This window comes from Vidua chalybeata, chromosome 1 (genome assembly GCF_026979565.1).
Source record: "Vidua chalybeata isolate OUT-0048 chromosome 1, bVidCha1 merged haplotype, whole genome shotgun sequence".
In the NCBI taxonomy this organism is placed as follows: domain Eukaryota; kingdom Metazoa; phylum Chordata; class Aves; order Passeriformes; family Viduidae; genus Vidua; species Vidua chalybeata.
In genome coordinates, this window is record NC_071530.1 from 27,223,898 (window position 1) to 27,512,255 (window position 288,358).

The 288,358-nt window shown below is 36.0% G+C and overlaps 1 protein-coding gene across 1 annotated transcript; it reads right to left on the reverse strand.

Annotated features, from left to right (window-relative positions):
• Positions 1–288: 288 nt before the first annotated feature.
• THSD7A (thrombospondin type 1 domain containing 7A) lies at positions 289–146,013 on the reverse strand. Its single transcript, XM_053932746.1, has 29 exons — positions 145,764–146,013; positions 120,479–120,643; positions 119,084–119,915; positions 103,317–103,565; positions 101,596–101,777; positions 95,823–95,978; positions 93,265–93,468; positions 71,900–72,091; positions 62,623–62,857; positions 59,504–59,619; positions 57,189–57,321; positions 55,167–55,270; positions 44,583–44,777; positions 41,902–42,165; positions 30,577–30,755; positions 26,712–26,717; positions 25,876–26,009; positions 25,114–25,267; positions 24,184–24,325; positions 23,594–23,709; positions 18,192–18,309; positions 17,318–17,463; positions 16,593–16,767; positions 14,327–14,500; positions 13,261–13,356; positions 10,084–10,166; positions 9,550–9,760; positions 6,054–6,141; positions 289–4,389 (listed from the first exon to the last, which is right to left on the reverse strand). The coding sequence occupies exons 1-29, from the start codon at positions 146,011–146,013 to the stop codon at positions 4,305–4,307; spliced, it is 5,184 nt and encodes a 1,727-aa protein (XP_053788721.1). The 3' UTR covers positions 289–4,304.
• Between the last annotated feature and the right edge of the window lie 142,345 nt (positions 146,014–288,358).

The following is a 288,358-nucleotide window of genomic DNA, read 5'->3' on the forward strand; positions in this document are numbered from 1 at the left end:
TTAGGGGTTAGCTTGGAAAGGTTACTGGGGAGGTAATAACTACTGAAACAGGATAAACCCCTCATGATACAGTGTGTAAATTACACAGCAGAACTGGACAGGAAAAGAATTGAGTTTTGGAGAGCACAGAGATTGAATATGAGCAATTATGAAAAAATGCAAAGTGACTTCTTTTTATTCAAGATTTAGCTTGACTTGAAGTGAATACATGTCTTTTAGTGAGATCTTGTTGACCCCTTATTCTCTACAGAAGGATTGTTTGATATAAAAGTGGCAAGGAAGAAAATGTTATTTTTTAAATTTCATTTATTGGATATTTATCAATCAACAAAATATGTTTTGTAAATTTCCAGGTCAATTAGGACAGTAGCAACAGACTTGATTGTTACCATAGTATCAGAAAGTATTTTTCTTTTTAAATAGAAAGACTAATTTTTAACAAGAATATGTTTGCTAATGCCTTTCAGAAAAAAGAAGAGACTATTTAAAAGATGGTCATATTTTAAGGATCTGGCTTTTATTGTTACTCTATCCCAGCATAGAATACTACATTTATTAAAAAAAGACATTAAATGATTTTGTGTCTATATTTATTGTCAGCAATACATCAGTTATGTAAAAATAACCCAGATGAAAATGTAAGACTTGTTACATTTTCACATCATCTCTATTAACTGAATAATGCTTAGTGACAATATACACAAATTTGCAGTAGTAGTTGTACATAAACATTTTGTGCATTAAAAAACAAATTTACATAATTTAAAAAATAAAAATGCATTACACAATTTACAAATTAACATTAACAAAAAAAAAAGGTAAACATTCCTCAGACAGCTGCCTCCTCGTTCTACAAAATAAATATTCAAGTAAATTAAGTTAGGCAAAATAAACTCTTAATTCTTAACGATTTACATAAAGGTAAAAAGACAGATTTCCATTTAATTCAAGGTATATTTTACAGTGATTTACACATAGAGTTTTTAAATTGCTCTCTTCAAATTGTAAGATTGGAAAAAAACTTTATTACATTTTGGCAGGAGGAAGGGGCGTTCAAAATTGATGCTTTATGCCAAATATAAACAGGCTTGTGCAGTTGCATCAAAGCTTCAAAAAGGAACTGCTCCAGGACTCAAAGCAGACACAGTAAGCTAGAAACTACAGTTTTAAAAAGGAAAATATAAACCACCACATCAACAGGAAAATATCTACTTTGCTATTTTCTGAATGGTTTATTTGATCACTGGAAACATTACTTTCACAAACTAATAATCTACAGTAGTGGCTGCTTTAGGCACTGGATTTGTAGAAGCACTCTGATTTTTAAGCAAATTGCTTTTCATTCTATATTAATAATTCACATATTATTTATTTCTGCTTCAATGCTAGAGGACTTAACCACCTTTGCAACATTTAGATTTACATAAAATTTCAACCTTCTTTACAGCCTAGTATTTTTTTCTTGATAATGAGGGAAGCCGCTCTGGCTTCAAATTTCCATGCATTTTGTTCATAGAAAAAATAATAATAAAAACACACTCTAGATTTTAAATGCAGCACTAGTATGATGCGGAAGTGCACCAGATATTCACTGATCAGATATAAAATGTAACACATACTAAAATACTTGCATGGATTGCAAAGGCCAAACATACTTTAAAAACCCTCCTATCTCTTTGTTTATCCATTTAATGTGTAAGGAAAAGGAGATGTCATACCTTTAACTTCAAGTTATTAAATGCTTAGATTTAGGACATAAAATTCTTCAAGGCAAGAACAAGGCAAAAGCTCCTGCTAAGACCAGCTATGTCATAAATAAAGATGACTCATTGCCAATGAAAGAAACCCTGTTCCCTCAATGCCTTCTTGGTCCAAAACTATTTGACAACACAGAATCAGACTTTTTAAAAAAACAGAAATCATTGTTAAAATCTGTCTCCACGTGTAGTTATTGTTCTTTAATACTTTGTAATTTTTCCATGGGTTTTTTTTTGTGTCTGACAAAAGAGGAACCAACCAGGTTTTTCTTGTTTTCTACTCAAGAATGCTAAAAATCAAAATTATCAAGATTTGTATTTTTGCAATGGATCTTTACAAAGTGATATAAGACCGAATGCTCCACTCCTGAAACACATATATGAATGAACCACTGCTGCTGCAGGGGCCATGAAACTTCATCAGCTGCAGCCGGATCAAGGTATAAAATGAGAAATTAAACCTGCACCAAAGACTGTTACCATTGTTCCTCTGGTCATTATTCCCATTTGGGGAATACCTACACAGTGGGATGAAGGTAATTTTCTAGATGCAGTAACACCACACTGGTAATATGGCAGCTAAGTTAAAGAAGGACCATAATCTCTCTTGAATATCCACAAAATGCTCATTGGTTTCAAGAATTATTCTACATAGAACAAAAATGTGTATTTTTAAGAACTGGTATTACCCATTGATGTCCATGAGAGTCTTGTCATTGATTTCAGTGGATCTGGATCAAAGTTTGCAAAGCTAGTTTCATTCAGTGTGCAAAAACTGGTGCTTCTTGAGTAAATAGAGTGATGAGTAGGCAGAAGTGGTTTAGGTTATAAAAAAGACCTGAGAACCTAATATTGAACTTTATGTAACAATTATTTTTGAGAGGTTGCCTGAAAAAGTTTTGTATTGCTTAGTAGTGGCACAGTCACTTGTACGTTCCGGCTGCACGCAGAAGCCATTTGAGGAGAATAACCCTTCTCAGGACATGGATCACATCCATAACAGCCATGTCACATGAGTGGCAAGTCAATGAGCTTCATATTGGAAGCTTAACACTGAAAAGCCATAAGCATGTAAGAGGTTAACAGTGAGTTTTCATACTGCCAGAGTTTTTTGAAAAGTCATGAATATTAAAATGGCAGAACTATTGATCTTATTGTTTACTTGCCAGTACTCTCAGGAGTTTAACTGAATAATTAAAAGAGTCTATTGAATTATCCTAATTAGAAAAGACAAAACGTCTCTGAGTATTGCACTGCCAGTAACAGTGAAAGAGCTCTCATTAACAGAAGGAAAGAAAAGTAAAACCATTTTATTTCAGTTGATCAGAACACCTTTTTAGACAAGAAGTATGTCACTCAGGATTACAGGGCAACCACTTTTCTTTTTCTTTTATCTTTTTTCTAACAAAGTTAACAAATATAAAAAATCTAGTCATAAACAGCCTTCAAAGTATAATTAGAAACCAGCAGGACAATCTATACCAGTATAGGTAGATGGGGCAAGAAACTAGACACTTGTATTACTGCCACGGTGTAGAGTACAAATGGCTGCTGTGATGAGGAACGGTGTGTGTACAGCAAACGTTGTAGCTGATTCCATCCCGTCGCAGTCCAAACTGAACACTACTCTCTTCAGGATTCAAGACCTGTCTACTTGACACTCCTTGCACAAGATACATCATTATCCTTTCTGAAAAGAGGCAGTTTCTATGGCAATACTAGTTAAGTGCATATCATGCTGCACTAATATAGTGCAAAAATTTGCCTTACATGTAGCAAAAAAGATGCAGGCAAGTTTGAGTTAGAGAAAGTAGAAACGTATTGTAACATTTACAGCAGGTATTTTTTTCCAGACATCAACCGCTAGAAAATAGTGAATCTGAGAATGCCTCCTTTCTGGATGTACACATGAGGCCTTTATAATTTGGAGTGGTAACAGGACAGAATTTTGCAAGTGAGTCATTGCCCTCTGAAACGCAGGTTAGCACAAGTTATCATCAACTGGCAAACTGTTGAACTTGCTCAGTGGGTTAATCCCATTTAAAAGTTAATATTGTACTAAGCACTAAAATGCCCTTCATCACGTATATAATCTGATAGAATAATACATATGGTTCAATCAAGAATATATGTTATGTTTGAATATAAAGAGTCATAGACAGCTTGGTACAAACTCCTCATGCGTACTGATTATACTTGGTTAATGATGCAGGGGCTTCCAAGTGTTAATACTCTGTCACATACAGTATTCTGGAGGCAGAAGGGGTGGTCAGTTCTAAGACTGAGGAAACACCACAGATCTCCAACTTCAGTGTCTGTTAATGTGATTCTGCCTGATTTCTCAGTGCTGATGGTCTAAAGTAAAGCAGTAATACCTTGAATTTTGTTAGGCATTATGAAATCCATCCTTCTTTATCTATGGTGCAGTTACAAAAAGAAAAATCCAAAACACTTAATCCACTCCATAGAAAATCCCTGTGGCTTTGGACACCTTCTGATTTCATTCCTATAGTTTAGACTCCATTTGTCACCATGAGAAGTCGTAGTTTACATGTCTGCATCTCCATCATAAGCCAAGGTTAAAGGTTTCAATCGGTTGTTCTGCCTTCTCTGGGGCTTCTTTGGCTTTTTGCTGAAACAATAAGATAATTTATAAATAGAACAAACAACTAATAACATACAAAAACATATTTCAGTCTTACATGTCTGATAATGCATTCAGTTGCTTGCTTATAAAAGCTATAAACCTAAAACCTTAACTGGGATCACTAATTATCCCTTTATCAACCCAAAGCAATATCTAAGTCAAAGCTCAGTTGTTCAGAAACAAACTGTTATGATGCTGATGTGACTTGAGGAAATCCTTGGCAGGTACTCTTGCAACATCACTCAGTTTTCAGAAGAATTCAGAGCCTGCCATGCAATATTTGGTCATGTATCAAAGCTGCAATCAGGTTCTTTTAAATTACGTGACTCAAATATTAAATCACTCTTGACACATCAAGGGTTTCTGCAGGAAAGAGCCATCTTTTGATTGGTTTTATCTCATTATACTTGCTGGAATGCCTACAATTAATTCTAGATGTTATAATCAAACCAGTCATTAATAGCAGAGGTATGGTTGTTTGCCATAACATTCCTTGTCTAGCCTTGAATTAGATTTTTATCCAGCAGTATTTCCCATCCATTTGATATCGTTTTAAAAAATTACCAGGCCAAAGAAAAATGAATGTTTATCCATGCTTTAATACTAGTCTTCTTTTAGAGTGTAATGTAAAGCATTTCTTTAAATCAGGCCTGTGCATCTTCAGTCTTGTCCAAAATCTTATTTCAGCTGTGTCACTTAGGCTGCTCAAATCTGAATATTTTATACAAAACCTTCTGTTACAATGACTTGCCACAGGGCCACAGGTTCTGGTCCAAATAATCTGCAGTGTTTTTGGATGATAATGGATTTCCTTTTGCTCAGGCCCCAACCCCCAAAAAACCAACCAACCAACCAAAATAAAAAGACCACAAAAACCCCAAACAAACAAACAGAATCCCCAAAAACAACAAAACCCCCCAAACAAACAAACAAAACCAAACAAAACCCTCCACAAAAACAAACAAACAACAACAAAAACCTGTACAAATTTTTATATTACCTAGATAGAAGTGAGGTTTTGGGCAAAGTTTACTGAATGACAAACATACCCAGAAGCCCCCAAATGCCTACTAATGCAGTACAGCCAAGAGCCTGATGTATAGGACCACACTTCCCTCACCTTTCACCTGTACTGTCATCTGGATTAGAAATTCCAAACAGGACCTAGAAAACTTCAAGGAGCACATTCTCAAAGGTGACTTGTTCAAAAAATAATTATTTCATGTATTAAAAGGATGAGAAAGTTTTCAGATTTTTTCTGGTTCGGTATCTCTATATCTTGTCAAATATAAGATATGATTTGCCTGGTTTCTCAATTTCGCTGTTGCTATTTCTCTCAACATTTTTTCATACAGACACAATAAAATTATTCTGGACATCGTATATTACAACCAAGATACTCTGAGCAAAAACAAACTGTACACTAAGCTACCCCATATTTGTAAGTTCTTATACCCTCAGAAGAGCATGTGGTGATCCATCATCTAGAGTACAACCAGAATCTGCTAACCTGAGTCTGGACAAAAGGACACAGCAAATTAAACACTGCAGTTCACAGAAGTGCTTGCAATTTCTACAGCAGTGGATGCAAACATTTTCATTACAGTCTGTGAGGGGGCTGTTTTCTTATAAATAATTAAAGAACTCACCAGGCTAGATAGATCATAGAAACAATAAAGATGAGTAAAACAAATGCACCAGCAGCTACACCATAAACCCAGGTCTTCAGCCTCCCATCTAAAAGGAATGAATGTTAGTCAGTAGTGTTTGAGTTAGTCTAGTTGAATTATTAGTTCTGCTATAGCATAGAAATACTTTAATAATCCAAAATAAATGTCTTCACTAGCACATACAGTTTAATCAGGTAAATATTGTTAAATAACTGAGAAATTACTTTGTGCTCTGCTTTTCAGTTGAAGTCAGGATAATTCAAATGGAGCTGAGATCTGGGGCAGAGGCAGCAGGTGAGAGACCCAGAAACTCAATTTGGGGGCTGTCTGGTAGCGAGCAATCACTCAGTATGATCACAAGGCAGTGCATCAGCCTGGGACTCATTTAGCATCACTTTCTATTCTAGCTCTGGTAAAGCAATCTGACTGTCATTTTTATTCTCGTTCCTATTTACTTGTATGTTTTTAAATGTCCTTAGCATGCTGTATGTCATCCATCCCTTAGCTGCACACACACAACTTTTACTACTGCATAAAGTAGCAAAATTATAAAATTTCTTTCCTTACTAAGTGCAAGTTTTGTTGTTATAAGTAACTTCTCCTCACAGAATAAAAATACACAAAAAAAGACAACACATGCTCATAAATAGAACAACTGTCTCTTGATAAGGACTGCATTTATGTGCAGCCTGTGCAGTTTGTATTTTGGACATGATGTTCCTCGAGGTTTAGGCATACATACCACTCTCCTTCTTGCCTCAGATGCACCCATGTCTATGAGGAAAATTATGTGACTTTGTCTGTGGGGTTTTGCTCTGCCCCCAAATGATAGATCACAACTAAAAGTGAGTGCATGCTTTTTGACTCACTACTTTTATCCAACTCGTTTTTCAAATTTCTAAATGGCTTTTTGCAAACATTGTTTTCCATAGGGTTAGCTAGCCCTGTTGCATTTCCTGGACATTAAAAAAAAATCATCATAATAAAACTGAATTATTTCATTTTCAAGTGGTATAAGTTTTTTTTTCATGAAGTTGTGTGTTTTTTCAATGTAAGCAAATACAGCCAAATTTTTTCTGACCAAACACTTAGTGCTTCTCATTAGCTCTGCAGAACCAAAAGACACCGTCAATGCAGTTTGTATTTCCACAATAATATTAACAGAAGTTAGTTAAGATTGCTTGGTTACATAGTAGTGCTCTCCATTGCTATGCAGTTAAGCTCAGGCCTTCCGGTCTGCAACAATGCAGTCTTGCTGTCATGTGGACAAGTTGTTCAAGACTAATCAATATCAGAACAATTTACCTTCATTACCTTAATCAACCTAATGAAACATTATAACTGATAATAACTGACATAACTGAAATAACTGATCCATTAAAGATTAATGGAACAGTAGATTTGACTTGACATATCCTATGATAGGATAATATCAATGAGAAGAATTCAGACTTTAGTACTGCTAAATAGGTTAGTTTCCTCTCTCCTTGGTTTATTTCTATTGGCAAATGTAAGAGGCTTAGGTTTTTTTCAGGTTGGTTTCTTTTAAAATAGTAACATCTCCTTGAAAAAAGGCTGGCAATGTCTTGTATACAGATTTATTTGTTTTTGTCAAAGCAAGGAACTCCGTTAATGAGGTCGTTCCTATTATGCAACTACTGACCTCTGACTCAGGCTTTCTAAATTGTGTCTGGACAGATTATTTCTAAGTATGCAAGGGAATTGGCATCTCAGATTCATCTTTTTGTGGTAATACCTCAGCCTAGACAACTGAAGAGGGCAGTTTTAATATCTTCCTTTCTGGAACTGCAATGTAATTTGTGGAAGAAAATGAAAGACCTATTTTAGATCTAGACTTAGAAACTGTGAGGAAAAAAATAATCATGTCAGAGTAAACCCAAACCTTTCCAACAGATACCAAATCCTGAAATAAAATAATCAAGCCTAAACCTCATCAGAATAGGAAAATGTTCACTTTCTCTCACATTTGCTCATAACTTCACTGCATAAAGTATTAGTTCTATTGAGTATGTTTGAGATTAACTGAACTGAGCTATGTCTCCTTCCCAACTTGAATCACATAAAATGGGTGAGTTTTCATTAAGTTTTCCAAATGTACCTTGCTCCAAAACCCTCCCTGAGCTCACATGAGTGTCCATGTTCCTAAACTGTTGAAGGGGACCGTCTGATATTTGCTTATTGTTATCACTCTGTGTGCTGCAACACACCCTCTGGCATTTTCAGGAGGGGTTAGCTAAAATGAGTAAATAATAACATATTTGGTAAGATGCTGTTTTTTAAAAGAGGACCAGAAAAGCTTGATTTTCTATTTTTTATTTTTGAATAAAGTACTTGGAGTAAAGACCATTTTATAGCAGGTATCAAATATAATATCAAAGTACAAATAATTGTAAATACTAGTAGGACTAAAGCAATCTAATGTAAGTATTTCTAATTTCTAACCCAAACATTATTTAATCTGTATTAGATTAAATATGAAATATTTAGAAATATTTTTATAAATCTCAAATTGAAATATCTTTATATCTTTATTATGCATGTAAAGATAGTACTTTCAATTCTGCAATTAAAAACATCAAAAAAACCTTTAGAAATAAATGACCACACTAATACACAAAGGTATTAGTATATTTAGCCCTATGTGACTTAAGAGGCACTTAAGATGATAATCACTTGCTCTCTTCCATATTAATAATGTTTTGGACAACATATCTCTTCAAGTGAAAGTATTTTGTTAATTAAAGGGTTTTTTAATCCAAATATTTAGTAGCTCTAGAAAATGTTTACTGACATCTGATTACATGACGGACTTTATGAAGTATTTTTATGAAATAACTCCTATATTTTAGATCACTCTTGCATATGTCTTTGCTCAGCTCTAAAGAACATGGTCCATCATAAAAGTAAATATTGCTCGTAGAGACTTAGAGCAGGCCTATGCTAAATATCAATAATATGGTTAGCATTTGACTAACATTAATTAGCATAAATATGGATATGTCAGAAAAGCATTAGCATACCTATACCAATTATTTTCCTACAAGTTTTGCTAATGCTGCAAATTTTAAGAAGCCTTTATTCTTTCCAGTCTTCAGTGCTATCTTTTCACTCCTCTGTCAACAGAATTATTGGTTAAGACACCAGTTTAATATACTGGCTTGCAGCTTTGCAGCAAACTCCCTTCCACAGTCACATTTCAAATAGCTTCTGTGAATTTTAACAGGTAGAATGGCTAAAAGGAAAACTGCAATATAAGATTTCACTAAATATATTGATGGAGTCGTGAGGGGGCTAGATGTTTACTTATTTCTTTTCCTTTGTTTTCAGTGAGTACATGCCTGCCTTCTTAAATGAACAGTCAAGGGTTTTTCTGATCTTCCTAGGTATACAAAATTATAAATGCCAGACCCTGCAGCAGTATTTAGCACTAAGACTGCTCATTGCATGACTTCACCTGGCCCAAAAGGCTGCAGAAACCAAGTCCTTCCTCGTCCTGTCTGGTTACTGGAAGGCTGGGTAGGGTTCACAGCTCGACTGGTTTTCACATCCCCCTTTTTGTCCTCCATGGTGGGGATCACCACCACTGGGATGAGAGTGCACTGCTCGAGTGTGCCATCGGAGGACATAACTTCAGTGTATCCGTCTTCACAACTGCATGTCCTAGTCTGTAGGGAACAAGTGTTTTACAATGTGTAGCAGAAAAACAAGGTTTTCTGTGAGCTATAAGGCATAACAACATGGATGACTGGAAGAGAAGACTGTTTTGATGAGTGCTAGCCTGGAGGGTACCTCTTCACATATTTTTATGCAAGTTCATACCATATTTAACATTTAACTGAAAGTCAGAAAATTGTGCAAGGTGGATTTTAACAAATTTGTGACTAGTAAAATCTCTGAAAATACTTTTTGTTGACATAATCTTTGTAATCAAGAGATGTGTGGGAAGGCCTCGTGGGGGTGTTCTATGCTCCAATGCAGTAGCACATACCTCACTGCAGTAAGCGTGGGGTTGGCTGCACGGTGGGTTACATGACCTGTCAGCATCTGGTTGGCGCATCACTAAACAGCCCCCTGTAGGACAGAAAATCATATTTTCACATGGTAATACCTCACCACTGATGAAATTACTTGCTGCACTGTATCATGGATGACAATCTTGTTGCTAATTTGAATGTAAGAGTCCTTTTATTCCAAGGTGAAGGATAATTGGAATCAAGCGTTTTCTTATATGTAGAGTAAGGATACAGCAAATGTATTTAATTTCATGTGCATTTTAGAGAACTAATATTTGGCAATGGAATCTTTTGTTTCCCTCTTTTTTTCCATTGGTGAATTGCCAAAAAAACTAATTTAAATGCTTTGTTGTACTCAAGGGAACAAATTTGGTTCTCTAGGGCCCTCCTTATGACTTACATATTGAAACTGTGTCAACAATAGAAATAAAACCATATTTTTTTTTTTTATATCTTTTCCTGTTGAACTGAAAGCAAGCTACTCATCCTGTTTATGGAAGGATACCTGTCTTCTGCTGCTACTGGGTCACTTTTACACATGCCTTTATGAATCAAGGCTTCATGTTAGTCTGAGATTTTACAAAGGAAAGCAGATTTATCAGTAAAGCATGTACTGAATGTTACAATATTGATGATATTGTGAGTTTCATTCTTTTCCCTTTTTATACAGACCTAGTTTTCATTTCTACAGCTTTATATATAGTGCAGTTATTGTTATGGACCAGTACACACAGTCAGGATTTCACTATCATTTCAGCCAGAATTACTTTAAAATACATTTAGAATCAGTTTGAATTTACCTGTGTTTCCTTTTAGCTTATAGAAGAGGGATATGAATCACATTGTTTAAAATTCATACTGCTACAGGAAAATTTATCATGCATCTCCCAAATTAATTCCATTTTTATACTGGTGTGATATGATGATAAAATCCTGATAGCTGAGGTTGGTCACAGCCATAGCAGATGCAGTTAGTTGTGGTTATGTAGATCCAAGTGTTAACAGGATGGCTAGTGAAGAACAAAGAAAACCCTGCTGGTTGCCTTAAGTTTTCCCCACCCTCAGAAAAGAAAATCATACATCCTAGCATACAGATCACATGCCTGTGGGAATCTATGTAATAAAATATCAGTCATCCAAGGAAGCAGAAGGAAAGAGTTGCCTCATCGCCCATGGGAAGAAACACCTTTGAGTAAAAAAGAATTATTCAGCACAATGATATTATGCAAGTAAGTAAATAGAAAAAGACCTTAAAATACCAACAGAATTCACAATACTTATTTAATAATGTCTGGATTAAAATACACTATGTTGAATCCAAATGTGCAGGAACAAGGCTGACAAGACACAGTAATCAGAGATATGGGTTGCTTGTGAATCAAAATAAGTGATCTCAATTTAAATCAATCATGCATGTGCATCTATCACCTCAATGAGCTCATAAATACTGTAAGTATTCATGAGCCCAATATACTGTAAGTATATATATATGTATATATTATACAAAACACTTTCAGAAAATGTACAAATTAAAATTAAAATCTGGTTCACTACTGTATATTTAATGTAGAGAAGTTCCCTCTACATTATATTTTAGTACAGTAGAATATTACATTTAAGTACTGTGCTTGTAAACTATCATAAAATCCATGAAAACTATAGTTTTGCATTTAAGAGAAATATATGAAAAATATAGTTTTGCGTTGCACAGAGACCAGTGATTTCATGTGCTGGAATATGCCATTAATCTTCCTTTCAAATCAGAAAGTTATCACAGCTTAAAGCCACATACAAACAAACTTTGAAAAAAAAGTGATGCAATTTAGGTCTGAGATTTGTCTGCCTTGGAGGTCCTATTATGAAAAATCTGCCAATAATATACAGTCATACATTCATCTTTCCTAGAATTTATCACAACGCTGTATTCAGTCACATCAGAATAAATTATTATTTTCATGTGACTGACTGTGATTTATGAATATATTCTGATTTTAACATCTCAGAGCCACAATCTCCAAGATGCTATTTACTTCAAATCCTATAGGACCTTTCATAGACAATATCCTATATTAATCTCAATAAGAATTCTCTCTTAGAGCTTTACTTACCATAGAAACATCTTAGCTAAGCAGGAAGCAGTCAAGGTTCATGAATAATGCCCTGCTGCAATTCTTGTGAACAAGACGTGTTTTAATAGTCCTACACCACAAGGTAAGATTTGCAAGAGACTTTGAGCTATTATTTCAACACCTTGTAAAAATAATACAAATAGTTTATTTCTACTGTTACAACAGACAGTAGTGGTGGACTCCACCATGAATAAGTATTGTGGTGGCAATAAATAACAGCCCCTCTGCAGTGACTGACCTGACAGCAGATGGCATTGAGGATATGTTTACAGTCTCTGTGATTCTTTTACTATCACTTGGTCTGACACAAAAATTATTTAAATAAATGCATAACTCTTAGCTTAAATGAATCCCTATTGCCAATATATAAATCAATATAAATAGATTCATATGAAGGTTTTCTTCTGAGATCTCCGCTGTTCCTAATTTTTTTTTTTTTTTTTTTTTTTTTTTTTTTTTTTTTTTTGCTTTGGCTTGCACAAAAAGTCACAACATCCCATAGCAGTCCACTGTGTATCTTGATACAGATTTATAGCATTGAAGTAAAGAAATAAACTCACATTAGCACATTTATTAAAATTTTATATTTTGTAACTTTAAGGAGATATAGCATATATGGATGATATTATCAAGCTGTGCAACTTTCTTTGCCTTTGTATAGGCACTGAAATGACCTGTAATACACAAAAATTGTATTTGTTGTAAGGCCTGAAATTTGAAACTGTACATTTAGAAGTGTAAAGATGCCTATGGTAAAAAAAACCCCAAACATATACACTGTAAAACATTTCAGATCCACTACAGAAGATAACACTTATATTTACTTTAAACATTACATGCTGCATGATTCTAGAAAAGAAACAGCATTTTTAATATGCAAAAAGATGATGATTTTGATTCATACCCCAGGAAGTGTTTTTAGCAGATCCTTTTAAATTTTTTTTTCAGTTTGTTAGGAAAACACATTATCAACTTGTTTTCCAGGATTTTTTTTTTTTTTGTGTATATAAAAAGAGTAGTTACCTGTGACGTTTAAACCATCTGACCTTTGGCACCACACGGTCCGAGAAGATCCCTTCCATGGGCTAGCCATCCACTTGTACTCATAGCACTGCCCATCTGCACAGAGAACATTGGCATTTCAAGAGCTTCGATGACGAGGTTTTAGACTACCAGGGGCAGCAGCCACACTCATCAGCTGACCATACTCATTTTGTGGCCACACCCATTAAGATTAATGGCTTGTACAGTTGTTAATTAAGACCCTTTCTCCTTCATCCAGAACTGCACCACACACGTGGAGCTCCCAGGGTCTCCTGCACTTACTGGACATGCAGAAAATAGACCAGATGTGTCCGAGACACTAACTAGGTTTATGAGCAATGCAGTAAACGGGTACAAGAAATGTTTCCAATAAGCTCATAATGGTTGTGGCCCATCTGTTGTGCAAACCTCATTTAGGGGTCAGGTTCCTTTTCTGGTAATACTAAGCTTCAGTCAGTGCTCGGCAAAGTGGCCAGGCCTGCATCTGGCTTCGTGTCTCGTCTCTTCTGTGCACACCTCATATGGTCTGGCATGAATCATGGAGTCCTTCTGCACCTTAGCTCTCTATTATAAATATAAAATTCTTTTTTGTCTGATCTGGCCTCTGAATGGGCAGGCGATACAGGAAACTACTTTTTTGAAACAATTTGCCTACTAGCAGTGGTAAGCATGGCTGAGATATTTTAATGACATTGTCATGCAATTAACAATTCAAAGGGTAGAGAGAAATCTAAATCTTGTTATGAATCAAAAATCAGAGATTTCTTTTTGTTAATGTTACTTAGTGTATTTTCCCATATAAAAAGAAATGTCATTATTTAAAAAAAATAATTCTAGAGGGTTAACATACGATAGTTACCACTTGAAAGTTTTTCTCTTTACAGTTGATATATGTAAAACAACAATTTAAGTGCATCTGTGTTTATCAAATCTGCATTTGCTTAAAATTGATAACATGAACAGAAAGAAAACAAAATTATGGTTGTTTTTTTGGTTGTTATTTTTTTCTTACAGGAACCAGCCTGACATATATTTTGGTGCTTACCATTGCATGGTCTTGTTTCCAAAGCCTGTTCTGGACAGAGATGTTGATTCTCTAAGTCCTGAATGATCACTGCTCTAGATCGGACTTGTATTCCTCCAAAACCAAGATCTTCACCATTAAAACATGTTAGCTGGCAAAGGCTCCATTCTGACCACTCTCTCAAGTAACAGTCCCCTGTCAAAGAGCAGTTTTATAAGATGAATGATCATTGTATGTAAAGAGTTTTTTACACTGAATATGTCTTAAAAAAAAAAGGCCCAAGTACAGTTTCTTAATTTTCCTTCTTTTTAGTTCCTTTCTTTTCTCTTTTTAAACTTGACTCATAGTGTAGAAATCATACATTTTGATCTTATCTGCATGTCTATGTCATAGAAAATATTATAAAGGTTATACAAGGGCCCATTTGTTCTACAGCAGTTTTAGTTTCTTGTAGCATTCCCATGAGATCACCCTCATTATAAATCTCTTTGCAATGCTCTACCAATGTCTAGATTTTTGTACATTTTAAGATATTTTGCATTGTATGTCTTATGCTAAATTTACTTTTTCTTTTCAATTAATCTTTGATCTTAGAAAACATTCTCTAGTATTAAGAAGATTAATTATTGCTTATCTTTCTCTAAATAGACGTAGAAGCAACTGATGGAAAATCCTTTGCAATAAAGGGAAATGGAAGCATGATTAAAATGTCTGTTCTTGCTATTTCATGTTAGGATAATAGACCTGTAGAATTCTATAGTGTAAAACTGAAAAATAAAATTATACTAATGACACTAATTAGCACAATCAGCTACATTTAATATTTAAGGAAGATCCGAGGCACAACACAAAGAAACAATTTTGTTAAAACTGCAGTTGAAAATAGGACTAGACTGTGCACAAACTCATAAATAAACCTCTTAGTTCTCATTATTTCAGTGAGAAAGTCATTAAAAATTCATGCTACCTTGCATTATACTGATGACAGATATAATCAGTACTGTGTTGACCGGATGCCTGATTAATGAAGGAATTTTATTTGCCAACCTTAGGAAAGCATGCAAAGAAATGAATAATTGACGAATGATGTATACATAATAGGAAAACAAGTAGTGATTTTTGGAAACATTAGCTGGAGCATATCATTAGCACATCCCCACAGGGCAGTTATTCTTGCTGGCTAAATATGAAATTGTTGAAGAACAGGTCCCTGCTCTGCCAAATTTTTAAAGCAATCAGTAAGCAGCTATATTTTTTTATAAAATTCACTAATATGAAAACATAACTACAATCTTTGTATTCTTCCAGTTTCCATCTAAGAAGCAAAAATACATGAAAATTATGCAATTGGAATGCTATGTACAAAGCAGTGATGGAAATATCTCCATTTTTTATTAATTTCTATTTATTGAGATAACTTTACCTTCAGTCCAATCTGATATGAACTGGGAAAAAAACTCTGGGAAAGAGGAGAGTTTCAAGAGAATGAAAATAGAGTATTGGTATGAAATTATAGCTACATTAGAACTGAAGGAGTTTATCAACCTCTTCTGAAGATTCATCATTAATAGCTACTAAAAAACAGCAATATACTTCAAATTCTACAAGTAAGTGTTTGGAATGAACTGGAGGGGTTTTACTGGAAATTAAACAGATCTTATATGCTCTTAATCCTTCTCAGTATGAACATCATGGACCTGATCATTCATAAGAGCTCCTTTAGATTCAGTTCATAAAGGCAGTTGTAGTGCATGGCACATCCCTAAAGCTAAACAACTACAGGCACTCATGTTTTCTCAGAGATCAAAACTTTAGTTTCATTTGGAATAGAACCTCTAAAGAAAAAAAATAAGATGCCTTAGCTTATCTTCCTTAGACACCTATAAAAGGCATCAAGTTTTTAGCCACTGTTAAAAGTATTAATAAAGCTGTTAGACAGTCTACACACTTAACACTAATATTTAGCTGTAAACCAACATCCTTTCTTATAGAGTTAAATACAGGTTTTATTTCAATGGATTTTGTGAAAAAATATATACATCTTAGATATAATCTGTGACTGATAGATCATGCCTTTTATAAATTTAAAATCTAGTATTTTTTCTAATTGATTGATTATCATGAAGCCATTCCTAAAAAGTAACTCTGTTGGTCATTTGATAGAATAATCCAATCAGTAAAGCAGATGAAAAAGATTTAATTGCCTGTGGCTAATGCTAGGCCCTAATAGCTAAAATGACACCAAAGCAATCTTGAAACGCAACATTTATTTGAAGAGCTTTGTTACCTGGACAAGGGAAAGTGCAGGTTTCCTCAAGTATTATCTTCTTATCACCATCTATAATAGGCTCTATTTCTCCACAGAATTCCTCATCTACTACTTTGCCAATATCTTCAATGGATCCGTCATAAACCACACAGGAGATGTTCCTCACACGCGTTCCCTCTCCACATTGAGCATCCTACAGAAGGAGAACATATATTGATTGATACTGAACAGAAGAAAGTACCAAAAGACTAGATCTGAGTTACATGTCACTCTATCTCCTATTATTTTTGCTTAACTATTTATTCATTCCAAAAAGGAGAAAAAGAAGACAAAAAAAAGAAGACATGGTTCATTACATCTGAAACGAAAAAAAACCCCAACCCCAAATTTCTGATTACTGTTACTTGTTCCCTAAATTACAGAGCTAATTATGCTTTTGAATTGCAACCAGAGCAGTATGTCAAGTGAAGATATCTTATAATATGTGAAGATATTTCTGCTGATATTCTTTTACAACAGAAGTATTTAAATTATTAGCAAAGATGCTGCTCAGGTACCAAAGATTACATTTATACTCTGAATAACTCTAGGACACTGTTGCATCCATTGATAAATATGAAATCTAAGGAAAAAAAACCAAACTCTAGTTTTTGGATAAGAGAGATAGAAGCAAGTTGTTTACAGAGTTGTGATATGCCTGGATCCACACGTTCCATAACTTCTAAGTCCCATATGGCTTTTACCTCTACTTTGCATGTAGACCATTGACCATATTGCCATCGATAGCAAGGTTTTACTGGACAGGGTTTGAATTGCTCCATCTGAGAAGGACAAGGTCTCCCATCACCCTGAAATGGCTGATTTATGGTCCTTCTTCTGATCATTTTTCCTGTAACAAAAACAGCAATATAACTAAAAACAAAGCAGTTAGACAGATTAATTCCTCAAGATGTTCTATTTTGCTGAAAAGCATTGTGTTTGAATAAAGCATTTTTTTCCAGATTTGACAAATTTAATTATAAAGCTGATCTGTTGGCTCTTGTCTGTTACATGGATTCATATGTTCTAAGTCAGATATTTTATAGTCTGTCATTTGTTTGTAGTGTTAGAAGTGCAGGAGGATGTTTGATTAGGATTGCTCCTGTAAAAGCAAACAAAAGCAGTAATTTCCTAGTTCAGAAGCCTGAAGAAAAGTATTCTTTATGAATGTGATGAGATGTTTGTCCATTTAAGTGGAGACTCCTGCTCTTCATCTGCAGCTTGCTGCTAGAAGAGGCCAGCATGCTGTGTTCCTCCCTCAGTTAACCCAGAAACACGTGTCCCATAATTGTCTGATTCCAGCAAACAAGAGCTTGCAACTGTCTGTCACTATCTGTGTGGGAAACATTACATGCAGATTTTGCAGAAGATGGAGGATTCTTCACTCAGGCCTAAAGAAAATTAAAATACAATAGGCTTATGCAACAATTATATCCTCTTCAATTGTGAGTGATATGCTACCCAGCTTCACTGAAATATAGGTTCTACTTCAAATACTTATTTATATAAGGAAAGAGGAATTCTCAGTCTGAAAGAGGAATTCTCACTCTTTAAAATATGCTAAAGGTATGTACTGACCTGTAAGGCCACATGTTTGAGAGCACTCAGACCAAGTAGACCAGTCAGAGAGCTGACAGTTCACAGGACATTCTACCATGCAGGACATATTCATTTGCCATGTCTTTTCCAAACCAAGCTGAAAGAAAATGTCAAATGGTTAGCATAAAACTCCAGGTCTGTATCAGTGCATCAGTGCAAGGAAAAAAGTGACGAGGACATTTAAAATTCTCACTTCAAGACAGTCCTAAAGCATATACTGATCTTTATATACATGCATAAATCCCATTTTCATCAATCATTTTCTAAACTAGAACCTATAAATGGAGCGCTTAGTCTCTACACTATTACTTTTTACAACAGGTGAAGGCCAAAACGATTTATGAAGTATTTTGAAAGAGGAATGCAAAAATACTGAACAGCTATTAATAAGGGAATTGAAGTGATACTAGAAGCCAAGTTTAAAACTAGCAAAAGGAGGAGGATGAACATGCACTAGATATTCAAAAGATGTTGCAGATGCTGAAAGTTTACAGGAGCTCAAGAGAGACTGAACAAGTTAATGGAAGATAAATCTGAAGGTTTAAGCACACAGAAAACCCATCAGGCAAATGCAGTTCAAGAGCTGAAAACAGGCGGAAGCTGTGAAAGGAGTAAGGGGAAACTCTTGTATGTCTGTGCTTCTTACTCTTCCTAGGGCATCTGCTTATGCCTCTCTTGTTTTCTTCCTAATGTGCTGTATAAGTGCATGATTGTTCTGTTCTATTCTATTCTATTCTATTCTATTCTAATCTAATCTAATCATGCTATCCATACAAAGATATTGACATAACACTGACAAAAAAAAAAAAATCCAAAAAAAAAATTGCATTTTTCTCTGAAAAACTTTGTAAAAAACCAGAATCCTCTAGCATCCATAATGTAAAAGCTTCAGCTGCTGGAGGAGTCTGAGAGAACGGGACAGAGAAATTAATCTCAAGACTCAAGTTTTCCTAAAAATATATTCTATTCTCAGTTTTTCCCCAGGTATGATTCAACATAACACCCCACGCTGGGGAATAAAGAGTTTTATAATTATGTTCAGGACATGGCACAACAACTACATGGTCCTTTGGTCTGATCCTGGACAGCCATTTCTATGTTCTTATAAACTCACACACTCCATATTTTCCCCATCCATGCAAAGAAAGAGATATTCTCACTACCACACATGAGAATATATCATGCAAGATGAAATGTGACTGATGGCAAAAATATTAGCATAATAATGCCTGCATCCTGCACAGATGAGTTAAAAGGGTAGGTCAGCAATAGGGTGTATGATCTAAAGTGTGAAAGAAAATCAGTCCTGCCAACATGAACAGATCTACAGCTTTCCAGCACAAAGGACTGTTCTTTTCACTGGACCTCACCAGCAGACCTTGAGCATCATTGAGACATTTCAGAATCCTAGGCAATTGTGAATATCTTTAACAAGAAAAAATCCCCACCTAGTTAGAAAAAAAAAAAAAAGTGCAAACTAGACATTTCAAAACCTATTAATTTTAATGACTGGAAAAGAAAAGTTAATTATATAAAACCAGCATTTAAGACTTTAAAAAGGAGATAAAGCCACTATTTCCTACTAAAAACAAGCATAGAACAATAATTAGGCACAACATTAACATGTCCTCCATAAATAAACTACCACAAGTAGTGAAAATATCTCCTCCTGATAGACTCACCAAGTTTTAAATTTGCGTTTGCATTTATTGACACAAATGAGGGTTTAGATGTCTGTTTGCTTTTATACATCAAAAAATAAGTTCTTGGCTTTTCTTGGTGGTTTGGTATAGCCTTGATTAGGCAGCTATCACACACAGACAACACCTGAAACCTTTGGATAATCTGGAATTTGGATGATTAGGAAGCTAGAGAACCCTCTTTGAAGTCCATATTTGTGTTAAACCTTCTGAGCAAAGGCTTTACAGCTTGCTGAATTGATTCCTGCCAATTATAGAAACATGACTGCTCTCTTTCAATTCTGGTCTTCTCAGCTGGACTTTAGCAGCTCAAGAGGGAAAAACCCAAGAAAGATATTAACAGTGAAGAGGAGAAAGCTGAAGGCCAGATTACCCACAGTGACCTCCTATTTGCATGTCTTAGATACTGAAGTGCTGCTTAAATAGATCTGGGGAACAACTGACAGGTTGCAATTCAATAGTATTCACATATTCCATTCTCATCCCTCTCCTTCCTTGAACTGATGAACCACAATTCAACTTCAAAAGCTTAGAAAATATTTTAAGAAGTGTTCAGTAGCTTCCTGACCCTAAAGCTTTTGTTCTGGATGAAGCTGTGGTTTCTGACTCAACAACCTCAAGTAATGAAAGCTACCCCTGTGCACTCCATGCTTCTGGTCACACATGCCAGGGACAGCAGGTGGCACACCAGCATGCTCCTTAAATCCTGTGATCCACAAGTACTTGTATTAGTTTATAGGAATGTTTGGCACTAAAGATTAAACGCTGCTGCTGGAGGTTAATTATGTAATCTGACAAGCAGACTATTCACCAATAAACCAGAAAAGTCTGCTTTTTAATGCAGACACAACTGCTGGTTTCTAGGCTTTTATCATCTTTAATTAATGGTAAATGAATGAAAATAAGTCTATAAAAAGGAATATGAACAGGATTGGCTTGCTTTAGGTGATTTGATTTTTAAATAGTCAAAGAAAGAGAAGTCAAGTTCTTGTGATAAGTAGAAACCAAGCAATCCAGTATTACTACACTTTCAGAGTTTGAAGAGAACTACATTAACATAACTAGGACTTGGAAATAAGCTCTGGAAATTGTTTTATCTTGGCAGTAATCAGGATGACTGGTTACTTCTTTAGCTGATCAACTCAAACACAAGATCATATGGACACAAAAGGAAACCACAGCACAGGGGCTCAGATGGAATGTTAGTATTTAACTCTGCTGATTCTCATACCTGGAGATGGTTATAGACAAAATTCAGCATGAAGGGTTTTTTTTATATATGGCTTTGTTACTTTCTTGAACTATATATTATATAGAAACTTACTGCAATAATGAGTCCTAATTTCTTAGGGATCAGTGTAGGTTTATCTATTATGAGCTCTCTTCTTTGCATATAATAATAAGAAACATAATTCAATAAATGTACCTACACATAAATTAGCAAATCTTTACTTATACATCTGGTATAAAGCTTTATAGAGAGTTCAGAGAAAATTCATTAGCTAGGTCATTACAAAATTACTTCATATTTTTCCTATTCATCAACTTTTCCAAGCACATGCACCTTATTTTGAACTTCACTTAATATTTCTGCACTGCACTGCATTTATAATGCAAAAACACAGTGGAACCCCCCACCCAGAAGGATCATTAGAAAGAAGTGTATAGTATGTATTCACGTTTTGATAATTTCTTGAATACTCTCCTCTCATGACCTGCAAGGTCACAGAGCTGGATTTCAGATCTCTAGAGTGAAGAGTCTGCTAAGATCTGAACAGCTTGGCTTTCCTGTTAATCAGGTTAACAGGTTTTACTTCTCAGTTATTGGATCAGCCTTTGACCTTGTTGGACCACTGCTTACACATCCATAATTCAACAAATAGTCTTAACTGTGTGACTAGGGAGTGGATCAGAGCTTTCTACAAGATGTATCTCTATATGATCTGTTGATAAATCCAGGACATCACTGCAGTGGTGTCTGTTGACTGGTCATTTACAGCAAGTAGCTCTTGAGATATTATATTATTTCCCTCATTATTCCTCAGAAAAATAAACTTTCAGTTCTTAAATGCAGGAAAACTCGAGAGGTTTTCTGAAATGAGATTTTAGTGTAAAATGTAATCACTTCAAAATGTTGTTTTAAATCTTTGCTTAACAGGAATAATTTCTTGGTTTTATAGTAGAAGAAATATAATTTCCCATAAAATCAAATAAGTAATACTTTTTTCTGTTTAAATATTTATTTGGATGGATATTTTACATCATGTCTTGCTATTAATTAATCAATATTGCAACCTCTTAGAAATAACAGACATTTCTTTCTCTTTTCTAACACATTAAAACATTATAAAAAACATTAATGCATTGCCTTTTTAACTTCACAGCAACTTCCTGGTAGGCAGTCATACCCCGAGTAAAAACTTGAGACATAATTTTTGCGGCTGTCCCATTCCTGGAAGTGTTCACAAGGCCAGGTTGGAGGAGGTTTTCAGCAGCCTGCTAAAGGTGACCCTGCCCACAGAAGGGGCTTTGATCTTTAAGGTGATGATCTTTAAGAACCCTTCCAACCCTAACCATTTTATGATTCTGTAAAACTATTAGATTTTATTAAAAACAAAGAACTACAAGGGAAGGAGGAACATGGGACAGAAGTAAGTGTCGGCTGAAACTCTCTGCTTTTGATAAGAACTTATTGATTCATGAATCCAGAATATCAGAGGAGATTGGAGAAGTTTAAGTAGGTCAGATACACCATTACAAAATTATAGTCCAAAGTAAATGATGACTTTCCTGACTCCCTCCACTTCTGATGAGACTTTCCTATGGACACATCCTGAGAGTAGCTAGTAGCCAGAAGAGTGCCACAGAAAAGCTGTTGGTGCCAAAACTGTTATGGGGGCCTTTCCCCCTTTGTCACTAATTTTATTTCCGATGTCATGGTGGTGGGGGAATGGCAGCTGAAACAAGTGCTGTTACTTTCCATCAGAAATGCATGTAGAATTGCCCTTAAAGTAGTTGGTGTTGTTGTCACATTTTTTTTCATACTACAGATTCCATGCAATTGAAAGCTTAGGATTGACCCACAAAATGTCAGGAAACCAGTGCTGTCAAACTGTAGGTTAGTTTGTACATTTGCAAAATGGCTCTTTCAAAACTTAAGGGCTCCTGTCTGCTATCTTGTGATCCATATACGCTCCTGCTTAATATTATATTCATGCTGCACATTTTTTCACACTAGCTTGGGTATTTTTTGCAACACACAGCTGGATACAAGAAGTTAGAATTCAGCCCAGCTGCAAAATGACACGTGAAGAATATTTTCCAGCACACTGAGTAAATGATTGATACTGGCAGGTGTCCAAGACTCCATGCAGAAGTTGTATCAAATTAGAATTATGATTAGTATTCTGATTGAGATTTATTACCTTTATTCTACTTTATTAATTATTGTTTCTAAGTAATTTCCTTCAGGACATAATAATTAGCATATGTTCACAGAGGCACTTAAAAGTAACCAAAGAAAATAGTATAAAAATCAGTTGATGGCTCGGTTCATTTCAGAGGTACTTAAGAATCCATGAATAGTGTTGCAAAACATCTGGTGAAGATGCCATACAGCTAAGTTGGCTCAGTATTAATTAGCACCATTAGAAGGGAGCTTTCTCACAGGTACCCACTCACCTCTTCACAGTATTTCAGGTCAACCGATTTGCCATCACTGCGAACGCAATCGAGCATCCGCGTTTTGATACCACTGCCACAGACAGCCTTCTCGCTGAGCTGACACGTGCTCCAGTCTGCAATGGAGGAATTCATTAGCATTGCAGACTTTCAGATAGAATTCATAATGATCCAGTCTCCCACCTAATTCTGATGGCCTAAAATAACTCCCACAAGCAACTTTTAGACATGCAAAGGCTCACAGACCCCAGCTGCTACACATTTTTGGAAACATTGACCTTTACTGCAAATAGTCAGTGTCACGGAACCTTCCTGAGAAGTCCATATTTGGTTTTGTCTGTATGGATTTTTAGTAAATCACAAAATTATATGAGTAATACTTTTTCTGGAGTTACAGCATGTACATTTTACACACAAAATCTCAATATAATATTTTATCTGAATCAAACAGCCTGAATAAGCTTTCAGCACAAGTTCCGCAGCTGCGTCTAGGTAAGAATGGAAAGCAGAAAATCCATCCTGTAAGGTGAATGGAAATGAGATGTAAGATGTGGTCCTAGGCTGTCACTAGAGCATAATAACACAAATACCTGTCACATTGTAGTCATAATGGTAGCAGTTCTTGTTCAAAGTGCAGGCTTCTGCCTCGGTGGCAGCAGGACAAGGCTTTCCATCATCTGGTTGTCTTAGGCATTCAGCTGATCTTTCACGGACACTACTTCCATTGCATGGCTTGAAAGTAAGATTGGAAACAGTTTAAATATTTTGGCACCCTGATACCACTTTATGCAGCAATACAACAACCTTTTAAATAATCCCGTCACAAAACACAAGTGTAAAATAACGGGTTCCTGCTAAGAGAAACCCTTCTCTTTAACCTAACTTGGTAACACCATTCTATTTTCCTAACCAGTGTGTATTTCAGTATTAGTACTTTGGAACTATTTCACTCAGAAACAGGATATTGAGATGCCCACTTTCCAAATGTTATAATCTAGTGCACCAAAGCCTCTCAGAGGTCCTGAAACACTTTTTGGTGTTTTTTTTTTTTTTTGGGGGGGGGGGGTTGACATTTCTTTTTGAAACTCCTGTCAGGAAGGAAGGGGAGAGGAGACCCAAAATTACTTTTCTATACTCAGTCTTGATCTGCCGCCTTCATTACTCGTACCAGGATAGTGACATTTTTAGTTCAGTAACTGTGCTGCTATGCAGAGGCTCAGAGCTAGGCTCAAAGACAAGCTCACAAGCCACTGCCAAAGCTATTCCACCACAGAGAAGGCACCCCACACTGGGAAGAGAGACCACTGGGCACATTTTATTTTGTGTTCTGGAAGAATTTAGCTTAATGGAAATTACTGTCACACTTCATTTGCAGCCAACACAAAACAACCCTAAAGATGACACTATATATAGATATTTAAAGGTGTAATCAGTTCAGCATCTTTGCAAAACACATCATACATACACTTTTAAAGTATCCTCCCAAAACTATAATTGTGGCACTTCAGTATACTTCTTACCAAAGAACACTGAGACCACGATCCCCATTCAGACATAACACAGTCCTCAGGACATGGCAATATGCATTTTCTAGCACCAAGTGGCATATCTTCAGGATCACACAGATAGTCTTCTACTGTGTCAGAAGGCCCATCCACAGTGTTTAGCATGCATCTGGAGAAAAGAACTGCACATAAACTTCATTTTCCATGGATTTTGTACGTTATGTCTTCTACAGTATTCTGAGGCATTTTAACATTTTGTCAGCACATAAATAAGTATTGATCTATGAATACCCAAGAAAAGCTGAAGAGTCAAAAACAATCCTTGTTTTCACAGATGACAGCAACATAAAGGCATGCACATAATTTAGATAATCCCTATCAGTGATTCCCCTGGGCAGGTGATTTGCTTGACATTAGCTTACCTCTAAACCAGAATAATGCAAATCATCTATGGTTTAGACATATTTTGTGCATACTTCAGCTGATAACTTTAAATCCAGAACTATTAAAACTTCAAAATTTTTATATTCTTAGTATTAATCCTTAATATACACAGATGCCTTTTAATTACCAATAGATTAAATTAGGAATCAAGGTCTATATCCATAACAAGTACACAGAGTCATATTGCCCTCCCTGAATCTATTCTGATTTAAATCAGCCAGGCTCCAGGTCTGGACTCAACACTAGGCATTACATAGAATTACATCAAATTAAATACAGCCAATACTGAAGGTGAAGATTCTTTAAAGTGAAGGAGGAACAATACTGTTTTACCTGACTTTCCTTGTTTGAACACCTTCTCCACAATTCTCTTTTAAGTCCACATTGGTCACCTTGCAGACACTCCAGGGCTCAGTAACCCATATGTACTGGCTGCAGTCACTGTGGCAGGGGACTACCTCATACACCTGGAATCCACATTCAGTGTCAGTTTTGGTGCACACAAGTAAGATAAACGTGCAAAGTGATCATACAGAAAAAAGAATTAATGCTCTTGGGAAGAATAAAAAATATGAACTCGATGATTTAGAAACTGTAGTAATAATACAGATTAAATACTTGCTAGAAAACTACTGAAATAACAAAAAGACAGAAGCTATTGAATGCTGGATTCTCTGGTTTTCTCTGTCACTAAGCCCATGCTGTGCCATTTCCACCAAAAACATCAACAGAACTAGCATAAAGTCTGTAACTAGGCTAGCTCATGAGTACAACTTTTTAAAAAATGCTGTTAAAACTCTGCTAGCACTTTAGCTCTGTCCTTCACATCTCTTCTCTACAATTCCACCCCACTATTATATTATTATCCCAATTATTAGTTGTGGGGTTGTATTGCTAAGGAGAGGTGACCTCAAGAGAAATTATACCAATATATATTGATTCACTTTATTTATTCATTGTGTACGCTTAAAATCACTCTAATGTATTTGTGTACCAGAATTAGTATTAAGTTTAGATTTGAATACAAATTTTTAAATGGCATCTCATATATAGTAATTTCTAGTGTTCCATGTACTGACTCAAACATACATTACAAAAAATAGGACAGACAACACATGTTGAGCAAGAAGCATATGTTGAGCTTAAATCTCTATTTCATAAACACTTACCTGTGCCTGAAGAAAGTATTTTCATGAACCGAAAAGAAAGAAAAAAAGCAAATAGAAAAAGTTAGAATTGTTAAAGTGAAGCAAAGATATTTTAATGGAATCAATTTAGACACAATTTCATTATAGACAAGATACAATTTTATTATAGACAATATTGTGTTACTTCTGCAAAGAAAAAGGCATTATTTTTTTCTCTTTGATGTCCTTTGCTGTCATAAGGTAATTTGCAAGAAGTTTGCCCTTGGAAGAAAATAAATTTTATAAATCACAACTGGTGGGAAGAAACTGTATATTACCTAGTCTCTTGGTTAGATAGTTGAACAGTTCTCCCTTTTTGCCTATAATGAGCATCAAACTTTTACACAGTAAGGAATCCAGTCTCTCTTAGATAAGAGAAAATCCTCAGTGTTTTTGGAGGGCACTGGACTTCTCTATCAATTGAAATTCTTCTGACAGCATTAAATGCAATAGATTCAAAGAAATAAATGAAACTGTCAATTCTCATCCTTCCAAAGTTCCTAAGTCCTTCATGGAACATCTTAATTATGCATAAATTACTTAAAGCCCATTGCCTTGAAATTATACCAGCTAATTTGACATATTATTCTAGGTATCAAGTCAGCACAACTAAAACTGCTGGACAATCTAAGACTTGTCTTAAACAAGTCTTGATTTCTTTTCAGCAACCCTTCTTGTGTAGAAAAAGATTACTGATGGTTTGATGGTTAACCCGCAACAAAATACCACAGGAAATAAAACACCTTGAACACTAAATGTGTACTCTGATATCATATCACTATGCAGCTGATCAGCCCATGCACAAGACCACCAGCATAGTCAGCATACTTGGACCTTCTCTGAACTACATTAACAAAAAAAGGCATAAAAATGTGTGGCGAAAATGCATGTTAAGGAAGGTACTGGAGTCTGCTGAAAATTTCTTATTTAGAATTCTCCAGAATTTCCAAAATGAGAATAGGAAAGCTTTAATTCAGAGAAATGTCTACATATCTGACTCTGGTTATCATAAGAAGAAGTACATAAACCCACACACTCAACAGCTTTTGCAGTAACATTAAATTTGGATATCTTGACAGAAAGCTAAAGGAGGATTTTATATTGCGTTGAACATGTGAGTAGTGTTCTCCTGACCTTACTGGCATTTTTGTAGCTATGACTGCAGGCCACAGCAGTTGGGTGGTATAAGAATTGCATGCTCATCCTACTCCTGATAAGGGGGGAAATAATGCTTGTAATCAATGAAAAGATGGATGTCCTTAATTTCTCTAACAGTCTCAGATTAGTCCCTTAATTTGAAACCATCTTATGGCCATTGACATGATTTTATACCACACCTGACTCTATTATTACTGTAATTATGATGTCTTTTAGCCTATTGAAGTGAGTACTGAGCAAGCTTTATTCAGCTGGAGTGTGGTTTGGGAGCCACCCTGGCATCCACAGCCCAGGACGAAAGACACTGAGTGACACATTCAGCTTTCACTGTGCTCAGTCCTTCCTCAAATCACAGGCACAGGTGTCAGCCCTGAGAGACACTGAAAGACTTCTTAACAAGGTCTTAAGCATTTTATTTCAGTGTTTCCCTAGCCTTACTAGAAAGTTTTCCCAAGGCTTAACCCAAATCTGCTTGCAGCAGTGTAAGCCCACTGCTTTTTATCCTATCCATGATGGCCATGGAAAATGGATTATTTCCTCCTTCTTTGCAACAGCCCTTTATGTATGTACTACAGACTGCCAGCATTCTCCCTCCCATCTCCTGTTCCCTGGGCTAGACAACATGTTGTAGTCTTTCCCCAGGTTCATAATTCCTAGATGGCATCTTACAGCATAGTTCTTCTGTAAATCATAGTACACATACTTGTGGGCACCAAAGATCCAATCTTACCACTATGGGTCATATGTATGCAAATAAGAATGTTACATATATAAGTAATAAATATGTAACTTCAACACATTATATTGAATTATTATTGAATGATGACTCTGAAAAGTCAGTTCTTTTCCAACTGAATGGTGGATAAAATTTAGTTTAAATAACTAATTCAAAATTGGAATATCTGTGTATTTCTCTGCATGTTTCTGAATTGAAAGGGAATGTATTTGAAAATGAAAAATATAGGATCTATATTTTTTCAACATCCCTGTATTATCTGTGGAACGTCCTTCTCATGAAAGTACTATATTTCAATTTTATTTTTACAATAATTATACTTTGAATCAACTATATTATTTGGCAAATACCATGTAACCACAAATCAAATGAGTCAGAGTACCGGCAGAGGGCAATAGTGTTGCACAGAAGTGGCGAACAGCCCTTCAGCAAAATCACCTTTGATGCAGAAAAATACAAGCCTATTATGTACTACATGAATATTAAAGGAGGAAAAAAACTTTTGTATAGACTATAATTTGCTCCTATTGAAATATGTTCCTCCTAATTTAAAGCATATTTACATGCTGACCCAAATCCAGCAACCCTCATTCTAGTACGTATTTTGTTAAAGCAGATCACAAACTTGGTTTATTAGCTGCGGTTAAACACTTATGATTTTCTAAATTAGAACTAATTACATCCCCTAAAGTAGAAAATTAGATCAACAAGCTATTTCATTTTGTTCTAGCAAAATGTCAATAGGATAATATTAAGTACATGCATTTTTATTCAAATGTAAATTGAGAGCACATTTTTTAAAAATCTTTTAATATTTACAGAAAAGACCATGTGGTTGTTTAATATGCCTCTGCAGACTAAATTAAATTCAACAGTAATATGAATATAAATCAACTTTGAATAGCATAAGTTAATTGACAAGAAATGCTTTTCCTTTCTAAACTCTCCAAGGAAAGAAACTTCAGGGTTTAACTTGGGCCAGTGCTAAACTTGGTCCCAAAGACTAAATGCTTGTTAGCAGTCCAAACATTCCAGCTCTCCCAGGGTGCTCTTGGCTCACAATTTATGGTTTAGTTTCACTTGAAGAGGATCCAGACTATATGGTCAGACTGCTCCATACTGCAATATCAAGTGCAGTTTGTGGGACAACTGGGAAACTGACTTCAGAATTGTATTTGTGACTGGAACTGCACTATCAGGGCAAGCATACCCAAGAAGGTCAAGCTCCAGCTTGAGGAGAATCCACTAAGGGACACTGGGATGACTGAGAGTTTTGTTTTCTGATCTAAGATGGTCAGGGAGTGACACTAAAAATCTTGCCAGTTTGAGCAACTGTAATGAGACATTTTATCCCCTGTCATATATTAGAAGATTAGAAGATTAGAAGGGACATTAAAGATCATCTAGTTCCAAGCCCCCTGCTATGAGCAGGGACCTTCCACTGAACCAGCTTGCTTAGAGTCCCATCTAACCAGACCTGGAACATTTCCAGGGATGAGGCATTCACAACTTCTCTGTATAACCCATTCCAGTGCCTCACCACCCTCTGAGTGAAGAATTTCTTGCTAATATATAATATAAATCTACTCTCAGTTTGAAGCCATTCCTCCTTGTCCTGCCACTACATGGCTCTGTACAAAGTTCCTCTCCATCTTTCTTGGAGAATCCCTTCAGGTAAGAGATCTTTGGAAACACAGTCTTCAAAATCTGCATGTAAGCATGTTTTATTGTCTGCAATCTGCAGTTCAAGAAATATTCAAAATTCTTGCAGATGAGGAAGAAACTAACAGAGATCCTTTACTGCCTGAGGAATTCTAAACCAACACATACTCCTTCTACCTCCATCTGCTCCTTATATTTTACTGTTTTTCTACAGCAAAAAAATACAGATAAAAAAAGTTATTTGAAGTTTGGAAAAAGCTATATCAATAATGTAAAAATAAATCAAATTACCTGATTGACGTGATCTAGCTTTGGACAGGGTCTTCCACCATTGTAGGGTTTTTCACGAAGCCATTTAGACCGAACCTTTACCCCACTCCCACAGGATTTACTACAGCGAGACCAGTTGGACCACTCACTGAGCTTGCAGTCTGAGGGACATGGAATAATACAGGCTTCCTCAATATACCCTGTATGAATGGAAGAGAAAGTGAAATCTCTTCAGCATGTCAGTTTGCGACTTCTCCCTGAAGCCCTCGTCTGCTTCATTTAGATTCTCCAAAGTTTGACTTGACAGGACTGTGTGAATAAAGAGATTTCTTTATCATTAGGGATAAATTAAATTCTGCAGAAAATTGACACATATAGCTGGAGACTGTCAGAGTAGCAGCTGAGCATCCTCACTGCTTATCATCCCATCTGATTAGGATTCACACTCTCTAGATTTCAGCATTCGAACTTTCTGACAGCTACAGTGTAATTGACACTAACCATCTCTTGGCGGCATCATTCTTACTCTGCGAAATCATATGTGTAATTTTTTTAAGGAAAAAAGGTTTAATTAAAGGATACTCCACAACTGTATCAAGTAATTCAATTGCAGTTATGCATCAAAAATCCAACTGAGAAGAAATGCATCTCGCCAGCCTGGAGCAGGGGAACTTAACACCTTGTGACCTTTCTAAGGCTAGAAAGAGAGAGTAGCCTGCGACATTAATGATCTGCCGATTAACAACCATCTGCCTCCAGTAGCACACTGAATAATTGCACTGAATGGAAAAGCAGATGTTTGTTTTGGTTAAGTCATTGGTCCAGAGAGGTTGGAAGGGGGTATGACATGGTCTGCAGGGAGTAACATGAGGCCTCAATTCACTGAATAAGTGAAAATGGCTTTCTTTCAAAAGCAACATATGCCATAGCTCTACAATATGTGTAATTTATTCCAATATTTAAGGGAGAAGCTATAATACATCAAATAAAAAGTTGGCCTTAACTGCATGTTTACTAAAACTATATCCTGAACTCTCTTCTTCTCTTTCCTGTGTCAGATCTGCAAAGTATTGACCATTAGCAAATGTTCACTTTATAGATTAAAAACCTGGGTGAATTTAAACTTGTATTAAAATATTTCATTAAAATATTTAATGAAAACAGTTGCAAAATTGGCACATACTTGGCTAAGATCATTCGCAAAAGATTGTCATAGTTTGCTAGACTTCGAATGTTTCAATTGTTTGTCAGATATAGAGAATTTTTTAAATTCAAAAGGGATCAGTCTTTTCATCAGAGCTGAATTGTTTTTGACCTATGCTTCTAAGTAAAGTTGTTCTGTCTCTTCTAAAAACAACCAGTAACAACAAATCTTAAGGTTTGTAAAGAATCAAAACACATTTCAATTCTATATATCTATTTCTAGTCAATTTGTTGTTTTAGATATAGTTATTTTGTTTTAGATATAAAGAAAATAAGTTTAAAAAAACCCCATACAGTAGCATTTATAGTATTTTATGGTCAAATTCAGATGATGGTTTTATTCTGTATGGTTTTACATTATTTAGAAGTGTTAAATATTTAAATAAATATACAGAGCACATCCTGGACTTGAGCACTGTGAAATTACTGCTCACCAAACATATCTTCCTTAAAATGAGTATTAATAATAATATTCCAATTATTACCTTGAATATCAAGCATACTTATTAAATATATGCTGCCATGTGAGCAACCAGTTCAGTGAAAATATATGAAGGGGACACTCTGTTAGACAAAAAAAAAATTTTGAGGATCACATCCCTGCATATCAGAGATGCTGACATAGATTGCCCTGCAGTAGTAGATGCAAAATTAATTACGTTTCACCTTACCTGACATCTCTGAGTCCTAGAAATCTGATGCATCCTATCTCAGAGCTCCAGCCTGCACTGAAGTTTGATTGCATAAATATCAAAGTCTCTACCTTCACCAGAAATGTGTTTTCAACAAGTCCTATACAAAATCATGTACTCACACAATCAGGAAGCTACCCCATGAAAATGGAAAAACCCAAAGCAAGTTAAACAAAACAATTCCCTCCAAACAATAAATGTTTAGTGATACTTACTGTCTGATAGAACTAAGTGAAGATTTCATTGCTCTATGAAATTTCTTGTGATTCTGAAATGCTGCTTTTACTTTCAACATAACTTCTAAATAGTGCTTTTTTTCTGGAGAAACCTTTCTACTATAACACAGTTATGCCATTTACCATGTGTTAGAGTTTCTAACTCTGGTAATTAAAGTCTGAAAAACCCAAATTCAAGTTGCTTTAAATATATTGTACATCCTTAAGGAGGTAGCCTGAATTAGTACAGACTGCTTCAGTAAGACTTTATTTTAATGTCCATAGACCTCTGAGATTGTCTTAGTAACTCTGAAAGAGATCTTCTCTGTTATCAAAATGCCAAAATACCACGGTATTTTGGCATTTTGATAACACTTCATAGCCTACCAAAAGAAGCCTGTGTGGAACATACTAAACTAAAATGATTGACAAATTAGAAATTATTTTGTTTAATTTCCCTTCAATTCATCCAAACAAGGGCAACAAGTTTAACAACATATTTAGAAATTTGCAGACAGAAGTTTTATCAAATACAGAATACTATATGCAATTGCCAGGTAACATTTTAATTACCCTGAGCTATATTTCAAGTGATTCCATAAACTATCAAATGAAACCATATCACTAGAGCAACCTTTATACTATCCATGAAATATCAACATTGAAGTCAGCCACTAGAACTGCCTTACCATAGAATACAAAAAAGGCAAAACAGCATCCTACTACAGATATAGAGTCTTATAAAGAGTTATAGCATGGAAAACTGCAACCTGCTGATATGTTAATGCATTTTGTAGAGGATGCAGTGGTCCAGATGACACTACCCACATACTCTATAATGAAAAAATACTGAACTGCAATCTTATACTGGGTCCTTAATCCTGGAAGCTTCATGGAATGGCTTCTGTTCACCATACAGCTCTTTCCTGTGTCATCTCCATGATATCTGGCCTATGATGCTCTCCTCTCCCTCTTTCCTATTTTCTCAGAAAAGTGTCAAGACCCAGACTCCACATACGAAAGTTAAACAGCTGAACAAGAAGAATGAAAAAGACATGTTGAGAAGAGAACAAGAATGGAGTCAATCAATGAAAGCACCAAAAAGGAGCTCTAACAAGGTAGGATCACTTGGAGATTCTGGAAGTGTAGAGCATTTTTGGAGAGTGGAGAGAAAAATACTTATTCTTTTGTAAGATGCAAGACAAGCATTAAAAAACTCCAAACCACTGGTATACTAACACTGTTAAGGAAGTCCACAAAGGAATTTCACGGCTTCTCCAAACAGAGAGAAAAGACAATAAATAAGTGAAGAACACAAAGATTAGATTATATATTAGAAAAATGTTCTTCACCCTGAGGGTGGTTGGGCACTGGAACAGGCTCCCTGGGGAAGTGGTCACAGCACCAAGCCTGGCAGAGTTCAAATATTTGGACAATGCTCTCAGGTTCATGGTGTGACTCGGGGTGTCCTCTGCAGGACCAGGACTTGGACTCCATGATCCTTGTGGATCCCTGCCAAGTCAGGATACAATTCTATGAAGTTACTTTTAATGTCAAAGAGTCAGAATTCAAAACAACAGAGAAAATGAAAAACAAAAGAGAGACTAAGCAGGAATAGAGGAAAGGGTAAGAAGACAGTGAGAGGGAAGAGGAAATAAATGGCTCAGAACATAAAGTCAAGAGAATTTTAAGGAGACACTACATGGAAACAAAGAAAGACAAGAAAAGAAATAAACATCCTGCCAAAAGTAATATCTTGGTGAAGCACAAACAGAACAAAATGCTCTCAAGAGCTTACGCTGGCATTCTCTGGCCAGAGAGTGAAATGTAACAAAGAATGTTCTCACAAATCAAAATAGAGGACAAAGGAAAGCAATACAAACACTGTGCTCTCTGATTTCCATTCCATGTGTAATTAGTATGCAGAATGAAAATGACCTTGTTATATATGACATCAAAAAGTTTTTGGCATATTCATCCCTTGGCATATATTTCCTCTCAAGGGCCTCAGTATTTTGCTCAACAGACTATTTAACATTTAGCTATTCTACTGGACTCCCTTAGAACTGAGGAAGAAGCACACTTCAAATTGCTTACAGATAGCACTTTAGTCAAGAAAGAAGAGTGAATTAAAAAAAAAAAAATTACTTGCTGAAAATTACTTGTTCCACTCCACTTACTACCTATCAAATGGTACTTTTCAGGAAAAGATTCTCTGGACTTGTCATTGTCTCAGATGCCTGTCTTTGTGTATGAAGTCAGCATATCTTTTAGAGTGATTAAGGATGATCTCCATAAGTTCATAGCAGTCTTCCCTCAAATCCAAGAAAGCAGATGTTCAAGAACTTTGAAAAGCTTACACTTGGTGGTTGTTGTTGTTTTTGTTAAATTTCAGATGGTTTTACTTATAAACTGTTCACACTGCAAAAATTTTTGCAGGGGAGAAGACAGAATGTTGTGATATAGAGAAATATTGAAATGCAGAAACCAGAAATACTACATGCAAATGAGACTAGTGATGAGCAGATAGATGAGCAGATAGATAGTTTCTGACATGAAAAGGATGTGAAGGAGTAATTTTTAAACTTTCAGTGCTTTTTTCAGTTTGATCACCTTGAAAAGGTGCTGCTTGTGTTAGACCAACCTTGTGTATGTGTTAGTATAGAACCTTATTACAGAAATAAGCCTCTAGTGTGTGGGTAAGCATCTCTATGGTGGAATGTCACCCAATTATATCACACAGACTGGTTGGTTAATATAATTGCACCAAAAGTCATAACAGAATTTTGAGGTTAAAAGAGCAAGCAAGAAATACAATAGATGCAAGAAGAAAAGAATGAGAGCAGTGAAATGTCTATGAAGAAGAGATGAGATGGTGAAGGAGGGACAGTGAAATAGAAACCCAATAATTTAAGGGCTGAAGATATATTCTCTGGACATCAGCAGTTCACTTTTTGCCTGCTGTTTCTCATCCTGACTGAAGTGTCTCACTGCATGCTTCCTGCATGCTTCCTTCTCCTCATGTCATCCGAGGGATGTTGGAGAGATGGGACCATGGTGGCACAGGCTACAGGCCCTGCATGGTCCAGAGAGGTGTTGGAAAGAGTTGCCTATATCTAAGGGTCTATGTCAGTTCCCAGGGCAGTAGTTTCTCAATTATTTCAGCTCCTATAAGGCTGTGAAATGGGCAGTTGTCTGTTATGAGTGAGAACATGGCTATTCTGTCATTAAAGATTACTGAACCACAATTTAACAAATGGCTTTGAACCACTAGGAGTATGAACTGAACTCATTAGTAAAAGGGAAAAGTTTACTGTCCCATTGCTAATTGGCTATAAAATCTGGACTCCTAGAGCAAAATAATTAACAGATGTGATGGAGAATTTATAAGGGAGGACCTTAATGGACTTCATGCTTTCTCTAATGACAAAGCAGGATAAGTAGGTGGATATAAGACTTTTCCCCACAAACTGCATGTGCAGTGTGTAGGAACAGACTGACTACTCTTGTTGAAGGGTGCAAACATGAATATCTCACAAAATGTTTACATGAACTCTTTTGTCCCTAGGACTGACAGAATTATGCTCCTACTTGCATGACTAAATGTCATGCTATGTTTCAAAGAAAAAAAACCTACAATGTCAAAATGGTTTATGTTGTTCTCATAGATTTCTTTTTTTTTTCAGGAAATACAAATTTCATGGATCTCATCTTCCAGGACAAAGAAATATACAAGTATTTGCATTTCATTTTTATCAGAAGATATGTGTTTCTAGAGACTATTCATATTTATGTTTGATCCATGGAAAGATAGATTGAACACCATAAGATTTTTTTTCTTTCTTTTTTTCAGGATTACCCTTCAAAGGCTCAAAATCTGAGAGCAATTGTTCATGCTTAACTATCTACTGCATCAGTAATTCTTCCTCTGGTGAACTAACTACAGCTCTTTGGATTGATGGATGACTGCTTTAAGACTGATGTCCTGTTAACAAGGCAGATGTGAAGGCACCAGAATTCAGAGGCCTAAGGTAGGACATCTGGTGCAGGGCAATAGGTAACTTATTGCTAGAGAACACATGACATAAATATATATAGATTTTAAAAAATATGAGAAAATATATAGAATATGAAACAGTAAAGTCTTTTAATAATAATTTGAGAACCTAGGCTTATTACCATACTAGATTAGAATTTCCTAGGGGAAATATATTTACTTTTGAATAAACATTAAACAGAAAGTCTCAATTAAATTTTAACACCTTTTTTTTTTTTCTGTATAAATTTGCATTGCTTCAGGTTAGACTATTGAGAGTGAAAAAAATACGTCTAAAAATCCTAATAGAAGTGGATAAAGCAAGTTGTGACAAACACCTTAGACTATATGGACTTTGTTATACCACACAAGATTTTATTTTATTGCATATATAAGCAATTAAATACAAAATTCCTCCATTCACATTGATACTCCTAGCAGCTGTTGCAAAAGTATTCACTGATATGCAGATATTCCTCTCTAATCCTCCACATAAGCCTTGTAGCCACAGAGGGCTTTGTAGAGTCAGCACAAATCAATGCATCTCATTTAATTAATGCTGAAGGGGGAAATAATCTCACACTAATAAGGCAGCAGACAAACTATCCTGACTGCTTGACTGTGCCTAAGGTCTTAACAGTAAACGGACATGAATTAAGAAGAGTAATACGACCTATATAAAAATGCTGCATCTGTCTGCCATGCCACTCTGTTTGCCTTCAGTAGGCACACACAAACACAAGCACCACTCAGCTTATGTGGGTCATGATTCATAATTTATATATGGTGGAGAAGAACTAAATACTGAAGAGCAAATAGTTTAATTCATAATCATGGCAGTGGCTTGGTTTTGATTTTTTGTCATGAAAATTCCAAGGTACAATTTAAAGGAACAATGAAGAGAATCTCTCTCAATTTTTTCACAAATACATGGAAATAGATTGTTGGCAGACACATGTCATTATCCACAGAGCTCCAGTACACTACTCATGGCAGGGATAAAGCTACGAAAACCAACTGTGGCTTTTCTAATGGAGAAAAAAACCCTCTCACACTTGTCTAACAAAATAAGTTTTTATATTTCTCCAATAAAATTATCTATGTAGTATCGAAAAGCAGGAAGCAGAGAAAGGGCAATTTATGTGTCTTCCGCTAAGGGAAACAGATAAAGAGCAGCTCAGTTACCCCTTTTAGCTGATGTTCCCACACCTGCTGACACCTGGAAGCTCTTAGCTCTTGCCCACACTCTGCAGAACTGGAATGGATGAAAAATACCAGTGGCAGAATATTTCAAATGGCCGCTGAATAGTATAAACTTTCTTACTAATAAATTTAACTCAAATGAGAAACAAAATATTTTGAAAAGGAAAGTCAAAATGTTTGGCATTTTTTAACACAGATAAAAAAGAAAGTAAGGAAAAAACAAACCACCTTGTCTCTCTGCACCTAAAACTTAGGCTGACTTTCAACTGTTTATTTGAGATTTTTTTTAAGCACCTGTTAAGCTACAGAAAGCTAAGGACCCTCTGCAGAAGGACTTCTGTCCTCTTCTCCCCACAGTTCTAACCTAGCAGTACCAATAGAATTATTTAACTATATCTTGCCTTTCCTTTTCTCACTCCTGTCTTCTTGAGAAACTAGTATGCACTTGGGACTTTATAACTGCACCCAAATTTCAAAAATTATCACAAGAATCCTCAGATGGGTATACTAATTTAGGGTGGTCCTTGTGTCACCTCTGTCCTTTGGGTCCTTGGTGTCTGTGAAACAGTCTGTTAGTTAACTCTTCTTAAATCTTTTGAACATGAGATGTGCCAGGCAGGAAAGAGAGCCCTGAAGTATTTATTCTTCTGGTTCTGTTTACCTTTTCTTTTCTGAATAAATCAACCAAATTGTGATGATAAGCAAGCAACATTTTGCAAAACAAGCAGCTTATGAATTTTTTGGCACAGCAGAGCAGGTCTGTCTTCTCATTTCTTCCACTCAAAACAACATGGCTTGCAACACCGACCTGTTCATGGCTTTGTAAATTTACATGGTAGTATTTACATAAAACTTTTGAAAGTCTCACAATTTGAGTTTCTTGTGTCATTTGAATATATCAAAAAACATATCTCATGATACATTAATAACATCAGTGTGGGTGCAGTTTGTCTCTCTTGTCAGATTTAGAGGTTGTTGTCACAGCTGAAGAGGTTCAATTATCTCCATTTCCCATTTCAGGATTTCACAGTGAGAGAAGACAACAAAAGCTCAAGTTGGATACCAGACAGGAAATATCTTCCCTTAAATGTTGGTCTTATTTTCCCTCCTAGTACAAGCTAATTTGCCAAATCATATCCTATAAAAACTGCAATTAAATAATATATTACTTGGAAAAGAAATAAGAGACCCACAGGAACTAAAACAGGTAACATAGAAGAAAAACCTGATGACACTTTAAATCACTTAAAAAAATTAGAGAAAAATCCAGTGAAAAAATCAGTTAGAAAATTAGTGAAAAATCATTGCTGTAGGGAAATAAGCACCTCTGTTAAAATTTATAAAAATAACCCAAGCAGGCTTGAATTATGTGTCCTGTCAAGTTCTGCTTAAAAAGTCAAATGTAGATTGATGGGAAACTACAAGGCACTTTTATTTTCTAGCAGGTGGGGTACTATTGTGATACTACAGAAGTCCCTTGTTGATTTGGCATCATATAGCTTTTATGCTTGTTCTTAAAGAAAACAAAACAAAACAAAAAACTCCAAACAACAACAATAAAAAAAAACCCAACCAAAACCAAACAAAATAAAGAGCACACTGAAACCTAGAGAAGATGCCAAACTGAAGAACTGCCATACAACAAGGGCATGAGAATAACAAGAAAAGCATTGTAAATAAATACTGGGAAAATATAAAATAAGATTTAACTGGCAAAGCAGCAGTTTGTACAGTTGAGAAAAATAAAATAAACCATCAGAATGTAATCTATGAATGCAAAGTAGTTATTCAGAAAAGGCAGTAAACATATACCAAAATGAGACTGAAAAAGCTATATAATTTGCTCTAGCTCCCCTGTATTTGCAAAAGTATGCTAAACCTGGAAAACTGCTGAAGGCAGATAATAAATTAGGTAAGCTTTATGTAAGCCTATACTATATGTATGTACAATACCTGTCAATAACACAGGATCTACTGGAAAGGAAACCATAAATTTAATGATGTATTCATCAGCATCAGTTTAAACATTTATCAAAATCATGTTAGATACTTCATTCCCTGTATACATGAAATTCCTGTCAAACAATTTTGGGAAAGTAGAAGGAATACAGGATTAGTTCAATATGAATTCCAAGCTTCATCTGCTCACACATTACACCATGGACCAAGTTAATGTGTGCTGTGCTCTCCCTCTCAGATGGAACTGATGAGAAAACACAGACAGGAGGGGTGTGAGGTGGGGGGTGGTGTAGTGGAATATCAAGGAACCAGACACCTCAGTGAGCTGATCTAGAAAGAAAGAATTCAAAAGAAAACAACACCTAAAAACAAAGTGTTCGGCTTCCCAACCTACAATAAATACAGTAATGACAAGAAAACACTTCAATTTTACAGTTAAAAGAGACTTCAAGTTTCCCATGACAAATAAAGGATGGAACTTGAAAAAGAAAGAGCACAACAAAGCAATGCTATATTATGTTTTTGGAACGATGCCTGTGAGTGCTAATAGCATATAAACAATAGCCCTGGCTATAGCAGGAATAACAGTAAGACATTGTTAGCAGCTTTTCCACTGGATTATTATTCATTGTGGTCACTGTGAATGTAGGCCACATTCGCTGATAAAATCTATTGGATCAGAAATTACTGCCATGGAGAGAGAGCTATGTCAGGTTAAACAATGATGGTTTAGAATATACTTTTTTAATACTTTTTTACTCCTCTTCTATTTCTTTGATTCTTGTAATGGAATTGCACCTCAAAATGCACTGCTAGGGCCTGAAAGCAGCTACATCCATCCTTGTTCTACACAAAAAGTTGTTCCTAGCAGCAGCATGTTGCTTACCACATACAACACCAACAACATGCTCTTGGGACAAATATTTCTTCCCTTATTTTTTTTGACACAAAAGCTGGCAGTGCCCCATTCTTCAAGTCATTGAAAACTGATTGGCAGTGGGCCATCACTTCCCCTAGTTTCCTACATACTTAAGTGCTTTTACAATTTTTCCACTTTTCAAAGGTCACTCTGATCTTAATGCTGAAAAGTGATGTAGTCCTAATTTAGTATATGCTAACACCTTGACTTGATATATTGAATTTCTAGTTTATCATATCTCTAAACTGGAATTAATAGTGCAAATTAAAATTGCCTTATTTAATTCAATCTCTTTGATTAGCTATTTTAAATATATCTAAGTAAATAAATGAAATTTCTGTTATCTTAATTTAACATTAAAGGGTAGAATGCATATGTGAATTAAACTTAGATTGACCTTTTAACATTACTAACATCCAGCTTTTCATACCAATTTCTCCGATACAAGTTTTCACCACAAACAGGAAAAAAATGAACACAAAAACTCCACTGATGTCAATTAGCACATTTCTGGCTCACTGAAAACCAGAAACTTCCAGTTTTGATCCTAATGCTACAGATGCATTCCCTTTAGGAAAGAATACTGTTCCTTCCTGGAGCAATGTAAATACAAAGAATATAAAGTCTTTAACCATCCTAGTTTTGCACATGACAGATTTACAAAGAGAAAACATGCTGTATGCTGTTGAACTTAGGTCAATGCATGCCTGTTAGTTAAGGTGCTGAAGAACAAATGGTAGAGATAAGGCTATTTAAGGGTTTAAAGCTATATAAAAAAATCTGTGGAAATAATTTCAGCCTTTCCAAAATAGTCCTGTGTTTGTTTATTTTTTGTGATTTTGCTCGTTCTAAACGGCTTTATTCTCAAATTTCTAGCTGCAGTTATCAGGAAAAATAAGATTTTTTTTCAATTAAAATACTTACTTAGTAGTTTACCCTGATTTTACTTAATTTTACTATTTTAAAAGTCAGCAAAAATGTGCTGGGTTTGAAGGTAACGGGATAAAAGGCAGCCTAACCAATAAATACTAATCTGCTAATTCTAGTTGTGCATATATTATGTTAAATGTAAATAAAGCACATAAGCAAACAGATGAAAGAAAATGGGTTTGTAAATACCATGACTGTTGCATCGTGATGTTTCCACAAGTCGATTGTTTTGGTCATAGCATGCCATGGCCTGGTAACGATAGCCTTGTCCACATTCCTTAATGTCTCCTTGTACTTTCATTCCCAGCAGTACTTCCATCTTACCCTCTGGCAAAATACAGTCTGACCAATTTCCCACAGGCTGAGCACTGTACTTGTCACATGGGCAAAACTGATTCTCAATCAGAGGATACAACTGAGAATTTCTACATTTGTCCTTTTTCTTACTTTTTCCTAGAAAGAAGAAATAGTTATTAGCAAGTTTGTATCAGTTTACAGCTTATCTCCCAAAAATTTCATTTAGAGTTCTGTAACAAGTGCTTGCAACTACATACATACATACTCTTAATACCTGTTATATTAATCTTTATTAAATTAGATTATTGACTTGAATTTCTAAAGTAGTGGATACTACAATTTGCACAAAGGCAATTTCTTTTTAAAAAAGAAGATGTAATTTATATTTAATTTGGATAAAAATATTTCAGGAGTAAAGTTTGAAAAAAGATAGCAATTAAAAAATACACTCCTTTCCTCCTATTTCATCAGCAGTGTGCAGTTCAATAATAAGATTTCTATCTGGATCAAGCTTTCTCAAGTTGAAAGAAGAAGTCAAGAAGGAAGAACATGCATCTTTGCTACACTAGTACCTTCTTTCAAAATGTCAAATTTCTTTAATCACCTCTTATCATGCATTTGTTCATAATTACCATTCTTCCCCTCTAATAGAATAAGCTCCTTCCCTGAATTTTTTTCCATTCAGTACTTGCTTTCTTTCCTGAACTGGACATAGTCATCCACTCAATTTCCCCTTTCCATTAAATACATTTAAACCTTCTCTTTGGTAAAGTTTGCTTAGTTTTCCTTTCCATACCAGTTTATATAAATTAATGTAGTAGTCTTTGCAAAAGTAGTGGTTGTTACTAAGTAGCAACTAAGTAGCTGTTACTTAGATATTACTGTAAATGTAATATTCTGTAGCATTTTCCTCACTATTCAAAACAAGGCATTGGACGCTGCAGTAGCCTTAGTTCTTGTATTTGCTACTGTCTTCATTTAGAATAGAAGAGAAAATGGGTACCTGGAGAAAAGTTTCTCATTCTTTTGACAACACAATTTCTTACTGAATGTATGCTTCTCCTCTGGAAGTATTTACCAGGAATAATTATGAATTTATTCCAAGTCAAGCATTACAAATTACTCTGGGTAACACATTGCCATAGAGAATACACCATAGCACATATCACAGAGTTGGCAAGTTTGAAGGGGTAACTCAAATGGGGACAGAAAGTACCACAAAGTGTTAATATTGTGGTAGGAAGAATATGTACTTTCTTTTCTGCTTTTAAAATAAGGAAAAATACTGTTAGTCAGTTTTGTTCATTTTTTTCCCTTTTGGAAGCAAACCTGACACAAAGATTACCGGAATTATTAGACAGTCACAGTGAGGCTTCTTGAAGATCATGAATTATTCATTTTCCACTGGTCTTCTGATTTACAGGGGGATGGAGATGGGGACAGGGTTTGGATCCTATCACATTCTTTCTGAGCCTGCTAATGGGCACCCCCCTTAGCTAGCTTTCCTGTACCACAGACAATACAGACTAATTGGCAAACAGTGCTGTGACACAGGCCAAGCCTCACTCTTGAGGTTTCAAATATAATTTAGAAGCAGGGCATGGGTTTTTTTTTTTTCACTTTATGCAGAAGAAAAAATAATTAAAAAAAACCCAAAATGAACAAACAACAGATTAAAAAGAAGTTGAAGAAAAAAATGTTTCAAAGTGGAACAGTGTCCATTATGTACAACTAGGACAAGTCTGTGGCAAGGGCATCACTGATAAATCTCTTTATTCTGCAAAGTAAAACTTAAAGATGCTTCTTGGGACACAAAATAAGAGCATTATTACTTGTCTCAAGAAATAAGGAAAAAAATTAGGCAGTGTTTTGCCTCATGTGGTCTGTGATGCTGGATGTAAACAATGAAGAATGGCGAAAGAAAGAACTGGGAGAGCAAACATTCAGCCAGAGAAAGGACTGGCTTAATCATAAATCCGACATTCAAGACTGCAGCCAAGTTCAAAAAAGGCAAGCCAAAGCTTCAGGCTGAAAATGGTGATCTGTAGCAAAATGATGTAAAACACTCAGCTGCCATAGTAATTCTAAATGCACCAAAGAACACCAGGAAAGAAGGATGTCTGCTTTAGCTGAGAGCAAGTGTGGGAAGAGGAAGGCAAGTGGATTAACATCTGATCCTGTTAAGGTGAGATGATCACTGACTTGTCTGTCAAAAAAAAAAAAATCAAACCCACAAAGAAAACAAACAAGCAAACAAACAAACAAACCAAAAAACCCCAACAGAACAACAACAACAAAAAAACTACTATGTGCACTATATTTAGGAAAAAAAAGTATTCTTCTATGTTCTCCCATCTTCTCTCTAGCTACTTACCCATACCAAAAGTCTCTGATATATGGCACGAGTTTCTACTCCTGGGTATTGTTCCACCAGCAGTATACAGAGCATGACACTGGATCTGCTTTCTGGCACTATAACACTTGTCATAAGGGAACCTCTGAAGTTCTCAGGTTTTAAACAAAACATTATCAATAATAAATAAAAGAAACATTATTTTGCTTGATACTCTTACCAACAAGAGTGCGTTTTCTTGTCCTGACTCCTCCACAATCCCCATTACAGGGAGAAAATTTTGACCAGTTCGTAAACTGACAGTCATCTTGGCAGGGAATCTGGCACATCTGTGTTAAGGGTGGTAATGGGCCAGAGTATTTAAGGCACTCACTGATGTCAGCTTGTCCTCCATCTTGTCTGCGACAAGTAATTGCTAGAAGCAAAAAGAGATGAGTCTAATTCACCTTTTTTTTTTTTTTTTTTAGGAATGTCTCTATTCAGTTAAGTAAAGACTAAAACATTCTATCAGAAAATCACACTGAAAGCCCAGAGTACCTATACAACAACTTAATATTTCCCACCAGTTTTACTTGAATGAATACATTTGACATTTCTCACTTAAGATTTTGTTTTAAATAATTTATCAGGACTTACCAGGAAAAAAAAAAATTACAGACAACTGTAAATATTATAAAGGTTGCACCATGTTATCCACACCTGTTACACCACTTTACATATTTCTCCTGATATCACTGACACAATCTACATCTCAGACAGACATTAAAAAACTTGCAATATCATCTTAAGTAACTTAATTGTATAAGTTGTAAAATTTTATCATCAGATTGAATTTTAGAAAGATGGCTATTTGATGGATATTTGAGTTCTGTACACCACTTAACCCTTTACAACAGTATTGCTGCCTGATGTTCTTCAGCAATTTTTGGTCTTGAAAAAGATTTGAAGAATACAGCATGTTTCCTAGGGAAAGATCATCAGCCAATAGGGGTGCAACTTTATAGAACAGGATAGCCATGTCCTGAATAAAAGCTTCTTACTTAAGAAGAAAAACAAGTTCTTTAAGGAAACATCAGGTCACACAAAAGTAAGGAGCTGGAACATAAGGATTTACAAAGAATAGGGAGGGAAGTTTCATTAATATAGTCTTTAACAATCATAGAATGGTTAATGTTAAAGGACCACTGGAGGTCTGTGCTCAAGCAGGGTCCTCTAGTGCACATGGCACAGAATTGTGCCCAGAAGGCTCTTGAATACCTCCAGGGAAGGAGGCTCCACAACTTCTCTGGGCAATCTCTTCCAGTGCTCAGTCATTCTCACAGTAGAAAAGCTCTTCCTCATGTTCAGGTGGAACTTTCTGTGCTTCAGTTTCTGCCTGTTGCCTCTTGTCCCAAAACCTGGCACCACCAAGAAGAGCCTGGCTTCATCATCTTGACATCCTCCCTTCAAATGTCTCTATTCACTTACAGGCATTGATATGATCCCCTCTCAGTCTTCTCAAGGATGAACAGGCCTCAGCCTTTCCTAATAAGAGAGATGCTCCAGTCCCTTAATCATCATTGTCACCCTCAGCTGGATCTACTCCAGGAGCTCCATATCTCTCTTGTACTGAGAAGCCCAGACTTGGATGCCAGGTGCAGCCTCGCCAGGACTGAGTAGAGAGACAGGATCATCTCCCTCAACCTCCCAGCAATGCTCTTACTAATGCACCCCAGGGCACCATTGGCATTTTTGGCCACAAAGGGCATTACTGGCTCATGGAAAACTCATTGTCCACTAGGACCTGCAGGCCCCTTTCCATAGAGCTGCTCTCCAGGAGGTTAGTCCTGGTGCATGGGGTTATTCCTCCCCAAAAGCCAGACCCTGCACTTGCCCTTGTTGCATATCAGATGGTTCTTCTCTGCCCATCTCTCCCAAATGTCCAGATCCTTCCCTTCTGAAGGGCTACACAGCCCTCTGGGATATCACTCATCCCAGTTTTGTATCACCAGCAAACTTCCTGAGGAGGCACTCTACCCCTTCATGAAAGTCAACAATGCTCTTTAATTGTTTCTCAAGTATCTTTTTTTAAGCACTGTTGCTTGTATATTCTAAGCTCAATAAACCTAACTTTAGTTCCTTCCCCAAAACATCCAAAGACTTATTATACAGTAACAAGATAGGAAACTTCTAGTTATTTGTTCACACAATACAATTATATTTATGCTTCTTGGCATCTGACAGCACACAGTAGATGCGGTAGCTCGACTGTAAAATAATTTGGGTCACCTATTGTTGGAGTAGAAGCACTGTGTCCAAGTATTCATATGAAGGAATATAGCTTTTTATCTTACACTCCATAGTTTAAACACAGCTCTTCAATTGTGCTGACAATAATTGCTTTATTAGCACAAATTGAAAAAAAAATCAAGTTCAACTGTTGGAGAAATGGAGAGTATGAATGCAACACTTCAAAATAAAAGAGAAAACTGACTAAAAGTGGGCAAGCAGAAGAGCAGGTGCCCATCTCTTCTCTCTGGTGACCACAGAAAGGATGTGAGGGAATGGCCTGAGACTGTGTCAGGGTGCAATTTAGACATTAGGAAAGGGTTCTTCACCCAGTTGGGAACTGAAACAGACTTCCCAGGGAAGTGGTCACAAGCCTGACAGAGTTAAAAAAGCATTGGGACAACACTCTCAGGCATATGGTGTTACTCTTGGGGTTGTCCTGAGCAGGGCCAGGTGTTGGACTTCAATGATCCTTGCAGGTCCCTTCAACTCAGGATATTCTATGATTCTATAACTATTCCTGGAGGAAAACAGTAAGTATAGTTAAGAGAACTTTCTTATTAGATTGCTTTAAGGTAGTTGTGGTCTAGTGATCTATGATTTCTTAAAAAAGCTTTTTAGTCTGACGATTCTAAACTAAATTTCTGCCTCATGATGACTTAGGAATCTGAACTTGATAACCCATGTGCTCCATTTCAAGTCCATGTGCCTACTAGAACATACCCAAAGGTCCCAAGGGAAGTGTTTTTTGCCACACGTCTTCTGTGAAACACTGAAAGGGAGGGGGAGATGTTTTTCCTGAGATACTGAGCAAACAACTTCCCTGATCCTTGACTGCCCTTTGGAGCAGGGCTGCCAGCACTGTTTGTAATAGGCTCAGTACTGCATTAAGTTGTGCTTATTGGGTGACTGGCCAGCTGCACACTGTTTAATACAATTATTCTGCCAAATCCTATTACTATTAGTATAGTTTACATGAGGAAATATTTTTTTCAGATATAATTACAGTGATTCAGTGAGAAAAATCAAATATCTAAAATTTGAAAATCTATAGTATCAGATTTCTAAGACTACACAAACATTTTAGAAAAACACAAGTCAAACTGCTATCTTCCAATAGAAGCCTAGGCCGTAGCTTTGGATTCTTGTGAGAGGCTCTTCTCTGCTAATAGCATACATCAATATCCCTAAGGTAAAAGCATAGTTCAGACTAGTTTTACCATGTGGAAATTCACAGAGGTCAAACCTAAATCCTCTGTCTTGAGTTTGGCCTTGCTATATGCACACATCAGCAAAACTACATGCATTATCTTCACTGCATTCTCATGGAGACAAAGGCCACCATTTTTAGCAGTGAAAACTATACCTAACCAAGGACTAAAAGACAGTCAACTAATTAGCCAATATCCTTTAATAACTTTTTTCAAAAGTTTAATACTCATTTTGCATACTGCCTCTCCATCTAGCCCTTGGATAGGATAATAAACATTGTCCACCAAAGAATATTCTTTCTTTCGAGCTAAATTGACTTTTTCTAAAACCACTATTCATTCCTTCGTCTTTCCTAGATATAAAACATTACTCCATGAGCAGACACCCATTATGTCATAAATTTTTTCAAACTTATATTAATGCATGTAATTTGCATCCAGTAGACTCAGGTGAAAAGCTCCCCTGAGGATTAACACTTTGGTTTTTTTCCAGATTAACTGTCAGTTGTACCAAAGCAATCAAAGAAGGAAAACTTCATTCTCAAGACCTAAATATTTCACCTTAATAACAACACAAATTAGAGGACAGCGTGGCATACTAAATCAATTCCCAAATCTTAATTTTCAGTGCCTGTCCATAACTATTCATGCTACTTCTAGTTGACAAGCCTGGGATGATTTGCTCTATATTCCATTTTCCTATTGTTATTTTCCAGATTCAGGTTTCAGTGTGAAAGGTTTATACTCCTTATGACTGCTGAAAAGTGGGTATTTTTCCATTATTAGAAGCAGGGATTTTTGACAACTGTATACATTCCATTATTTTGGCCAGCTAACAGTCTTGACATCTGAAATGCTCTCACTGTTAGAGGAGCTGCTTTTTCCACTCACAAGCTAATCTGGGCAAGTTCATCCCCTGCCTCTTTGATCAAACCTATGGGTGTTTAAGTAGAGGTTGCTGAGATCGATTATTTAGTCACTATACAGAGAAGTGTATTCAACCACTATAAAGATATACCATACCAGGCTAATTATTTTGCTTATATAACCACATTATATTTATTACAGACATTAACAGTAAGTGGAAAGATCATGGTTCCTCCATTACTGAATTAGAACACAGTAATTATTAAGTGGAAACATAAAACAAGAGTACAGCTAAAAGAAAAATCAAATTTAACATAGAAACCATTCACTTATAAAAGTATTCTGGTATTTAACAACTACTAGCTCCCAGAAGAAAGATGTTAAATAAATAGCAGTCTAAATTTTATAGACAAGGGACTTTGATGTAATTAAAACTTTGTCAGATAGCATTGTTTCCACCAAGTCCCCACAGGAGACTACAGGCTAATATTTTTCTTGTTGGCATAATGGAATACTGAGACTATATGTTAGCAAGTCATGTCATGCGTGAGTTCATATAAAAACCTTTCCAGTGCTGGCATCATTAGCATACTTCACTGACATTTCACTGAGCTGTGAGATTCAGTGCCTCCTATACATAAAAATTTATTTTTAAATGAAGGTTCTCTATTGTCCTTTCTTTTACAATACACTTGTGATATTATTTTTTTCAATTGCTAAGTATTTTTAACAATAAAAATATTCTTTTTCAAGTCTAGAAAACAATAATTATTTCAGCACGCTAAGTTTTCTTATGCCTTCTCTCCATGTTGTCTAAGCTGTGATTTCATCTATGTTTATTTATTTCTTTGTGGGACACAGGGGACTAGACACAGTGTGACAAAATATTTCTACCACAAAGTATCTTAAGAAGGAGCATATGCCTATAATATTGTGAAAATACAAGACTGAGTGCTCTTTATGTTCCAGAGACAATAACAATATGTTTCTGCCAAACAAAGTTGTATGGAGATTGTGGCTCTTTTTTGCAAATAAAAAATTAGGTACTCATGTAAACACTGCTTTTGACCAGTTGTTCAAATTCTTATTTATGACTCCTGAAGTTGATCACTGTACTTTGCAGTGACTAAAACACAAATCAGGCAATAGAGCACTCTCATCTGTTAAGGCTCAATGACATTAAAGTAGTAATTTATAGCTCCATGAAGAGCAGCACTCCATGATTTTGACTTCTTTCCTGTGCTTTCAAAAAGGGTATGTAACACCCACACATCAAACTCCCCTGCCTCCAAAAGCAATGCCTGCAGACGGAGGCTGTTGTCTCTGTTTAACTATGGAGTGAGAAAAGAGATTTTTACCGCTGGTTCTGCCTTTGAGCCTCCCCATGGCTCTAACAAGCCTGCAGGGCCTCTCTGTGTGCCCGTGGCCATCCTGGGATGTTTCCTCCCATTTCTCTGTCTTTCAAATAACTACAAACACCCTGTGAATGAAGAATAGTGAGAGCTCAAGACCAGATCTTTAATAAAGGCCAATTCCCAGTGACATAAAGCACAGCTATTCAGGCATTTTCTCTGACAGCCAGATTACTTTAACTTCTGTTTAAATTTACAAATAACCTTCCTCTTGCTATTACAGAATATGCTGACATATTTCACAGTTTTCATCCCGTTCCTCCCACAAAACTCTGAGGAAGATTCATGGTGGCAAGGACTGCAGGCTGTGCATCCTTCTGCAAATCTCTTTTCGGTCACTGGGATGGCTCTTACCATGTGCATCCATCCATACACATCACGATGTGATTCAGTTATTGCAGTTTGGGCACTCAAGCTTCTCATCTGCTACATGTCCTCTTCATTACCACTGGGATGCAGCCCAACAAGCCCTACTTAGATTTGCAGGAGCTACTGGCAAAATAAGTTTTATTAACTTCCTTAGGTTTTCCTATACAATTCAAAAGGGTTTTGAGCTGCATTTCTAGGTTCCTTCACAAGTCACTGAAGTTGAGATTTACTAACACAGACTTAAGATATGAGCATAACATAATGCATACCTGCCTAAGTTGTTCACAATTTCAAACTTAGTAGCTTGGGTTTACTAAGAATTTATTCTCTTGTCTAGTTTTTGGCTGGTGGTTGTTGTCTTATTTTTATTTTCTTGTGGGGGGAGGGTCTATTTTGTATTTGCCACCACTGTGCCTCTCTCTCCTGGACTTCAGGTGACACATCAATACATCTGATCAAATAATATTGTTAGTTGAGAAACAGCTTATGAAAATAAACATAAATTTTGTTGCAGTCAAATATGGCTTTTCTCTGTATTTCCTTTTCTTGTTGGGTAGGGTCAAAAGGAAGTTTCAAACTTCTTGCTGATGCTCACATATCATCTCCTCTTGAGAGTTTTGAACAAAAGACAGAAGTCTTAAGTGGCTTCAGTTCTATAATACATTCCTGATCTGTTTACCCACTGTTAAAAGACATTTTATTAGTGGCTCAAATTCAGATTTTCATTCATCATAGGAATTCAATACAATTGTCATGACCACCAACCTTCTTCAAATAAAGTTCATGATTATAGCAACGAATTTGCTGCTCAGTATTAAATGCTGTTTTACTGTGCTTAGGATTAGATATAAATACTTGCCCATTACTTGTATGAATAGCTAACAAACACTTTTTAAAAAAATACTTCTAGAGAAAATCTTTTTTTAAAACAAAACCCAGAAACCACCAAGCTCTTTTATTCTCTTTCCTCTGCATTGACCCAAGTTACAGTTTTACAACATTCATTTAACTTGACATGATTTGTAACAAAACCTTCATTATACAAGACAGACAGAAACAAAGCTTTAACAATGAATCACAATTCTAAACTTTATGATTCACCCAAGTATCTCTTTGGTCAAGAAGGATGAAATGTGATAAAAAAAGCTAAAGAATGGAAGTGTAAATAGTAAAGCTATGATATAAAGCAAGGCATACATATGTTCTAGTTACTTGCAGACTCTGTAAATCAGACACCTAACCAGTAATTTTTAATGATTTCTAACTTCTAGTTTTTCCTTCAAATTTAATCATCTTTCTAACTAAAACATTAATAGTAGGAGACTATTTTGTTCAAAATAAACTGCTAATGAATGCATGGCCAGATGTGACTTTTCCCTGGTGTACGTTCCTATACTTTCTCATTTACCACATTTGCTGATAATCTATATGTTACAGTGTTTGTGTGTGGGCAGTCAGATCAGAAATAGGACAAGCTGATAGCAATGGCAACATCCCCTTGCACTGAAAAAGAGGAACTCAGAACTCTTTCCAAAAAGAAGAACAGAATTACTTGCTCTACTGAGTATCAACACAAAACAAAAGGAAACCAAATGGCAGAGATTACTTCTAAAAGATTATTGTTTCACTTTGTCATCAAAAGCAAATTGGCACAAACAGATGGATCAATGTGTGATTTCTGCATGCATGAGCACCAGAAACTTGAAAGAGAACTCTTTCTCAACTGGAAAAGAAATGCTGGTATGTCAACAATTTTCACAGATGGTCAATATTTGTACAGAATTCACCAACAAACAGTTAAATGTACTGATCAAAATATCTGTATTACAGTAGCAATCATAAATGCAGCACCAGAATGTTATACCAAATTGATTTAATATTTCAGTGTTTAGCATTTTGTGATGTTGGGGTGATTAAAAGGAGTTGCACAGTAGTAGCTCAATCATTTCTGTATCACAAAATAGCCCTTAGAGAAATTATTTATAGTACAGAATTTTTTAGTGACATATTATTATGTAAAGTTTTCCACAGCCTGTAGAAATTTTATTTAGGAGTAGCCAAATGTGCAGATGGGAACCAAGAATTAACAGGGAGAAGAGATAAAACCTCTTCTGGAGTCTTCCTTCAGGAACTGGTGAATTCTCTCTAATACTGTCCAGTGCACAGCTCAGTCAGGGAGATGTTTGCTTTCAGGTCAGCCTCCCTTCAGTGAGCACCTCGCATGAAATCAACTCTTGTGCAGGGGGCCAAACAAAATAATGTGTATCACTTAAAATTCACACATGGCTATTTTGATGGCAGAAATTGAAAGGTAAGAGGGAATAAGGAATTGATGCCCTGTGTAGGACATACATTATATTATCAAATAAAGCACACTATTCATGTTCAAAATGCATTTTCTGAAGTGCAAGGTCAAAAAAAACTTTAGCTGATAATCTCTAAAATTAGAGAAGTATGTTTTCCAAAGAGAAATTTACTTTTGTGCAAAAATTCAATTTGTACTTCTAAGTCATATTCATTGTAAAGGGAAAATATTTTACTTCTGTCAATCCAAGAAAAAACTGTACTACTGTGTTTAGCTCCCACAGATTATCAGTTTACATTACTGATTATAAAAGATATGGTCAACACATTGTGAGTTATTACAACACTGAGACATGATACATAATAAACTTGAGTTGGAAACTTACATTATATGTTAATTTACATCACTTATATAAATGGGAAAAAATATTGGCCAAAACCCCCTCTGTCTTTAATGCCTATAACTTTCACCACTGCAGCAGACTAAACAACATTTAGATTCATATTTTGATATCTGGACTGAGGTACAAATAAACTTCCATTTTCCAACTTGAATAATTTGCTCTCTGAATTCTACAATGGAATTTAAACATGGGAGAGACCTGACAAAAAGCAGCAGTAAACAAAAATCTTCCTTTCTAACAATCAATCTCAGAAACATTCACAGATTTCTATCAAAACCACCAGCTTTCTTCAGGCTTAGCTGCTCCAGGGGATCCTAATTAAGGAATACTCATCCTACCACTTGACCATATTACACTGGAGAGCTACTTACATTTTATCTGCTTGTGGGAACAAGATTACTGCTTGAATACATCATCTTTCACAAGATCGAACTCTGTAGTACCAAAGGGAAATTCTGCCAGTCTGTTTTAAGATTTGAAAACTACACGGCCATTAATTTCAAAATCATGTATTATTCTATATATGTGTGCCCTGTACATGATTGGAATTACATTTAAGAAAATATAAAGAAACTCTCATGACACAAAACAATAATAAAATCCAATCTGCATGCACTATTATTAACTATCTTTCTTTTAACTGACTTTGAGACAAAGTCAAGGGATTTAGGTACTACCACACAAGCACAGAAGACAACACTTTTTACTATTTGAATTCCTACCACCAAAGACAGAAATCTTATTTTCTCAGTGTGTAATCTGAATGTATCCTCCAGAGCTGCTAGAAATAGATTCCATTGTGATAGACCTTTGAAATAATTACCACAGCCAGAAGTCTTTTGTATTAGCAGGCAATGCCTTAAGGTTTCATTTTGTGGTAAGCTCTAAATTGATCTCCTGTGACACTTTCTGAGTAAGTGGTAGGAGCTACAAGCTTAAGATTTACTCCATAACTTTTTAAGTACACCACGACCTCCTTTAATACTGCAAGGAAGTTAATGACCTGAACATTTCACTTCTGTAGTTAGCAATGTCCTTCCTCAGCAATGGCACAATCTGCTGAGCCAATAGTGCTTTAACAAATAGAAGTTTGCACTCAGAAACAACAAAGGAGAAAAGCCTTCCTAGAATTCAAGGTTGACCAGCAGTTCAAAGCAATTCAATTACTATAAGACAGTAAATAGAAACTGCATTTATTTTCCTATTGAATGTATTTAATGCACCTAAAAAAGCCCTTATCTTGGCTTTATTTAGCAGAGTCACAAATACACAATTCTGTTAAAGCCACAGAATTCTCTATGAAGACAGGTGACAGTAAAGCTGGATTTGGATGTAAAAATTATTTGCTATATAATGGAAACGGTGCAAAAATATCTGGATCATTGGGCTTAAAAGGTCAGTGGCTAACCAGCAGCTGGTTAAGATTGTTTCACCTCAGTGGTTAATTCCAGGCATAGTTCTGTTTAGTCTCTTTAAAAACCTGTACAGAAAGCATGCTCAGCAAGTTTGAGGACAATGACAGTTTTAGCAGTCAGTACCTACCTGGAAGGACTGCCATTCAAAGGACCTTGACAACCTGGAGAAATAGGCTGGCACTGAACTTTAAAGTGTAAATCTAAAGTCTTGAATCTCTCATGCTCCCATTGCTCTCTGTAACTACCTTAATTTGAGTGTCTAGAGAAGAAATTGCCAAAATTATTTCGGAGATATGCAGTGAAAGGATAAGGTATCATACACACAAATTGCATCAGGGAACAAGTGCCAGAAGAGTCTGTAAGATCTCCATGCTGCCAGAGACTCCAAACATACTGAGACATGGCCCTGAGCGCTTTCAGTATTTTCCTTTGCTGATGCACATAAAGATAGATTAAATTAATGTTAGGTTACAAGGTCTAAAATCTAAGGCATTTCCCACACCAGTGCATCTATAGATTTCTGAGGAATAAATGACAGAAACAAAGGGTCTAACCTCTTGCTTGTAGCCCAGGTCCACAAGTCTCCTGTGCTCCTGGACTGTCTTGGCGTACGTACCATGGTACCAGCTGGCACCTGCGCCATTTGTGTGTCTTCCACCTGAAATGAAAGAGGAACCAATCCATCTAAACCTTGTAGGTATCAAACCTCAGGCAGCACAAGTGATAGATAGTGTTATAAACCACCATAAGCTGTTGCTTATTTTTACTAAATGGTCACAGGCAATTCACAAAAGACCCAGTAACAGTACTATAAATTTATCCCTATTCTGTTAACTTTTTTTTCGTCTTTTAGGATGAGACCACTAAGAACACATAGAAGAAAGGAAGAAGCAAAGGTGGAAAGAAAAAAGGAGAAATAAGAAACAGAAAGGAAAGGTAGCTGCAGGAAAGTATTGGGACAGTGGGCTTGAGTGGGCAAGGGTGCCTCAGGAAATTCCTGGGATCTTGGGTTGCTGAGTGACAGCACCTTACAAATGTGGAGCCAGCTAAGAAAACCAACACAATGGGTCCACCATATCAAAAATAAAATACAAACAAAAAGAACTTGCAAAAAACTGTCAATAACAAATGCAATATTGCACTGCTTAAATTATTCTATTATTAATATAAACTGTTGTGAAACTTTTATAAGGTTCCCTACTAGTGCTGCAAAATACCCCAGCCCTTAAATATAAAAAATTCAGGCAAGTCTGTTTGTTGTCACAACTCTAAAATAATCCACAGCTCCAGCCATCAGCAGTTTGCATGTTTTAAACTATCTCAATGGTTTTGCACCTCGAGTTTCATTGCAACCTGCTCTATAGGATAGCAACCAACTAAGGCATGAGCCAGCTGAGTGTGTGAGTCCATCTGTCACAGCATGTGTGCAGGTCAGAAAGATGCTAAAGGAAATACATGGAACATGTGTTTGGTATTAGTTCATGTCATGAAATATCAATGACCTCCTCTACCACTCTCTAGCAACTCTTCTTTCTTATGCTCTGCACATTATCATCTAGCTCAGATATTGAAGATACTAAATAGATGAGGAACAGCCAGCATTTTAAAAGATAAAACTCAGACTCTCATTTTGACTATAAAAAGTTCTTGAACTCTGTTTCTCTGGTGTTTAGAGTACTGATTTTAATAGCTTGCCAGTGGTCTTTTCAATCTTTTAATATCTTGTAATTGCATAGAGTGCAATCTCCTAATGAATTTGCAATGATAATTCTTATGAGATGATGAAAGCAATACATTTCTTTAATCTCAATTTCTTTTCATTACACTAAGCTTAAATTCTATTTGTACCTCTGCAACAGATAGTAGTTTCATGGGAGTTATTATTCATTAAAAAACCCTTTTTTATTATTTTGTCAAGTGAATCTAACTAACAGCATCAGAATATTCTAAACTTTCTCTCCATCAACAATCAGATCTTGTTGTACATCTAGACCTTCCCACACACTCAGATAGATATTACAGAACTACCCAAATATTTTCTTAAGCAAAAATTGTTCCACCTTCTGGAATAGTCCTCAACATTCTGTGGTGAAGATCAGGGCAATGCAGAGGACACAGGGCATATAGGGGATATCTTCAGCTCTGGACTGTCTCAGGGCTTACAGGGATAGAAAAAAGAAAGCTATGGTAGGTTGAACAGTATGGTACCAGAAATCAGCTCTCCTATTCTAAATATAGAAGCTTGAAGTTCAGCATTTTGGATATTTTAGAAAGATTTCTTTTACATGTTTAGAATGTCAAAACGGTTTTTAGGAAAAATTTATTCTGGAAAGTAATTCTTAGTTCTTGCAATGTTCTTTCAAAGGAGCTGGAACAAAATGAACCAGTCATTCCCTATGGCTAAACTGAGTCTACATATCTGATGTGAAACCTTGATTCAGATGTGAATCCTATTTTTCTAAATAGTGCATGTCAGAAAAAAAACTACTGCTAAGCAATGGAATTCAGCAAGCTCTAGAGGTAGTACAAGTTTAAAAATCATGTCTGAGCTGTTCCTGGTTGATTGTCTCACATACCTGTAGCTATGACAGACAGGAGAAGCTTCACATTCCCTTTCCTCAAACAAAGAGTCTGGGCACTCCCGACCACCATTGGCAGGGAGCTGGATGATGACTCGGTGACGGGACTGCTTCCTGACTGTGACACCCCCTGCAAAGAGTAGAATAGCTGGTTTCTGCTGCTGCTACTTAGAGTTGAAACTAATTAGGGTGAAAACAAGGTTTTTGAACCAAATGACATAATATTGACATGCTATTTTGCCCATAAGCAGAAAAATTAGGCCTAATAGAAAAAACACTTCAATTTCATCTCAAGGCCAAAAAGCACAACCAAACAGAAAGCAATACCAGCAACAATGAACAAATGAACAGACAGCTGAAATGAATAAACAGTTCAAGAGAACAAAAATTAAACCAGCTCATTTTGCTGTTACACTTTACAATTTGAAGGTGTAAGCTTGCCCTAAACATTTGCATGTAAAACTAGAAACAGAAATTCCACTCTAGAATTCCTTTACAGTTTGTAGTTTTTAATTATTATGGTCATCCATTATTAATGATAAACAGCAAATAGTTCCTGTAGGAATTTTTATTTCAGTCATCTTCAGGTATCAGTTCTTCAGGCAGAAAATTAAGAGAAAAGCTACAGATCTGTATTAGTTCCACAGCAATGCCTATGTTAGGTAAAAATCTTGGAGGGCTTTTATTTTTTTCACAGAGAGCAGTAGAGCAGACATTTGGCTGACTGGGCTGATATCAGCTTTGGGTGGGTTATTACAGCAGCTGCAGCTTGTCTGATCACAGAAGCATGCTGGAGCATGGCCAAACAATTGTAATTAGGAGAGAGCAGTAGGAGAATCCCGGCGGTGGCTCTCCACCACCTGGCCACTCTTCAGCACAGAGGAAACCCTTCACTCCTGAGTCAAACAGCTCCAGGAGATGCCAGGAGCTGGCACAAGGGGCAAGACAGACGTACAGCCCAGTAAAGCTACTGACCTGCTTGCTGGCACAAATGGTTAAACCCCATGAAATAAAAATTGTTTTTGTAGTATAAAGAGAGTTTGACTCACTGAATAGACAAAACACCTGTAGTTCACAAATACACTGTTTTATAGCAGACTATACAATAGTTTGTGGTGAATGTTCAGGAAGATATGCTCATTGCATCAAGAACTTTCTTAAAACCCACAGAAATGGGAACAGAAAACTATGGCATTCTTGCCTGGCATGATCTCCAACAAAAATATTTCAGAAAGAACAATTAATACTGCTGTAAAATAACACATATATAATAACTAATATCTATTTCATAGATTCAATTCCCTGCTCTTTTTCAAAGGTTATTAGTTTAGCCTTCCTAACCATTTTTTTCATTTGTTAACACTAATAGGTATTACTGCAAAAATGCCTTTATGCTTGTGTCCTTTACCAAGCGTAAAGAATTGGTTGTGACAGCCCAAGTCTGTATGTTTGATGTAACTATATCTTTTACATTCTGAGAGTAGCTGTGAGTAATCACCATGTCCCACACAGGGATTAGCACCCTGTGGAAGAGGGAGTATTACAGAGTCTGTCTGTAATAGTACATATTAGAAAAACGCCTCATGTTAAGCTTAAGATGAGAAAAAAACCATAAAATGTTGCTAATATTAAGCCTGTCATCACGCTAACTTCATGTGTGATTTCATTGTAATAAAAATTCAGGGCAGACCTGCACTGCTTTAAAAAGCTTTGCCTAGTGTATTAAAATGGTGTTGGATTTTATGTTTAAATCAGACTGTTCACATCAATGTAAAGTCTGTTGATTTTTATTAACTCTCCTTCAATACTCCTTGGAGTAGAAGCAGCCAGACAAAATTATGTACAACTGCATCTCTACTTATCTCCTTGGATATAAAGACCCATGTTTTTCTGATGAGCAAACAGCTTAGACTTAGGTATTTCCAAACACAAAATCTGTCCATTTCATAATCTGACAATTAAAATGCTAACACTGTGTAAGTATTGATGTTAAGATGATAGGCTGATGATAAGAACTATGTGTCTACCCCATAACTAGTTATCTCTTTATCAGTGTAAGATGCAAATGGGAGTTTGTAACATTAGGCAAAATGTGGGAAAAAAATCCAAACAGATGCATATAGAAAATGGATAGAAATAACTGCTCTTTTCAGCAAAAACTCTATGTTCTCCCTGCAGCAGCTGTACCAGGTATTACATATCCTCTGTCACAAAGAGATGCATATAAGCATTCTGCCAAAAGTGATTGCAAGTAATTGACTCCCCATCTTTTATATTCTTAAAATTTATTAGCATGCAATGGATAAAATTACCTTCTTGACAAGAAGAAGGACACGGTGTCCAGTCACTGAATGGAGTCACAATGCAGTCCTTCCTACAGGGAAGCAGACAAGGTCTCACAGTTTCAGGTCGAAGACTTTCAGGGCATCTAACAAAAAAATTACAAAGAAGCATTATCAAATGAACGATCACTCTGCAATGAAGTAGTGAACCGTGTGAGGTACTCAGTGCCTGCAGGCACATGAGAACAGTGCTTGTTGCCCAGAATTCACCAGGATGGAGCACAGATATAAAAACTAGTGGCAATTAAAATACATGTGGTGAAAGTAAGCCAAATCTGGTGTATTCTGCGCCTCAGGGTTTAAATAATCATCCTCCCTCACTCACCATGCTAGACTGTAGTTTCAGGGCTATTTTCAAGCTTTCACATAATTATGAAGAGAAGCCATGTCATTTAACTTGGTAAAATACATTTTCAGGTCTCATCACTTCATCATAAATATAAACTTTGGAGGAAGGCATATTTAAAATAAATAACACTGCTAACCCAGTAACAAATAGGTACAAGCTGGCTGTGATTATTAGGGAAACCAGAAAAGGATTTAAAACTGCCAGATCAATGGGACTGAGAAAGAGTGTCAGAAAAGGCAGAAAACCCTACTTGTTTTAGGAAGAGGCTTGATCAGCATATAAAAAGGATTATTGGAGTGCCACATATGGGACTCATTACCCACATCATTTTCCTTATTCTGTGGGGATTCTGTCTTTTTTCATGAAAGAAAAACAACTCTCTATGCCACAATACTTGTTTCAGAATGATACAATAACTCTCGCAGAAGTACTGAAAATATTTGAAATAATTTCAAAATTTCTATTGCTCCAAAAACATACAGACTGTGGACTGTCTGAAGAATATGTAAAGATGTAAGAAAAACATTACATTCATGTTTGAGAGCTTTTGGAACATTACAGAAAAACATTCCTATGATTAGCTTTTCCTCTTTTCAGAGCAAGTAACTAGGACCAGAGCGGTAAGAGAGGCAAGTCTAATGGTAAACTTTTGGGAAAAAATGAGTCTCTATGGTCAGCAGAGAACTATGCCTGGGAAATGTGAGTAGAACAAAAGCTGATTTGCAGTTTTACAGGAACATACTCTTCAACAGTAATGCTTTACAGGAATATACTCTTCAACAATAGTGCACACTTTCCATCAGTTGTCCCTGCATTTTCCTGTCAATTCACATATTCTTCTCAGTATATGATCAATTACCATGAATGAGCACCAATTCCTTGGTGCCCTCTTAAAATGGAATCTCCATCCTTTCTCTTTTTTCCCCTCCCACCAATGTGTAAAACCATGAAATAATACACCTATAGCAACACAAATCTCCATCGCCCCTCTGTAAGTTCTCTCTACAATTTTAAGTCAACTTGTGCCTTGTACTTCTGTGTGATCCATAAAATCAGATTCTATATGCAAGGGTGTATTTAGATATGATCAGATGCATTTTTAAAAAAACTCTGCTTCCAATCACATATATTGATGATGTTGTCAGAAATTTTCTTTAAGATTAAAATTAAAAAATGTTTCTGAAAAGCATTGAACGTTGGCTTGCTAATGGCTTTTCTTGCATTGGCTTTTCCCTTTAAAACCAGGAGAAATTATAAGTATACAAAACAGTCTGAAATATACACATTCACCATTTCACAGACAGCTTCATCTTTCAGGGGTGCTAAACACTACAATTGCTCTTCAGATACTTAGGCAAGGCAATTAGTTCAATTAGAACACCATTTCTATGCTTTATATTGTTTGTATTTACTATATATGGCTTAAAGCAAAGTATTGATTTTTTTTCAGTCCTTACTCAAGGTCAAATTAAACAGAAAAGATACATGTTGGAGTCTGTAACTTGTGAGGCAGATAAGGCCAATAATATTGATTGTATCATACCACAGTAATCCTTTTTATTAAGGGGAGTTTAAAACAAGGTTCCTATTTACATTTTCATGTTAAATGTTTAAAAATGATTCAGTGATTTTGATGTGACAATTTGAAAGTACAAACAAGACCTCTTTTCACTTCACATGATTCATTTATGAAAGAATAAAACAGTCCTCCTCCCAGAATTTAATATCAAATCAAAGGTAGAGGCATTTACAGTAGATTTTAAAAGGATGATAAATCATCAGAGGTTTGTGGGGTTTTTTATGTAAATGTACCAAACAAAAGATAATTCTATGATGACTAAAAAGAACAGCAAATTAATACAGATACACAACAATTTAGATTACTGAATGTGCAGACATTACTCCCCACATTTCCATTTAAAGTAAATTAGGCTTAAATCTACAGCAGAATAAAACAGCAAATAGCAGGCATCAAGTAAATATTTTGTATGAAAATAGCTGCCTCATGAACTTTCCAAATAACCTCTGCTACCAGTTCTTATGAGTTTTGAATCTGTTTTGAGTGGGACATATTTACAGACTGCAAATACCTACAAATACCTACCTCAAATACATTTTACTAGCAGCTAATCTGTATTTAACCCTGGTAACACATTAAACTGTAAAACCAAATAATTGGGCCAAAGGAATAACTTAAAAAAACACATAAATGGGGAAAAACATCACAAAGTTTGTCAAACTAATGTTCAAACTAATGCTTCAAATTAATGTCATGCCATTTTCCACTATGCTACAGCTCCTTGGTCTGGTTCTGAGAAGGGCTTTAGTGTATTTAGATTAATATCACTATTTTTGAGTGGAACTGCACTAATCCATACAGTGCGTTGCTTGTTTGGAGGCAACACAAGGATCTCGGAAATGGTGCTGCTCTGCATTGTACACACATACTCCAAGAATTTTATTGTGACTCAACCTGATGGTGGTAAGGAGCCAACTGGATTTATTCAGCTGTCAGCAGAACCACCACCGTAAATATCACCCATTAAAATCCATACTGAAAAAGGTATTATCTAGCCTTGCTGTTGTGCCAGTTTTGTATTTACAGAAGATGAAATGTCCCCTCATGAGAACACACAGAACAGGGTCTTTTTGCCTTTGCAAGCAGTCATTGGTGATAAAAATATAAAGCAGTAAAATACAAACATAATTACATTATGAAGATACTTTTCAAGATCTTTACTTTTTTGGGCCTACTTGTCCCACGTTGACTCTCACACAGATGACCTTTCTTGTCTGCATCCCCACGGAACAGGTGGCCTCCCCGTTCCAGCTGGTAGAGGAGTTGAAAGCAGAGACAGACGTGTCCTCTATGCACTGTCCCCATGGGCCAGTCTGCCAATGATACACAGTGCAAGAGTGCTCATTACAGCTGCGTGTTTCCTGGAGGGCACTACTGTTCGGGCACTGTATTCCTCCTGGAACAATAAAAGAGGGCAAAAGATCCTTCACTGGAAGGAGATACAATCTGTATTTAAAATAACACATGCCACAAACCCACTCTGGAATTTTCTTAGTTATATATTATCAGTTTGATTACATGATAGAAATACTGTTTATTTTTTCCTTCTCTTCATATGCCCAATATTGACTTTGACAAATTTTGGTCAACAAGCCTCACAGAACAGACTGTTCATGGACAGTATGTAAGTCTGTACCAAAAGGATAACAAAATAATCATAACTTCCATAACACTAATGTGCTTGGAGTGATCTAGCCTTATTATTTCAGGGTTCTCTAGAAGAGACTGCAAGAGATCACATAAGGATGTATGAAGGCTGTAGACAGAAGAAATGGTTAATTATTCTAATTATACATGTGTAAAGACCACTGTTTATGTCTAATTGACAGATGAATTGAAAAGATTTTTGGAGCTCTTGTCCTAGCTCCCAGTGGATGCTTATCCATATTATGTAAACCAAAGAGGATGGCACAGCTGGCAATTCCAGGTCCAGATTCAGATAACAAAGCCTATTGCAGGTTAAGATTAAAATGCAATCAAGTGTCAATGATTATGAAGAAAAGCTCAGATAATGCTCTTTTTTGTGTTTAGTTTCTTTGATAGTATGTTCAGTTCATTATATTCAAGCACTTCAAACCTTCTTTGGCCTCCCACTCCTCCAGGAGAAATGAAGTGGTCTTTCCTACCAGAGTTGATCACAGGCTATTCGATGTCCAGCCCTGTGAGTAGACATCATGCCCGCTAAATATCTGCTGTTACTAGACACACAGAGTCTAGGTGTAAGATTCTGGCCTAAATTAACAATGGGACTCCTGTCTCCAACTGATGTAAAGGCAGCAAAAAATCTAAGCAACATTTTAGCCTCTCCTAAAAGACAAGAAAAGTAAGAAAGATAAGCGAAAGAGGAGCTTTTTCTTAGTTAATGCTGATGATCCATACGACTTTTCTCTAAAATGTATGCTCCCACCAAATGCATGTTGTAGAGTGTATTATTTATACCCCAGCATTGAACTTCAGGTTGAATGTCTGCTCTACAGATATGAGGGAGGGAAGGGGTTTTAAGCACTCCTTGTTGAAATTAAACAAAAAAAGTAAATGTAATCAAAGAAACAATGGATGCTTCAAATACTCCAACACAAGAAGGTCAAGTTACCAGTATAAAAATACTTTATACCCCAAGTTGTTCTGCATGGTCTAAATCTGCAGCAAACATGAGAAAAGGTTCATTCTAATGAAAACACAAGATAAAATCATAATTCTTGATTTTTATCTCTAGGAATATTTTTTAATTCTGGTTTTTTTTCTAAAAATATTGATTTAAGCAAGAAACAGGATAGATCATATTAGTTGAGATGTCATGTCACAGACTAGCTAATCTTAAATTTTGTAAAGGGGGATTAGAAAAACCTACAGGTATGTGAATCTAATTAAATAACTTGAAATGTTTTTTTTTGGTTCAAAATGGATGCAATTTAAGTCTATCAGAATTGCTTAAAATATATGTCAATGTGCAGAGCATAAAAACAAAATGCCAGATGTGTTTTCTTAAAAAAGGAAATTAAAAAAATGTTAAAATAAAATTATGATTGTGTAATAAGTTTCATAAAGTTATCTAATCATCATCCGTCAAGAAAAAAAAAATCAGTAACACCAGATGATAGGAATATAAGCAAGTAAATTAGGAAAGTGAGTGTATTTTGAAGAGGAAACAAATAATGAAATCACAAATTATTTGCCATGGAAGAGAAAATTGATCCATGTGTGGGGAGTCTAGACATGTTCCTCCATTAAAAGGGTTAAATAAGGAAAATTTAAGAGATTAATAAATTAAGTATTTCCATCTGATGTTAGCTCAAGAAAAAACACAAGGGAAATATTTCATGAAATTCAAAAATTAAAGGGTGCGTGTGTGGAAAAAAATATTTTGCCAGACTTGAACGCCACAGGCACCAGTTCCTAAGACATTTGAGAATAAAGTGACAATTTGGGCTCAGTTTCGACAGCTATGCAAGAATATATATTCAGGGAAAAAAGAGATTGACATTGACTTGTAAATGAAAAACATTGGGGCATGAATGTCTGCAGCTCAGTGGGAATCCAGTTCTGTTCAGATTAAACCAGGAGTTAAAAAACATGCTAAAACTGAACAAAATATGGAAATAATACTAGTAAAATAAAAATCAATGTGCCATTCGGTCCAGGAAAACAGCAGTCTCTTGAGATTCCTCCAATTTAAATAGGTACAGAAAATGCAGAAGAGGTTGGAAAGCTGCAGATAGAGATGCCCTTTACAACATCTGTGTAGGGGTAACAACTTTATGAGCATATCCCCAGTAGAGGACAGGTTTGACAGGAACATAAAAGTTAATGACTATCACAGAAAAAAAAATAAAATAGACATTTGAATTCATTAGAATATAGGAAAAAAGGACCTACAATAATAAACACATCCTTTAATAATAAACGATCAGATGACAGTAAATAACTCTTTGGCAGTACTAAATACAATAATTTCAAGGATACAAAAACCAGTTGGGGCTGAAGCATTTAGTTTTGGGTTTGGATTTTTAAGCAAAGTAGACTTGGACGGGAAAGACTAGCTTTGCAGAGGGACTTGCATATTGCTCATAAAATAGCTGACAGAATTGTCATACACGTAGATTGCTTTTCTGCCTGGGTTGGAGCTGCTAATGGGTAAGACACCTTGCTCTAGGATATTCAATGATTGGGTTTTATAAATTTTTTTGTGTATTTTTTTAATAAATATTTTTTGTAGACTCGACAACTTTCAAATTTCAAAAAGTTAAACATTTATTTAAAGCATTTAAGATAATTTTAATTAATAATTTTAATATCACTTCTTTTTGCAAATGCATAAAGTTTTATAAATGCATTTCAAAACAGCTGGAATAATCTTAAAGTTTGAGAAAACAGATGTGACTGAAGTGCCTCTTGTATTCTAGAAAGTGAAATGGGTGTTACTCATTTCTTTGCTGTAGGCAAGAGGTAGGCACTTCTCAAGGCAGCTGCACTTCCTGAAGACAGACACAGTCAGAACCAAGACTGCTCCTGTTCTGCAAACACTGATGCTTCCTCCCCTGGTTTATATCAGTTTCACAAACCAAACATCCCTCTGGCTGCCCTGGCTGTCTCAAGACCCTGGCAGGGGGCTCGGAGACCTTGGCATGAAGTCAAAAACACCTGTGGCTTTGATTTTAGCCCATGGAAAAAGCTGCCAACTTTGTATGAGGAATTACATACAAGTCGCAAGGGTTTGAGTAGTGTGATAGTTGAATTAACACAGGGTGAAAAAGTAGAATTTTGAGGCTTTTTAGAATGGGGTTCGAGGGGACAAGATGGAGGGATTTGGGTGTGTCCTGACCTTCTTCTACGTCTTGTTGTCCTCCATGTCTTGGTGTGATGGTGACACTTTTCTATTGGTTTAAGGTAGAGATACACTGTCTAACATCAATGATAGATATTGGCACATTATTGTAAATGTATATAGTACACATAGTTTTTAGTATAAAATATAAACACTGCCCTAGAGGGCAGACAGAATGCCATGGCTGACTTGCTAGACAGAGCTCAGCAGGTCAGAGAAAGAATGTTATAAATAAGAGAAAATAAACAACCTTGAGAAGCCGACCCTACACATTCAGACTTCTTTGGCTGCGTGAGCTGGGAAACAAGGACTTTTACACTCTCGGGGTCACCTCGACACTCGGACCCTGAGAACAGACCTGTCTGAAATACACAACAGGTCAGGATGCAAAGTGGACTCATGGTTAATTTGAGGTCTGTCCTCAAGTCTTTTCCAGGATAGAGTATGAACCCCTGACCCCTCACTACACTCAGCAATCTGAGTTGACGGGCTCCTGAGCAAATAAGCACCGTAACATACCCTGCCCTGGCTCACCTTTCTCACACAGGTGTCAGGTTACTTAGTAAGTTTTGCCTGAAAATTCAGGTTGTGCAGTTCCAAAACTAAGTGGGTTTTTTTTATTCCTGTTTCATTAAAAACCTCATGTTCTCCAAAACTTATTCTTTTGTGAATGAGGAATTTGCTGCTGAAATAAATACTCAATTCTGTGCTTTCAGATTTAATTACCAAGCACTGCTATTTCAAGTCAGAAAAATACAAAAATTAAAAACAATAAGTGTAGGAAGAGTAAAAACATTAAAAAACCCTAAGCATAACTTCTTGTTTGCAGCTATGAAGTCAAACTGTACTGGAATTTAACAGGAATAAAATTTTTAATCATATCAACAATAATATGTTAAATATTGATAAGAAACTCATTTGATCCAGCTATTTCTTACATATTCAATAAATCAGTGTTGCAGAGAGATGGGAAGAGTTGTTGGTCCCTGTCAAACAGAATATCTGATGAGATGCACAACTGATAGTCTATACTATCTAACTGTGCTATAAGGTCATGCCAAATAGTCCTTCTGGCATTACACTTTACTGATCTATGAATGCGTAACACTCAGCAAAGCACTGCTGCACATATGCATCTCTGCCCTAAGAGAATAATAATAAAAAAAAAAATCCCTTCCCTCTCATTTTAATAAATTAAGCTTTTAAGCCATCTTATTTTCCTCTTTGCATTTGACTTTTGGTTTTTTGGTTTTGGTTTGGGGTTTTTTTGGGAGGTGGGGTGTTAAATCCTTACTTTTCCAAAACTGATTTGACTGATAAAACTTAGGATGTATCCATAACATTAGTGTTATGCTGTATTGCACCAATTTGCCAGTCTATGGCAGTGTCTATGCTTATAATCAAAACAGAATCAATCTACATATTTATTATTTACTGAAAAACTAAGATTCATTCAGTACTTTTTAGTCTCAGGTCCAGCAGTAAAGTGAAACAGTCCTAGTGCACACTATCCATTATATAAGATTTATTGTAAGCAGGGAATAAAAAGAAGAACAGAAATATTAAACAGAATATAAACCAAAAGTAGACACACCCTACCTTTAAGAGATAGGCTGAGCTGTATATGATACATTACTAAATTTATGCAGAACAACTGTATGAGGTGTCAGGTAACATCACTATGTCCTTTGCTGTCATTTCATATTTTGAGACAGTGACTTTTCTGAGTTTCTTACTGTACCATGAAGATATATTTGACAGTGACACAAATGAGCACTATAGGCAGTCTCACAGACAGGCAAATTTATAAATCACTTTGCCTTTCAAACCTTCAAGCTGAGTACAATGATCTCAGAAAAAATATCAAAAAATGGTTATTGTGACATTCATTTCCACATAGAGTCATCTCACAAAGCACAGTAAGTCTTTATCTCTTGTGAAGAGACTCCTTTCTCTCCACTGAATGCAAGTAAATAAGCCCATCCCAGATGTGCATGACCACACCGTGCTTGAGGCTCTGCAGCATGTGGTTTGACCACATGAAAAGGGCCTTGTTTGGAATGAGGAAATGATGATGAGAGGACATACAGCTGAGGTCAGCTCCTGGCTCAAGCAGAAATCAGTGTGGTGTTGGAGGGGCAGTTGGTATCCCAGACTTCATTAGAAAACTTTGTCACTGCTGTAATTTACATATGGCTTATATTTGTTGCATTTTACATACAGCTTATAGTTTTTCTGTGAACCTATTCTTTACACTGAGGAATTATTACAATACTACTGAGTTATTCCTATTCTAAGTTATAAAAAATTGATTAGACTGTGGTTGTTTCCTGGTTGCCAGTCATGTTAACTTGATGGTTTCTTCAAACCAATTCAGCAGCAGAGATAGATGGGTAATAAAAAGAAAAAAAAATTTTAGGTGGGAAATGACATAGCTCTATTACAGACAGTTATATGCCAATGTTAACAAGAAAAATGGCAGAATATAGTATTTTTCATTTCAAAGAGGAGAGAAACTGAACAGTCACAGACAATACTTGATAAAAAGCCATCTGAGAGCCAGATAATAAACCTATTTCCCATGTGTCTATAGATCCTCAAAAATTTCTGGGGGTGTTCACGTTTAAGTACCCAAATGAATGAGAATTAAATATAGCAGATACTTTGATGGATTGCAGTATTCTTTGCCTATGTAATGCCTGCAATGCTTTGATCTTTCTAGGCTTGTGCACTGAATGACTAGCAGGAGGATGTATGTGATCAAGGACTCACACCTGGACTCCTTATGTCATTTTAGAATACAAATTTAGCCTTATTAATGGATTTGTAACAGTCTTGCATATTTTTTCTTTAATTAATATCCAGTCCTGATATATAATAGGAATAGTATATATTCATGTACAATATATTTGTCCTATTGTATTTTGAGTAAAAACTCAAGGCAATAGGATACAGAAATTACTATGCAATAGCTTACTTAGCCTGGTCTGTCTCTCATACCAACAGCTCAAGAAAAGGTTCAGAAATCCAAAAGAAAACTTGTGTGACTATTTACCTGAGCAGAACCCACAGCTGTTTTCAGAACTCAGCTATAATGTGTAGATGGAACTATTGGTCTTACATTTATGAGACTTGGAATTTTTAGTTTTACATGATGCTTACAGAGCTTCCATCTACAGTCCTGTTCATTTTTTCTAAGTTCTGAATAGAACTGAGAACTGCATGTTTTCCAAAATACGTTCAGGTGAAGCTTCCTTTTATATCAGTGGAATACTGATATAAAAGATGAATCAGATGTTCAAATTCATTAATACATTCTGTGCTCCTAGAAAAAGAAATTACCTCCCAGCACCCAGTATTTTATGTTTTGGGAACACAGCTGATCTCAGTCATGGAATTCTGGAGGTGAAAAGTCATTCAGTTATTTGTCACATAACAAATGACTGAGACATAATAGGAGTATGAGGAGAAAGATGACAATAACTCTAATTCCACTGAAGCGTAAAAAAAAGTTAAACTGATACATTTTTTAATATAATACAAGAAAAGGGGAAAAGTACTTTCCAGCTAAAGTTGTAAAAATATCCTAAGCCTTGGAAGGTTCTTTCATTTATTTATATCCTTTCATTCTCTGGAGTTTGTATGGAGTGCAAAGGAGCACTGTATTGAAGAGACCTGATTGAGATGTGAGTGCTCTCCTGGGTAAGGTGGGTAGACCTACCAGCTTGTATCCTTAAAAAAAGCACAGAATAACTTCATCTGAAATAGTGGGAAAGAAGCCAGGGTTTGAGCAAAGCTGAAGCACTACAACACCCAGGTAATGAGTTCGCTTTCTCAGCCTTATTTTAGGGATTTCTTCACTACAGCCTCTGTGGTATGAGATCTGTCAGTCTTTGTGATCACTCTGTGCTGATTCTGATCACTGCACAACAAACATTAATAAAATTCACATACTCAAAATCCAGGTGATGCTGAACAGCTTTGCTGCAAGCATCTGCAGCCTTGTAAATTAATCTAAGTTGTAGTAAGTATCAAAGTCAGAATAAGGAGTACTTCTTAAGATTAAGCATAAGAAAGTGGATTTTTTTCAGTAATTTAGGTTATTTTAATTTTTTCAGTAATTTAGGTTTTGACTTCTATGGCATCCTTGTCAGGATTTAAATTTCTGTCTTCAGCAAAATTACAAAAGTACATAGAAAATATATTGTCTTGACCTACATGGACAAGCAAGAAGCACATTAATATATGCTTATTTTAATTATATAGCTCTGTGTTTCCCCCAAAATGAGTCTGTTTGACACACTGTATTAAAAAAAGGGAAACCACAAACCCAAATTTTTAAAATTTTTAAAAGTGTTTCTACTTTGTTACATTAGATCCATCAAAGTAATTTATTATTTGCATCACCTACTAAAATAGAGTTCTGATTGCCATTTACATTTCTAGCAAAGATTCCTTCCAGAGAAAAGATTGAAAGTGCTCTGCTATATTTTTTTTTACAATCACCCAAATTCTGCCAAATACACGGTACACTTTGAATGTGAATGTTAGCTGTGTCTGCAAACAGCAAAGTGTACAGCTATTCCATTTCACTGCTTCCATACTGCAGCTTTCACTCTTCAGCTGAATTTGATCTTAAGTAATAAAATGCTTAACAGTTTAAAAGAAGAACTAACACATGCATGTAATCCTTTTATATTGAGGCATTTAACTTTTCTGTCAGTAGTACATGTGAGTAAACATCTTCCAAGAATTCTTTGGTGGCTATGTCTCCTGGCTCCTGGTGTTGCACAAGGCATTTTATCAGCTGGACCCTGGCACACTTGATATGGCCATTTTTGAACAATACAATCAATATAACCAATATAACCATAACCATATAACCAATGTTATATACAGAATACATTTCCTCTAAAACCCATTCACCCCACCAAATACATAAAACCAAAACAAAAAGAGCTGTAGGAACCATGGAAAATCATCAAAGAATAGCCATGAACCTGTATCTAAAACCTGTTTTGTCTTCTGCTTTCTATTCCACCTATGTCTTCTCTTTGCATATGCTGCAGACACTGCACAAGGATCACTTGAATAAATGGAAACAATTCACGAGTGAAGACTTGCAGGGCAAAACCTAAAGTTTTCCTACGAATAACAATGTTAGTGGGGTAACATAAGTTACCAATTAGAGCAAAGAAATTTCAAAACCCTTTTGCTAACATTTGAACGATTAAAATTCTCATCATTTCAGCATTCAGGATACTTATATCTTTCCAAATTGGACATAAATTAGCGTTGCTAATCTGAATCGGATGAGCTGTTTGTCTTGTTTAATTTTAATGAAACCAAGAAAATCGTATCTCTGAAATAGAAACAGTAACATTAGGCACACTAAAAAAATATTCTAACATTAACTGAAATGAGCAAAATAAACTCCCTTTAAAACAGCTTTAGGTACCAGGAGTAAATGTAGGATAACCATTTAAACAATTTTGCTATATTTAAAAACCCACAATGTGACCTAATAATTTGTTTCTGTCAATCAAGGAATTACTTTGACATTACAAAGGCAGTTGAGGATTGACAATCCAAGAGGAGAGTGTGAGCCCTTACCTTCACCTGCATAGGCCAGGATGGAGCGGGCACGCATCTGCTTCCCTTCTGTGGTTTTGCCGGAGCAGGTGTGCGAGCAGGAGGACCAGGCAGACCACATGCTGAGCACACAGTCCTTTGGGCATGGAGCCTCACACACCACCGGGATGGGGTAGATGGCATCTCTGCACAGCTGCCTGTCAACCTCTTCTCCTGGGAAAAAAAAAAAAAAAAAAGACCAGTAGCAGTCTATCATTTGCTAAATTAACTTAAAAATGAGCAATCTAGTCCAGATGGGCACACAAATAAATTAGATTCTGTTCTTCTGTATAAACAAGGTAAATAGATTTTTTTATTACTTGTCTCCTCTGCCTGGATTCTAGAAGAGCATACTGAAATCTGAGTTGATTCAATAGTCTCATGAAGTGAATGCCAGCCTGGGTGGTCTTTAGGCTTTTGTTTTGTAATATATACTTGATCCCACACAAAATCCAAATCAACGGAATATATAACATCCCTATGGAAAACTGTGTACATAGATATGCATGTATAGAAATGACCTAGTTTTCATCCAGATTTGTGGGAGAAGGGGAAAAACATCCTAACTTAGCCAGTTTTATAATCCACAATTCATCCTTTGTATTGCAGCTATCCATCAAAATATGAAAAGCTGTAGTAAACGACAATCAGAGTGTTGTTTGGTTATAAAGATCTTCATTTGTTAGCAAATCAGCAACATATCACTCTTTGTGTCATGGAAGTATAACAAGATCTATGCATTTGTATTCTGGAGGTACAGATTTCATTATAATAATAAGATCCAGGCTGTTGTGAATTGCTTAATGACATATCATGTAGTATTTAAGTAGCAGGGTTGCTTTTGTTTTCAATCAGATAATCGTGAGTGCACTGTGTCTGAGATCTGTCCAAACAGACACATGGATTGTTTTGTGAGGTGACATGATTTCTTGATCAAATAAGTTAATATTTATTCAGGGGGAATGAATGAATGACTACATATTCTGATATCAGTAAATATAATGATACATCTTCATGTTGGAGTAAATGATGGAAAAAAATGAAGGAGAGAGAGATTTGAGTCCAGTTTTTAGAATTCTAGCCTTGTTAGCACAACGTAATGCCTGTTATGACAGACTGAAAATGTTGCATCTAAGAGTACACTGGACTTCTTAGGCCTTGACAACCACATAAAATTAAGGCATGAAAGAGCCAGCTGAGTTGTAAACATAAAGCTTTTTTTTTTATTATTTTCTAAAAAGAATAACACTTCAAAGCATCTCAATACCTTTTGTACTATATAATCTTTGCTGTATTAGGGTATAAAACCTTCTGTTATGATTCATCTATTGAAACACTCTTGAATTTTAAATGATCTTGACAGGACAAAACAGGAGTTGTCTACATTATGCACTTTCTAAGACCCATCATGTCAACCCCTTTGTTTTAATAGCCAATGTCAACAAAATAATGTCTGATCAATATTTGCAAATGAATGTAAATCTTCGATACAACTAAATATTTGTTAGATATATTGATCAAATACCCTGTAATTGACTCATAAAGGCATCAGTTACTGTTAGTAACTACCACAATGGATTCTGAAAGCTAATTCAGTAAGAACTGAGCACATTATAAATGAAGCTAAAGATGTAAAAACTCTGCTTAACCAAGTCTCAAATTAGACTTTATTACTCAATATATGTATAATAATGATTTGATTCAAATACTAATCAAAATAGAAACTACATTAACTACATTTTTGTCATTCAAAGTTTACAGTCTTTTAAATAAGAATCTCTTAAACTGAGTTCCTGAAACCAGGAGGTGTTTTAGTACTAAATCAGATCATGAGACTCAGAAGTGTTAGCCAAATTCTTTGTGAAAGAGTTAAAGATGAAGGCCATCCATTCAATAGTAGATCCTTTTGAACAGTGCCAAATATTTTAGTCATACAGAATATTTAGGCACAACAGAAGTACAAACATCAATCTTCCTTGGTTCTGAAAACCAGGAAAAATCCTGCAGCTCATGTTTTTAAAATAGCCTGAAGTAGTCATACTCATCTGAATTATAAAGACCTTTGAGATCAAGTCAGTCTCAACAGCTGTATTTTCCCATATTAAAATAGAAATTTGAGCTCTGCCAAAGGCTTCATGGCTGTCCCATGCCAAGTTCTGCTTCCCTCACTGGACTCAGTCTTTGCATCAACTGCTCCCTCTGTTACATTGCAGGTCATCACACCCTGACACCAGTGCAGAAGGGATTCCGTTCTGCTTCCTAAGAAGGGCATTTGTTTGGGTTCAAGGACAAGAGATAGAGGAGAGGACTGTAAACTTCTTTTACAGACAGGAAAAAATGCTAGAAAAGGGGGGGAAACCTACTCTCAAATTGTTCCCTTGCTAGATAAGACTTAATAAGGCAAACTGCTATGACACATGCACACTTTGCAAGAAATGCTACTATTAAAATAGTGTGTCACAGTATAAACAAATGACACTATATTGAACTTATTTATCACTTACTGGCTTTTAAGTCTAAACTCAAGCTTAATTTGGTGCCACAATGATGAATATTTTTAACTTAGTTTGTCTGAGTTTATATCTCAAATGAAACCAAGCCTTCACTTTCTCCCAAAATCGAAGGCCCTATTTTTTCTTTGCTTTCACAGAGAAAACATTTTAGAGATATTTATCTTACATATTGGCATTTCGTTTTTGTCAAGTGTCCAATTCTTATCTGATGAATTCAATAGCAGAAATGTAGTTGGAAAAAATGTCTTATAATGGGTACTTCTTATCTTCAGGGAAATATTTTATTTATACTAAATTGTTTCTGAAATTTCATTAATGATTTTATGAATAACCTAACCTTTTTTGCCTTCCTCTTTAAAGGGCGTAGTGCAGTCAACCACCAGGAACCACTCAACCATAAGCTGGGAACAATGCCAGTATAAAGACTACTTAGAAAAAGTCCCATTTGAAAATGTTTGCCTTTGAGTGTTGAAGCAAGTCCAGAGAAGGGCCATGAAGGTGAGCAGAGGGTTGGAATATGTCTCCCATATTGAAAATCCCAATATTGAATATCCCAAAAATTGAAGTTGTTCAGCCTGGAGAAGAGAATCCAATGAGACATTATAGCAGCCTTCTGGTACCTGAAAAAGGCTGACAAGAAAGATGAAAAGGGGCTTTTAGAAAAAGCATTATAGGATGAGGGGGAAAGGCTTTAAACTAAAAGAGAGAAGATTAAAGAAGACATTCTTTACTGCAAAGAAGAGACACTGGATAAGTTGTCTGTATCCACATAGTGGATGCTCCATCCCTGAAAGTGCTCAAGACCAGGTTAGAGGGAGCTGTGAATAATCAGTTTTAGTGGAAGGTGTCCCTGCCCATGGCAGAGACACTGAACCTAGATGATCTTTAAGGTCCCCTCAAACCCAAACCATTCAATGATTCTATGATTTTATTTGAACATTATGGGTATAAATTTATGTTGCATACGTATTCAAGACAGAACTCCAAAAAAAATTACTGAAAGGTGTCTGCCCTGGGTTACTTATACTTTAAACAACAGAATGACAAAAAAATAAAAAGCAGAGAGATGAAAACAGAATGTGACATTTATGTCAAGGGAACTCTTCACCACTTATCAGTTGACGTGTTCATTAAAATCTAGCAATGGAATCTAGCAATATTCCATATTTGCAAACAACGTCTATGTTGTTGAATTATATTTCTCTCTTAGAAACACACATTAGAGGCACACATTTTGGACTAAAATATCCAAATAGCACTTAAGGAAATGACAGCACATAAAAATGGCAGGAGGCAAAAGAGGGTTTTCTTTCAAAAATTTAAAATGTCAAAAACTGTTTAAACTTTTCCTGGGAATTTTTTTTACAGATTTACATCAGCGAGAAGTGCTGATGGAATAGCCTTTTGAATACATGTCTCTTTATCAAATAATTATGCTGGATCCACCTGAATAATCAGCAAAGCAAGTCACTACATTAAGATCTCCTTTTGGCCAATTTCTTGGCTCAAAGACTTCCTGACATGTATGCCCACATGAGAGCCACTATTGAACTACACAACTATTTAGTTGGTTTAAAACAAACAAACAAAAACAACTAAAAAACACCAAGCCAACCAAGAAAAAAAATTCCCAAACTACAGAATAGGCAAATTTTTACAGATCAGAGAGGTAGCTTGTGAATAGCTTTCAGAAGAAAGTGATTAATAAATATCAGTATTCATATCACCATTCTTGTTTTATTATATTCTCAAAGCAGGTATTGTATCTGTGAAAATTTAGTCTGGATGCTAAAGGTTGAGCTAGACCACATTCTGTGGTTAATGTAGTTGAATCATGTCAGTCCTTTGTGGTTTTGTCTACTCATCTGTAAAATGTGTCTGATATTTAAGTTTCTTGTAAAATGCTTTAAGTTCCAATGGGAAGCATTCCTAGAGCTGGAATCACTAGAGAGACATAGCAAAGAAACCCTCTTGCTTATTGTGCATCTTTTAACATGTTGCATGCTCCAGTGCACAGTAAAAAATTGCTGTCAAATTCTGACCTGTAGTAAATGGGAAGGCAAGCACTTAACAGAGAGCAAAATGTTTTTTAAGCCTTAAAACAAACAGTGAAATCACTGCAAGATTTAATGAAGCATAGAGAGCAACTTTAAAAAAAAATCAGCATAAAATAAAATTGTTGCTGGAGCCCTGTGTAATAAGTCAATGAGTCTGGTCTCAGTTTTAAATGAGGAAATCAGGTATTGTTTCTGAAAGAGTGACCTATAACTTGATATAAGTTAAGTAAATTTTGACAATAAAATAAAAATAAGTGGAATTAAATCAAGAGAGTGTTTTGAACTTTAATAGCTAGCATTATTCTTAACATGCCTGTGTAATCAGTAAAGGACAGGAATATCACACAGTGGTAAAACAAATTTTACAGTTGCATTTTAAAGTTCATAAAAGAAGTAATGATAGCAACTGAGCCCAAATGCTAAAACTGAACCGCAGACTTCATATTACTTATTGTTTGTTTCAATATGTTCAAATTTAGTATTATATCTTCAACTTGAAAGAAAAAAGTCTCTTGTATCAGTATCTTGTACATGACCCATTGGAAAACTGCTGGACAGCTGAAATGTTTGGAAAAGCACTCCAGAGCTCAAATTTTAATATGATTGTGGGTGAAGGGGACCTTGTCATTATTTAACTGCCTTCAGTAATGCCTCTAAGCATGGAGCCTGCAGGAGAAAAATGCAATTATTACTTCACACAATAGCAAAATCTGTGAGCTGTGCTGTTTACCAATGACTGTTTCCTTCCTTTCCTGTATAGAAAAATAATCAACAAGAAAGTATTGAACTGCCTCTAGTATGAGTTGTAAAGGCTGAAATGGCTGAGAATGTTCTTTCTCTTGAACTCCTGTGCAGTTTCCTATATGCATTCCTTTGTAAGGACCTATACCTATCCTTACACTGACTCCTTACCCTTACACTGATTCCTTATACCTCCTCCTTAAGTCCTTACATTGACTTTGTCAATCTCAAAATGTGTCAGACTGACTGAAGAGCCAAAAATCCTGTGTGGACTCTGTCCATCAAGAACAAAATATGCCTATCTATATTCAAAACTTCCTAAAACCAGATATGTTCTCTGTGCTCAGTCCTGTTTTCACTTGAAATTAACTTTAACCACAGTTGCAGTCAGTAAACCATATCCTTCTCCACAAGAAAGTCATCAGTCCATAATCTACCTGCCTCAAAGTTACAGGAATGTCACAACTACACTGTAAGAGTATAGAAGCAGTGTTAATGAGTTTAAATGTAATGATTCTAGAGACAATTTAAAAAAAAATCGAGAAAATCACTAAGTAGGAAAATGTAGAAATTTATCCAAATGTGAAATTCCATACTAGATTTTCTTTAGTAATAACCCACTCAACACCTTGGATAATTAGTCTAATGTAAAATGGAAATTCTTCACATTACAGAAAAGCTATCAAACTTATCAAAACCTCATACATCTTCACATGCCAGGACACCTTATATCTGCAAATGAGCAGACAGTATTCAATCATTAGGATAAACTGAAATTATTATTTTAATTTCTAATACTTCTGCATTTCTTTCAAATCACTAACTGATTACCAAACTTCACCACAACAGGAAAAATCATGCCTGCTTGCATGAACATTGACAGCAAATTATGTTTTCCTTCCAAACCTAGAAGCTCCAGAAGTAGTGTCATGTTTTCCTTTTAAAATGATCAGAAAAGGACTCAGGACTGATTTTTTTTTCTTTTTTTTCTGGCAATTCTGTTTTGTTGTTTGTTTTTCCTTATACAGAAGGAGTTCTCTGAGGAACACTGTCTTAGAGCACGTGTCTCTAATTAAAATGTATACACAGCTTCAAAAAACTGACCCAGATTTTTCAGTAGGGAGAATTTAGAAGTTAATCTCTGAAAACCTAATCAAATAAGCCCCAGAAAGGAGAAACTATAATATTTACATGAAATTCATCATTTACCATCTTGTTTAGCTCAACAATCTTAAAAGTATTTGGAAGAAAAAAAAACCAGCATGTGCAGCAGTATCTGACTGACAGAACAATTTTTGCCCTTCAATCAGTTCAATACTAGCAAATAGCACATATTTTGATAGATAATAGGAAACTTTAAATGTTTAACTAATCCCACTATCCTTCATATGATGTTAATGGTATTTATTCATACCTACTCAAAAAAACCCTTTAATGTTAGCAAAATGGCAGTGTCTTTCCAAACAGCAGCAACAGTGTATTATCTTAGTAATTATTTTCCATTACAGTTCCTGAATTAGCTGTCCAAAAATATTGAGAAATTTTCAACATTTGGAACAATTTTTAGCCTCTCTAATCATCAAACATAAACTAACATAAACTACAGATTATGACCTTAATATATCCTACTTCGTTGACTCTTAAGTTTTTCAACAAACTAAATGTGAAAAGATTGTATCTCTTTCCCTTGTATTATTACTATCAAGTGAAGCTTTTATATTAATTTCTAATGCTTAGGTGCCTAGCTGGTAGCTCCAAGTGTTAATTCAGTTGCTAATTCCCTAATCACATGCCTTTCTCTCAATCGCTTTTGATAAGTAGCATTTGCATTTAATTAAGTGCATCTTAATTAGTTGATGGTTAATATTCTTGAAGTAATTTTCTTCTAAGAAGCCTAAGTAGAAATGGCACTGATTTCAATGAAGACAAATACACTGGTTACTCACATCTGTTCATTATGCAAAAATGACAGAAAGTTGGTCTAATAGTTTAATGATATGTAAACATTGCAGGATTGTAAACTGTTTGATTTGATGGTTTGTGTGTGCAAATTTACTATGGTTTAGCTTTCAGTGTAGTATCATGCAGTCTATTCCTTACTGAAAGAAAAATAGTAAACATGACACTTAGGCCACTTATTCAAAAAACCCATTGTGAATCTCATAAACATGTATATTTCTATTTCTTTCTTTCTTTTTTTTTTTTTTTTAACAAGAAACTTGAGAGCACAAGCACAGGTACCATCATCTTATTTACATTTTTACCCTTCCTGCACAGATAAACCAGAGACTTACTGAAAAGGCCACTGACTGCTGTCCTTTGCCTATGCAAATATTGGAAGATATATATACCTTTTAAAATAAAACACTAAATTTTAAAATACGATTTTGACTTTTTTAAAGCAAACATTTGCAGTGACAAATGACTGCTAATGACAGGAAGTAATAGTATACAAAAGGAAAATAGCTGGAGCTTAGAAACTCACCATATCCAGTGTTTTTACAATCAAAGATAACAGCATGTTAACACACTCAAGAAAAAAATCATTATCTTTTTATTGTTTTCTATTCCTTAATGAGATGAAACACCACATTTTATAAGCAATAACTTCTTGTTAATGACTATATGCAAATTTCTTCTTTATTCACCTTATGGGGAAAATAATTCTGATGAGTAGGATGACACTGGCTTCAAGAACTCCCAGATTCATGCAGAAATATAATTTCAAAAATAGTACCTGAACACTTCAGTTCCTTCTCTGTAACCAAACCAGTAAATGAGCTCAGTTACAGCTCACAGGGTAGCATGTGTGTGCTAGCCTTTCCCACAACACATCATATTACCAGCTTTGCAGAAAAAAGGCAGAAGCAGGTAACACTGCAAGTGGTTTATAGGAAAGCTGAAAAGATGTGAAAGTCATTCTGCGCCAGAGGTTAAGACAGTTCTGATTACAAGGTTTCTTCTCTGTCCTTAAATTCATCCAAATTTTCAATCATGCAAATTTCAAACAAAAAAAAAAAGTGAGTCACTGATAAAGGTCAGGTCAGTATTCCTTAATACATCAGGTAAATAATGCATAAATACATCCTGCACTATATGCAAAACAGTTACAGGAATAACCAAAACCAAAACACTCCATACCTTGAAATAATGGTAAAAATAAAGGGAAAACTCTGACACAAAAATTAAGAACATATTTTTAGGATGGATATTTCTTGCTATAATTGCTTCAGATGGAAAACATCTTTGAATATTATTTAGCATTAACTTAAAAATAATGGTTAAACATAATGAACTAACACCTTTAGATACAATAGTACTGCTTCCAGTAATCCCATTCTCATGTTTGGTAATAACATATGTACCTTCATTTATATTAGAATCATCTATCAGGATTACAGTCATGTCGACAGAGTCTAAATTTGCCAGACACAAGTAAAGCCAGGGAAAGAAATAGTATTTCTTTACCCAAATAATATATTTTTATTTAAAACACAGTAACATTTGGCCTGATTAAATAACAGTATGAAAAAATAATATCCCATAACTATGCTAAAATAGAAATATACAGAAAACTGAGGAACAAAAACCCAAAAAAACAAAATCAAAACCAATGGAACACTATGCTTTTTCCCATGAAAGGGAAAAATTATTTGTGTTTGACTTCTTTACTCAATGAGATTGAGAAAAGTGAAAAACAACTGTTCCCTTTTTGCCATCTTAAAATTTGTGGTATCCACTTTGAAATTTTACCTCTTATGCCCTTTCTAAATTTTCACGATATTTTGCTAGATTTATTCAGGTTGAAAATTTGAGTTTGCTCAGAAAGTATTGAAAAAGATTTTTCCAGTTCTCCCTCTGTTTCTAAGCGATGGCAGCCACAGTATCAGTTCCCACAAGCATTCAGCAATCACTTGGCTACCAGCGAGGGTCTCAGTTAAAAAAAAAAAAAAAAGAAAAAAAAAATAGATACATAGATGAGGCAAGTTCCTTCACTACACACACAAAGGCACACTGAGGGTGTCTTGTAGCACTAACTATGGCTTAAAAAGTAACACAGCCTTTTTATTTCTGACACAACCCTGTAAGTTACTGAGCGCATATTTCGTATTATATGCATCAAAGACTAATGGAAAACTCTTTTTACAGATGATACTTCTTTGATTCTTCACTACTTCTGATAGCACTGACAGCATGAAATAGGCTGTATATGAACTACTAAATCAGTATCACTGAAAAAGCCTGACCTAAACAGGGGTATTGAAGAAATAATCCAAATTAATTAAACTGGGACTTTGAAGGAGATTAGTTAAACTGTATTAGCATTTTGTATGGCTATCCTTATTCAGAATGAAAGAGAAAATTCTTTACAAATAGAATTAAGACCACTTTAACTTTGAATAAGAGGATTCACAGACACATTTAATATAGTTTAAGTAATTATTTTTGCAGTTAATTTGGATCAACTTTGGAAAGTGTCTTCATGCATATAAGCAAAGTAAACAAAAACTGAAACATGATATGCCTTTAGCTGAAAATCTCCTAGTCTTTTAACTTGATGCTTTAGTAGACTTGTACCACAGGGATAGAAGTTCAATAATTCTAATAAAGACTCCAGCAGAGTACCCAAAAACTGCCTAACAACAGGAGTAAAATTTTCCTACTGCTTGACAGGTAGTTGAAGCATTTTTTTTCATGGTTCATTTGCTAATGTAGTCTTACTGAGAATGATAAGGAACAGAGAATACAAGTGTATTGATCATAACCAAGCAGAGTTACCTTCTAGTGTCAAATAAGCCAATCAAATGTCATCTTGATATGAAAGAAAAAATAAGTTTGATGACAGGCTACGGTCCCATTGAGAATAAAATCAATATTAGTCATGGGACCAAGTGGGATCAATATGTCAAACCAATAGGCCATTTTAGCAGGATGGGGAAAGAAGGGGAAAAGTGCTGACAGAGCTAAAAGGAAAAAAGAGGACAGTGAGTACCTTGAGGATGAGATCACTTGAAAATTCACCCTGTATTTCTAAAAACACTTGTCAAAAGCACCAAGTCACCTTAAAAAGATATAGCTAGTTCCAAGATCAACAGAGCATTTTCCCAATCAAGCCACAATTCCTATAGTGACAAATTTATATACAAATATGACTTCCAGAAAAAAAGATTAAAAATACTTCCTCTATTTGTTTTTAAAATGTTAAAGAAGCTCTACTGTGTTTAAAAGTGAAGAAAAATCTTTTCACAGACTTTAGAAATAGGGATGGTGTTATTTGAATATTGGTAACAGTAGGATTTAAAATACATGGATTTGAAAATGCAACATGCACTTATTGCAATATGGTTTTTTGATTATTAAAAAAAAAGACATGCTTTATTAATCACAGAAAATTATTGTACTACTTTTTCACTGCTGAGTATTCTCAGCAAATTTTTAACTTGATCATATATGGACACATAGACTGTTGTAACCTTTCAAAAGGTATTTCACAGGTAAAAGCCTTTTCACAGGAATTTTATTGTAAGTGCTATTTTACACGTTTCCCCCTCCCATCCAATAATGTCAAAATAACCTGGAGAACAAGTTCAGGAAAGGCAATGGAATGTCAATGACTTCAAACCAGTTTGATTAAAAAAGATATTTCTGATGTGCTGATCTGCACTAGATTAACATTTAGGGATAAGATTTAGGAATAGAAGCATAAAAAGGAAATAATAGGCAAGAAAAGCAGTAGCATGAAAACAATGTGACAGTTCCACTAATGTCAGTAGAATGATAGTGCTCACCACAATTCTTTCAATGATTCCCTGCACTGAGGTACTAATCTGCATATTTTCAGCAGCTACCTTAAATGGCCTGGTTTTTCAAGAAACAAGATTTTCACTAACTTCAAGCTTCTCATTTTCAGCATAAACATTATCTTTGGTTAATAAATTTCTATATTTAAGCTAAAAAACTACAAAAAGTTGCATCATACATGGGTTCATAAGTACTTCAACGATGTGGTATTTTCCTAGAATTTGGCCACCAACAGAGTAACGTTATTCTTCTCTGTAATGCAAAATCTTACCTCACAGATGAAGAGAATGATTAATGGTCTGCACCTGACAGAATATTAAGTGAATTTTTCAGTTGGTCAATTATCTAGTATTTCACTACTATACTGTGAATTTGCTGCAAGTTTACAACTGTGCGTTCATATACATTGTCACTCTTGCCACACAAAGACACATGTAACTCAAAAGGGGGTTTAAGAGAATAAGAAAAATTATTTTATATGGCAAAAGATGATTGCAAACATTTTCTTTGCATTATTCATCCAGCTGCAGCTAGTAAAGAGTTGTCACCCTCTATATAATCTGACAGCTCAATTCAATCACAGTTAAAACATAGGACCCAAGAGGTGTAAGAGAGATCACTGCCACTGTCATGTTTACACATTTCTGAGTAATGGTTTTTAAATTAATTTCATGGATGCTTTTGTCTGTGTCCTACTACTGGCAGATAAAATGCAGTCTTTGGAGAACACCTTTTTATCCATCTTGCAATGAAATCTCATTATTATGAGTGGAAGGCACAGCATGCCTTTAGGGAGCTCAGACTGTGAATTAATCTTCTCTTTTGGAAACATTTTCATAGTCTTTCTCCCAAGAAGACTAAAACTAACCCATCCTTTTGACTTTTTCTTTCTCTTAGCATCTACGAGTACGGATTCAGAGAAGGAGTTGTGAGGAAAGCAATCAGAGGTAAACACCACTATGCCTTATAAACCTACTCTGTGGAAGGAAATATATTAGCATTGTCGCAAATAAACCAAAAAAATCCAGGAACACCTCTGCAAGTATAGGGACATTACAACTTCTCTACTCTGTTAATAAGTTATTTAAGATAATGTCCCAAAGTCACAGAAGTCTAAGCGATTTCATTGTAGATTGACATCTACTCACAAAAATTGTACCCTGAAAGTAAGGTTCCCTTTCACTACTGGTTTTCTAGAAGCCTCCCACAATAAAGAAGATGCTTCTAGCTTATGTAACTCTTCTTTTTCCTCTCTTTAAATGAAAAAAAAACTCAATTCTGAGGCATCCAGAACAAGAAATTTCATGTAGTTTCTGCTTAATATCTTTTCTCTGGAAAACACTAATGTAGCAATTTACTATTCATAAAATAGTATCAGTACCAATAAAGGATGTCTAAATAAAATCAGAAACAAACCTCTGATAATTCCTAGGGCAAGATTAACATACTTAATCCAGAAGTTAATCCCCCAAAACTATATCAAGAAACCAAAGAGTAAATGCCAAAATGAAAGGTGCCCTTGTATAATGCATTTTTTCTAACTGCATAATCACATGCTTATTATTTTTCCACTGGGTCCCTTCCTCCTTCAGTTCACAGATTGGAAACTCCTTAATGGGGAGCTATTTGGTATTTTTAGTTTTATTCTCTTTGTTCAAGTCATGATCCAATGTTTTGTTTACCACATAATAATTAAGTGTTATTAAAACAGAATTGGCATTTTTCCTAAGATCTTTCTGTCATGACTATCAGACGCCCACTAGCACAGCATTATTTTCAGAACACTGAAGATGTGGCAGGTCAGCATTATTTATATTTTGCTGATGCTGAACAAAAGCAGAGCAAAATTAAACCCTGAAGAATAGGACAACAAAGGTTAGTTGTTTCACAGATATTCCATTCATTACTACAAAATGCCCACTTAATCACCAAAGGAGATATATCTGTCTCACAAATAAGTGGCAGATTCTGTGGAGAAAATGTCATGTTGTCACAATTAAATTCTTCCTTCTGATGTATTCACATAAGGACCGGAGAAACTTAATTTCCTAATGTTTGAGGGCTTTCTTTTGAAAACTAAAATATGAAATTTTGATGTAGTATTTCTTTCCAGTTTTCTAGTTTAAAACAGAAGTCAAATGATAAAATAGTATTTCTGCCATGGGTGTTGCACTGATGGTGGAAACTGCTGCTCTCTCTGGTGGTCTCATGAGACAAAAGCATAAGCAGACTAAAATTCATTGCATTCCAGCCCTAGAAGTTATGAATTTTCCTTTCTTCCCCGTTCTCTGGCTTCTTATCCAGCCTTATTTTCTTCAGACACTATTCCTAGTCTGTCACCTCACTGTCCTTTTCACCCATACCTGCTAAATTCTGTCCAGCTTCTTGTCAAATCCTCCCATGGGCTGGCCCTTAGCAGATTAAATACCTCACCAAATTAATTCCTAATGCTTGTCATGTAGAGACATTTTATAACTTTGAGTTCTTTACTTGGTCTCAGAAAATTACCCTGGAGGAAACCAGGGTCAAATCCTACCTTTCCCCAGATTTCAACCTAATTGTTTGGCCAGAACAAGTTTCTTTCTCTTGTCTTGCCTTTTTTCACCAAGTCCTGGGTACAAATATCTCCTTCCCTCTGCTAGGGTCACGGCTATGTAGAGTCACAAACTACCTGCACTGCAACATCTGAAAGAGATCACTGGGAATCTTGGAGAGACTGGTATCAATTGATTTTGAGTAATCATTGTGTCTGAGCATGTTTTAGTTTGAAGTTTCTTAAGTATTCAGTGCAGATGCTACTGGTGCTGTGCACAAAAGTTGCAAGAATTGCAAAATGACACGTATCATCTTAAGGCTCTAAGTGGCCACCGGAACAGTTGTCTTGTGAAATCAAGTATTTTTTGGCAGATAAGGGTGATTTTTTTATTAATCAATACTCAACACAAATTATGATCTATAAGAAAGGTCAGACAATGAGCTGCTCTACGCTGGAAGTACTGAGACTAAAATTCCTATTTATTCTGTCTCAACATGAGTAGCTCATGATGATATCTTTATCCTCACCATTTATCAACACAGTGGTTTCACAGCTTTGAAATTTGGTAACATTTATCTAGAAAATGGACCACAAGTATGCAGGTTGTTGTAAAATATAAATAGGCCTGTGCAACATTTTCTCAGATGGAAAACTGAATCCCATCAAACCTAGTGAGAATATACTGTCTTAGAACACTTTATCATAAAGATTATTGACTAGTGCTGTGTCATATAATCTTATGAGAAAGTGGTACTTAATGTATAGCTATATAGCATTATTTTTATGTATAACATAATTAGATGCAAAATTATCTCTTCTAAATATGTTTTGTAAAAGTATTTCAAATATTTTCTGGGTATGTTCTAGGGAGTTAACAAGTTGACACACAAACCCAAAACCAAAGGAGTTCAATACAGTTCTAGAAATCCTGTTCTATAATCCATCCATAACTCCCTAACCCCCTTTTTCTTTCTTGTCTCATAACAGCATAATTTGAAGTGATAAATGGAAAAACTGTACCGCATTAAATTGACCTTCCTAAAGAAATCCAAATTGTTATGAAGTGTATCTACAATTATCTCTCTCTGTATTCTTACCATAATGAAGCTTGGAGTCTAATCAGAATTGTGTTCCTGCATTGCTGAATATCACACAAATCAAAATGCATGCATCAAAATCCCTCCCTTCTAATTTAGTCACATACGGTTCTTGGAGTATCCTACTAGCTGTGCCGTCAAAAACAAAATAAAGGTATTAAAACATGGATAATATAAAACATTGCACTCTCTCAGATACATTTTCAAAATATTTGCACTTTCCACTCCAGCAATCTCTACTTTTAAAAGTCCAAAAATTTTACACGAGTGCAGCATTACACTTTAGAAGTAAACTGGTCAAAATACACCAAACTTGCCTGACCAGACAGCCACATTATGATCTATTACACTAGAAAAAGTTTTTGGTAATTAGGTTGACCCACCTGTTTTTACCTTAATTATATTATTTATAGGCATTAATGTCTCAATAGGCATTGTCCATACCAAATGCAACTCTGTCTTCAATCATACGATAAATTGGAAATAAGGGTCTGCTGCATTAAGTGCTAATTGTTTACTGGACTATGCAGATGGAATACTGGTTTTGTTTTATTTATCCCTTTAACTGAAATCATCACAACAAATTACAGGCAAACTATTAAAGACATGGACAAAGAAAGTTATGTATTTAATTCTTTCCATATAATTAAATTATTACATATTACATAAATACTAAAGCATCCATTCTTTTATGAAATTCAGTAGTGACATGTCACTTTCCTAATATCAACATGAGATACAAAAAGGAATTGGTGTCATCAATTAAATGTGACTTTTTATTGACAGAAAAGTTATCAATTATGAAACTGTTCTGAGACTTCAGTGAGATAGTTTAAGCAGTATACTGCACTCTTGTTTTTCCTTATATTCCTTTATATTAAATAAAGCAAATATTCTTAAAAATAAATGCCTTAAAAATCAAATGGTCTGAAACATAATGGCCGGAGAGTGTCAGTTTTAAGGTCCTTTAAATTCACTGTATTTTACCCTCACTAATAAATTCGTAAATATACCAAGCATCCAAGAAATCTATTTGGTAGTTCCTTATGTTAGCAGAAAAATTAAAGGAAAAGAAGGAAGGGCTTTGGTATAAGTTTCATAGCCTAAGTATTTACAGTGAGAAACAAAGTATGCATCTTACATTTGATTTAAGTGCCTCAGATGGTCATCCAAAAAGCTGTGAGCAGCAAAGAACAGTTTAAAGCAATGTTGTTATGATATTAGCTAGGAAACAAATATTGGGAAATGATGACTAATGCCAACATAACCAAGTTCCTGTAAGCATAAGGCACTATGAGCTCAAAGGAACTGTCATTAACTACTGTATTTTTCTGCTAATTGACTGCTGAGCATTGGCCAGATTTTGATCTGGGTTTTCTTACAGGCATAACTGAATAATTCAATGTAATTTGAATGTGAATCTGGCTCTTCGTTCTTTATAACAAATTAAGTCATATAAAGTGACACAAAGTGGCATTTTCTTTTCTAAGTAATCATCATAAAATCCAACCAGTTTGATGGTTTCTTTATTCAATGCATAAAGCTGCACAATAGAAATGTCAGAAAATAGATTCTTTACATGTGGGCACACCTATAAAATACCTATGCTCAGGTCCATTGAATCTCTTATTGTTTCCCATCATGAAAATGAATGACGACCAGAAGACTACTCAGTTAGCATTTGATTCAAACCATAAATATACAGAAAGACCCAATTCTGAAACCAGCCAAAATAATCTAAATAAAAATTGTTGCACCAGCAAAACCTCAGTTTTTCCTGAAATTTATTCTACGTATTTCATTAGCTGCTTATTGTAAGATGATATAAAGCCGCAACCAAAAAATTAAGGAAGGAAATTGAGATATTGATCAGGAAACTATAGAAGAAAATTTAAACTAGATGAAAAAATGTTGTAAGATTTACTTTAAAGTAAACTCAACAAAAATAAGAGAAGAGGTATTTCAGAAATAAATATTTCTAACTCTTGAGAAAAACAATAAGGCAAATAAAACATAGGATGCTTTATTGCTGAACTATGGAGTCTTCTGTTAGTCTCCCTAGCTGAGAATAAACACAGATAAAGGACAGGTATCCTGGAAATGTCCTCTGTTCCATTTTGGTCAGTATAGTGTTTAGCTCTTGACAAAGTAGGTAAACTATTTCGTTTGCAATGTGTCTAAAGAAAACAGACTAATCTACTTTCTATATATTTTAATTAATACCAACACTGCTGCTTTGCCTCCAGTATTACAAAACTGGTAAAATCCTCACATTTACATCAGAAAATACTGATGTCAGTGGTGTCAGTCTCAGAAAAAACAGACCTGTGTCACCCACCTCCATACAGATGCCAGAAAGGAACTTGTGGCACTCAGCTACATCAGCATGCACCTCTGCCTACACAACTTCAGCAGCAATTCTGCTACTTCATAGAGTTGTAGGAATTTGCATATACACAAAGAGCCTTGATGTTGCCATGGCTCCTTCTTCCATGGCAAGTGACTCTCAGCTGTGAGGAAGAAGATGGCAATGAGTCCACTCCTGTCTGTCCCCTGTAGAACTACCGTAACCAACAATTAGTGAGCTCCAACAAGATCTGGAAGAAAATTGCACTTCAAAAGTGAGATCTGTTTTATCCGGAGTAACACATGAAGCAGTACAAAGCCCAATATGCTATAAAGGCTGTAAACCAATTTATTATTTACAAATTCTTAGAAAATGAGCAAGTAATTTCAGATGACTGTGTGAGGATCAGAAGTACACTCCAGCCAATGCCAGTACCTGAGCTACAGACTTCAGCCCAAAGAAAAAATGAAAAAATAAGTGAACAAGCATTTTAAGGCATTTCATCAGCAGTTAATATTGCAGATTTTTATGTCAGAAATTATATTTCCTTATTACATATGAGTGGCACAAATATGTCTGTTAACAAAGTGGAGAAGCAGCTAGCTTTTCCACTATGGACTTTAAATAATGCAGAGATATTTTTGAAAATGTATTCTTCACAGACTGTCATAGCTACAGAGAAATAGAACAAATTCATCTGTTCTAAAATTACTCTTCTGTGTGTGAACTGTGTTAATACACTTAATAATAGATAGTATGTACACAGGTGTGTGTGTGCATGAGTGTGCATGTATGCCTTGCATATATTACATATACAACAAAAATATTAATATCAATTTATTTTTAAAAAGTCATTCTAACATTACCAAAAGTTAATCCGTATAATGGAACATGAGCAACAGATATTATTAAGATTATGTATACAATTAAGGTATTCTGATCACTTTTTGTTGTGTCTGGGAGCTTCCACAACCAAAAGGTGTTTTTTTTCACCAAACATACTCCTTTGTAAAATTTCCTGTAAAATTTCCTAAGAATATTTATTCTGAAAATGTTCTTTTCACAGTAAAAGACTGAAATTCCATTTATATAATAAATTACATCAAAGTTAATTATAGCCTCTGCAATGACAACCTGGGGAATGTCATGTTTTTTTCAGCATAAATGAAAATTCTGATTACTGCCATCCGCTGTGGAGAGTGACAATCACAGGCCTCCAGCAATGAGACAGGAGGATAACCTATTGTTTGCTGTTGTCTCAAAGGCTGTAATGACTCTTATCTAAACACCAAAATGAAGAGAAAAAGCTAATTCCAATTATATTAAACAACTTCACAAACATTGCTGCTTGATTCTAACTGAGAAGCCAAACATCCAGGTCAAGACATATTACCCCAATTAATCATGCTTAAGATATATAGAACAATGCAACCATGCACAGAAAGAGAAGCTACTAATCAGTGTTGGGTTTATATTACATTAAAGCTACAGAGCTTTATCCATCTAGGGTACAGTGCTTAGTCTGAAATATCAGCCTTTTTCATTTTATAAAGAAGAAGCCAAGGGCACAATATGCTCTTTTTTTGAATACATTTAAGTCCCTTCATTTTAACCTTTCCTATCGAGGCACTTTAAGATTTAAGGTTGGCTTAATACCTAATAACAATAAAAAGAACTCCTGAAGAGATGGAAGATAATATTGTCAAGCAAAGATTAGTTTAGTTTGAGTAACAACAATCTTATGCAATAGTTAATGCTTTTCATACTGTTTTCTTTCAGGGTCACTTTTACCTGTAAAACTGAAATGAAATTCCCTGTATGCTACTAAGACCAAAAATATGGCAACACATGATTACTATACAAATCATGTACCCTGTTAATAAAGGTACAGTACTTAACTGACAGTCAATGCAGTCTTCCCCAAGAAGTGCTCAAAGAACACTGAATATCACAAATTTCTTACGATGAATAATTTTAACCATGATGTTTCAACAGTGGAAGAGTAGCATTCTCCAAACTTTATTTTACTGGAACTAGCCTGAAGCTAAGGGGCTTGAAGCAAAACTTGCTTGACTGCAAAGTGTTGCTCTCGTATTTTGCAGAGCAGAATCTACATGCCTGCAACAAGTGTTTGCTGAAGGACACCATGGATATTCTGTTGACTGCCAGGGTAAGACGTCAAAGTACAAGATAGGAACTACCTGGGAAGAGGTGGTGGTGTTTAGAAAGTATCTAAGAGTTGTCTACACGATTTCTAGTGGGTTGGTGCTGTGGGAGGCAAAGTAATAAGATGCTTAAGAAGAGTCAGTATTGGGGGGAGATTGCTGAGGTTGGTGGGTCTTTCTTTGCTTCTACTGCATCATGCTAATCCTCAGGAGAGAGAGAAGCAGAAGACACTTGGTATTACTGGTGAAGTGCACAGAAGATTGTTTACTAAAGGAAGGAATTTCAAAGAAGGAATTTCAAAAGAGGAGTTGGAGCAATTCATTACATTACTCTCCATTACTTTTGCACTAACTCAAATGTAACTGAACACATATTTTTGTGACTGGATGACTGGATGATCAGATCTTTACAAAACAAGACAAAATTGCAATTTGTTTTCTCCTTTCTTTGAAGCTAAGCCCACAACTCTTTAATCTTAAAGACTGATAGGCCAAACCCTGACTTCTCCCTCTTTCTGAGGCAGATTACTGATATAGGCAATGTATAAGACCATATATTTACAGCAATATATAATGCCATCTAATTCAGAAAGACAGAGAGACAAAAAACAATACTGGGAGTAATAAAGTTAAACACAAGTCTTCAAAGTCAAATTTGGCCAAGACCAAAGCCCATGAAGTGCCAAGGGCAAATCCTGTAAGTTTCAATAGAAAATATCATATACGTAAAAGACATCTCAAAGTTTAATGGATCAATTGCATGCTCCAAATATACAGTAAGTTATAGTCAGTATAAATTACTGTATTACAGTTTAGAAAGAAATTATGTTAGATGTGTGAGAAAACACAATTCCTCAAAATAACGGCAAGCCAAACTATCCATAATCTGGTAAAGCAAAAAAATAGTCTTTTTGTTTTACAGATTTTAAAGTGTCTTCAAAATTATTTAGGAAACACTTTGATTTACAAGGAAAAGGCCATTTTTCATCTGAATATTATACAAAAGCCCTGCAAATAGTTTTAGCACTGTTGCCAGGAAATTATCAAATTGCAAAGGGAAATTTTTTGAGTTAAGGACATAGAATATGGTAGATTGAATATTGTAATTCTAGGCTAATCTCTTTCTGAGCTATAAAAAATGGTTACTCTTAGGTGTACACAGAAAAATAAAGCTTGCATTTTAACTCAATTTAATCCTCAAAAGTCAATTACAACCGAAAGTCTTCAGCATGAAAGCTCAAGATTTAAATATGTCTGTAATCAGTTCTTATTACTTCTGACTGATCTAATTTCAAAATATTTTTTGCAGCTGTTAACACTCATCAAAGGCATCCTCTTACTTATTTCTCTGTTGGAACTTAGAAGCCGCTTACCATACTACACTGTAGTCAATACAATTATTTTCATTTATCTGCTGCTCTAGACTATAATATTGCTAATGAATAAAGACTATTCTCACAACAGTAATTCATGAACCTTCAGTAGATTAAAGTATTCTGTAAGCAGCTTTCAAAATTGGCTTTTATGACTGTGTCATGCAAGATCTGTTTTGTCTCACAGAAGATAATTAAATAATGGTTGCAATTTTTTTTACCTTTTGAAGAAGCAAGACAGCTTGGACTGTCAACCTAACTCTGTAACTCTGTAACGCTAATCAAACCATCCTTTTTAATAAACATATTATTATTTTTCTTCCAGCTATACTGCAATGCATCTTACTTTGCTCACATTTTATTTGTTTCTAGGCTCAGAGGATCAGCTTTGTTAGTGGGATTACATCAGGGAATTCAGTCAAGCCACTGCAGGCATGAATCTGATCTACTGGCAAACAATAGCCGTATTCTATTTAATTTTCGCTAAGTCATTTTCTGAAGCTTTGAAGCCTTACACAGTGTAGGTGAAGGAGTTTGGTCCTAGAGCAACTAGAGGTCTTACCCTTCCTCTCCAGTATTAATGGACATTTATATCTATTCCAAACAGCTTGGTTTTAAGGATCAAGAAAGCTGAGAACAACTAATATCCTTTCGGACCACATTTTAGTATCTTCACTCGAGCTGGTGTGGGCTGTAGGAAAAAGCATCCGTCTTACCATCACTGTTGATGCAGATGACAACAGGAACCTGTGTACCAGGGCCACATGGCTTTTCATTGTCAGGAATGCATTCCTCCAGCCCCATGATTCTCCAGTCATAGCAAGAGGGCTCTTCACATGGGATGGCTTCCAACAGGTGAGGGCAGTTTCCTGTTCCTCCTGTAGGCTCATTGGTGATGCGACGCTTCCTTAGTTTAAAGCCTGAAATATCCACGAAAATAACAACTCTAAAATCTGAAGTGAAGCACTTTTTATCTGTCTACACCTGAGTGAACAGTTCTGTTTCTCTTCTCTGTAAAACATACCAGAGACACTCAGCAGAACAATGCATTTTAGATAATTGGGTAGAAGAACTCAATAAAGAAGGACTAGAGATAAAATTGTACAAGTTTCAATGTTTTGAGCCTCCTCAGGAGGCTTTGCATTAAACTTCTGTTTATCATAGTCGTGCATACTCCCGGAAGGAGACAGGATCATTTCCTGAGCATCACTCTTGCAAGATCCATCTCATATTATACATCTTAGCTACATTGCTGGGTTACCATTTCTCAGATATGTTGTTTGTTTTCTTCTCAGGTATGTTCCAACAGAAATGGATTATCAAGTGAAATCAGCTTACAAACACTCATTCTCCCTCCAAAATAAAATGGAAGAATAAAAAGATAACTTGTGAGAAAAAGAAAAGCATGAAAATAAGCTCAAGTCCTGTGAACACATTTTCAGTAATAAGCATCACAATATTCCCTTGCAAGCATCTAAAAATTTCCTTAAGACTACCTAAACTCATTTTGGAATGGACAAACTGACGGGCATTTACGCACTGTGTCATCTACCAGGTGAATGCCAGCAACCAAATGCAACCCACTCTCTCCTTTCAGGATGTCTCATTGAAAAAAACCAGGCTAAATACAGTCAGAAAAACCTAACCAAACTAAATGAATTCCAGAAATAGTTTCTCTTTTCACATCTTTTCACAGTCTCTTTTGTTTTGTATCAGTATTCAGGCAAGTTAGTAATATACAAATATTTTTATAAAATGCTACATATAATATACTCTCTCATTTTTACCAAGACAAAAACTAAACAGGAGAGTTTTCAAACGCACATATGGAAGAACTGATTCTTTGAAGATATGCCTCTTAATTCAATTATAGTAAGTATTTACTTTAAAAATGTTTTTCCATTTATCTTCTGTTGCTGTTTGTTTTCCTTTTTTCTAAATTGAAGAGTTTGGCCAAATTATGTCCAAAAGGTTTAGTAAGCCTGACACAAAAGGCTGATATAATTTCAAAGATAAGGAACTCCAATATCTACAGAAACAAAGGATACAAATGATCTGGAAAAACATAGAGAGGCATGCTGCTAAAAATGGGAGTGCCTGTACAATTTTCACATCATTCTCTTAGAAGAACTGTCAATGCAATTAGAAAATAAAATGTAAGAATTTCCAGATAAGAAGAAAACATTGGCAGTTGAGAAAAGATCCCTGCTCATGCGTGCAGGAATAAAGGCTTGCACAAAGTACATCCTCATGTATTTCTATTAGACAGATGTCCAAATCAGTCTCACAAACCTAAACTTTACCCCTGAAAATGCAGCAAATCTTTCAGTGATGGAACAGCAACAGAAATAACAGACTACTTGACAGCTGTACTCAGACGAGACTTAATCTGATAAATTTGCACATTGAACTGCTTTTTCCTTCTTGAATTGATCATGGTTGGGTCAGAGTCCCACAAAACAGCTTTGTAAATCTTTTATTACTGCTGCCCAGACAAAAGTGTAGCTGGCAGTATGCCAGAAATATCCAGCTAAGCAAACACAGTTGCTCCTTCCAGTGGACATATGTGGCTGCCCTTTCTTACAACTCTTTTCAATCAAGAAACCAAGTCTATATTCTCAATTTTACCAGATAATCACTTTTGAAGCAATGACTAGGCCAGTTTTTCTCATTTACAGCCAGAAGCCCACAGACTTCTAACAGAGGTCCCTGTCACTGTATTCTTGCTTTCCTATTTTGATGTCAGGTTACTACAATCTGTTCTGCATGGCAATAAGTTGTAAAACATGCTGAAAATTAAACCAGCACATATGTCATAAGTAAAACAGCATCATGTATCAACAGGGAATGGTGCCATCCTTTGCCAGTTCATGCTTTATGGTCTAATGGTGAATTCTTAAGCTATTACAGAACTGCAAATTTTTGAGTGCCTTGTACGCTACACACCTCAAAGGAGGCTTCTGTCCTCCTTTTGAGACAGTGCCAAAGTTGTGATTTGAACACACAAACTGTATCCCTTTCAATCTGGTACGAAGGTTTGAAACTGGAATTGACCTATAGAAACCCAAACTTGAGAGCCTAGTAAACAGGCTACATTTTTGCTACCTTTGGTGTAACAGTGATGTCAAATGTAGTCCTAATTCAATGACTTTATTTTGTTGCCCAGAGGCACTAGATATGTACATCTTGGTACAAAATTTAGTGTGCTTGCATAACCTAGTGACTAAGGAATAGTAATATCACCATTAAAAGGCTCTGCTGAATTTTTACATACCCTTCTTAGCCTGAGGGTCATCACAGCTTTCATAGGTGCATGGTCCCCAGGCTGACCATGCCGAGGTCTCGCACTCTGTAGGACAGGGAACATGACACAGCTGGGAGGTGCTGGGAAGAGGTCCTGTACACAGTTTACGGTCTACTGGCCTTGAAGCTGTCAAAACAAAGTTAAAATATTTCTCATATGTCATAACTGGTCATAACTCTCAGCTCTAAGTGGACAGAACCATCCTTTAGTCAGAAAGGCTGCTATCTCATCATTTTAATCTGATGATGTGATGGAAAAATGCCTGCCTTGAAAAAAATTGAATGGAAGTCAGTTAATTCTTTGCATGAACAAAGTCAAATCCCATTATGTGGAGACGGGAAGACTGTAGACATTGCAGCACCCCCTCAGACCCAGCCCTTTCCTTTGAGGGTTAATTATACCACCACAACAATTGTTCACTTTGCATTCTACATAAATTTGTGTCCTATTATCTCATTACTTCTTCTCTTAAGAAACTGAACAAAAAACTGCATAAACCCCTTTGCACTTCTATATGTAAGCTATATGATACTATAACTTCAAAGGCCTGGCTAATTATTATTTAAAAGATTATTTTTAAGCTTTAACCTGAAACACAGATAAAATTTTGGCAAAAACTTTTTTTTCTTTTATTCTAAAAACCATCAAGTGCACACTCAGCAGTAGGATTTGTGCAGAAGCAACTTTATTTCAAGAAAGGCTTTGTTTCAGATATATACATGGTTTGTATTAGCTATAAATATCTATAAATATGTATAAATCATGTATATATGTAGTTGTAAAAACTACACAGGACACTTTTTTTTTTAAGTGTTATTAATCTATAGAGACACATGTGTAGGCAGTGTCTTCTGTTCTTTAAAGATCAATAACTTGGGTGAAAATCACCCTTCTCCTTCCATACTTTATTCTTTTGACTTTCCATAAGTTAATTCTATGGAATTGACCAAGGACAATTCTATAGGGTGCCAGAGTAAGGTACAGAATGCTAACTGACAATGTACCATTTCATTGAAAGCAAGATTCTAATTTTCTTTCATAATAAAGGACTTGACAAAATATTACAGTAAGCAGAGAATATCTGCTAGAGGTCTGCCACATTATTTCACTTTGGTTGATTAAGGAAACATAAAATTCCTTAAAACACTCTCCTTCTATTAATTTTTTTTTTCCTGTGGGAAGTTATGTCATTAATTTTTGCCACCACTTTTGATGGAAAGACTCTCAGATTAAATAGATACAATATATGCTGAAAGATAAGATCAATAATCACTTATGGAATGTGAAAGTAAACACCAGGCTGTTAAAGTACAGTCAAGCTTGTAGACGTGTGTATGCCTTTCTATTCAGATTTTCTAAGCAGGTGATCTTTACAGTTTTGGAAAAAGCATCCAAGTCACACTTTTTTAAGGGGAAAATGGAATGAAAAATCCACACCCTATTCTGGTTTTCAATGTTGCCTCCTTTGGCACAGTTTTACAATGTGTTGCTCCACATAGTGAAGTCATGAAGGTGGCAGATAGTCATTTAATATTACTGTCTCTAACTTACCCATCTCTTGAAAAAAAAATAGTATAAAGCCTAATATCCCAGCATTTGCATAATGCTATGTTGAAATTAAATTTTATGACATATCATTGAATTTTACAGTAATTTTGACATGCACACCTAACATGCATAATAATCAACATAATATGCATATTTGGTGTAGAAAATGGATATAAGTAAACATAATTTGCCTGTTAAATTTGTATTGGATAGTTTCTAATAAAAAAAAGAAAAACAGTAAGTAACTGCTATCTATACATTTTTAACCTTTATTTAACTGGGGAATTGCCCAAGTGGGACAGTTGAAATTAAGGGCCAATCATACCCTTGAGACACAGTCTTGCTTCAGGGAATAGAGAAAGTGCTCTGAGGAATTCCACGCTTCATCTCTAGCCTTCATCGTGATAAAGAACTTAGCATCACACTAGTTCAGGGAATTTTACTCAGAAAAATAACAAATATCTTTAATCAGGAAGCTTTTAGCAGTAGCAGATTTTTCATATCACAGGTATCAATAAATCTTTAAATATGCCAAAATGCTTTCCAAATGCTGCTTTTAGACCCTAAGTGATGTACAAATGCTATCTCTTATATTTTGCTTTTACAACAAAAGAATTCAACCATAGTACAGAAAAGTTCTATTTCAGGTCATTACAAATTTTTTTCATCATTGAGCACTTTAGGATGAATTTCATGCAGGATTACTCAAAATCCTTTTCTTGAGATGACAGTGAAAGAAGAAAACAGGTTTGCTTGGGCATCTTATGACCATCTTGTTCCCATTAATTTAAATTCATTTATTTCAGCATCACAAAAGTATGATTGAACACAGAGTTTGATGCTTGTTGTTTAGCAAAGACACTCTGACATAAGATGATACTGGATGCATATATTTACAGTTTAAAACCTTGTCTTATCTCTGTCCTTTCATACCCTCTTGTGTCAGCAATAAAGACTGTTCTTTATTCCTTGGAAGTAATGTTGAATGCCAATAAGAATGTGTGTAATACTACAAGATCTATGTGAAATTTGACCAAATTTTGGGCAAAAAATAGAAAGAAAGGTGAATGCATTTTGATAATCTCGCTCTCTCTCCTTCAGTCTAACTAATAAATTAGATTCAGTTTTCAAGGAATTTTAGCTTTGAAGCTAGTAACCTAAAAAATAAAGTAAAATTTAATTATCCATTACTCAAATCATCTTCTATATTGGGAAATTTTAGCTGAATATATTTTATATCATTGGAAAATGCCTCCTTGAATTACTTCATTTTAAAAACAACTGAAAAGAAAAAGAACAGTTTTGCTTTTATGCATATGCTACGTTTATCAAGATATTAAACTCTCCATTTTTCTCTAAAGACCCTCAAGAGACTAGTGCCCAATAATGACCAGGCTGGCAAAGAGACTTAATTTGTATGTGACTGTATCAGTATAAGCAGGCACAATTTCATATTTCTCTTTCTGGTCATTTGCCACACAGGGTTCATAGAAAACAACACAAAGAAATTTTTCCAAGTACTCTTACTCAAAAATCCCAAGAAAAACCCAAGCCCAAAACACATTATGGCCAACAAGTAAATAACATATTTTCTTCTCATTTTCTATAATGCTGAATTCTCTCATCAAAACACATTAGATAATTCAGAACCTTATGCTCTGAGAAATGGCACAATTCCATGCATGTAAGCAGTTCCCTTGTGTTTAATAGGGCAATGAATGTGTATTTGCAGATGTAGAATAAATTTATGCCCATAAAGGAACTTTCCTCCTTTTTATTCTACATCAAGGGTTTTAAAGGTACTCGGAATAAGATGAAACAGTCCACCTCATATAGTAAAAGAAACTTCATGACTAAACCATTTAAGTAGGTGAACAGAGATGAAACAATTCGAGTCAGTGGCAAGTAAATGGCAGAATGACTGTGGCCTCCAGGAAATTTGATTGTCACTGCTTAACTACTACAACCAATGCTCCTTCTTCTTCCTACTGACCTGAATAGTGTGAGGGATTATGGTTCAGCTCAGAATTAGAAGTTCAAATTCTTACTGGAGGCCTAACTTGGTGTTTTAAATCTACAGAAGGGACTGGAAACAGCAGCTATGATGAAAGCTGAAAAACAATTCCCAGTGCTCAGAAGTGAAAGGAAAAGCAGTCACTAGCTAAAACCATTCAGGAGTGGAGCAGGCAACTGTTCCATCACCCCAGCTGGCTCATGAGCTTCATTAGTTTGAATTTTGGCCTGTCACTTTCAAACTGGTCTGAAATTTCCTGAGAATGATCAAATCCATTTAACTATTTCAGAGCAGCATAAACATGTTAAGTGAACACATATAGCAAACGAGGTGCCCAAAGGGGCATCACCTCCTTTGCATGCTCTTAACCAAGAGGTCAGGTTGGAGGCCTTAATTTACCTACCTGTTATTTCAAAAGTGATTGATAGCAGAGGTGCAGCACTAGCCTTCGACTTGCTCTGTGACTGACTTTCTGAAATAACAGGGAAACGCCACCATGAGTATATGAGAACGGAGGTCTTTAAAGCAGCCTTACCAAGATAGCATTTGCTCCAACCAGCAGTAAACTACACTGAGATGAAGGCGTTTCTCCACAGCATAATCTGGTGGGTGTGTGCCCTGGCTTTTTCCCATCCTCAGATTACTCATTGTTTTCTATTCTATGAGGGGAGAGAGAGGGAGGATGAGCAGAGCAGCACCTCTTCTGAAAACCTCTCCTCTAATGAGGAAACAGCCCAGAGCTCCTTTTTAAACTAAGAACCACTTCACTCCCAGTTTGAGCTCTTGAAAAACTGTTCTCATGTTTATGCATCCAAAGACTAGCTACATTTTAATCAGCTTTCAGGAGCCTGCAGAGATTACCTCCTGATGGGCTCCATGTATTCCTGTCACAGTCTGATAAGGGTAAATTTCACACACGCCTAATCTGGCGAGACTTCACAGCCTAGCAAAATCCTAATCATCATTCTCAACAGTAAGCTGCCACTGGTTTTATTGTTACCTCTCCTTAGCTGGGAGGTTTTTGTAGTTCACACTACGGCATAGGCATCTAAACTTCGTTCAGCAGAGGCGATTTACTAAAAGCCCTTGGGCAGAGCTGATTTGCATAAGACAAAGAGGCTTGAAAGCTTCTTCTTTAATAAATACAGATGTGGGGCTGCAGAGCTCACAAGTCACACCCTACTGATCTGAGCAGTCATGCTGAAATGGATGTTGGCATTAACATTCCCCACAAACTCTACCTCTACGGCAAGTTTGAGAGTACCTTTAAACCACAGCAGGAACCTCACTAGTCTGTTGTTTGGCCAGCCCTAGACAAAAAGTGGTATTATGTAGGATTTGCATATTGATGTTGTTTTTCCTGAAGTATATGGCTGTAATGTGTATTTGTATGAAATAGGTAGAGGATATAATTTAATTAAAAAGTTAAATGTTAAATGCATTTAGCTTAATTCACTGATTTCTGAATCTATAGTTCTGCACTACAATACAGAAGTAGATGTAATGTAAACTACTCAAGTGCTATTCTAAAGCATGTAGACTACCAAATGAATTAAAGATTTTGTGTTCTAAGCTATTCTCTCTTTTCTTAAGAAGCTGTACAGGCTTTAACAGTGACAAGGAATAATCTCTTCTCTCTTTCAGTTAGGTAAATAAACCCATGAAATTATATTGGCTCAAAGACCTGAAAGCTACTTAAAAACTTGACCAAGTCAAGGAAAAAAAAATAAACTCCTTGCAAATTAAATCTAATAATATTTTTACATTTTTCTATATTGAGCTTACATGAATTGACATATTCCATCTGCATGTCAAACAGCACAAGTTCATCACCCAGATGAAGGATACACAGAAACTTACAGTAGATGAAAAAACTAAACCTAGGACTTCTGATCCACCTTTTCATGTTCTTTCTTATGGAAAGTTATCCTACACAGTGTTTTTCAGTAGACACTACAAAATAGTAATTTGTAGGAATTTATATTTGGAATCTATATTTGCAGCATAGAGAATGAAATTTCTGCTACAGCAATTAAGCATTTTCATCTGAATTAAAAAATAGCAGTAACTCGCAAGGTAAGGAGGCACTCAAGACAGAAGACAATGGAAGCTGCGAAAGAGCTCTTGAATGCTGACATGCTCTGATTTCAACTAATTTCATTGCAATTGAATCAAATTTACCTTCTTTATCCTTGAGGGTATTTAGGTAGGAGAGGAGATTTTCGTTAGCCTGCACACAGTACACCTCCCTGGTTTGAACGCCACCTCCGCACAGCGCTGTCTGATTTCCTCGCCTCTTGTCCTGCTGGCTAAGGAGAGGATTGACGCGGCATTCTGTCCACTCAGTGGTGCGCCAGCCATACCTGCATCACATTCCGTTAATCAGGTCTCTAGAAATCATGAAGCCATTTTACATTAAATTATACAAGCTGAAACACCTCAGTACCTCATTAATTTCATAAAAGGCCTGAGCACTGCAATTTCTCGCACACAAAGGTGCATTAAATCTCGCATTTTATGTGTATGGAAATTTTTTTTGTATTATTTAATTTTTAAAATCAATACTCTTTCGGAGGATCTTTTCTGTTCAATTCCTAAAACATACCACATACATAAATATTTTATTTGAGGGAAGAAAAACTTGATATACAGAGACACATAGTCCATATTCCAGTAACTTTCAAGACCGTGACTCTCAGCATTTGTTTAGAGCTTGACAACTTACATAAACAAAATCCAAAATACGAAAGAGATATGAATGCTGAGAAACATAAGAGCCAGAAAATGAGGGAAAAACCTCACAACTCCCACTCCCCTCCCTACAAATAACCCAAAAGCCTATTGTTACCTTTGAAACAAAAGTTTCTTCTGGATATCAAAGTGAAACAATAATTGTATTTTTGTATTATGACTACAGACAGACTTTTCAGTAAGTTGTCTTTTTCACTTCTATTAAAAGGAAGATCATTCTGCAGTACTGAAGCATCCCTGCTGGGTACTGATGAATGATGAGAAGTTGGAAGCTTCCTAGTCAGTGAATACGCAGCAAAGAAGATCTTTGACTCACAGTTAAAACCCCAATCGGAATTATGAACTGCAAGAAATGCCACAGAATTCCCTACCTAACAAGTACTTTAAGGCTAAATAAAGCAAAGGGCTTCCTAATGCAGCTGGAGATAAAGAAAGATGATATTTCAACTCTTAAATGAAAAATATATACCACAGTCAAAAATGCTTACTATCAAGTGACATTTCTCCAGACACTATTCTTAGTTTGATAAAGAAAAAACACAGTTGGGACTTTAATATTAATTTTGATTAGATAAGGATTACAGAAATCTTGAATCATAAAGTGGTCACTGTCATTTCTCCTAAACTTTATTTGCTATCACTGTTAGCCTCTCCCATTTCCCATCTAGGGCCTTTGCTGTGCTGAATACAAGTCTCACTAAAATAGTCTGTTAGCTAACCAGATGTTTATCACCCCTTTTCTGTATTCAACGTTTGGTCTGCAAACAGACAAGAAATTCAGAAAATAATGATTCTGGTAGAAATGTTATGTAGGGAAAAGATCACTGACAAATCAATACAATTAATTTATTTTCATCTTGCCTGAATCTGTGTATGTTCAAATATTGTCTTTTAAAAACTGAAATAAATGAAAAGAAAATATACTTATTATTATTCCTATACTTTGGGAAGGAACTGGTTACACTACAATGGGAACTATTTGCAGACTTTGGGCTTTCAAGAGCACTGAATAAATAGGGATAAAGAAAAAAGGTAAAAGTCCTACCTATTATTTCTTTAATAATGGTCTGGTTGCTATTCCATTACCAGCCTTGTACGCTTAATTGAAATTGCTCTTTTTAGTAAGGGAGAACTGAAATGAACCAGCTTACGTAATGCAGGGTGCTACGCCGTCTCCTTGAGAAACACATTGCTCTGCTTCTTCTAATTGTGGGCATTCACTCTCACTGCCAACAGGGAGCTGCTTAATGGTCCGTGATCTTGTACGATTCCCTTTAGGGGTTGTCATGTCAAAGCAGGTTTTGGAGCAGGGGGTCCATTCTGACCACTCTGACACCTGGCACTCCTTCGTGATCACACAGGACTGAAATGTGATGGGCAACTTTTCCTGATTGCAGAAGCTGTAATAAGATAGTATTACAGTTTTTACCACACACATACACAGTCATGAATTCCTACAGCAAAAGCTTTGTCAATGGTTACATGAAAGTCAGTATATATTTTTAAATCTGTTAAGTTTTACTCCACATTTATTTTATCCCAAAAATTTGGCCAAAAGGGCTTTTGGAGAAAGCGACTCAAACTAGACAAATAATATTTTCTATAGTAAAAAGTTATCAGTACTGCCATGTCTGTGAATAAAATTAAAATCTAAGCCTTCCTACATGTATGGAAGTATAACAGAGAAAATACATACATTTTTCATTTCTTATCTTTTATTTTTAGGTATACTCTTTTTTTTCCTTTTGGAACTATGTTCCAAGTAAGGGAGAATTCAAAACTGAGATGACTAAAGGTGTTTTTGCAGAGAACAAAATACTCAGTGTCATCTTCTCCTAATTTCCAGACTACAAATGGTTTAAAAACACAACGGCAAACATATTGAATGCTTGGTCACTAATAACTTACTTTGTTAATAGTTGGTATATTGCCACAGTGATGCCTCATGGTGCAAACAGGGAATGATCTCTAATCTAAAGTGAAGTCTTCCCTGCTACCCATAGTACTTATTTCCTGTTGCTTCTGAAGGCCACAATTTAATTTCCATTTTCTATCTGATTGCCCCATTCAAGTATTACATAGGCTGTCAGCAAGATTTTCTCCCTCTAAATCACTCTTAATTTTAAATTTTATATTCTAAGTATAAACTAACATTTCTATTTTAAAGTTTGATTCACAATCGAAAAATGAGAAATAGAGAAGGTAAACTACAGTTAAATAAAGCATAACTTTATCTTCTTAATTACAATTACAACATAGATTTATTTTTTTATCATGTCTGAGTTGGAATAAAAATTTGGCTTCTGAAGCAGTTAAACAGACAGGAAAAATATTTACTGGTGCTGCAAATAGCACAATGAAATGCTCTGTTCAACACCAGGCCTATAAACTATACTAAAAAGGTTTGTTTTTTTTCCCTTTAAAAGAACACAAAATAATACAGAAAAATGAATATGAATATTTACAAGTATTTCACTGCTATACAAAACTTGGCCCTATTCATAATATCCAACATAATTTTGAACCTCTATTTACAAAATTTTGTAATAGAACTAGGGGTACTTGATGAAACTGAGATTTAAAAACACAATAATGAAAGCATTTTATGCACAAAAAACAGACCAATTCCACATCTTGATAGCAGAAGATCCTGGTTATGGAGACAGTGTCAGCATGTCCAAAAAGAGGTTGAGGAATCTGTGAGCCATCATCCCTAATACATTTACTTTGGATATTGGAGAAATACAAAATGAATGGACTGCAAAAGACAGTCAGGTGTCATATTTTTGGTCTTTAAATTGCATCTCCCTCTACCACTGGAGACAGCAAGGTGGAAACATTGCTGGGCTTGACAGACCATAGGGGATTACTCAGAAGGAGTTTTCTAATGTTTTTATTATGTCGAAGGTAATGGTGATAGGAAACCCTAACACATGATAGTCAACTTTTATTCTGCTTTAGGACAGAAACTACATCCTGTTTGTGGAGAAAGACACTCAGAGTTTTTGAGAAAATTGTTCTTTAATAATGGGCTTTTTCACCTACATGTAGCCCCATCTGGCATAGGACTATGGTACTGTCAAAATTAATAAATCAGTTTCTGTACCTTTGACAAAACATATAGACCCATTGATCCCCCAAAGACACATTTTAATGACTGGAGAAAAGATACATTCCTTATGGTTTCTAACATGGGCAGCATTTGCAAATTGTTTTGTAGAACAGATTAAGTACCCTCCCCTTCCAAGTCCCCATCCAGTGTGACACCTCTGAGGGCAGAGTAAACCAACCTCTTCACACTCACTGTGACTGGGGCTGAGTTTAATTATAGATGCACATTGCCAGGGAACATGCACAAAATTGCCAACATAAAGTAGCTTTGGTGAGGAGGGGAGAGGGTAACTAATAATGTGTAATAGTCCCTGGTCTTTGCATCTGTTTCAAAACTTATTTGGGAGAAGTGTTATATGAGAAAGGCTGATGTTTGTTACTAATTATTTCCATATGTGGGCATGAAGACCCAAACAGAATTGTACCATGTTACTAACTTCATTGTTTATTTATGATCCTTAACAAAAATAAAACAATAAAGTTAAATGATGCCTCACTTCAAATACTTGTAAAATAAAATAATTTAAAATTAAATATAAAACAATGATGTTCGCAAGCTATTGTAAGTGGATCATAAATATTATTAGGGAGACAAGCAAGAGGTAAAGTGAGCTAAATTTATTTCCTTATTTGCTTATTAAAACCATGCACCACTTGCAGTACATAAACACCAACAAGAAACTGATACAGTAAGTCACTAGACAAGTAGACAACATCTTTTCTGTTATGCATAGTGTTATATTATTTTCTGAGGACAGAAATAACTACAATTAGAAAGAGCTGCAAAAGCAAATTAGCTGCTGTTTGTTCTTTTAACACTTGGTTTTCCTGGAGCAAGTTAGATATACAATGAGAGCTAACTGGAAGTGGCCATACCAAGAGTTTTCCTTCATATTGCAGGCAGCGGAAGAATATGTGTTGTACTCTAACCAAGTAAGGAGGGGAAAAAATCATATACTTCAAACTTTATTTTACCAGAAGAAATAAGCAGACTGATTCTAAATCAAAACCTGGCAGTATGTTTGTTAAACAAAATAATTTCTTCTGTGTCTGGTACCTAATGCTACAGATTTGATCTCCACAAATAACTGAAAGCAAAGCTTTCTTTTATGTAAAGCTCTCTGTACTTTTTGATGGATTTATGTGCCTTGTTTAGTCATGCAGACTTGGGGTGAATCTTCTCACAGGAAAAAAGGCAAATGGGCAAGTAACACAACAGAAAATAAAAATAGACAATTAACATTCATTTCATGATACTGCCCAACTCACTAGAAGTTCTGCACCAAACATCTCCATGCCCTTGACTAATGACTAATGACACATTATATGCAAAGTTAACCATTCAAGAAGCACAGAGAGGACACAAATAAGTCGTCACTATCAATCCATATAGTTTTGTCCAGATAATTGCTTGGAAAGCTCAAAGAAAAGCATGAGCTACATGAAAATGCTGTTAAAAGTCAATAGAGCAGACTGGATACAGGAAGCAGCAGCATGCAAAGTCTGCAGCATTTTGCTCTCAATCCAGTGAATATATTCAAAGGAAAATACCCCAGTTTTTTTGGCAGGGAAGAAGGAATTATACAAATTGAACTAAGGTTGTGGTTTGAGAAAGTACCATTTCAGACAACAGATATAGTGGGGAAATTAAGCTTAAAGTATAAAAGAACTTAAATGACACAATGGAAAGAGAAAGCAATCCCAAACAAAATGAAACATCACGGGGGATAAATAGTCCCTATTGCTATTAAGTCAACAATAAACCTATTCCTGACCTCAAAGACATAGATTAGATAAAAGAAGTAAAGAAAAAGGCTGGTTCAAAGGACAACCTACAGAACATAATTACTGCTCAACCTCTTCTGAGGACATGTGGTCAAGAATTTGTGTCTACTCACGTTCCGCAGCCTCGTTTGTGCTTCTACAGCAATAAATAAAAACTAAATATCACTTAAGAATTAAAGATAGGAAGGTTATGCCTAGGGATTTCAAAGTAATTTATGGGATAATTAAGGCTAAAGACATGGGGAGAACAAAGGTTGACATAAGCCTCCACATAAGCCTGGAGCAAATTACACCACAGTACCTGTGTACAAATGAGCAAGTTATGCAGTTGAAAGAACTCTTCTCAGTCAAAAATAAGCTTTAAAATATGTGAAAAAAATTAGATTAGTCATGAGGGAAAAAAAAAAAATTTGAGGTATCCTAAAGATCTCTTAGAGAATGAAAAATACTTTTACAACTTTAAAAAAATCAGGAAAACTTGATTTTAAAGTCCAATGGCCTATATGAGTGTTTATAATCTCAGTCTCAAAAGTTGTCTTTTAGGTTGTGTAGAAAAATCATGGAAAAGACCATTGGAATTTCCTCCTCTACAAATTCAAGCAGACAAGAAATGGGGCTTTCTGATAAATTTTTGCAATGAATAAAGCTGTGCATACTGCATTCATGAAGCCAAATGCATGGTAATGCATGACAGCAGGACTGATCTCTATATTCATGCAAGATGAATAGAAAAAATAAAGAGGTTTTAAGCTAGGCAATAGGACTCTGCTGTGTGAGCATACTCCATTTATATATAACTTGTACAACTAAGAGATTTTCTGCTTTTGCTGGTGTTTTCATATCGGACTGGAGTAGTAATTAGAAAGAAGAATTAATAAGAAAAGATGAAGAGCAGCATCAGAATGGCTGGGAGTTCTAACTATTAACTAACTAATAATCCATGCAGTTGGAAACCTGCCTTGGCAGTAGCAAATGGAGGGCAAAAATGGAAAGACAACAAGTACTCAGTCACACTATCCCAAGATATCCTCTGGTTTTCCAACAAATTATGGATTATAGACTTTTGGAACACAAGCTGAATCTTTGCACTGAAGAGTTTATAGTGTTCACCTCCATGAACTAACATAAATGTATCCTAAAACTAGGTAAGATTTTGATATGTACATCATTTTAGAAACAATGCCTTGCACACCTTTTTTACTGACCAATAACTATAGTTATTTTTGCATTAAAAATGCCCAGTTAATTTCATTTTCTGACTTCAGGTCTTGTGTAAGTATATTTGTTTTCTCTGTGGCATTTTTGAGCTTCAACACTTCTATAAGATCTTTCCTTGATGGTCTCATTGTTAGGTCCAAGAGTCCTCTTTCACTGTTTTATTTGAACACAGTTATATCCTGCAACTACACATCTTTCTACTCTATGTACAACTTTGAGATGAAAACTGGTCTGCATTTGAGGACTGTTCAGTATTCATGCTGAGGACACCCCTAAAAAATCTGTACATTACTATATTTCAACAATCTATGAGTTAATGGAAATAGGAGTCACAAACACAAGGTATACGGAGACACCATTTTGATTTTGTGCTTTTCCTGATACACTGCTTTTCATGCTTAAATGTAATAGAGCAACAATGTGAGGTTTGCAACTTAAATGTAAAATTGAACAGTGAAGAACATGTTCTTTACAATAAATTCAATTAATTCACTCAGTACTGATATTTAACAAGAACTGCTATTTATTGGTTTTGACTATAATGTAAAGTAATGGAGCCCAACTGGCAAGGTTAATGCAAGCTAAATAGTCTCTTCAATAACTTTTGTCTGCATTATTTTGCCTCAATTCCTTCACCATTATCAGCATTCAACTTTGGTTTTCCCATTATCCTTGTTCAGCTTTGATTTTCATTAATGAAATTTTCACAGTTACTATTCCTTACTTTCATTCACTATACTCATTCTCCCAGAATTCTGATATATTTGTTTTTTCTTTAGCTGATTTTCCATTTGATTACATACAGAGATTTCCATTATTCTGAAATGAATAACATGGCTACGGTTCAGAGATTGATGCCAACATAAACTCTTGGCACTCACACAGGAGGAACAAAAGACAGGGTTTTGACTGAAAAGGACTTAAATGAATTTTATATTTTTTTAATTGAAAACTGTGATTTTTTTTTAATCCAGGTTGACTATTTGATGTAGAAGTGGATTATGTCCACAGGGTCCTTGCTCCTGTCACTCTAGACTTTGTACATGTACCTACAGATCTGCCCAGTTGCTCCAGTCCTGGCACGACTGACCTACCCTCACCACTGGTGTGGAAAGCAGGCACATAGACTGTCAGAGAGTTCAGCGCAGCTGGCTTCATTGAGACACTCAACAGACATCTGTATTGTCAGACACCACACAAAACCTAGAGGAAAATGGTATTCTTCCTTCTCTTGACTCTCTCATACTAAATAGTGTCACAGTGATGAGATACCACATGCCCTTCAGGATCAGGAAGAGCTGTGGAGTCAGAACTTGTTCTATCTTCCTTTTGGGAAGGAACTTCATTATTCTTTTTGGAGTTCTGCTTGCATTCTCCAAAGCAAAACCCCAGCAACAGAATCCAATTATGTTTTCAACAAACAAGACTGACTGAATGAATGAATTAAAAACTTTAGAGGATTGAAGAAGATGCAACCAAAAACTAGGCTACCTGCCTGGAAGAAAGACATACTGAATATCATAAGAGGAGGTTCAGTAGTTCAGCAGAAAAAGTAGCTTCTTCTGAAGGTTTCAGATCAAAGGACAATCCACATTCTAAGGAATTCCAAAATGCTTTAACAGGTTTTTAAAAAGCTTCATCTAAATACTAAGAAAGAAGAGCAAAATAACTTTCAGAGCAAAATAATTTAACCATTTCCTAGACACAAAGTCCTGCACACCATCAGGTATCTCCCACAATCACCTACATCATCACAAACCATGAGATTTTCTCTTGAATTATTGCTGATTTCATGAAATATTTCTTCATTGAATACCATTAGAAAAATGGTTTCCCACCTTTACCACCAGCCACAAGATGAGACTATACAAGCCCATTTCACCAAACTCATCTGCAGAAAGACTTGAAACAATAACTAATTACTTGCAGAACACCAAAACTACATGTTAGTTTAGTACTTGAAAACCAAAGTTACACACATACACAAATACACAGAAGCAGGCTTGCAAAGGCTGACATTTTTGACTGAAGGACAAACTAAAACTAGAGGAATCTTTTGGAAGAAAGCAAATTTGTTTTTGAAAATAGCCATTGTAAATCACACTAGAACAAGCCACAAGGCTGGGCAGCATCCTTGCAAGACAACCTACAGGCATGCACAAACATTGGCCCAACTCCTAAAGAATCCTTAAGGCAAAGAAAAGAATTTAAAGTAGGAGCTGAGTACAAGCATATTTTACTTTTCCCAGTGGAGAGACTATCAGGAGTTTGCTCAGAATTTTTTTTAAATCTTAGTAAATTGCTACAAGACTAGAGACTATAAGGAACAGTTTGCAAAGACCACATCTGCTTCTCATAAATGTAACCTTACAGTGAAGGAAGGGGTAAAATCTGTACCACACCACTCATTAGCATTATATCCTAGAAAAGCTCAGGCTTAAACTACTGGGAAATCTGACAACCCATGGGCAGACCGACAGCCTAGATGCTCACAACCTAAATAGATCTACCTCGCAGAAATAATCTGGTCAGGTCAGAAGGTCAAATCAACCTTTGAATTATAAGGACTCATGTGTGCAATGTTCTACTTTGCCGTTTTAGCTTTGAATGATCACACTCATGGGCAGGAAGCCTGAGGAAACATAGAAGTATTCATGCTGAATATTAATCCTGTGTTTTATCTGGAATTAAATCCAGATCTTAATATTGCATGTGGAGTGTCTTCTCCTTGCTCTTTATTTGACCACCAGGGAACCTTAAGACAAACTCAGTATAAGCAAGAGGGATTTTGGAGTTACGGGTACAAGAATCAAGCACAATGTCCTGATGTGCTGCAACAAGCTATTTATTTTCCATGCAGCGTTCTTCTCAGAGCTCATACAGCGTGTTGGATGCTTTAACCTCTGAAGAAAAATAATCAAATTAACTCTATGCCATTCTTGGACCACAAGTATTGTGGATTTTGAGAGAGACTGTGATAAATATTTTGCCTAAAGAAAAAAAAGGATGTTTTCTCATAAATAAAATCAAATTTTAAAATATTCTATTTAATGTGCAGGTACAAGACAGCAGGAATAATAATACAGTGATTTAAATCCAGAGCTCAGATAACCCCCATGATCTACTCTGAAGACATAAAATGCCATTTGTGAAGTCTAGTCATCCTTGAGAGGTTCAGTTTATGGTTGGTACCAACTTGTTTCCTTAAGGAAATTAGTGAAAATACAGTGCCTGTATTTTTTCCTAGTAGAAAATGACATAGTCCTCATTCATTTTCCATACAGCTGCACTGTTTAGTATTGGTCATCTTGCACATTGTTCTGAGAAACTGTTAGTACCTCCCGGTATAATGGGCCATTATAATCACACAAACAATGAGTCCACTTCTATTAATTTACAATTCCAATATTGTCCACCTAAGTGTTTTTCACAAGACTATTTTCCCATGATCCTTTCACAAGTTTAAGTAATTCTGCCATTTTGAAATAAACAAAACCACTCAGGCTTTCTACACTACAGGAGAAGATAGAGGTTACATACAGCTACTGTGTCAAGAAAAAATATGAGCAAAGCAACAAGGAGTGCTACTCTACCCAAACAAGTGTCAACAACAGCTGTTGTGGGGCTGTTGCAGATGCCATGAGTGTCTGAGACAAAAAGCAAAAGTGTTCAGTGAGAGTGCTATCTTTCATAGTCCAGTGATATAGTGACATGCATGTACATCTCATGCTACAGATAATTTTGAAATTGGCAGAGCAGATTATTTGGCAAGAATCTACAGAGATGACTTATTAAAGCTTTAGGGAGGAATATCCCTTTGTCAATGGGAATTTTCATTACATAGCATTAATCAGAATCTACTTTGACCCAATATAACAGCTAGATTCACAGGGTTATCAGCAAAGAAAAAAATAAACAAAATGCCAAACTTTGTGAATTTAAATTTGCAGCATTAACATTACGATATAAAGAAATATATTACTAAAAATTATATAACTACTATTAGTTGTGTTTCAGGAATTAGTTTAGATTTGGCTTCTGTATTGATGCTTATATTTGGCAGTATCACTGGCTCCATTGCATTGTCCAGCATTTGGAAAAATGTGGTCAGTATTAGGAGGTAAGCCACACATTTTATTTCCAGTGGGACTGCTGAAAGTTAGGCACTGAAATAGCCAACCCTCATGTTCTGGGGAGTCGTGTGTGTGAGTCCTGCGCATTTCCACCTTGAGGGACAATATGTCCCAGGAGGATGCTCAATTCATGTTCTCCCATACCATAACTTTGTTAAGCTAATTGAGAAAACAAGGGCATACTCTAAATCCCAGACTATGCTTAGCAGTTTAATAAAAAACCCAAACAAAACCAAAGCACAAAACAAATCTCAACAAGTAATACATTCTAGTTTGTTCCCTACAGGACTCTGTACAGATTATGATATAATACCAATATAGGAAATCAAAAAAATTAAAAAATTCTCCTTGATTAACATCTATTTTGTCACACCGAGGTCAATTAACATTAACTGACAATGAGGCAGAAAAGCTGCATAAAAGTACAGTGTAGGAGAATCTTCATTAAAGACCTCGGTGCCTAATTCAATTTACCACTGTGCAACATAATCTCTAGATTGAAGCTGAAAATTCAACACTGCATTCATTCAAGGAAATAATTTATTCATTCATAGGATTTATTGCCACAAGAGATTATCAAAACATGGACTACAACCCTCATTACATTATAGCCTATTATATTTTGCTAAGGAAGACAATTACATGTATTTTAATAAAAACTGTATACAAGAAAGGCACCCAATCTTGATGATTTGCAGAGAAATACATGAATGTCATACATCTAGAAGACAGAACAACTGTTCAGTGTATGAAAGGAGTTAAAATATGGTGTGGAAAAAGGAATCGTTCATTGCTGTTTCAATTATTCAGCACAGCATGTACGTTTCCATCTTAAATCTAGATTTGGGCATGGTATGTCAAATGTGTAGCAATACTGACAAGACATTGTCAAAACAGCAGCCTCAGTAAGACGATGAAGCAGGTACTTAGAATAGAAAGGAACACCCTGAATAATATTACACATATCCACAGAAATTACTGTCTCCACCAAAATCACCTTAAAAAACTGCAGGATTTTTCTACTTTCAAATTCGTTGAAATTCTAAAGGCATAATGGAAAATTATAAGAAAGGAATGTTTGCATCCTGTTTCTCTAATAATAGTTTACATTTTCATTATCCCAATCCACCTGAAAAGTAGCCCTGTAGTTTTTAGTTATCAAGAGGTTTTTCATCCAACATTTCTTTCTTCTTCCCTGTTCTACATTTGTTAACAGAATGTGCTCTAAATAATTCCGAATTAATGAATCAAGATGACTGTATATAGCTCATGATACAAATTTGTGATATTTACAGGCACTCTGTAAGTGAGCCACTTATGGCTTTTAAATCCTCACAGTATGATGAGCTTGGAGGCTTCCTCTACAAACAGCAGTAGAGCTGCCTTTGCAGTAACATAAAAAGCAGGGGCAGACATACATGCTGTCATCTGGTCCTCAGTGACAAACAAAATGTTGCTTATGCTCCATCTCCACAACTCATCCTCTCTGCATTGCTATTTTCTTCACCTTTCTGCAGCCCATCTCCTTGAAGTTACTGCACCTTAACCACTGCCACCTTCACATGCATCCCCCTTTCTGCCTGTTGCCTCATGGAGAGGCTCAGAAAAGCATAGAGAATCTCTTAAGATTTTTTTCCAAGCAAGGGATACATTACAGGGTTCAACAAACTGCACTGCTGTATTGTGTGTCTGAATCTTTTCTCTGTTTGCTGACAGTATATTCCTTGTCTGCTTTCCAAATCAATGGCATAAATAAAGCAACAGGCTTCTGATGGTTTGGCTTGGTTTTTTATTTTTCTCCTTCACACAGTTTATAATTTATAGGAGTGAAAGTCCATAAAGTGAATGCAGACATTTGTTTTATGATTTGGAATGGGAGCATTGGGTTAAGAGGTTTCAGGACCTGGAAAGGAAAACAAAGCTAAAATGCCATTCTAGAAGAAGAGATTATCTCTCCTTGTTTTCCCTGACACTATCTTGAGTATTATTCGCTCATCAGTCTAAATACTCAATTGGTCATTCCCAAATTCCTTATTTTCTGGCTACTCAGTTTAACACCTGTGGCTAGTAGTGAATATCATGACTCTGCTTAAACAGATACACATCTTTGTGAAGTAAGATGAAAAATGAAGCATTACGTATGCCCAACATCAGCAAGACCATTCAATATTTTTGGTCCTACTGCCATCTCTCATGTCTCAACTATAGTATTGGAATAAATAAAAGCTCAAACTCTTCAAAACTTGAAATTTAGTAAAGCACTGCAATAAGATTATTATGAAAACTTCCAAAAGAGTTAAATTTGTTACAAGATGTGGATATAGTTTTCCAAATATTTAATGAATGCACAGAATCAATGAAGAAGATGAAAATAATTGAAAAATAATTACCTTCTCAGATGAACAGAGGCGAAACAAATCAAAGATGATCATATGATCAAATGCATTAAGGCTAACACAATCTGCTAAATAATTGGTTGGCATGTCTTAAATTTTGGATTCTTTTCTGCCCCTTCATTTTGTTCCATGATTGTAACTGCATATGGTTATATTCTAACAAAGAAATAAAAGCTCTGGATATTTATAAACTTCTGTTTTTTCTTGAATTCTCACTTCAGGTCATTTAGGTCACCAATAATGTTCATCTTCACATACAGGTCTCTTCCACAGTGGTACTGCCAAGAGAGTATTAACCATTTATGGGAGTGCAACCTGAGCTGGTGGGGATGCTTTCCTACGTGGTCTCCTCCATTCTTCCCGCCATTCAGAGATGTTTTGGTCCGAGATTAATCAAGATAACAAGCTGTATCCAAATGATGTAGAAAAAGAAAGGAAATAGAACAGAAATTCCTGGGATTTTTTTTTTCAAGAGGCAGTTATATCCTTGAAGAACTGCTTTAACTACAGCCCCCTTTCCAGCCATTTGAGTTAAGTGACTCTTAGCAGTGACAGGTTGTCCCCACACTTATGGACCAGATGCTTCAGGGGAACATGATGTGCTTTGTCACTGGATTTCAAAATCTTTGCTGAAGCACAGAAACATACAAGAAGATATTCTAATTCTGTTCCATATTCTTACAGCTATAAATGTCTCTGCTCAAGTCCTTCCAAATTTTGCAATCTAGTGGGGTCCCAAGAAAGCATTTAAGTAAAATGGTTGTATGAACTTAAAAAAAAAAAAAAAAAAAAAAAAAAAAAAAAAAAAAAAAAAACCAACCTTTTCTTAGGCTTGTGCAATTTGTACAAACCAGCCAAACTTTTTTTTTACATTTTCCCACTAAAGTCTGCTCACAAAGAAAGTCTATATTACAACAGAAAATTATAGGCTTAACATGAGGCATAATCATCACAACTTGTAATAGGACAAACAGGTTTGCAACTCAAAATTAGCTTCTTCATACATTTTATGTTTCTCTACATTGCCAGTTTGTTGTCTAACAGCTCTCTTTGGTAAACCCCAATTTCATCAAAGAGGAAACATTTCAGACAATCAAGTGTTGTCCTCTACACTAACAGCAGCACTGTCTAGATTTTGTTAGCTACCCAGAGAAAAGTCATTTTATAAGCCACTTTTAATTACTGAATTTGTTGTTTCCTTCAACATTTCTATTTTACAAATATTTTCAGTGCACCAGAATTTCAGACTAAGAGGAACATAAAGCAAACACAGGCCGTGTAACACATACATTGTTGCAGAACACATGCATTGTTGCAAAAATCCAATATTTCATCCTTCACAGGAGACTATCTATTGTTCACTCGGTAATAAAGTATATAAATTAAACTTTGATTTTCTTGTTTCACTTCTCTTTACCATGCCTGGTGTGCTGATATGTCAAGAGAATTTTGCCTTTTTGAAGTTTTGCTGACAGCATTACAGAACCATTTTCTCTGTAGCACCCTTCTGAAAGTTGTTCTTTTTAAAAACCCTTTTTATAATATATCAATTTTGCTATCTCTGCAAAAAATATTACCCGCCTGCGGGTTTTTATTCTTCTTTCAGTCATGCTGCCAGGGGGCTGATTGTTTCTGATTGCTAAAGTCAAAACTCACTGAAAATGGACTATTTAAGCTGGAGCGCATTTTACATGAGAACGGCAGGTTTTCCAGTCACCTTACTTTTCTATATTATTTAGTAACACAGTTACTATGTGATGGAGATTATAAAATCATTTGAGCTGGCTGCATTGACACCCTGGGCAGAAAAATAATTGTATTGTTTCAGATTCTGGAATGGCAGTCACAGAATAAAGCATTTGATTGCTTAGTGAAGGGTGCAGCATAAATGATACAAATGGATATACAGCTGATATACATTGGTCTCTAAAAGCTATGTTATCAGCGCCAGAATTTCTCGCACGAGTCATTTCACCAAATTTTCTTTTTTATTCTATGTAACTGGAAAAAAATATCTATATTAAAATTGATGTGAAGACTACTAAAAATCCTTTGTGCAATTAAAACATAAAATCTTTTCCATTAGACATAAAAATGCCCACTGCATCATTTGTTTAATTTTCACCTCTTTGAAGAATTGATCTTACGTTGTATTATCTATTGTTTCACTGCCTTAGGCAAGAGTTCACTTCCCTGCATCAGCCTGAAATTTCACAAGACACTGTGGTGTCTTAACTTAAGACAGTGCTGGTGATAGAAGTGAATTCAAGAGTGAGTGTAAAGATGATGAGTAAAGTATGCCACTGATTTCCAACTATACTTTTACTTTCTTTTACCATTTATCAGAGCTTTGGCATGACTGTGTCATTCCACCCTTTTTTTTTGCTCAATAATTTTCTTAACCTATCAAAATCTTAGGGACTTTCAAAAAGAGTGCCTGGCTGCTATCTGATAGGAACTGATGTACAATAAATTATTCCTTGTATTTAAAGGGTAATGATGTTCCAGGGCTAGGCACAGTGTGGGCTGCATGATGTGAGGCTGGAAAAGGAAGGAGTAAAGGCAATTTTTGCTTTACCAATAATGAGATTGTGCTGCAGCCAACACCTGGGATTGCCTGAGCTGCTGATTTTAAGATTTCTTGTGAAGACCTTCACTGAAGTGTGGATCAAAATCTTAAAGAACTAAAGAAAACCAGACCTAGAAGAGACTGCAAAAAGACTATGCAGTCAGTCCCTCTTACCTAATCAAGAGCTACTTCAGGTGTGTCATCACTGACACATGCATTTTTCTAGCCTTTGCTTACAAACCTTTGAAGATGGAGGTGCCACATATGGCCCAAGCAATTTTCTCCAGAGTCTCACTACTCCCAGTATTGAGAAGCCTAGCCTCATTCAGCACTGCTGTGGTTTGCCCACTATTGCTTTTCCAATATATCTATAATATATAGAGAGTAGATTTTCCATTCTTCCTTCAAGGGCTTGTTACATACTCATAGGATTTAATTCACATCTTCACCCATATGTCCCTCCTTCAACTAAACAACCCAAGCCTTTCAGTTCTTCCCTTAAACCAGGGAACTTATCATTTTCCTCTTTCACTGCTGGATCATCTCTTGAAAGGAATTGTATTCAAATAAAAGTTTTCTACACTTGAAAAAAAGTGTATTTTATTGAAAAAAAAGGTATTATTTGGTTTCTAATTAAAAAGGTGGAAGCAATTACACGTTCTGTGATAGAATGTTTAAGTGGCACAACAAAAACTCAAAAGTAAAATACCTTGAAATAAGTTCTCAAACACTAACATAGCAGCAATGACTATAAGCTTCATTCAGCAAGATATCCTAGTCATTTCACAGTTGAAGTAAAATTGATTAATCAGGCATTGAACTAGAGAGCAGGAAATAGAATCACATCAAAGAAAGGAAGACTAGACTGAAAGAAGATTTTTGAGTTGAATAAAAACATTCTGGCGGATAGGAAAGAAATACATGAGCTAGCAAGAGAATGCCGGATAAAAAAAATCAAAGATAATACAATTTTAGAAACGCATCCAGAAGCCTGTGGAAGGAATTATCAAAACATCAGTGATTGACAGAACTCTTGAAAAGTAAAATAATAAATCAAGATATAAAAATAAATATCAGAAAAAACACAGGGCAGACAGCATAAAGGTAAAGATGAGAAAGAAATAGAGGAAGTACATGGAACAAACAAAGAGGTTTTACTTTCAGTCTCTCTTTCAGAAATTTTGACACAGGAATCAAGAGGGACAAACAATGTTTCATGCTCATCTATTTAAAAAAATACACTGGAATGAGTAGTTGCTGCTTTCTCATGCATCTTTCTCTCTTGTTTTATACTTTCACTGTAAGTCTGACTCAGTCCAGTTTCCTGTTAGTCTTCGTGCCCATCATCTACATCACCTGTTTCAAAAATGCATAACTTGTTAGAGAGCAGATGCCTGCCTCAACCCACAGAAACAGAGCAGACATTTGACATGTCTCTTCAAGCATTTAGGGGTAATCTATTTAAGAAAACAGAGGCTAGGGACTAGCACAGCTTAACAGTGCACTTGTGTGTGATACTTAGTATGATCACCAGCACAGTGTGCATGTTTCACATCACAGAAAACACTTGAGCTTGATGATGGATGTAGAAGTGGAAATAGCATGAGCTCCATTTTGAGATTTGGGTTTATGTAAAAGAATCCACTTACACATGTTTTACTTTAAACAGATAAAAATTAAAGCATGAAAACATAAATAGTGATTACCTCAGAGCAGCAGTTTTCCCATTTCTGTGAGTACACGTGACCTGCCTTGTTTGGTACCCAATTTGTATGTCCCAATATTTGTTCTCCTGTCTATTCTGTCTGTTACGATTCCTCTTCTTCTTAATTAACTCGCGAGCCTCAGGATCTCGAACCGCCTTTTCTCTGTCTTTTTCCTTGTCTTTATTCTTCCCTCGTTTCCTCGCTTGCCTTATTTGTCTTGAATGGGGGACCGAGCATGCACTCCATGGTCCCACATTTAGGCTGTACAGGCTTTCTTCAGCAGTGCACGGGCTGGACTGGCACATCTGGAATTCGGTGAGGTTGGGGCAAGCTGACCCGCCAAACTGCGGCGGAGCCACCACGTGCCGAGTCCGATGCTGGAGCCCGTTGCCGCAGGTCTTCGAGCACTCGGACCAGGGCGAGAACTCGGCCACGATGCAGTCTTGCCGGCATGGGATGAGGCACGCCTGCTCCTGCCGGGGCTTCGGCTCAAAGTACTCACAGATCACATCTTCAGCTGGAACCCCATTGGACTTCTGTATACAGGTGATGTCCCTTGTCTGGATCCCTTCCTCCCCCCTGAGGCACTCCAGGGGCTTCTCATGGCTGCGGGAGAGGACAGGCCGGCACTGGTTCCAGCTGCCGATTTGCCAGTCGTACAACTCCTTGTGCCAGTCACAGACACGGAAACAGCTCTGCTGGTTGTCCGGCCGCTCGGGCTGCTTGCAGTTTGTGGGCAGCGTGGTCCAGCCCTCCACATGGGCACACCACACTGCTCGCGTTTGGATGCCTCCTGGACCGCATTCATCTCCCATGCATCTCCCCCATGGACCTGGAAAACAAGAGAAGATGCTAACATTGCTCACTTAAGTTATTTCTCTGCCATATTGCAAAAGCAAGCTCTCAGTATTGCAGTGTTTGCTTTTCTTCTCCCCAGCTGCACGCAGCTCTTGGGAGCCCGGCTGTGGCGTAGCTTCCACGTGCTGCTGGGGTTTTCCGCTGCGGGTTCCCAGACACGGCTACCGTGTCCCGGGCGTGTGGGCTGGCCAGCCACTGTTACCGTGCACTAGGGATCTGGCAAAGAAGTAAGGAATTGTCCATTTTCTCCCATGCGAGTGCCGAGAGCAGTTGCGTCTTTCCGTCTAACCGTGCCACGTGACCAATAAACCGTTCCAGCCCAGCATGGAGTAAATGGACAATTCCTTACTTCTTTGCCGGATTCCTAGCACACGGTAACAGCGGCTGGCCAGCCCACGCACCCAGGACACGGTAGCCGTGTCCAGGAACCCATGGCAGAAAACCCCGGCAGCACGTGGAAGCTACACCACAGCCGGGCTCCCAAGAGCTGTGTGCAGCCAGGGAGAACAAAAGCAAACGCCGCAATTGGCGCTCCACATTGGGCGCCACTTTGTGGCGTTCTGGTGTCTCTCCTGGGTCCAGAGCAGCCGCTGTGCCCCAGCAGGGCACCGCAGCTCCTCCAGTCCCGGTCCCGCCACTTGTCCCGGGTTCCGCGGCTCCGGGAAGGTGGGTCGGCCACTTCTACCGCTGCGCGCAAGGGACCTCGATGAAGGGGGTGAAGGAAGGACCAAATTCCCCGTGGCAGGAGCTGAGAGCATTTTATTGATGTGCTCCCAATTCCTGAGTTGGACAGTATGGCCACCTAGCCTCGGCTGCATGGGGGTTTTATAGGGGGTGTCACGTGGCCTGGGGAAGCAATAGGGACGCAGTAGGGGATGGCACTGGGACTTGGGGCAGTCCTGGGGCGGTCCCGGGGCGTGGCGTGGCCTGGGGGAGCCAATAGAGGCACAGCAGAGGTGGTGCTGGGGCCCAGGGCAGTCCCGGGGCTGCAGGTGCTTGGTGTGGAAGGCAGGAGCCAATGGGGAAGTGGCAGGGGTGGTGCCGGGGGTCTGGGGCAGCCCTGGCCATGTGGGAGGGGTAACAGCAGGAAAAGGACCCACAGGAAGAGACAGGGGGGATGGGAACCAGGCCACATGGTCAGGCAGCTCAGGAACCGGGTACTGCAGTAGGGGGAAAACCGGGGGATACATGGGGGTACACAGAACTTGCTAAGACATGCTAGAAACCTGACCTAAACCCAAAGTCTGGGATGCAACACAGTATTTCCTGTATGTCTAAGAATTTCATCCTTGGAGAAACTCAGATTTTGAGAACACAAGCATGGGATTACTCTTCAGCTACTGCTTTTATGATTAGAGATACATTTCAGTTTTTATCCCAAAGAAACTGAATATTTAATATTGAATAAGTCCTGAATATACACATGAATTAATCACATTAGAGAACTATGAACTAAGCAATCACATTCACAACTTAGTTTTTGCTGTCAAGGGAGGAGACAGAGCTCTTCCCTTGAAGGAATGAATTGGCTCTCTCTCATCCACCTGAATAGCTTTTCCTGGACTATTTAATTTTTTTCTTCACATTTCTACTGCACTACAATTTATACCTTGATCCAATTAATATTGTGTTCTCTTCCATATTGTGTACAAAAATGAGAACTACACAAGTCATTTTGGAAAACAGTGGTGATTTGAAGTGGGCCACTTCTAGTCTTTCCTTTATTATAACTAAAATAAAAATTAAAATCCAGCTAAAAAATTTTCATCCCACACAATCTGTGATATTATTATAGAATATAATAAGCTCTTGAAGACAGAGACATATCAGCTGGTAACCCTCCAAATAACAGCAGCTATTGAATCCCAGAATCATAGAATACTGGGTTGGAAGGGACCTCAAGGATCATCTGGTCCAAAATTTCTGGCAAAAAGCAGTCTAGATAAGATGGCTTAGCACCCTGTCGAACTGTATCTCAACAGTGTCCAATGCTGAGGAATCTGTCACTTCCCTGGGGAGAGTATTCCAGCTCCTGATTGTTCTCATTGTAAAAGTTTCCTTTTGTGTCCAATTGGAATGTCCACAGGAGTAACTTACACCTAGGAGTAACTTGTTCCTACCATTTTCTTGGATCTCCAAGGTCTATGGTAAATATTTGACATGCAACATGTTGTTATAATAAATGTCAACAAGAATAAATAAAAGGCTATATCTTTGAAAGATGATGTAGTAGCTTTTTCCATTATTAAAAACGGAAATATTCACCCAGTTCAACATGAAACCCACAAGCCAGAGGTTAAAACCTCCTATATTTTTCAGGTTTTTTAAGACCTCCCCTCATACACACTGTGAATTGACTTACCATATAAAAGCAAAAGAATAAGCAAATTAAAAAAAAAACCCTGCAACTATTTATCAAAGAAAACCTGTCTATCTGCAGATACTTGATCACACAGAAGACATTTCCTCTGACTGAGGAGTTCTCTGTCCTATGAAGAAATTGGGACCAAGCCACACATTCCTCCCTCATTCACCTGAATGACCCCAGTACAAGTAAAGCTATTGAAGAAGCCAGGCTGAGCCTTTACTATTTTCAAAAAAGGTTAACAGCATAATTTTGCTACTGCACAGGAATAAGTGAAATGAACTATGGCAGATACAAATTATTTACAACACCTTCTCATTGAATGACTGGAAGGAATATGTAGTCACATCTTATTACTGATTCCCATGAGCTTTAAAACTCTCATTGGCTTCCCACAATTTTCATCTGTTCATCCAACATTATCTTCAGTACTTGGGAATAGGCTGATGATACACTTAGCCTCCACTCCTCATTGTCTCTTTTTTAAGTGAAAACTGTGGCTGAACAGTTCACTTGTAATTCTAAAACCTTGAGAATGAAAACTAGCTGGCTGAATATAGCTGGCAGATTCAGCCCATGGAAACTCCTCCATATTTTTTTGCAAATTAAGTTTGAATTATAGTTGCCAAGATCTATCGAGCTATCCAGAAAAATTAATGTATATTAAACATAAACACATTTCAATTTCCATTTCGGCAAGACTGCACTACTTTATCTCTAACCAGCCTTCCACAAATGACATAATCATTGTTGTATTTCATTTGGGTGTATTTACACTAAATTGAGAGATACCATTTCCTCAAAACACCACTTTGAACACCTGCCATTTTTTAAAAAATAAAGACTGTAGAAAATCTTCAATTAGAGCAGAGATACAAAAAACACTCGTGACTGAAAAAAATTGTTCATCTTGCAAACTACAAATTTCTACCTTACCATATCATTACACCTTGTGTATGGCTTGTGTGTTCAATGAAGAAATCCCTCTTTCTAAATATCAGGTTGTTACTGCACCCCAGATGAAAATTTTGCCCACTTGGGACTCTATCACATCTCCATTCATCAATAGCCAAAAAATCACATTGTACCTAAAAAATATGCTTGTCATCAAAACATCTTCAATCCAATGCTAAGGCAGGTTTACACTACTGAAAATGATAAGAATGTCAGCCTTGATGCAATAAGTACTGCCTTTGGAAATGTAAATAATAAACAAAAATTTTTACGTGACCCTTTGATTTTTAAGTTTAAAGACAAAATAACCTGCTTAGAGAAGAAGACTGCAAGTACACTAAAAGCTTAAATTTTCACTCTACTGGACACTTCTTTATATGATTATGATAGGGTCTAGAAGGGAACCACAGCTTTGAGGCAAGGATCTGTTTAGGCTTTGTCCTCAGTGAGCTTCCTCAAAAAACTCAAGTGCTTCTGCACTTGACCAAACCAAATTTCATTTGCACAGAAAGTTAAAATTTGGAGCAGGGGACAGGTGTTAAAGAAAAAGCAAAAAACAAAAAACCACAAATATGTGATTCTTCCCTGCCCACTATGTCTTCCCTGCTTTAAATGGCAGGAAACTGCCCCGTGCTGTTTGGTCTCCAGAAATGCCTCTGGCCCTGCAGTCCTGGCCACGCACTCCCTGCCATACCCTCTTCTCACTCAAATGGTTTCTCTTTCCTATGCTCAGGATCACAGGATATTCTTAGTTGGAAGGGTCATCAAATCCAGCTCTTCTGTGAATGGTCTCCCTGGGGATCAAGCCCAAAACCCTGGTGTTACTAGCACCATACTCTAATCAACTCCTTCTTTGTGTTTCTTTTAACCTGGAAAGCTTTAATCACAAATTTAAAAACCTTTTTTTATGTGATAGCATCAAGGATGAATATGTGCTTTTTAATGCATGCTCTAATATGTACAGGAACAAAAACAAAACAAAACAAAAAAACAAAACAAAACAAAACAAAAACCACAACAAAACAAAACAAAAAACAAACAAACAAACAAACAAAAAAAAAACAAACACCTGATACCATTCTTCACAATTAGCTACATTTCCCTTTTTTGATTATGGAAAATATAGAAAAATAAAAACATAAAGAAAAAAGACCTCAACCCTAACACTTCCACACTGAGCATTCATCAAGAACAAGAGTATCAAGCTAATTTCCAATGAATAAATTTCAAAATACTTATGAATATCCAAGTAATTTCAACAGCTTAATTAATTCATCTTATTTAGTGTAAAGAAGAATTGATATTTCATTTCTTTCTTCCGTTTTTAAAGAATAAAAAATTAACATTTCATGTATTCCTAGCTGTATTAATAGAAACTTGTTTTGACCAAAATTATACCAAGAAATACCAATTCTTTTTTTCTTTTGAAAACAATTTCTGCCATCCACATTAACCAATATTCCTGTTATTTTTCAGTTGCGCACTTTGAAATCTTCAGTTAAGTTACCCTCTAAGTTACATTTCCCTGTACTCACAAGTCACTGTATTCAAAATCAAACACTTGCTGAGCAATCTTTTTGCTATGCATTTGTATGTGGATGTCAGGAAAAGAGAGGAAGAGGTTTCTCTCCAATTTGTCTTACAACTACCCATCTCTCTCCCAGTTATCAAAAGCTTACAGTAATTCACTTCTAATTTAAGTGGCCCCAAAATCATTGCAAGCTTCAAGGTAAGACATTGTTGTGTTTTGAAATTAATCACAGGAAAACAGAAAAAATAAATGTCTCTGAACTGAGTAAAGGGGCTTTGTGACTTTTCCAAAAAATCAAAGAAATGGATCCTAAAGTATTGCTAATCCACTTTAAAGTTTTGAATGATTCTCGGAAGCATGAGAAAATCACATAGAGGTTACCTGAGCTATGCTTTTTATATTGTATCATTATTATGGGTAGTATATTTACCACTGTACTTGTAAATATAAATTTTGGGATAAAATTAATTTCACAGAAACTGAAGTAGCATACATATGCAACTCAGAATGAAAGATTTAAGCAGAACACAGTACAGAGTCTCACCTACCATTACTTAAAGGCTGAAGGAGGTGGGGGTGGCTGCCCTTTCACAAATCTGCTGATGTTAAGCACTAGTAATAACAAGAATGTCTTTAGGAAACCTGTCAAGCCTAATCAAGGCTTCATATCATATTTTAATTTGGCCTTTATGAATATTCTTTAGGTTCTCTCTTTCCCAGTGAAGCAGTCTTCACACAGACACTCTGCTGTCCCTGCTGTGTGCTGATCCAGACCCGCCTTGCCAATGGGATGCATGTGCACTCAAACCATTTCACACTGGGGAAAAAAGGCTGCTGCTGTGAATGCAAAATAGCTTTTCTTTGGATTTGTTCTAAACATACTTAAATGAACGAATCATACTTTGCCTGTAGTGAGCTGAACTTTTTTCCTGAAAATACTATTGCTTATCCACTCTTATTCAGTGTTTTACAAACGGCAGTTACAGAAATAAATAGGAAGTTTGCTTCTTTTTATTCTGGGAGTTGTCGCTGAAGTCTTAGTGAGTTTAAAATGTCATTTGTAATTCTTTGTCTTCTAAAGAGATTACTGTAAAATACAATATTAAGATTCCCTCTAAGCTTCTGAAGGATTAAGACTTATTTTTTTAGAGAGCAGGAACATAAGTGAATTAAACATTCCTGCAAATTTTTTCTGAAATTTCAGGGACTGATCGCAATGGAGTCAAAAACTGAAAACTAACCCCCACTAAAGCACTGACAGTTTTGCAGCTGAGAACAAAGTAAGTTATCATTGTATTTAATATAGTAAATTTTAATACTATTTTAGGTATTAAAATGATCTCTGTTTTAAAAAGAACTTTGAACTTCGATCCGGGACAAATAAGGCTATGTGAAAATCCCTTGAGCTCTTCTCCTCATACAAATACAAAGAAAGACAAAATAATCCCCCAACTATCCTCAAACATGAAACTCCAAACACATCTTAAAGCATTGAGCAGGACATTACTCGCATTTTTAACAAATGAGGGTTGCACTGATTTCAATTGAATTCTGCTGTACTTTCCATGAGAGTTGGTTTTGACCCATTTTTTGTTAGTGGTTTGGTGCCTGTAAGTAGCATTAACAGTTTAATGCCAGCAAGAGAGACTCAGACTGCATGAGACAATGAGCAGCTTAGTTTTCAGTATTTTGAGAGGATTGTATTTAATGGGACTATTGGGAGACTGATTAGCAAAAATCTACTTTTTCTAAGTTCAGAAACAAGCTAACCTTACCTAATATTTGAGATCTCAAATTTCTTTGTATCATGAAACGGTTGTGAAGAGGGAAAAAAAGGTTAACTGGGTGATACAGGGCTGAGTCAGAAGGACACAAGTATTACAAGATAGAGTTCAATCCTAAGCAGTAAATCTCAAGAGAGGTCAAAAAGACACAGCTCAAGAAGTATTTGAAGGACTCAGAAAATGACACTGAATGCAAACTGCAGCTCCTGATAGTGGAGATGGTCAAAGAGCTGGATGAACAGCAGGTCACTAAGAATACAGCAGCCTCAGAGCTTTGCCAAAATCACTTGCAGATCTGCTTGGCTGAATTAAAATATAATAAGCACGTCTGTAACGTGGTACAGTATACCTGTATTATCTATATTTAACTTTACACAAAGGAAAACAACCACTGCTGCAACAAAGTATTTACATCACAGGCAGTAGCTAATTGTGTAAGTCTAAACAGGGAACAGTCTCAATAATTCAGACACATTGCCTATCACACTGGCAAAAAGTAATACAGCACAATGCTGTAATTCTAGATTAATTACTGGTAACTTTTTTACCTTTTTTTTTTTTAATAGAGAGTCTGTCATGCTGCCAACACCACATGCTGGCCACATTTGGACAGACAGATTCCATAATTTATACTACTGGGAATGCCAGCACAGTAGAAGAGCACTGATAGACAAAACCTTATTTTTGCATCTTTCCCAGCCGTGGCAGGATTCCCTGGGTGCTGTATGACTTGCTGCCTGCTCTGTTTGCCAGCAAATTTTCCCCTCCAGGAGTGCTATGGATCACCTTGACTGCTATTTAATGCTTTTGTCTTTCTTGGCTCCTCTTTCAGAGGTTGAAAAGAGCATGGAAGGCAGTGTCTGCATCAGAGAAAAGGGATTTAGGATATAGAAGAGAGATAAAAACAGAAAGGATTCTTAACATAAAAAAACATAACACTTGTGATTCAGAGCAATATAATGAAGTATCAAATATGTTTACAAATTATTTAACCCTTAGATCAATTTTTTTGTTTTCTAATAGCATAAGGAAGAGTGTAAGCCTTAGTGCAATTCAAAGAATTTCAGAATCTGAGGGAAAAGTTTTGGAATTTCTCAATTTAACAATAAAATATAAAATAATACCATTAAAAAGTAATGTAAATTAAACTAATTTATAAATTGCATATTGTTTCCCCAGCTTTCCAGAGTACTTCAAACAGTGGAATAAAGACAAAGCAAAGCATATAAAAATCAGCCTCTTCGTTACCTTTCTCGGTGTGCACATAATTATTAATGCACATAATAAAATGTGGGCCCTTTTATTTTTTTTCCTCTATTAATATCCATTGGGAAAATACATTCACACATGTTCCTGATACTATTCACAGTATGGTAATCAACATTATCCATCTGTTTTCCAATTTCTCTAAAAAATCATGAATGTAACGTACAATACAAACCTAGGAGTAACCATACCATTTTAAATTCTGACACTGACATCGCAAAAGGCATAACACTTATTCAGTGTTTCCCTATTAGCACTGTCATATTAGAACTTCACAATTACTAGAACAAAATATTTATTTTCCTCCAACAAAGAAGAAATTAAATTTTATACATCAGAATACTGGTGAGTCTAAGACAAGATTATATATTCCCTAACAAAAGTGTTGAATGCAACATGCTTTCCTAGTGTTGATGTGGTTTCTTGTGCTGTAATTCATGGCAGTTTTAATACCACATTTCATTTGGTAGAGAGGTTATTTGGCTGCTCTGTTTTTTTCTGTGCTTTAATATTGTGACAACTATAATAGATATTGACTCTTTTTTCCATTTGTTATAAACATAGAGAGGCTAAAATGTACCTATTTCTACAGTAAAAAAAAAAAAAAAAGGAAAACAAACATAAAGAAATTAAGTGGTCTTAAAATTTTTCTCCTCTTTTTAATATAATGCTAGTTCTTCATCTGCCCTAGACAGCCAGGGCTGAGAACCTAATTCAATACCTATATTAGAAAACCCTCAAACACCTTCTTATATTTGTCACTGTTTAATATTTATTTTGTTGCTCTGGCTCTATACATTCAATTTTTAAAATAAACTGCATCAGGATGCACACTTTTCATAACACATTTCTGCCCAAAGTAATTTGATTGTACAGTGGCGTAACACCCTGAAAATTGCTATCTGCACCAAAGCTATCAGGAGCCTTCAGCTTGCAGTAGTAGCACAACATGTTTTTCTAAAGTATATACTGGCACATACACAAACATGAAAGGTTGACAGCTCACAGTGCAGAACATTTCTGGCTTTTTATTGTTGTTATCACCTGGAAAGAAATCCTCTCCTTTAGGCTTATTATAAACTTAAGCTAATTTCCAAAACATTATTCAGTTTTAAAACAGTTCTTCCTCCAAATTTCTTTAGCACAAATTCCTCTCACTGTTCATTTTCCCTTTACATGGTATAGGAGTAGCAGACAAAATGAATATTAAATGAACACACAAAAGGAATATTTAATTGAAGCAGCATAGTTTAAAGAAAAATTGAGCTTCTATGTTCTACAAAGCAATTACATTTCTTTGAGCTTCTAGTCATGTTGGAATAAATACTTCTGATATTGAATACAGTTTCTTCTAGAAAACAGTCTGTTTACACATAAAGCTGGTTCATAAATGTTTCTTAGTTTCATTAGAGGTGGTGCTAAACTATCCTAACATATTTCCCACATTGCTCTCCTTATGTTGCCTCTTTTCAGCTGCTGGCTGAAAAGCCAGATAACGCTCTTCTGACAAAATGGTGATTTTCATACATAGCAAACACTCTTGCAGGCTTTGTAAGATGGATGAAAGGTTTTATTAACCTTTGCTTGTATCTCTGCCACACGTCTGTTTTGGTTTTCTTCTGATCATCCACAGCTGAAAGCTGCTCTGCCTCTCCCCTGTGAGGCAGCTACACTGAGTCAGGCAGGCCAAAGACCTACCTACCCCAGCAACAAAGAACTGGAGATTGAAGAAGGTACAGAAATATGGTAAGCAAATATGATGTGTTCCCTGGTACCCTCCCAGCTTCCCATCAATTCCAGCTCACACACCACAGTAGACACATTGGTACAAATTTTCTCATATAAATAAAACTTATACGCGGACATCAGATAAAGAAAATCCATGTGTTCAACCATCTTCTAAGATCAGTTTTAAAACTCACACTAGAAACTCCTAAATTTACTTTTCTTTTTTCCATGCTACTAGAATGTAATGATAAAAATGTATGAGTGAAGCTATTTTTTCATATACTGTGGGCAAAGAAAAACAAAACAAAAACCAATCCCATGAACAGCAGGGCCAATTACAAGTAAATCCATGAAATCAGCAGTTACTCCCAATTATTATTCAGACTGTAACCATGAGTAAATATTATCATTTTACAATGAAAGCCCTATAATAATATGTGTAACAAAAACATCACCATGAATTATTCTTATCTGTGTGCCTGTAGACTTTTACAGCTCTGTCTCTTTCAGAATCTGATTTTAAGAGATAGGTTACTGAGAAAATCAATTCAGAATCCAATGCCTAGTAAAGAGGAAAATTTGATTTATATAGATTAAGATGAAGTTTTCTCCTTGGTTTTGAACAAAGATTCACTGTTTTCTTCCTATAAGCATCTTATATTCAATTTATCCATAAATCTTAAAGCAAATTTTAACTGAAACGCTGCTGAGATAACATCTCACATAACCTGAAAATCTCACTGTCAATGAGTGTTCTCACTAACCATATGAGGAAATGCAGATTTTTGCACTAATTTAACTAATTGTGTCTTGCCTTCCACTTTTCATTGGAGTGAATCCCAACTAGATCTATTGTAAACACACTACTAGTCCTTGTCATAACACTTCTGGCATCAGCATGTGTTGCAGCACCAATTTCTTGGTAATCTTAGCAGAGTTTATTTTTGTGCAGTCTCATGTAATCAAATTATAATTAGTCATATTGAACAGGTAACAGAGACTTTAAATCAGATATAATTTCTATCATAAATAATTTTGCAATTCAGTTTGTTAAATGCGATTTTCTTTTGTGCACACAGACTGATGCCTTAAAAAAAAAGACAGTATTTCTGTTTCAATTTTCATCAAGACCAAGTGAATGCTTTGATTTTTCTGCCTCTGTTTCATTTTCTGCCCTTTGATTTCTTTCCCTTGTTCATCATAGCCTCCTGCTGTGGTGCTGATGGCCAGAAGTGCTAGTTGTGAGGCTGCTGCAACCAGAGGGTACGTCCGTCAGCACAGGCCATCAAGCTTGTGCCAGCCCAGTGGTTTGTAATTTCAGGCTCTGCTTACATTAGCCAAGGGTAAACAAGTCAAAAACCTCCTCCACTGAGAAATGAAGAAATTCACTTATACAGCTTTTCAGAAACTGGCTACAGCTTTTCAGCTAGGCTACCAGAACCATAAATCAGAAATTAAATGTAGTATCTTTGCACACTGACTTGTTTAAAAGGTCAGACTTCCTGCAAGGTATGATGTCAGACAAGATAGCCAGAAGCTGGTTATAAGAAAACACTACAGTTCAGCTGCATGAAGTCATAAACAGATTTAGGTACTCAGTCCCACTACTACTAGCCTGCAGGATGATCTATGTACACCACTTTTGTCACCTTGCACTTCAGCTTCTTCAGTGTAAGGCAAGGACAACAAAATGATTTTTTAAAGCCCATTATAAGTATTAATGAAAAACTGTGTGCAATAAGTAAGTAGTAAGAATACATGTTCTGTCGTTTTGTCTCTGGAAACACACAGTTTACTCAATATCTTTCCCTGGAGTTTTGCTCTAAATCCCAGTTGTGTTGAACAGTGTGTTTTAATAAAAAAGCAAGAAGCCCAGATGATAAACTAATACTTTTTCTTTCTCTTGACGAAATCTTGTTCTTAGAGCACAGCCTGTATACTTCTTATCTATGTCTTCCCTCTGACTCCTTGGCCACAAGAGAGCTAATACAGATTTTCAAAGATCAAATAATAAGGTTTCTCATATCTCTTGGTTATTTATAGCATTCTTTGCCACTAATGGAATGAAATAAAATAGCAGATCTGAACTTAATGAATATCACTTAAATAATGCAGTGGACCTGTCATCCTTTTGGCTTTCTTCTAATTCATTGGAGCAAAGAAATCTTAATGAAATTGCATATACAAAAAATTATGCAAAGGGTCAAATGTATATAATTATCTTTATTTACCTTTAAATATTTCATTATTTAAATTGCCTCATTGTTGGACTGCAATAACAATTCAGTCATAACTCTTCTGAAGTGCACTAAGACTTTATGTCTTGCTGAGATACATTCTCCCAAGCATATCCTCTGTTCATTTATTATTCATTATCATCTGCATTTTGCCAAATTCCTTTGAAACCCATTTTCCATTTTAAATGACAACTTTCCCTTAAAACTGTGGTGCATTCATCATAAAGACATCATACTTAAAACTCTGGGAATGCAAGTCTTGTGGATATGTTCAAAATACAGGTGCCACTGTATATCAGAGAAGAATAGATCTATATTAGTTTTGAAGAAATCTCATCAGGACCATATGACACCTGTCACTGCAATGTATGCAAAATCAGCAATATCTTCATCGGATTGCCCTGCAATCAATCATTTTCATTCAGACATAACTGGGACAAATAATTAGCTCAAGAAAGTGACTATTACTTATTCACTTACTTCCATCTGGCAAATGTGTTGCAAAATTGTATTAAATAAGCAGTTTTGTCTATTTTTCTGACATTGGAAATATATTTTTAAAAACCCCTTTTGTATAAGTACTTTTCTCAATTTTTGTTTCAAAAATAAGTAATATGAAATATTAGTGTAGGCAGTTATTTCAGTACCTTAGACTATATCATAACATTGACTTTTAAACAGAAATCCCCATTAATCACAGCAGGGACTGCTGCTTAAAAATACATGAACTTGAGCTGATGTTATCACACTGGTCTATCACAAGAACCCAAGATGTCCTATTTAAAATGCAATGAATCAGTATTACAGAAAAATTAAATGTACACAAGTTTTTTAAGGACTGCACCAGAAGAATACTCTCAGAAATATCTAGAAGATATCTTAAAATTGCTCTCACCCATCAAAGAAACAGAAACACAGCATCCAGCCTTTGGTTTAGTCTTCTCTCCTATCATAAAACCCACTCACCTTTCCACTGCCAGTACTACATCTGAATTTTAGATTTACTTCACAGAGGTTATTTTATAAGTAACAGCAGAGTCTTTCAGCAGATGCTAAAAGCTTTTTTGCACTTTCTCTTGACAGATAATGTTTTTCTTTAGCATCATCCTAAACCTTCTGTAGACTTGGATAAATTTATTTGATTACTATATTGGGAAACCTCCTAGTTAAGAGAAGGAGAGTCAAAGAATATATTAGGAGACTTCACATATGCAAAGTTACAGTATCAGGGCAAACTGCATGTTTGTCTCCAGAAAGGCAAAACCAAGAAATTAATTTTTGTCCTTTCTAAAAATCTGCTACTTCTTTGAAAATTGTGCTAAGGCAGTGAATTTAGCAGTGGGGAATGTAATTGATTACTCCTCTGGTACTACTTTTTGTCACTACTATTCTCCTGTTAGATACTCATTCAGCCTTCAAGAAACCTTATATTTTCATCATACATTGTTAAAGTAAAATTTGACATAATATGTACCATGAGGTAGTAATCAGATATTTACCAAGGGAATTCTTTCAGGTTTAATTTTTGAAAGAAAAAAAAAAATTTATTTAAAAATTCTGACAACGTGTAGTTCTGGCAGAATTTAGTGGAGATTAAAAAAAATTAAAAAAGAAAAACTCTACAGGAAAGAGAAATTCTTCCAGAGAATTTAGATAAAGTAAAACATAGTAGGCAGTTATAACTGCTATTAAGATAAGTAGAGAGAGGGAGGAAGGAAATAATCCTTTGGTTTCTGCTCTTCCAGAAAGCCAGCCACAATTCTAGAAGGCCATCCAGTAAAGTTAAACCATACAGTATTTCTTCTATCAAGTATATCTCTGTGAAAGGTATGCAAATGCAAGTAATATTCACATTACTGCAGGATTTTTAAAGGCACCCATTTAAAACAAAGAATGTTTTAAATCTGATCTTGACTGTTGCCAAATTCTCACAGTCAGCAGAAACTTAGGGACCATTTCATCAACTACTGAAATAAAACCTGGCAGTACTCAATGTTCCACAAAATAGGAAGACCTGAAGGAAAGGTGCAAAGAGGATGGAGCCAGGCTCCTTTCAGTGTGGTCCAGTGACAGGACCAGCGGTAACAGGCACCAGCTGAAACACAGGAGGTTCCCCTGGGACATTAGAAGGCAAGTTTTGTCTGGAATAGAGTTAATTGCCTTCATAGTTCATAGTAGTTCACATGGGGTTATGTTTTGGACTTGTGCTGAAAATAGTGTTGATAATCTAGAGATGTTTTCATTACTACTGAACAGTGTTTACACAGAGTCAAAGCCTTTTCTGCTCATTACACCATCCTACCAGCAAAGAGACTGGAAGTGCACAAGTTGTTGGGTGGGAAGACAGCTGGGACATCTGAACCCAAAAGATCCAAGGGACATTTCACACTATATGGCATCATGCTCAGCATTAGGAGTTGGACTTTGATGATCCCAGTGGGTCCCTTCCATCTCAATTATATTCTATGATTCTGTGATATATTACTGGGAAAGAAGGAAGCACAGAATGTTCAGAACAATGGCGATTGTCTCCCCAAGTGACCCTCACTTATGACAGAGCCCTGCTTCCCTGGAGATAGCAGAACAACTTCCTGCCCATGTGAAGAGGTGAATGAATGAATTCCTTGTTTTGCTCTGCTTGTGTATGTGCTTTACCTACTAATGTGTTTATCTCAACCCATAAATTTTCTCACTTTTCTCCTTCCAACTCTCTCCTCTATCTCAACAGGAGAAGCAAGCAAGCTGCTGTGTGGGGCTTAGTTGCCAGCTGGGGTTAAACTATAACAGTAAAGAAAGTCTTTTATTGTGAGAGGGACTGAGCACTAGAACAGGTTGTCCAGAAAGATGGAGAGTCTCCATCCTTAGAGATATTCAAAAGCTGTCCTGGACAACTGACTCTAGATAGCCCTGCTTGAGCAGAATATTTGGACAATGTGACCTCTACTGCTCCCTTCCAACTCACCTATTCTGTGATTCTGTGAAACACACATAGCAGTTTGAAACTTGAAAGTCACAAAGGCAGTATTTGGTTGTGCATTTTCCAGACTCTCCTAAATTTTCTAACTTCACTATGCTGAAGGTTAAAGCACTATATGAAGTCTTAAAAACATTATGCATTTATGAAAGGAGATAGCAAGAAAATGCTCTCTGTTAAGGTTTGGAATCCATGAATCATTGGCCTTTTTTATAAAGTCTGTACCTTTCTAAAAATGGCTATTTAATTCCATGCCACAGAGTCTGTATCAGAAAGCATACAGAAAGAACAATTCATTATGAAAACCATTTATAGAATTTAAAACTTAACTAATAGACAATTACCATAAATTTAAATGTGCAACATGTACTCACACTTCATTAAATATTAACTACATTAGAAACTAATACCTAAATGTTTTTTGTAATTATTACATCTATTTGAGTAGAGAAAAAAAATGTGACAGATATAAAATGGCAGAAAAAATTAAAATTATACACTGAAAAATCTTAATAATGTACTTTTTATGGATTACCACAAGTGCTAAATCTCATAGTTTAAGCTTCATTGAGCAATTTATACTTCTATTAATTCTAAAAACCCTTCCAGTACTTCAAAGTATTAGACAAATACTCATTTTCTAAATAGTGAAGGATCAGTCCTTTTGCAAATTTGATTTAAGTGATAAAATTATTGAGATAATAATTTTCCACAGAATTCAGGTCATCAAAACTGCTGCAATGATGCTATACTATCAGGTCAATCAAATTTCTAGGTAGATAAATAGTTTACTTCTTCAATTTTGCTGATGACTGATTATACCTGAATGCCTGTGTAACTTAAAACACAGCTTCAAGAAAGCGAGAAAGTCCAAGAGTGTCTTTTTATGGTGTGTGTCTTTTTTTATAACAATATTCTATTAAAGGCCATTCCAGAAGGCAACAGTACCTTAGTGGGAAGCTATTGTTGCACATCCCAAGAAGTCTCACTAAACTAAATAACAAATCCTATCCATTTAAATGACTGAGATAACATTATACCACTTTAGCACAGTTACTTTGGCTACATCACTTAGGAAATTAGAAATGTCACTCTTTATTTTAATTCACCTTCAGGAAAGAAGGTTAACTCATTGGCAAGGAAATTTTAACAGGTCAGATCTTTCAAAATCAATAATGAACTGCACTGGAGATATCTTTCCAAAGGGATAACTTCAATTAAAACAGCCCTCACCAGAGATAATGAGTAGAGAAGGAAGGTTAGTGTTGGACAAAGAAACACTGGCCCCCTTGCCAAATACATGATGCAGAGATACTTATCAGCTTGAATTATGCAGAAATATCTTCAAAAGGCCCTGAAAAACAGAAAGGTCATTTTGTCTCAAGGATCCTCTCTACAAAAGGGTAAGAGTGACTGAGAACCTTTCCTAATAATTTTTAAAAACTTATCAACATCAAAATGTTCACTGGGCTCAGAAACAAAGGAAAAAACCTGTTATGGGAATTTCAGTGTCACAGAGGACATTGACAGTGATCATATGGCCACTGTTTATTTTTCTGGAGGATTTACAATAGGTAATTATCCATCCACACTACATTAGCAGTCATAAAATCTCTCTCACCTTCTTCAGATGCACTATGGAAGAAGCAATGTGTTCAAGCAGGGACACATCTGCATTTCGCCTCAGTCTCCATCATAATGTAAAATTTGATTCAATTCCAATTTTACTGAAGAATTGGAGAAGCTCTTGCTTCCTTTTAAAATATAAAATTTATGATTGGATAACAACAACTGCCTCATGGGGAAGTATAATAAAACAATTATAAATCAAATGCAGGAGCCTAAATTTGTCTACCTTGACCTCATTATTGACTTTTCGATTCAAATGCCTTTTTGTCCCTCTTCTTAATTTATAATAGTACTATTTATGATGCTTCTTTTCCTTTAAGTGAAAAATAGTCACAGTCATCTAGACAATGGTCACACTTTTAAAAGGGCACATTTGTTTGTTAAACAGTAGGTTATTGTAAGCAAAGGAAAGCTCAACCCTGTAGAGATGAAACACTGAAAGAAACAAAAGTCAGCTGGGTAGCAAAGAGAATAAAATATACTCCCAACCACAGGAATCTTATTATATGCAAATCACAGCACTCTGTTTAATTTGTAAGCTCTGCATTTTTCCTTCCAGTTTAGATTTTTAAAGGCAATAAAGATATTCCAGAGTAGGAGGTTATAACAATAAGAAACCTGACTTCATGCCAGTCAAATAGAAGTTCACTAGTTTAGCATAGGACCATGTATATCTATCTTATCAGGCAGGGCATTGTACAATAGAAAAGGAACTCAAATCAGAAAGGATACTTCTTTCTTTCAACCATTCAGACAAATCACCAGGAAGACAGAATTCTCTCCCTAGAAACTTTGAGAATGAAACTACATGCTTTCCTGGAAGACGCATTCAGTTACTTATGTTCATTTTATTTTTCTAAAATCCAAACACACCTGACTTTACTGTGCCAGCTGTTGTGTGATGCCAAAGACCTAGTGTGTCCAGGTGCTACTCCACAGAGCTCCCAAGCCGGACTGGGCTCAGGAGATACACTGGCTACACTGAGATATGTACAATGCATATGCAGAATGAACAACTTGATGACTGTAAGCGTGTTAGTTGGACTAATGTTTTTCTTTGATTGCTTGCTTTGCTGGGTTTTCCTGGGAATATTTATGTCAAACAGAAAAAGGGAAAACTGTAGAGAAAAGCCAATAAGCAGTGTGAGTGGAACTTAGTACTGCAACAATAAGAAAGGCAAAAAGGTGTCTCAACAGTCAACCAGAAAAGGAAAATAAATAAAAACACTGGATTTCACAAAGAAAACCCCCTAATTTAGTTATTTCTGAAGCTGCTACTGCAGGTAGCAGGTCTTCAACTCTCTCAAAACCTACTTGCTTCAGTTAGGCAGGAATTTTTAATCATTTTCAAAACAGATAGTAATTGGGCAATCCACACAAATTAGTGCAAAATTTTCTTGCAGAACACCTAAAGACCTTCACACAAATATTTGATCACTTAGCCCTGACACCCTGCTTGCAGACACCCCACCCTGACCAGTGCTGGCAGTGCAGGCACACTGCCCACTCCCTGCCTGGCAGCAGCAGCGCAGGTGGAATGCTGCTCACACTACTGATACGAGATTGGACTTCCTCCAGTCACACCGGCATTGCTGCAGCCAAGGAGCATCCTAACCCTGACCCACAGGCAAAAGGCATTTGCAGAAGTGGCTGTTGCTGCCAGATGACCCATACTCCAAGCATCCCTGGCAGTTTGCCACAGCCATGGCATCTCTTATGACCCCGTGTTAGGTATTGGTGATTAAGTGACTGGCCATATGGGTGCCATGCTGCTCGTCTTTCCTACTGTCTCCTTAAAGCTGTGATTTATAAGGTCTCGTCAGATCCCATTACTGTTTGAACCACAGGACCTGACCATGCATTAAAATTAAGACACCTGTTGCAAGTCCAGAATTAAATTTAAGTTAGATGTTAACTCAGAGTAAAAATACCAATTACTGGACCAGGAAGCATTTTTCCAGCAAAAATTAATTTGAAGCAGTCTATTAATATTATCCAAATAATCTGTTATGATTCTCTGTTAACAGAGTAAAATATGACATAAAAAGCTGTTTGAAACATGCTAGTGGGTGAACTTGCTTTCTTGCCTTTTAAAGGAAGGTAAAATAAAACACATGCTATCTACAAACCATTATTAATTTAAAGCTGCAGAGATCACCAGTTTATGAAGTAACTGAGAATACTGATTCATAAATTTGAATTAAATTTATTTAGATCAGTAGCTCTTATTGAATCTATGTTTTGATTTTTAAATAAGGAGATTCACATTACAGTGAGAGATTTGAAAAAAAAAACAGCTCTTTTAGTGCTTTGTGTTTTTAATAATTCAAACACTAACAGCTAAAATCCAACAAAAGAAGTTCAGACAGTGATTCTACTACTCCCTTGGTGGCCTTTAAGACCTTGGTTTCAGTCACTAATGAAGATACTAACAGACCTTCTCTATTATTGGAAATGATATCAGGTTTCATATTTTCTCTGAAAGAAATGGAACACTTATCCAAGTAAATTTAGTATTATTTGCATGTTTCACTTCAAACGCTCTTTATAGCCAACAGGATTTTCACTATCGATATCTACGCAGGTCAGCTGTGTTACACAACCTGCAGACCAGAAATAGGAAAAAGTCTCAAAGGCAATGCAAGAGATTTCCTATAAAATTACCTAATGTTTTCTTTAGATAATACAAATTATCTGGAATGGTTTGTAATAAAATTATTCTTCTAATTATTCTTCAGCTTCCTTTTGTTTCTCTGAAACTTTCCAAACATAAAGGTTTGAAAAGAAAAGAATAATTAAAGATATTTCTTTAACAGGTGATGTCCATACTTCTGTTGTGCTGCAACAACCAATAGGCTGATGTCTTTATTTTAGTTTGCAAGAAACATTTGCAAAGCATAAAAAACTTGCAAAGTATAGAAAGATGGACCCATTGTCATCACATAAAACCCTAGAAGTTTCAAGAACAAAAATAAGGATGTTTCCCTCCCAACCCCATTATTCAGATACACGCTCTTTTATCAGTTGGCATAAAGCATTCCCAATAAATGTACTGCATGATTTAAAAGAAATCTATAAAGAATAACTCTGTCCTAGCTGAGGCCTTACATCAACATTTCAATATAAATGGCATATATATCCCCTCTTTTGGACATTAAAGAGTTGATTTCTACCACACATATAGTAGTAGCAAGGGAGTAAGGATGCTTCTGTTACTTTGTGGTACCCATCTGTTCAATACATGCAGTCTACTTCTATTCAATGATGCTTACTTATTCCTGGTATTACTCTAGCCTTTAATGAGGTTTTAATACATATAGACCTCCTAGGGTTTTAACTGAAAACATGGTGAACACTACAGGGAATTATTTTACAAATGGGAATGAAAGTGTTTTGGGGCTACAGTGTTTGGAAATATTGAGATTGCAGCTTGGCAATCTTGATGGGGAGCAAAGAAAATTACTTGCCCAGAGACAACAATGTCATCCTGAAGAACACAAGATTATTTTTTCCTTTCTCCCACCAATATCAACTAGAAGCAAGGAAAAAAGGTACAGCTGCACACTAAAAAAAAAGCTATATTCTGCAACAATATTGTGAACTAAGAATTTATTACTTCTAACAGCACAGCACAGAACTGTATCCCTGAAAATTTGCTTCAACACACAAAATTCAAAAAATCAGTGACAAAACCAAGAGCTTTCATATTCCACCTCAGTGCATTTTTGGTTCATGGGAAATACGTAATGCATTTCTTTGACACTGCATTTTGTGTCAGAACTACTTTCAAAGTCAAGATAATACAATAAAATTTCCCATGATACATATATATTGAGAACAAACATTTCAAAAGATGTTTCATCTTTTTAATGGCATTGTCAATCAGTTAAAAAGATTATTTTCTCAATCAAAGAGAATTCCATTAATATATTTCAGAAGAGGCAGAAGACCACAGCTACAATTCATTGGTTGCAACTATCAAAGCCTCACAGGAGCACACACATAGACACATATAGGCATATATGTGTATATATACACATATATAACAATTTTACAGTCTAGTTTGCTTTGGTCTGTATATTTCAAGAGGTCCAAGATGCTGGATGATTAATACCCACACAGGGAATGTTTTGTTGATCTGAAATCGCATGCTTGCAGAGTAGCAACTACATGATACATTTTTTTTTTCAAGTAGTTCATGGAAGAGATGGACAAAATAGATAGGTCAGTCATGTTCTCAGAAGTTAATCCCAAGACAATAAGTACACCTCCATCTTAAATACATAACTGCATTCACAGTGTGACAAAAAGGAATCTCTTGAGACTGTTCAAGATGAAAAATGATCCAACAAGCCTTTCCCTCCTTTACACACATTCCTATACCATCTAATGCTGCCAAAAGACCAGTGGCTTCAGTGTTCATATAATGTTCCTACTGAGGCATCTTATGACAGGCTAACACGCCTAAAATGCATGGCAAAAAAGGAACTGGAGGCTTTGTGGAGAGAGGTGATGCCATTCAACGAGTTTAGCTTTAAAGACCTTAAGCAGCAAACACTAGTCTGCATGAGCCACCCTCAGGTGACTGAAAACCTATACAAGCTCTGGGCCCTTGATTTACAACAGGCAGTCAAGGGCGCTGAGCCACATCTCAAAGATGCACACCCTCCCTCAAATCCCTACCCAGAAAACATTCTTCTAAACATACATCTCAGAGAAGACTTAGGCCATACTGTTTTCATGAATATGGAATCATGACAACTTTATTTTCCTTCATTTTTTAACATCTGAAACAAACCCCTTAGTCAACGTTTCATTGCAGATCTTGGATTGAACAAAAAAGCTTCCTTCAACCACCAGTAATGAGCAAAGGAAGCAACTGAAGTGATTGCATCATCTCGGGCTTTCTCTTCACTCTTCTATCCCTTAAGGTTCACTGTTACATCACCTCTTAAAAGTTTGGCTCAAAACAGGCAGATCTCCAACACCCACTGACTAAGGGAGCTTGGGAAGCTCATCACCCAAACTTGCCATATCACATTAGTGATGACACCAGCTTTTGAACCACTCGTAGAAAATGTCCCAGATGAAGTCCAAATTTGCAATCCAGACAAGCTGAGCCCCAAAAGACACTAGAAGGTGGCTGGAAAGTAACAAATAATGGCTAAGCAGCAACTCCTGGTAGAGGCTTCCCTGTATTTTCTGCTGATGTCCTCCTTCAGAGACACGAGAGGAACTGAATGCTCCTCTACCCTTGTTATTTTAGAAATGCTCTAATGATCATGCCAAGGTCAGAATTGTAACCAAGGGAAATCCTCCAACACCAGTCCAAAGAGCACAGTAGGAGGACAGCTAGTAAATCAATCTGCTTCACAACTATAAATTTTATTATTGTCCTGGAAGCTGTGGCCTAAATAAATACACTAAGGCTGTGGAAAACAAAACAAAACAATCAAAAGCAAAACCATACCAACCCAAACCAAAAAGAAAACAGATGAAAAAACAAACAACTCTGGGCACAAGAGACGATCTACATGCTCAAACTGTCCCTGTCAGAGTGTTGTGGTGATCCTGAGGTCTGTTCTCTGTGAAAGGCTGGATTACTATCTGGGTCATCTGCATATAGGCTTTAACATTTGGTCAGCCCTGAAGTGGTCAGGCAGTTAGAATATATTATCTTTGTAAGTCCTTTACTGCAGAATTCTATTCTATATGACCATATTTTACGTGTGATTGATCTCCTTAATGAATAAATACCTATTTCTTTGAAATCTACTAAGCTCTTGACCTCAAGAACTTTATAATTCTCTCATTTCTGCTGTTTCAGAAGAGTTAATAATGCCCAAAGAAAGGAACTTTAAAAGCATTTATTTATTTTACAGGTTTCATAATTGCACAATATTCCTGTGAAAAACTGCATACACCTGAAGTGTTGGATAGCCGCACTGGGATTAGCATTTACACTTCTGCATACAAATAAAGTGGTGGGGATCCATGATGCTAAGATTTGGATGAGCCTCGTTTTTCATGAACTGATTATTTACAACATTTTCTAATAAACAAAGGAGGATTTTCAAAAATAAGTAGAACAAAGTTGAAATTAAAATCAAACAAAATAGGATGTTTCTCTCAAAACACGTAAAAAACACTTGGAAACTTCTTGTTGTAGGAGGTTGTGTGCAAAGTGAAGCAGGACATGGCTAGAGAGGAAAAAATTCACATTAGTTATTACACAGAAAGATATTACCATTAGTTTAGAAAGACACAATTTGCTGGAGGCAAGGATAGTATTTAGAGGTGGTATCTGTACACAACTGTCCCCATTTCATATTCTGCCCCAGTCATCCAGAAACAGGCAAGGTCACACAAAGGATATTCTATTAAATGCACCTTTGTTTTGATGTGATATGAATGCTCTCCTTTTTAATCAGCATGTATAAACATCCACACTGATAGAATTCTTCCTTCTACCCCCAAATTATTATGTAAGTTTCATCAAATCCAGCAAAGTCCATGCTGCCCTGTGCATTCCAAATGTCACCACACTTAACACAAGGAACTCCATAAAAAACAATTTCTTACTGAACTGTAGGTGGAAGAGCATGAAAAGATACATCCTATGAAGAAAGTATTGCTTTTAGAGGAAAACCACTTGCTTATAGAAACTCTAAAGAAAGCCTAAAAGAAAAAGGAAAACTTCCTAAAAGTTTTTATTTGTACAGCCAGAGCTACTCTAGGCTTTCTTCTCCTTTAGTTCTGGATCTTTCAGTAAATCATACACAAGAGAAATACTTGTAGAATAGTTTTCTTCATTATTGTGCAGAATTAAATTAAACGTCATTTCCAGGACTGCTCTGCTGCTTCCTTTTTTTTTAAATACATTTACACATGTGGGCATATGCACCTATCAAGTAATTATGGGAAAAATAAATATGCTATCAAGTTTTGATAAAATTTAGTTTACTTTTAGTGTTGCATACACAAAACACCAACTTATTTTATATATCCTCTTAATTAAGGGAGGGGGGAGGCAAAAGAATGAAAATTATGTAGGAAGAAGGCAAAATTCCCTCAGATCTAAATAGCAGAATAATTTATTTACCACTCTAATCAATAAATATTAAAATAAACCTCACATGGGTCTATCTACAATCGGAATCTTAATGCTTTATAATATAGAAACATTTTTGCCAAATTGTTCCTTACTCAGAAAATAAAAAGCAGCTCTCAAGAAGCAAGTCTTTAAGGAGCCTGAATATTTTTCCATTTGAAGGGAAAAAACCTCTCATCCCATGACAGCAAGACCCCATTACAGAATGTGCTAATTGGCTTCACCCTTAGGGAGCTCAGCACACTCCACCTTTTATTTCAAGGCTGATACTGCACCTCAGTGTGAGGTTATCACATTAGTCAGTCCCTGTTATGAAACACCATGTATGAAACTAGAATGGAAGTGCAAAATGACCGAGATTCACTCTGACTTCAGAGTCTGCACAAGGTTGCTGTCATATGCCACTGAGTGCATGTGATGTGTCTTTGCCCATCTGACTTATACACGTATCATCAAAACTTTTCAGTTGGGATACTGCTGTCACTTTATGAATGCTTGTTGTTACTTCTTTCATGTTAAAATGCAACTACCTCTTAGCACAAAATAAGTTATCATCTGTTTTTATTAGAATTTTCTTTAACAGCTTTAAGAAGGCAAAAAACCCTGCAACAGATCATAAATTTCACCCTGCACATTTAAGTATTGAGTACTGAGTGAATAAAATGGAGATAAATGTGCATTTGAAAGATATTCCTGTGCTAACAGAGGCTGCACAAGCTGTCATTTTGAAAGATGTTGAAGAAAATCAGGAAGGCACCAACTTTGTTGTCCATCTACAAACTACTGTAGAATGATCAGAGTAAACAATATTAAACATTGAGATTCTTCATTGTAACAGCTTAATGAGAAAGAACTAAATTATACACACACATCCAAAAACCCCTTAAAGAATGAAAAACCACCATCCCTCCGTCCTCAACATATGAAATGCCAGCCAATTTAATGTGTGAAGCCTGAGCATAAGCTGAATAGCATCAGTTCACATGCACTGAAACACCCAGCTGGTACAATGAGATGTCTGATTCTTGTTTCATATTATACCAGGAATCACAAACACATGAATTAATTATATACAACCTTTCTGAAAAACATATTTTTCAGAAAGAGGAAGAAAAAAAGAGATCACTTTTATTGAATACTGAAGCATTCCTTATTTCTTTAGCTACATAGTCTGACATATACACGCACATTCCCATTTCATCAAATGGACAAAAATAGTGGGGACAAAAGGCTGTTTTTAATATCTAGGCAATCTGCCTAATAGTATAGAAACTATACCATAGAAAGAAACCAAACCTAACTAAACCCCTAAAATGTGAATCTGCATCTCACATTCTCTCTTTGTCAGTTCTGCTATCATATTATAAGCCCCAAATACTTCTGTTGCTCCTTTTCAGTTCAGGACACTGAAAAAAAACCCCAATATACATAACCAATGTTAGAAGCCAAACTAAATGCACACTCATTGTTCCCTCTTCCACAGGCTTCTGAAATTCCAAAATGTTGAAATCAGTCACAGAAATAAACTTTTGTTCTGAATTATATGAAGTAAAACTATATAGTTAAAATAATGAAAAAAATTAACATTGACAAAGTCTTTTATGACATCTTCATTTTCAGTTACAGTGGGTACTAATCAATTCTTTATGGTTTATAAATTATTATTTATATCACGTATGATTTATGTGATTGAAAATGTGGCTTCCTCTCATGAACACCTTGTCCAATACTTGCACAATGCCACTGCATGGGCAGCATTTGTGAAAAAACCCAGATAGCAGAGTACTGACATCAGAAATTGATCCAGCCATAGAAATATTTTAGATTTTTATTTTTCAAACTACTTTTTCATTCCATAAGGAGGGATTTTTAATATTTCAGATACCTTGTTGTATTAAGATACAGAGAGGAATGTAAATAAATATATATCAGTCACAGTCTTGGGAACAAGAGACGAATGAGGCAGCTGAACACATTCTCAGGTCAGTGGATATGTCAGGCACTACCATCCCTTAGATCTTGGTTCAGTGTTGCATACCGGGTTGGTTTAGTTAGGGGTTCTGATAAATGTTAGCCGGTTTTATGTACCCCCATTTCCCCCTTCCGTGATGGTTTGCTCCGGGTCACTTACCTTAGAAGCATCCCCATGCCAGTCTTGTGGCCACCCCCCTGTTCGTTCCTGAAACTTCTGTGCCAGTCACCCCATCCCTGCAATCCCATTCATCCCAGAACCCTGTACACACCCCTGTCATGTTCCCGTTGGTTGCCATGGTCCACATCACCCCCCCCCCCGTTGCCTGTCCCCATTGGGCGAGGGGGCCTTCCGCCCCCATTTGCCCGCCCCCGTCTGCCCACCCCCCTATATAACCCCATGATTCTTTTGTTTCGTCGCCATCTTGTCCAAACAGGCGCTAGGAGCAGTCGCTGTTCTCCACCGCGGCGACCACACAGCAATAAACCTCCTCCAGCAAACCGCAAGGCAAGGTGTGCCATTCCTTCGCCCCTTCATCTCCTCCCAGCACTGGTTACAGAGCGCGGCCAGCCCACGCCGGTGCGCTAAGCGCTAGAGCGCCCCGGACATGCAGCAACCCCAGTCCGGTGGAGAAGCAGTGCCTTTAGCCGGGCTCCTGAGCTGCCCCGGACTGGGGTGAGAAGAATGCAACGCTGCAGTTCAGTTCATAACAACTCAGCTTCTACTTCCTAAGCCATAATGACATTTCTGATAATATTCTCCAAGTTGTCCATCTGAATTCAGACTTCACTACTCTTTATGAAAAACTAGGAATCTATTTAGTTTTTGAAAAAAAAAAAAAAAAAAAAAAAAAAAAAGCCTGCATTTAAAATCCCACTTCAAAGTGCCTATGTACTACATTTCTGCAAAATGTCTTTATGGCTTAACACCATGTATAGTTTTTATTATGCTACTTCATTTCTCAACTTTTTTTTTTTACAGAAACTTTTTTAACAAGAAGAATTTTATCATTTTCATGATCTTCTACTCTGATTTTGTATTATAAGCATTCCACCTAATACTTCCTTCTTTTTTCATTATCCTTCTACAAATTCAAAAGAGTTATTTTCAGGATTAGAGTTACTTTGGAGATTATTCTAAATGATTACATCAATGCACATTCCCTTTCTCAGAATAATGATTATTTGCTAAAGGTGACTGCAAGCCTGTAACAACATTTGACCTTTCATGATCTCATAAAATTTATACTGCTTTCTGCATATAGCTTCTATTTAAAAGCATTAATAAATATATTTGTAAATCCCAGATCAGCCATTCTCTTTTTGTATTTAAGAAGGCTATTTCTTTCATTTAATGCTTCTTTTTTTCTGAGTGAACTTGGAAACATAAAAGTTGAAAAAAGTGAGAAGAAAACAGTTACTAAATTGGTCTCTAAAAGGAAGGAATAAATAGACTGAATAAATTATAAGATTGTTGTATCTGAAGAAGAGTTTCTTCTTTGGAGTAAACAGGAGTTTTGTCTATAAATCTGTATTTTTTTCATTTATTAAGTTGCAATGTCAAAGAATCATATGTGGAGGAAAAGGGGAAATTAATAACAGTTGTGATGTACTTGGTTTCTGAAAGAAAAAGAAACTGAAGCCCCAATGAGATTTCTACTATAGAAAATATATTAGCCATATTGAGAAGAAACACTTCATGAACATGTTTTGACAGTAAAATAGGGACTAATGAGATCATAATTAGCAACAGTCAAAGACTGTTGGAGCAACAGAATAGATTTCTGAAGTTATTAGTGTACTACTTAATTAGTGGCTTCTATGAGCCATAAAAAAGTGTTGATACTTAATCTACACAAGAAGAATTTAAAGTACAAGTCTAAGTGAATCTGCTGATTTGTTTACAGCGTTACTTAAGCCTATTTACAAAAAAACTTTGTACAACTGTAGTGAGGAAACCATAAAAAAAACCCCAGGTGTGTTTAACGGACACTTCATGGCTATTATACAACCTTGAAAATATAAATCCAAGATTTTAAAAACTTATCAGCTGAAGTAAAATGTACAATGAAATATACAGGGGAACACCATGATAGAAAACAGTCATTCTTTATAATGAAAATACCATGGACCAAAATTAATCCTTTTCTATGGAATATAGCTATTTCTTGACAGTAATGAATGATTTAGGAACTTCGTGTAATGGTGTAATGATTATACTGCTACAGTTTTTAGAGGGTTTGTTCAGAAGAAACAGAAAGAAAGAAAAGCTTTTACAGGCTGATTTGAAGGCAAGGAGGGTGAGCTACTACTCCTCACATTACAATATGAGCAGTAGGAGAGGACTGTGGTTAATCTGCAGCACCAACCAGCTTAGATTTTAGGGAAAAAAAAAAAATCTTACAAAAGTGGTAAAGAAGTACTGAATTACTTTATCTCATTATGTCACAGGATTCCTAACTCTGGAATTCCTGAAAAACAAGTGAAGATAAACACCCTTCAGGATGCCCATGGTCAATTTAGAGGACCAACTCATTCTCAACATGATGATTCTATGTTTATGCAGTGTAAATTTTCTGTGTAAAATGTAATTCCTGTCCCCACATGACAGGAATTTAAGTAAAACTCCTCAAGGGAGTGATACTGGGAAGGCAGGTAGCTAAGGCAATGCTGACACAAACATGGGCATTAAGGAAGGGATTAGAAACATGCAGTTGAAATAGCAACTGGATAAGTTAGTTCACCAGGGAACAAAGCTTAAATCATTCTGAGAAATCAATGAGGAAATGCAAAAGGCACTAGGAAGGATCCACAGTGAGAAGGGCCAGAAGTAAGAGGTGCCATTCAGCACAGATGTGATGGATGATGCTGAAACTGTTGAGCAGATAACAACACAGAGATGAACAGAGAAGAGGGAACATGTCAGAAAACTGCCTTGTGACAAATGCACTGCATTAAATCAGCCTCTTCAATACTCTCTAATTGTTAATGTCATCTTCCTTTCAGAAAAGGGCTCTCTCATTTGATAAGCTGGGCAGTGATATTCTGATGTACAGAGACTTTCTAGGCCTTTGTACAAGGGGAAGGAGACAGGCACACAAGAGAGCAGAGAGTAAGTGCAGATATATTTGTCGACGGATTTCTTTGTGGAGCTATGGCTTAGCCTATATGGAAGATGCAAGCAGAGGCAAATGGAGTTACTTGGAAAAGGTGCTGCTGATCAGCATACTGGGTTTCTGGTTGTCTCAGTGGGTAGGGTAGCACTCAGCAAAGCAGCAACAAAAGATGTAGTGGGGAGCACAATTTGTGTTTCAAAGCAGTTAGAGAAGCTCCAAGTCTCTCTAGAGAGGCTCTATAGAACCCCTCAAAATTTTGAACCAAAATTCAAAACAAAATATAAAACCCGAGGCATTTATACAACCTTTAAATGACAATTTTTTGCTTCTAGTTAAGGTAGGTGCAGATTTTTTTTGACATCCAAAGGAATTCATTTTTCAATCTGTAACAAGGGGGTAAGAGAGCTAAAAACAAGCTCATTTGTGTCATCATTTTAACTCTCTTTTGCTCTAAAAGATTTCTGAACTTTATGATGTTTTCTGAAAATAATTAGGCCTTTTAGCCTAACTGCTGCTACTGGTATGAAAACTGGAAACCCGTTTCCAAATCTTCCTCTACATTTCTATTTGTTACCATACATACATATATATATACACACACAGATATATATATACATCTATATATGTATCTATTTTTCCATCTTCAATCTATCTGCTAATGCACTATTAATTGTTTCCTTTTTCTGATATTTTCCTTTTTAAATGTTTTCAAGGATAACATGAAATACATTTTCGTTAAAGTTTCACTTCCTGATTGAGCAAAGCTGCCTCATTGAAGCCCTTCCTGCAAGGCGGGGTGAACATCTCCTTGATGCTCAGAAGTACGTTTTATGCACCAGTCTTAGATATTGAATGGTTTCTCTTGGTTTGATTTATGAAGAAAGAGCCTGATTAATACAACTGTATGGCCGTGCACAATAGAAACATTTTAACCTCCATTTTAATTTCACATTTTCAGTGGCTATATGAAATCTTCAAGTCAGATTCCTAACATTTTGTTCCTTCAGCCGTAATCCTGAATTTGCCAGCAATGAGACAAAATTCCAGCTACATAATATATTCAGAAACTATTCAATGTACAGGAACTGGTTTTGTACTTGAATTTTTTGCTACACTTTAGTTTTTTCCTTCTTTGAATAGCCAAAGCCTCAAGCATTATTCTTTTGCAGATGCAACAGTTAATTCTATTAACTATTGTTTCTTTTTTTCCCCAAACATCAGAATATTGATTGTGAAATCAATATAAATATCAGATGTGATATCTGTGATAAAATGTTATAGCTGTGCTATATAAGTTTTTAAGAGCTTCACAAGTTCCTAATTTTGTCTTGGAAAAAAATTGTAAAACACTAGACAGGACATCATTTTAAAACATTACAGTGACGTACTCATTTCGTTCAAAACCAGACACAATGTCAATCATATCACAATATCATCATACCCAGATGTCTAAATAAAGGAAAAGTCATGTGCAAAAATGCTTCTTTACACGTAACATTCTTCTCTGGCATTTCTCTACTCATTAAATATTGTTGCTTGCACTTAATGCTAGCTTTTTGGGATCCCTATTTAAATCTTTGAGAAAAACATTCTGATTTATGTGACAATCAAAATGCAGATCTTCAATGGTTTACAAACACTACCAAGAAGGTGGAAAACTATGCTAGTATTGTAGTTAAAAATGCTGAATTTGGGGGCAAAGAAGGGTAAACAAGGGAGTGAGTCATATATCAGATAACAGTGTTTGTGCAGCTTTCACATAAACAGTAGTGCTGTGATCACTCTCGAGCTCTGCATGTGTCAGCCTTATGCTCAGAAAGCATATATGCATTTTCTCTAACCAAAGAAAAATCAAAACTCAACATCAGCAGTCATGTTTTTTTTATATTAAACAATGCTTCAGAGCTCTGGTACTGAATCTGCACAAGAGGCTATGTTGAATCTCTGTAATCTAGAGAGACTTCTATTACTAAAAAATATACTCCAGAAGATGACTGTTACATTTTGATTTAACAATCTGCCTCTATCCCAAAGGCTATGCTCAGTTCACTTGCAACACAAGTCCAATCAAATCTGTACCAAGCTAAAAAGTAATCACCTTCTGTGAAGACCATTAGCAGATTAAGCCTCAGATAAAAAAGAAAAAAAAAAGGTTACATGCATTTATCAAAGGGCAGAAAACCAATAGCTTGTACATAAGCCATCTTTTCAATTGCATTTAGGTAAGTGATTAGTCTTCCTCTTATCACTATCATTTGACTATTTGACTTCATTGTGGCCATACTGTGACCCAAATACAGTAGATATATCAACAACTAGATCAAGTCTGATTCCAGCTGCAGGCTTTTTATGCCTACTGAAATATTATGGACGGTAGCTCTCTTGGTTTTACTCACAAATGACTTATTGAAATTAAGTGCATCTATAGGAAAAGTAAAGAAATTCCAGAAATCATCTTGTTCTACCAGCTTTAACAATCAAAAGGAAAATGTATTGTGTGAGTGAACACACATAGTAAGGATTCAAATACATACTGTTAGCATACTTTCAAAGGCTGCAGGATTATGAAATTATGTATTTCAGGACTGTTACATTACTAATAACTTGAGACCAAATTTGGAAATTCTGGAATGAGCAAAACTTGCTGGGCAAATGAAGTAGATTAATATTGTGAGGTTTCCATGAAGATTTCCACTGTCATTTTGTTCAAGAGAAGCAATGAGGATTTTCCAAATGAAGTAGGCAGTGATTCAGTGTCTAAACCTCTTGATCCTGTGAACTCTTTGAAACATGAAGCCATCTGCCACAGAAACTTTGTTTCCACCACTTGTAGTATGCACCCATTGCTAACCATGCCCTTTGATTTACATCATGCTACCAGAGCTTTTCCTGCCATTACTATGAAAATCAAAAGGATACAGTTCTTGATTAATCAACTTGAAACCATGAAGTAAGACAATATCCTTCCCTCTCTGACTGTATTTTTACAGTTGCCTTATATTCCTTTGAGGCCTTCTTTCACCCTCTAGTGTGTATGGTAAACTTTCATTTATTTTACTCTTTACAAGTCCCTCATTTTTCTCCAGTGAGACTCTTGATCAGAGAAACCTTTTCTCCTACATGCCTTTTTTTTTTTTAGCACCTGGCAAAAGGCTTTTTTTCTTTTTTGTACAGTCAGTATGCTTGCGCCATAGGCAACAAAAACCTATTTCTGCTTTCTTCTAGGGCACATATTCTTGCTCACTTCCACCTCCCCCAGTCTTGTAAAGTAAGTAACCTTTAATACTTTCACTGGTAAGAGCCTTAGGACCTTGCTCATGCCATGGACATTGACTTCAGCTGTTACAGGACAATAAGAGTCAGTAGATAAAATGGATAGATTGATAAATTTCCATATTTTTTCGAGACTCTATCAACCAGTCTAATTTAGTCTAATTGATATGGATGATGGCTATGAAGTTTGTTTTATGGGTTTGTACCATTTTTTAGAGTACTGAGGTTATGAACCCTTAAATGCTTTCCACCCATTGGTATCTTCAGCTTTCATTAAGGAACTGGCTGCGTCCCAGTCTCTAAATCTATGTCATAGACTTACAGGGCTGGTGAAGTCTATCACATTAACTATGTATTTGTTTTGTACTGCCATTACATCTGGGACATCTCAGGCTGCGTTTGGATTTAGCGTGTGGAAAAAATGGACATTATGCCATCACAAGAAAAGAACTGTACAGACCAGGAGCTGTAGCCAGCATCAAGCACTTCGCCCTGCTGAGTAGTTCAGACACAGCTACATTTCTGCCAGGAGTATTCTTGTCTTATGATTCATTTCTCCAGTTTAGGTAACAGCTGAAGCACACACATATGCCCACATGCAGCTATAATTAATACTTAACACAGGAGATACAGAAATTCAAAGAAACTTGTCAACACTTAACTCTTGCCTTTGTCTCTTTTCCATTACTTCTCTAAAGCACTCTCCACAATGGGCTCAGGATCCCCAGTCATTCTCCTCAGTGAGTTATTGGAGACACCCATGTCAAAATGTGAAGTACTCTTCCCTTGGTGTATTAAAGTATCTGTCTCATCCTTCTCAGAGCCTACTGTACTCCTTCACTGACCTAAGTGCTTGCTCCTCTCGCAATTCCTTCTTAAAATATCAGACCTTTGATCTTTCATCCTATTTTCCAGATTATACAATTGCAGTTCACTGCAGAAAAGTCAGGATAAACAGGCTTTGGAATGCGGTTGTGTCACAAATGACACCTGAATGGATAAACTACTAGTATCTGACAGATACTTGACACCACTTTTATTATTTTATGCCAGGCTTTCTACACATTAAAAATTTTAGTCCAAAAGCAAGATGGAACACATATTACAAATCATTTACTTCAAATCTTTAATAGAAAGACCAATCAGTAAATCCAATGCAAGGAAAAGGTCCAAGCCCTCAGAAAATCAGCTTGGCTATAGAATACAATTAAGATCAGAAATTAAATTTAGAAAAACCAAACAAAATCCTCCACAAAATAAACAAAAACCTGACTCCATACCCTCAGTTGAAAGTTCAAGAAGATCCAAAAGTCCCAAATTCCACAGTGGGCTGACACAGCAGAGAACTAGCTATTATACCACCCAAGTGACATGCACATGCCTCTATAATTATTTTTTAATTATTATTTTTCTATTACAGCTTGACTTATGAAATAGATCATTTGTGACTTAACCATGATGCCACTTGGATTCATTCCAAGTTAAAGTTGCATGACAGAGGTTAAAATTATAAAAGATGAAGGTTAAAATATTAGAAGCAACAGAAAGTGGTATTAATGGAAAAACATATAATATATACATTTACTTTATGGACAGCAAATATTAGATAACTCTTTCCGTCCTATACCCTACCTGCCAGTAAATCTTCCAAACCTCTGATAAAGAGTTGCTCTCAAATATGGAGTTCTTTCTCCTCTCACACTCCTACAAATATTAGATGACCCAAGGTCAATTAGGCATGTTAGTCATTACTGAGCCAAAGTCCAATTTATAGTACAATATATCATAATTTTTCCAGTGTCAAAAAAGTCAGTACTGTTATTTGATTAGCTGAATCCATTCCAATCTGAAAATGCCCCTGGCTTCAAAATTCTGACAAGATTGTCATCTCACTGAACTCTAAACAATGCAAGCAACAACCCCTGAAAGAAAAGGCAGTATAAGTTGTGTGTGTGATTTAAGGGAGAACAAAACCAGGCATGTAGCAAATATATATATACATATATATATAAAATTAAATTCATCAGACTATCTTTGCATGCATGTAAACAAATACGAAAGCTTTCAGACTGCAAGTATCAAAAATATAAGTCTCTTAGCAGGAATGCATTTGTGATACATTATGCTGCAACACATCATTTATTTCACAGCAGGAATCTGTTTCAGTGAATTTCATGTATGCAGCTCTATTAAAATTAGAGATAGAATGGTTTAGAACCATTCCCAGGGCACACCAGAAAGGAGGTAACAGGCTGAGAGGTACAGCAGAGGACACAAAGGTAGATACCTTCAGAATTGGGTTGCCTTCCAAGCCCATTGTTTACCTTTTGTGGCCTTCCCTTCTCTGGGATTGCGAAGGAAGGCCAACTTACCTGAAGTGGTCTAAAGAATAGCCACATAAACCAGCTTTTCCACCAGTAGGATCAAATTAAATTTGTTTAGTACGCTGATAACTAGCAATGTTAATCAGATTGAAATCAAATAGCAGCAGATTTGGGATATGTTAATCCATTGTTTGTCTGAAACTCAGATGCCTGATTCAAAGCACCTCACATAAAAGTATAATCTAGCACTATAGTTCAGTTTTCAACTATTTTGGTCTTTAGCCAAACTAATGAGGGAGAAAGGCTGAATTTCTTTTCTTAGAGAAAATATAGTGATGAGGCACTCTCTCAGATACATGACATTTCACAACAATTGCAAGTTATACACTAGAAGAACTGGTAAGCATTTGTCAGCCACAGCAATTCAAAATAATCTGATCCATGCATATTTGAATAACTTTTGGAATCCTGCCATACTGACAGCTACAGTTAAAGGAGTCCAAAAGTGTTATGTTAAATAGCACCATGATTACTTTTTATCTGCTTTATTTGGGATAGATGCAGAATCAGTCCAGCTGCAAGACAAGCATGACTTTTAAGTCACTGACCAGAAAAAGAACATGCTAGAGTTTGCTCTTTCTTTTCAACTTGAAAGAATTTAAGCTTCTATCCAAAACATTATCAGCAGCAACTAGGAAAAGAATTAATCAAATTTTTTTTTTCAGTTAGCTGAAAATAACAACAGTCACATAGTCATAATTTTTCCCGAAGCATTAGTGGAATATTATTGGATTTTATAACAGTGGCTTAACATTTCAAGTTAACAGCAGCCCCTTTGTCAAAAGACCCAACACAATTTTAAAAAGTGAATGTTTAACAGCATGCATGTGGTAGCTGCACTGAATGGATGGAATGAGAAAGATGATTCTCTAATTGAGACAGGACACTATGGACCAATCCCTTTCTTAAAAATAGCACTAACTGTAGCATATCCAGTGAGTCTTATGCCCATTGCCCTCCAAGTGAAAACCTCAAGTTTGAAATCAGTATCAAAGTGTGCAGAGCAGTCTAGTCTTTCAATTTTTACAAGACATATTTATATTGCCTTGTGTTTTTTAATCAAAGCTACAGCAGACTCTTACACTCTTCCCCTAGATATAAAAACAACCATCCTCTGTCTTTTATTCACATTGTGTTGCAAAATACAGCTTTGTTTTGGTGTTGGAAGATCGGAGGGTGAAATGGAGGTCACCCAGTTCCCCGAGGTCAGCCAGCGCTAATGACAGCAGCCTCTGGAGAATGCCAGCAGTGTCCTGTTCCTCTCAAGGTCAAGCAACTGCTGTAATCATTCAATGAGAGACTAATAAGACAATTCACAAGTCTTTTTTTCTTCAGGGGTAAAGGACACACATCCGTACTGTTCCAATGGCTTTAAAATATTGGAAACAAACTTTTGTTCAGAGAAATATTTAAAAATATGGAAACTATGTGCAGTAACTTCAGTAACAACCACTTGGAATCAGTATTTTTTTTTGTTTTCAATAGAGATCAACTAATAATTAATAAGTATAGATAACTTATAATGAAACCTGGGCACTTGGGCCTTAATTCAATGTGAGGGAGTAAAAAAGAAAATCAATGAAATATGTTAATTCATTTATTAAAACTATGCATATGGTCCTGCCCTATCCAGAATCTGGGTTATACATGCAGATCCTGGCCCTGCATATCACACAGCCTCACCACTCTTGCAGATCACTCTTGCAGATCCACTTGAGGCAGCCTCTTTCTTCTCAGGGTTTTTCCCAGCCCTGCTTTCACAAATCTCAATGCAACATTCAGATTTAAACTGCAGACTCCCTTAATCCTCCCAACACATTTTACCTTCTCATCCTTTATGTGCCCTCCCTATGTACAGGGTGTTCAGATACAGACTTGTTTTTCCGAACAGCCACGGACAGGCAACTAAACAAATAAAAATGGGGCATGTCCATGAAGGAAATAGGCAAATGGTAGCCTAAACTTTGGATATCAGTAAATCCTGCACCCACTTCTAAGCCATTGAGGGTAATGTAATCCACTTCAGTAGAGGTGGAATCAATCAAACCCAATTCTCTGCACAAATTGTTCTTAACCAAAAATTTTGGATAAGAGAAGTCATATCTGAAAGTATTCTTATCCAAAAGTTTACAAAACTCTGAAATATGTCCAAGTTATTATCAGTATCACTTGATCTAGAAGTTTGTGCAACTAAATTTAGAACAGCTTAAAGGAAACAAAGATATCTTCCTGCCTGTTTGATAAAGTTAACAAAGTATTTATTTTGTTAGTGATATTTTACTTTTGTTTTATGGTATAGTACCTTTAGTATGACCACTGCTGAACGTGATGTTGGACAATGATTAAAAACCCTGCACTTAGAAATAAGAATATTGACAAATTACTTTGCTATATTTTAGTTTAATGTACATACATATCAAAATGGAAAGTACCATGCTGTTACACAAAAATATCTTACAATTCCAGAATCTGGGAATAGTACTCTGAAACAATGCTACCGGAATCCTGAGCAGGCATAGACTTGTTTTTTGTATGAACTGCAAAAAAACTCCCAAGTTTCATTGCATCCTTTTATGACAGAGGTGTCACAAATCACCAGGAGTTATAAGCAGCTGTATGTCAAAACAAAATGCTGGTATTACAGCAAGATGACTTTCAAATTTGAAGCAAAATTGTTACATTTTCTTTCTCTCTTGAAAAGTATTTTGCTTCTTATTTCACTGATTTACTTGAAGCTTATGGAGAGACTTTTGAGCATCTCTGTCAGAAGGCAATGACTTTACATTTGTGCTCTGAAGAAATGTATTGAAGAATGGAATGAATTATTCCAGTCAATATATGATTATTTGCTTGGTGATAGCACAATCTTGCAAAGAAGAAATTGTCTTCACCTTTTATTTTTTATTTTCTACAATAGATAGCAATTCACATTTTTACACTTTCACTCTTTTAGTGCAATTCACTTGTTTAAAGAGAAGCAAAGAAAGCTCATGTCAATATGCTAAAATATATCCAAGATCTGCAGATAAAATGTTTTTACTCTTCTGTTTTAGATACCTCTTTCGAAATTTTTTGTAATGATGGACATAACAACAGTAGTTTGGGTGCTTCTCAAATGAAATGGTCAGCACAACAGAGAAAAACTATGGGTCAAGTTGGTGTGTCTTAAAGGCAATCCTAAAATGACCAAAGAGGGTTAAATGTGGATAGAACTAACTATATATACATATATTAAAAAAGAAAAAAAGAGGGATTTAAGAGTTGTCTCCACAGTATTAACAATTTTTCAAAAGGAAATGTTACTATTAACACTGTTCTACTTTATGTCCACATAACCAAAAAGCACAAATCCACTCTGAGACAATACATGCACAAGGGGACAACATATTATCTATAGCTGGAATTCCCATCTCTCTCAAGTTCCTAAGCTCACTTAACATGTTAAAAACATGGCTTTTCAATGGTGTGCATCCACATTAGGCTATCTAATTCTGACCCCCTGTGACCATTCTCTCCAGGGCAAGGTAATGGGCCAGATACTGATACTCTGCTACTTAACCTCAGCCCATTCCAACGTACTTTCTTGAAGTAAAGGTCATACACACGATCAGCACATGACCTGAATATTTGCTGGGTTTAAATCTTAACTTGCTGTTTATCTATTTCTGGTTGGATAAGGAGGAAAAAAAAAAAAAAAGTGGTATGGGATGTTGGTTGATATTTTGCGGTTTGAAAGTGGGGGCAGGAAGATCTTGTATATGAGGAACAGTTATTTTATTCCTTGAAAGTAATTGCAAGTTTTTGGGGTTTTTGTACATATACACACATATCTATATATAGTAGTAACTATACCAAAAGAACCTTACCCTATAGAAATATCCATCTTCTAAAGTATTAACTAAAATGTTCAAAAGATATGCCTTCTTCTTACATAAGAAAGTTGAAAAAACCTCTCATCAACATATTCTATTATTAAAATTGGGCAGTAGAGTTACAGAAAACAATACAATAAAATTAAAATATTTGAGCACTATTAGATCATAAGACTAGATAAGAACTTGCTTTTCATCTCACCATCACTGCAGTTTATCTCATTTTAAAATTCTGGGACATCAAGCAAAATGAAAAAACACTGATGCAAAACAAACAAATAATTGTCACTACTAGAAACAGTCACCATGGGAAAAAGAGCACTCAATTTTATCATTTTCAATAATGCAAAGTTAATGTTTAACTACAAAGCTTGAGCTATAGCTCCTGTAAATGTCTGACTAAAAATCATTCTTGTCAGCTTCACTGATAATTTGCCAGTAAATTACATCCTTCCACATATTTTTGAAATTCTTTCATAGTTAGGTGTTCATAGTTAGGTGAACTGGACAAAATGAAATTTACATTTCAAGCAAAAATATTCCAGAGAATAATTTCTATCAGATGGCTGAAAGGTGGAGTTATTCTATTTTACCACTGGCTTTTGATCAAGATTAACCATCCAGTTTTGAAAACTTGTTTTTGTTTCTCTGTACTTGGAACTAAAATAATATTTACACTGACAGTGAACATTTCACAGTTGCTTCTGAGTCTAAACCATTTCTGCTTATCAAAACCATGTATAATCATAAACACGCTAATCCAAAACTAAAGGTTCATTACTCACATAATAGAAGACAAGTTGAAGCATTTCATAATGACACAGAATTTCCCTTTTGACTACTTTTGATCTTCCATCTATTTTGGCCTGAGGTCAGCTGGCACACATATACGATAGATTGATTTCTGTGTATGTGTGTTAATGATTCCCCTTTCCATCCTTTGGCTCCAAATTGTCCTAAATTGGCATCAACTATGATGATATTCAAAAAATAGACTCCATAGAATTGTCCCAGTGCTGGTTATAAATAAAATTTAAGGTTCAAAAGAAAAGAGTTCTTAATACTCCAAGGGAATACTGAAATTGATCCTAATACTATTGAAATATGCATAGTTTAACTGGGTTCATCACCTTTAATTCTCTGCATTGCCCTTTTGTAAGTACAGAGAAACATACTGTTTTAACAAATCCAGATTTTTCTATAAATATTGGATTCTATTTCCCTTTCAAAACTAAACACAATTCACTCCGAAAAAGACCAGCCTAGGAAATCTGAGCCTAAAAAGGCTGACCCTTTTCTCTCTTAGGATCAGGTAGTATCACACAGTCAGAATGTTTATTCATGCAGCACATGAGATAATTAAATGACTCAGCTTCTGAAAGAGTTTTTTCCTCTGGCAACGTTAACTCAAAAAATCACCAATACAGACATGACAGCTCTCTAGCAATTAGTTGGTCAGAGTGTCTGTAAGGGAGTGCATACACAGAGCTGTGCATACACAGAATAAAGTTTACTGTTTCCAACAGTTATGAGTTTACTTTAGAGAACTACTGAATAATATCAACACAAGCATGTGGCCCATGTCCAGATACTATAAATCTACATGAAGCAAATTACAATCCCTGTGTGAAGCCTTCCCTAAAGCAAAGAACTGCTGGGCTTCACCACAAGTAGTACAGGTGCCTGGCTGCTGGTGGGCATAGAGCTGTGCCTCTTTTCAGTATTACTTTTGCAGCATTGAAAATAAAATAATGGACTATGTGACTGTCTGGTGAATGAGCAGCCAAGCATGTGTGTTCCTCTTACACCAGCAGGTGTGTTACAACAACCTGATCTGTGCTTGGAGATTTTTGAGACACAAGAAGGCAGATTTCACAGGAAACTACCCATCTGAATATGAAACTTCATAAACAGCCAACTCCTACATTTTTTTCCAGAAGCCAATTCTTCTGTATTTTAAGTGAAATAGCAAACAAATTGAACAGAATACTTAAATAGTTGTGATTTAAATCTTGGGTTCAACTTCAGAGTTAATCAGCTATCTTTTCTCATTTTATGTTGGAGGACACAATCTTCAGTCTCCCTATATCTATCATAACATATTTAGACATTTTAATTTCCAGATTAAATCAGCTCAGGCATATTTACATATTTATTAGGAGAAAGGTTAATACAAATCATTCTGTTTGGATTCTATTGCAAGCTTTTTGGGTAGGAGCAATATAAGTCAAGTGGAGCCATTGCTAAATCACTAATAACCTCCTGAAAGCTTGATTTTTGCTATTCCAGTTTCATACGCTGAAATAATTACAATGATAAAATGAAATGGAACTTTATAAATGGGCTTATTATTCTGATTTACAAATGAATAGAAAACCTTTGAATTCATTGTAATATAGATTGTAACAATAAAGGATTTTTACTATCATTACTCAAAATCTGAGGAACTTCATTATTTTCTTGAATATAAACCCTGCTTATCCATTTTCATGGACTTGTCAAGAAAACAGAATTATGTAACTGTCACTCAAATTAAATGAACTTTATATATTACTGTCTACAATAAAAATGAATGTTTACCTAGGAAGCTTTTCTTTTGGTAAAGAGACAATATGAGACCTGCAAGACATTCAAAATATTATTGGAATGATAAGAGAAGGAATAAAGTATTAAAATATTAATATACCTTTTAGAGGAGGTAAACAAAAGAAATATTGACCTAATAATCAAGTGAAATATTACCCTAATATTCAAGTTAAGTGCTGAGTGCTGGACATAGATGCTATATATTGTAGAATTGGCTGAACATACTAAAAATATTCACAAATTTCCAAAACAATATATACTCTATACAAAGTACAGTCCAACATGTATAGACTATATATGTGACATCTTTGAAATGCACTTATTTAAATACACTGTCAGCAGCAAAAGCAAGATCAAAGAACTGGGTGGGTTGGACGTGGGCTGGTTAGTGAAAAATGATATGGGAACGACTGACACAGTTCAACAAAACTTCATTGTCTTGTTCTGCACAGACCATAACAGCAAGGTCTGGGAAGTGTGACAGCCCAAACTGGAGAGTAACAAACTATAAACTACTTAAAGAAACTGGAGATATGAAAACCCATAGAATTAGAGATCATTTAGGTGTGGGTGCTGAACACAGGCTGCTGTGCCTTCAAGGCCATGTCTATGATTTAAAAAAAAACTGGAGGGGGATAATGGGAGAAGTAGTAACAGCTGGGCAGATCCAGGGACCCAGAGGCCTGGCCAGCCCCAGCACAGTCGCAGCCAAGGTCATGAAGCACATTTCTGAGAAATTACTCACAACAACAGTAAGGATAATAAGACAGTATCATGAAAGTTCAAAATAAATTTAACAAGGGAAGATCATTCCTGTGCATGAGGAGAAAACAGTGCAATATAACTCGATTTCAAGAAGACTTATGTTGACTCCTGCAGGATCCTCATTAACAAGATGAGAACTGGACAGACTTCTAGATGGTTTGAAAACTGTCTGGACTTCTGGGCTCAAAGTCTGGCAAACAGTAGCTCAAGTTGTAGCTGGTGTTCATTATGAAGCACATTACCCCAGGGATTAATGCTAGGGTTCATATCGTTCATACTGCACTGTATTTTAAGTAAAGACTGCTATTAAGTAAAGAAGACACACTGCTTGACACACTGAATTGCAGTTTCTACTCACAGGCACCTTTAGAAAGTTGAGGACCACTCAGTGTGTCAGCCAGCCCTTCTAATTTACCTAAGTGCACTTATATGAATAACAACATTCTGTACCTGTGAGTTTCTTGTTTTTGCTAAAATGAATTTAATACCAACTAAATACTGTTTGTGTTTCTGCATGGAGAATAGCTGTGCTAGTGTTTACATCATTATCTAATATTACAGAAATGACAAGATTAGATTCTCTACCTCAAACCAGCAACTCAGAACTACTTAGTCATTTCTAGTAAAGTTTTCAGCCAATAAGATTTGTTTCCCAGAGCTGTCCTTGATTTATGCATGATCTGAAGTCAACTAAAAGTATATGTTTCTAGTGAGTGAATTGTTTTATTAGATAAACTGGCTCTTTCCTATTCCAAAGAGGCAGCTAAAAACAGATCTGTAATAGAAATAGCCTTCTCTTGTGGTTGTTAACCATATTTGAGCTCCACATTGGAAAGAAAGAAAATTATCATAAGTCTATAAAATATGGTGGCATCCTTTTGCAGTCACAGATGAACAGTCACACACTGAAACCACCCCAGACCAACTGGGGAAGGAAGTAACATGTTCCCCAGTAAATACAAGTAGATGTTTTGTGTATTCTACGTAGTAGGCACCCAAACATTTACAAAAAGTGACAAGAAACCCCTCAGAAACCAAAGTCTACTATGATCACAGAATTCCTCATTCCAGTCCTGTATATGCTACTTTTATACAGGGTGGAACTGAGGCTCCCAAGCAGTGTCAGTGTAGCACAGAAATACATGTTTTCAAGGACTAGCTCTGGTTTCATTCCATGGACCAAATTCCATTTAGGAGTAGGAGACAAATCCTACTGCACTCCCAAACAGCACAGTTCAGCTTAGTTTCACCCAAAGGAATCTGATATGCACCCAGTGATTTCCAACATGAAGGGAAGCGCAGCAAATGGAGACCAATGCATAACTCCATGCAAAAACATTCCTGTCCCAAATCAAAACACTAATGCAAATGTGCCTTGGGCATCCTGTAGTACCAGGCCTGGTTAACAGGCCTCTTAAGAAATAAAGGTCTCCCAAGCTACCATCCTCAAATTAAAAGGTTCAGAAAGGTTTACAAAAGACATAGGTAAAATCAAAATTGCTTATAAAGTTTTCAGAAAAGCTAAATTTATCCTATTTAGGTATCTTCTGCCCTTTCACAGTCTTTGCTTGGACTTCTCATTGCAGATGTGGGAGTTTTTCAGAAAAATAAAAAGTCAGTGCCAACAAAAACTCTTCTTTTAAAAAAACACAACAAAAAAAGAAAAATTCTTTTTTTAAAGAAAAAACAAAACCTTGCACACACCACAAATTAAACCAACGTTTTCTTTTACTTTGTCCAAGAAATAGAAGAGCCAGACCATTAACTAAAAGTTCAATCTCAATTAATTCTCATCACAGAATTACTGTCTCACATTCCCTTTTCCTCCCCTGTCTATCCAGAAGTGTAGACAACCTGCCTATAACCAAAACCCACACCACTCCTGAAGCCAAACCCACAGATCTAACACCTGAAGGTTCCCTTCAATCCAGGCAAATTTCCTAGCTAGCAGGAAACACAAATTTCAGATTTAAAAATAATCTACACTTCTACAGTGTCATTTGCATTCAGAGTGATTGCAGAGAGTGCTGAACATTGTTATTAATAAGGATCCCTGCTGTTTTACTCAGTGATTTATCACCTTCACATCTAAGAAGGAGGAGGTCAGGCTCCAGAAAGGAAATTATTCATTCAAGGTGGCATTTTTCCTTCCATTGCCAGCTGCTGAAAAAAAAATTAGCAATTTTTTCTCACTTAAAGACTACATAAAATGGAAGCATGATCCTGTTCATTCAGGTTCACAATAAATGTGCTGTCCAAAACATATTCTTCTGAGAATACAACTTTCTAATATGACTGATCATTCTTCCTCAGTCAAATCTCCAACACATACCAGTAAATAATACTTCATGTCTTTTATTTTATAATTTATACAGAATGATGGCATTTCATCATTCATATTACTGCTAGAGATTATCACATGTTCTGTGACTTAAAACACTAGGGTAGCTGTATTTATTTACTAGTTCCGGCTTGATAATTGCTGTGAAAGTTGACCAAGATTTTTATGGTGCTGATGGATGTAACAGTCAGTAATCAATCACAATGCTAAGTGTATAAAGCAATTGAAATATTAAACGTTATAGCATTAAAATACAATGCTGAATTGACAAGTAATACATTGTTGCCTATTTTTCTAATGAAGTGGAAGTAATCAATCCTTCAAAGCATAGCAAATCTTATTCCTCTTCAAAACATTTTTCATAAATCTCACAAGTTTTTCACTCAATACCAGCCAAATTTGAAAAACTCTCCCTGACATGTCTTTTTGTTCTCTGAAAACAGTGGCTAACAAAAAGGAAGCTCCTCATACTTATCTAGATGTAAGTTGCTCCATTTTTTCCAGCCATAGACTTTTCCTGATAGGATTATAGGGCATTCCCACAGAAGGTCGATCACAAAGTGAAAGACAAGATATTAAAATGCCATATCTTCTAGAAGCAAGCAAGGAGAATGGTTTCTATTTCCTGTTTATGTCACTCCACTCCCCTTGGCAGCAACATCAACCAGAGCACGGTCTCCCTCTCAGCTCTAGTTTTATTTTCCACTCTCTTGTGCTTTGTGGGAGTCAGTTGTCTGCAGTAACAGACTGGGCAGTTACACAGCATTACCCACAAGACTCTTAGTTCTGACAAAAAGGCTTTGCTCATTTTTATGTCTACATTCAGAATATCAAATCAAATTAATTCTTTTGTTCTGAAATGCCTCAGATTTATGCCTTTGATTTCTATAAAGAGTTATTTTGTCAGCTACCATTAGAAGCATAAATCAAATTACGTCATGCAAGTCAAGCTTATTTAGGACTTCTTTCTACCAGAGTTATTGCACAGAATCAAGAGAACAAGGATAACAAGGTCAATACCAAAAAAACCTACTGTAAGGACTAAAAAAAAAATACTATCTATTGTTTAAAAAAAAGACATAATTATGGCAAAACACACTTCACAGAGGAAAAAGTTTGCTTCATGGAGAAAATTTAAAAAGTTGTCCATGGGAAATAGCACAAATAATTAATTTCATTTGCTTGCCGGAAACTTAGCTTAGACATTAGGAAGTTAAAACACTATAAAATTAAAGAGTCATGTAAAAGAAAGACAGTTGACATAGTATCAGATTGGCCATGAATATCATGAAACTTCTAGTAACATAGGTTTAAAACCAAGTAATCTTTCCAAGGCTGAACTAAATGTTCCTTCTAATTCAATTTTCTACAGTGCTTTGACTTTGCTCCCTAGAACTGCATGTTCAGATACTAAAACTGAATACATTACAAATGTCAGAACTGCCACCACAGTATAGTTTTAATGAGCTAGAAATTAAAATACTGGGCTTTGTGAAGCAAAAAAGTCACACCAGCTAAGCTTTCACTGTAGTCTGATAAAGACAGCCCCTGTTAAGAAGTATTGTACAGAAGGGTTTGACAATAATAGGGATTCCTATCTGTTCAGCACAATACAAGAATGATGGCTGATACAAGCCAAACTTCAGACAACCAGGATAAAAGATGTGTTGTCACAGTACAGAAGGATATTGAAGGAACAACAAAGTGGAAGACAGAATTGACACTCTCATACATCTCATTAGAACGAAAAATTTGATTGAACACTTCACTAAATGTAGCAGATATTTCAAACAACAAAGCTTGCAATTTAATTAGTCCTATCTCAAACAAACAAATGAGAAGGATTTATAACCATAAGAAGAATTATAACACTGACAGCTGATGGCTTATGAGGAAAAACAAATGCACTGGTCAGGAAACCAAATGTATCAAGTGTTGCCATGTGGGGCCATGTATGTACACATATGCTATACATAAGATGCCTAACACATATTAAATATTTTTCACATTACAAATTTTATATAGTATTATAATTGTATGTTGTCTATAGAATATAGTTATCATATTGGCAATATATAAAAATAGTAATGTGTTATATAGTATATTAATATTGATGGTATATAACTAATTCTTAATATGTTATTTCTATGCATACATATATAAACACACACATATTTTTGTAATGTGCATCAGGAAGTTCTCAGATCCAGAGGAAAACATTTCACTAGATACATGCAACTCACTTAGATCAGCCACAGCTTGTAGTGAGAGTGAATGCTTTGTTTTCAACTCACTAGACTACAATATGTAAAGCAGGTAAGGCAGGGACTTGAGCATAGATTTGCCATATTTCCAATACACTCTACACATCTGAGGTCACATCATACTTCAAATATTTATACTCCTTATTTGCATTTATTAAATCTGCATTTAATGGTTAATTTGTTTTTTTTACTTTACTAACATATTGCTAAGACTCTGATCTAAAAGTAGTCCTGTTGTGCTGCCTATAAATGGAGAATGTACTTACCTTCTTTAGTCTGCAGTTGGGGAGATTTGTCATAGTACTAAAATAGCATATGGGATGCCTGAAGAGGATGAGAGACCAGTAAATTTGGAATAAAGCTGGTTACAGCAAATTAGAAATAAAATCTAACAGCAAAACCTTAACCTCTGCACTGGAGTACAAATGCAACTTGCAGTCATGCTTTTTTTTATACACAAATGCACACACACCAATATGTAAAGTTACATAGCATTATCTACAGAAGCTACATAAACTATGTTTGTCTTCTTTAAAATCAGTTTGAAATCAGCAGTTAATTCACTATGGACTTAAGGGGGACTTTGTAGTTGACAATAGCAATGTTTTTCTAATCATACTTTCACAGCTATAGTAAACAGATTTTTGAGCATTCTTACACTACTTTGAAAAAGCATCTTTTTAAATTACAAAATAAACACTACTGCAGATACAGTTAGTTTTGTTATTCTCTGAATTTCAGCATTGAAATAAAACAACAAAAACTCCTTGAAAACAGGGGAAGGGTTACACTTCAATTAAGTGTCTTCATTTTTTTCCAAGGCAATCCTTTGGAGCTGCACAAAATCCCATTCAACAAGCATTCAGTTTTTCATTGAAAAGCATTAGAAAGCAAAGCACAAATTAACACCAAATAGACTTTTTTTGAATTTTCCTACAGACATATTTTTTGCAAGAAACACAGATATCAGTGTGTAGCAAAAAAAAGATATGCAGGCATTAAGGCAGGTTCTCACAGAGGAGATACTCCAGACCCTTAATCATCTTTGTGACCAGAGCTGGACACAGTACTCCAGGAGAGACCTCGCTGGTGTAAAAGGGGAAGGATCTCCCTCTTTGACATGCTGGCAGCACTCTTCCTCATGCATCTCAGGGCACTACTGACCTCCTTTGTCCCGGGGCACGCTGCTGGCTCACGTTCAGTTTGGCACCACCAGGAACCCCAGCTCCTTTTCCACTGAGCTGCTTTGCAGCTGGGCAGCCTCAGCAAATATTGGTGCTTGGAGTTGTTCCTCCCCAGATGCAGACTTTCCACTTGTCCTTGCTGAACTTCAGGAGGTTCCTGGCAGCACATTTCTCCAGCCTGTCAAGGTCCTCTGGATGACAGTGTGACCCTCTGGCAGCCTAGTCACTCCTCCATGTTAGGTGTAATCAACAAAGTTGGTGAGTGCACCCTGACCTATCAGTCAGATCATTAATGAGTAAGACTGGACCCAGTGTTATCCCTGTGGTACACCGCTAGTTACTGGCCTCCAACGACAGGCCACAAGTTGTACTCAGGATAGTAGTTTCAGGGTCCTCTTTTGCATTATCTTTGTAGTTGTACCACAGAATGGTATAGATGTCATGACATGCCAACAGTGCTACTCCTATATTTCATGACAACATGAAGAAAATTAATTTATCCATACTACAGTAGAGTAAAGCACAACTTATGGGTAAAATTTCTATCCCAGAGTCACCTAACTCAAGTCAGTATCTCCATGAAGAGCTTAAAAGAATTTACCTCATCACAGTATCCAAATCAAAAATCCAAACACATTGGGACTGAGAATTTGTGGATATTCTCAGCTCAGTCAGAGAGAAAGAGAAAGGTTTTCTAACCAGGCAAGAGCCTGGGAAACAGTTGGGAAAGAATGTAAATAATTTTCTAATCTATCTTGTTATTCACATTGTTTATAGATATGCTCTGCCACTGTGTGTCATTCACTGTACACCAATGGTGTGACATGTTTTTACTCTAAGACCAATGAAATCAGTCTTCTCGATGTCCTCTATATATAGAGCGGTATATTTGAAATAAATCAGAGCTCATTTTCTTTGCCTTCTGATCTGGAGTTCTCTGTTCCCGTCCTGCTCGACAGCGACAAGAATTTATCCCTTTTTCTGTACCTATCAGAGCAAAGCAACTCAGCAGCTGCCTGAGGGGTCAATAGACTGAACAGTAAAATTTTCATTAGATTTTTTTAACCCTCCTCATTATCTCTTCGCTCTTCTTTTTGTATCTCCAAATTCCTGTTTTCCTTTGCATCTAGCATTTATCTTTCAGCAATCAAATGCTTTCTTTTGTCCCACTTCTGATTGTCTCTCATTGCGCTCCCATATTTCCCCTGTCTCCTAGATCTGCATATATTAAAAATCTTACTTGCTTCAAGTTACATTCAAGTATTTGGATATCTGATTAAGAGCATCCTGTGAATAAAAGTCTGTAATTAAATGGATAACAAATTTTGAAGCCAATATTGTATTCAGTATTAAGCAGTATTTTATATGTTACTCAGGATTTAAAGTAAAATGTCTTCTCATCTCTCTTTCTCTCTTATACATGTTTCATTAGCGTGACCAGTTTTTGACAGCATTTTTCTCACATTCTGTACATTGCTCTGTATTTGTAGAAACGTAGGATGACAACACCTGCTGTTTATAGTCAATGAATTGTATCTTAAAGCAGAGTTTAGATTTAGGAAAGATGGGGCAGAGGAAGATGTCATGCCACTGCTGCCAGAAGTTTCGCAGCAGTTATTTGCCATGCCTCAACAAAACCTATAATTTCTGTAAGCTAGTATTGGAACTGGGGACAACAACTCAAGCACAGAGGAAGCTTTTCTTCCAGAGCAGCAGCAATTTACCAGTCATGTCAAAGCACACAATATGCTCTGACAGGCTCTCCCACTCCATTCACACATTGGTGAGTGCCCACTATAACTATTTAAAAGCTTGGCTTGCACCAGATTCTTAACAGAGCCTGAAAATCTAGCAGATAATTATATAATGGCTCAGGGAGGGAGGAAGAGGGATGCTCTGCCCAATGCTGCCAGCACAGGCCCCACAACCACTGACAGAATTTCTTTTGAGTAATTTCTTAGCCCAAATGACACTGATGAACTGGAGTTCATGGTGCCATGTTCACTCAAGAGCTGGCACTACTCATCAGTGTGGGCACACAGCAGGCAGAGCAAGACTCCTCTCTGAACTGCTGTTTTGCATCACAGATTGCAGGTCAGGAATTAAAACACTGGGTTAATTTTGAATCAGGTCATACACTGAGAAGAAATATTAAAAAATACTAGATACAAACTATGAATTTAGGGTAAATCTTTTATTCCAGCTGTAGGATGAAATTTAGAGACTGATATAGAAGTTTGATTGGTTTTGACTGAAAAATGCAGAAGAACTAATATACAGCTGAAAGAGGATGTTGAAGTGTGGCCAGTATATGAAAGAGTCATTTACCTGATTACCCTCAGTGAGGAGAGTAGTTTTGGGTTTTCCTCCTGGATATTACCATTTATACATTGTTTAGGAAATATATTAGTCTCTGAAGTTCTTCCAGATTTAAATTTTGCATTTGATTATTTAATGCAATTAAGCAAAAAATTACAGAAATGGATAACAACAGAAGAAACACATGCTCAAGAAACACTGGTTTGAGGAAGGAAAGAGAAATGTAAAGGAAATAAGAGAACCATAGGGCAAGGCAAACCCATTTGGTTATTCTGTCCAAGGGCTTCTCTTTCTAACACTTCCTCATGAAAATAGAAATGTGCCCAAATAATGGTTTGAGATCCAGCACACAAACACATGCCCACAATGGAGTTCTGGTTTTTTTTTTTTTTTTCCTACTATATTCCTTACTATATATTTTAAATTTTTTGGCCACTTTAACTCCAACATGACCAAAAAAATATTAAAGCTTACTAATATTGTTACTTGAGGAGCAGTGTAAGGGATAGACAATTTTAAAACAACATCAGGGCAACATTTGCAACCAAATTCAAAGTAAGTTTTAGTAAGAAATAATAAGTTCTATGTATTATTACTATACCAACACACTCCTTAATTTTACAGCATATGCTATTTCCTCCAGTACTACTCATTATTGGAGGCTTTACTCCCAGTAAAGCCTGCCTGTAAGAAAAAGAGCAGTTCCAAATATTTGTGTTTTTACAAGGACTGGATGCAGACTGGTATGGTAGAAGTCCTGTAGTTCTCTTCGGTATCACTAATACCCAGACATTTCTTATTTACTACATTATTTCAGTCATACAATAAGTAATTAGATGAATGTGAGGAAGACAACTAAGATACATTTACTAAAAATAATTCCAGAAGCCCTTTGACACATGGCACAAAACTTTGCCTTTAAGAGACCTTGGCTTCATTGCTAGCAGGTGAAAAAAACCAACATATAACAAAGAAATGATACCCATTTCCCATTCAACCCTAAGCTGCTCCCTAACAAACTAACGAAGCTTTAAAGAGTGGAAAGAAACACCAGCAGCACAGGACCTTGAAAGTGAAAGCTCCAGGGTGCACCTTCAGCACTGTGATAAAGGTGACAAAGAAAAGCAAGGTCAAGAAGCAGGAGAGCACAAGCCTGTGTCAGAGAGCAGATCATGCCAGCTCAAAGAGAGCAGGACCGTATAAGCATAAGACATTAGGACTAGAAGGCGAAGCCTCCTAAATAGTGCATTAATATACTCCAGACCAGCCAAGGAAAACATCTGTACAGCAATTAAGGAAATACAATCTCAAATAAAACCATTCTAATTTGCTGCTAATGTTACACTAAATGTTGCTAATACTGCTGCAAGAGTGTGGCAAATTTGTGATAAATGGGGAAGAAAAAAATCCCTTGAGTGTTAGAATTATACATTGGGACTAGAAAACCATCAGAAAATATAAAATTTAAGAGATTTAGATAACCGGATAAAATAATAATGTGAGAATATCTAAAGATATTTGTTTCTTTCTCCTTGTTTTTAAAAGCCATAAACATGTTTTGAGAAGAAAACATGAGAATATAGCACTGTCATTGGAAAATTTGGCTTCAGATTACAAAAGCAATTCAAAGGGCACCAAAAGAATCATTATTTTTCCATTATTTTTAATGTGACTTTTTAAGCCATATAAAAAATACCACTTATGAATGTAAACTGAAAACATGAAGCACAGCAAAAACTGCTGGCTGATGCAGAGAAAAGGACAAAGAAAAGTTTTTTCTGAAGAACATTTATTTATAACAAAGCAAAAAATGTGTATGAAATTGAATAGTTAACAGCATACTTTTCTGTTTAAACACTGTCTTATATGGTTTCATCACCTATAAAGTTTAACTTTTTATAAACCAACCTCAAATGTTTGGATGCAGATCCATGGTTAATTACAACAGGGTTTATGATTTTTCAAAAGATGTTCTACTTTATCTTTTACGAAATCCCAATATGCCAAACAGTTCCAAATAGGCACATTGTTCTGCTATTAATAGACCAAAAAGAAATTTCTATTGACACTGCCCTCGAAAATAGTACCAATTGATTTGTCTCATTCATCTACTTTTTAAGAAAATGATGAAAAAACCCCAAAAATCTGAACTGCATATAATTGTATTCAAACCGACATAAAGAACAGAATAATAAATAAAAATATACATATATATATTATATATATACATATATATATTATTATTCTGAAGTGAGCAATAGTAAATGTAAAAAAATTTCTCAGTTTTCAGACAAAACCAGTGATGTTACACTGATATACAGGCATTGGGACATCTCCACTGGCAGCAGTAAAAGTTTGAATGTTGCAACATCTTGAAATTTCTTGTCTACAGTAATAAACCAAAGACTGGCAGACAGGTTGATAGAAAGCATATTTGCATAAATATTTTCATAGCATTTTTTTAAATATTGGAAAAATATTGATTTTTTTCTAATGAATAGGAAGAGTCAGAGTAAAAAAAAATAGTGTATTTTCAACTCCCTGATAATTCAATTCCCTGAATTATCCATTTGTACCTACCATATGTTTTTGCTTTCCACAAAACCATCATCAACAATATTTTCTGGCATGCAACTTGGCTCACATTTTTTTTTTCCCCTCCTGGAAACAAAACCATACCTTTATGTTTCAGCTTATTACAGAAGATGCCCAAATGTTTTCCTGTGAGTAGACATGTAATTCTCAGAAAGAAAACAACCTTGATGGAAACAATGTATTATGTATGACAGTGGTTCTACTTTGGAGCTGAGCTGGATATTCTTCCCACAGTTCTGGAGGAATTACTGGCAGAATTTCTTCACAGCAATACTACAGCTGTACTTTACAAAATGGGAAAGCTTTTGATCCACTTCATAGATACCAACTGTCCCCATTCTCATTTCCCTTCTGTCCTATTACTCTTAGGTAAACTGCATAAACAGACATTTTAAAGACACATCAGTAGGATTGTTTCTCATCTTCGTCAACTTTCTTCACCAAACACACTTCAGCATTAAAGACACCCTGTACAGGTTCAGAAGAGAGATAACACGTGTAAAATAATAGATTATTTCCATTTGAATTAAATATGAAGAGAAACTTATGAGCAAATTCAAACAGATTAGCTAATTGAAGAGCAACTTCTAATAATATTTTGACTGTTAACTCCTACTTTCTGTGATGGGATCCTTATTAGAGCTGTATTTTCAAGGAAAAATATCCCAATTCACACATCTCCTGTGGTGGTGATTCATCATGCAAGCTGCTGCCTCATGCTTGAACATTGACAGTAGCTGATATTCCAGAGTGTCAGCAAAAAAGTTTAAAAAAAAAAGCTACACTTAATGTTCAGCATGTAATGCTATCAGTGATGAGGAGCAACTCCCCATCACGAGCTTGGCAGTACCACTGGCTCTGATCCTGCAGCCTCCAGGCCCAAGCGATCGCAGCTTTTATGATCGGATTGGTGTCTGACCCAGATACTGCACTGATTATTGAAGCTCTCGCTTGGCGGGAGTAACTCTGACCTACTGTGCTAATAATTTTGCTGATGGGAACTAATTAACTTCCAGACAGTCTACACACTCTCTTTAACCTAGCTGTTAACAAGCTTGTAATGAAACTTCAATCAAGTCACACTGTGCTCTGGATAAATAAGCTTGTTCACACACATGCACATGCGTCTACAGTCCTATGGAATGACTGAAAGTAAAATAAAAATATGGTAAAACAGACTAAAGTGCCCCATGTTTACATACATCTCATCAGTGACCAAGATATGGATGAGAAATGAAAATGGCTCCATCTCTACCTCTAGGGTACTTCATACAGGTCAAGTTAGGACAATCCCAAGGAGACCTGAATCTCACAGCTGTGTAAGTATAGCCCTTCTCTGCATTAATGCACCAGTGCTATGGAAACGCACACTGAAATTTACCTAATTAAATAAAAAAAAATAAGTTTATTATAAAATCTCAATGATTTGAAGTAATTTGATATCCATAGTTATTGTTCAAACAGACTAACTTCTAAAGATATTTAAAAATTGGGTGCCTAGAGTGAAGAGTTGCACATACATTCATGTTAGAATACACTTAGTCACTTAGATGATTCTGAAACAATGTTTGCACCTACTTAAATATTGGTGTCACTCTGCCAACCCCCAGGATTCACAACAGCCACAGTTAAGACTTAGAACTAAATGTAACAATGAAAAAAATGTCTCAGGTTGCAATACAAAAATAGAATTAAAAAAAGAGGTGGTGAGGGGCAATATCATACATGGCAAGAAGTCCCAACATACTACACAATATTCTAAGTAGACAGCAAATTCCTGTGCACTCTGTATGCACACATCACAACTAATGGACTAATGTAGTCAGGTTAACAGAGAAAGCAGGAGGTAACAACATCACTGTGCTAATCTTCTCCTGCTAAAACACTCCAAAATTCAGAATAATCAAACAGAAAATAATCTTTGTGGATTAGAACAATATATGTTGAAGAAAAGCATGCAGATTGATTGTTCATTTCCCTTTGACAATTTTGAGCTTCAGCATAGAAGTGGTAGTTAATGCCATTTGAATGAGGCAAGTTCTGAAACAGCAGAAACACTGCAGAAAATAGCCTGTATAAATTAACCAAAATATCACATTTTAACCAATCAATATCTACCAGATTTCACTAAAGGTAAGTATTTGTGTCTGGCTCTAGGAAATATTAACTACATGTACACAAACTTTACAATATAACTAAAAAATTAGATGCCTTCTGTGAAAATTGAAGACAAGTCTAAGTCTAAAACTTGTATTTTGTTCTGTCTAATACCTATAAACTGACAGCCTGAGTGACACTCTTTAAAATCTTCTATGCTACTGGTTTGCCTCCACCAGACTCACCTACACTGGACATAGACACTTGGATACATCACGTACTTTTACCTCTGAAAAAGAGCACTACAATTAAACAATCTTAAATCAGGCTCTTTGACCTTTTCTGATTACTAGTGTCCACTCAACCTTTCCAGGATGAATGGTAGATATCTTCGTCCAAGACAGTTTATGCAGCAATCACAGTACTTCCTCTAAGTTAGATAAATTAGGTGGTCACTTAACAGGGAGAAAGGCCAACATCAATTGCAGCAAAGGTCACTCAGTTCAGTTATCATGTACTGTATTAAACTGTCATCAGATCTGAACAGCAATTTCATCAATAACCCATCCAGCCAGAATGACTGTGGATGTTTGAAAGCATACACCCACTGTGTGGGGGGCAGAGAGCAGTCAGAAAACTCACACGTAACTCTAAGGCAGGGATAAAAAAGGCCACAAAATAAACACCTGAGGGGAACAAAGGTTCTCATCCACCGGTCTGGGGCAAAAGACGATTGAACACACACTAATAAACTAATGATATACAATACAGTCTTCCCATAGGACTACAAATACCACCCTATCTGCTACTACTTGAGAGTTACAAACTCCTTCCTTGAATCTTTGCCTCTCAAGTTTCTTTGGGTGTTCTAACAGTCACTCTGGGAATACTCTGCTCTCTCCAGCATTCCAAAGTCCCTGTGTAGTTCTACTGGGACTTCTTCACCATCAAAATGCAATAGAAGAAATACTGGAAACTTTAAATAAATAAATACAAATTCTATCCAACATCTGACACAGAAAATTGTTTTGTTATTTTGATCCAGTTACTAACAAACTTCTAAATGTCAATAAAAGCGCCTCTTAGCTTTTACCATAACCAAGTCTTTACATTATTGAGAAAAGCATTATTTTGTTATTTTAATGCAATTAAAATACTTCAGTAACTCTAAAATCCTAATAAATGTGAAGCATTCAAGCACGATAATTTTATGCAATGTAGCATTTATGCATTGTATGCATTCATATTACAAGGAAATGTAATACATGTAGCCTGACTTCACACAAGGGTTTGATTTTTGGTTTACTTTTTAAAAGAGATACAATTGATTACTTCTACTTGTGCAACTTTACAAAAAAACCAGCAAAGTTTATGCATTACAAAAATGCCATGCCTTTATTTTGCATATAAAGTCTCAAATTGCTAACTGAAAATACTCTTACTTTTAAACAATATTCATACTTGGATACCTTTCATATTTTCAAATAAATCTCAATCTAATTTTCAGACAATCCATCCTGAAAACAAATATGAAAGTGAATGCCTGAGCACTTGCAGATGAAATCTATAAAGTCTACTCAGGAATCTGCAAAGTAACAGCTGGTGCTACAGCTGTTACATTCAATCAGGGAAGACGAGCAATACCATATGGCATGTTTTTCTAATACAGTTCTAAACACTGAATATCCAGCATACTATACTTACGGGGAAGAAAGAGGGAGTTGAAATGCAACCATTACTAATAATTAGTCCAATCCATCACAAATAATTGCCAAAATGATTTTACATTAATAATTCCTTACTGAGGGAAGGTTGCCCAAAACAACAAAATATAAAGTCTCGTGTAAGGTTTGTATTTTTCATTTAAGAATCACTTAATTACTTTTCATTATGTAAAACAATGTTATTTCTAAACATCAGGAATAAAACTAGAAAGTATCATTTCATGTTGTACTTTCAAGCAGGGATAGAAAGATAGATTAGTTCAGGAATCAAAATCTATGATGATGAAGTTAAGGCTCATACTTGAAGGCATCGAGGTACCAAAACAGAAACACACCTAAAAACACAGGTTTAATCAGGAAAATGTTTCTTTTTTTCCTGTTACCTAGAAACTTTGTTTTCAACAAAGAACAAAATCCAAACTTTTAAAAAGCCATCAGGAAGAAAATTTTCTCTGCACTTTGAGAGAAGAAGCTAGTTCTGGTTGACAGAGATATGTGTCTATAGAGATTGTGATTTTATCTCTATATTCTGAAATGCAGTTATAACAACCTGTCACTAAACTAATGGCAGAATACTCTGACACAAAGAGAACATGCTGTATGAAAACAACATGCTGAGAAAGTAGTATTAATAGTGCTGTGAGTTTTACTTATAACCAACCATTGTATTGACAGCTTTAACATATGGGCTTCTCAAAAAAAGAAAAAAAAACTCACAAATCTCTTTTGCATTTAAGAACCTGACAAATATAAACAAATCTTTTTTAATATACCTTTGTAACAATATAAACTTTCAAAAATATACTTTTAGACAGTTTGTTAAAAATGTTCAGAAAAAGTTTAATACAAGCAATAAAAAAATATTAATTAATATACAATCAAGTTGAAAAGCCACATGAAAGAATTTCCTTATTTAATACATTTATTGCAAAATACAGATACCTGTTCCCTCATTTGTGCTCAGGTGCTTATCTTTCCTTAAACAAGGTTAGTTGACCTCCTTTTCAAAACTGTAAAAGGCTTTTGTAAAAAGTGGAATAAAACTGTCTTTTTCACAAATAAAGATTTTAAAGACATCAAAAGTCAAGTACAACAATCCAAAATGTCAGTAGCACTAGTTGCATTTCACAACATTTACTGTTCCAAAGAACACTCTTTATGACAACTCTACTGAACAGGGTGAATCCATCTGCCCCACTATTAGTCCACAGCTAAGAATGAAGCAGATAAACGCCAAACTTTCAGTCTGAGTTCACTGATTAAAGATCAAGTCTGAGACCATCTGCTGAGTTACAATAATCTGTCAGGATGTCAGAAATTCTGACACTGAGAAATAGACAGCAAAGATCTTTCTGAAGAAAACTACATTAAGTAATTATGTAGCATCACTACAATGATAGAGTCATTTCCAAGAGGCTATTTAGAATCACCACAAAGTATTTAGGAATATTCTGAAAACACAGAAACACCAGATTATACTTGTGAAATATGTTCTTACAAGCACATGAGTAATAATAAAATAGTCTAATAATATGCAAAGAAACTCTTAATTACACTAGGCAGAGCATAAATATTGCATTTCAAAATGCCTTATCCAATTTCCTGTTTGTAAACAAACTACAAAATTATCTTGTTAGCAGGTGTGAATAGTTGGATGGCATTGGAACTGCAGGCAGTCTTAGAGCTAGAAGAATGCTTATACATCTGTTACCTCCCTGCAGTTGAAAGATTCTTTACCTTTTCCAAATTGTGCTGAAAAGCTACATAAGGATACTAAATTGGAAAAGTAAAATGATCTTAATACTTCACAAAAACAAAGGCTAGCCAAAATTATCAAAAAATAATGACTTAATTAATAATTCACCAAAAGGCATTGCACAAGCATGACCTTTAAAATCAAAATGGGCGCTGCTTCTGTGCTGCTGGGATCAATTTCTACATCTTTACCAGCACTGCAGATTGATGCATTATTATCAAGGCAGATAAAAGCAGGAGCTTGGAATCATCCTGAACTGGCTGACTCATAAATGGCTACCATGAAGTAAATTTCAATTTGAAAGCTTTTCCATTATGAAGGTTTTTAAACAACTTGTTCTCATTTTGAAACTCTTATTGAAACCAGTTATTTTTAAACACACATAGCATTCTCTGCTTTGGAAACAGAATAGCTGTGAAAAGCTTATTTAGACACAAAATCATTGCCAACAGCCAAGCCATGGGTACTCATTTACCAGATTTTAAAATTATGGGTATTATACTTGAAAAATTTAATTCACAGAGACTTCTTTGTTATTGCAAATAGTATATTCCTTTTCACCTGCATTACATTGAAATTTGATTTTTTTTTCCCTACAAATCCAAAGAACCTCAGAGGTGGTAAGAACCACATTAGCAAGTAGCATTTTGCATTACTTAATTCCATAGAATGTTTTTCTTGGTAGAAGCAAAAAGGAGACAGAAATGGTTGTGCACATAAATCAGAATAACTAAGATCTTGAAACATTAACTACAAATGTACAGTAAATATAAGAATTATCAATCTACATTAACCTTCCCCCTCACCTAAAAATATGTCCTTCATTACAACTGAAAAATTAAAGGATGCTAGAATATCTTATTCATATTTTATCTAAAACTCATATACTTGTTTTCTTATCAGGTCTGCTTGATAAAGCTACATTGGCATTATGCTCAGAATAGATTCTAACAGGCACACCTATTCCTAAGGATAAGGGAGTGACCTTTTCTAAAATTACTCTAAACCAAGAGGAAAAACTGTCACATAACTCAATTTCATCTTCTGCTTCCAATTCTTTCTGATTCAAGGATTAGGTGTTACTCCTTAACTAAGGCATATAGGCTAATCTACCTAATTGCCAAGAATCTTCTGAAAAGGAAATAAGATCAAAACAAATCTCATAGCCTTTTTTTTTTTTTTTTAAGTAGATTTTAACATGGTTGTTTAAACACAAGAAAATTGGCACTGGGCATTTTGTTTGAATGGATACTGTGTCAGCAACAGCAACTAAGACATATTCCTTTAAATGAAATTGAAAAAAAAAATACAAGCTTCTGAAAAGTTAGGTGTAATTCCAACAAGACAGAAGAAAGTTTAAGCATGCCTCCATGATGGGGAAAGCCCCATCATTGTGATCTATATTAAAATTTAATGGGTGTAACAAAGCAAGTCTCAGTGTATTGAGTTGCACTAAGAAGGTAATACTACAAAATACATATTAAAGAAGATTAATTTTTATTAAAAAAATATAAATTAAAATGCAAAAAGAAAACATCTAAGAATGTCTCATGGAGACTCTTTCCTCCTTTACCATCCAATAAAAATGATGAGCTCTTGCACTGTTACCTTGAGACATGACATTAAATTCACAGGAGATAAATGCATGTTAGATTGGACCAAGAAATTTTATCTTCCCAATGGAAAAATCAGATGCACACTGTTATTACAACAGTTAATTAGATTAACTAAACTTCCTCCTAGAAAGATTCAAATTTATCTCTCTCTCGACTGTGATGAAAAGAAAAAAATATCATACGGTTGTTGAATGAAATGGAATTAGGTAAAAAGCAAAAATTCCTGTTTAGAGAGGGTATAGATATTTGTCATATTTTGTTTATTAAGCTTACACTAAAAGTTTCCCACTTTCTTAGGAAGTGAGGAAAAAGTTGTGTTCTCTCAATGTCATATACTGGATGATATCATGAGTATCACACGTGACAAGGTGGCTCATAGCCTGGGAAGTAGAGCACAGCAAACCACTGACAGCTTTATCAATTTCCTTATCTGGCATTACAGGTTATCTTTGAGGCTGCAGGCTCCAGAGAACAGCAGCCTTCTGAAGCACCAAATGTCTCTACAGAGAATAGCTGAATATTAAAATCCAGTTTTGCATTGCCATGATGATGTGCCTGATATTCAGGGCTTGTAACTTATACAGATCTAGAATATCATTAACAAAAGCACTCAACTGGTTCAAGCTTCGTCTTCTAATTTTAATTCATCTTTGATAAAAATTTTTAGATGTTGACAGCATGAGATGAATAAGACCATCTTCATGGTTCACCTTTCTCTCTGGAAGTACATTAACACAGCATGACAAAAAGGATGAACCACTATTTCTTGATGCAGGTAGAGGCCTATGGCAGTAAAAACACGTTTCTTCTCCAGAATACTGAACAGTTATTGAACAGGCAGCTGGAACAGACCCAGGTCACAGCAACAAACCTCTCACACAGCATCCATTAGCCCACTGAAACAAAAGGGTAGGATATGGAAGTGCTAATACAAGCCATGTGAGAAACTGAGATGAGGACCTAAAAATTATCATATGTACCAAAAATAAAAGGAAAAACAATAAAAGGAAAAACAATCTGAAAAATTAGTAATACCTCTGTGTTATACAAAAACCTACTGTGTTTTAAAGGACTAGTCTAAATGTTCCATTTCTTATCTATCTGTACTTCACATGGAGTTCAATATATTTAAGAAAATAATGCATATAATATCAAACTGATGGCAACTCAGATTTCAGAGGAAAATGTCCACATTTTAGATTTTGTCTTTTCTGTTTGTGTGCGTTGTTTTATTCTTCTTGGTTGTTATGTTGCACATTTTTTATTAATAGGTTCTTTATGGACAAACTTCCATGTGCTTCATAACTTTATTTAATAAGTGATTAGGAGTGAACTCAGTGAGGGGAAAGTGTATGTATTTCGGCAATGATCACATTTCGGAAGTAAGTAATTCTCAGCCTGAGGTTGGAAGTCACATTAAACCAATTAGAGTAACCATTATGTAAATGGCAGATCCTGCACTGCTTGGTACAGCACTAGTTAGTGGATTTATCAGGAAAGATTAGACTTCTGAAGCACAGTTCAGCTAAGTCATAGCTGAGGGGCATGACAACTGACAAACACTCTACTTGAGTAATCTAGCCATGAAGGTAAAAAGGATTTAAAAAGAAAAGCAAACTAGCTATAGTGTGACATACAGACAATAGTGTAGTTTTTCTATTACAGCAATAGCAACTCTATGGCTTAAAATATTTAGAATAAATGGAAAGCAGAAATTGGGAAAGACATGACAGTTTGGGAAGAAAGAAGAGAGAAGAGGTTAATTATTCAGCCTCATTAAATTTTTCATCAAAAGCAGCAAACTATCATAGCTTGAGCATTTTCTTTTTCATTAGAGTGCTTTTTAATATTGACATCCAACCAATTATGTTCAAACTAATTCCCAGAATGCTGTGAGACTGTAGCTACTTTCAGAAGTTTTTCCACATTAATGAACTGTATTATTTTTTCATTAGAAGCTCCAGTGTGCTCTGAGACATACAAAGTGGGGAACAGAAAACCACCCTGAACAGAACATATTCTCCAAAAAGTCTTTGGCTTTCTTAATGAATTTCTCTCTTCAGGGAGCCGCCTTCATCTTTACTTTAAAAATTCAAAACCAAAAGCAGCACTTCTACTTCAAGTGGACTCTTCCTTTATAACCAATTGCTACAAAATATGTGAACTCTGTGCCTCCACTCCAGACACAGGTGAAGTGATAGAACACAAAATATTTATGTATTTTTTAATTTGACATGAGATCTTTTATGGTCTACACTCCAGTTTGTATATTTGGGGTTGGTTCATTGTTTTTTTTCAGACATGCCTGACTAGATTAAACTACTTTAATAACATTCTGAAGATTTAATAAGCCTTAGCTAATGGTAGCTTGTTTCTTTTTTACATACTCTCAATGAAAAAAAAAAGTTAACAAAAAGGCATTGTATTATCTGATTCATTATACAGAAAGCAGGGCATGTTTTTTATGGCTTCTTAATATATTTTGTCTTTTCTTTCCAAAATAACTCTCTCTGGTAATATTTGCATAAAATGTGATGAATGTCTGTCCTAAAGGGGAGTGAAATTGCAACACAGAATTGCATTAGCAATTAATATAGGCATGAGAAGGCTGAAAACTAATTATTTATTCTCCCTTTTAACATTTTTCTCTTTAATTAAATTGCACCTTTTCTTCATCTCACCTTCTCCTTAAACCCATATTTTGTTAATAAACACCTGCCTCTAGTTGTGCTACTTATCACTCTCCTGGGATTATATACAGAATGTATTGCTTACATAGATAAATTAATAAATAATAATAATAAGTTTCTGGATAGCAGTGTGTTATACTGTCCGAGAAACAACATATTTAGAAAGATATGGGCTTATATACTGAAGAGTGCCTTTAATTAACTAAACCTGCAAGTTCACAAGGCACATACACAACCTTTATAAAAGATACCTAAGTTACTTTATAAGCTAATTATCTACCATCTTTCTTAAATGGCTTACACCAAATAATAGCATCTATATGTGAACAGTAACAATATGTCATTTCCTCTGAGACACAGGTTCACTGGTTTGTCTCTTTCTAGTCTCAAAATAATACTCAATATGAGAAACCTATTTCTTAAATTAGAGTGAAGACATTATGTAAGCAACAGATTGTTATTTACAGAGACTTTTTTCTGCATATATGGCAGTAATTTTTAGTTCACTGAATTGTCACTCCATTTATAATCATCAATTTCCTTTTATATGTGAAGCTTCAGCAAAATACACCTATTTTAAATACCTACTTCTGCATCCAAAAAGTAAAATATTTACTACCTAATTTTGGCTTCTGTGAACCCTGACCCTTAAAGACTGTTACTTTCCTGTTAAGAGAGAAACTAAATAGTATACTGTTCAGAAGAAACTATGAAGCATGTAATCTAGAAAATTCAGTGATTTCAAGAGAAGGCATTCACTACATCACATCCTCAGAGCAATAAAATGAACTTCTTGCAGAGTTAAGATAAGAAAAAGGCAAAAAAGTGATACTACCTCAAAAAACAAGTTGTACTATAGTTTTACAAAAAGTCACAATTTTAAATTTACTTTCATCACATGTAATTGGCAGTATACCTGGTAGAATAGCTCAAATCTGTACTGTGACAAAAGAACCAAGACTCAGTTATAATCAGTACATGTACTCATCTCCTGGATTCCCTCCATAAAGCTTTTAAAGTATATTTAACACAGAGGGGAAGAAATAAAGTGCTTATCACTAGTAAATATATAAATCACCTATACAAATCTGTCATTAAATGCACTTTGTGAAGGTTCAGAGAACTCAGCACAGACAGTAACATTCTCTTGCAGCTCCCTACAAAGATGTGAAGTATAGCACAGAAAATAACCTGAATTTCCTGGCTTTACGGTTCAGGTACCCAAAGTACTCCCAAGGTGTTGACATCCATATATCAAGCTGAAATATGGAGAGCCATTCATTCATGTCAAGTTAAAGACCACAAATCTTCCTTGCATGCTTTGTCACTTTATCACTCTTCCTCTTCTTCCTTTCATTATCTCCTGCATGGCACCAAGCACATCTTACAGGAACAAGCCAGTCTTTCCAATGCTGCCATCTAAATGTAATGCTGACTGTGAACTTCATTTAGGATTACAAAAACAAACAAATAAGAAAAAAAAAAAAAAAAAAAGACATTTCAATGACAGCCTTCAAAGTATACCCCTTAAAAATAGCAAGCTCAGCAACCATGAAGGTGGAATTTCTAAAAAGGAATTAGTTGTATAGAATAAATATACTTCTTATTAGATATGACCACTAATTCAAGCTGTGCCACTGTTCAGGAAGAAGACGACTTAGATAATCTATTAATTTTTTTAAGTAGTTCTATTGGACCCATATAGCACTGTTCAGCAGTGCCTTTAGACCATCACATACATATCATATATGCAAGCATGCACATAGAGCTGTATAAGGCATGAAAATAGCTTCCAGACTGATTCATTAGAAAAGTCATATTAGTTTAAAAAGTCATTATCTGTTCATACAGTAATTTGCCCCTTCACTCAGACCCCTGAGTTTTTCAATCTATTTTAAATATCTGATTTTAACAAAAAAAAAAAAAAAAAAAAAACCAAAAAAAAAAAAAACAAAAAAAAAACCTGCTGGTTGCTTGCTCCATTCGTATTAACTTCTTTCTTCCTTTCTCTCAAGTGTCCTGGTCTTCTGCACTACATCCATTTTTGCTTGCATATGCCACATATTACAAGTGTGCTGAAGCACTGGTACCTTGGGTATTGTCTAATAACTGTATCAAAAACCTCAAGACTCAAAGTTTCTTCTGTTTTGTTTTTGCACAAATCTACAGAAAATTTTATTCATGTAAATGGCAATTTACAGACAAGCAGATTCCCAGTGTCACCACTGCAAACCATGTGCAGAGCTGACTGGATTCAAGATCCAGCCTCTTTACTAGCTTATAATGCAGCTTTTGAAAATAAGCAAAAAAAAAAAAAAAGCATCCCTGTTGCAAGATGTAGCAATCTTATGATTACCTTAATGGTTTTTTTCTCTTCTTGCTCCACCCTCTTCCTCTAATTCAGGAGCTATTTTGACCAAAAACCACAGGAAACTTAAATCAAGCAAAAAATTCCTCACAACCTATATTTAATTAAACCACCAGTAGAACACTGCAAAACAAGCAAAATTTTACACAACATAAGTGATCTTTTAGGATAATCAAGCACATTAATACAAAATTCTAAACAACAATTTTGCTACTTGCAAGAAGTAGGCATGACTGCTATATCTGTGAATGCAGAAATGCTAAGTAACTTCCACAAACATTCCTCTTCTCTCAGTAGCTTCTCCCAAAAATGCATTTGGAACTATCACACAGAGAATCAGCTTTCCAAGGTTTTTTATAATGTTATTTTCTTATGAAAACAATTCTCTCTTCCAGTATCCTCTAGTATGGCATCTCGATATCAGCTATTTGAACTACTATTGGCACTTGACATTATTTGGATGCTCCTTTAGAATGTTAATTTATTATCTTTGGATCTTTGTAAACAGCATCTTTAACAAGTCGTAATTATGTTGTTTTGTATAAAGCTGTGGAACATAGGAACATCAGCAAATGAAGATAATTCAATTGTGCTAGGCATTGTACAAACACCAAGTCATTATAAAACAATCTCTCTCTGTTCCATTCTCTATTTCTCTAATGGCTCCGTGGTAAAATAGCTATTCCCCAGCACACATAAGGAGAGTTATACTATTGTTCACCAATAAAACATTTCATTTTGCATAATACAGGAGGTAGAAACTAATAATGTGTCTCATTAAGAAATTTCTCATTGGATTAGTGGATGTCATCAATCTTAAAATGTTTGTCTCACTACATCAGAAACCTTTTCCAATTAATACCCTCAAACCCACTTTATATAATACACACTGCGAGGAATGCTCACACAATCTCTTTCCCCCTCAAAATATCTATAGAAATCTCTTACTGGTATTTGGACATTGGAAAGCTTGCTTTCTAGCAACATCATTCACAAGGGATCATACAAGAAACCTCTACGTGAGCCACTCACTAAGGCCTTCATCTCATGGCACTCCTCCCCTGAATCCATGCAGACACACCAGATTTTCCTTCCCTATTCCACAGACATGAAATCGCCAAAACAATCTTGGTAATGCTCACAAAGTACAGAAAGCCTCTAGCTATTGTGGTCTACTGATGACTTTGAGCAATGTCAGCAGCACCAAAAATCACAGTGCTAATTAATGCTGAGAACGTGCTGATTGCTACAATAAATGGCTGTTGGATTTTGTTTGAAATCCCAGACACTGATAAGTTTAACACTGTACAGCACTCATATGAAAATGGTAATAAATTGGATTTCCTAGGGGAGAATAATTTGTGCTAGCAGTAACAAAAGTGCTTGCATTAACTGTCATTTGACTAAGTTATAATATCTACATAGCACAGTTATTTTAATTGTGATTATTTAGGAAAACGTTTACCCAACTTTTAGGATTTCTATATATGGTTCTCTCTTCTAATTGTTCCATTACTTTTGTAACTCCATATATTTTTTCTGCCTTACTAGACAGAAACAGACATAAGAAGAAAGAAGAATCCATAAATAGAACCCAAGCCAATGCTACTGCTACCTCCCACTGTGGGCTCTGTCAGCCCATTGCCTTCTCTGAGGTGCTACACAAACCCACCAGATCTTCAACTTCTGTTACCGAGAATTTTAACATATCTCTACCCACCTAAGGAATCCATCACTTTTTTCAGTTTCACTAGTCTATGGAAGAGAAACAGAGATTTTGACTGGACATGCATCCAGAAAAAGGATCTCTCTGCCCTGCTCCAAAGAGAGGACTTGTTTTTGAAGAGACCACGGAAGAATAGAAGAAACAGAAAAAAAATACATGTGAATCCAGGATGTAAACTTCAATAAACAGGATAAACATATGTATTTTCCTTTACCCCAGAAATTACTTACTCACAATACAAAGTTTAACGCATAATTTAATCTATACCATAGAAAATTTTAACTCAAAATATTGATTCTTACTTGTCTTTGATAACAGTATACTTTCTATTATGGGAATTGGGCTTTCTGTTAAATCTGGAGTTATTGTGTTAAAAGATACACACTACTGTTATCCAAAGAATTCGGTGGACGTGCAGAATAAAAAATGACATCAAGTGAAATAGGGAACTCTAAAGTTAAACCCTGGTCTATAAGGTATTAAAACCCCTGAACTAATTCAACACTGGATCCCAGCCTGCAGAATAAAACCCATAGCTTTTGAGGCATTCTTCTATTCCAGCATCTCTATGAGCTGAGGGATTGAGCTGATCCAGTTAGCATAAGCACTTCAGGGTACTTGCTAAAAACAACCCAGACATCCTCTGTTACCAGTACAACATTACCAGCTACCATTTTCAACTTTTCTGACAGCTTCAAAATGCCATCCTCCAAGTGAAATCAACCATTACCCTAGCATATAGTACTTGTTTATCTTAACTACAGGTTTATAATATCAGCCATACTTTTCTATTTTCCTGCTTCAAATATGGCAAAGTAGATGCATAAGAAAAAGAATTTCACACCACAATATTTTTATCCAAATATTTAAATATTTACTTTGATTTTGTTAAATAAGGACAGAATGCTAAACAACATTTATAAATAATTTCCTTAAAGAAACAATTTTCTGCACCTCTGCTACATATTCTGTTGCCAGGCTGCACTACAAGTATTTTGCATTAATCAAAGACTTAATACATGCTTTAAAACATTTCTTTTGAATAAAATATCTGAAAGGATATTTTATAAATGAGGGCAAAGAGCAACAGTGATGAACATGCCAAATGAAAATGAATATGTCCTTATTCAAGACCCAGATAGACAAGCCCCATTTGACTACATAAAATCAGATTTAAGTGGGAGACAACAGCAAAGAGTGTGGTTGCTTAGATGCACATAACAGAATGTAATAAAGGTGATAAATTCTAATTAATATGAATTTATGCAGTGTATGTGTAACCAACACTTAATCAGATTCCATCCTGGAGGATCATTTATTTTTAGTAGTAATGTTTCTTTAGCACATTTTACTTGAATAATTTTATTCTTTGAAAAGGTGATTAAATACAGTTTTTCTTAATATTCCTTTTATCTTATTCTGTAACTGAAGACCAGAGAATCAAAAAGATGAATCCCCAAAACCACCTTTTGCAATCAGTGACAGTTTAAAAATATTGACAGACCTCTCTCCTCATGGATATGCAGGCACCAGCTGAAGTTCACCATGCCATAACTAGGGCTTTATTTTCTCTTGAAGAGGTCCTCACTGCCCTCTTTCATCATCATATGTGAATTCCCTTCCTGACAGTTAGGCCTCAAGATAAAACATCTTTTTCTCATTTAGCATTTTCCCTAGCCTCTAATCCTCCTCTCCAGATATTTCTTCATAATCTCTTTAAAATCAGGAGTTTCCTAGTTACTGACACAGGCTTATCTATCTTCAGTCTCAAGGTGCAATTACGGCAAGTCTTTACTCAGGTTTTAAAAACAACAACAACAAAATTAAAAAACAAAATTTAAAAAAAAGAAATACTGGAACAAATGGAGGGGAGTTTCACCTATGTAATAGAACAGCTCCAACAAACAAGATGACACAGCCCTTGAAAGGTAATTTTTCTCTTTCCCTCTTCCCTTCTGGTAATTCCTGTCAGTGTGTATTTAGGTATATTTTGAAATGCCTGCTGGATTGCCAGTCCTAGGAAGGACTTTTGTCCTCCTCAGGCATTAATATGGGACAGGAACACTCAGTGCAGTGAAAATAGGACAGTCCTAGGGTCATACAGAGGGAAAAAAAATAGACTTTTTATTCAGTGATTTTATGGGTTTTAGGCACCAAAAATGTTAGAAGAGGAATTTCCACTTGTGGAACCAAACTATTTTTAAACTAGATTTGGCCCTTAGAATGTAAAACCTGACAGGGATACAATGGTACAGATGCTGTATTTGCTGCTCTTTGGGGGTAAGTAGGAAACCAAGAGTTTGAAAAGCAGAAGATTATTGAGACCCAAGTTCCTATCAAGCAGTGAAGTGTGATTTGGTTACAAGATCCCAACGTAACACCTTGAAACAGAAAATACTTGTTTATAGGCTCTGGACCTAGGAGGCTTTTGTGTAGCCCTCTTGCCAAGGCAATGGAACAAGGATAAATCATACAGATGCTGTTTCCTGAAAAAGATCAGAATGTGATTAAGAAGAGCTCTTGCCTGAGGAGTTTGTAACACCCTTCTGGCCCCAGTGGAGACCACCTGCCCCCCTAGTTTCACTCCAGGCCTCCACTACCCCAAAAGTACCTATGATCTTCTGTATGTTGCCCAGACACATATTATTGCCTTTCCTCTGATTCTTGACTGCATCAAAGCTTGAGCAAGTTATCATCTAAGGACCAATTCTCATCTAGGAGACACAACATAAGCAGGAAAATATAGATACTTCATTGCCCTCTTCAGGAAACAATGCTTTTTTCCTCTCTCCACTTTAATTTTAAAACAGCCCTGTTACCCACAGAAAGCCTATTTCAAGTTCTACCCTTGTTAAAAAGAAGGGGAAATGTCCAACTGCAATTGCTATACCAAAGACCAAGTCTCAATATCAACATTTGCAAATATCTCAAATAATTCTGTAGAGCTATACCTATCTGTACTATCTGAGATCTGATCAAGTTTTTAAAACAGTAATGGAAAAGGCATTGCCTCCTGGATTATTTTTTTTTCTTATAACTTCTTTTGTTACCGAGATATTAACCAACGCTGCATCTTCCACTTCAAAGGTGTAATGTGCCCTACTTCAAGCTGTTGGAAGATGCAATTTTAATGTGATCAAATTTTGCTGATTTTGTGCATTCTTCAGTAATTAATCAGCATATAATATATAATATATAGATATTATGTATATATATATAACATATATATAGATATATATCTTAGTAACTGTAGGCAGGCATAACACCCAACACTGACAGCACATCACAGATCAGCATGTAAATTTATTTAACAAAAACATATGAAGGAGAGGGTAGAAAGAAGTATAAGTGACTTCTGATGGGGCAAGAAGCACCTATGCTTAGTCAGTTGTGTAAAGGAATGGTAAATATATGTCCTGCATGATGACATGACAGATTAAGAAAAATATTCATCTTCATGTAAAGGGAAAAAAGTGAAAACTTCATGGGTGTCTTCATTTAGGAATCAACAGTCATCACGTTGTTCACTGCAAAACTTACAGATCCAACAACATCTTAGCCCCTGGTGGGTGGTATCACAAGATTATAATGTGTCTTTGAATATGAAAATCACAGAATGGGTGAGGCTGGAAGGGACCACAGTGGGTCATCTGGTCCAACCTCCCCACCCAAACAGGGTCATCCCAGAGCACACAAGACAGGATTGCATCCAGACAGTTCTTGAATATCTCCAGCGAGGGAGACTTCACAGCCCCTCTGGACAGTCTGTACCAGTGTTATGGTCACCTGCACAGTAAAGAAATTCCTCTTTGTATTCAGGTGGAACTCCCTGTGCATCAGTTTCTGCCCATTGCCTCTTGTTTTATTGTGTGGCAACACTGAGAAGAGCTCCATCCTTGACAACTCCCCTTCAGATCAAATTCAATAATATCCAGCAAAATTCTAAAGCAAATCGTAAAAGTTAAGGTAGAATAAAAACGTCATTTGAGAAAGTCAAAGAAGTTCAATATAGCAGTGTAGAACCTGAAGCAAACAACTGGTCATTGCAAATGGAATCCGTTAAATTAGAGAAAGGAAATTACTCATGAACAAAACATATCATTAAATATCTTTTCAGCATAAATAGTTCAACACTTGGCAGTCTGTGTCAGCCCCACACCAATATAATAACCAGTCCCCAGTTTCACAGTTTCTCTTCCATGAGTGGCTAAAAGCTGCTGCTGTCTAGCTCAGATCATCAAGCAGATACACATCATGACTCAACTCTGTGAATCTTGCTGTTTCATCACTTTTTTTTTCTTTTTTTTAGTTTATGTTAAAAAAACCAAGATGGCTTTCCCAGTGACCACACAAAATGAACCAACTGTGTATTTCTAACTGAATAAAATGCATACACCAGGTCTGCACAGAATGGAATGAGAAAGTTTGGTGAGAAACCTAGTTTAATCACTTGTAGCTATAATCAACTACGCTCATTTGAGTGCCATTCAAAACTACGAAGGTCCGTTAAACACAGCAGAACACCAAATACCCATTCTCTCAAGAGATCAAAAAAAGTAACAAAAGCCAAAGCTTCAAAGCAGTTTCAGCTGGAGAAGTAAAAATGATTCAATGATGGTGCCTATATCACAGGATGGGTGGAGATTAGAAGGAACCTCTGGAGATAAATTTTAGCTCAACCTCCCTGTTCAAAGCAGATTATTCACAATATTGTATATGTTGAATCAAAGAAAACTAAACCCCCAAATGGTTAAACTGAGTATTGCAATAAACTCAGAATTTTATGGTAGTAGACAGGAGGATGGTAGTAAACAGGAAATCAGGTCCCCTGAGAGCCTTTCATGGACTGAAAGCAAAAATTTGAAATTTGAATTAGAACACTCCTCCCTTCTTTCCAACAAAACAACAACAAAAAAAAAAACCCCTTCAAACCCCATAAACAAAATAAATAAAAAAAAAAGGAAACTATTATTCTATAAAACAAAGCATGCCCAATCTCAAACCTCATAATCATTGCAGATTATTGTCAAGGGCATCCTTAAGAAAACATAATGCAGTAAAGCAGGATAGAAGACACAGAGTAGCATACACTAAGACATTATTTGAAAAACGTTTAGAAATAAAAGCAAGACAGATGGAAGTCATGAACAGCACTTACAAGAGCTGATGACAGACTAAATTCAATACAAAAATAGCATGGTTCTCAAAAATGGACCTAAGAGGTCCCAAAAGGCATATAATCAAGCTGATTGCCTTGACAGAGTCTCAGCCACACATTCCTCTGACCTCTCTCATTCACAGAAGGAGAAGGAAAATATCATCTGAAGTGCATGAGCTCACTACTGCTCAGTTTTGCTTTTCTCTCTGATACTTTAGCTGAAGTCTCTACATCCCATACTACATGTCACTTCAGACCACTGACCAGCAATTCTTCCAGTTCATTTTCTAGATCCTCCCATGACTGGAGGGGGGAAAACAAAAGAATTCAATACACGGCTAAGAAAAAGAGCACAAAAATGTAATTTGGAGCCAAACACAGATGCAATGTCTTATTCACTGCATCTTGTCTTTCATCATCTGAAAAGAGCCACTCTTGTTTTTCATTACTTGTTTTTCATCATGTTTCCATCTCATCACTGATGTTATGGCTGCAATATTTCTTATTGTAGGCAAAACAGACAAGAGATGTCACAGAAGAAAACATGAAGAGAAGAACTAGCTCTTCATCAGGCAAAGTAATTGGATCATACCTGTCCTAAACAAAAGTTTCTTAAGAGCTGTCTTTGCCAGGAAGGGAGAAAGGGGGAGAAGACAAAAGCAAACACAGTTTCCTTCTTCCTGGTTTCAGAGCACATGTACTATATGCAAAGTAAGTGGAGTTAAGTCCATAGCAAACTGATTGCACGTGTTCTTAAGTCGTAGTTTACTAGAATTATTATTATTCTCAAACTATGTTATTATTTTAACATTTTTAAATACCATCCATTACATTGTTAAATGGAGACATAAAATGCTGGAGAGTTTATTCTACTGGCACCTAGCAACTTTGGGTAAATGTGAAATGCTTTATGAAAATGTTATATTATTATTGTGCCTTTGCATAAACCTGTGCACATATATCATCTCTTCTTAAGTGTGTGTTGAACATTTACAGAGCTGTAATGGAACTGTAAATTGTTTTTAATTTGTCAATGGTTTAAAAGGAAAAAAGGTCACTGTCATTGTGTAACCCATCTTGCAGTCAGAAGTGAAAGTTGCAAAGGATTTTCCCTTCTTCAGACTTCTCTTTCTAGTGTTATTGGAAAGCTTGACTTCTTGTTTAAATGAATTTCCTTTTAATCTCCTCTCTGAGCTGCAGGATAGATGGAGCCTCTTAAAAAATTCAGGATATCACTGTAATTGTAAATTGATCTGCTTCTGTGGCCAAAAGCAGTGTCTTTCCATCTAGGAAAGTGACTGTCTTCTCAAAGTTATTTTTCAGACAAATTATTAATTTGCAATCTCTTATTACTGTATTATCCTTTAATGAAAAATCACTTTTTAAACAAATCTACTACTTTTTGGATTGTTTTTTTCCTGGCAACATACAGGAAAGGAAGCTAACTGCCAAAGCCAATGTGAAATATTTCCCAGTCAGAAATTTTTAAATTTCCTAAATGAGAGTTTGATTCTACTTACATAGGAACTACAACTGTATCAAGACAACTAAAATGCACATATTCATCACTGCTTGAGTCCTGAATTAATGTAATATATTAATAGACACAGGAAAATTCCCCACTGATTTTTAATGCAGAGTTAAGGATGAAACACTGTTATGACTATGCAATCTTTAAAACAGACACGTAACTCATTAGGATCAAAGTAGGGGAAATTATCCATCTACTGTGGTGCTGAATCCACATAGCCTATTTGCCTTTGGCTCTTTGGTTATGAGATCTGGCATCACTTGGATTATTTCATCTAATCCATCATTAGCTTTCACGTGTCCTATATACCGTGGAATAAACCTAAATTTAACAAACCCAACTCCCCATCAATTACCACACTGAATATATTACATGTCAGCACAGGACACAAAGATTAGATGTGCTGAATCACATCTTTCTTTGTGAAAATTCAATATGTTTAGAGCACTTTTAAAGATGCTAACTCCAATTGCAATAATTGTTTCTTCTCTTTGCGGACAGGCACTAATGCTCTGACCTTTATGTACAACACAGAGCTGATAAACAAAACTAAAAACCTCAGAAGACACAGAAAATATGTAAGAGATCCCAGTAACACTGCCACACTCTCACAAACGTGGAGTTTTTTAATTGCAATATTTGCCTGAATGGTGGAATCCTGTAAGATGACCTATTTTTCCCCTATAATCCTGCCAGTAAACATTAGTTATTTAGATTAACTTTCTCCCTCCACATACACAAAGCACACAAAAAGGTTATTACTTACAACAAAAACTCAACACACTGCTGTTGTGTTATCGCAGCACCCTGACTTACCAGTCTTCCACAAATACACTGATGAAGTTTGAAATTCACTTTGTGCACGAGCGTCCCAGATTCCCAGCAGCAGCAGAAGCACGAGGACTCCCACGCAGCGAGTGGGCACGGCAGAAACCCCTGGACCACGGCAGAGAGAAGCGCTCCCCTGGCTCAGCCCCATGCCTCCAGCAGCCTGCTGCTGCTTCCAAAACCCGCAGCACCACGACGAAACCTTCCTCAAACGATCCTCCTCTCTTCAGAATTTCTTCACGGGGAGAAAGGGACTGGAAACCTCTCTCCCGCCGTTGTGCATGGCAGTTGAAAAGGAAAAACTGTTTAACACCAGGGAACAATAGAGTCCTCGCTCGCTCTTGCTGCTGCAGCAGCAGCTCCTCGTGCTGGTATGGTCGCTGCTCCACGCTCTTCCATTCAGCGGTTATAGCAGTTTTCCATCAGCTAAAAGCGAGACAGCTGTCCGCAGGGGGCTCCAGCTGACTGAGCAGGTTATCTTGCTCTGGGAGGCAGCAGCAGTCATTTACACCAGCTGGAGAGAGTGAGAGACAGAGAGAAACAGGGATGAGGAGAAACACAAATAGCCCAGCGCTGTAATCTCAGTGCAGAGAGTGACTGCAAAAGGCTGGCTTCCCAGACACGTCTCTCCCTGGAATATCCCAAATGATACATACTAAGAAGAAAAGAAGAAATCATCATCAGACATGCTTCAGAAACACAAGTCATTCAACCAGAACAGATATAAACAGAACAATATATAACAATTAAGAAAGCATCAGACGTTTGTCCTGGTAATACTATGTACACTGCATTAACCATTTTGTAAACAACAAAAAAAAAAGTGATTACACATGCATTGAACAAACAATTAAGACCATATGAAGGGAAATTGAAGAAAATGTAGGAAAAAAAATTAAAAACACTACTTTTTCTTGCATATATTTATCAAATCTATTTCAGGTAATGGCATACTGCTCTGAGGTAATGGCATATCTGCTCTGAGGAAAGATGAATATGTGTGTATGATAATGTGTATGTATGTGTAAGTCCATCACCTCTGTGGTAGATGAAGTGTGCACATAATATATAACACAAGATAACATCCTTTCTTATCCAGCAAGTATGTACACATATATACATGCATAAACGTCAACTGTGTAATTTAAAATAATTTGAAGATCAAGTTATCAATCATTTTACATATGAAAGTATGCAGGATACATTAGGCTGTCAAGATGGTACAAAAACGTGGAGAGAGACAAAGCTTTTTAAATAGGGATCTTTATCTCTCCCACCCACTAAGCAGTGAACAGACACTATAACACACCTAAAGACTGGGCTTCTGACACCTATAAACTGGGAAGCAAATGAGGAATTTTCAAGAAAACCAGTATCATATTTAGAAAGTTTCATTAGAAATGCAAACAAAAATACACAGTAAGAGCACAGGACCCAGAGTTGAAAAATGATGGAGCTATTGTTGTTTAAAGAAGAAACCTTCAGTCAACCTCTCTTGGGACGCCTGTCATTTTGCACAACCTTCCCAGACTCAGCCTTTTCACATGCATTAGATTAAAATCAGTTGTGATCAAATAATTCCCAAGTCCTTGCCTGTTTAAATATTCTGACATCAGAGCAAATTAGCAATGTTGAAGGTTGCAAATTCGTCTTTGTTTACTTTCCACTCTGTTACGCCTCTAAGAGGGAATTAAAGGCTCAGGGAGCTATAGCACCATGAGGCTGTGATTAAGAGAGATAAGCAAGTGTGGATTACTGTTCCTCAGCTGTTGAAAAACAGGCAACAATCAGGAGATTATAGGTTGATAAGGGACACATAGAAAGCCATGATCTTAACAAATTTATAGCATCCTGATCCAGAACTTGTACCCTCAGCTAAAAGCACTTCAGGAGATACATTTTATTCACTTCTACATCATGCTGTATTTGCTTTAGAAAGCATGGTTTCCCCTTCAACCTTTGCCTTGTACTAAAGAGAGCACTGATATAAACCAAATTTTTTTCTGAGTTCATTGCTTTACATCAATCTTGAAGCTACATCTGTGGTTAGATTAATCACACACACATTATTTAACAGGCTGTGCAGAGGGACTTGAGAATATTTGACATAATAAAAATAATGCCAGCTTCACAATTTATGAAAAATAGGATTAAGAATCTAAGGGTTTAAAGAAGTTTTAAGAACCTCAGGAAATCTATAAAAATAGCTGTATTGACTTGCATACTTAAAACATATGTCGCTTATATATCTCTTTGAAAAATTAAGAGTAAAATGTTGGCTTTTTATCCAGAGCTATGCACCAGAGGAAGACTCAAGTTTATAGAGAGACTAGGGAAAAAGGCACCCTTTTGAGAGTTATTAAATACAATGGATTCTACCTGGAATTTTTAATGAATGTATAAAGAAAGCCTCTGAGAATATTTTGTACGTGACTCAGATCATCTGGAAACATCATCAGGGAACAGATCATCCATGTAGTTGGCACAATGAATCAAAGTGGGTTTTGACAGCAGAACAAAGCAGCATCATGAGAGAGGGTAAGTACATGCACACAAACACTCAAATATTTTCTTATATTTATGCAACTATAAAACTGCATACTTCAAAACCACTAAAATATAGATTATCAAAGTAAAATATTTTCACACTACTTTTTATGTTTTTTTCAATGAACTACAAAAGAATAATTCCACCTTTTTTTTGTCAGAAGATATAATGAATTAAAACTGTTCAGAAATAGGTCACAGAGAAAAAATGGAAGGAATATTTATTATGCAAAAGTATTTGTGTGTCTGGAAAAAAAATATTTCTGAAGAGCTGGTTTTGGGACCCACTCAGTCGCTTATGCCATACATGCACTCATCTATTACTCAGGACAGGGAAATGCCAGTGATTCCCCAGGCCTAAGAGCAGGCTGGTGCCTGAAGACACAAACACCAACAACAACCTCACCAACCTAACTGCAGGAATTAGACTTCTCAAACAAGAGGGAATATATCCTGATTTTAAGTTTCAGTTGCTGCCAGTATGCCCTTCTGGGAATGCTGTTGTTAGCTATTTGCAGCGTATCTGATGCCCTATTATCCTCTCCCATTTGATACAGTAAAAATGGGACCTCCCTCCAGTAAACAATGCACTATTTCCAGCCTACTGGCAATCTTCTAATATATACTTAACAATCATAATTTATCACTTGTTTATGGCTTAGACTTTCCCAAATAAATGGTTAAGTATTTCTGAGAAGAAGCCTCTAGACAAAGCATAGAAATAAACCACAATTGACATTAGTATGCATATCACAAACGAAATGGTGTAATTGTTGTCCCTTAGAGCACCAACATGTGAGCCTCAAGAGATACAATTATATATTCAGATGTAGAGGTGGCACTTGGGGGTATGGTTTAGTGGTGGACTTGGCAGAGATAGGTCAGCAGCTGAACTCCATGATCTTGGACATCTTTTCCAAACTAAATAATCCTATTATTTTATTTGAAGCACAACAGCTACAAGAAGTCTGTGAACTACCCAAACAAATCACTGACAACTTAGCACCTTTTCATTTTTCTTCAAGTATGACTAACCTCAAAAACCTTTCTCAAAATGACAAAGTGTTAGTCATGAAATATTGGAATAACTTTGCTCACATTTCCTAGCATTAAAGAGTTAGAGGATGATAAAGTAAGCATGAAATACCTTTTCTTTTTTGGAGAGGGAAATGATAAGATACATATTTCAATATAGAATCAAGCTGGCAGTATTCCTCTGCTGTCAGGAAGACCCATGCTAACACCTTTTTCATTATGAAAAGCCATGAATTAAAGCTTCAGGATCACATTACTTTATATCCTGATGATGTTGTATTTCTACACATAGTAAGGTCAAAAAACATGCAAAGACTACTAAATATATACACACATGTTGCTAGAATAAGCAATACACAACAAAGAGCAGTGTTCAGCATCACTTTCATCTGCCTTCAATTTCAGACTGGTCAAACCAGAAACCTTTAGAGAAGTTTCAGTCAATTTTTGTAGATCTATAGAAGATGTTGTACAGCCTCTAAAACTGCACCCCACTAAACCCTCTCTGCTGCATGAGTACTAGACTAGTACAAAAAACCCTCCAGAATGAGTACTAGAATAGCCCAGATTCTAAAGAGTGAAAAATGTTTTATTTCTTCTGTAGAAAAGTCAAAGTCCTCTTAATCTGAACTGTGGTAGTTTTGATTGATCTCCAAGACTTTTCCAAGACTTTCATACTCTCTTAGTATGAAAGTCTTGGAAAATACTCTCTTAGAAAATAACAAATATTGCCAAAAACAACTGAGTCAACTATCTCCTATTCATTTGGCTCTACAGTTATAATGAGTTTATTATAGCCAATGCCCACTGGATATTAGAGTAGCAAATACTTCTGGTAAGTATTTTAAATTTGTAACATGCTGATCTGGTTCTGTTGCTGTATGAGGTAGGATGCCCTTGGATGCCCCCATTTCATGGGATGTAGTAACATGGTTGCCTCCCTAATTTACGGAGAAGTTAGGAAGGTGAAGGGTGTTCCCTTATGTGTATGTTTCCTTGTAATATCCGTGATCTAAATAATTCACATAACAGTTAAAAGAAGCTTTTGTTGTCTTCATTCCCTGACAAACTCATGGGCCTAAATTCTAGTTCTGCATTGTGTGAGAGCCTGACATTCATGAAGATATTTTATTACAGTCACAAGCATATTGTAATAATCCTCTTCAGATGGGACCTGCAAGAACTTTATTAGATATTGAGTACTTCAGGATGGAATAAGCTGCACAGGGCTCTTTTAATTTGTGCTGCACATCATTAAGAAGTCTAGCAGATTCAGAAACAGTCTCTTATTTTTCTTTATATCAATGCTAGGGATCCTAGTCAAGGAAGCCACAAAATTATGCTAAACATGAAAAATCTGAAAAAAAATTATGTTAATTTTTCAAAATATGGCCGCTCCAGTCTTTAAGTCCAAAATTGCACGTGCTGTGCAAAACTTGCAGCTGAAGTTATTCTTTAGGAATGCTAAACACATGGCCTCTAGGTGTCACACTCGACCACGTCATAATACACTCTAACAGATTTCTCTTTTGCTTTCACAGCAGGTAAGAGGTCTTGATTTTACCCTTTCAGGGTTTTTATGCCACATCCCCTTTGTAAACTTGCATTTTTTAAAAGAAACAAACAAAAGGAACCCAGCCTCTTTCATGCTAGTAGTACAATTATTTATGGTTTTCCCAGAATAACTGGTTTTCCAAACATTAGAAGTATCATGATGCCTGTCTGTTAAATTTCTTTTGTTCCTTTAGATTATGGATTTGGAGAACAAATGATGAACTTTAAGAGTTATATGTGTAAGCTGCAGAGAAGTAAGAAAGCATTACATGTACAAAGTGACTGGAGTATATTAATAATGCACATTTAAATAATTACTACAAAAAATTGCTACAGGAAAAAGTTATTTTTGAAAAATTAATGAAGATTCTACTTACAGGAATGATTAGAAGCATCTCTGCATCTATTTCTGATTTCATAAATTCTTTGCTTTTATTAAGATAGCATTTCTTGGACTGATTTATCTTTTTTTTAAGGTTTTTGTTTTACTGTTTCATTATATATGGGGGAGGAAGGGTGGTTTAATCTATTTCATACCTGGACATTTTCCTAGCCATTCTTTCACTGGTATGGGGTGGGTTTTTCAACTGAAAACAAAAAAATTGTAGGCACCAAAATCAACATTCTTGGCATAAAATACTCACAGAAAACAAGTATTCTTTGTAAGGAGAGCACACTGAGGTACAGCCAGGAAGTATGTCTAGAACTGCTTGCTGGGAGATCAAGCAAGAGGAATTCAAGTAAGAAATCAATGAATTTATCAAGGAGGGCACCCAGCTCTGGATCAAGATACATGATGAAAAACTGTATTTACCATCTCTGTTTTCAAGAAAAATGTTAGTTTTGACTTGGTAATGTAACCAAAGGCTACTGGGCTAAATAGATCAATATCACTGTGAAATGCAATGGTCCAAGAATTGAAGAAGGTCAGATTAAACTCCCTAATTTTACTTTCTGGCTTTAAACTGTGAATAAACATTGTCCTTCCTGCACAGAATACATTGGTTTCAATGCTAACCACATGAAGATGATCCTATCCAAAGATTAGAACTGGCTAAGATCAAAATTGGCTCCATGACTTTTTCTGCCTTAACAAAAAAAAAGGGGGGGAAAAATATGCATGAGGAAAATGGTAAATTTTTCACTTAAAAGCTTTTGGTAACCCCTGTTTTGGGGAAAAAACTTAACTTCATTTATGCTGGGAATGATCAGTGTGCTCTTACCACCACAACCTCCAAAGAGAAGCCTGCACAACCCAGAACCTCCTCTGTAATTGTGATACCAGTATGGAGCTTCTTACAGAGTGCTGAGGAGAAACAAAATAAGATTGGGTACAAACATGGAACATAATGGTGGCCTCTAAGTCACTAGGGGAGCAAGCTTGGAAAATAGTGATAGCAAGAGCCAAGAAAACAGGCTGAAATCAGGATAAGAAACCTAACTGGAGGAAAAAAAAAGACTGCAAGGAAGTAGTGAGAACCAGAATTTGTGTGGGTGTGCTATATACTGTTCACTTTTTTAATGCATTAGTTGTGGATCTGCAGTTTGTATAGGTATGTGACTAAGACTGCACACAGAATGGAGGCTTTTTAATCTAACTTTAGTTACATCTGTTTCAGAAGGCCCAACAGGGACTTCACTAATGGACAAAACAAACCAACCCAGTTGACCATAACTGCCATTTAGTTTTTAACTCCAAGCCCATTATACTAGATTTTCCAAAAGGTAACCAAAATACAGGATTTTAATGGAACTTTTCAAGTCAAATCTGTTCCTTCAGTGCGTGCATGTAGTTTTGAAATTTGTGTTCCTAAAATCAACGGGAACAGCTAGCCCCCATGTCTAGCACGAACTTAGACTGAAAATAAATGTTTATCTAGACAACAGGCTCACTAGAGAAAAACAGTGGTTAAAACTCATAGCTTTAAATGCAAATAAGTAAAATTATTCACAGGACCTGAAGAGCAGGCAGGGAGATTTCAAAGACACAATGGAGACATAAGTACTGAAATCCCTGGCAAAAAAGGAACAGAAAGAGAATGAAATAAACAAAGAAAATCAGTGCCCATTATTGCCTTTGAAAATCCTCTCCGGGGAGAGCTTAGTAATATGCACATACCAAATCACCTTAAACAAAAGCCACCTTCAGTCAATTTTAAAGCTTTTCCTTATTAAAATCCTATTGATTGATCATTCTTCATCTAAATGTCTGACAAGCCAATTTCCATTTTCAAGGAGGGAAATGTTGGTCTTCTTTTTCAGGCCATAAATCACTCAAACATTCTATTATCAATTCTCAAATTAGTTAAGTAATAGAAATTAATAAGAAAATTAAACAAGACTAACTTATTTAGTGAGTTGTTTCATTGGTGCAGCTTTTTTTAACTTAACCAATACATTCAGTGGTTTTCAGAAATGCACAGACTCAGTAGTAATGACAAACACAATATAGGTGGAAATAACTTTTAATAACTTGTGAACTTCTTAAGAGTCCTAATTTAGCTGGCCAAAAGTATAGCTGTGTGTTTTATGCTGGCTTCAACAGACCAATAAGCAAGAGGAGTGTAACTTCAGTTAAACTGATTAATGTATCTCACATCATTTGGACACAATGTAAGTTGAGGTGAGATTTAAACCATTCTAAATTAATAAATAAGGTTTAATTGGGATTTGCTAACTAAATAAACCCTAAGATCAAACCCCATTTTATCATTAATAATAATGCTCTGCAGACTCATAGGTTAGAATTAAAATTTCTGCCCTAAATATAGTCAAAGCCTTCCCTCTGTACCGCTATCTAAAACTTCACAAGTTTGTTCCATCTGTCATATTTCCATTACATGGTAGTTGCTTTAACTGGGAGATGGAAGGCAAATCTGTTCCTACTGATCAATCTTACTATTCAAAATTATAGGTCACTCATTAAAGTCAACTCTGGAGGAAACTACAATGCAAAATGTAAACCTCAATAAGGAAGGCCACAAATTTAGCAAATTCTAAGTGCATATTAATCAAAGCAAGTTGTCATTTCAAAACACACAGTCTGAAAAATGCTGAGCTGTTAACAAAACATCCCATTCTCCTAAGCGGTGCCTCTTCTTACTCCTCTACTGCTGAGCACCATTCTCACCTCCATTTCATTACACCAATATTTCTATGGAAAAATAAAGCAAGTAGCCAAACCTGTGCACCAAGATATCTGATATCATGACCACATGTAATTTAATTTTCTGCATATACATCACAATGCATTTAATATATTCTGTGTGCTGCTGAAAAAAGTATCCTAAATTGTCAGCATTAGCATTACAAATAAAGCCTAATTAAAAGCCTCATCACCTAAACCAAGCTTAAGGTGATGTGACACTTTCAGGTTGAGAAAAACATTCATAAAATTGGCATCATTGCTTTTCCCTGTGATGACAAAAGACAATATAGTGAGTTTTCTCTAATCATTATTACATTTGTGTATCTGAAAATAGGATTAAAAGTTTTCCAATTAACTGTTAGTGTGAGCTCTCATACTTCCACAGGTTTTTCCCATGAGACTCAAAACTAACTTTGGTCTAATAACTGACAGTGGCACCTATACACTCTCTGCAGAATATAAGACAGCTTCATTGGATATACTGCTCACTGAAGGAAGAAATGGTGTGGAGGAGATTCTCAGTGACTAAACTATTATTGAAATATTATAGAAACCTGCAAAGCAGTTGTCTCTAGATAAGCATGCAGTTCAGTTGTTACCATCCAATTAGATGAATAGAGCATGATTTTCCTGGGACAAGGAAATTTAATTTACACAGATAATGTGAGGTGGAGAGCATTAAAAATTTGAAGCATGACTTTGAAACCACAGTGGCAATGCTTGAATGATGCTGAGTTCAGGTAAAACAACAACCTGAGTCCAGGTAAATAGATAGACATGATTTACCAGTGGGGAAAAAAAAAAAAAAAAAAAAAAAAAAAAAAAGATACATCATGTATAAAGCAAAAGTCAAACTTCACATAAAAACCTGTTTCCTAGATTTATCGATAGGGAAAAAAAGTTATTATGCTTTCATATGAATGATTTAAATGCACATATTAAAATTAATATGTTAGCTAGATATTAACACAACTTATATCAGCTTGAATTCTCTTAGTCCCCATATATAAATACAGATACAACACACAAATTCATTTGTCTGGCTGATATATCAGTGCCTAAGTATAAGGTTACTTTTCTAAGACATCCCACACAATGAAAGGAAAATAGCAATTTTTGCAATATGTTGCTAAAATACTCTCACCACCAGGTCCATCTCCACCCACTTCCTGCAGACGATTCTACATATGCTCAAATACTAATGTCTCCATCAGACAGATTAGCTCAGAGGTATTTTCAATCCTTAAATATTTACAAAAGCTATTACTAGTATATTACTATTTAGTATTTTTCTTTATCAACTCCAAAACCAAATAATTCAGACTTTCACATGAAGAAATACGAAGAAAGCAAAAAATATATTCTACTTCCTCCAAAAGCTGTTAGCAACCATTATGAGCAACCTGCTTTGGAAACCTTGGAGGATAACTGAATGTTAAATCCCCAGATCATTTTAGTCCTTTCTTCTGTCTACAGATATACAAGCAAAACCATAACATATGTAGAAGTTTGCCCAAATCTGATTATTGTACATGGTCTTATCTAAAGGAGGTAAATACCTTATCATCTTTGATTACATCTTAAATACTGGGACTCAATGAATAGCAGGATACATTTTACCTCAGTAAGGCTTAAGGACGGTGCAATTCAATAAATTCATCTCCTGTAAAGCTACAGGGTTGCCATAGCAAAGTAATATACTGACAGGATTCAGGAAAGTGCTCCATTATGTCAAACACTTTAAACATGCATATGCCTACACCAAATCCCCTCTCTGTCAATAACTGGTTGACTGGCAGCCAACAAAATGCTTGCTTTCCAACCTTGTGGATCAAGATTTTTTTTTTTAATATAAAACTTAACTATATTGAGTTATTTGATTGCAGAGAAAAATTATTTTTGATTTGCAGGCAGGCAGTTTGACAGGGCATCCTCTAAACTCCCAATACTTAATTTTCATATCTGAAGGGACTGGTGAAGTATTATAAAGGTTCTTCTGTTAAGAGTTCAGGCTTCTGACTTCATATCCTAAGTTTTCTAAGTGCATACAAAGTTTTGACACAGAGAAGAACCACACACCTTGAACCTTTGGTGGAAAGGAGGAAAAAAAATCTTCCAAATCTTCCAATCTCTCTTACATGTTAGCACGATGAAAATTGCTATTATTTTTGGTCACGACAAAATATCTTCTTTCCACCAAACATTTAAAATTTTCAAGGTGATCTATTACAGGGAGGTTTTCACAGTGCTGTCTTTGTAAGAAATTCTACAGAAAGAAAAATAATTGAAATGTTAATAGAGGATGGCATTTTCACTACATTCATGGTAGATACATAATTCAGAAATCCACTCTCATTTTTTTTCCCCATTTGAAAAAGAAAAAAAATTGCACTAATTCCCTTTCTGTTCTATGTTTCATATTCTGTTTCAGGTTCCAATGTTTATGCTAATCTATAATTTGAAGTAGTGATCTTCACACGATATCACAATGAAACAATCAAAAATGAGTTTCTTTGGCTTTGTATAATGGAATACAGAAGACTATATTCATTTGATTTCAGAATGGATCATTAGCCACTGTATTCCTAAACCATTTAAGAGAAATAATTTGAAATCAAACAATAAATAAACCTAATGCATACCTCTAAGCAGAAAATAATTAAAACAGATAGCAAACATTTGCTTTATTGTTTCTTTTCCCCCCTAAATTATGATTTTTGCAACAGCTCTTAAAAGGCTTTCACTTAAACTGCACTGCAAAAAAATGAGATCATATTCATTGTATGCTCTTCATTAACTCTACTGATGGTGCTTTAATTCCTACAACATACAGAGTCTGATGTTCTTTTTGCAATTTGACATAGCTAGTGTGTGCTGAGAATAATTAGCTTCACAATCGCAGAACAAATGGTTTCTTTGCAAAGTACACACACCATTTTTTAACAAAGATTATTGGAAAACTTTGAAGGTATTTCTTGTCTTACACAGAAACAATTCTTTCATTATTAATTAACTTTTCTGTATCCTGATTTTCCCTAATGAACTAATAATTCATGTTCTATCTACTGGTAAACACTGAGAACTAAAAGATGACACTTAGCACACGTGTTATGTCTGCTCTGCTGAAACATATTAGATTATAAACAGAAAATGCAATTTAAAAAACTAAGGATTAACCAGAGAGACAAGCAGGGAAATTCATTACAACTTACCAATTCATTACAATTTTGTTACAGATTATTAAACTATGATGGCATATTGCCTAAGACATATTGCCATAGAAAGCCAAACACCACACTTATATTTTGGTGAACGTATTATGTTAACATATGTGGGTATATATATGAAGTGAAACAGTTACAATTTTCAAAAATATTGTTCTACTCAATCTATTCTCAGAACTACAATATGTCCATTATGTGACATCTGGAAATGTGCTTTATGTTAAAATGTTATGAACATCAGTAAGTGAATCAGCAAGTGCCAGGATAACACCCGGAAGTCAGTAAAGGTGCAACCTGATGGCACTGTGGGCTGATTTCACTCGTGTTCTGTGGCTGCCTGGCTAACACACACACACAGACATACACAGATTGTGAGGAAGTACAGGTTAGACACAGGCTCAGTAGCTTGCAGATGTAGAGTGCCCAAATTGGATGAGCGCAGGAGGCTGTCGCTAATCCACTGCCCAAAGCCTGATTCTGGAACCAGCTAGAGAGAACTCTGCCTTCTCTCCTCTCCCATCTCAGTTGTGCCAACTCATTGCCGTGCTAAGTGGGGGACGTTCAGGTAACTTTCAAGATATGCATGTTTGATGTTTGCGCATGTGAGATTTCCTGCACAGAGTCCATTCCTCCTTGTTTAGTCCACTGACAAATTGAGCACAGCAGCACTCTATTGTCTAGAATTCAACTCCTCATCTCCCCATCACAACACAGTCAGAATCTTCACCCCAAATGCTGGTATTTTTTGTTCCCCATGCCAGAAATAACATTTCAACCTTAATGTATTCCCTAAAAGCCTAAAGCAAGACAACTAATCCTACAGTCCAAGAAGAACCACTGGAATATCTCTTATTCCTTATTCCCCGCACCAATGATATATCCAAGGCGTTTTTGCAGAAGTAGTATCATTCATCTCTTACTGTAATAGTGTCACTGTGTAGCCTCCATGTGTCAGACATAGTCATTAGCATTTAGGCCAATCACACCTCCTTGAATATCACTCAGATGGGAGAAGACGCTTACTGTGATCTTCAAAAAGAAACATTCAATGTGAATGTTGCATCCAGAAACTGTAATTAGGGTGAGTTTTTTCTCTGACTAAAATATGAGTATCATTATCATGGATACAGCAGTAATCCCAGCCTATTCTCATAAAGTTACAAATTACTTGGGCAAGAACAAGAGAAACAAACTCCAACAATACATAAATGAGATCTATTTATAGAACTGAGTAGAGTCTTCAGAACTCCTATGTAAAAAAATAGAAACACCAGCCTGAACTAGGGACAGTAGATAAACTGAGCTGACAATGTTGAGATTTAGCCATCTGTACATAAAACTAGCAAACCAAATCTAATTTTTCTACAACACTCTACATAAATGAAACAAAACCAAAACATTAACAAAACAACAGCAACAACAAAAACAGGAAAAAAACTTCAAAACCCAACCCAAACCTAAACCAAAGGCCTCTATACCCCAAACCCACCCAGAATATAACCTTGAGACAAGCACAGTCACCCACCTGAGCCAGTCCCTCAGCACACGAGGTACTGTCCCACAATGCTGAGATAAACACTAACCCTCAGCACCTTGGACAGAGGCTTTGGAGAAGCTCTGTTGATGTCAAACCCTTTTCTGTTTCTATTTGTTCATTTAATGGAGCCCAAGGACCATCTTGACAGCTTACTCCTTATTCTTACATCAACATTTGCCAGTTAATACACATGCACAGCTAGTAAAACACAGATGAACCAGGATAAGCTTTAGGTCATCCATTCCTTGGTACAGAAACCATCAAATCCCAAGATTATGCTACATTTTTTTTTTTACATACATCAGAGAGACACTGTAAAATTATAACCCTTAAAACTTCCTAACTATTTTATAGGAAATAAAATATTGTCTTTGAGCTGTAGCCCTGTTGTCCACAGAAGTCAAATTATTTCTTTTGCTATTTCTCCTTGATAAGTCAGAAGAATTCATACTACCAAATGAACACAAAATAAATTGAGCAGCTGGCTGAAATTAATTAGAATAATAGAATCACAGAATATTCAGAGTTTGAAGGGACACACAATGAGCACCAAGTCCAACTCCTGGTCCAAAAATTACACCATGTGCATAAAAGCATTACCTGAAAGCTTCATGAACTCTGTCAGGCTTGGTGCTGTGATAATTTTACTGGGGAGCCAGTGCCCACCCTCTTGGATAAAAACATTTTTCTAATATCCAGCTTAAGAACCCCCTTACACAGTGTCCTGCTATTCCCTTGAGTCCAGCCACTGCTAACCAGAGAGATCAGTGCCTGCCCCTCCAGTTTCCCTCATGAGGATGCTGCAGCCCATGATGAGGTACTCATACTTGATAAAAATCTATTAAGAATACAATTGTTTTAGCAGAGGTGAGAATAATATATACACTTCCATCCTGATTAATGTAATAAAATATTATCAAAGTTGTGAGAGTTTATGGAAAGGAAGAACAGAAATCCAAATCAGCACGGTATCAGTGAGTTCCCCTTTAAAAAACAGAAGAAAAGCCCAGCACTGTAGAACAAGATTGTTTGCAGGGTCTTCCCTTGGATGGCAAAATTTGTCACATTTATAATAAAACATTACACTACTTCTAAGATGAAAGGAAAGGGGGAAAGGGTAGGGAAAGAGAAAGGGAAAGTTATGGGAAAGGTGTTACATCCTGAGTTGCATTCAGATTAATGGTTTTATAATGTTAGTTAGCCGGTTCTGTGTACCCTCGTTTCCCCCCATGATGGTTCACTCCAGGTCACTTACCATTGGAGATTCCCCACATCAGTCTTGTAACCACCCCCTGTTCATTCCTGAAACTTCCGTGTTACCCCATCCCCGCATCCCTATTCGTCCTGGAACCCTGTACACACCCCTGTCATGTTCCCGTTGGTTGCCATGGTCCACGTCACCCCCCCATTGCCTGTTCCCATTGGGCGGGAGGGCTTCCGCCCTTGTCTGCCCACCCCTTATAAAACTCCATGCGCCCCTTTGTTCCTTCGCCATCTTGCCCACACAGGCACTCGGAGCGGTCACTGCTCTCCACCGCAGCACCACTCGGCAATAAACTTTCTCCAGCCAACCGCAGGACAGAGTGTGCCTCCTTCGCCTCTTCATCTCCTCCCAGCGCAGTTACAGAGCGCAGCCAGCCCACGCTGGTGCACTAAGCCAGAGCGCCCGGACCACGCGGCGACCCCGGTCCGGCCAAGAAGCAGCGCCTTTAGCCGGGCTCCCGAGCTGCCCCGGACCAGGGGAGAAGAACGCAAAGCCTCAGAAAGGGAAAGTTATTATTTTAACAACATGAAACATCTGTGATTTTATTGACCCAGTTTAAATTGTTATTCTTAAAGCCAGTGTAAGCACAGCTAAATTTAAACTTGTAATTATCATGTAGATTATACTTAGATGAGACCTAGCAGAAATTTTGCTCATGTTCACTGCAAGAAATCAATATAAAACTAAAAGAAAAAAAATATTTCAAAGATGCTCTTAAAAATAGACTTAAAAATTACTATTTGGATCCACCTGCAGGCCATTTCAGAAATATTGTAGCTGAGGGGATGAGACAGCAGGGAAACCCATTCAAGCTGATCCAATTTAGATATGCAAATTTTATCTTGTGTGTTTGAAAAGAACATTATGGCACAGGATAATTTGCACCTTGAGTTCCAAAGAATAATATTTCTAATCTAATGAAAACATGCCTCCATTGTTCACTTTCCCACTCTCCAGGTTTAGGCCAATCTACTGCTTTCCTACCTATTTGAAACTGCCCACGAAATTTTTTTCCATATTTGAAACAAAAATTTAACACTAAAACAAAACAACACCAAACTCACAAAACAGAGGAAAAAAAAGGGAAAAAAAAATATTCATTTTTGTAGTTACCTGAAGAAAGCAATGTTACAAGTGGCTCACTGATGAATGATACAACCTACAGTAGTAATGGACCTAATGTAATTTCCACTCTAGGGATGAAATGCTAAATGAAACTACTGCTTAAGTTGTTTAAGATTAAGTTTAAGATTACATGTTTGACACAGTGTACTGTTAACTTTATTTTGTCTTTATTTTTCCAAATAGTGATATTAGCTTAGTGGTAAACTTTTGTAAAAGCTGCACATGGTTTGGGATGTTTCAGTGGGAATACCATTTCTAAATCACAACATCAACAGACACATAAATTCATACTGGAGCAAATGAAAATATGTGAACTACAGTACCAGAAGTGTAACTTGTATCTAAGTAATACTTATTATTAACATAAAATTCTATAATTTTAAACCCAAAAAGAAACATATTTAAATCACTCAATTCATAAAAATTAAAGTGCAAATTAAAATGTTGAAATCATTGAAAAAAACCTTGATTTTTGTAAAAATCACATTTTCAGATTTTGAATTTCAGATGTGCCTTTAATTTAAAAGGGCAACGATGCAGCTACACTACATTAAGAAGCATATTTTGAGGTAAATTGAACATCTTTGGGGAACCTCTCCTACTTCAAACAGACCTATCTCACATTCATCCACTCTGCTCACAGTGGTAATAAAACAATTAACACTAAGTATTACTGAAGGTAACAGTTACAAGCCCTTTAGCTATTAACTCAACTATACCTGACAGTCCATTAACAAAGGTTAAAAAAGAAAAACAAAGACTTTAGAATGAAGTTACTTCCAGAATTCACTACATAGACTGACAGCTGGTCAGATTGACAGCTTATTAAAAACATAGCTCTCCAACTACAAATCCCAAACAGGAGAGATTGGTAGCAACAGAAATATGGAAACTTAAATGTCAGGAGTATGTCTGCCTCCATCACACTGCCTCTTAGTTATTTAGCAAAGATCAAAGTAATTTTGTAATATGTAAACTTCATAGTTATACTTTAATGGCACCATAACTACAGGTCATGTAAACAAAAATACCATCAGAAGACAGACCAGCAAATAAAAGGTTAATCTGCTGAAAATGAGCTTAATCGAGGACTCCTCCTCTGCTCTCCATCCAAAACAATTACTGGAATGGCCCCAGTCCTGATATTAGTGGGAGCTGGCACAAACTGTGAATCAGGAAATCAGCACAGGAAAAGTGCAAGACCTACGCTTGTGCTGTCCAAAACAGAAGAGCCACAAAAATAACTTCAGAACAGTAAGTTTGAACCACCCCATTAAACAGCGCAAAAGAATGAGAGTTCTGAGGATGCTGCGCTGTCATGGCTTCTGGGATAATGAAGGAGCTGAAAGGGCTCAGCAGCAGGCAAGACTGTGGACTGTGCTAAAAGAGTTGTCTGTGGGAGGGGGCCTGGAACTGGAAATGCATCAGGAAGCCTTCCACTGTCCATCAGATGACAGCCAAACCTGCAGTGTGTTAGAGAGGCTGGACCTTGGCTTTAGAGGAGATACTGCTCTACCACAAAGTTTTATTACCTTCATTAAAAAAGTTTTATTAATAGTACCTTCATAAAACATCTCTTTATTTTGTGCCTGATTCCAAATTGCTACCTTAACCATAGTGGAAGTCTGATAAACATGTGAGGAAAACTGAGGAAATTAAAATACTTCAAAATTGATGAAGTCATTCAGAAATTTTAATACTTTGAAAGGGCACAGAGGAGCTAAGTTGTAAGAACACTCCATTTGTATGGGTTAAAGAATTCACTTGACATCCCTTTGAATCAAAAGCACTCAGCCACATGGTTGTAATAAGAACTACCTTCATCATTCTAGCATCCCTCAACTGCTGTCTTCCTCACTTCTGCCATTAGATTGCCTTCAGCTGGGACTTTGGCTGTGATGCAGGATTTTGAACACAGAACTGCTTAGGCAAATTAATAATTTCAAAAATAAAAAATGTCTTTTTTGTGCCTATTAAACTTTATAAAAGATGAAAGTTTCCAGACATCTCAGTCAGCACTAGGATTCAAAAACTACCAAAATAACACAACATATTTATACAACCTGTGAGCTGTATTAGCAAAACATGTATCTTACTACATCTCACAATTTGCATTTCTTCTATTTAGACACCTCCTTGATATAATTTCATTTATACAATAGGTTAATTCGGTATAGTAATTATATTTTTCAAAATCCTATTACAATTAACACTTTTCTTTCCTACTTTAAAAATAGTCCTCCCTTTCCTGTTAAATGTGTTTTCCAAGTAGATTGGAACATTAATTTCCTCTATATATTTGTCACAGGGCAAGCGAAGAGTAAGACCCAAGATTTAAAAACAAATCCTTTGACAGGAAACAAATTCCTCAACTGAATTAATAGGTTACTTAAATTTTATTATACCAACTTATGTAAGTAGCAAAACACCAAACCACAGTTAAGGGGGAGGAAAATTCCTCTCGGGGAAAAAAAAAAAAAAAAAAAAAAAGCAAGGAAAAAATCATCTTTAAAACAGATTTTGCAGATCCACCTATTACATATTAGTCCGTGGTAAAAATAAAAGAAGGAAGGTGGATGTAGAAGCAGACAGATTTTCATGAATTCCAACTGTATTCTGTGTTTCAACATACATCATGAATAAAAAAGGCAATTCAGCACATTCACAGTGTTTCTAAACAAAGCTTTCATTTACTTCAATCCTCTCCCCTGTCATTTAAAAATGATCCTTCTAAGAATAAATCCTGAAATCTTTCCTTGAACTCCAGGGAAAGACAAGAATTTGAATTAGGTAAGTCAAAACTCTTGTTATAGCTTCTACTTTGGTATTTTATGTGGTTCTTAATTCGGAATAGCTGTTCACCAATTCACAATAGCTGCTCACCATTGCCTTTCAAATCTACCAGATTATCCAGCCATAAGAACACTTGCAGCCCAGTAAATATTTGCAGAATAGCCTCTGTTTTGGTGATTAACAATCCATAAAGAGATTTTAAGTAAAGCTGTCAGTTTAATCTAGGAGGGCTTTGCATCCGGTATGCCAGACTGAGTCCAACAGTTTTAGTAGCAAGGCAATGATGCAACTACAGCATCTGAACTAAGGCAGTGCATTTTTAAGAACCCAGGGGAGTTACAGCCCCATTTACTCCATCTGTGATACACCATGGGGGAAAGAGAAGCAAGGTTTACTATGTACTTATCTACAAAATATGTTGTCAAGCAGTTATTTTCAGTACACAGAAGTAAGTATAATGTTTGGAATGTGTATAAAGCATCTGGAGTATGATTATTTTCAGCACAAATAAGCAATATTTTCATATTCTGACATGAAGTGTTTTTATAACAGCATTCAATGATTCCATGTAATTTCTGAGACCAATAGCTTTCATTAGAGCTGACAGTACATTTCTTCATAGTGAAGCCAGAAAGGTTTGCCCCTTTACAAATAAGCAGGCCATTGAGACCAAACCAAGATAAGACCTCCAAGATCATTCAGACCAATGTCTGGGTGATTCTTGCCCTGCTCTAGCTTCTACCTTCTGTTTTCCTTCAGTATTGCACTAACACAGGGTTGAATACAAGAGAAGTTCCTCCTGGCTTTATAAAGCAAGACTTCACAACACTTACACATACACCTTACAGGACTCCCCAGCTAAGGACATCTTTCCACCTTACCTGTGCCATTGGTGAAGGGTTATACTACCCTGGCAGCAATCTGACCCCAATGGACAACACTCAACTCTTAGGGTGATAAACAACAGAACTTGATATATACAATACATTTTCTAAAGTAAAGCAGTGCAAAACCCTTTTGTCATTTAATGTAACACAACTAGAGAAATGTACAAAACACAATTCTTACCTTTTACAATAAGCTCGAAGGTGCTCTCCCAACATTAGCAAAGATGATGAACCCTAAATATTTTCATATTAAATTTGTCATCAATATGTTGGCAGCAGAAAGATGGAATTCTAATTTAATGAAGTCACAGTATATGTCAGAATTTGACCTATTTTCTCCAGATTGAGGTGAACATAGTATGTTTAAGTAGACTGCTTAGATATTGGCTCTAATACCCAGCAAGCTCAAGTAAATATGCACAAATAATTCTGCAATAGAAAAGCTGTGTTGTAGTAAAGTGAACTGATCTACCATCATATCTCAATGTTTTCAGTTTGATATGACCCTAGAATTTATTTTTACCAAAAAATAATAGATCATCTGAAAAGAAAGAGACAATGAGGAAAAATTAACCAAAACAATGGTTGAAATAACCTTATTTTTGTGGAACACCTCATAAGTTGGTCATATTATTGGTTATTTTTGGATATTTTGACTAAAGAGGCTGACCACTTCCTACTTGCCATCACAGCATTTTAAATTTTTACTGAGTTTTACAGTGTACTCTGAAGAATAAAAGAATGTAAAGAATATTCAATTACTGGCAAGATTAGTCTGAACACACTTCAGATATTTTCTTTCTGAAATCTAATACTGAGATTTACTTTTTGGACCTGTAGTTCATTGACTTTCAGCAGGTATAACCTATGCAAAATCAACAGTGTTGATTCCAAACTGTGTTGTGGAAGTTCAGTTTCTAACATCTTCTGTAGCTGTCTTGAGCTAAAATACAGAACAATCAATGTTATGGTAAGAAAACGCTTAAGACAGAAAGATGCTGAGCAGCGCTGGTAGTTGTTCAGGAATGGGACTTCACAGAAAAGACAAATGTCTTGCACCAGTCCGTGTTGCTGCTCAGAACCCACGATTTTGCACTACAATAAAGTTTATGTTTACTGAGGATATCTGTATAAAGATACATTGTTTGTAAATCCATGGTTGCTAATTATTCTAATAAAGAATCTCAAGAATTCTGACCACACACAGTGAAATTATATTACCAATGTTCCAATCTTCAGTCATTTGAAACTATAGGTTACTGTTTAAGAAATTCATATATGACTGGTTTCTACTGTTTTCAAAATAATAATAGAATTTGGAATAAATCCAAATGCACTGTTGCAAAATCTCCCACTCATGGTCACTAAAGGTATTTTAGGCAAATTTTGTTATGCAAAATGTGAGAGCTCTAAGCTGTAAATGACTGCAAAATTGACTCTATTAAGTTCTTGAAACTCTTATTAACTCATAATTATAAGTTGTAATATTACTACTTATGTCTTCTCTATAAAACTTATAAACATTGTCATTAATATGAGAGCACATATAAATTAAAATGTATAACTTTTAATATAACTGTAAAAGTTATATTAAAACTTCATATAACTTCATCATTCCACCAAGAGTTTGTTGTTGTTTTTTTTGGTTTTTTTTTTTTTTTAATTTACAGTTTAAGAAAAATATCCGACAATTCAAATATGGCACTATGTTAGTACAATGTGTTCCTGGAGAGTTCTCATACTTATCTCTCATTGTTATTTCAACATCTATCATATTATTATCAAGACTGCCAGGGAGGCATGAAAGTTAATGGAACACATGTCCATCCTGAAAAGACAGACTGACACTTCGAAATACAGATAAAAGCAAAAGAGGAACATATTATCAGACAATTTATTGCAAGAGGTATTGGGAAAAAAAAACACTAAAAAGAAATTAAAATCCATACAGATTTCTTGCTAGTGATGGAATGTCTATTTGTAGTCCTGACTTCTATGATTTTACTAAAAAAAAAATATATGAGCACCAAGTCAAGGAATCACTGTAACACAGAAAACAGATAAAAAATACAGAGATGGATTTATTATCCATAAACCAGAAGTCCTACAGCATTATGTAGTGCTTTAATTAATTTATAGCCCAAGCAAACTATATACTGAAAGTGATAAAGATTTAATTTCATTACTAGCACCCATGGACATGCTTCTCCTTAAGATTCAGTTATCAAACAGTATGCAGGTTCTTGTTTCATGCAGAAAAACAGAAAAATAATGAAGCTAAATGAAACAAAAAGAAACCACTAAATATTACCAAAGGGAGCAAAAGTAAGATAACTCAATGTTTAACTTAAAAACATATGTTTCTATTCATATAGTAGACCTTAGAACAGAAAAGATTTAGTTGTACAGGAGAGGTCTGAGATTAATTACAGACTGAATATGTATAACAAATACCTCTAACAGTATTTTGTAATTCACCTTGTATTACAAGAAGATTTATTTATTTCATTTTCCTGGTTATTTCCCTGCATTTATATATAAATGCATGTTTCCTGTATGTAGGCTCCTCAGAGAGGCTAGTTGGCAGACATGGAAGCCAAGCCTAATCTAATAAAAAGAAATATTATCTGAATGGGATACTTCTATAAAGTTGCTACTTCTGAGCACTTCTCAATCACTGTATGAAGGCAGATAAAAGCTGGAAATTACTATTTGCTCATCCTTCAGTGTGTACCTGCCTTATTTCTAAAACCAGCAAAACAAAACCAAAAAAATAAGCTTGCAAGAATAATTTCAAACATATTATAGATATAACATGAAGATGCTAATTTGGATTATACAACAAAATGTCAACAGAACTATCTTCTTTTGTTTGTTTTCAGTTCCTTGCATCTTTCATTTAAAAGCTTTTCATTTAACCCTTGGAAAAATATATGCTCCATCTCTATTAGGCCTTCATTCTACTTTTCTCAATTAATTACCAATTCCAATTATTTACCAAAAACGAACATACCTTATGCATATTTGAGAACTTTTCACATGTGCTTATAAATAAAGTGCTTGAAAGCACAATTTTCTGATGGACATTTGTGAGGAAGGGTGGCGTCATGGTGGGCGCTGTGGTCACCTGGCCACTGAGGGAGATGCTGGGGAGGAAGGCACTTGTGATGGCTTTTAGGGCATCCAAGGGTGATGGGGATTGTGACTAGGCAGCATGCCCTGGTCAACACCTGAAGTCAACACTGCACCAGGAGCAGATCTCTACAGCAAACCTGAATATCCCCAGCAGGGCAGGAACACACCTGCAGGCAGAACATTGGCACCTCAGCCACGTGCCTCAATGCTGCCACGTGCACTCATGTCCTCGGAAGCACAAAGCTCTTGGCAGCTCTGGTTGTTTGCTAACCCTTCAACTCTTCCAAACTTCCTTAAACAGACAGGATGAAAATTTGTGCCAAAGTACACAACAGGACTCCTCCCTTTTAATGACTTAACATCTATTCATTTGTAAAGGGATGTTAAATACTTGAGAGTTATTGAGGGAGATAATGGTGCAACATTTTAGTATGCAAATCTAGTGCCAAATCCCCTTCTGTGATATACATGTGTTACCAGTACATGCAGCAAGCAAAGTTCCAGGACTCTGCACTCCCGTAGAATCTGGAATAAGTGCTTGTCCTTGTAAATTCCAACAGAATCTATATAAAAACAGAATAACTAAGAAATTGCATTGAACTACAGCATTTGAGCACTTTTAATTACCAAAAAGGATACCTTTTCCACTCCCAATTACTGTTCTGAATAGAAACATGAGCTGATTCATTAACAGGAAGCATTATCAAAGCTCTTAAGTTTTCAAAACAGTATTTCCATGGAATTTTCATGGAATTCCCATGGGTCAGGAGGATACATACCACAATGCAGCACTTCACAAGTTTCCTTTGTCTCTCACAGAACAGTAAACACATCTAAATTGTTAAATTAATTATAGCATCTCACACATCCAATTAGCTCAAGGTGTTAAAATGAATAGCTCAAAACAGCAGAGGAAACCCAAGCGGTCAATACATGCCTGATCACTTGGGGCTCACATCCTTTTATTCTATTCAACAAAAGAGTAGAAATCAACAAAAATTATTATTCTTAAATTCTACAGTTCTCTGTTTCACCTCCTACCACGAACCTTTTAAAGCTACCACAACCTGTCCACTGATGTATCTTGTACTTTTCATTAATAAATATTCTTTCAACTGCTTCAGTCCTGCATTTTGGACTTTTTTGACAGTTACATTTTCCACAAAATTGCAAAGGACACAGATACTTCAATACTTTAATATTATTATAAAGAAGAAAAAAATCCTTTCCTTGTTTCAAGACTGACCAGGAAGACTTTCCTCCATGCATTTTCACAATTTCTCTTAAATTTGAAATGTGTTGACTGAAAACTTTAGGTGATATAGAAGCCTACTTGCCAGCTAATGCTGAAACACAATGTTCCTGGCATCTACCAGCTTATTTTCACTAAGTCACCAAAGCTCTATTATATTAATAGATTGCATATTCATAGTATTAACACTTCAACTCATACAAAATATCTCAATAGTCTCATTAAAAAGTATAAACTCATTAAATTTCGATACCCAAACTATATTAAAAGTAAAAAACAACATAAAGCTTTTAGAAGTTGACTATTTAATCAAATAACTTTAACAAAGGTGAAAAGAACACTGTCTAGTTTAACCTGAGTATGTCAGCAGTCACTTTAAAATACTTGTACCTCCTGTAAGATTATTTCTTTGAAGTATATAAATAATACTCAATATCTGTGTGGAAAGGTACATCAACAAATACAAAAACAAAGCTTAGGCAAAATACTTCTGAAGGGGAGAAAGTTGAGGAAGATGGGTCAGAACTACTTCTCAGAACTTATCTCCCCTCTCTCCAAAATACCAGTTAAAAGCTTACTGCAATTTATTAGGACTGTGGTTGCTTCTCAAGCCTACATTAACTGTATCCAGGATAGAAAATAGCTAGAGAAATCTGCTCAGCTTTTGTTTGAAAGAACTCTTTTCTTCACATATCTGTTCAATCACATCTGCACAGAATGTTCTGAAACAGAAGTTACACAATCCAGTCTGACCTGCAATCTGAGAGTTCAAAGATAAAGAGCATTTTTCAGCATAAATCAGTCAAACATACAATGCATTTGATTTCTTTTTTTCTATTAATCAAGTGCATGAACTTTCATACTGCTATGCTGGGAAGAATGAGTATAATTTTCTTTCAACTATTTCAGAAGTACATGCATTTTTGATGGAAATGTCCAATATTGCTGCCTGTGATGTTCTGAATACGTATCTTGAATAGGATTCATCAGTGTCCATTGTTGTTAACTACATTTCAGCTATATTTCATTACAGTCAATAAAGACCTAGTCAATAAGATACAATTTATCTTGCCTGGAAGAATATTTTTAAAACCAGTCAGAAGAATCTTACCTTAAAATATCAAAATACACTTTGAATATAGAAGAAGTGCCATATTATGAACTCAGCTACAGACACCTAAATTAGATTAGGCCCATGTTTTCTGGCTTCCAGACTTGTAGCATGTTCCTTCCTTCTGTAATAAAAAAATCTTATTTATATGGTAATTACAGTTCTTCAGCCCCTCCATTCATAAAGCGCTCCATTCCCTGTTCTCATGCTTTTCATAAGCTTCTCTTTCAGCCAATCACTGTTTTGGACTGAGAAACATTTACAAAATTTGGACCATAAACGTGTAATAGTTTCCAGGTCATCTTGAAGCTTTCTTATGCTTCCAGTATGACACACAACTGTAGAGATCTGGCTAGGCAGAGAAGAGGACAGCCTCTGCAACCTGCCAATAATAATGAAACACAGAGAAACACAGCTGCCACAGCCAAGCAAAAATGCTCTGAATCCAGGCTGGAATGTAGGTTTGAGAGCTTAGGGTTGGGCTCTACAGGATAATATGTGCATATTATCACCCAGCAAGGCAATTATTTTTATTATACTAATTGAAGTTCTTGTCATTATACATAAAGCTCTCCCATTTGACCATAACCAAAACGCATAATGCAAAACATTTGTCAGGGATGGAACTTTCCTTACCACCAAAAGCTGTCCTATAACTTTTATACAACACTCCCCTCCCAAAACAAACTCCATCAACCATTTCAAAAGTAAACAAACTGAAATCATTATTATTTAAATAATTTAAAAATCAAACTCTTCACTGAAAGAAGAGATTTAAGAAATCAAAATCATGGAGTTACAGCATCTCAGCTCAGCCTTGGAATTATCAAATCCCAACCCAGTTTATCGGTGCCCACTACTACACAGAGAGACTTGTACTCCTCACACCACATCTCTGACTGCCTGCAAAATATGTTGCCTCAGAGTTTCATGTGTTCCTAAGATTTACTGGACCAGATTTTGCTTGGCTATTACCAAACTTTAAACTCCCCCAGGTATTTCCATAGCACTACATGTGATCCATTCCAGTTTTCAAAAACACATTTACTTTAACAGAATATTTTTAGCCCCCAATATTTATTCCCTGTCTGAAGGAATTTATGCCTCTTATACCAAGTAATACAAAAGATTGCCATCAATGAAATAAACAGGGGGTTTTGCAGTTTCCTCAAGCAATATTTATGTGATATTTTTCTACTTCTTCTCTACTATTTTTCTACATCTTGCTCTTCTGCAAGCTTTTAAACTATCAACATCAATCACTGAGAACACTTCCAGTATTGATTCCACAGATTAAAACATGTTTTTTAGTCTTTCTTCTAAATGCTGACTTTTAGTCTTTCCTGCACTATTTCACAGCCAGAGACTGAACTAATATTTGTCAAACTGGCTGCTCTTGAGGAGTTACCTTTTCTTCTCCAACTCCCTAAGCCCTCTCTAGAGTCACCATTTTCCTCAGTCAAAAATTCAGAAGCTCTCAGAAAATAAGGTCTGCACTTCTTGCTTCTAGAAGCATCATTTTGACTTTGTTAGACCAAATCATACTTTAACTGCATAAATGCATATTACCAGCCAGTCCAAATTATTCCGCAACTCTAAAAAACAAGCTATCAACTGCAAATTTCATGGGCGCTGATTTTGAGAATTAAAGTCAGTCTATTATGTAAAATATAAAATATTACTGTTTCCTAAAACAGGTCTGTACAACATAAACAACACAATTCAACAATGATCCCAGAATTGGGTTTTTTTGCAGTGTGACCAATAACAGACTTTTCAATTCAGTTGATGCATATTCTTTCATAGTTTTTTTTTTTTTTCTCACTTCTAGATAGATATTAAATTTCTATTAAGAATTCCACTAGGCACTTCCCATGTCTTATCAAAGCCTGGCCACTCATCTTTATCAGATAACATTAAAATACTTTAGAGGGTATATACAACACTTATTAAATAGGGTATAAAATACATAAAATTGAGGTTTAACTAGACCAAATGTAAAGTTCAGCATCTGGGTGGGGGCAACCCCCAGTATCAATACAGGCTGGGAGATGAGCAGCCCTGATGAGAAGGACTTGGGAGTCCTGGTGGATGAAAGGCTGGACATGACACAGCTATGGGCACTCAACCAGCTCAGAAAGCCAAACATGTCCTGTGCTGCATCCAAAGCAGTGTGGGCAGGAGGGCAGGGGAGGGGATTCTGCCCCTCTGCTCTGCTCAGACCCCACCCACAGTGCTGCATCCAGCTCTGGGGTCCCAGCATAGGAAGGACAGGGACCTGTTGGAGCAAGTCCAGAGAAGGCCACCAAGATGATTAAAGGGATGGGGCACCTCTCCTATGAGGAAATACTGAGAGAATTGGGATTGTCGAGCCTGGAAATGACAAAGTTTTGGGATGATCTAATTGCGGACTTCCAGTACCTGAAGAGAGCCCACAGAGAAGTTGGAGAGAGACTACGGGAGTAAAATGTGACAGGACAAAGGGGAATTGTTTCAAACTGAGAGTAGGTTTAGATTAGGTATTAGGAAAAAAATTATTTACTCTGGGGGTGATAAGACACTGGAACAGATTGCCCAGAGGAGTTGTGGACACCCCATCCCTGGGAGTGTTCAGGGCTGGGTTGGATGTGGCTCTGAGCAACTTGGTCTTGTGGAAGGTGTCCCTGGCCATGGCAGGGGGCTGCAACTAGATCATCTTTAAGGTCCTGTCCTGGTTTGGGACACCCAGGACAGGTCCCTTCCAACCCAAACCATTCTATGATTCTATAAAAATACAGAATTAAAGACAAGGTTCAAAGGAGTTTCAGTCAATATATTTCAATGGAAAATATATCCCATCAAACACTTTTTAAAAATCATTATCCTTATTACAAGCATTCAACTCATTCTACACAACTCTTGGCTCATGTGTTCAGCTGTGATGGTGAGAAAACATTAAAAACATTGGAGATATTTCACCTCTGGGAAGGGAGGGTGGGGAATTCTGAGTTAATTTGAAGGCTGATAGAGTTTAAATTGTTAGCAGTCAATCCTGTGGAGAAGCGTGCAGACTTCAGAGATGAAGTACAAGCACAAAAAGAATTAAAAAACCTCAAACCCTCAATATGGTAGACTCAAACTGACAATAATCTTGTGTAATTTTTTGCCCAGTAGGATTCACAAGGGTCTTAGGAAAAGTGCTACAAAGAGCCAGCCAGCACAGAAGTAGGTGCTGCTAAGAGCCCCCAGTGCTCAATACACAGTGGTGGCAACAACAGCACCCATAGACCACAGGGGAGCCCTCTCCCTGGCTGCAGGCAGGGACAACTCCTGGGTACACAGCACACAGGTACACAGTACTCCAAGTACACAGTAGCCCCACCTCTCTGTCAAAGAGGAACTCAGCTCTTTAAAGGCCTAAAGGTAACAAATTAAAAATAAAAAGACAAGAAAAAAAATTCCACTGCTGAACCACTTCAATTGCAATATCTAACACTATGCATGACGAAAAATGGCCACAATTAAATACACATTAAATATCTTTATATTAAACAAAAGTATCTATACCAATCAGATTATTGACATTCATGTAAAATCACAAAATTTTAATATGATCAGAGTGTGACATAATTTTAAGAATGTCCAGCTGAAATAATACCAGACAAGGTGTATATGCAGTCCATCACTGTGGATTAATAACAGCACGTGTCTTTGCAAGTCACTACTGTTAGACTCTTATCTTACAGACTCTTTTAAAAGACTCTATCTTGCAGTCTTATAGGAGATGAGATTTTAGACTTCAGAAATAATATTTTTATAACAGATTTTCAAAACAGCTTTATTTCAACTCTAGCAGAAACCCTCAGCCAAATTCCAGAATAGAAATGCTGAAAAAATAAGTAAGCAAGCAAATCTAACAAAACTATCAAGTGGAAAAAGTGAACCACAGGCTTTAATGTCAATGTAACATCTTAACTAAATACTTCCAAAATGAAAAATCTGCAGAAAGACTTTTTTTTTAAATTAAATTAATATTTACCTTCTGCATTCACGAAGGAGAACAGACAAAAGCAATGTTAAATTTCCCATGATAGGTGAGAAAAGCACATGAAACAGAAGAGTAAGAAATGCATCAGCACTAAAATCTACCAACTGATTGCATCCTCCCACCAACCACATCCTCCAAGAGAAAGAGAAAATCATAATCCTGTTTCTCCTACAGTAGCAAAATAAAATTAATAGAGACTCCATAAAAATAAAATTATGTCCTTTGGAATGTTTCTGTAATGTATATAACAAGCTTTGCAGTTAAAATGTTAGTCTTAAATATGAGAGTTATGCCTGTGCTTGATATTAACAATTTCCATTGAAAAAATATATTCTAGTTGATTTTTACTAATTTAATCTAGCTATTCTGCAACCAAACATATTCCTTAGGGTGATTCTTGTGGTCATGATTTTGGGTTTGTTTTCCCTGGGTTCTGTTTATGGAGTGGGGAATAAGAAGTTAGTTCAAACAAACAAACAAAAAACCAAAACACCCACAATTTAGCAACTAAACATCTGCAAATTAATTCCCTAAAAATTACTATTGTAATACTTTTTCAAGATAGAAGAGTTTGAAGTTTAGCAAGCAGAGAATGTCTGGCACCGTTTGATCTACTCAAAACAAGAAAAGAATTCTTAGAATTCTAATAAAAGATTAAGAATCACAAGTCATGGAATTCCTAGCAGAGGCAGCAATTGCAGATCAGTCAAAGATTTCATTACACCAACTGCACTCCACATTCTGTATGAGACTCATTACACAGGTGCAATTCTGCCAGCATGAACCTGCCTGGCACTTAATTTTGTCACTGCAAGGCAGACCTGGAGCAGATTCCCTTTGTTCCCACACTGTCTCCATAAATACATGTGATGGTAGGTAGTAGAAATAAATTTCCAGACTAGAATATTAGGTAAGGAATTAGAAAAGATGAACTTGGACAAGAGAGTGGTTGGAGGACAGGAAGGAGAGGAAAAACTGTGGATGATATTGATATTGTTAGCACAGGATACAAACATTTCAAACTGGATCCTACCTAAAGCAAAAAGACCAAGTTTCATATGTCATGGGAGCACCCATTCCAAGGCTTCCAGTACCATAATCTAACACTTCATAAGAGAATCAGGGAATTATTTAGGCTGAAGAAATCTTTATGACCATATGTCCCTAAACGCCACAACTGCATATCTCTTGAACACCTTCAGGGATGACAACTCATCCACTTCCCTGGTCAGCCTGTTACAAATGCTTGACAACCCTTTCCAGGAAAAACATTTTCCTAATATCCAATCTAAGCTTCCCTTGGTTCAATTTGAGGCCATACTATGTGTTTCGTCCAAATTTTTATTCAATTCATTTGAAATACATTGTAGTTCCATATACATCCATTTTAACAGCAGAGCCAGTTTATGCCTTGTTCTTTAAAATGTAGAAAATCTCCTTTCAAATGTACACTGAATTCTATATATTTATAACCTTATCACTATGGTTACACTGTGAATTACACTTCATTTTTTACACTTTGCTACTAAAGGAAACAATTCTAGTGAGTAAGCCAAACACTGTCTTTGGAAAGATTTGTGAAGTCTAGTGTGCTGGAAGCTGTCTCAAAATATTGCATAGTAGCTTTAAAAAGACAAAGTCCAGTTTCAAAACCTGGTAGTTTTGAAAACAAAAGTCTTCAATTATCTAATCACAGATTTCTGAACATGTCAAACAGCTTTTATTTCCCCTGCTAAACTACACAATGCTCTATGTCCTTGTAGTCTGTCCTCAGTTGCATTCAGTTACAAGGATGTGCAGAGCAATGATGGACATAATCTGAAGACAAAGCATTTTTCCTGAAAACTGTTTTTCCATAATGGTCTTCCTAATAATGCAGCTGCTAGCCAGGATTTCAATGCATTATTTTTTAAACTATATTGGGAAGCTGGGTTAATAATGGGGAAAAATGTCAAATTGCTCAAGTAAAATGAACAAAAAGAATTTTGATTCTGCTGAATTAGGGAAGAGCCTCTTACTTTTTTTACATCCAATTTCAGAAAAAAAAAAACTATTCCACAAGCAATATGCAATGCCTTTCCAACCTCAGGAGACAATTCCACTGTTTAAAATATCAGATGGTATGGCTTGAGTAGATTTTACACTTAGTGAGTATCCATTACATAACTTTCCTCCACTGCATTTAATTACCCCATTAAGCAAGTTGGTATTTGCATTTGCACTTACAGCAGCTGCACTAGAGCTGCAGGGCACAAGAATATAAAACCAAGAAGAAAAATTAATAAAGCATTATCTTTTCCATTTAGCAAGTTCACTTTCTTTTTAAATGGAAACATTTGTATTAGTAGACTACTTCAGCACTGTAAGATAATAAATCACATAAACCTTGTATTATTCAAGCCAACTGAATTGCCAGATAGAAGTATCATCACTCACTAACGGCACAACTTGCCCTTAAGCTTTTCTCATTTTACGGTATTTCTGAGGAGTCACTTTGTATCTGAAATTGTTATTCAAAACATAAAAAGTGGTACAAATGTAATGTAAGAGAAATCTCTCTTGTTCTAAACCTTTTACATAAAAAATAATTTAGAAATTTATTTTAATGTGTTGCACATCTTTAATAATCTGGACACATCTTTAATAATCTGGACACGTCCATAAACAAGGACGAAGGTTTCAATTAATTAATTAAAAAATCTGCAAGTCGTCACACATTCTTAGAAACAGCTTCCAAGTTTCAAGACCATTTATTTTTCAGCCAGCTTATGTAGTTTACAACACATTTATTAAATATTGCAATAATAATTATTACATAATAATGTAATAATTAATATATAGCTATTAATAAATATGTTACTTATTATATCCACAAATTCCATAAACATTATGCATATAATAAACAATAAGAAAATTTATTCATGAAGAGCCATTGATCCTGAAAAGCCAATTCCAGAGAGCTGGTTGCTACTTTACCACTTCCAGGCACATGGAAGCCCTTTTCCTCAGCAAATAGGTAATCATGCTTCTACCATGCATTAGAATACTGACAACCTGTGTATGCAGATGAAGGAAGCAAAGTAGCAGTTTTGATTATGACCATATCCTTCATTTTTGAAGTCTAAATTTTGTAGCTGCTACAAAATATCCTATTTCGGTAAAAGTACTAACCATGAGAATCTCACTAAAATACTGTCTTGTATCTGGCAGGAATGACCCTATATCAGGCTTTCTGCTGTCCTTAGACTTTTCTCTTACTGAAAATTAATCCACCTGAGATCTCTTTCAACCATCTCTATTTTTCATTTTAGAGCAAAGCTAAAGCATCTATTATTAATAAGCAGAAAAACCACTATCTTGGAAACATGAGAAGCATGTTACAGCATGGACCAACAGTCAATATCAGTTCTGTTGCCAAAATTCAAATATTAACACAATGTGAGTATGCTTAATATCCTAGAAGTTTCCCTCTTACACAAAGCAGGTGTTTATAAAGGAAAAAAGTTCTTAAGGGCATAAGAGTACCATATGATTATGTATGTTACAGCAGCTGTATACCTTTAATAATGTCATTTTCTCTATGACCTTTTTATGTCAACACAGGATAGGCCTAAGATACACTGTTTTAAGTGCTATAAACACTGGCCTAAATCAAATCCTAATAGTATACCATTTTTCATGATCTGTTTAATTGCATTGCTCATGGAGAACTGTAAGGGCAAAGGAAATGTGATTCAGATTAAGCAGCATATTTATGCAAACCCACATAAAAGTACAGAGCAAAGAATCAGAGGAGCTGCGTATCAGATATGTCACACCAATAAGAAAGAAACTAAATTATCATGCAACTTTCACAAGCCTTAATCTGACTCTCCATTTCAGTTAAAGAACTGACTTAGCAATATCAAGACTTTGGGCACAGCTGCCAATTCCTCCCAGCTGGATGAGAACTATTTCTTCCTTTCTTTCTGAAAAATTTGACATCTAATTCCCCATGAAGCATCTCATGCCAGTGGTTAATTAGGGAACATTTTGCAAGGAGAACTAAAAATTGTCAGCAACACAGCAGGCAAATATTGACATTTTTTACAAGCCATGCCACTTAATTTCTCTTTCCAGAGCTCTTGCAGGCAGGCAGCTGCTGCCCAGACAAGCTGAGAACCTGTACACTTACTGCAAATCCCAGATTTCAGATACTTATTCAAACTGGCAAGAAACATTCCTCCTACATCACTTTCAAACATTTGACAGCCTGGCCATTCATTAAATGCATCTTGTAGCAATGTCCATGGATAACTCTATAATTCTTCCTGCCAGCAACTGAAAAGTAATGTGATAGGAAGCTGGGAGGACTCCCAGGTCTCAGAGTACCTGACAGGCAGGGGGAAAGCAGGAATAAAAGCAGGGTGAATGTGGTGAAGGCACAGGGCTGATGTGAGAAGGCCAGCAAGCGATTACACTGATTAATGGCTGGACAGGAGATATCCTTCTTTACTGAGCAGCTGGAGAGCAGGGTTAGCTGCTGGTCAGGACGTAATCAGATATTTGCAGTGAGACTTGATGCAGCCTATGGCCAAAAGTCATGTCACTCAGATCTGTGTAAATGCAACACCAATTGCCACAGGCTCCAGAGAATAAATAAGAGAAACTGGGAAAAATACAAAAATAAAGAAAACAAAACAAAACAAAAAAGGCAAAAACAAAATAAATCAATAAAACAATAAAATTCCTTTATGTCCTTTCTTCTCCTTTTCCATACATCCTACTAAATTTAAGTAAAAGTCCACTTTCACTCTAAACTCAAGATCCTTGTGCCAGGTGTGGCAGATGTGATTCAGTAATGCCATCTTCCTGAAATGGAAGATGGGGCCATAACCACTGCAGTGGGTATGGACATACATATCCAATTATAGGAGCAATTAGAGAGGATAAAAGACAGATTAGGTCCTCCCTCCAGAATACATACCCTGCCAGAGGAGCTGAGGCCAGGGAAAAGGTGGTAGGGGTTAATTACCAGCTGGAACACAGATGCTTTCTTTTTTGATGGTTCAAAATGTAAATCTGTCTAAGTGCCATAATTTTAGCCAAGCACTGACACATACACATTTTAACAGAAACATCCAAAATAACATTTCAGTTATTTTCCCTCTTTTCTTGGGTGATCTGAAAAAGAAAATATTATTTTCCTTTCATTTACACACCACCCACATGATTAAAACAAATTTAAAAAATCTCTCAGTATCAAAGACCAAATATTTAACATAGTCATATTCAAACAGTTTCATAAACCTGCCACTGATCACACTCTGTTGAAGACATTGTGCTCTGTAGCACAAAGAAAAAAAATCGAAAACTTCCATAACATAGGAAAACCATTGTTTTACTATCACTGTAACATCTGCAATTCGTTTTCAGCCAAAAGGTCACCTTCAGCAAACACTGCTTTATCTTTTAAGGGCTAAGACTGGAGCATTTAGTCACATTGTTATGGCCTTAGTTCCAAATGCCCTGTGCCCACCCCTACATGGCAGCTGGGGGCTGTGTGGGACACCCAAGGCAGCTGGGTGCCCCCTGGACCTCTCTTGTCATGCTCCCTTTGTTGTGAGAGATCAGCTGAGGACAGATGTATCAAGGAATGAGCCAGAAGTTTCTCTGATTAAGCAAAAACTGTTCCCATTCTGAGACTGTCTTAAACACATATGTACATTTGACAAGTTATCAGATGATGTTTTCCAGCTCCATATGTCCGTCAAGATAACATTTTTGCAAAGCTTTAGCTGAATCAGATCAGCCAGTTGGACTCAGAAAACAATAACTGCTTTTGTAATGTAAGACACACACACACCGTTCGATTTTACTGTTTGAACTTTACTGTCAATTCAAACTTACATCCAATATTTATTTAACATGTAGAAAATTTATTTAAAGCAAAATAAGATATTGGAGAACTTAGGAAGCAGTATCTTTTAACTATCACAACAACAGCTTTACATAAAACCCAAACAAAACATTCTTGTGTTAATTCAGCTGGTAAAGTTTTGACTTTATACTTCTTATGCTGTTACATTGCCAGGGACTGTGAAAAGAGCAACACTGCTTAATCAACATAGTTCTTTTAACACATTTATCACCATGTCTTCTCTAATAGGAAGTTGAGCTGGTGGCATTAACTAATCAAAATGCCTTTGAACATCCATTAACACTGTTCAGTTAAATATCTATTGGGTTTAGAACCAATGTGAAGCTCATTTAATACTCTCCATGTTCTACTGGCATAAATCTTTTATACTACTTTTTTTTTTTCTACTAAAAGGGCAAAGTAAATGGTTCCTCTTATTGCAAAGGATTTAAGAGACAAGAGAGAGAAACAGCCAACACTCATTGCTGAAACTATTAATGATTTTCATTAATGACCAAGGAAATACTATTTGAACCAGAATAAATAATGAAGAGTTCAGTACTTCAAAATATAAACACTTAACAGAAAACATGTTTTTCTGTTATAAAAATCCTAACTTTTAAGTTCAAATTAAAACTATACACATTCCATCATAATATTGTCTTGAAAACAGCATTTTTATAGAAGTGAAATGGAAAACAAGGAAATGTAACTTTTCATCCTTTCCCAGTCCATGGCTGAATATGAAATTCCCAAAACAGATGGTAAAGAATATGCAATACAGTGAAGGTTCTCAGGGTTTGATATTCACCTGTCTCTTTTCAGCAGCACCAAATTCTTTAACCTCAATTAATATCTGTCAAAATCACTAAAGTGATACCCCTCTACTGTTACTATTATTTTTTTTGACCTTGGTACCATGAACATGAATGTAATTATGATAATGAGCCAACTATTTTCTACAATATAGAAATCAAAAAGACTAGTACTCCCTCCCTTCCTCATGATAACACCTGAACATTCTGGCTTTGTTTCATCTTCAACTGATAACATGTAACCATTAACATGTTGTTTAGTATTTATATCTTATTTCTAACATGAAAAAAAGGCCAAAACAAAACAAAACCAATCAGTGAAGTTTTAGAATATTCATAACAGCATGCTAGGGGTCTGATTTATGGAGGATAATAAACAAATATTTTAATGTTTGTACTATTTTACTGGTTTTACTGGCATAAATTTTGAATGACAGCACATCTGTCTGTTAGGACAACTAAGTGTCAATAATGCATCAGCTACACCATACACTCCGCATATTTTATGTAGTTAATATAAAAAGATTGTTGATGATTTTTGAAAGGATTTAAGCTTTTTTAGTACTTTTAGACAATCCAGTCATATCTGCCTACCACAGGATTTTTGCCCCATAATTTCCCCACTTTTCATAGAATTTTGTCCAAAATTTGTTGAACAAAACCAAATAATTTGGAAAAAATACAGTGGCTTGCAGATTAGGAAAATAATGTGTACACTTTACTGTGAGGTCAGATCTGTCACAGCGGAAAAGCAAATAAATTAGAAGCCACTGTGTAAAAGTGACTTAAATAGGTTTGGACAGACTGAAATATAATTAGCACAAAACTGTTATCCCAGTCAGCCTATTGACTGTTAAAATAGTGACTCTGCAAAAAAACTCCTGGCTTTGTTTCTAAAGGTCATGAATAGACTAAAAATCAGGCTATTTCAGAGGAAAGATTCTTTCATATCCTGGTCAGAAATAAATCTTTGCAACTTTGATCATTGTGGAATTTATGGTCAAACTATACAGACAAGTAAGTTGCAGATGAAAAGACCATTATTTTGTTACCTACAATTATGCTTTAAGTCAAAGATATGTTAGCCAAATAAAGGTTCACTTAGGATGAATTGTACAATTTCACAATCAATTTTTGACTTGTGAGACAAGTCAAAAAGTGCACAAGTGCATAATAGCAAGGTAGCTACTATTTCCTAGAGACATTCCTAGTTTTCTTTACTCAGACATATTTATACCTGGAACAAAAATATAAACTTTAAACATTTCATTTAGATAAATGCAGCTCTCTGATATGCACATAAGAATCATGTCCATTTTAGCAGTCTACTTGTGGAACTGCTTCATGCAGATTGCAGCTCTATCTGTAAATTACATCTTAGGCAAAGATAATTGCTATTGATTCGAGATATTTCAAATTTTCTGTAAGAAGAATCAAAGGGGGTTTAGGAAAGAAACAAGCTCCACACGGAAAGTAGTGAGTAGCACAAATTAAACGCACCTTTCTGCCACACTAAGCATTAATTCTCCATTGCCAGCCAGGGACTTCACAACCATCAAGATTCCAGAGCATGTTAAATCAATACCATAAGGATGGGAAATGTCCATGTAATGAATTCATAAACAACCTATAAATAAGCAGACAAAAGAAGGCAAAAATTGAACAAATTACCCATATGAGTTCCCCTGAGGATTCACTAAAGGAGAGGTAGTGATGATGTAAACCATATAAAAGTGATAGTTAATTTGGCATCAGTATCTCTATATAGCCAAGAACATTTGAAGATATTTAAAACATATTTTAATAGCTCTCGACATTTCAAAGTTTACTATGTCCCACGTGCCCCTGGATACTTTTGAATTCCTCTAAGTAGCCCAATGTTTACCTCTTAGTTGTATAATCATGTCTAGGACATTCCACACATTTTTTGTTTCTGTGAAAAACTGCTGCCAGGCATCTGTTTGGGACCTTTTCTACTCCCATTTTTTTTTCCTATTTATGCTATCTGAGCACATTACTTATATCCATCTCAAAGTTCTAATTTAAAAGGACATTCTTCTGAATCATGGTTTAATTTTGCCCATTCCTTTCCAAGTCTATTGAAAAATATTTTTATTTTCAATCTGAATCTACATTTAAAAAATAAAAAATATACACCATCTTTTGCCTGTCAGGCCTTACAGCCCCAAACAATGTAGATTAAATTTTTACAGAGGCTTACTAAAATCAAAAAAAGTACAACTTCCTGAAAAATTAATTGGCCCAGCAACCAAGCGATACAAATGTAATCCAGTAAACTAAGTGTAGAACATTGGCACCAGCAGGCAGAATGATTCTGCATTTATACAATCACACCTCCAAATTTCCTTAAATATGCCAGCTAAACAGAAAAAATAGCAACTGTTAGCCATTCTCTTCTGCTCTATTTGCTCTGTGTCCCAATTCCTTGTTTTTGGAGTTCAGTGAAATCCTCAGCCTTACAATTAACATCCTATTCTATCTTAAGGACACAGAAAAATAGAACAAGTTGAATATAAGAAGATGGACCACAATCAAGACTCTTCCTCTAGCTGCACATATTTGCCTACATTGAGAAAATTCTATTATTATATCTAATCTCATTTGAGAGTTTCCAACCCTATTTTAGCTTGTCCTGCTACAAATCAATAAAGATAAATCAGGCTCGGGAAATGTATATGTAGTCAAAACTTTAGGCAAAGAAGTTTTAACATAAGGCAGATCTTATTGTAAAAAGTGCTTCTCCTCACACTTATGCTGTAATATTACAGCTGTCTATTGATTACTATAAAAGAATGGCAACAAGAGGAGACAATTGTGTCCTTTGCACCATCATGACTGCGAATAAGAACACTTTATTGAAATCTCATATTCCCAAAACTGTTTCCCTTTTTCTTCATGAGGAAATTTTAAAATAAGGAGCTGTCTGGTATTATCCAAAAGCAGTGCTTGTCTATATATAGGTATGCCACCTCCTAGTTGAGGACTTGAAGCAAGAAGCCCATTGGAAAACAGAATGAAATATCCTTTGTGGTTTATTTTACATCAGTGGCAGTATTTACATCAGCAGCAAATCTCTCTCATTAATCAAAGTTAAAATTCATCTTACTGGGCTTTTAGTCTTTTTTGAATTAACATAATGCATTAGTTTGGGCTGGGATAGAGATAATTTTCTTCATAGTAGCTCATATGGGGCTGTGTTTTGGATTTCTGCTGAAAACAGTGTTGATAACACATGATGATTTCGGTTATTGCTGAGCACTGCTTACACAGAGTCAAGGCCTTTTCTCCTGCTTATACAGAAGGAAGAAGCTGGGAGGGCACACAACTGGGACAGGTGACCCCAACTGAACAAAAGGATATTCCATACCATGTGGTATCATGCTCAGCCATTTATATAAAACTGGAGGAAGAAGGGTGAAGGGAAGAAGGGACTTTTGGAGTGATGGCATTTTTCTTCCCAAGGAAAGGTTAAACATGATGAAGCACAGCTCTCCTAGACATGGCTCAACACCTGCCTGCCCAAGGGAAGGGGTGAATGCCTTCCTTACTTTGCTTCTGCACAGTGCTTTTGCTTTATCTATTAAACTGCCTTTATTTTCAATCCACGAGTTTTCTCATTTTTACCCTTCTGATTCTCTCTCCCATTCCACCGGAGAAGGAGTGAGGGGCCCACCAGATTTAAACTGTAACACACGTTTACTCTGTTTCAGGAAATTTTAGACCAAGCTCAGTTGGAGCAATAAGGAAGTCTAATTGAGATGAGTTAGTTTGGGAGATATCCATATATTAGTTTTTATTTTCCATCCATAAAAATGGCAGCCATATAAAGTAAACACTCCAAGAGTTTCACATAAGCAGCACGAAACAGCCAGTTACACACAAGCAGTAATTTGATTAATGCACGCAGCGGAATGGTCAAAAGAAACAAATTTCTTTTTGGTTGAACCTCTGAACTATTCACAATGAAGCCAAATTCAGCCAAATTTGATAAATCAAGTTTATCACAAGGTTAATATTTCACATCCAGCTTTTCACTTAAAGCAAAATTTTATAGCCTGAAGAATGGAATTATAATAAAATGCTGATAAGCCCATACCACACAAACGAGTTTCTGCTAGAGGGTGGTTCTATTAAATCTCATACGACATCAGTATTTAAAAATGAGACATAGCATTTGCAAAAGGAGAAGGACACATGTTCCTGTAGCTCAATTCCAACCCTTATGACTTAAATACAGCTCCAATGATTTAATGCAACAAGCAGTTCATGTAGATTTCTCCCTCCTGGTGCCACATAATTGAGTTTTAACTTTTTAAAAAAACAAAGCTACTTCTGAGCCTTCCACTAATAAAGAGTGGTGCCACTAACAGCATTCAGAAGAAATGCATAACCAGTGAAGGGCTGTCATTTGCTGTCATTTACGATAAGAATCTGCAACAGATTGTACAATGAAACACCATGATACCAATACAGCATCCAAAACTTATAAATATGAATATGAATCCTGTTGACTTGCAAACAGATATGACTATTAAAATTAGAATGCCAAAATATCCCAGTTTACTATTCTAACACACTGAAGTTTATCAGTTAATATGAATGTTTTAGTCTTTAAAAATAGACTATTTTTTGATTACTGTGATAGTTGCAATTACTAAAATATATAAACTCAGGAAACAGGGATCTTCCACTAACTTTTTTAAAGTAGTCTTGATGTTATGACCTCCTGTTTACAAGAGGATACATTTCTTTGCTATTTCTCCTATTTTTGCTATAAAAGGTACAGCTTTTCATAAGTAGCACTTTTGTTTTAGTTGTGCTTGCTAACTTTGTAATCAGTTTATGTGAAAATACCTGTAAACTACAAAGTAATACCTTAAGTATTTTGCTAACAGCTGATAGACTGTGAAACTAATTTCAACACTATTTTTACTCATTCTAGTTTGCTTTTTCTTTTTTTCAATCATCATTTGATAAACCTCATTTTCAATCAAAACATAGTCTTTCAATGTTTGTTTGATTCCTATCTGCTGATTTTCAAAAGAAATGGTTCCTGCTTGGTAGTTCTTTTCCATACAATTTTTTTCCACCCATGTACACTGCAGTTTTGAAAATATTTATTTTCAAAATACCTTGTTCCATAACAACTGTAATATCAGCAATATTATCAATGGCACACTGTTGCATTCTGTAACTGTTATGTAAATCCATTAAATAGTCCTAGATTATATCTAGTTTTCACCTTCAATAGAGTTGAACTGTATGAATACATACAGCTAATGCAATTCATTTTTACTAACCCCTCTTGACAGAAATCCTAATTCTCTGAGGTAAAATATATCCAGAGCATGCACACACACAGAGAGGGAGCATTTTCAACAGCTCCCCTTCTCCTTTTCCTCTTTTGGGTGTAACAGAGTTGGTGATCTTTTGCATTACAGTTGGGAATACTCTGTGAGAAGTTTCCAAGCCTTTGGGAACCTCATCTCTAAGTTACATACAATAGACCCGACCAGCTCATCAGAAGAATCATTTATGTAATTAAACCCAAGAAGTATGAAGACAGCCCTTCATCTCTTAATTTTGCATATGTTAATCTGTCTTGAAATTGTCTCAGACATATAAGCAGTCCAAATTCACTTTGGCTCTTTTCGCTTCCTTTTGTGTCTTTTCTGACATTTACTATGTGTATATCCATCTGTATCTAATATTCCCATCTGCAAATGTACTTTATATCATAACACACACATAGAACAGAATAATAATAAGCTCAGAAATAGCAATTTTACAGCAAGGCTTACATTAAATAAATAAATTTAAATCACAAAATCCCCACCACAGCTATGAACACTTTGGCACTGTCAGGTTTTGTTTAGATTTATTAACACTGTCTGTGACTCCTTAGGCCCAAGCAGGCCTAACAGGGACATTACTGGCTGCCATACCTAAGCATCTTTAAATGACATCAAAATGCAAAGTAATACAAATTTTTTAAAAAATCCACTATAAAACAATTTTTTAGAGAGACGAGTTCATCTGAACAGGGAGAGATGACAGCATGGTCGATGGGTGAAGGTGTTACATGAATGAGTAAAAAAGTAAAATAAAGTCAATGATATGTTACAAGTATTTCAAGGTCCTGATGCAACTACTGGAAGTAAACTCAAGGGAAGAAATGAAGTTTTATCTGTGTTCTTCATAAGGGGAAGGGATAGGGATTTTTATTTCTAGCCTTCATTAGTGGTATTACTTCATTCCTACCACTATGCAGAGAATTTAATTGCTATAATTTACAGCACACTGTGCCCTTTGCCTCATTTAAGGAAAACGAGCAAAATATTCCCCCATATGAAAGGAAGATCTGCCATCTTTTTATTATTTCAAGGCATTTATAGCAGGCAGAGATGCAAACATATATCAGTATGAAAATTTACAAACGCCACCGTCCCAGTTACTTTAAGGGTCAATATACATAAAGGAAGAGGGCAATCATCCAACTCCTGCTTCAGTGTTTAATAGAGCATTTTATTGCAACTCCCCTTTTCCTCTTCCTTTCCTGTAGTTAACCAGAATAATGCTATGAAATACTTAATTCTTGTACCTTTTCATTTCCTCACATCATTACAATTCCAGATCACTATCTCATCTACTTTGTATCTGGTTTTGATGCCACTAAATGCCTGGCTTCAGGAAACAGCAAAACCATTCCCGTGGGATTTTACCTAATGGTTCTTTCACATTATGCTTCAGGGATTGACACAAACAGAAAAATCTTGGATATTGCCCTCTGAAAAATACACTCACAGCAGGGCAATTTGAATGTAATTTGGAATTCACTAAGGACTTGGATAATAATTTATATTTGCCAAATATATGTTAATTAATTCTAATGACTTTAAAATAATCTCCCATTTTGGTGCTATCATACTGCAAACAGAAATTAATAAAAGGCAATTAATTCTTATTATACTTTATTTCATAACACCTAAAAGAGGCTCTTAATTGATCAAATTTAACAATACTATTCCATGAAAAGACCACAAGAAACTTTTCAATAGACCACAAAAATCAATCACTTGAACTCACTAAAAAATTAATAAATTAGTTTTAACACATGAAAAGTCATGTTCTCAATAGTTTCTAAACTAATTTGCTTTAGGATATAGTTATTAGTAGATAGGGTACCAATAGTCAATTTATATTTCGATTCCATGCCCATCTAGAGTCAAGGGATTCAACAGATCACTAACTAACATTACTTACAATCACTTTCATGTTACTTGATTTAACTCACAAGGGTTAAATGCTGACATGTGGCTATGCTTAGCATTAATGATGCAGGAGTACACATACACACAGATATGGCTTAATGAAGCCATAACAGCAAGAGCAATCTCTGCTATTATATAGCCATTGGTAGACTACTTCAAATTTATAACCTCAAAGGGTGTTTAAAAGTTAATAACAGCATATTACAGTTGTGCCCATGTCACAAAAGTCCCAAACTTTGTTGTTCACAATTTGTGATAGCACTTTAAACACAAAACAGTGCCTACAAATCATCTTTAATTGAGCAACACCCTTACAAGTGCTTACTGTAACGAGCCCTTAATATCATTCAGAAGAAAAATTCACAAAATTTCATTGTCATTTTTCTTAACTTACTTGACTGACATCTGTGTATAGATGGCTTAATGGTTTACTTGAGTACTGAATTGAAAGTATAAACATATGCTCATCAAGTGCTAAAATAAATATTCCCATTCACACTGTTCTGTAAACTGAGATGAGGGTTTTTTTATATGGCACACAGGAATTTAACTGCAGAATTCATTCAGGTGAGTGGAAGGAATACAGCCAAAATTTACTGCCACAGAAAGATTTATCTTTAGAATACATCTAATAAAATTGAAGTATGAGCTGCAGTACCTGAACACTTTAAAAAGTCATAGGAGAAAAAAGTGGTTGTGAGACTGCAACATAAAGCTGCAGGAAAAGAAGCTTTATATTGTCTTGGTCCAGCAACTGTGGTAAAATATTTTACACCTCTTCTAAGTATCTAATTACTGATGTCCTGACTTTTATTTCATTTATTTTGACAACCTCAACTATCTCTAAAGTGCCTATCTGCATTTGCATTTTAATGAATAATAATTTATATTTATTCAGCACATTATATTTGCGTCTCAGAGGTTCATTTACAGATTAATATTCTTATTACCTAAAACAAACTATGCATAGATACTCAGGTTTGGGAATTACTAGCAAGCAAGCAAGAACTGTGGGTAGCATTATAATTTGGTCAACCTGTTGGCCTCAGCTTTGGCTTTTGCATTGCATTAGGTGTCAGTGGTGGCTGAGAATCCTGGACTCCACGTTGTACTGCAGTTCCAGGGAGATAAAGAATTAGAATTCCCACTGAGTTCCCTAAGGTTTTCAATTTATGCCATTCTTGATAAAGTAAGTACTGTAAATTGCCCAGAAGAAATTAGTAGTACTCACTGCTTTGTACAATCACGTTGATAATAAAGAAAAAATTGGAATATATTGGTACATCATGATCAAAAAGAAAACCAAAATATCCAAAAACCACAGATACCCGGGCTTGTATAAGTTTATGAACCAGACTGATATATATTTTGCCTTAACTATTTAAATTCAAATAAGAGCAACAAAAAGGTCCAGAATTGATTGCAGAAAGTGAATTCCACCTGCATTAATTTGATTCGTAATTGTGACTGTCACAGTTCAATAGTCACTACAATGATTTCCTTACTTTGACACAAAAAAAAAACCAAAACAAAGCAGAAAAGAATAAAACCCAAAAATTACTGCTGTAGTAAATTTGATTACATATTTTACAGCTTTGGTTATTCACAACAAAAATAAACAAACCCACAAGCACAAAAGTGACATTTGGATTTCATATCCATGACTGGTTGTCTGGCAGATCAGGTTTAAATGTCAAGCTTCTGTGAAAAGATTTACCCCTCAGCATTAATCTTTCTTACCCATACATTCTTATCAGGACATTTATATTCCAGCATCTTAGAAAGTACTTGGTATTCTTTGCTATATATCTCCCTATTTCCTGGGATAATGCTGAACCTAATCTAAACCAAGCACTCATGCAATGGGCTCCCCTAAATTTTAAAACTGTCAAGTGAAGGCTGCACTCTCTGAACACTCCTCTCTTCAGATTAACCTTTTATCATACAAAAAAAAATTCTTTAAAAATAAATATAAGGTAGATATCTAAGACAGCCTCCTAGGCAATGCAGCTTATGAACAAGGCCAGTCACCCTGGAAGCAGACCTCTAGAATAAATGAGACACCTTGAAGTGCCTCTTTGTCTCCTTCACCTCTAGGTGGTTCTTATGCTAACTCAGTGATGTACACCAACATTGCAGGCAACAAAAACAGATTCCCTCCTTATGAAAGACACTAAGACACAATTATCAATTCTGAAAGAATTGGCAATATTTACATACAGACTTTGCAAAGGCATTCTGACTTAAGAAGGCTGCAGATATGGGACTGCAGTTTAAACCTGAATCCAATAACATAATCTAATCAAGAAGGACATTAAAATATTTTTAACAAACTTGTAGAAGATAAGGAAGAATATTACCATATGATGTCCAGTGGTATAACCTCTGGAAATAAGAATAATCCAAAAAGAAAGCTACAATCAAGCCATGCTATCCTTGGTTAGACAAAATAAACATTCTCAAACAGCATCTTCTAGCTATTTTCTTTATATACAAAAACAGAGAAAGCATGATTCTCAGAAAATTTCAGCTCACACTGACCAAAATCAAATGCTAATGTCTACTGCAGCTGATAAGGAGATTAATTACGGTTCAGTTAATGCTAAAAGAACTATTACTTTTATCACATAGCTATTATTATATATATAGGTTTGTAACTAAGCATTCTTGTACCCAAACATCTATTCTAGTGATGGTCCCCACACATCATTCCATCAGACCAAGCAAGACTCAAGGAAGGATCCCCAGTGCTCACCAATCAAGAGGTGGTGTGGAGGCTCCACCTCAAGACACCTGCCTGAAGTCCACTCTACTGTAGCAAAGGCAAAGAAGACTTCTTGTGCTGGGTCTAACTTGGTAAGCACAAGCCTATGCCATTCTGGCAAGAAGCAAAGAGAAGAGAGGAAGAGAACCTGTATCAGTCCTTTTTTCACTTACTTGAGGTTTCTTTTTTAATGTCTTCAAGCTGGTGTGTTTTGCTGAAAACTTAACTGTTAACTGTTACAGTTCTTGGTCTTTTCTAAACTACAAAGAGGTTGAAAACTGAAGAGTTACAGAATTCTTTTTTTTTGGTGATGTGTAAACATTACTGTCTTAGCAACACCTGGCTTACCTAAAAATCTTTGGGTATTGATGTAAGAAGCTAAGGGAAAGAACAACTTCCATTCCAGTGCAGCATTCTTTTTAAAATCCCAGGCTATTAACAACATTAATGTCTTTCCTACCTAATTATTTTTAAATAACTGAGGAAACAAGCGAAGCCCACCATGTTTCAAGTCTTTCAAATCACATGGTTGATAATGAAAGAGAGGAAAGAAATAACATCAGTCTACAGAGCAGATTTAAAGAAAGCATATAATCATTACATAGCATGAGACAGCCTCTGGGCTGCAATCAGTCAAGAACCCTCAAAAAAATTATTACAGTGATACAATGGAGTGTTTCTGGCTCAAAAAGTAAGAGTATTAATACTGAGTGAAGTCCATGCCCCATTTGATCTTAATAAAGGATTAAGGCAGAGAGATACATGGCTCCCTACAGGCACATCCCTAAGGCTTCACACAGTGGTTCTGGGAAACCAATGTCATTGCTGTTTCAGGATGAGCCCCCAGCAACTTTTTTTCATATGCTAACTCTGCTAAAATAAGAATGAAAGAATTGAAGATAAAGATCATGATATCTGAAGACTTGAAGACAAATGGGACTTGAGATTAGTAAAGATAAGTCAAATATATACTTGTAAGCTGACAAAAATGTTCTTTAGCTAGCTAAACTTGATAACCATGAATACAAATGAATCTGAACATTCAAATACAAAGGAAAATTAGGCCTAAAAACAGTGATGAATAAAAAAAGTTTAAATCCCATTTTTAAGTTGTCTGAGGTTATTGACAAAATATGGTTATTCTTTTCTACAGAAGTGGTACACAATACTTATCTCCAGAGGAAGCATTTAAAAAAAATAAAATTGAAATACAGTAAATTTGCCAGGAAGGGGAAAAACATTAGGCTAAAAAAAACATATGTGATAGAAGGTATTAAAAAAAATGGGCAAGGAAATGTCAAGGTCAATTAAGTCTATTTAAACATTCTTCTCATGTAAATTGCACATTAAGAAGTAAAAAAAAAAAAAAATCTGCAAAAGACCAAGGGCTGTGACTGGAAATGGTAAAGATACAGAAGTTATACAAAGTCATTTAAGCCACACAGGAAAGACCAAGAACTCTAAATGCCCAGAAATCTGTCAGGAGCTGGAGGAGCTCTTTGGTCCTCAGGAGCAGAGTAGGGACGTAGCACTGTAAAGATAAAAAAAGAATCAACCAATTCTGAGAGAGAAATTTATGACCTGTAAGTATTCTCATGAGCAGTTCCAATTAAATGCAATTGTGTCTAAAATATCAAGTACTGAAATCCATTCTAGAACAGTGCTGGTCAGAGAATATATATCAAATACATCAAATTCCCAAGTTTTCTTAAAGGAAAAAAAATGCAGACACATTACTTTGAAATTACAGACATTGCAGAATGTTTCATGCTTTTAACTAATGGATGCATATTTTAAAAATAGAAAAAACTTCCTCTTCCTTTTCCCCAACTTATTTTCTTCCCATGCACAAAATAAATAGAAACCCCAAAGCCTTAACTATGCATAAATAATTTCTAAAAAAAATCACAACTTTTAAGTAAGTGGCCAAAGCCATATACATTGCTTTACTACAAATTGATTGTGTTTTCCCATATTCTTTCATCCTTTTTTCTACACGCTGTGATATTTTTTTTCATTTGAAGGTCTGCATATTGCTATGCCTTGTTTATTGATTATTTATTTAATGATTATTGCTGAAAAAAATCTATTGGCATTGAACAACTTTAAATTAATCTCCACTTAAGCATTCTTTGTGTTTCATTGTGCTGCATTACCTTTTTTAAAAACACCTTTTTTAAAAGCTGCATTTAATCCTAAAAACCACTGGAGAGGGTAGCAGAGATGACTACATTAAGCATTTTAAACAGTTTAAAGACTCTCATTCAGCCAGACTACAGGGAAACAGCATACAAAATAAATTAGCTATTTCTTCAATTTAAAAAAATAAAATTAAGTTTAAAAACTGCAAAAAAAAAAAAAAATCAACATACAATCCCATTGACAGACAAGCACTTGAATCTAAGGATTTTTAATTCTATAAAATGACCACATCATTCTCCACATTTGTGGTGTATACTTTTGTATCTAAGTGAATGTAAATCCAAATACTAGCTGAGCTTGCAGAAGTTCTAGTTTTAAAAATCATGAAACTTCATATAGTGTTATATTCCATTATCCAAAAGTAAGTAAAATTTGAAACCATTTTTGAATGTGTGGCTCAGCAAAAGACCACAAGAATTTGATGCACATCTGAAAGCTGATTAGTGAGAAACGTTCAAAATAAAACAATAAGAAAAAATTGTGGGTTAAGGGTCATTTGGTTCTATTCTTCTATTAAAATAAAAAAGATTGTTGAAGTTAGTAGAAATTGTGACAGCACCATATAATCTGTGCAAATGCTCAGGCCAAATAATAACAGAGCAGTGCATGTTTTCACTGACAAAAGCAAAATTAGAAAGTAGAAAGACATTGCAAGGACATTTCTTTTTTTAAGGTCTAAAATGACCTTTTGTCATTTCTGGAACTGAATGAAGCTAGAAAAAGCGTAGGTAATGACAAAATCCTGCTTTATGTTCCTGTAATAGACTACTACTGAGAAAAAGAAAAACCAGAACAACTCTTCAGTAAAATTAGACTGTGTGTTATCCAGGGTTCATAAGAAAAGCCCTTCTGAAGCATGACTGGGACACACAACATACACCCACCACAGAGTGCAACAAGTCCTACACCTGACACATTCATCTCATTGCAGCATTCCTAAAGACAAACAGTCATTTCTGCTTCACTAAGAGAAATCTAGCACACACTTTGGCTTGTTATGGGCAGGCTGGAAATACTGAACACATGAACTTCTTTGCAAAAGCAGAAGGACCTGGAATTCCAAACTACTTCTCCATCTAATGTGTCAAAATGTCAGGACTTTCAGACAAAAATTTCATTACAGACGCAGAGGAACTAATGCTGGTAAGTATAGATGTGTACACATACAGAAAAACTGAATGCATCCTCATACATAATTTTTACCTTTGCTTTTCTTATTTAAATAGGCCAAGTATTCAGCCTCTATCTGGAAATAAGAATCCCACTCAAGACTGGCCAAAGTGTCTCCCAAAAGGTATCTCATTCTCAGGGCCCTGTTTTTATCCTCTTTGAACACCTTTGCTCTCAATTTTATTTGGAACCAAAAGTGTTTTGTTTGTTCACTTTCTAGTGAAAGTTACACCATTCCAAGGGGCCACGTTCTCCCAGTGCTATCAGGCAGACAACACTCAGCTACACTTCAAGAGGAATGTGCACTTCCAGACCCTCTGGAGAACAGCAGATATATCCGTATGAAGGTATAATTTACACTTTCAGGGCAGACCTAACTCACAGCTCATGTTTGAATAGAATGCACTACTTCAGCTGGAAGGGATTTGCAATGATAATCTGGTCCAACTGCCTGACCACTTCAGGGCTGATCAAGTAAAATATGGTTTTAAGGGCATTGTTCAAATGCCTCATAAATACTGTCATGCATCCTGTTATCGCCAATCTCTCTACGAAGCCTGTTCCAGTGTTTGACCACTGTCTCTGTAAAGAACTGCTTGATTAAATGCAAGAGTTTAAAAAAAAGATAAGTTAATTATGTACAACACCTCTGGATATAATGAGAACATTCAGCTATTTCAAATAATAAAGCCTGAAGTAAGTTATATGCATGACCAGTTCATCATACACATTAGTTTTAATAATTGATACTGTTTCATGGCATTTGCATAAGCATTTCCTTCTGTATCATCTAGAACATGTTAAATATTTTAACTCATCTTCCATCCCAAGACTATCACTATTCTCGAAGAGAAACACAATTTAGGGCCTCCTATTATTATTTCACTCCGCATATTATTTCACTCTCTGCTGTTTCCTTTAGAGGAAAGCTATCTCACAGGAGTCCATATAGATTTTTACTAATTACTGCAAAGATGATGCACAGTAAAATAAAGGGCAACACGGAACATGTGCTGAGGCATCTACCTAACATCTCCTAAAGTAGGGCCATATTCTGCAAAAGAAATTCCTGTCACAAAACATTAATGCCTCCCTGGAAGCTTCTAATCCATTAAGATCTTTGCATTAACATTCAGAGTCTACTGCACAAAAAAAAAAACAGGTTGTGTTCTGCAAGCTACAGTAGGAGTTGCATTCCCCTGGAGCAGCAGAGATCAAAATCCAGAGTCATTCACCTAAGACCTTGCTCAAGGAGATCTGGCCAGTTTTGTAAGGCAATACTGAATATTCACTAGAGGAAAGAGCAATAATGACTATCCCAACTACAATCAGCTAACCTCTTTAGTATTTTATGCTGTAGAATGCTTCCACAAAGGCAGAAAATATTTTTCCCATAGTCTATGCAATCAGAACTATGGATACAAGTCCTCTGGACAAAAACAGAAGGCTTATCACTAAAGAAAATGTTTGAATCACTGGTAAATTTGAAAGCAAGGATGGATGTTCCTCTAGTTCTAACTCTTCCATTTCCTGACATCTAAAAGTGCACCAAGCTGAAAGAGGATGCCCTTTATTCTATGAACAAATCTACAAAATAAAATCTTAAATTAAAAATGTTTTTGGCTATCACAAAACATCACCTTGAACAAAACACAATAATAGCCATAAAAAGAACTTAATGAGTTTTAAACAGAAAGTATAAATTCCATTTCTTCAGAACTGCTTTGAATCAAGACCTGAGTATGACAAATCTTTCAACATCTATCACCCATTTCAGGAAATAATGTACTCTTGTTTTACTGCTATCTACAACAAAGACACACTGTCAAACCACTTGCAACCCAGTTCAGCTCTCTTGTATGGAACTGTTGGCCAAGGTCCCTGAAACCCACGGAGGGTTTCATTCCACAACCATGGTGCACAGATATTGATACCAAATAGGTCTTGTTAACACTGAAATTATTCCTGCAGATTCTCTCCTTCAACAAATCTTCACTTGCTTTAACAGGAGTCTTTTTAAGTCTCTCAATGATGACTTCATATACATAGTTTAAGTGTTCTAACAACAAACTGTCATGGTAATTAGGTCTCAGAAAGCAGGGAAACCACTGCACAAATCTCTCACACAAGATGAATTCAGATTAGGATTCTGCATGCATAGTTTTAACACCCATTTTCATTTTCACATTCTTCTTATGTACAGAACAGTCACATTTTGTTTAACAAAATATGTTAGGCTCTTATGTTAGGATCTTCTATAAGAAATTTAATATAAAAGCAAGCATGTGTGGAACACTAGTAAAGCATACAAAAACAGATGTTTGCATCTAAACCCACATAGCTCAAGTATTGGTAAAAAAGAAGCCTGAGAGACTCAGATGAGTACTTTTAACTTTGGGTGAGAGAATGCTACCATATCCAGTGCCCCTGCGGTGTTTACAGTTTCTTAACAAATTGCTAATTCCAAGAGCAGAGGTTCCAAACAGGTGTTGGAAAAGCTGCATTAGATTTAATAGGAAGAAATTGAAATGGATTTTCTCTTTCTCAGAATGTAAATTTAGGCCAAACGTCTTCTTTTTCCTCTCCCTAGGGAGAAAAAGCTTATTGCCCGATTTTGCCCTACATAATTTTGCCCCTAGCAATTTTCTCCAATTATGGTGGGTATCTGGTATTGCTCACATCTTCAGCCTAGTTACTTACTTTACTGGAATTCCTTTTAAAAATTAACCTGATTAGTATGAGCATACAGTCTTACTCTGGCCTCAGAATTAGCATACTCACCCAAATCCATTCTCCCAGTGAGAGGGGTTTTTGTTGGGTACACAAAGGACTTTATAAACAATTCACCAGGCATGAAAAAAAAAAAAAATCCCATAATGATCATTTTCATTACACACATCCTTGTGATTTCATGAAAGCAATGGATAATACAATGGGCTACTATTCTCAATGAAAGAATATATGCTAATAGAGCATACTAAACAAATTCTCATCTCTACTGTATCCATGCAATCCTGCTGAGTGCACTGGAGCTGACTGAATGACCATGGATATACAGTTTGGCTCATGAAGGCTATTCACACTGCCTAGCTAACATACATAAGACAAGTAAATCTCCTCTAGGATGCAAACCAAAAGTATCTTCATTAAAAGTTAGGTTCTTGACTTCAAACACAGTAGCTAAAGTAAATATGAAATGCAAGTGATGTGAATATTTCCCAAAAATCATACATACTGTGGAAAAATCCCTACCCTCTTACATGAAGCTGGTTCTAGTCAAAGACCACAACAAAATTTATTAACCAACCTTCACTTAGATATGCCTGCAAGATGATTTCAATAGGTCTGTGATGAAATTGAACACCAAATGAAATAACCTGCTTCAATGGCAGGACAGAGTTCTTGGATTTTATCTATTATTTTCTTTTACTTCATATGAATTATTTTAAGTTCTATTTGCCTTTGTCATCATAGTAATCTACAACCTCCATAACATGACATACATAACATTATCACAAATAGCTAAGAGGCAATAGAAGATAAATTTTACTCACAGATAATCATTTATTATCTCTTAAATGATAGGTATCTCTTATTCACACAGAATATACAAAAGTAGGAAACGTAAATTCTATCTTACCAAATGAAGTACAGAATATGACGTGAATTTTTAACAGAAACTGCCAAACAGAAAACAGAAACAGCCCTAGACTTACCATGTCAAAATGCCTTGAGCTACTTCGAAAACTAGAGGCAATTTTCAAAAACCCTAGAGCAGGACTGTATCTTTTTATTGCTTTTCTATTAAAAGGAATCATTAGTGAAGACAGTCATAGTATGCATCTAAAAATAATTTTTAAAATAGTAACAAAAAATTACACAATACCATAATTTTCATTTAAAATCTCAAATTATTTACTTTTTCCTTTAGAAATTGTCTACCAATACAAATGTACACAGTCCTTTTCTACAAAGCGCTGCATTATTTTAATCTTTCAATGAGATTATTGACAAGTTTGATTGCTAACCATGAGAATCCAAGTCAACCTTCACATCATCCAATGGGCAACTAGTGAAAATGACAACAAAATGCTTTGTGTTACTGTACTGCACGTGGCTCCGTACATACCTTGCATTTAACCCAGTTTCTTGACCAAGCCAGGAATAAATGCCAAAGCTACATAATTCAGTTCCTTTGTATTACTTAGGGTTTGATATATCTTGCATATAACCATGTTACCTGGAACACTTCCAGGTAACACATCAGTCTTATGCTTGATAGCCTAGTAAAGAAACTATATAAAAGTTTCAACATGACACTTCAATCCTTTTAAAAAGGATATTATTATCAGGATATTCAAATGCTCAGATCGAGACAGACTGAGGGGAAAATAAATCCATTTTATTCAACTATAACAATTAAGAAATTAATCTATCACAGAACAAATCTTATGCAATACAGATTTAAGCCACAGTTAGGATTCCACATGGAAGAAATCCAAGAAAGTCTTGCCATTAAAGATTTGTTCCAAGAGCTACCTCACAAGTACAGTCCAAATGTAATCAAATTCTACTCAGTGACACACTAGTTGTGAATTGCTGGAACATGCTCTTGGTCATTTTAAAGTCATGAGGAATGTGAATGACACAAAAGGTAATGTTTAAAGAACAAATGTGGTCCCTGTGAGCACTGCTGGCTGCCAGGCTCAGACAGGGTCCTATGGAGCTTCTTCACTTTCCACTGACTTTCAGGCTGCAACAAATGAACAGCTATGAAAATTGAAACCAAGGACAGCATGAGCTGATGTGTACAATGTGCCCTTGCCTATATTCCACTGTGGAGAGGTCTTTGAATGTTCTACTACATGTAAATTTATCTTTTCAAACTTCCTCCATGCCTTCCATTTGCACATATTCACAGGAGCAATTTTTGTCTAAAAGCTACATACACTTAATCTTAAATTACAACATGGTAGTTCATGTTGCACCTTGCTCTCATCCTCACAGGATTATGCCTGTTCAGTGAATTATTACTACCATATTAACAAAAGTAAGAAACTGAGCTTTGCTTCTACCCAAGTTAAGCACTCTCTAACGAAGTTAAGCTCAATTGAAATAGGCCAGACTGCAATAAAATAAAAGTCAAGACCTTTTATGAAGAAAAAGAGACTATAAGTACGAATCCAATTAGATGGCTTTAACTGAATATAAGCATTTTATTGTACTAAGAGGTTAAAATAATCTATCCAAATGGACACCTGAAGCATATCCTATAAAAGAGCTGTTTGAAAGAGCCCATTGAGATACTCTGATTTTTGTGATTGATTTCAGAAGTTCAATTCATAAAGTAACTAACCAATAGCACTGGAAAGAAGCACCACTTCTTGAAGCATCTTTGTCAGGGTGCTGAAGGAGATTAAAACTAGCTCAGTTTTACACTGCTGCTCTGAACATAATCCATGAAGGCAGAAAATTGTATTTAGGAATAAGCAGATCATCAAGTCATGGAAAAGTTCTGGTATTTTTCCATCTCCAGCAATACAACCATCAAAGCTTTGATGCCTTTCCTAGTCAAGAGACATTGCAAAGAGGGAGCCACTAAAAAATTAGTTTCTCTTCAGCTCACGTAGCTTTTACTCCAGATCTATCACCCTGCCCAACTCAGATCTCCAGCCTTCCTTTGACTTCAGCTGGCATGAAAAGACAGGATGCTGTCTCTCCTCTAAAGGGACCAAACAGAGGTTTACCCCACCAGAGCAAGACTTCACCTTAGAAGTCTGGGATGTAAAACAGAGACTGAAACCTTGGCTCAGGGACAGCTATTTTAGCACTTACTAATATCTCTTTTCCATTAAAAATTCTTTTAGCACTTACTAATAGCTCTTTTCCATTAAAATTTCTGAGTTTCGAAAGCACAGCAGTGATCAGAATAAGGGAGGAAAAAGCAAGAAGTAATTTTCCTACTGGTGATCTATTTTGGACATGCTATGCCAGGTAAGTGTTAAGACCTATAGAATAAATATGTAAGCTCAGGCCCAGACACAGCTGTGCGAGTTTCTGTTCAACCTGTGCCATATCCCTACATCTCCTCACTGTGCTACGCTGTCAGAAACTCAGGGAAAACAACACATCCTCCACAAACCCCAAAGGTGATTAGTATGTCCTCCACACCTTTCAAGTTTTGTCACCATGTCATTTCTCCTTCAATGCTCTATCACCCATCTGCCTGCCACCTCCTCTGCAGATACTGGAAGTGGAATCACTCCATGGATTTTACATACAAGTCCTGCTCCTCTGAACTTTTGGATCAAAACTGGCATTTGGGTTTTCCTGGTAAGCATTTGAGAATTTGAATAAGCTGCAACTAGACAGGCAACTTCTGTTTCTATCCTCCCTTAACTTTTGCCTTTACTCTTCTCCTGATTTTTTTTCCATTATAGGTCTCTTATCTTCCAACTATTTGTTCTGAGCATACAGTCACAAGAACAAACCATGTCTTCAGTGAATGGGATGAGTTCAAAAAAGGTTATTTAGCTAGGAGATTATCTCCATTTGAAATTGCAGAGAAGATGTAGGAACATGACAGGTCCATTAACAAAAATAAAAAGGCAGACAGAACCCAAAAAATACAAAACAAAAATCAAGCTCTTATTTATCAGCTCACATTGGCCTGGGAATCAGATGCTGGAAGTGCAACTCAGAGGTAGATATGACAAACTCAGTTTCTCCTAAAAGTCAGTGATTAACCTTAGAATCTCATCAGGTGATTGCAGTGACACTAAACATTATAAAAGCAAATGTAGAAATTATTCTTATTTTATCAAAAAGAACTTCACTGCTACAGTATGGAAAGGGTGGATTTCAATAAAATCTAGTGAGCTACATCCAGAGGAAGTCACAGTGTCATCCATTTGTCTTTGATACAAAAATGAATAAAAATCAGTATTTATAGTTAAATTGTATTGAAAAGTTTTAAGTCTCCATTAAAATGTAGGGCATGAAAGAAGACAGCAAATTCTGATTAACCAACATTCAGGACAGCTTTTGTGCCATATGAAAATTTTTCTTCAATTACATGTAATTAAATATTAAAAAAGGATGGAGAAGAGGACAAAGTATTTAAAACTTAACATGTAGTATTATCACTGCTGTTAGTTCAGTGTTGCTAGTACTACATTCAACAACTGGCCCCTTTTCCATCACTTTAAAATAGTTTTATTCATGCTGAACTGTGCTATACTTTGATATATCAACATGCAAGAAAAAAAAGCAAATATTGTGATTTAAATTTTAAAAAATCAAAACTCACAACCAAAAAACCTGTTGCCTCTTCTCTCCTGTAGCTGGCTGTTGTCTAATAAGTACTTTTATTCCAGATCTTCAAAGTCAAGCAGGAATTTTTTCTGGGACAGCATGTCCTAATTAAATTTATTTGTGGTGGCCCATTTCTAAAGATTCAAATTAAACATTTTTGGTAGCTGAATGACAGTTTCTAAATTCATTTATTAAGCAAGGAGAGTTCTCTGTCAACAATAACTGGAACTTCTGTAAAACAGTATTGACAAACACTAAAATGTAACATGCTTCCCAAATTTAGCTATAAATAAGGTGTGCAAAATCACCTTGCTCCTGAATGACAACAGAGAAAAATGCCTCAGTTTCACACGAGAACTCATAGAATAAGACCCTTTCTCAAAAAACTTCCCTGGATGAATTTCAATCCCAGTCAGGAGTAAGCACATAGAGTAGCAAACCAAGTGTTGCAGAATATCATAACACAGAAAAACTTTACACACTTTGTTTTTCCTCTTTCTGAACATCAGGGAAATCATAGCATGGTTTACTTGTTGACAGGAATGGAAGAGGATTTAGTAAAATCCCTCTCTGTAAGCCCTTGGAATAAAAAGAGCCTGTAAGAGGACTTATAAAAAAATCAAAAATCTAAAGCTTGAAATTCTGAGTCCCTTGTGGGAAGAGTTAAAAGAGTTAAGGTACAAAAACAGGGTACAGTGTAATTTCTGAAATAACAGCAGTATTCTTGTTAGTGATGTGCATTTAACAATTGTGAGTCTAAAAACAATGGGCTCAGTATCCTGGTCCCAAACTGGGAATTCAAAATTTACAATGGGACATTTTATTGAGTTTTTAAGTACTCAAAATCAATTGTGTATTGCTTTATGTTTTATGACAAAGCTTGTACTTCAACAATCTTTCAACTTTCTGGCAATCATGGGAAGCCTTAGGACTCAGCAATATTAACGATGATAATTCATATAAGATTTCATATCAATCCAGATTGTTACACCTTTGTTTTAAAGCAATAAAAGGAGAAAGATTGAACATATTAAAGGATCAAATAATAAAATCTAAGTTAAACTAAAATTGAAAGTCTTTCACTAGGAAGGTATCATTTCATACTGCTAATTACCTGGGAGACAGCTTGAGAGTCAAATAGAATTTGGGCCTAAGGACAAATTAATACCAGTATGTATTAAATTGATAAGGTGATAACATGAATTTTATACTCCAATTCATACTTCAGGAACAAATATGCACAGCTTAAATTGTTTATGATGTATGAATGATTTACAGTGGTGGAGATGAAAACAGCTGTGAAAGTAAGACTAAAAATAAAGCCTTTGAATGACAAGGATGTATCATTACATTCTCTCCCTGGTATATTGTCAGTCAAACACAAATAATATCCACAACTGCTCTGTGATTTCTGATACAATTTTCAACTTACTCCTTTTATGATCAAATTACAATACTTGTCTTAAAATGCTCTGTGGTAGCAAAGACCCTGAAGCAAGCCCACATCTCCTGGCACTCATTTGTTATAACAGACTGCTCACAGGTTCTTAGCAACCTTTGATTTTCATGTTCCTTCCTGAAAAACGAATAAGATTTATTTTTGTAACTTCTTTGTTGAAGGACTATATGGAAAACAATCCCACATATAACCAACTCTTAACAGGCCTCCATGAGACCTTCCAAGATGTTATCAAACACCACATAAGGGCTTTTATCTGTTTCGTTACCATTTGTTAAGGGAGGAAGCCTCACACATTCCGACAGTTAATGAACAAAACACACTTTTGAAGGCTCTGCCTCAATACCAACTTGTCATTTATACCTTGGAGAGAAAGGGCTTCTGTTTTCAAAGTACAAAGCCCAAAACCCTGCCAAGCAGTTCCACCAGGGATCCAAAGGCATCTCAACAGTAAATCACCTGAAAGCAATTTGTGTGGGAGATGTCATTTCTGGAGCAACTGCCTCCTGCATGTCTCCTGTCAATAGCACCACGCAGGCAGCAAGGACCACACTGTCCAACCCACACTGACCCCAACACCTCCTCTTGACGATCCCTCCCAGGGTCCCCTCTCTCTGCTCTGAAAGAGCTTACCATAAGACACACAGTGCCACATCTCAGACTTGGCAAGTTTGGGGTGAAACATTTTAATAGGTACTGCTGCATGAACAGCTCACTGAGGCTGCCTTATAAATTAAAACCCATTACAAACCAATATGATCAAATAAATGTTTTCATGCAAACCCATAGTCCCACAGGTAATGATAAAATTTCTCAAAATGATGGTGATGTCTAAGTATTTAAATATTTAACAATTTCTTATATTACATTTTTTAAAGACAGCTATATTACTCAAATAATTAAATTACTCCCCAGATAAGAGATTTCATAAGATCTACTCTTGATGAGTAAACACTCTTGATGATGACATATTATCAGCACCCTGCTCTGACCAACTGGCATGTTGTTTTCATCAGGTTATTTGATTTATTTCACAGTGGTTTTTCTTTACTATAATTCAGCTCAGGAAAGAAAACCATTAAAAATTAAAATTTGACTGGGTTTGCACTAACTCTATCAATATTCATTTGTAGTACGCAAGCTCAGTTCCCAGAGTAAAAAAAATACCACCCAAGAATGACAGAGAGAGTAAGAATAGTAATGAACAGTATTTAAACACTAGCAATAAAACAATTTCCTTAGAAGTTCATGATAGAGTACCTGAAATCATGGGATGTACTTTTAATTAAGAAGTTGAAATACTATCATGCTTATTTATAAACATTAAAAAGAGACATAAAAAGAATGTGGTAAAATAATCCAAAATATTTCCAACAATCCTAAAGTTTCCCAAATGTTAAGATAATGTGATGAAAATATCCACAGGGTCTTGACCAGCATATGCATTACCCCTTTTAAAACAAATGCAACGTTTTAAAGAAATTATCCTCTTAACTAAGGGGAGCCAATCTGTTTTCTAAAGGAAACATTTCTATTGCTGTGATATTTCTTAGTAACCAAAACCCCTTCTCTAGTTGGGTTGCTTTCAGGGCCAGGAGTTGTCTGTTCTAATCACCTCAAAGAGAATTCACAGAGCAGATCCTAAAACACTTCAACATTACTCTTTCTATATTCCAGTTTTGAATGAAACCCAATTTACCAACATAGCTAGACTTGAGAAAATGAATCGTGGCTCAATTTACACTTAAACAAATCTTTTTGGATCAAGCTTCATTAGACATTAAAAAAAAAAAAAAAACCCAAAAAAAAAACCTCCAACCAAACTGGAATTCTTAAGGCTATGGTTGAAACTCTCCTGGTCATGAAAGTATCACCTTTCACAAATTCACAGGCTCTGCTGATGCTCTGGCAGTTAAATAAAAGGCACACCTAAGTTACTAAGCAATGAGTTCAGACTTAAAAGCTTTTATCTTTTGATAAAGTTTCCTTTAGGAGACAAAAGGTCTTTAGGTGTTCAAAAGGTATCTCTCCCACATATAAAGGAAGTAGAATGATGTATCAGTGTTTTACAGCGGTTATTATGTTCTAGTTATTAAAAAATAAGTTATTAAACAATGACTATTTGTACAATATTTTTAAATCTTCAGAAACAGAAAGCAGGCATCCCAAAGTATTAAAAATGCCAACAGAGCTCCCCAGTGTTGCCTTCACAAAGGAAAGGTCTGAACAGTTACAAAGTAAAACAATGTAAAATGATAAAGCTAATGGTGCTTTTAAAACAAAAATAGATAACCAAAAACAGATGATTCACAGACCTGTACTCAGTGTGACACTGATTCTGCAAACGTCACAGAAAGGTCAACAATACAGTTATATAAAAATAGGCATAATCTCAACAGCCAATAATTGAAATGCTTTTAAGATTGTCTGATTATTGTAATAAAATATGAGGTTTTTTTAATGAAAAATATGTTAACAAATATAAAACAGAACTTCAGACACAGAATTGCTAAAGAGTACTGCTGTACTGGGATTTTTTTGGTGATGAATCCTTGCAGAATTCAGAAGTGAGCACAAAGGAATCACTATTAATAATTCATAATATTTGCAAATTATGAAGTTGCTTTACAGTAAACAGTGATAGGATTTGATCAGATGGCAGCTTAACACACTTTACCTAAGGTGCACACCATCAGTTTTATCATGGATTTGAAAAGAAGAAAACAATAAAAGATCCTAAGCCTTCCAGATCCTCTCTCTCATGATCCTCCTATAAAACATCAATAACTCGCTATTTATGTTACTCTTTTGGTGTGATGCCCATTCAAACAAAATAAATTTTAGTTATTAAATTTGCATTGAGTATTAAATATTAGATGAAAATTCTTCCAAAAGAGTCAGTTTCAAACCCACATATTTACCCTTTAGAACAAATACATATTCCCTCTGTTACTAGTAGTGTTCTTTCCCCAGAACTGATTCAAGAACAAGTAATTTAAGAGGTTCCAGGGGAAAACTAAAGACTGCTTAGCTCTTGTCAGCATGTAGCAGACAAACAGTGCTTCTAGAAAGTCCAAGTAGGCAAACTTTATCTCATGCCAGATCTAGTCAAAAGTATTAGATACAGTGGCTCTAGATCTTATGTATTATTTCAGTCTCTAAATTTGCATAACCACCACCAAGTATTAAAACTGATCATATCATTAAAGATGACTTCAAGGGCTCAGAAAAAGTCTTTATCAGGGTCAGTAAGTTCACTCTGGTGTATTAAATCCATCTACTCTATGGCTTCCCACGCTGTTGGAAAGGCTCTCCATATGCTGAGAGCTACTTTTCTTCTTACTCTCCATTGAAATTCATGATTTTATGCAACAACAAAACTATCTACAGTAGAGACAAAGGTGTCAGAGACTGAGATTTCAGGATTTAAAGCACCAACCAGCCTGGTTCCTAAAGAATCTGGTCTTCCTAAAAGCACATGTAATATACAGAATAATGGAGTGAAATTTTAACAGCGACATAAATTATTTTAGTTTCACTTGCTCTTTTTCTTAGCAGCACTTTGTGATAGTGTGCAGCAAATGCTCTGTGACAAGTTTTGCCTGGTGCAAATTCCTCCCAGGAAGAAAGACCTCATAGCCTATTTCTCCTTATGGCAAATTTTAAGCAAATTAAACCAATAACCATGTCTTGAAAAACAATCCTGAGGACAGCGTTGCTGATAGGACCCCCAGAGGGAATCAGTCCGTGTCAGCAGGCCAGCATGCCAAGTTGCAGGCAGTGTGGTACTGCAGAGGGACGTGCTGCGCACTGCAGGCATGAGGAGATGAGGGAGCCAGCCACGGGATGCCAATTAAATGGCAGTGAGATCTCTGCCAGCCACAGGGCCACAGGCAGCCCTGAAGGGTCCTGGCCCCACCTCAGGCAGCTGCAGGGAGGACAGCACAGCCACACCATGGGCACTGCTTTGCACCTTTGGGTACACAACACACAGCTCGCTCTCATGAGCTTCCTCAAGTGCCTGTGAGCTGGTGCAGAAGCTGCCAGAGGTGTTCCTGTGCTGCTCAGGTGACTGAGCTTTGATAATAGTGCAGCTCTGGCCACTGCTTGGCCCCTTGAAGCTGAAGCAAGGGTCCCTGCCTCAGTCAGCTCTGTCCTGCAGCAACAGCAGAGTGGCACTCGAGCAGATCAGGGCTTTCCAACACAGGGCTCGTGGGGAACGTGCTGCCCTAGAAACTTCTTGTAGTGCCACGAACAACAGGACAACAAAACGCTAAAATCAAAACATTGTTATTTAGAGCTACCAAGAAAGTGAAACATTTTTCACAACAAGGGGCTGAAGAGGGACCAGTGGTGCAGCCACTGGCCCCTGAGAGATACCAGCCATGGACAAATTTGGCAAACTTACTTAACTTGGAGTCAGCTAACCACATGAGGTAACAAAACGTTATAACAGGATTAAAGTTCAGCAGGTTTTAATCCTATTTTGTATTAAAGCCAGAGAAAACCTGTAACAAAATAATTTACTAATGGAAAGTAGTTAAGGTCTCATCCAGAATTTAACAAGTGCACAGCACTTTCTGTACAACTTCTGGTTGACTTAAAGTGAAGATGGATGTTAATTCTATGTAGAAAGGACCTCAAGGATGTGTCATCTTGTACCTTCAAGTAATTTTTGTAAGGCTAAAAGAAGCAGAGGCACACAGAAAAGCAAGTCTGTTTCAGCACATATGGTATATAATGCAGGGAAACAACCACCTCTTGCAGAAAAATGCCCATCCATACAGGAAAACAATTTCTAAATTAAAAGGAAAAAAATAATAAAAATGCTAGATCCTTCCTCTTCTTACCAACCCAACTGAATATAATTTAGCAAATACTAAATTTTAACCATGAGTTTCGTTTTTCATTATCTCTCACAGAAAAACACTCACAGAGTCTTCCTCTGTCTTAATTATTTCTAACACCAACAAACAAAAAGTACTCTCATGTAAATCAGATTCTTGGACAAGAAAAACTAAAGTTCATATGAATTTGCCTACTTTTCCCAGCAATTTTGCCTTCAGAGGAAGAGTTATAGAGAAAATAGCATCACAGAAGAAGAGAGACAACATTGCTTGCTTATCCTGGCTCCTTCTGAGGCCAGAATTGGCACTACCTACTGAGGGCAGAATTGGCACTACCTCAGCCCTCTGAGGTTTTGACTTTGCCTACAAGAGTAACTTTCCATCCTGTGCTTACTAGACAAAAGCTAATTAATAAACAGCAAACCACAAGGCACAACTTTTCACAGCTAATGGGCAAGATTAAATCAAGAAAAGATAATTCCTACATGAATTCCTACTGTTATCTAAAATCTTCAGACTAAGCCTTGCCATCACTGATTAAACTGGAACTCAGATAAAAGCACTCACATCCAATAAATGGGACCATTTCAAGACACATACAAACATTTGATTCTTCTCCTAACAAGAAGCAACATATCTTAGCATGAACACAAAGTACAGTTACAAGCCTAAGCAATGTCTTCCAGCTCATTCTTTTCAAAATTAAATGCAGATGCACCCTAATTCAACATTAATTATAATCAATATCACACAGGAGGTCACAGCATATAAATAGTATTTAAGAAGCACTTCTCTGAAGAAAAAAAAAAAAAAAAACAAAAGAAAAACCCACAAAACCCAAAATAAATAAAATTAAAAACAAAACAGCAAGAGAAATTCATCCAAACTCTGCTTCTCATTGCAACTTTCTGCTGGAAGCACTGCAGCACAAGGCTGACTGGGAGACATTGGCTCAATCTCACATGCATCTTTCCAGGTCTAATTAGATTTAAATGTGACATCCAGATTACAAACACATTTCAAAAAACTCTCCAAGTTTATTTAAGCAAGGAGGTCATTGTTCTCCTTCAGTTTTATTCATTTTGTTAATACAGCCTCTCAGCTGGAAAAGAAAAATGGTATAATCCTTTCTGGGTTGTTTGGAGAGCCTGATATTCCTTAACACCATTGTTCAGACACAGCTGAACTCTTTACTGAGTTTACTCAACAAACAGAGGCTCTTTTGTTGCCCTCAACTGCAAGAAAAACAACAAACAAGGATGTCCTTACCCACCACGGTCTAAGAGCCGTATTTTAAATGAGTTTACGGATTCCTAGTGTGGGACACTAAGAAACACACTAAGAAGTAACCACATGGAACACCAATAGAGCCCTGACAGGCTCCAGGTGTGACATAAAATCAGCATTACTACTGCATACAGACAACAAGATACTTCAGATCCTAACCTTTCAACAGCACGTGAGCAGTTCTGACCTGGCTCTAACCCTCCCCTTCACCACAGGCCAGGGACAGCCCACAGCTGCCAGCGAGCCCCTGTTGCTCTGCTATGTAAGTGCAGGGCACACCAGACAGAGAAACTGTCCCCCAGGTGAGGATCCACAAACCCCACAGAACTCCTCCGTGTCTTCAGCAAAGCTCCCTGCCTATGAACACTGCTTCCATGGCAGTGTTGGCACCTGTGGATGAGTGCACACCTGCAGATATTGCTTGTCCTTATGCAGTTCCTCTGCTACTTCAAGAAGGTATGAACACCTCTGGTTTCTCTGTGACCAAATCTTCCCAAGATACAACAGCAATTGTAGTGAGAAAGCATCAAGAGACAGGTGGAATGAAATGTCACTGATCTCTGCAGACTGGGCTTCAGTGATACTTTCCAGCTGTGGAATTTCTCTACCAGACAGCTATTTCCAAACACCTGCAAAATTACAGTGAATAGTTTGTAAAACACAATTGCTCCATCCCACTGCAACAAAAGTTAAAACCACAGAGCCAGAGCTTTACAAAGTTTAAGCTACATAAAAATAATTTAGTTTTGTATTCCAGGACCTCCCCCCCACAAACAAAATTGTCTCCAGGTGAATCCACATTGCAGATGTGGATTATTAAAAATTAGTTTTGATGCCAACTGCTATTTTTAAGCATCTTGGTGTAAGTCTTAGATTTGGGGGCTCTCATGCAACACTGAGAGACAGCAGAATTTGACAGCAGAAAAAAACGGCTACAAAATTAGGAATTGTCTCTGACAATTTTACAAAACTAGCAGTGTAAGGATTAAGCAGAACATATGAAAATTACCAATAAAGCTAGGATTAAATACAATTGTGCTTTTACGTTGATGATAAAATCAAATATGGGAGTATATGAATTCGTATATGCACATATACACACACTTCTGTGTAATATGGTATTTTATTCAACATAAATAGACCAGTTATGAGTATCTACTGCATGTGTGTGTAACAGTAGCACAAAGAACACAAAAGACGACAGAAATTACACAGGAATAAGAGGATATATTGCATTTACAAAGGAAATATATTCATTCATTACAACATATCACATAAGTATAAATATATGATATGGATAAATGATCTCTAAAACATAATATATTTAATCTATCTATAGACAGATATTTACACTTCCACGTGTAAGTGAAGAAAACTTAACTGTCCAAAAACTGGTAATGAAGGAAAAACATATATGCTAATAATTCAGAATGATCAAAGTTGCAGGAGGCTTTCACAGAAGTGTGGAAAGTTGAATTACAGGTGAAATCCACTGCCTATAAACATAAAGTGATTCATTACAAAAATACACACAACCCCCATCACATATAGAGATGGGCTCTATACCAGTTTATAAGAATGGCATTTTAGAGTCATCAAGAACAGCAATCTGAAAATGCCTCCTTGATGCCCAGCAGCAGAGAAAAATCTGTTCATTTTGGCAATGGGACAGAGTGGGAGGAGATTTAATTGGAAAAGATTTCAATAGCAAACCAAGAATCCTCAAAATGTGACTTTATGAAAGTAGCTCAAATTCTGGCTGTTGTTTGTTTTATACCGTTACAGAGAAAAACTAGAAAAGACATTAGGGCATAACAACATGGAACGCTCAAAGATTATGCTGTGACTTTTATATTTTAAAAAAGTATATTTCATCATGAAAGAGAAATGCACACAGAGCGGTTATAGCAGAGATCCATAAAATCAAAGGTATGAAAGACAAATTGAGGCTCACAAACTAGAGGCCATTTAATAAATTACTGACAAGTCTCAAATGCAAGTAACAGTTTTTTTACAGAAGCTTCAGTTTTGTGCAATTCATTATCACAATATACTCTGAAGGTCAAATGGTAAAAATGAGAATTACAGAAGGCAGTAAAGCATAAATCATTAAATACTATGAATGTGTTTCATATATTGAAGACTGTCAAATTATTCTCTTCTTGTAGTCTTGCCACACATTCTTTTCAATTGGAGAACAGATCTTCAGAAATATTACACAGGTAACTAATGACTGTTAGCTTAAAAATGGCTATTTAAATTATTTACTAACAGATGTCCTTTTGAATTATTAATTTCTCTTGGAAGTCTATAAAGCTTTATAATGAGACTAGTTAAATAAATGTTTTAGCTGTGACCCGAGGCAGAATTTTTTTCAAACAGCATCCTTCAGCTGATGAAGCTTGAAACCAGAATCTCAGTTCTTCTTGGTACTATAACCCTTTTTTGGAGTATATAAAGGAATTTTCTACTCATTAGCATACATTTCCATTTATGTTTCCAAAAGAAAGTTTCCTTTGTTCATGAGGAAGAAGCAAACAAAAATGACAGAAGTTAATTTTTAAAATGCCTCACAAATTGATTTTATCCAAAGTCACTCTTCCCACACCACATGCACTGAATTGCAATTGCCTGCCATGCTTAAGCTGTGGTTCAGTCCATATAAAGATATTACATTAGGAAACTGCTTGTAGGGCTAACCACAGTATTACACCAAAAAAAAAAAAAAAAAAAAAAAAAAAAAAAACACCAAAAACTTATTAAAAAAAAAAAGAAAATCACAGAAGTTAAGCAACAAAAATGTTCTAGTTGATTTAGTTGAATAGCTTGATTTTTCTTTTACATTATTATAGTAAGCATTGTTAGTCTTCATTGTCTGTACTTCTTATTTGGCAATTATGAGAAAAAAAAAAAACAGGAAAGGGTTTTTGTTTCATCAGTAGCACTTCTATGACAAGTTATGCCTCAAGCATACACAAAGACCCTGCAGCATTCAGATGGGAGGCAGTAATACCACTGTTACCCATGAGTAAAACTTCTACTCTGATACAAAGAATTGACACTAGAAAGCTGATTGTAGCAAAACTGTGTAAAATACTTGCTCTTTTCCCCAAATGTTTGCTTCAAATGAATCACTAAGCAGTTAGGTCACCAAATCTACTGCCATCACAACAGAGACTTAAGATGTTCTCTCCATGTCTTGAAAAACTTTTTGGAAAACTAAAGAAAAAAGTGATAGTCCCAAATGTTCCTAAAAACTTGAATGGGGCATGAAAAACTATACCTGAAAACCACTACATTTTTCTAACACAGACCCACAAAAGTACATTTGTTACAATCTGTTACTTGGAAGATGTTTGTCTAGAAAGCAGCATGATTTAACATATTGCAAATGGTGTAAAGAGAATATAAAGTGGTCCAAAAGGACCCCATCTAGAGTAAAGTTTTACAATGTCTTTGGTATCAGCTGATCAGATCATGCCATCATTTTCTGTGTGCTGGATGATTTCTACATCCACCTTCCTCAGTTTTTAAGTGGTCCTTGTACATACTCACAGGAAACTTGTAAAGCCTCACTAAGTCAGCATGTAAAAAACTGAATTACAACAGAATACTAGTGGTAGTCAGCGCCAAAAATCCCAAGTGTAAATCTATTTGAACACTACAGGTGTCTCTTATATAAGAAAAACATATAAGGCCATGTTTTTATGAAGAAATCTTAGCAAATAAGAGCTATTGGGACTTAGTAGAGGATTTTGAAAGGCCTGGAAAATTAGGAGAGAACAATCTAGATGAGCAAAAGAAAAACTGCAGTAAGTAAGGGTAAATACCTCTTCTTTCTCAAACTCTTTTGTATTCTGATGGCAATCTTTCCACTTGGGAAAAGTAGAGACAATAGTTAAAAAAGCAATATACCAAGTCACAACACTAGCAGGCATCCCCAATGTCATGAGTTTTCTAATGCTATTAACTGGGGGGGGAGGGGGGGGGCGTTAAGAATAGACTGAAATTTCCATAGATTGGTTAAAATGAGGATTACAGAAGGCAGTAAAGCATAAATCATTAAATATTATTAATGTTTCATATATTGAAGACTGTCAAATTATTCCCTTCTTGTAGTCTTGTCGCACATTCTTTTCAATTGGAGAACAGTTCTTCAGAAATACTGAAGAACTGTCTGACTTTTGAGCCTGACTTTTCAGACTCAAAAGTCAGACAATTTGTGTCTTCTGTGATGAACAGGTAATAGCACAACAGGCAAAGGATCTGGACTGTGATGTGTTTTCTGAGAAACTGTAGCACATTAACATAGCCAGAGGCAGAGCTGAAGCAAAATACTATTGGAAACTCGTGACATCAATCAAAGCAGCAGCACTTTGCAACACAGTATCAGTTCTGTAACAGTCATAATCTTTTTAAAAGAAAAATAAAGTTCTACTTCTAAAACACTCAATTCCATTACTGAAAAAAGCAACAAACCATTAAAAATCAGAAGGCATCACTTTTCAGACATACCTTTTTTATAGACACATGCCTGGCTAAATGCAACTTGAGCCTCCTCTGCTTTTACACAGATAAAATTATAATGAACTTCACTTAAAACTCTCAGATGAGGAAATAAAGCAACCTCTAACTCAGGTGCACATTTAATATATGAATTCTTAGAACAAGATGAAGTCAGTGTCCAAACCTCAATATTTCCATGCATAGAAATAAGTTTACAAGATTCTTCCTTCAGCCCAGTTTCTAAAGTCCCAGTTTAAAAATATAGGTCAAGTTACCTACTGCCTCCAAACTTTCTCAAAGTCAGCTCAAATAGTGCAAGCCTGACCCATTTTGAGTGGGCTCTTCAAAACTAACTAAATAAATGAATCAGGTGGCTGCATCACTTTTCAATAAATATCTTTTTCTGCATTAAAGGTCTCACATATTAAATATATTAGCATTTGAATTCCATACTCAGAGAAGATTGATGTGAAGAACTCACAGGCATTGGGGCTCACTAGTCAGCTCAAGGTAGATTAGTGCTTTATGTGTTTTATTTAATAATTGCTAGAGTAAACAAGTATTAATACAAAGGTTGAGCACAACAGAAAAATCACTATTTTTTCTGATCACTATCCATTAGTTTCATTGAAGGAAAACAAAAACATCAAAAATCAGAATATATAAATTTACTATTAAAATATAATTACTATACTAATTCCTTCTTTTGACAACCTAAACAATGAAAATTATCTCAATTCTAGTATCTTCTAAGTACTTGAAACAGAGGAATGGGGAGCAGTTGGGAACAAACATTCCCTACTTTGTAAAACTGACCCATACACTATCCAATGTGGGAATGTCCATTGGAAAATCATCTTGCAAATTCCATCCAAAATATTTCAGTAAGATATTTCTATACTAAAATTCCCATTTTCTGAGATATTTTTAAAAGTAGCTTTATTCTGATTATTAAGCAATATTATTCTGAAAATCACTTATGAGGGGTTTCTGATGATTTGTTGCCTTTTTTTGGCTGAGCCTACCTTAAATCCAAAACAAATATCATTGTAGCTAAAGGTGGCATATATTAGTCCTCTCTAGATTTCTGCTAATACATTTCAAAGTCTTATTTCAGGTACAAATAAGACAAATTTCTTAATATACCCACCACAGATTTTCTCTGAGGATATCTATTATGAGAAATTCAAGAGAAGCCCACTGATAAGAAGAGCTGCTCGGGTAAAAGGACTTTTATAGCCTGAAAACTGCTATCTATAATCTTGGCACTTTGATCTCTCGGAATATGAACTAATGTATCTGGAATGTAGCTCATTATTAATAGTTAAATATCTTTAAATGGAGCAGCTTTGAAGATCACTTCCAATATCAATATCTTGCATTTATATAGGGCTTTCATTTTCAAGGACAATGGTATATGGTCCCTGAATCATGCACATGGACACGGAGACTTCTATTTGCATTCAAACACATCATTAAGATTAGAAATATGTATCCATTTTAAAATAAATATAAATGCATAACTTATCAGCTTACATATAGTTTTTGAGATTTCAATATATAAGCCTAGGTGACAGCCCAAAGTATAATCACAGATATCAATGCAGCTGTAGCAATTAATTGTGGAGAACATCATCCAGTGTTCTCTGGAGAAAAAGTTATATCAGAAGATGACTTCTGTACAGAAAATAAACAAAACAACCTTCATTTTTTAACACATTCTGAAAATAAGGGGGGAAACTATCTTTTACAGAGGAATCTTCTACAAAATACTATTTGCATAATTTCACTTAATACAGGATAGACATTTCAGTCAATTCAGATCTTAATAAATTCACTTCTGTTGAAAACTCTCAGATAAGATTCTTAAAAATTTCCACCAGGTTATTTTTAAATGAGATACAGTGGTCAGAGATTTATACCAGACAAAAATCAACAAAAAAAAATATATTAAACACAAAACCAAAAAGTTCTGCTCAAAGATTTCTGATACAGCAAGCAGCACTAGTTCCCCTTCATTTAAATTGATTATACTTGCTATGCAATATTCCAAAGGTACATTGTCTTGTAATTTATCTCTTCCACTAGTACTTCTCCAACTGCACAAATTAAGTTTCACCAAAACATCTAAGGAAAAGAGTCAAGATAGAAAAGAATTTATCACTTAAAATAAAAACCCAGAAAAAAAAAAAAAAAACCCTCTCTATACAAACATAGATTAACCTTTTCCTAAACACCAGCTTCTGGCTTCCAAACAGGGAGGGCAAAATCCCTCCAGCAGTGAAGCAAAAGGAAACTTCATTACCAACTTTAATGGTAATAAAAACAACTTTTTGTTGGATATCATGTCTTGAACTAAGGAAAGCTGAAAGGAGCTGAATTTCTTCCTTATTTAAATAACTAATCTTTTGCAGTTAATCTGTTTTTTTAGACACTGCACCTTTGTAAAGGATTAATTTCCCATAATTACTCTAAAAGCCTTCTACAACCCAACATTTGCAGTATTGCATCCTATTTCTAAGTGTAATGACCCTCAAAATGCAAGATTGATTTTGGCTTTATTCTGATCAATACTAATCTCCAAGATATATTTGACTTCGCGCTGACCTAAACAAAAAGGTCACTATCTGTGTATTAGTCAATCTCCAAAACATTTATTAAATTAATTTCAGAGACCACAAAAGGTATATTGTTACAACTGTTTCTATCTGGGATTTCTATCCATCATCCTTAGTAAGATTTACATGCAACTGATAATCCACATAATCACATTGTCACTGTAGTGGATTTCTCAAAACATCTTGATCTGTCCTCAATTATTTTAAGATTAATCTTTTTTGTATTTATCTAATTGGAAGAACACCATCATATTATATAGTTACTGGACTACTGGAATCCAGTCTTACACATATTAAAGTCAATAGGAGAATACATCTCCCTTCAGTGACAAAACTGAACTCTTAATGACTTGGAGAAAATATAAAATACTGCATTTATACTTTAGGTCCCCCTGAAAGCAAAGCAGAAGCCTTTTGAATCAAAGTACTTTGACCAGCATATTTTTAAAAGAAAATTCACAGCACCCAGAAGCATATTTCTATAATGCTCATTTTTTAAAAAAATACAGATTTCTGATTAGCTTTTTTTAATTTATTGGCTAATTTCAAAGTAGAACTATAAAAACTTTACGTGCATTAAGGCAGCGGATAACATAATAACAAAATTGTTACTGACTGATCTGAGGTAGGCTTCTCCTTTTATTCTCTTTCCTCGAACAAACAAACAAAAAGCATCAAGCTTAGAAAAACACAAGAAAAGGGAAAGATCAATAAATATAGGATATAATAGTTTTTTAAATTAAAATTAGTAAATTCATTTAATGCCTTTTTTTCTTGTTACAAAATGTAGTTTTGCCTCCCAAGGACATTACAAATTTCAGTAGAACTATCTGCATTTCTGATAGACTGAACACAATTCAATCTTTGCATAGTAAAGACCCCATATAGTACATTACTTGAGTCAAGAACCATGTGTTTATTTCCTCGTTCAGGTAGTTTACCTTAAATAATTTTACAACCTAGCTAAAATTTTAAGGTAAAGGAATACTAAAGACTCCATGAAATTTCTGTCCAGAAGTATTATTAAAAACCCAGTACTTGTAAGTTACCCATGTATACTTCAATATAATTTTATTAGACCCTATACACTTAGAATTTTCACCTAGCAGATGCATTTGCTTAAAAATTCAAATTTAAGCTTTCTGCTGCCTCTGGAGTTGCAGACACTAAAAGACATAAGAGTAGGTGGAATAAAGAGAATAGTAAATAAAAGGGAAATGTTACTTCAATAAAAATAAAACCAAAAGAGTGGACAGCAATCAAGACTATGGATGCAAAAAGTCAGAGAGGAGGCAAATAATTTCATAAACATACAAAAATTTCATAATGAAAAAAATCATCCAAATTTCCTAACTGTGGTATAAATATGGGTCTCACAGCTATTTTCACTCTGGCTGGGGTGAACATGCCCCTATTTCAAACTCAGCTGTTTGATGACTTTTAGACTTCCACTTCCATACTGCTACCACCACCACTGGTCTTGGGCCAGGGAAGAGAGAAAGACTTTCCTTTCTCCATATGGAATCTACTTTAAATTACCCACGTAAAGTATCTTTCTACTAAATAAAATTACATTAGAAGTAAAGTTTTTCTACCCAAACAAACAAGTGGTCCCAAAGTATACAGGTTACCTAAGGAGCCTCCGAGGGACAGAGCAGTGTTTGCCAAACTTTGGCATCCTGACTTGAAGCAGGAAGAGTACAGCACATACTCTGCTATGGTTGCTAATGGATTCATCCAAAAGACATCTCTAAGGTACAACAGAAAGATAAACAGAAGCCTATGCTATTATCTGAAATGTGAGTAGTTCCACCAGAGAGGCCAGCCTGCTACACAAAAGCAAAATTACACTCTCTTACACACAACACAAAATGGGAGACAAAAAAGCCAACAAGATTCGGCAGATTAAAGCTCTTTTAAATTAGTCTTTTATTTTTAAATCCTGTCATTTTCAGCAGAATTTCAGCTCCACAAACTATTACATTCACTTTCCTCACTGCCCTTGGTATGTGAGGGTGACAGAAGAATGTCTAAAAATGTTTACATTGCCCATTTTTTGCATATTCCTTTACAAAACAGCTCTCATTTGAAAACATTTTGAATATTATGTGTTTTCAGAAGAAATTTATAAGTGTGTATAAGGCCATTCAGAGGAAGAGCTAGACCTAAGCACAGGCTGAGGAGTGAGAGAGCAGAAGAGATTTATGTCCCACTTCAGACAGCCCAGAGGGCTGCTGAAGCAAAGGCAAAGAATCAAGAATAGAAAGGCAGGCTGCACACAATGCAGCTTTAGCCTGCTAAGGAGCAGCAAGCAGCTTAAAGCTGACATAGAAGAACAATCACTCAAGAGGGGTTGAACAGTGGCAAGCAAAAAACCATGAAGAGTTTCTTAAGCTTCATTATAAACAGCCTGAAAGGACAGCTGGACTGGCATGCTGCATGGCATGATATTTAAAGCTTTGACACAAGCTAAATGCAAACATTCCCTGGGCACATATAATCCCTTCTGGAAAAATAGACAAACTCCATCTCAAAACTCCTGCAGTACTTCCCAACCACCCTCTGCTGTCACTGGGTGTTCCACAGCCCATGTGTTCCTACAGGAGGATGTTCTCCAAATTTCTGCAAGAAAATTTTTTCAAGGGTAGTACTTAGTTGTTCTCATGACAGCAATGCTCTTTACCAAAAGCCTCTGCTTCCCTTCTCTTGATGCTCTCCTGAGTTTGCAGATGGAGTCTATGTCCTACATAGCTTTCATTTCACTTGGTCAAACAAATCAGGGCCTCTTATCTCCTTATAACCGGACCCTCCTATTAGCCCTTTACAACACCTGACCCAATTTCAGTTATTTCTTCTTGAAGATGAATGAACAGAACATTTCCTCTCATCATAAAGTGGGAGTTTATACTATTATTTTTATCAAATATTTCAGAACCCTCTCTACACAGGCATCATAAGGTTAGATTTTGCTTTTTCCACTGCTACTTTATCTTGACCATCCAGGTGAATACTTCCTTTATTTCTCCCCCAGGTTTCTATCACAGAAGAAATTTTATATAGGTTACATATTCATATATGAATATGAGGACTAATAAATTAATTACAACAGCATTCAAAGACCTCAACTTCAGCAACTTGAATATGAATAGCATTGCTAAATATACAAAAGACGAGATAAGGACAACTGTGGAAAGAGAGACTTGGTTTTCATAGATAAATTTCAGGAAAGCTACTATATATCCACACACCATCAGCCAACCATATGAAAGTTAAAGTGGATACTCATATATTACAAAAGTAATTTTCTACTTGTAATATGCAAATTGTTTCTAAGTGGCCTAATACACGCAATTAAGAAAAATTGGCCTGCTGAAACCAAAATTTAAATGGCAAATTGACTCTACTGTAAAATTGCCCATGGTCTGTGAATGAAATAAATGTGACAACCACTTCTTATATTATTTGGATACCTTCCTTGTGTGTGGTAATTTGAGTTGAGGACACAGTTCTGACAGGCATTCTATGCTTATGATAAACTAACAGCTCAAAGAAGATATTGAATATATTTAGCTCATGAATAGTTTTGCTTTTGAAAGGAAGAGTAACTTTTACATCAGCACAATCAATCATAGCAGACTGAAACCTGTGATCTATGTGAGTATTAGCATTCTAGCTCAACATTTCCTGCATCTCCTTCATAAGACATTTCATCCTGGTTTCAACCTCTGTCAGGTAAAAGTCTTAAGCACAAAATAAAGTAAATGAAGAAGCAAGATTTTTTTCAAATTATTAAAGTAAGAAATTCTAAGACATCTTTTATATTATCTACACATTTACTTGTCAGTCTAATGAAATAGAGCTGGAAAAGGTAGACTGCTATGGTTAAAAATCAATTTAATACAGTTTTGCAGCTGTTAAAACAAGAACTAAAATTATTTTTTCCCTGATTACATTCCAAATACACTTGGGATATTGATTAACTATTGATTAAGTGTGATAAACCAATGACTTACACCTTTAAAATTTAAAGCAGTCAGGAAGACATAAGTGAAAAGGTATTTCACCTGACACACATTGACCTAAGGAATTACAAAGAATGGAAAGCCTGGGATTGTACTACTTCAACTGACTTCTTTAATTCAGTAAAAATTTTAGTATCAAGTACAATCTAGTCAATAAAGTTATCCCTTTTTCTACTGCCCACGTTAGTGTTCCAATAGGATCCAAATAAAGACTTTGTTGTTCTCTTGTGGATCTGGATGGCAGGCCTGACGGCAGCAATCCTAGATCACTCCCTCCAGCTCTTATGGCCAGTTGTGACAGATACACTACATATGATTGCTGTAATATATGGTTCACTGGTGTGATATATAGCCTATAGAAGTGCTGTGTCAGAGTATTATCACTTTGTCAGCCTCCCACTACTCTTGCTTGTCATAAAATGCACAATGTGGGAAGATAAATGTGGAATCCAAGTGCCTAACCACAGCTGGAATTTCTGGTATTTTGTACTGCCCAGGAAAATGAATTATAAAACATCAGAAATAATGTGGTAGTTGCTAAAGATGCTCTAAATTCCTTAGTTTACAAAGGCAAACCCCTGACAATTTTAAGACTTAATCTGTTCCAAGGAGACAAAGTAGTAATGAATAAGAGCCCATACCATCTCACCAGAAAACTTTCATTACTCCAGAGTAGTGCCATAAAACCAATGAAACATCCAACAACTTAACAAAAAGAAACATCTCTACAGTCCTTCTGGAACTCAAGTCAGAACAGATCTCACAAAATTAACCAGTCACATAAATCTGGATTTTTTTAAGAAAATCTTCAAATATTATCTCTTGTTATACCAATGGCCTTAAGAGAAAGTGAGTCATTCCAAAATAAAGCCAACAGTATAGCTGAAACAGGAACAAGCCACGGACAACTTGTACCTAAGAAAGTCACCTGCTCCCAAAGCACAGCATCATGTTATGAAAGTGACTTTCATAACATTTGTCCTCGACTGTCTTCCAGATACTCTCAAAGAGATCTCCTAGAAAAAAAATAGCTTTTTCAACAGAGTCTCTGGAAAAAAGCACCAAAGTCAGGAAAGGACAATACAGGTCCTGTGACCTATACATAAGCAAAAAATTATTTTAATATGTTATCCTACACATATTAAAACTAAAGGATGACATGATCAATTTTTAGAAAGTAAACCTTTTAGTGAAGTATGAGTCTGCTAAACCAACTTTCTTCAGTGCAGCTTCTTTGAACTTAGTGCTGATTTATCAATTGTTAAATGTAGCCACATCAGAAAATTCACTCAGAATTAAGCCTCCCAATCTCAGTGTTAGACATAAAATAGTCCATACAACATCGAAAGCCACATCCATAACCCAGAACCACTTTTTTTCAATTTCTACAATAAAGAAAATTTACATTTCACTTAGGCTGAATTATTAAAAGAGACTTGAATTTAACTTTATGCCAACAGCCTTTACTACAAGAGTTATTTTCTTTTTTAATTATACTTTGTTCTTTACATTCCTTTTGGCTGTTTAAGAGAGCTCCAGAAGTTGTCTAACCATATGGGATATAAGACTGTCCCCATGCCCTCTGGTCTCTTTACAGATGCCGCTTCGCTACTCTTGCACCATCAGCTTCGCTGGTCCCGTTACAAAACGCAGCACAAGCACGTCAGGAGCAGCGCTGAGCGCTTCAGGCACGGAGCGGCACTTCTGCGTGTTTAAAGGGCGCAACTACAACCCTACTCCTACAACACGCACAAATTATCCTGACAAACGAGAGGCATTTTTCTTAAAATAGCAATTATTTGCTTTCACAAAGCACCCTGACAGTTTCAGTCCCGGGCCAAAGGCTCGCTCACAGGACGCTGGGCAAACCCTTTCTGACGGCCTTTTTACTTTTTATAGGCATGGCTTCACGTCATGCTTTTTTGCTTTGCCTTCCCACCAAGAGTGTATCCACAGCCAAGCAGCTATGCTGAGTGCTAAACTCTGCGTGACACCTACAAGAGCCCTGAGCAGTTTTCCCAGCCGCCCGCCCAGCCCCTTCGCAACTCCGCGTCGGGAACAGCCGCACCGGCTGCCAGAACGCGGCAACTCCCGGGCGGTGGCAGCGGGGCAGGGTCCCGGTGTGACTGAGCCGAGCGGCGGGGAGAGGGCGAAGGGGAGGACGCAGGTGAGAGCCCGTCTCCGCGGCCGCCCGCAAGCAACTCCCCGCCCCATCCCCGCACCTCCCTGCGGCGGCTCCGCGCCCCCACCGCCGCCCGCGGAGGGCGAGCCAGGGCAGACGCTCCCCCGGAGCGGGAGGACGCCGCAGCCCCGGCTGCCGTGAGCGCCCGCCCGCCGCACTCACCGCCCCTTGCCGCTCAGCTGCCCGCGTCGGGACGCGGCGACGGCACCTCCCTCTTTCCCTCCCTCCTGCGGCGGGGCGGTGGCTCCGCGCCCCCGGTGCCCTGCGCCGCCCACGCTGCCTTCCGCGGGCTTTCACCCGCCCCCGGCATCACGCGGCCGCCCCTCCCCGGGAGCCAGCGGCTCCATTCGCAATGCAGCTGCGGCCGCCCTCTCCTCCTTCTCCTATCCGTCCTCTTCTGCCCGGCCCATGCGGGCACCTGCCCGCTGCCCCTCGGGTGCGGGATTACGAACTGCGCACCCGGGACCAGCCCCGCGGGCGGCGGCCAGCGGGCACCGCGCCCGCTCCCACGGCCACGGAGCTCCTGGCACCGGTGCCCCGTCACGGGTGTCAGACAGCGACGAGAGACGGGGGGGAAGATACACACACACACACACACAAAGGAATAATAAAGGAAAGAAGAATAAAAGAATAAAGGGGGGTGGGGTGGGGGGTAAGGAAAGGATGGAAAGGGTGTTAAAGGGTGTTCTTTCCAAACAGACTTTTGCGGGTTGTTTTTACCCCCCACAAACCTATTACTGCGGTGTACCCCTGGGACCAGCCGAGATTAATTGCTCTGTGTTATGAAGAAAATGATAGATGACATTAATCAGGGAAGTTGTAAGTCATCCACGTTTGTAGATGGAATTTGGAGATTAGCTGGGACAGATGGCAGGCAAACACTGCGCTCTCCAGGTCTGGCGTAAATCATCAATGTCTGGAATTATTAAACAGCCAATGACAGAACCTCATGCATTTTCCTGAAGTGTATCTTAGAAAGATGAATATTCACTTCATATCATGAAAAGCTTTTCTAATCATTGTTACATTTCTCTTTCTAAATAATGGAAATATTTGGTTTTTCCTTTCTGGATGTCAGAAACTTCAAGCCCGGAAAAGAAACTAGACTCTTCACACTTCTTGTCCTTCAGGACATGGATGAGAAGCAAAGCCAGGCAAACAAGTACTGAAACCACTGCTTTAATGCCCTTTCTGAAACAAGCAGAAAAAGTTGCTGGTTAATAGGCTTGTCTTGATATCTCCAGCAGATTTATCTTTATTTGCAGTAACTACTGCAGCAAAATATATTTTATTTAGGTTTTCTTTTTCTTCATGCACTTTGAGGAAAGGAGTGAATCAATGCAACTTTTATTCATAACTCCTAAGGGAACATTAGGCATTCTGTGGAATCTAAATAGTCCAAGTGGAGAGAAGAACTTTTTCTATTTGTCTCCCCTAATTTTTTTTTTTACATAGCAAAAATGAGTTATGGTATGATCAACTTCAGTAAATCTTTCATGGTATCATATTGATTGATATGTCAAATACTTGTATAAATATAAGCTTAGCCCCAATACCTATGACTGAGTAATTGTAAGCTTGATTGCATGTCCTGCAATAGTGTGATCAATCTACAGCAACATTCAGAATTTTACAGAAACCTGCTCTATAAATCCAATAATAGCATCTGTTCTATCACATTAGCAGGATCGCCGTTCAAAACACTGAGTTTATAATAGTTGTTTAAAAAATATTCAAATGTTAACTCCTTACATGTAAACTAAATGTTCACCAGGCTTACCAGTTTAATATCCATTATTAAAAACTTACTTTAGAAAAATTATTGTGATTTTTATTAGATTTAGGAAAACCGATGTACAAAATATCAAATGTGCCTTCTTTTTAAAAATCTGCATTTGGATTTTTTGAGCACCCTACCCTGAAGCATCTTTAAAATGCTTCAGTATGTGATGTAGAAACATCCTTGCACACAAGTATTGCCTTTCCTAAATTTGCTGAAAACTCTAGGGGAAAATCAGGTTTAAGTTGTTTAATTTTTAAATCACAAAGGCAAAGCTAATACTTCAAGTGGAGAACCACATAATTGCTATAACTTAGAAATATCACTATCTACAATCAGCAATATACTTAATATAATTTAAGTTGATAAGAGATGATCTGGTTCAACTCCCTCCTCAAGGCAGTACAACTCCAAAGCTAGATCAGCTTCCTTAGCACCTTGTCCAGCCTAGTTTCAAAAATCCCCAAGAATGGGGATTCCAACTTTTCTGGGGAAATGTTTCAATTCTGACTATTGCTTACTGTAGAGAATGCTTTTGTTTTTCCTTGTAAGAATTTCTCTTGCTGCAGCTGGGAGCTGTTGCCTCTCATCCTTTCTCGGGGCACCTGAGAAGAGTGTGGTTCTGTGTCCCCTGTAAGCACTCCCTCAGTAGTTGAAGATGGCAATTACATCCTCTATCTTGGCCTTCTTTTCTTCAGACCTCTCAGAAATATTATTAACCTTTCATTAATTCACTACTCTTTCCTTATTTCTTTTTTTAATAAATCACCCCAAATTTAATATTGTAAGGCAAAACTCTTATTTTTGGTATTTTTTCCCCTTATCTTTCAGAGTATTAAAAATTGATAGTCAAAATTACTTGTCCCTCTTCTAAATGGGGTACTCATGACAAATCCTACAAAAATCAGCATGGTCAAAGTAAAACTTCATCCTAAGTTCCTATTTCTATTTGAAAGGGCAAAGATAAAGGTCAAAGTAATTTCTATCCCATTTGGCTATACAAGTTGGTCATATGGTAACTTTAAGGGTGTCAGTACTACCTACAGAGCAGACTGAGTTTCCCAAGCCTTACCTAAAGAAATGTTTAGTACCAAATATTAGGATTTTGCTCTGACCATAATAACTTTTGCCTGAGATGAAGTTTAACTATATTTGAAAACAAATAATATTTTTATGCATGTGGCCTGTCCACAGCCACAGGGGCTTGTTCTGAGAAAGGCCATGAATTGAAGCTGTCAGGGCAGTAGCATAGAGAGAAGCTGAGAAAGGGAACAACAGGCAGAAAGGGTAGCCTAGGCTGAAACTCTTGCCTTTCATTCACAAGAGCTCTGGTTTGTCCTCCATCTCAGCAAAAGAGAAAACTAGGATTTGTATTCATTGTGTTCATCTTAAACTATTTGACACGTTTACCAGTATGGTCCTTAACACTATCTGTATTTTAACTTATTCTCTATTTTTTCACTGCATAAATTATGTGCTCTTTCTCTATATATACACATATATGTATCTTATAAAAATACATATAAGGTAAATAATCTTAAGCATCTCATGGATACAGACATTCTTGTTTGAAAGAATCCTCATTTCACACTAGAACTAAGTGTGCAGCTATACCTGAAATGTAATATTCTCTTAGGATGCAGAATCACCATCACATTCTAAACAAATATATCAGTCCTTGCAAGGTAGGCTTGTAATTTGTTTTGTACGCTTTTTTCAGACCCTTTAGAGCAAACTAAGGATGAGAACTGAAAAGAAATTGGCTGAAGTGTTCTGTGGGACTTTAAAGAAAAATCTTCATAAATCTGAACTTCTGAAACCTTTCAAAAGTTTTGTAATCATGCAAAAAATAAATGGTGAAAAAATTAGAGAAAAAATAAGAGACTTGACAACTGAAAATACATGTTCATAGTCAAGGAACTAAACCATCCAACAAATTGGAGTGCAGTAAGGAAGCTCTTGCCTCTGTTCAGCAAAGCTGTGATAAATTGACTGAGTTGTCACTATTTTATACATCTTGTGCTTTATGTGACATTAATTAGTTATTCCACAGTGCAGAAGTCTATTCAAGAAATCACCAGCACAACAGACCCTAACTGGCATTCCTGTTCAGTCTGGAAAGCTTTAATTTCCTAGCACCATGTGGACACAGACAACACACACAACTACACCCCTGATTACAGAGAAACATTTAAGGCAAAACTGATGAAGCACAGACAGACTTACATTGTCCATGCCTAACATGCAGCTCAGACTTACCTGCTCTTTTCCAAACCATTGTCTCCTAGCTTCTAGCTTCTAGGAGCTCCTAGCTCCTAGCTGGTAATTTCTTTTTTTATTCACAGACTACTCCTTACAAATTTAAGCAATAGGGCAGTTTGAAGGCATTCCCTTGGTATTTTGGCCACATGTCCTAAAACAGAAGAAACATGAAAGAAAGCTTATTTTTCTATCTATTTATAGATGCCTCTGGTTTTGCCTCAGAAACAAAAAATGTCTTTTGTCATATTAAAATATACAAATTGGGAAACCTTCCATCTCTTAGTTTTCCTAACAAATTAACATCTTTTAAAAGGCTTCTGCTGGAGAATTTTCTTTTCCTAGGACATCATCTGAATAGCTAGCAGCACATTTGATCTACTAGAAATAACTATAAAAAAGATATTTGAATGAAAATAGACTTTTGACATTTGTGTTCAAATCCAGTTTTCTGTGTATTCTCTAAAAACTGAATACCTGAAAGTACTGGGATATAAATCAGTCATTGAGGAAAGTCCTGCCCTGCCATAAAGGCTTGCCTTAGGAGAGCTGATACTTCAATCAGCTATTAAGAAAGATATCATGATATTTTATATCCACCACTAACTCCAGCAATGATGATCAGAGCAATGAATATTTACAGCTATCAAGAGTAAGAAATATGGAAAGCTTTGAACTTTTCAGGATTTCAGGACCTTCTTTCTCCCTTTCCTGACTGGAGACACCAGGCAGGAAAGGAAGAAAGAAGGTCCTGAAATCAGACTGCCAAGCAACATGAAAGGGCAGAGCAGCAATGGGGTGCACAAAGGGGCTGCTGGGATCTGAGAACAACATTTATGTAAGTGTAGGAAGAAAATGTTTCAGAACAGAACTAGATAATATTTAATTTTTTTTAATCCCCATGGGGATTTACATTCTGAGGTAAATTTATTTTGCCTAAGGCCTGCAAGCCTTGCTGTTAAAAGCTTTATGCAACAAGCAGTGAAAATTTTATTCATATGAGGTTAATGGAACCATTCCAACACTGACACTTTAAGAAATTGAAAGAGGAAATGAAGTTAGGAGCATCCACTTCAATTTGTATCTGTGATCCTCTGTGCTTGCCATGCCAATAAGCACATTTGGTCTCTTGAAGGAAATCTTATTTTCATACTGTCTCTCCCAGCAATGTATTTTGAGTACATTCCTATGAACAGGACAGGATGGCACGCAGCTGCTGCAGGAGACTCATAGGGATGTCAGTTGTCAGCAAGATGGGAGATGAGATGGGACAGCTCAAAGTCTACCCTACCTCTACTATTGGAGAAATGTTATTAATTTCATGAAGATTTCAATGTATTTTTTTCAAAGGGATGTATGTCCCTGACCATATATATTCCACAAGGGGAAAAAAATAGATTGTTTCATCCCAAGTCAATGTCAGTATTTTAACTCACCTCTCCCTTGCTTTGTGCTGAATGTATAAGAAGTGTGAGGAGAACTTTCTGCTCCTGGATTCACACTCCTGGAACACACTCTGCACTGGACTTCTGCTCTTCTTTCACAATTATTTACATGGAAATTTGAAGCTCTATCATTCACTGTACATTCAATATACACTAAATAAAAGCATATCAACTTTAACATTATAAAACCTGACAAGAACCTTTATTGCACAACTTTACTACATTTGTAATGCCTGTATAAAACGCCAGCTGTATATCACCTTTATTTAATAATAATGAACCTTCTTAACATTAGTTATCTACTAAATAGAGACATTTTTCTGCCAGTTTCATGTTTACACTGGCATTAAACTGACAAGGAATAATTTACTGAAACATTCTCTTTTCTTGCTCATTTTTGTTCAGTATAGTTCAGAGACTAGAGAAACTCCAGGGAGCTGGCAATTTGAAAACTAAAGGTCAATTTCTGTTAACAAAAGCAGAATTTACATAGAAGGAAGAAATTTACATGAAAAGCTGGCCCTCTGTGAACTAATTGCTCATTACTCTCATCATCCCTTAGGAAAGATGTGGATAATCCTATTTCAAGACATATAGCATAACTGAAATTTTGACAGAATGAACAAGGCTTGAATCTACTACAAAGGGCTCCATATCAAAGGCAGAAAGGACACAATTCATAGCTAAGTCAGGAACTGTAAAAATCCAGTCTTGTTGAAGCAGACTAGGGTAAAATTTTCCCAAATTCCCCTGCAGAGAGCTGAAAATGTATCCCCAACAGCATCCTTAAGTGTCCTGGCAAAAAATCACTAGTTCATCAATAAGAAGAAATGTAACATCACTCAGTGAGCCCTTCCAATTAACTACTTTTCTTTCAAGGGAATCCACTTATTAGAGCTATATGGAGTAAGATCATGCTATTTGGCCCTGGGAGTAGATGTGGTGAGAAAAGTTCATGTAGGCTTTAATTTCTTTCAATTTTTAGCCATAATTTTTTTTTTTTTCAAGTGGAGCAAATACCAGATGCCTATGCAGATGCTGTATAAGTGGCATGCTTTACATAAAAATTTATTGCATTTGGTCTGACAACATAAATGTTTAGGGTTATGGGTTAAAAGCAGGTTGGATGGGACTTGGGATAAGCCTTGCTTTCTCCATGGCTTCTAACCTACCCAAGTCATCCTGTCACTAAGACATATGAACTGATCGTGACCAGTAGAAGTGGTCATTTTTTAATGCACTACAATTTAAAAAACTTTAATTTAATTTTAAACTTTGTATGTCCTCTCCTGGGTTGGGTTGCTCAAGAATGGTCAAATGCAGGCCACATCTCACTGTGATTTTGACTCTGAAAAATGGCTCATTATTCCAAGGGACACAATCAAGAGATGGTGTATCTGTCAAATAGGATTTATTTTCCACAGTGAGTTTTTCATTTGCACTTTATTATCAATTTCACTGTGATAATACTTTTTTTTACAAAAAAATGACCATTTTCTAGTAGACTGCAATGTTGCATACCATTTTATATATACTAATTTTGTGATTTTTCAATAGAGCATTATTCCAATACCTCAGAAAATAAGTCACATTGTCTAAGCTGTCTTGATCACTGATACAGCATAAACTGTCATGGTATATAATGGTCCATAAAGAATTATTTTGGAAATGTGGATATGGAGTACTTAGTACATTTTTTAGACTATGTAGGATATAAAAACATTTTGTGCTGCAGTATTCAAAGACATTTTACTGTCATACAGAGTGCTGTCATGCTTTAAACTGGTATCACAGAGGCATTACCAGAAGGATGTAACATAATAAAAATTGCCCAGCAGAAATGGTTGCAGAGCTATGTTTGTATCTTCTAAAATCCCTTGGGGGAAATAATAACTGTGCATGTCTATTCTTATGACTGGGTCTTCTGAAACCTTAAGGAATTTTCCTTTCCTGACTATAGAAATATGACTTTCCTGACTATAGAAATAGAATATTTGGGGGTTGGTGGTTTGTTTTTTGTCTTTTGGGGTGTTTCTTTTGTTTGTTGGTTTCTTTGTTTGTTGGTTTGGATTTTGTTGGGGGTTTTGTCTTTGTCGTTGGTTTTTTTTGGTTTCTTTTCAGATTTTATTCTGATCAGAGGTGGGCTTGTTTGTTTTGAAATGAGGTAATAAGGTCACATCATATAATGAAAGGATAAGTGTAGCTAAGAGAAAAGGCAGGAATAACTCATCTGCCTTATCCTACACAAAATTCTGTTCACAAGCACTACAACCAAAATCAGTAGCATTATCTAAAATGGAGTAAAAGTGTCTAAAAAGGAATTTATAAAACATAAGTAAATAATAAACAGCCTCTCATCCTTGAGGTTCAAAGCCAAGTTTCCTGATTTGATGAGGATATTAATTTTTTGCTGCCATGTCTAAAATGCCCTGAGATTGGCTCAGTAGGTCAGAGCATGGTGCTAATGACACCAAGGTTCTGGAGTCAATCCCCATATGGGCCATTCACTTAAGGACTCCATGATCCTTGTGGGTCCTTTCTGACTCAGAATATTCTGTGATCCTTTGGTTTGCTCCACCAATTCTAGACCAAAATCTGGCTATACTCTCACCTGTCATCCCAGGCTTGGTTCTAGTCACTTCAGTCAGCTCATGTAAATATATTTGCACATTTGAAAGCCAGAAATATTGGCTGATAAGCCACACAGATGTCTATAACCTAACTAATAACAGAAATTTAATTTTCTGAGCTATAAACTCATTGAGAAACTTAATTATTGTCCAGTGTAAGGCTGAAGACTTTAGAAGCTAGAGTATAGAATTTTTTGTAGTGTTGGTGTTTTCTAGACAATTAAAAAAAAAAAAAAAAACAGAAAACACAAAACCAAAACCTGAACTCAAAAGGTTGCAAGACTCCTAGGTTGGATGGGAGTTGGGACAAGCCTTGCTTTCTCCACAGCTTCTAACCTACCCAAAACTGAAGAGTAATCACCCACACAGGAAAAACAGAAGGGAAAGGAGAGGGGAGGATGAGGGAGGGGAAGCAGAATCAAAGCAGAAAATTGTTTCAGTATCTGAGAGCTTCTGGGATTTAGGATTTCAGTTACAGGTTTTTCTTTTTATTCCACTGGATGCGCATCACCTATGACAAGACTGATAAACCCAACCAGAAGCATCTTTATAGGCTTTGAGGCACTCAGAAAATTATGTAATTATTTCTTCTATTATTTTTTTTTATAAAATGAAGGCACTATTTCCCATTATATATTCTAAATAAAATTACTTAAAACTTTTATTCACCTTTGATGTAGTTTAAAGTTATGTGCATGGTATTGGCTAGAAAGTAACAACAATATTCAACTTTATATATTGTTTTTTCTTATTTTTCCCTTCTTAGATTTACCTCAGAGCTTAGGAAGTTGTTTATGGATGTAGATAAAACTCACATCAACCCCACAAGGCAGACAAAATCCTCAGGTGACAGGAACAGAGAAACATTAAATGGGATCTCTGTAATCCGATCTTCTACTCCACAAAGCATAGTTCGTTATATTTTAGGTTGAATGTATTTTTAAAAACCTCCAGGGCTATCAGTTTGTAGCTCTAGAGTAATTTTCCTAATACAATATGGAGAGAAGGCAAAAGAAAAGCTCAGGAGCCAAGTTTAAATCCTATTTTCAAAAAGCACTTACAATGTCTGACTGAAAACACATTGAAAAGCCATACGTAAACCCTTCTGAAAATGAGAAAATTATTGCAATCTGTCTAGGCAATGGTTTGAATTTCCAGAGAACTATCTGGCCTGATCAAAAGCTGTTGTTCCCCACCCCCTTCCCTGTTCTATAGCTGCACAGTCAAGAGTATGCTTCACAAAGCCCCTAGTGGCACTAATGATGCTATCGCTCCTTTCTGCAGAGCTGTCATTTCTCCTAATTATCATTTATATTGGGTTCTGCTGCTTTCTGATATTAATATCACCACATATATACTTTAATTGTTAAGCAACCCTACACAGTGCTTATTCATAAGAGAATTTCATCCCCCTCGACTTCTCTGAAACCTTGAAATATTGATGATGTCTTTTAAGATGGTCTCTGCTTAATCTCATTACCAGGGGAAGAGTTAGCTGTCCATAAAACCTTTAATTTTATATACACAATTGTCCATTGTTTGAGAAAAAGGGATAATTGAGCATCCAATTAGTGAATATCTGCTTGCCATACAATTAACCAATTTGCAAGATTAACCACCTTTCAAAATGGCAGTCCCTTTCATAGGTGACCCCTTTGATCTCTTAGGTTTCAAGTTACTGTCCTTTTCCAGAGTAAATGTAGGATGGGAATTACGCAGGTTTTGGTTGGGGTGGAGATAATTTTCTTCACAATATCTAGCATGAGGCTCTATTCTGGATTTGTGTTGCAAATGTTGGTAATTCAGGGATGTTTTAGTTATTGCTGAGCAGTGCTTACACATAGCCAAAGCCTTTTCTGCTCCTCACTCTACCAGAAAGGAGTTTGGGAGTGTACAAGAAGCTGGGAGGGGGCACAGCTGGGACAGCTGACCCCAAGTGACCCCATAGATATTCCTCACCATATGGTATCATGCTCAGCATATGGGGGAAGGAGGAAGTAAGGGATGATTTTAGTGATGGCATTCATCTTGCCAAGTAAACAATTATGTGTGATGGAGATGGAGGTCAGCAAAAATCTTCCTCTTAAAAAAACAAAAACAAAACAAACCACCCCCAAAGAAACAAAAAATCAAACCAAACAAACAAACAAAAAAAAAACAAACAGAAAAAACCAACCAAACAAAAAACCCTCCAAAACAAAACAAATAAACAAAAAGAGAGAGAAAAATGGATCCTGGTATGCCACAGCTGTTTGGCCTCTCTAATATATTTAATTCCAATTAGAAAACATACTTAGCTTTGAAGAGCTTGTATGACATTCTAGAGTACTCAAAAAAATCTTTCTACTTTCGGTTCTCTTAAGCCTTTATAATGACTGGGTTCCTTATAGCATTATAATGATTTTATTATTTCATCCCCCCTCCAGAAGTGGTGGGAAGTATCTATTATATTTCATCAATTAAAAAGTATAATGGACACAGTATACACATCTCTGGAACAAATTGTTTTTTAAAGTAAATTTTATTTATGAAGAGAGGTGAGGGGACAGATGCTATGTTAATTAGCATGAAACAGAAGTAGAGTTTCCCATAACTTTAGGCAGTACTAGGATTCACTCATTTTACTAATACGAACCTGATCAATTCTGTGTTTTATAGAGATGAATTTGCTGATTACCTTTGATTCACCTGTGGAAAACTAAGAAAAGTAAGTCAGCTGACAACATATTGAGGAACCTTCTGTTTCTAGAACTACTTTTTTTTTTTTTTGTGAAGCTTAATTTTGCCTTTATTTTCTGATTTGCAGAACTAGAAGTTGCCTGAACCAATTGCCCAAATAGCTATCCTTCAATAGTACTGCTTAAAATAACAGCTTTTAAAATATATGTGTATGTATATCTGAAGACATCATTTGATTTAGTTCTGTGTGGTGTGTTTGCTTAAAAAATAAATTAAAATAACATCTACAAACCAAGCACTCAAGATTCCTACTGTAAAAGGGTATTCCTACTATAAAAGGGTATTCTGTCCTGTTAAAACAGAACCAAAGGGATTCTATTGCACTTAAGAAACAGCCTTTAGGGAATATAAGCAGTAGAAAGTGCCAAGCAGTCATTTTCACTAGAAAGTCACCCTTTAGCCACGAGCAAACATATTTTTTATTAAGACAACCTGCATTACATCTGCTAAGAACCAATAATGAAATTAGTATCTTTAGTATATCAAAGATGCAACTTCCATATGAAAGCCTTCCATTCATATACACCTGTTAGCAAAAGTCTTTTCACAGCTCAGCAACTGGTTTCAGTTACTTCATCCTCTGTTTTCATTGCCAGGCTTGGCCACTTAATTTTTGCAAATTTTAAGAGTATGCTTTAAGTCCTGGGATCTTAATGGTGACCACATAATGGATAGTATGCCAGTGCAGCAACTTTCATCTGGCTTTCTAAATTTTACCTCCAGCTGCTATTCAGCTCAACCATTTTGTAGTTACATAAATCTGTAGTTTACCCAACAAACTGCAAGTAGAAAATTGTTGCTGAGGTAAAACTTTGAAAGCCCAATTATTTACAAGGGAAAAAATGTGGTTCCATATAACATTTCAATGACCAAATTAGTAAGTATGAAAATCTAATTCACCAGTCTCAAGAATGTCACTCAGTGCCCCTGAACTTTTTAGTCATTTCCTCTAATTGCCCATAAGACAGTTATGTGTTATTTCCATGTTGGGGTTCACATAATTCCATCCTAATCTGCTGCTTTCATCAGAAATAAGGTTTGCTTGTAAAAAAAATGAAAAAAAAGGAAAAAAAGATCCTGAAGATAGGCTGTTTTCTAAAACCAGTCCGAAACCCCCTTGTTAAAATATTGTGTAAGTTAGTTACACTGCAAAGGACAGTGTAACTGTCATTTAATAATTAATAACTCGAGTTATTAATTTGATGGGACATGGCTACTACATGCCTTAAATTATTATTTCAGTATTCACATTTGCTTTTTCTGCAGGAAAAAAAAAATAGCAGTTTTCTGAACAGCCCACCCCTATTGTTTCCCACAACATGGGGAGAATATGTCCTTATCTGCACTGCTATGGGCATTACATCATGCAATATACTGCTCAAAAGACAATCTATTTAGAAACTTTAATCCCTGGAAGTCAGTACTATGTGGTTTCCTTGGAATGCTAACCCTGCTGTGAGGCAACATTTAAATAATTTATAACCATGCCTTCAGTTCTCCTACAACTGGTTCCTCCTTTTTAAGGCAACTCTGTGTTAAAAATATTGTAGACATGTAGTCTACATGTGTAGACATGTGTAGGAATTGGAATTCCTACAAAGGCTAATGTCATTGTGGTTATTCTGAGACAGTAGTGGTAAACCAGAAAAAGCAAAAAAAAAAAATTTTCATTACTGTGACACTTCGCCTATGCTAGATCATCTTCCCTTCCAGTGTCAGCTGTAGCCTTCTAGACCCTCTGAGAGTAACAACAGCAGAATTAAAATGTAGTTTAAATAAACCACAGAAAATTTATCCTCTCATGGTAACACTGTGATTAAAGTAGGCAATTGAATTATAGAGGCTTAGATAGCATGAAATGAAAGCAGAAATACATCAAGAATCACTGTTTCATGCAGAAAAAAATCGTAAAAGTGTGTAATGGTACACAGGGTAATATTTATCTGGGAATAGATGACAGAGGACTTTATGAGACAGAGCTATAAGGCATGAAGGATATAAAGTTCAATAAAAAAAAGAATAAACTCAGCAATGCTTATAAAGAATAGATATCCAAATATTAACCCCCAAATAACTGACACACCTATCATTTATATTTCAAAAGTAAAGATTTTTATCTTAAATATTGCAAACACCTAAGATGACTCAAAAAATAAATAATCTGATATTTAAATTTCTTTTGAATACTAAAATTAAATGTAATTTCCCATCACCAAAGCTGAATTTATTATCTGCACAATCTACTTCATCTTTCAATTCATCTTTTAAGAACAGATTAATAGCTTTAATAAAACTCAAAAGGAAACACATTACAATATATTTAAATTTGTTTATTAAGAAACTCACCTAGTGATAGCTGTTGAGACCTTCTTCTTGTTTAAATTTCCATCTATAGAGGAATGCATAATTACTGAACAATATCAAAAGAAAGCACCATCTCCATCTGTGGGCTATTGTATCTAACTGCATCTTCAAACCATTCCAATCTCCTGAACTTTCTGCCAGTTCTGAGAGATGGGCTGCCCATTAAGTTACAACATCTAAAACTGGTCAAGATGAAAACAGGTCAAATCCTGTTAACAGTGTTTTTTAAAAATGTGTGTTTCCAAGTGTGATTGACTAGATGGCACAATTCAAATGCATAAAGTATGTTTATATCAATTTGTATCATTGAGGTCAGAGGTCAGTCAGCATACTATTTTGTAAAATATTAAGTCTTTTTGATTTATGCCTAACAGTCTATTCTTAAATCTTCAAGATAGAAAATGTCATCCTTGTTACTACTAGACCACTAGAATAATATCTTTAAATATCTCTAAAAGAATGTATCATTTATTTTTAGTCAAAATATTCAGCAATTATTTTTTCTTCTTGTTGTTTTTCTTTTTGAACTACACTAAAAGATGTCTTGGATGCACATTTTCTGTTCAAGACTCTGTTCAAGTTTTAGTTTTCTTGAATGGTCTTTGTGAACTGAAAACCGGGCTTAAACGATAGCTTTCAAAGGCATTTAATTGGAAGGTTGGTCATTACATACCATACATGTCTAGACAGGAAGGTGGCACTTGTTTATCCTTAAATGAGTCAGGCCCATTAGTTAGACTGCTGTTTACTGGGCAGTCAAGGAAAAATGAATAATTGAGTCCCAGAGAAATAAACTTCCATCTTTTTGAATCCCCAGTAACAGGAAGTAATGGTGTCTTATTTAACCAGCAGCTCATTCCTGCACTTACCTATATTAAATTATATATTCATTCATGTTACCCACTCTGCAACAGTATTGTATTAAATTATCTCCATATTTCTATTTAGCTGGATCATTTTATGGTTGTAACATTTCTACCTCTTAAGAGATGGGATAAGCAAATCCCGTGCTGCAGGCTCCAAAGGAATTGCCACGGGGAGTCCCTCCCATTGCTTCGGTCAGCATCACACACTGAGGTAGATCTGGTCTTCCCTCTGCACCTCATCTGCCATTAGCTACAGCAGGTAACAAGATCCATCATTTAGTAGGCATTTAAGCACTTGAGATGCAGCATAATGTCCCAGTAGATCATGCTTTTGGGGTGACTCCTGGAGGAGCTGAAATCTTAAAAAAAAAAAAAAAAAAAAAAAAAAACAAAAACAAACCACCAAAACACTACCCAAAAACAAACAAAAAATTAAAAGGGAACAAATTCTGTTTGACACTGTAAGAAAAGAGAAATGCTGGACTCAACAAAACGCAATCACTTTGTCTCTACTCTGGCACAGCATATGTATGAACTACAACAAAGAAAACATTTATGCTCAGGCCAGGTTAGCAGTGCACAAGGATGAGTTCACACTTCATATCTCTTCCAAATTAATTTGAGTTCTCATTTAAATGAGCTCAGTGAACACTGAGCTAGAGGCTGGAAAGAATAAATCCAGTCCTATTGCTCTCAGAATTGTGGTCACCCCAAAGTCAAGGAATCTTGTGAGTACATCCCTTTCATAACCTCTTGACCACAATAACACGGTACTTCCTAATTCCTCTGTTTTATCCATGTGCAGAGCAGCTCCTTACCACCACTGGGAAGTAAAGCATTGGTTACAATATATTCATGTTTAGATTACACTAAAGCATCTGTCAACATGCTTTTGTCTTTCTATGTTTGTGTCATCAGATCAGCATGCTGACTTGGGTTAATAAAGCATTGTTTTTAATATCTTCTGTTTCCTGGCTGTTTGGATTCCTAATCAGATGCTGTAGCTCCTTTGTGGCTATTGTGGCTCCAGAAGACGTGCATAGGTAGAGACAAGGGCCTGCTGCCCAAGGCAGAATTGGGTTGATTAGAAAAGGGATGAGAATTTTCCAGAACTTTGCAAACAGTTCATTGAGGAGAGTCTTGAAGCCTAGAAAATTTCTGCTCTTCAGCTTTCATAACACAGGATTTCTCTTGGTTGAGAGCTGTCTGGAGAGGCAACCCCCTTTCTTCCCCCCGCCCCGCACCGCAGGACTGTCCTATTTTCAGAACCTATAAGCTGGAGAATGCCCTTTTAAGATCTGTGAAGGCCCTGATTAGTTCACAAGGTCACACAGCTCACCCATATGTTTGATTTATGGTGTCAGGAGTTAACCTGGCACTACTTAGATAATTTGCATAACTTGAATTATTTAGTTTGCTAAGACCAATAATTAAAATTCCTTCTTTGTTTTGGGGCATTTGGTGACCTTTCTTTTTCAACAGGCTCTCATAAAATATGATGCCTGGAAGTGTGAACCCATAATTTGCCTCACTTCAAACCTGATGTCCCAGAAGTCACCTAAATGTTTTGAAACTGCTGTGACTGATGACAATTATATTATAAATTATAAAGAGATGTGGCAATAACTGAAAGAACTCAGATTTTTATTATTATATAAATCACCACCATTGCCAAAGGTACACTGGAGTTTCTAACATTTAAGTAAAACTTTCCAGCAAAAAGGCTTAAGATTTGCTGCCCATTATAGCACTGCAATTTGGCTTAATAATTCAATCTCACTAGACTCATCCATTCAGTTATTATTAATGATGATGAAGTAGTGTACTTAAATGACTCTTCCACATAATTACCCTTTCCAAAACACTCTCCTGAAAAACAGGTTCTTACTCCAGCAGCTAGATCCAAACAGCAGCCTCCTGCTATTTGACAAAACCCAGAACAGACAACTGCTCTGCAAATTTACAGGAGTGATATAACTCTGCATGCTTGTCTGCAGTATTGACAGCAGCTCATTTGCAAAGCAGGCCTGTAGTTGGACTTAAATCTAGAAATGCTGATTATAATTCCATTATCTTCTTGTATATAACCCCCAAAAAAGGTAAAGAAAAACATTAGCCAGAAAACACTCAAAAGTAAGCAGGGCAAAGTTCCCCACCAAAAAAAAAAAAATTCTTGGTTTCTTGTAGTCATATATCAGACCACTGAGGAAGAGGATCCTCTCCAATTCACATTCCCTGTGGTAAGGGGCTCCCCTCTGGAGAAGCTGAGGGATGCTGCAGACACAGGATTTAGGAAGAGAACCATGAGAATGCTGAGCTGCATCTGCTCATCTACCCTTCACCACTTCTCTACCAGTGAAACCACAAGCCAGGACAGCACCTCTTGTGTCCAGTTCTGGTCCAGGAGGTCCTGGCTTCCTACCTCCTTCCAGCTGAGAAGTCCTGAGGCAGTGACTTCCTCTCCCTGCTCAGGAAAGGAGTGTGCCCCAGCCCACTCCTTGCTGTGGGTGCCAATGTAGGAAGTCCCTTTGAAAGGAGTTCCCAGGAACTCCCTTCCTGTTGCAAGGAGCTGCAATAACAGCTATATTATTAAATTCAATGCTGTTGTGCTAGCAGCTCAAAAATGCAATGAAATCATCTAGGCCATTGTATTTGGCCAGGTCAAAAAGAAATGAGTTACATAAATAGTGCCAAGAAATCGGCAGGTTAATATTCTTTTTATTAATAACCTAAAATGTCAACACAAATGAGTGTAGAAGTAATTTTGATAGCATCCTTTAAAACAGGATGGTAGCATTTAAATTTTGGTAGCATCCTTTAAAACAGGACGTCATCACACAGTCCTGCTGGAAAGCAGAGCAGCAGAAATACCCCTTGATAGAGAGCTGGTTTATGGATTTGAGACAGGTAATCCTAAAGCAAAAGGCTTGCCAGTGATCAGAAAGCCAGTTCAGAGGCTTTGATTATTTCATTTTGGATTTTGTGATTTTTAGATGCTCATTTTTCATATAACTGGCCCAAGGAGAATTTTTTTTTGTAAGGTAAGCAACCAGTAATTAATTAGTTTCCCACATGGAACTTTCACAATACCATTTTCTTTCTTAACTGTTCCCTTTTCCTTTTGTTCACTAACAACCCACTGCAGATGAAACTATATACCTGTCTTCTGCAGTTTAAACCTTTGCTTGTGCACTAATGAATCTAACTAAGTGTCATAGCAGGCTCTAATGAGCATCACTCGCTTTCATTTAACTCTGCAGCTTGCCATTACACACTTTAGAAGATCTGTTGGTTTATTCATAGCAATCACTAGATATTCTTTTTCATTAGATAGATACTAGTTTTCCCTGTTGTGCCTTTCATTATTAAGGAAACTATGAAATGTTAATACTGGCCTCAAAACCCAGGGCAAAAAAAATGCCCCCAATCCTATTTGAAATGCAGTCGCTTGTATTGCAAATGATCTTACAGATCTGAGCACAAACAGCTTGAATTTTTCTTCATTTATTTATGAAAGAATGAAAGAAAGAAAAATCAAGAAGGTGGCTCTGTATGACCCACTTGTCAGATTTACC

Bases quoted from the DNA above. Each gene is read 5' to 3' on its own strand.
- THSD7A (XM_053932746.1), bottom strand. From the start codon at position 146,013: ATGGCACACCTTGCCTTGCGGTTTGCTGGAGGAGGTTTATTGCTGTGT. The intron at 103,566-119,083 runs GTAATCACTATT...ATCTTATTACAG, and splicing joins GGGAAAACTGCTGCTCTGAG to CTTCTGCAATCAGGAAAAGT. The intron at 4,390-6,053 runs GTGAGTTCTTTA...TTATTGTTTCAG, and splicing joins TCTATGATCTATCTAGCCTG to CAAAAAGCCAAAGAAGCCCC.